The sequence below is a fragment of the Chenopodium album genome, chromosome 24 (genome assembly GCF_948465745.1).
Source record: "Chenopodium album chromosome 24, dcCheAlbu1.1, whole genome shotgun sequence".
Taxonomy (NCBI): Eukaryota; Viridiplantae; Streptophyta; class Magnoliopsida; order Caryophyllales; family Amaranthaceae; genus Chenopodium; species Chenopodium album.
Window position 1 is genome coordinate 5,460,757 of NC_137857.1, and position 288,358 is coordinate 5,749,114.

Here is a 288,358-nt window from a genome sequence, read left to right on the forward strand (position 1 = left end):
GCAGAAACACATGATACAAGATATTACTAAATGTTAAGATATGATGTACATATATAGTTTGGTTTTATCTATTATAGTGTTTTCACCAAAAAAAAAATAAAAAAATAAAAAAATAAAAAATAAAAAAAAAAAATTCTTTTATAGTGTATATTATTAGTTGCCTAGTTAGTGGCCTAAGATTATGCCTAGCCTAAGATTACTCCTAACTCCTAAGTTTCAATGAAATTCGTTGAGGAATTTTTTTTTTTTTAGGAACGTTGAGGAACTATTTCTAATACTAAAAATTTTATAGCATAATTTATGATTTCGTTGGGGAATTATTTCTGTTTTAAATTATTACTTGTAGTATAGATTGGCTAAAAATCTGTATATTATTATACTGGTACAAATTTGGTAAAAAATAAAAATTAATTTGTAAATATTTTGTACTGTAATATTGTATCAAATTTAGGTAAAGAATGTTAGGATAAATTTAGTCAAAGCTATCACCCCAAATTCACGGAAAACAAACTATATAGTAGCGTAAGGTTGTTGTTGTTGTTGTTGTTTCATTATATTATTTCTAAAACCAATTTATCTAAAATCATTTGATCACCTTCCTGATTTACGGTTATTATCTTTGATATCTTCAACCTTCAACAATGGCATGTTCTTTATATTTGAGAGCTTCAATATTCAACAATAGTGAATATGTAAAAGAATATAATAAAAACTAAATAAACATGAAATCATAAGATATAATACAAGATTCTTTAAATGAATATATTTATGAAGATAGATTATCATCTATAAATTAATTTGCCGTGAAATTGAAGAATAATCATAATAGTTATACATTAAATTTATTAATTTCATATAATTTGGTAATTTTTGGTGAGTTTTGGATGAATAATGAAGATTGGAGGTTGAAAATGAAGTATTTCATTAAAATATGTCAAAGATGAAGTGCATAGTTGAAGATGGATGAAACTATCAAATGGGGATGAAGCTTTTAAAATGGGAATGAAGCTGTACAATTTTTTAAAAATTTATTTTGGATGACTTTTATCAATTTTATAATTCATATAGATCGTACTTTATGATATAATAATTTGGGAAAAAAATTACCCTATAAAAGTATGAAAACAAACAATATTTTGCTCACTAGTCGCTGACTGTTCATGCCTTAAATGACGTGTAAATTAGATTTTTTAAATTTTTAAGTGTAATATTCGAAGGCTAAGATTATGCAACAAACATAATAAACGGTTCAGATTTAATTTCTTATGGTAGTCGATCATAGTCGTCCGTAGTCGACAACTACGCTAGAATCATCCGTTTATTAATTCCCGTGAAAAATGCCCATAAGGGACTACCAAAAGAGGACGGAGGGAGTATGTCACAAGGGTGCTAACTTTTAGGGAATTTTGACTTTTACCACCTTCAAATAACCACTTAATTGAATTTACCACCTCTAAAAAAAAGATTTACTTTACCACCACCAAAATTTCCAAAAATTCGAATTTACCACCAATTAACGGATTCCGTCCATGGATCCGTTAGTAGGGCCCACATTTTTGACGTTTCTTCTTCACCTTCCCCGATCTTCCTTTTCAACCAACCAGCAACGAAATCAACTACCTCGGTTGGTCGGAATTTCGAGTGGGTTTCGCGTCTGGGTGGTGGTGGTTTCGGGTCGCGATGGTTTCGCGTCTGGGCGGCGTTGTTTCTGGTCTGCGGTTAGGTTGGTTTTGGGGTTAGGTTGGCTGGGGTGGATTGCGGTGGTTTCGCGTCTGGGTGGTGTTAGTTTTGGGGCGCGGTTGTTTCGCGTCTGGGTGGTGGTGGTTTCTGGTCTGGGTTTGGATGGTAGTGGGGTTGGTCGTTGCTGTTAGGTGGTGGCTAGGGTTTTGAGGTCGGATATTGGTGGAAAGGGGGTAGAAATCGGTGCGGTTGTGGTGTGCGGTGCGGTGGTGGGGTTGGTCGTAGCTGTTAGGTGGTGGCTAGGGTTTTGATCTGAGGTTGGAAATTAGTGGAAAGGGGGTCGAAATCGGTGCGGTGGCTGTGGTTCTCGATGGTGGCTGGTAGCGGTTAAATGGTGGGGGCTGTTCGTAATGGTTAGGTGGTGGGGATGTGTTGAAGCATAAAGGTTTTGATGATGAGGAACTTAAACTAAAGCAAACTCGATTAATAAAGGTTTTCAAGTGTTTGATTAGTTTAGGTGAACTTGATCATGGTGATGGAAGAAGTAGCTGGAACTAAGAAGACATGAAGAGATCTTTATCAAAGAAGTTAAACAAATTAGAAGAAAAGTTCTCTAACAAAAACTGAGTTCCCTAACAGGAACTTGAAGACAGCAAGCTGAGGTTCTTTGGTGGAACTTGACAAGCTTGGAGCCCAAGTAATCTACCTGAACAAAAGCGCGGCGCAGCTATAAATTTAGTTAAGGTTTTATCTTTCTAGATTATTTGTTAATATGTTAAGTAGGTTATTGCACGAAATTTATTAGAAGCGTGACAAGTTGGCTTGGTAAATAAAATAATACGGAAAATAATAAAAGATAGATTTTAGGAAAAGATTTTCTAAAACTTTATTTCCTTTAAATCGGTTTGTTAAAAAGATAATTCTTTTTAACAAAATATCTTTTTATCTTTATTTTCCGGAAAAGATTTTATTCATGTGATTTGCATAAAACCGTGTTTTAAAGATAAGTTAATATAACTTATTTATCTTTTAGAAAACCTACTTTTTATACGAGTGTGACTTGTATAAATAGTAGAGAGCAAAATGGTTTTAGGTTTTTGTGAGTTTATGCGTGAAGAAATCACTGTGCGTAATTGAGTAAGTTTACCAAGCTTCTAACTTGTCATATTAGTTTCGGATTTCGTGCATTGCTTGCCTAACATACTAGGTATCGTACACTTGTATTGGGTTGGGTTATTTGGGTGAGTTTATTGTTTATTTCATACACAGTTTTGTAAGCTTCTTGGTGAGGCTAAGAGTTTGTACTTTGGCAGTACGTGTCGTAGTACTTTGGCAGTACGAGTGAATCTAAGTGTGGTGCTTAGGTTGGGTAGGATAGGGTCCTATCAAGTAGCAATTCCAGTGAGGAACTTGTGAAACTAAAGGTCCGTGTCTAATAGGTTGTAACTTGGTGTTTGAAATCCCTAAGGCAGGGTCGAGGTTTTACTTCCAGTTGGGGTCGAGGTTTTACTTCCAGTTGGGCCCTGGAAGGTTTCCTCGTAAAATCTGTGTGTGCTTGCAAGTTTCTATATGCATTGTTTACTAATCCGCAAAAAGTAGTAATTAGGAACTCAATACAATTCACCCCCCTCTTGTATTAATCGTCTTAACTAATAGGCTGGTCGTAGCCGGTCTGGTGGTGGGGATCCCGACGGTGGTAGCAACCACCGGTTGATTGATGGGGATTTTTTAATTTTTTTTTTGTTTTTTTTTTTTATATTTTTTTTAAAACTTACCCAATTATATGGCGACACGTGTGCAAGGTAGGCCCCACTAACGGAATATTGGACGAAATCCGTTAGTTGGAGGTGATTGGTGGTAAAACTGATGTTTTATTTTTTTATGAGGTGGTAAAGTAAATCTTTTTTTTTGGAGGTAATAAATTCAATAAAGTCGTTATTTGAAGGTAGTAAAAATCAAATTTTCCTAACTTTTATACCAATTTGGCTAATTAGCCGACCTTATTAAAACTCAGAAACTTTTATATGTGGCTGGCCACACGGTGTGGCCAACCACAATTTTCGAAAATCGAAGCTCGGAATCCATGGTTACAATTAGTGCGTTGTGAAGACTAGATTTGGTAGAACCTTCTTTATTTATTTATTTTTTTTTTTTTGAAAATGTAGAACTTGCTAATACAATTACTTCTCTCGCTCTCTCAGTATCAAATTAAGTGTAGTTCATCATTTGATTTGGTGCTAATAGAAAGTTTTGTGGTAAATGATTGTAAATTAAAGTTTGTTAAAGCTCACTATTCACAATTATATTAGCTGTTGACTCCATCGTTGAGTTGAGTGTAACTTTTAGTTTCTTTGGGCATTGAAGAGTCAGAGATGGTTGATTGTTGTGATGCTTGGAATTGGTGGTTTGGTGGCTTCTTTAGTGGTGGAATTAGTGGTTAAGTCAGGAGTTACTTGGTCGGTCAGGACTTATGAATTCGGTCAAGGATTACTTAAGGGTTACTAGGTTAAGGGTTACTAATTTGATTTGGGGTTACTTGGTCAGGGGTTACTAATTCAGTCAGGGATTGCTAGTTCGGTCAGGAATTACTAGGTTGGAGGGATAACTTGATCAGGGGTTACTTGGTCAGGGGTTACAAGGTTGGAGGGTTGCTAGGTTGATCAGGGGTTACTCTGGTGAGGGGGTTACTCGTGCGTTAGCTGGCCACACCGTGTGACCAGCCACACACAAAACTTGCTGATTAAAACTTATTTTAGTTGTAATTTGTATTTGGGTAACCCTTATCAAAACTTATTAAACCTGATACTTAATTGAACTTATTACACCTGAAATAAGTGAAAATAAGGTGAACTGAACATACTCTAAGAACTCAGGACTAAACTTAGTTAAAAATAAATAAATTAAAAATCTAAACATCTTATCTATCTTTTATGTTAGATTTTATAGACATTTCAAATATGCCTAATTTATATGTGTATTTATATTTTGTGAAAATCTATTAGTTGCTCTTTTGTTTAATTTGCTAGTTTTCATTGCCTAGTTTTATTTTGGACTCATTATTTATGTTTGCCTGTTTGGTATTTATTTGAGATTATTATCCAAGTAAAATAATGTATAAAATAACATTATTTCGTATACTTAATAAAGAATTGAGGTCACTGTACCATTATAGTTGGTGAATCCAGTGATTTCATTGATACTTAAATCCAGTACATCCAAATTCCTTAGTTGATACAAAGCTGTCACCATGCAAATCTTAAATCAATTATTAATTCTTTGTATTAAAACACAGGTGATTAGCTACTTAATTGCATGCTTACCGTTTATTGGAACATTTCCTCTCAATTGGCTGTCTCCCAAATATAGAGTGTGGAGTGATTGGAACCCAGATAGTTGGCTAAATATGTTATTATCAAACATATTACTTGACAGAGCTAGTACCTTAAGGCTTGATAACAAGTTTGTTGAACCTGCATATTACATTATTTTGAGTGTATGTAATTAAATTACATAAGACCACATATACGAATAATACCAAAAGTGTGTTACCTTACCATTACTATCGGTGAACCCAGTGATAAAATTTTGATATAAATATAGCTCTTCCAAATTCTTTAGTTGATGCAAAGCTGTAACACATCCAGCTTTAGTCAGATAAGTACATACTAGTAAATTATTTCATAAATTAATAGCTAGCTGAAAAAGCAGTTCCATGCTTACCTTTTAATGGAACCATTCCTCTCAGTTGGTTGCCTACCAAATTTAGAGTGTGGAGTGATTGGAATCCAGATAGTTGATTAATGATGTTGTTATCCAAGTAATTAAGTGACAGATCCAGTACCTTAATGCTTGATGATAATTTTGAAGAACCTATTATTATTACGCCATTATTAGTGTCAACATAAAATTTAACTCCGGAGTACCTAAAAACAAACATAACTTCCTTTGGTCAAGTATGCCAAGTACAAAATTACTGCTTTTGTGGCATTTTGTTGTCAAAAACGGTTTAAATGCTACACAACATACATAACAACTAATGTAATTATTCTTACTTAATATCATTAGCAATAATGGGAATAGCTTACCATTAAAATTTCGGAAGCCCGTAATTTTATTATATGCCAAAACCAACTCTTCTAAATTTTGACTAATAGCCTCAATATCTGCTTTATCTCAAGAAATAATACGAAATATAATTACTAATTGGGTATTTAAATTAAAAAAATAAATAAATATAGGGGTTTTTCTACATGGTACCCTTGAGTTTTTGAGTTTTAAACCTTGTACCCTCGTAAATTCAAATTTCTACAAGGTGACTTTGAGTTATTAGTTTATTTTACATTATACCCTTGAGTTTTTGGATTTTTCTATATGATACCGTTGAGTAGTAAAATAAATGACTCTAAATTGATTTGACTCAAACCAACACCATCTAAATGACTTATTTGACCGTGAAACTGATTACCTCTCAACAATAGAACATCTAGGTTAGTGAGATTACCAATTGCATTGGGAATATAACCTTTCAACTCATTGTTACTTAGATCCAACACAGACACTGCAGAGATATTGTTACAAAATGCATCTGTCATATAACCACTCAATTTATTATTGTTTAATGTGAGAGATTGGATATAGGAGCCGAAAAAATCGGCAAAGGTCCCTTCAATCTGTTAAATGATAGGTCCAAGATATTTAATTGGGAAGAAGTGTATATGTCTTTAGGGATAGGACCTTCTAGTGAATTATTACTTAGATTGAGGACTTCTAAGCTTGCACCAAACTTGTTCTTTTGGAGGCCACTTGAATATTTATTACCTTGTAAATTCAAAATTTGCAAGGACAATAAGCCACTGAAATTCGGAAGTTCGCCTTCAAAATCATTATTTGATAGATCAAGAGATTCTAAGCTATTGGTTAGGTGATGTATCTCTCCTGATAAATGGTTGTTTGAAAAATATAAACCTTTAAGAGAATGTAAATAAACAAGGCTTAAGGGAATGTTTCCCTTGAATCTGTTGTAGGACAAGTCCAATTCAACAAGATTGGGATATAACACGCTTATGTTTGCTGGAATATATCCTTGTATCTTATTTTTGGCAACCCATACTCGGCTTATATAGGCATGCACAACAGAAGGTAATTGGAGTGATCCAATGAAGGAGTTATTGCTAAGGAAAAGTTTATCCAACTTAGGGTTATTCTCGATATGCCATGTCGGGAATTCCCCTTGGAGTGAATTGTCAGAAAGATCAACAAACCTCAACTCTCGCTGATGGCGAAGGAAGGGGGGGTTTGTAAAGAGTGCACAATTTGACAGACTAAGTGCCTGAAGTTGTAGTCCCTGAGGGAAAGGAGGTTGGGCATCGTGTTTGGAGACCTCATGAACAAATTGGTTGGGGTCTCCAATAAAGTACTTTAATTTTGTATGGTTTGCAAACGATTGAAATGAATCAGGAATTAGGAAATGGTTGTATGATAGTATGAGATATTTAAGAGAGAGGAGATGAACTAGAGGAGATGACCCAGTATTTCCTATCAATTGATTATGACTGAGATCCAATTTTTCCAAACTTGTCAAGTTTTGCAGACATGTCGGAATTTCCCCAGCAAGTTGATTATCACTGAGATCTAACTCTTGAAGTGAGGTTAGGCCACCATAAAATGATAGTGAATACAATCTCTTTTTTACAAATGAGGAGTAATAAGTAACTTAAGTATAATACTTTTATTATTTGTCAAAAAAGATGTGCTACATGATAGTATATTAGTCTGACACCTCTCATTCAAATATAATGAAAATGTTTTGTATAGTGCTTGAACTCAAGGCTAATCTTAGTTAAAAAGATATAAATTAAAAATCTAACCTATCTTATCTACCTTTTATTTTATGTTTGGTATATATTTGAGATTATTATCCTAGTAAGTAATGATAAAATATACGGAGTACTTAAAAAAGAGTTGAGGTCACTGTACCATTATAATTGGTGAATCCAGTGATAGCATTGTAACTTAAATCCAACTTCCTTAGCTGATTGAAAGCTGTCATCATGCAAATCTTTAGTCAATTATTAAATCTTTCTTAAGAACACAACTGATTGATTATTTGGATGCTTACCGTCAATTGGAACATTTCCTCTCAAATGGTTGTTGTCCAACTTCAGAGTGTGGAGTGATTGGAACTCAAACAGTTGGCTATATATGTTATTATCTAACTCATTCCAACCCAGATCCAGTATCTTAAGGCTTGATGACAAGTTTGTAGAACCTGCATATTATTATTATATCAGTATGACTATATGAGTGTGTATATATACTACTATATAGTTCCATAAGACCAAAATATATGAGTAATACCAAATTAAAAGAGTGTTACCATACCATTACAATTAGTGATGCCAGTGATTGAATTGCCCTCTAAATATAGCTCTTCCAAATTCTTTAGTTGATGCAAAGCTGTCACACATATATATAGCTTAATCAAATAAGTACATAAATTATTACTCATAAATTTACAACTAGCTGAAAAACTAATTCCGTGCTTACCTTTTAATGGAACAACTCCTCTCAATTGGTTGTCTCTCAAATATAGAGTGTGGAGTGATTGGAATCCAGATAGTTGGCTAATGATGTTGTTATCCAACATATTCAATGATAGATCCAATACCTTAAGACTTGATGACAACTTTGTAGAACCTATATATTATTACATCGTTATTAGTGTATAATTGTAGTTACAACAAATCAAATATAATGCATGCAGTATTAATTGTGAGTTACTCCCTCCGTCCCTAAATTACATTCCTCCTTTCTATTTTTAGTATTCCAAAATTACATTCCTCATTTCTATCTTTGGTAAGTTTTTTTTAGTAAATCAACTTTCTTTTTTTGTTTTATATTTAATGCTTTTTCACTCATAATCCTTGTGCCAAATTGCAATGAATATGATTGGTTAAAAAATTTCAATTAGAAGCATGTCATTGGTCCTTTTTTTTTGCAAAGGATTGATGACATGTCATAAGTAATAACTATTCTATCTTTGTACTTCCCATTGCATTATCTAATTGTTGTTATTTGTCTTATTCTTCTCTCCTTAATTCCCGTGTAAATTTTCAAAGAGGAATGTAATTTAGGGACGGAGGGAGTAATTAACTCTACCTCTTTGCAGACAATGAAAATTAATTAAAATAAAACAAAATTTATTTCGTTCTATTGGTCAAGTATGCCAACTAGGAAACTACTGCTTTTGCGGCATTTTGGTGTCAAAACAAGGTTTCAATGCTATACCGTATACAAAACAACTAATGTAGATTTTCTAACTATCCTTAGCATTAATGGGAATAATTTTTATTCAAACTAAAAACAACGAGAGTAACTTACCGTTATTATTTTGGAAGCTAGTAATTCCAGTATTTTCTAAACCCAACTCTTCTAAATTTTGACTAATGGCTTCTATATCTGCTTCATCTCAAGAAATAATATATAATTAGGTATGTAAATTTGAGAAATATAATGGCGCTAGATTCACATATTTTTAGAAATTGATAGGTATACAAAGTAGTTTCAAGCTTACCATGAAGTTGTAATCCCTCCAAATTGTTGTCGTCTAAAAATAGATATTTGAGTGACGAAAATCCACGTAATTGTGATAGGCTACTTACATCAAAATTATTGTATTGTAAATTAAGTAACTCAAGACTTTTAAGCTTGGATGACAACTTTGGTGCACCTATTTCAAATTGAAGCAGATTTAGCATTGTAATTTAGTCAAGAAACAAGTCATCCACAAATCCAAAATACACAAAAGTAATGATAATATAAATAGTGTTGAAGTCTAATGCATTACCTTTATTCTCATCCCAACTTTTAATTCCCATGAAAGTGAGATTAAGCTCTCGAAGTTCCTCAAAAGGATGCAATACAGAAGCATTAAAATGCACTTCAAGTAGGTAATTGAGAGAGAAACTACTCGGTAATTGAGGCCACACATAACACCTTCCCAATCATCACAACAGTCGCTTGTTTTGCCTTCCTTCCAGGAGGTTAACCACAAAGACCGAAGATCTAAGGGAAATTGGGCTCCTAAATTCTGTTTAAGCTGCAAAAGAGCAGCTTTTTCTTGTTCCAAACACCCATTTACTTCAACCCAAGTAGCCAATACCGTCATCATCCATAACCACTTACCTACCCCTTTCATTTTTATTTTTTTTTAATTGCTAACTTTATAACAAACAAAAAGTTATAGGTTTTTTATTTTTGAATGAAAAAAAGTTATAGGTTTTGTACTCAGTATGCTTAGCTTATATATGTACTCAAATTATATTCATATAAAATTCTAAAATTTCTTAAATGCCATCCTTAGGGCCTGTTCTCATACGATTATTTTTAGTTCAATTCAATTCAGTTTAGCTCATTTCAGTCAATGAGATTAGGCCCTTCATACACATACATAGTTCTATTAAATTAGCCGATTAGCCGAAGACTTTGAATTTTGAGTCAACTGTGATAGTCAACTGTGATACCAAGAGATTAGTAAATCAATCGAATTGTATATCCCCACCCAAGAATACTAGAAAAATATGACCCATGAGGACAATAAGATAATTGGTACATCTGATATGATGTGTACGTGAGTGGTGTTTAATTGTGTATTATTCTAAAACATGTGTTACGACTTACGACTATTAATCATTTTAGGCTTTTGTCATCTTAAGGAAGTTGGAATATTACTTCCTACATTTCTTAATACAAAGTACATGTAATATTGTCCGTATACAAATGATTTTTGACTTGTACACAATTGTTATAAAGTATAAACTAATGCATGAAAATTTTAAGCTTTCAGAATGTTAGCTGCTGAACTGAAATTAAGTAAATGTTTCATTTATAGGAACGGTGACAAATAACACTCTTCAACGCTTATTATGGTTTGATCTAGATTCGAATCCTCAACCTTCAGCAAATAAAGGTTATACACTTACCATTTCAACCAAATTTTATTAGTGTTTTAAATTTCACATAATTAACATTATATATTCCTTTCAAATTAGAGGTTATTTAATTTATTAATTTTTTCCAAGATTAAATTATAAATAAATATGAGGTAAGAAAACTTAATTGACAAGTATAAACTTAAAAGTTTTGTAATAAAACAAATGAGCTTTTTTTTATTTTATTTTATTTATTTATTATTTTAACGAGAAGAAAAAGGATTTCATGAATAAATGATAGCCAAATGACACTTATAAACAATTTCTAGGAAATCTAAAATTTCAACACTTGTACAAATCACCTTAGAACTAGTTACATTTATCGCAAATTCGATCAACGATCGCTTTAATCAAAAACTTCATCCGAAGCAAATCAAGCAATACAATATGTGAGTTAGCACTAATTTGGCTTGAGATCTACGGATGAGTAGTTGTTTGGGTGAAAAAACTTATCTGACCTTTTACAAAATAGCTATATGTTCTTTACAAAACAACTATATGTTCATTACAATACAGCTTACAGATATATGTAATTTTTTTTTATGAAATAGTTATATATTTTTTACAAAACAACCGTATGTTCTTTATTGGACAACTAAATGTTCATTCCGCCCATTTCAGAGTGAAGGACCCTTTTGAAAAATGACTTGACGACTTCCGAAAATCATAATGGCACAAATCTCAAACTTGGAAAAATAGTCATATATAAAAAATGACTTGATGACTTCTAAGACACCGGCCACATGCATGGTTATTTGAGATTGGAGAAAAGACTTGAAATTGACTTGCAAGTCTTCCCTCCGCTCCGCTAACCACGCTAGAAAAATTCTTAACCTGAACTTCATATAATTGAACAACCAAAGTGAGATTTTGTCTCCTTGGATATTTTTTTAATGGTAATGTACTAATGTACATAGGAACTTATACGTTATTTAAACTAGGGATGACAACGGGTCGGACTCGAAGCGGATTATGCTAAATCTGACTCCGACCCAACAGGAAGTCGGAGGCTAAATTCGACTCCGACTCCGACATTTGACTCCGACTCCGACTTCAATATCCGACCTCCGACTCCGAATTTTTTTTTGCTATGACTCGACTCCGAGTTTTTTTTTTTTTGTTATTCAATATACTTTGAGAAATTGGGCTATTTGGGCCCTTCACTACTAAAATTCGGCTAAATTGCGACCGTCTCTAACGGTCGTAAAAATAGCAAAAACGGTCGCAAAAAGTGATTGCGACCGTCAACGGTCGTAATGTGATAGTCGTTATTCACGTGGTCGCAAAAAGTCAAAATTGCGACTGGTTGACGGTTGCAATTTATTTGCGACCGTTTCCGTTATTTTCAACGACCGTTACATTAACGGTCGTAATTTATAATATTTGCAACTGGTATATTGACGGTCGCAAAAATGGTCATTTGCGACGGCCTAAGGCGGTCGCTAAAATTTAAAAAAAAATAAAAAAAAAAATCTGAAACAAACGAAACCAAAATCCATAAAGCAATGCAAACAAAAAATAAAAATAAATCAAATTCAAGCAAAAACAAACCACAAAATCCAAATTACAAGCAGAAACCACAAAAATCAATTAATAAAATGAAATCCAGCAGAAAATAAATCAAATTTACAAGCAAAAAACCGCAAATATGAAACAAAAAATCAAAAAAATTACCAAAAATCATACACAAATTCAAAATGAAAATTAACAAAACCCAAATCGATAAAAAATGAAGAACAATTCGACCTAAAACATCAACATACATTAAGCACCAAACCCAGAATGAAGAACAATTCAACCAAAAAATCGACCAAAAATCAACTCCAAGAAATTCGGCCAAGAAATCGAACAAAAAAAGAATTAAAACCCACATTAATTGAAAAAAACCAAAAACAAACAAAAAATTAAACCCACATAAATAATATCGAACAAATATTATACCCACATTCAAATTCGAACAAGTATCAAAACCACATAAAAAAAATCGAATGAAATAAAACCCACATAAATTAAATCGCAAAGAAAATTAAATGGACATAAATTACACCGAATTCGACCAAAAAAACGAACAAAAAACGAATTAAACCCACAAAAATCGAAGATAAATAAAAACAAACAAAATTTCAAGATAAAACAACATACCTTTTACAATATTTCTTCCTCTTTGGGTTTATATGGTCAAATTTGACCATGAAAACTCCAGATCTGGAATTTTTATGGTCGAATTTGACCATTAACACCATAAATTGTTTGTAGCTTGATGAATAATGCAAAATTCGTTTGTTGCTCGTCGATGAAGAACACAAGCAAAGAAGAAAATTAGGGTGAGGAGGATAGACGGGCTAGCAGAAGAGAGAAGGAAAGAGGAGAAGAGAGAAAGGAAAGAGGAGAAGCAGAGAGTAGAGCGTGAGAATTGAACAGAGAGCAGAGAAAGAGGAGAGAGAAAAGAGAGAAGCGGCGTGAGAAGAAAGAATTAGGGTTAAGTAAGCTGACCATCCTTTTATACCCCTATTTAATTAAAAAAAAAAAATCTTTTTACGACCGCCTTAAGCGGTCGCAAATTTGCGACCGGCACATAATCGGTCGCAATTATTGACTTTTGCGACCGTTATAAGCGGTCGCAACTGGGTTATTTATATTTTGAATTATTTTACACGCTTTTTTTATTTTTAAAAAAAGTTAAAATACTATTGCGACGGTTTTGTAGCTAAATGTCGGTCGCAGAACGGTCGCAAATCTGCGACCGCTATGAAAACGGTCGCAAATCAGCGACCGCGTTTAAAACGATCGCAAATTTCATATTTTGCGACCGTTTTAATGACGGTCGTAGAAAAACGGTCGCAATTTGACCGAATTTTAGTAGTGCTTTACAACCCACACCTAATGCCATCATGACTCACAAAAAAATCCACTATCGATTGGAGTCGGAGTCAGATAATCTGTCAAAGTCGGACATTTGTCGGAGTCGGATTGTAACACCCCCAAATCTCCCTCTACGGAAATACTAGTATAATACGTATAATTATACCGTAGAGATAGACTTGGGCGTGTTACCGCCGCGTGATTACGCAAGGCTACTCAAACTCAATAACGAAACTTTGCAGCGGAAACTTCAATACTCCTCTTTATTAATAATTATAAAAAAAAAATAGTAACATTGCCATGAATACTCTAAATAAAGACAAGACCAACATTCCTAAACTAGGTGAAGCAAATCCCGGGACTCCCATATGCTCATTCATGACTCCACCTGAAAATAGTCAACATTGCTTACCATTACGTTAAACAGGGCGAACCAAAACAAATAGTAAATACGGATTAGTAAAATATGCAAGTACGATAAGTGCAAGATAATGTAAACTCAATTTATTCGCAAACATGCTTTAAAACCAATTTCCAATAAATAATCCAATAATTCCAAAACTCATGATTCAAAACTAATTCCAATGATTCAACATTCAAAATAATTGATAAACCAATTCCTTTAAAAAAAATTCAATTCCTTTTTGAACCAATTTCTTTTAATTTAATTCCTCACCCAAGTGTGCACACCCCCCAAGCTAGTCTTCTTATATTACAAGGCTTTTATTAAGGAAAGACTAGGTCATACAAAGTCCATAGTCTTATCAATAAACCAAATCCGCATAGTGGGATTACCAACATGCTTATAAAGCATTAATAATAATATTTAATGGTTCAATAATAAATCCTTTTAATATCCAATAATTCCAATATAATTCAAACTCCTTCCACATACTTTCATAATCAAAACCTTTTAAATAAATACTTGAGAATAAAATCTCATATTAATACTTTTCAAAATCAATAACTCTTCCTTGAAAAACCTTTTATTTAATTCAATAAACTTTTCAAATCAAATCCAAACATGATAAGTAATTCAAACCACTCAAAACATGATTTAAAAATCAATAATTCAAAATACTTTTATCAATACCTCCAAACATAATTTATTTCAAAATCATAATTCATATCAATTTAATTCAATCACCAATCAAATCATATAAAACATGTTATTCAAACCAATCACTTTCAAAGGTATCTAGCCACCTAACGTACCTTGATCCTTGCTTAGCAAACACACCAAAAGAACCTCAAGAATCTTGATAGAACACACCCTACAAATAAATATAACCTTAATCAATATAAGGTTAACAAATAATTAAAACCCCCCAACTATATGTACATGAATCTTATAAATTATTTTCTCATAAACATCATTAAAATATGATTTTATATAATTAAAACTACTCATAATAATTTTATATTAATCTCCCATAATAATAATAACAATAATTGAATAAGAGAAGAGAAGAAGAAAAGATAAGAAACCAAGGAAAAGAGAAGAATTGGATTTGCGTAGGAAACAATAGGCAGAACTTGCAGAGGCTATAAATCCTTCAATATAACTCCGAATTGGGTGATTCTTGAACCTAACCTCAAGGATTTTTTGAGAGGAACAATCTTCTGTGAAACGTCAATACCTCAAAAACTGACCAGAAGTGCCCGAAAATTGGCTTCAAAGATAAACGGGATGATTTGTGTAAAATTAAGGAGAAGAAAAGAAGAGAATTGGTGTGAAGAATGTGAGAGGTATGAAGGGGTATTTATAGGCTAGTATGAGCGTGAATTATGGTAGGAAAATGTAGGAAGAATTATGGTAATTAGGGTTTAAGAGATTACTTGGAGAAGTGAATAAAGAATTAAGGAAAGTTTGGATATTAAGGTGATTGTATATACTTTAATATGGAATGTATGTATGTCATGAAAAATAATAAGGAAATTAGAATTACTTGGGGAATAATCAAGAGGAACAAAAGGCAAGAGAATATGATGATTGGATACTAAAAAGATGGAAAATTAGAATTAAGGAAAATAGGAGATTCCTTTACTAGTATTTAGGAAGATTTTGCTCGGTTTAAGGAATAAAAATGATGTTATAATAATATAGAATAAATAATTAAATAATTAATTAATTAAATACCAATTATTTACCAATAAATAATCAAGAAAAATCAGATTTCCATACATGGAAAAATCCGAAATTCCTTAGCTCTTTATTGGAAATTTTCGGCCATAATAATTAATTTCTAAAATATTATTTTTCTTTAATTAAAATATCCGAAATATGTAAATAATCCAGTTTTTAAAATAAGATAAATGGATGATAAATCTTATCCAAAATAATGATTAGTTTTCAAAATGCTTTTGGCGCCAAAATTCAAGTATTATTTTGGCTCCAAATAATAAATTTACTAAAATACCCTTTTTATAAAATAATACTTAATTTATTAATTAGGAAAATACGTATGAAAATACGGGGTATTACACGGATTTTTTTCTCGGATTTTTTGTAGGATCCGACTCCTACCCTCCTCCGACTCGGAGTCGGATTATTTTAACGGAATCGAACTCGAATTACTTTTTTCTCGGACTCGGAGCGGATTTTTTACCTCGGATCGGGGCGGAGTTGGGTCGGATCCAGAGTGGATTGCCATCCCTAATTTAAACACATTCATTTTAAGTCTTTCAAAATTTATACATTAGAAAACATAATCATTGAATAAAATTACATTGAAATGTGAATTTGGTTGCAAAAACGTTTGAACATACATAATCATTTTAAACATAAGTAAGAGTCTGTTCTCTTCACCTTAAAAAAATAATATTAAGTAAAAATAGTTTCAGTTCAGTAAATAAAAATACAGTTAAGTAAAATTAAGTTCAGTTCAGTAAAATTCAGTTTTCTTAAATAAAAATTATAATAGAAAATTAGTAAAAATAATTTCAGTTTAGTAAAATTAATTTAAGTTCAGCAAAAATAATTTAAGTTCAACAAATATAATTTTGTTTCAATAAAAATAATTTTAGTTCAGCAAAAATAAGGTGAAGAGAACGGGGCCTAAGTACAAGTAAGAGGAAAAATATTGTTATTCTTCCGACAATAATCCGGCTACAATTTGATACTTGTATATATACTGTTAATATGTACTCGTACTCATTAGATTTACGATACCCTCCTCTGTGTGTATGCTGGTCAATTATTTTGATTCAAATAGGTTTATTTAAGTGGTTGAATCCTGCTATTTGTATATAATGGGATGCTTCTTGATACTTCATTTACCATGACTTCTGATTAAAGTTGTCACCCTATGGTAAGAGTTTGAATTAACATCCCACAATAGGTTATGAGATATTCAATGCATTGTTCAAATTACCAACCTCATGTAGTGCCTGACTTGTTAATTAAATGAATTGCCAACTGCTAACTGTACGTTTTGTTGCAATGTGAAGTCTTATTTCAGCTAACTGATTTGAATAGAGTAGCTTAATTAATTGCCTCTATTAATCTATTTGATGGAAAAGGACGTGTGTTCAAGTTTTTAATCTAATATGTTTATTTTTTATTTATTTTTTTTTTCTTGTAAATTTAAGGATTTGATGTTAATGTGCAAGAACAATGCAGTTATGATGTTTTCTGAAAATGATAATCATCTACGCATGCAGGCTGGACTAGTAATTTAGTTCTTGTGACATGATTTTATTAAGGAAATAATACCAACTTTTCATAGTTACTTGCTAAGATATGATAGAGAAGAGATGAACAAGCAGAACAGGCATCCATAATACATATATAATGCATAGTCATCGAATACAACAAACAAGGCACCATCCATTATCACAACTTTCACATATGATCATCAAACACTCCTTGCTCTCCTTAGCTTTCTTATGATGTCCTCGAAGAAGTAGTAGCAGGAAAGGATGCATGCTTTAGCAAGATAAAACCATGCATTCCACCAATGAGGATTAATCAACATAACTATGACAACCGCAAGAAACATAGTCACACCAGATCCCGCGAAGGTGATATAAAAGGCTTCCATGTCAATCCAGCCACTGTCTTCATCTTGGGATTCACTTGTACTCGTGGAGGGCGTATCATCATCTGTAGTGCAGTTGACGGACAAAGGAAGTCCACAAAGGAATGGATTGCCTTTGTAACTGGTGTCATCAAAGGTTAATGAGTGACCTTGTAATGGGATCCTTCCTGATAAGTTGTTGTAGCTGACATTAAAGACCTCAAGAGTATCCAAATTTGTGACTTCAGCTGGAATCCTTCCATTCAAGTGATTGTAGGATAAATCCAAACTCTCGATGTTCTTCAAGTTTGAGAAAGTTGATGGAATGACACCCCACAATTGGTTATGAGATAAATTCAATGCCTGAATGTTGCTCAAATTGCCAAGCTCATGTGGTATGTGTCCTGTTAATTTGTTGCAAGACAAATCTATTTCAGACATGTAATCAAGGATGCTACCTTCGTAATTGTAAGCCATGTTCTTTGTCACAAACTCTACCTTGTTGATAAAGAAATTGTGAGCTGAATCTAATTTCATCGAAATCAATTCTCCCACTATGCCATCATTTATTAACTTAAAGTCCATACCAGCAACAGTAAATAATTGAGATAGGCAAGTGGGAATAGGGCCATGTAAATTATTGGAGGAAAGATCCAACAAACTCAACTCAACTAAGCACAATTGAAAGGGTATTTGACCGATAAACTGATTACCTCTCAAGAATAGAGCTTGCAATTGAGTGAGATTACTGATTGCAGCAGGAATTCGACCTCTCAGGTCATTATTACTGAGATCCAAGAGAGACAACCTTGAGAAACTGTTACAAAATGCATCTGTCACATGACCACTCAATCTATTATCGTTTAACTTGAGAGTTTGGATATTGGAGCTGAAAATTTTTGGCAAAAGTCCATTCAATCTGTTATATGATAGGTCCAAGACACTTAATTGGGAAGAATTGAATATGTCTATAGGGATAGGACCTTCGAGTGAATTATTACCTAGAATGAGAAACTCTAAGCTTGGACCAAACTTATTCTTTTGGAGGCCACTTGAATATTTATTACCTTGTAAATTCAAAATTTGCAAGGACAATAAGCCACTGAAATTCGGAAGTTCGCCTTCAAAAGCATTATTTGATAGATCAAGAGATTCTAAGCTATTGGTTAGGCGATGTATCTCTCCTGATAAAAGGTTGTTTGACAAAAATAAACCTTTTAGAGAATGTAAATAAACAAGGCTTAAGGGAATGTTTCCCTTGAATCTGTTGTAGGACAAGTCCAACTCAACAAGATTGGGAAATGTTATGCCTATGTGTGCTGGAATATGTCCTTGTATCTTATTTTTGGCAACCCATATTCGGCTTATATAGGCATGCGCAACAGAAGGCAATTGGAGTGATTCAATGAAGGAGTTATTGCTAAGGAAAAGTGTGTCCAACTTAAGGTTGTTCTCCAGAAGCCATGTCGGGAATCCCCCCTGCAGTAAATTGTCAGAAAGATCAATGAAAATCAACTCTCGTTGATGGCGAAGGAAGGGGGGGTATGTAAAGAGTGCACAATTTGACAGACTAAGTGCATGAAGTTGCAGTCCTAGAGGGAAAGGAGGTTGGGCATCGTGTTTGGAGACCTCATGGACAACTTTGTTGGAGTCTCCAACAAAATACTCTAACTTGGTGTGGTTTGCAAATGATTGGAATGAATGAGGGATTAGCAGATGATTGTATGATAGTATGAGATATTTGAGAGAAAGGAGATGAATCAGAGGAGATGACCCAATATTTCCTATCAATTGATTATGGCTGAGATCCAATGTTTCCAAACTTGTCAAGTTTTGCAGACATGTCGGAATTGTAGGAATTTATAGGTACTACGCAGCGGAAATAACATATATGAATCATATTCAATAAAGTACCTAATCCCAAGAATCGCATGCATAACACACAAGACACATAATCATACCTTTGAAGCGTGAATTCCACGAAGCTATTCGACAGGCAAATCAGGGAGAGAATAGAGCCCCAAGTGTTGCTCCTCTACTTAGTCCACGGGATTCGAACGAGCCGTCCACCAATACTAGATTGGTCGAGTGATTGAGGAAAACCGCGATCACCACCTTTTCGGACAACCGACCACCGCACGAACCACCACCACCACGAGACACCACCGTGCGCCGGGAGGAGGAGAGAGCCGTGAAAGAGGGAGTATGAGAGGGGGTTGGTTTCGTGTTTGCTAATTAGGGTTTGATCTAAATGATCAGTTAATTCCTTACCTGCAAACCTAGGCACCTAGTCTATTTATAATCTCATTATAATTAGACTAGGGCACGAAGCCCAATAGCCTCTCAAAACCCCTACATGGCCGGCCACCTAGAGAGATGAGGCCCATGATGGGCCTCGTCCTCTAATGCTCGATCTAGCCCCTTTGTGTGACCTTATAGGATCCGTCCAATTGGGCTTTGGCCTATTTTACTAGTCCAAAGATCGTAAGTACCTCTAGCTATGGCAAAACGACGACCCAAATGTCCGGACTTAATTATCTCCATAATTTGATCCAATTATATATCTAGTAATTGCACACGACGAAGACATAACTCCTTCAATCTCCCACTTGTCTGAGACAAGGGTGCAATATTCAAATTCCTTAAGTCAATGTATATGTCGATTTGATAATATGATTGCATCACATGTCGAGATCATATTAATCTACAAATCGTTTCTTGAAATCTGAGTTAGAATTACAAAACCAAATGATTACTGAGTAATGCATTTGAACGCGGCCACGTATTTTCTGAATCCTCCCTCTTCAAGCGGCCATGACACATTTCCTAATTTAATAGGTAGACTCTATCCAATCTTGTGGAAACAAGCCTCCCACTCAACTTCTGAAATAACCGGGAAACATCCTTTATAATCTCCAGTTACGGGAAGACGTTTGAATGTACCACAGTTATAACATCCATTGAATGAAATCAATGTTCCACTCATGTCTAAGGAATCCACTAATATATACGGAAGCTCTATACTTGAACTTCAAAGTAGGTCAATAGTTCAATCATGCATCATTCATGCATATCCAAGTGATTGATCGAGCATCACTATGCCCCTATAGCCCATGAAACCGAGCTATCCAATCAATCTTACATGCTAGTCCATTTATTGAAATCATTTATGTCCACTTTAATGATTTCGAACTAGGAACTTAAATAATATACGGATTTTGTTCACCTGTGGAGTTTCATACACCAGGTCTCTATCTGATAGATAACCTGATGAGCCCATCAATCCATAATTATTTTGGACATTTTATTTAATTTCAAAACCATAATTAAATAAGAGAAATAATAATTTCTGTTTTAAACATAATTCTGCAAATTGATGTATTTTCTCATGTAATATGTTTCCACAAACATACACAACTTCAAAGTAGGTCAATAGTTCAATCATGCATCATTCATGCATATCCAAGTGATTGATCGAGCATCACTATGCCCCTATAGCCCATGAAACCGAGCTATCCAATCAATCTTACATGCTAGTCCATTTATTGAAATCATTTATGTCCACTTTAATGATTTCGAACTAGGAACTTAAATAATATACGGATTTTGTTCACCTGTGGAGTTTCATACACCAGGTCTCTATCTGATAGATAACCTGATGAGCCCATCAATCCATAATTATTTTGGACATTTTATTTAATTTCAAAACCATAATTAAATAAGAGAAATAATAATTTCTGTTTTAAACATAATTCTGCAAATTGATGTATTTTCTCATGTAATATGTTTCCACAAACATACACAACTTAAAATTACATAATTTGCTTCAATCCAAGACTTTAATGTGACTTTCATACCTTTGTCTATGGAAGGGGTTTAGTGATTTCTCACTCATAATAAAACTTCGCAGAACGTGACCTTCCACCGGTCAATGATCTCATAACTGAGGCGATATTTTATATCCATTTGTTTGGATTTGTAATGTGACCCTGGCTCCTTTGTTCTTGGGCAAAGGTGACCCTTTAGTCATATTACATTTCAATCCAAACTTCCTCTAAAACTATCCGACTATAGCTTAATACACATATTCTGACATTGAGCATGCAATAGTGCTCTGCTTTGAACTCTTCAAGCTCACTGTACTTCTCCATACTGACAAAATTGTGCGTCTAGATCAAAATCTAGAGTCATCTTGCCTGTTTGGAGAGAACTTGCATTCGTGAAGCTCTTGACAACTTGTTTATCTTTAACACCATAAACTAGAAAAATTCCTTTAGTGCTTCTCAAATACTCAAGGATTTGTTCTTGGTAACTTTCTGTATGCTTATTCTGTATTTGCTTGAAACTTGCTACACATGCACAAGTCATATGTAACAACTTGTTTTGTACATTTCATGGTACATGTAATGGTCCCTTTTGCAAAAGCATTAGGTCCACTGCCTTTACAACTCAACTCAACTAGCTTTTAAGGCACTGAGTTTTACTGAGTGTAAAACCATGAAACATGGGAAAAGATCCTCTCTTAGAATTTTGCATCTTGAACTCGTCAAGAACCTTATCAACATAAGTCTCTTGATTAGGTCCAGTCATCCTTCAAGATTCACTTTGTGGATTTTGATTCCCAATATGTACTCAACATCTCCTAAGTCTCCCATATAGAAACAATCTTTCTAACCATTGCTTGACTCATTCAAGCATTGATATATCATTTCATATGAACTGTATGTCAACTACATACTAGACTAAGAAGACCAATTGCTCCCACTAAACTTCTTGTTTCTACAAGATTTCTTTTCATTCTTCCAAGGTAATCAAACTGTTTGATTTCCTAATGAATATTTCAACTCCTTAATGCTTACTTCAATCCATAAATGAATTTCTGAAGTTTGCAAAACTTTCTAGGACTTTCTGGAATTCAAAAAACTTAAGTTGTATCATATACATCCCATCCATCAAGAACATTTCATGAAGGTGATTTTGATTTCCATGACTAGAAATAGTCCGAATAGGCTTACATGACTAATAGGTTTAACCCTATTTGTAAGACTATCATGGACTAGCACATCTTTACAGACATGGAGTCCATTCTGGATTTCTTGGCTTTAGGCCATTTCCTGAGTTGGCACTTGTCCAAAGCTTGCTTGTAGGTATGGATTCTAACCATTCCAATAGGAAATTTTAGAATCCACCTTTTACTAGAATTCCAACAAACTGTTTGTTTCGATCCTAAGTAACCTACGATAGGTGTGAGCGACAATAGAATTATTCTCTTCAACTCTTTGAAGTATTTCATTCTAGTAGGACGATAGAAGTCTCGCTAGTTGAATTAGCTTGCTTCGACACACGTTTTATCAAATTAGTTGATTTCATGCGCATTCGTCTCTGATGTAGTGTTATCTACATCCCTTTGTTGCTCGTCTCGAATCTCATCGAGATCTAACTTTACTCCCACTTGGCTTTGTAGGAAGACATTTCTTTCTATAAAGACACTATCGCGAGCAACAAACATTTTGTTTTACGCGATTGTAGGAATAATACCTCTGATTTAGGGTTTATTATGTCATCTTTGTAAATATTTTACATAAATTTCATATTCCCTCAATCCTGTTTAGAAAAGATTATTTTGGAATATTTCCATCCTTTCTATTGCTTTGGTTAAGTTTCTGTTTAGTATATTCGCAATTGTTGTTGTTCTAATGCATATCCTCAAAACGATATTTGTAAATCATTAAATCTTGGATCGAACCATGGCAAGCAAAGTTTGATTCCTGCTTTATACATACATTTTAATTGTAATGTTCCTGGATTGTGAACTAATTCAACAATTCCTTTAGATGATCATTTGTTTTGAGTTAAATATTTATTACAACAATCATATTGTGGTGCTAAATTGTTTTTCTCAAACTTGATTTTACATTTCATTTTTGGAATTTTGAACATTTCAATGATTCCAACTTTTATTTCATTAAGTAATTATCGACATATTTACTTAAATCGTTAATAAAAGCAATGAAATAGTTAAATCCTTTTGCTATATCTTGAACTTATGGTACACTCACATCATATGTTTGTGTTCCAAAAGGTCATTTTAGCTCTTTTACCCTTTCAACTAAAAGGTAACTTGGTCATTATACCTTATCAAGCATGACTTCTAATTCTTAAGTGATTCATAATCATATAAGAGTAAGAGTCCATCCATAACTTTGGATGTGCAAATGGTTTATGTGACCTAACTTTACTTTGTTATAAGTATGTTTGCTTTGAATCATCTAAATTTACTTTTGTGATCTACATATATCAATGTCGTAAATAAAATTAACTCATATCTAGCAAAATGAAAACAATTTATTACCTTGGTCATGGATCAACATTTGTCCAAGCCAAGTAAAACAAATCAGTATTCAAAACAAGAAAACCGAAATATTGTCTCATCAAAAACTGGAAATAGTTCTAAATGTCATGATAAACTAATCAGAAATTAAAACTATGAAGCTATCTCTGGCCACTCAAATACTTCTAGTGCACCTTCAAGCTCCATCTCCATGCTAGCTTCACTTGCTTGCAGTTCCTGTGCAACATCATAATGTTAAGCACTGCAACTTGGTATCACATACCTTAGTGAAAGTTAAAATGATTATAACTTAATACCTGAGGTTGATGCTCCATTCTTCTTCTTGAGGAAATCAAGGTATTTCTGGCAATTGCGTTTCCAATGCCCCTTCTTCTTGCAGTAAAAGCATTCACTCTCACTTGCAACTTTGGGTTTTGGATTCGCCTTAGGCTTTTCAGGAGCCTTGGCAACTTGCTTGCCCTTGCTCTTGGCATTAGCCTTTTGCCCCTTCTTCTTGAACCCTTTTCCCTTTTGGATCATAAGAACTTCCTTCTTAGGTTCCTTAGGGATTTGTTTCTCAGCACTAACCAGCATTGCATGCAATTGACTCATAGTCTTTGCATTCGCAGTCATGTTAAAGTTCATGATAAACTGGTTGAAACTTTCTGGAAGTGAATGGAGAATGATGTCTGTTGCCAAATCATCACTAATTAGGTACCCCAGTTTCTCCATACTTTGAATTAGGCCGATCATTTTGAAAACATGATCATGAACTGTGGCACCCTACTCCATTCTACAATCCATAATCTCACGATGAAGCTCATACCTTTCAACTCTAGCTTGTTTCTTAAACAAAACTTTGAGCTCTTCCATGATTGAATAGGCATCCAGGTCCTCAAAACGCTTTTGAAGACTAGGTTCCATAGTAGCAATCATTAAGCAAGTGATAGGCATAGCTCTATCATGAGCTTCCTTGTGCTTCTTGATATCTGCCGCAGTTGGATTTTCTGGCAGAGGTCCTGGTAATGGGGTATCAATGATATCCTCCTTACCTTCAGATTTCAGAACAAGTCTTAGCATTCTTTCCCAGTTGGAAAAGTTTTCCCCTGTCAACCTATCCTTCTCAAGGAATGGTCGCAAATTGTAAACGCTGTTGTCATTGTTATTACGGCTACTCATCTATGTCAAAATAAGGCAAAGTTTAATAATTATGTTTAATAAATTAAAGTACCATAAAAAACATATTCATTTGGTAACTTTAAAACACTTTATTCAAGAATTAAATGATCCCAATTGAATTTTAAGTGATTCCAAGATCCTTTATTTGTGCAATAATTAACCAGAGTGATTCCCCGCATCAACCATTACATTTTCAAGGTGAGTAAACTCTTTACTGATTACAACTCTTGTAATTCTTGGTTGAATAATTAACCATCACATGTTTAATTATTACCCTTAGCTTCAAGGTTCTAAACGATTTAGGTAACCTTGTTGAATATAACCAATTAAAAGTGTAGTTATGCAGTTCTACCCCCACTTCCCCAAGATATATTATGATGCTCTGCTGAGAGCTGACCCATCACAAACGATCAAGGTTTTCGTCGGGTTTTTAATTGGAAAAGCTGCATCAATATTGCTGGGATCTAGATTTATTATGCTGTGATTATATAGTGAACTCTAGCGCATCATCAAACAACATAAATAAACCTAAAACATGCATAATCCACTAATGCAATAAAACATGACATAGTATGGCCCCTTAGTCCTAAGAAAAACTAGAAATGAAAAAATGCTCCCACTTGAATCATCATGGATCTTCATCCACCTTGCTCCTTTGGGCCTTCACTTCATGGGCTTCTTTTGGGCTAACACCATTTAAATAACTATTCTATTTACATTAAATAAAAGTTATGAAAATACTCAACGGTACGCAGACCGTATTTAGATTACAAAAATACATCACGATACGCAGATCGTATTTAAGAATCTATGGGCCATACTAGTCTATATATAGCAACATAATATCATATATTATAAAAGTGCCATATAATAAATCACTCAACATGCTTGTCTAAATTACAACATCGAATGTTTATAATAAAGTCAACGCATTTCCTAAAATATCTTATATTTTAATCATAATTAGATAATATCATATATCATATATTTAATTTAGTCATGAGATAGAATCAAATCATATTTTAATCTAGAAAGATAAAATCATATTTAATCTTCCATGATTATCCTAATTTAGGAGATTCTATCCTAATTACTAGCCAATCAAATAATTTTAAAATCAATTACATCCTAATCTAATTATGGGATAATCACATTATTTAAATCAATTATTATCCTTTTGGAATATGCTCAGAATATCCTCATCAATCTTATCCTTAATTAACCACTTTAATTTAGGATAATTATCAAAATAACAAACTAAATATGGATAATATCAAATATAACAACTTTTGAATATTTGATTTTATCCTAAAACAAAAAGATTTTATCCAAATAAAACCAACTTTATCTTTTAAATTAAAAGATCATATTTTGAAAATATTTTAACTTATCCAAAATAAAACCGATTTTATCCCAAAATAATTCGCAATTATCCTGAAATAAATTTTTAAAACAGATTTTTTTTTTTTTTAAAAATTCCGCAACCACCAAACGTCGGCCACCGTGGTTGGCTAGCCGAAGCTAGCCACGGTGGCTGGCTGCCGTGACAGCAGCCACTGCCGCAAAGGGCAGCAGCGTGGAGCTGCTTTGCTGGGCTGCAGGCCACCGTGTGTGGCCAGCCGAGGCTAGCCACGGTGGCTGGCTGCCTTGCAGCAGCCACTGCCGCGCAAGGCAGCAGCAGCACCCAGTTGCAGCCGTGCAACGGTTGCACGCTGCTGCCCACAGCCACCCTAGACCGCCGCCCTCCCTTCCCTCCCTCTTGGACGCCACTTGGTCGGCAGCCGCCGTGGCTGCGCCACCCAGCCGCGGTTGCCGGCCAAAATAAATTAATTTTTTTTTTTTTGTGTTTTAATTTAATTAAAATAACATTTATCCTAATTAAATTAAATTAGTCCATAAGATTAAAATTAAATCATATTCAATTTTAAAATAGGGTTCATCATAAAATTAATCCCAATTTAATTTTAACATTTAAAATTAAATCTATGATCATACATAAAACATTTTTATGCATAAATCAATTCAATTAAAATTATGAAACATAAAACAAATCGAATAAAACCAAAGTCAAGCACAAAAATCATATTTTAGGGCTTGGAATTTTCGAAATTTAGGGTTAGGGTTTTCGAAATTTTCGAAATACTAGGGCATAATTCGGTCTCTTTATGGCTATTTGAGCATAATTAAATCGCATTTAACCGATTCCAAAAGTTTAATCACATTAAATAAATAATCAAACCATAATTAAATTAATTTCTCCCTCTTAATTGATTATAAAATTAACGTGGACATCAAATAATCGTATTATTATGATCTAGCGCGTTAATGCAAGAGGCTAACTGATACCACTGTAGGAGTTTATAGGTACTACGCAGCGGAAATAACATATATGAATCATATTCAATAAAGTACCTAATCCCAAGAATCGCATGCATAACACACAAGACACATAATCATACCTTTGAAGCGTGAATTCCACGAAGCTATTCGACAGGCAAATCAGGGAGAGAATAGAGCCCCAAGTGTTGCTCCTCTACTTAGTCCACGGGATTCGAACGAGCCGTCCACCAATACTAGATTGGTCGAGTGATTGAGGAAAATCGCGATCACCACCTTTTCGGACAACCGACCACCGCACGAACCACCACCACCACGAGACACCACCGTGCGCCGGGAGGAGGAGAGAGCCGTGAAAGAGGGAGTATGAGAGGGGGTTGGTTTCGTGTTTGCTAATTAGGGTTTGATCTAAATGATCAGTTAATTCCTTACCTGCAAACCTAGGCACCTAGTCTATTTATAATCTCATTATAATTAGACTAGGGCACGAAGCCCAATAGCCTCTCAAAACCCCTACATGGCCGGCCACCTAGAGAGATGAGGCCCATGATGGGCCTCGTCCTCTAATGCTCGATCTAGCCCCTTTGTGTGACCTTATAGGATCCGTCCAATTGGGCTTTGGCCTATTTTACTAGTCCAAAGATCGTAAGTACCTCTAGCTATGGCAAAACGACGACCCAAATGTCCGGACTTAATTATCTCCATAATTTGATCCAATTATATATCTAGTAATTGCACACGACGAAGACATAACTCCTTCAGGAATTCCCCCAGCAAGTTGATTACCACTGAGATACAACTCTTGAACTGAGGTTTGGCCACCGTAAGATGTAGCTGACAATAAGATATTTAAAATTTTATCATGAATGTGAATACAATCTCTTTTACCAATAAGGAGTAATAAGTATAATACTTTTATTATTTGTCAAAAAAAAAAAAAAAGAAGTATAGTACTCTTATGTAATTTTGTCTTTGAACAAAATACTCCCATTGTATTTTACTACTTGCTCCATTTTTAGAACATGAAGTTTTTAGGTACGTAATGGGGTTGGTGGAATGATAAAGTATAATGGTTGAGAGGATAGAGAATCTAGAAATACTCATATTAAATTGTGATAGTTAGGAGTCCACTAGAAGAGAAAAAAATTATTAAAATAGTGTGACAGGTTTTTTAAAAAAAGGAAATTGAGCAGATAAAAGAATATGGTCGTAAAAGGAAACTGAGCTGATAATAAATTACAGCCGCAAAAGAAAAGTAGGGCAAGTAATAAAATATGGAGGGATTACTTGTTTTATGAATGTTAAATGTAAACAAAATATGTGGTACATGCTAGTATATTAATATGACACCTATTATTCAAGTAAGAATATTTTTTAATTTGGAAAATGCTATACATAACCCTTAAGAGCAAGTTTAGCCGATGTGACATCATTTTTTGTAGTCCCCATTGAAAATGATGTCATCAAATTCTTGTTAAGACTCACTAAGACTTGCACAAATTTAACACTTTAGCCCTAAGACTTAAATATTTGACATATTATATATAGAAAAGTGTTAAAAAAAAAATAATGAAAATAAAAGTGAAGTGGATGAAGTGGGTCCCAATCTCAAGTCTTAAGTTGAGTCTTGAAATTTCAAGACTCAACTTAAGACTTGCTTGAGATTTTTGAAGAAAAATGGGAAAAGTCTTAAGTATAAATCTTAAGACTCAAAATGATGATGTCACCCCAAGTCCAAGACTTGGGACTAAACTTGATTTTAGGGCTTCATATAAACATTAAATTTAGACTTGAAAATCGTAAAAAGTTAAGAAATTATCAAAATATAAACACTAATTACATTGATTTACGCGTGTTTTTGTCATGAACTCTTAATTTCATACAATTTTCAATAGTGTATTTAATATTTTAATGCTTATATATAGCCCTCCTTAGGGCCTGTTCATATTTACTTAATTTCAGTTCAGCTCAGTTCAATTCAGTTCAGCTCAGTTCAATTCAGTTCAGCTCTCAATTTCCCTCTCTCATATAATATTCATTTCAGCTCAATTCAGTTCAGTTCAGTTCAGCTCCAATCAATTCAATTCAGTTCACTTCAGCTCATTTCAGTAAATGTGAACTGATCCTTAATTCCCGTGTAAATTTACAAACAAGAATGTAATTTAGGGATGGAGGGAGTATCATATATAGGCATAGTATGATAGTATAGCTTAAAAGAAATTAAATAAAAATATAACCATATATCTTATTTATATTTTATTTAAGATTTTATAGACACCTCAAATATATAAAGGTTAAAGTTGATGATATCATCATTATTATTAATTGTTATTGTTTAGAATATGTTAATTCTTTGATCTACTCCTAAACTTTGATAGTCAAAGTATATTTCTTATACTTCTCCGTTTTTTTTCGGATTTTTTTTTTTTAATAATTGCATCATAGGGGTTAAATATTTTGGTAGTGGAAAAAAGTAAGAAAGAGAAAGGTAAAAATACAAAATTGTCCATGTGACATATTATCAAACTAAAAAGTAAGTGTGAAAAAGCAAGGGTATGTTATGTATTTGTAGTGTGAACACAATATATTTTTTTTTTCCTAAATAGAAAATGGTGCAATATTTGTAAAATTTCCTAAAAAGACAAGTGGTGCAATAATAAAAGAACGGAAGAATAAAAAGTATATCCCATATGATTTGCTTATATACCTAGTCATATGTTGTATCTGCTGTTGTAAAAAAACAAAAAAAAAAAAAAAAAAAAAAAAAGTTGTATCTAGTCATAGTTTGGTATGCTCATCAATATTCGTACTACGGAGTATAAATACTTTTGTATTCATTAATTTAATTTAAGCTTTTCAATATTCTCTTTCTCATAACTCTATCAAAATATATTTGTAGTTCATTGTGAAATCTATTAGTTGTTCTTTTGTTAGATAGTTTCATTGTGTACATAGTAGTTTAATTTTAAAAATCATTAATGTTTGGTATTTGTTTGAGATTATTATCAAGTAATAAGTAATGAATAAACTTAAAAAGAGTTGAGATCACTGTACCATTATAGTTGCTGAGTCCAATGATATTATTTTCATTTAAATCCAGCACTTCCAAATTCCTTAGTTGATGCAAAGCTGTTATGCAAATCTTAATAAATCAGTTATTAATTGTTTAATAAGAACAAAGGTGATTAACTACTTGCATGCTTACCGTTTATTGGAACATTTCCTCTCAGTTGGTAGCCTCCCAAATTTAGAGTGTGGAGTGATGGGAACCCACTTAGTTGGCTAATGATGTTGTTATCCAACTTATTATTTGACAAATCCAGTACCTTAAGGCTTGATGACAAGTTTGTAGAACCTGCATGTTATTATATCATTGTGAGTGTATAGTATATGGTTATATTAGACCAAATACACGAATAATACCAAAAGTGTGTGTCACCGTACCATTACAATTAGTGATGCCAGTGATCAAATTATGAGATAAATATAGCTCTTCCAAATTCTTTAGTTGATGCAAAGCTGTCACACATATACATAGCTTTAATCAAATAAGTACATAAATTATTACTCATAAATTTACAACTATCTGAAAAACTAGTTCCATGCTTACCTTTTAATTGAACAACTCCTCTCAATTGGTTGTCTCTCAAATATAGAGTGTGGAGTGATTGGAATCCAGATAGTTGGCTAATGATGTTGTTATCCAACATATTCCCTGATAGCTCCAATACCTTAAGACTTGATGACAACTTTGTAGAACCTATATATTATATACATCGTTATTAGTGTATAATTGTAGTTACAGCAGATCAAATATAATGCATGTAGTATTAATTGTGAGTTAATTAACTCTACCTCTTTGTAGACAATGAAAATTCATTAAAATAAAACAAAATTCATTTTGTTCTATTGGTCAAGTATGCCAAGTAGGAAATTACTGCTTTTGCGGCATTTTGGTGTCAAAACAGGTTTCAATGCTATACCGTATACAAAACAACAACTAATGTAAATTTTCTAACTATCCTTAGCATTAATGGGAATAATTTTTATTCAAACTAAAAAAAATGGGAATAACTTACCGTTATTATTTCGGAAGCCGGTAATTTTTGTTCTTCCTAAACCCAACTCTTCTAAATTTTGACTAAGGGCCTCAATATCTGCTTCATCTCAAGATATAATATATAATTAGGTATATAAATTTGAAATGGCTCTAGATTCACAGATTTTTAGAAATTGATAGGCATACAAAGTAGTTTCAAGCTTACCATGAAGTTGTAATCCCTCCAAATTGTTGCCGTCTAAAAATAGATATTTGAGTGACGAAAATCCACGTAATTGTGATAAGCTACTTACATCAAAATTATTGCCTCGTAAATTAAGTAACTCAAGACTTTTAAGCTTGGATGACAACTTTGGTGCACCTATTTCAAATTGAAACAGATTTAGCGTTGCAATTTAGTCAAGAAACAAGTCATCTACAAATCCAAAATACACAAAAGTAATGAAAATAGTATAGTGCACCCGGGTGCACCATGTGCATGGTGCACCTAGAAAGAACATTAGAAAAATTTTAAAGAACATGGGCAAAAAAAAAAGAACATGCTAGTGTTTGAAAAAGAACATACCTTTTGTTTGACAAAAAGAACATGTTTGTGTTTGACAAGAACATGACATTACAAAGAACATAAAATCTTTGTTTTCAAAAAAAAAAAAAGAACATAAAATCTTTACAAAAAGAACATGTTATTTTTTATGGTTACTCGGGTGGTTAATCGTGTTTGAAAAAGAACATTATATTTGACAAAAAAGAACATGTTTGTGTTCGACAAATAGAGGTGACCATTGGGCGGGCCGGGCCAAGGTTAAAAAAGCAACTCACTTCTCGGGTCGGGCCAAAGTTTTTGTGCCCAAATCCGCCCAAAGTGGTCCGGTAGTGCAGGATTTTCGGGCTGAGTAAAAAAAATCAACTAAAATGCGTAAAAACGCATTCCCAAACTTGCCCAAAAAATTAAATTTACGGGCCCGACCCGATTTGTGGGGCGAAAAAATTTCTGCCCGAAACTCGTCCAAAATCGGGCCGGGTTGGTCTAACTTTGATCACCACTAGCCAAAGAACATAAAGTCTTTACAAAAAGAACATGATAATATATTAAAGAACATGTTCTTTTTCCTGGTTACTCGGGTGATTGAATTTTGTGTGTGTGTGTGTGTGTGTGTGTAATGTACATACATTAAAGAACATAAAAATCAAACTTAAAGAACATATTATGCTCACGTTCTTTATAATTATCTATAATGTTCTTTTTTCGCCCATGTTCTTTTAAATATTCCAAATGTTCTTTCCGGATGCACCATGCGCATGGTGCACCAACCATACATTACAAAAGTAATGATAATATAAATTGTGTTGAAGTCTAATGCATTACCTTTATCCTCATCCCAACTTTTAATGTTGAAGCCAGTGAGATATAGCTCTCGAAGTTCCTCAAAAGGATGCAATACAGAGGCATTAAAATGCACTTTAAGTAAGTAATTGAAGTATTCCGGACGTAACACAGAGAGAGAAACTACTCGATAATTGAGTCCACACGTAACACCTTCCCAATCACCACAACAATTGGTTGTTTTACCTTCCTTCCAGGAGGTTAACCACACAGACCGAAGATCTAAGGGAAGTTGGTCTCCTAAATTCTGTTTAAGCTGCAAAAGAGCAGCTTTTTCTTGCTCCAAACACCCATTTACTTCAACCCAAGTAGCCAATACTGTCATCATCCATAACCACTTACCTACCCCTTTCATTTTTATTTTTTTTTTTTTTTTTTTTGCTGATTTTATAATTAAATAAAATAAAAAGTTCTAGGTTTAATTTGTATTGAGTATGCTTTTATTTTTAGGTGGTAAGAGAGCATTTAGTTACCCTATATTTTTTTAATTTTATATATACTCAAATTATATTCATGTAAAATTCCGGAATTTCCTAAGTGCCATTTTTATACACACGGTTCCATTAAACTAGCCGAAGACTTTGATTTTTCAGTCAACTGTGATAGTAGTGTACTGTGATACATACCAAGAGATTAATACATCAATATAATTGACCATACAAAGAGATTAATACATAAATCGATTTGACCTAGAGACGTTAAGTTAATTAGTTTCAGCACTAATCTAAACATTAACTCGACCCATTTAATATAATAAACGTGTCATGTATTGTTGTTGACCTGCTCAAACATGTTGGAAACCCTTTACACTAACTTGCTTTTTCCATATCCAATTCATGTCTATTGTCTTGTTATAATTAAAGTTTAAGTGTTATTGAACATATTTATCAGTACACAGACTTTTAAATAAATCGGATGTACAATAAATATTGTACATCCGTTATAAAGTTACCCCTAAAATAAGCAAAATTTACCCTAATATGGATAAATGTTACCCTAACATAAATAAATGTTACAAAGTATTTATACTTTATTGATAAAAGTTACCCAAAAAATTGTAAAAGTGACCCTAAATTTGATAAAAAATGACCCCCGATGTACAGTAAATTACTGTACACCGGATGTATACAAAAGTTATTCTTATCAGTAATGCCATTATTAATAATAAACGTGTAAGCTTTATTTTTTAAGAAATTGTGTCGTATCGTGTACTCGTGTAGAATGCCATTTAATTTAACTTGTTGACTCTCTACACTCACCTAGTCACCTAATTATAGAATTGGTTCATAAAAGTAAAGTGATAAAATAAGTGTAATATACTAATATATAATGATTCTTAGTCTCTTAGACATGTACAACGACATCCACAATATAATGGTACAAAATCAAGACTTGGGAAAACGACCTTTTCAAAAAAAAAAAAAAAAAAAAAAAAAAAAAAAAAAAAAAAAAAAAAAAAAAAGACTTGGGAAATTGACTTGATGACTTTTAAAAACGGTCCATACGCATATATGGTTATTATTTACGATTGTGAAACCTTGGAGATAAGACTTGAAGTTGACTTGCAACTTTGCAAGTCTTCCCCCCGCCCCGCTAACCACGCTAAAAATTCTGGACCTGAATTTTAATTAACGTCTTATACGGAGTATATAATAATTGAACCAAATTATAGTGATTATTTGTTTTTAAGCCTGTCAGAATAATTTGTTTAAAGGACATGCCAAACATATAAAATGGGAAGCAATAACACGAAACAAATAGTAATGATTCAACAGAATGACCAAATACCATTTGTATAAATATGAATATTAAGGAACGAACCAATCATACCAGCTTAATTAATGAAAGTCTACCATGTATCAACTTCAAATGTGATATTTGCTTCTAATTTATCTAAAATGAGATTTTGCCTAATTTTTGTGTAATGATTGTACGTATCAATAATTGTACGCGTAAGATCTCATCAAGCAAGTAGTTACATTTGTATACGTTTTTGTAAGGGTGGGGTTTTTTGAATATGATTGTACGTATCAATAATTGTAAGCGGAAGATTTTTTAAGAATTTAAGGCTATCGTGTTTATGAGAACCAACTAGGGGTGCTTATAAGACAAGACAACTTACGAGTAACTCGAATTCGACTCGGTCAAAACTCGACTCGAGTTATTAGCTCGACTCGAACTCGAGATTGACTCGAAATTTTAACGAATCGAGTTGTGATGATCATTACTCGACTCGAAAGCTCATAATTAAGAAGCTCGAATTCTTTCATATAATATTATATATACAAAAATAAAGATATTTTGATAAATTAAAAAAAAAAACTTTTATTTTAGATTATACATTAATAATAAAAAATTATTTAAGTACTCTTAAATGACAAAATTAAAGAGATGAAAAGATGTTAAAGAGAATGAAAAGATGTTACACCAAATCGAGAGTTTTACTAAGACAAATCAAATTGCAAGCTACTCGAGATCAACTCGGTCAAATTCGGTCAAAGATCGACTCGATTTGTCAACGAGTCGAGTCGAGCTACCCCAAATTCGAACTCGACTCGCATCATAAGCACCCCAACCAACTTAGAGCATGAATTGACAAGTGAAGGTTACACTGTATATCATCAATTAAAGATTTATAAAAAAGAGAGAAGAGATTAACAATCAGAAGAAGCATCCATAGTTTTATAAGTTATTATACACAGTCATCGAATACAACAAGCAAGGTACCATAGATTATCACATTGTACAAGTGACGACGAAACATTCACATCAAGAACCTCATTAAACACAACCTTGCTCTACTTAGCTTTCTTATACTGTCCTCGAAGAAGTAGTAGCATGTTAAACGCAGGCCTGGGCCGCACCTGCAAACCAAGAGAGAGTCCACTTCACAAGTCCAAATAAGGTTCCATCTCAAAACCATATGGCAATAGGAGAAATAGCCCCTTAGCCTTATAAAGTGATTAACTCTCTCTTCTTAAACCAATGTGGGACTCTTACATGTGTTACTTGATGGGATATACTTCAACATAGCAGGAAAAGATGCACGCTTTAACTAGATAAAAATGCATTCCTCCAGTAACGATTAATCAACATAATTATCACAACCGCAAGTAACATAGTTACATGAGATGCTTAAAAGGTGACATAAAAGGTTCCCATCTTGGGGTTCATCTCTTGTACTCGTGGAGTGCGACTCACCAGTAACTAAGGGTCACACACTGAAGTAAAATATATAATTTTTTTTTTGTTTTTTGGTTATAGATGGTTTCAAAGTTCAATCAATGTGACAAGTTCGTTCTATTTCAACCCATTTGAACCTTTTTTTTTTTGTTAAAGAAATTTAGGTTTGTATCAAAAATTTGGAGTATGATCCTAAATCACTTTATATAAAACGGCTAATTTCAGTTAAATTCTTGTGAGTATACAAATTGGGGCTATTGGGCTGACTTTTACAATTTGGGCTGACTTGTGAGTATGAGATTCTTCTTCTTGTATTTAATGGTTGATTTGGTTTCTTATGGCCCAAAGACTAAGGTTACTTTTCTTTTCATTGTATTAAGCTATTGCTCCCTTTATTCATTACTGTCAATCCAAGCATGTCCCTAAGTTACTAATCCTGATGAACTGATAATTAAGCTGCTTTTCAGACGCTACTATTAAATCTTTGATTGGTATATCCATTATGGTCCTGAAATAGATAAATAATATAGACATGGCTCTCATAGCTTTTGAACAATATACAATGTATATCCTTAACATTTCTTCAACCCATGACGACCAATTTGAAGTTAGTGGAATGTGTAGATTTATGGTGTGTTTGGATTGAAGGAAATGGAGGGAAAAGAAGGGAAGGGAAATGGAAAGATTGAGTTTCTTTCATTTGGATAACAAATGAGGAAGGAAGGGAATTGGAGGGGAGAGAAATGCAGGTATTTAATTGTAGGAAATTGATCCCTCTAACAATGGAGAGATTTGGAAAGACAACTCACCATTCTTCCCTTCCCTCCCCTCCTCTTCTCCCTCCTCCCCTTCTTTTCTTTCCCTTTTCTATAACCAAACACACTGTTAGAGTTGTTAATCCTTGCATCATATGAAAATTGTTTAGTGGTAGTTTGAAATATGATTACCATAATGTTTTAAAGCTTGTTGTTTTCATTGTCAACCGTTAGCCTTATTGTTTCTCAAGTTTAACCATTGAGGTTGGGGTGAATTTATGTTTTCTTAGCCAATGACTAGCCATCACGAGACCGCGAAGCTGAATCTCTGAAAAAGGAACAAGGCAACATAAGCTTTGGGGTTTAATTGCCCTTAGTGTTAAGGTCGAATATGGCCACAATCTAGGTTCTAGGCTCCCAAACATGGCTTTCACCTTTTGTTAATATCTTGGAAAAATGAATAATATGTCCAAAAATTTAAATATTAAACTATATTCTATTGATACCATGTGTCATGTATTTATAGCTTGAGAGAAACTTAGCCAAAAACGTCAACTTCAAACCATTGATATAAGCTATATCTTATATTATACGTGGCATGTGAATTGCGACATTTATGAAAACTCATAAAATTATTGAATAGATTGATGATTTAACGTAGCTTCCAAATAATATCTTTTTAATTAACTTTGGACCTACTTCAACATTTGCAAATGCTTGGATATAATATTTGGGCATTAATTTTTTAACGGCTAAACTTGCTTACAAATTGCGTATTAAGTTTTAATATGCCTAGACTTCGAAATAATTTCTAATAACATGGTACAATATTGTATGAACAAGATATATAGCAAAACCAATTTCTTCATGCACAAATAGTTGTAAAATTATCACTCAATTTATAAAGATAAACAGTTCTATTAGTCGTAGACTCGTAGTACTATCTTCATTTTTTAAAGTTCGTCATTTTTACGATACAAATTTTTAGTTGTGCATGAATAGAAAAATATATTTACATACATATGGAATACGTTTGTATTAACATAATGATTTAAAAACCCCTCTAACTTTAAATTGGTGATGCCGGCATTGATGTATTGCATGATTGTGGGAACTGGGAAGTAACAAGCATTATAAGGTTCGAAATTGGGAGACAAGTGGGATATAATCAAAGATTTATATTGGTAATAATGTAATCTTATACTATGAGATATTGATAGAATAAAGAGCTTGTCCATTGCTTTATGCAATTATGCTGATAATCAATTTATTAATGATCGCAACTTGATTCGATCTAATGGAATTTTAAGATTTTTTTTTAATTTTTATTTTTATTTTTATTTTTATTTTTGTTTGCAACTAATCATTCTTAAGTTAGAACAAATAATCACTTCTCCAAGGGGTGAACAACGGGTAGACTTTTTTATGTTTCTTGTTTGGATTTACAGGCTAGCTTAATTGTATTTGATTTAAATATTACTTTGTAGTTGATTTGAATATCTTAACCCTTTTTTCTCAAATATATAATATGTAGTTATGCACGTATTTTGTATCAAGTGAATGACTCTCAAACCTTTAAGATTTGTTACTCCCTCCGTGTTTTTGTAAGTGATACCATTTCCATTTCCGGCCATGTTTTTTAAGTGATACATTTCCTTTTTTAGCAAAACAATACATTAAAATATTATATCTCTCTCCTCTCATGGTCCCCACCCAAACCCACTACTACTTTTTTTATTATATCTTTCCTCTCACATATATTACTTTTCAATAAACTATTAACCCCACTATCTTTCTTTAAAAAAATTTTAATACTCCACTACCCCACTTACCTCTTCTTTTATTTAAGTCAATTAAATTGTCTAAAACTATGTGCCGGTCAATATGTATCACTTAAAAAAAACACGGAGGTAGTATGAATTATGATGGTGTCTAAAAAGGTAAAATACATTATTATCATAGTATATCGTCTAATTTCAATGTCAACGATCGCTTTAATATTTCAATCTCGCAAACTCCTCACTATATGATAAAACGTACTTCGCATATATATTTCATTTATTATATCTCATATTTGAAACATCTCTCTAACTCGTCATTGCATCTCATTGGAAAAAAATTGTATATTCATACAATCATACATGATTTTCATCAAATTTATTTACATTTCTTATTACAAACAATTTCAATATTAATGAACTTCATTAGTCCAAGCATCAATCGGCCCCACTCAATTTGAAGAGCTTTTTATACAACTAAAACAAGTAAACAACTATACAAGTACTAGTAGCCAACTAGCCGTTAGGCACTTAGGCCCGTTACATGCTTGAATGTATGAGAGTGGTCTACCACGCTTTGCATTACAAATTTAACATTGTTTTATGTTGTCACGTTCTGGCCTTTTGAGTCTTTAACCTTTACATTGTGGGAATATCTCAGTTTTTTTTTTATATAAATAAAATAAAATCAAATATAAAGAAAGTGGCAGAAAGATATTCTACCAAAAAAAAAAAAAAAAAGTAAAAAAAAAAAAAAAAAAAAAAAAAAAAAACAGTAGGAAAAGGTAGAGCTCATGAAATGATCATATAAAAACAATAATTTTGATGGCTTAATTTAAATACTCGTATAAAGAGCCAGAATTCGAATTTAAGAAAGAAAAAAAAAACGTGGCAGAATCTTTGCTCAACAAATGACCATCAAACAGCAAAACACGTTTCTAAGTAGCTTATTCGGTCATAATTCAGTGATTAATTAAGAGAAAAACCCGGGTTTGAAGTTAATTATATAATATATTAAGCCTAATTGACAATCTTATTCTATACAAAAAATATAATCTCTCCATAACCATGTGATAGCTCTGCTTCTTGTTTGGTATTCCAATTTCAAAAAAACATTTATTCCCTTACATGAATACCACCTACTTATTTAATTCATAGAAAATTTTATGAAGTTGAGTTTAGAACTTTGGATGGATAATTAAATTGTTATGTACATCTTGTTTCAAAAACTGATATATACATCATCAATGTTAAAAGAGTTTTACTAGATTCTATACATATAGTGAAAGCATTAATATACAAGGTTACCCCGACTTTTCAATATATTGAGACTTCGAAAAAAAAAAAAACTTCACTACTTGTACGTAACTTGATCTGGATTATAATATATATTATTATTATTTCAAGTTATTTTATTACTATTTATTTGATAATTGAATTAACGAAAAGAAGTGAGAATTGATTTTAATTTGTATATAGGGTGTATTATATAATTAACTTGAAAGATTACTTAGAACATAACTAACTCTTTGGTTAAGTAACAAAACTAGTTTACTAATGCTTACACAAGTTACAAGTACAATTGTTGAAGTTAAAGCAACTCTAAAGTAACCTTGGCTTCCGGATATAGTAATAGTGCAATTTGGGAGCTTTCTTAACCATTATTAGTACCTACTTTGCATAAAATTAAAAGTGACATCTCTAAATATGAGAATATTTCTACAAAAACTTATGTTTTTACCTACATTTCTTTGACTTTGGAGGTTCGACAGCAAGGAGGTTTCTCTAATTATTGGCATCAACTACTTATAATAATTTATTATTGAATATTTGTATTCGAGTACCAACTTCACCTAATGAATCCAAAAATGTTCAACTTTTACGATAATTTTGTTACTGTTAGAATATTTTGTTACGATAATCTAGTAGTTACTTTGAAGAAGCAAATTTTTGTAATTCAACGTGTATGCAAATAGGAAGTTCCTATGCAAATATTGTTCTGATATACGGTACGAAGTATTAGTACGATGTGGAATTGTGGATGTTATACACTTATACCACCAAAATGGTATTTCGATGAATAATTTATTTCTTAAATTCTTATAATCTACACACAATGTTTTATACTATCAACTTTGTAGTTTATTAAAAGTTTAAAAAAGTTACATTAAGGCCATTTTATATACATTCTCCTTAACGATACTCATCATTTTAGGAAAATTAATTCTTTTATGAGATAATTCAGAAAAAGTGATAAAAATATCCTAATTAAATCTATAACAAAAATAAGGTCTAATAATTTCATACTAGTATAAGCACAAATAAATTCGGGCATAGTGTACTTATAAATTCTGTTATAGTAATTTCAAGTAAATTCAAATTAGTCCAGTTAAGGACCTGTTCACATTTACTTAATTTCAGTTCAGTTCAGCTCCAATCAGTTCAGTTCAGTTCAGCTCCAATCAGTTTAGTTCAGTTCAGCTTTTTTCCCACTCTCATAAAATATTCATTTCAGCTCAATTTAGTTCAGTTCAGTTCAGTTCCAATCAGTTCAGTTCAGTTCAGCTCCAATCAGTTCAGTTCAGTTCAGCTTTTTTCCCTCTCTCATAAAATATTCATTTCAGCTCAATTCAGTTCAGTTCAGCTCCAATCAGTTCAGTTCAGTTCAGTTCAGTCCAGCTCAGTTCAGTAAATGTGAATAGGCCCTAAGTATAGATAATAATAATGAGAATAAAACATTTGAATAGATCACACCATCAAATTAGAATCAACTCTAAATCTCTAATACATAAAATGTTAAAATGAGAAATTAATTGGAAGAACTAAAGCAAATCAACATAGATATGAGAAATATTAGCAATTTAGCTTTTCTTTAGCTTTTCTAGAGATCTAGCAAATCTACCAATTATTAAAGCTTTGAAGATATACATATTAACGTTGTATATTAGTGTACTTTATCAAAGAATCAATTTAGCTCTTTTTCTCAAAATTATTTTATCATCATGTTTTTTTTTCCCATCATCATGGTTTTATTTTATACTCTTTCTTCAAGTGATTGCATCCAAAATAATTTGTTTTTTAAAAAATCTCCCACAAAACAACTCGGAAACGCGTCTTAAGAAAATAAAATCAAGACAGATATTAATTACCAATATACTATGCAAAATACCCATTTCTTTTCTTTTCAAAAAGCACCCAAAAAACAAAACAAAAAAAATGAAATCATAAAACACCAATTAACTACCCACAACATAGCACATACATTGCCATTTTCCTCATTTCTTGTTCTTGTTCTTGTTCTTCTCTGTCTCTCTCCTCCCCTGTTTCTCTCTTTCTCTCTCTAAGAAAACAAACAAAAAAAAAGAAAAAAAAAATCAAAGCTTTCTAAATAATGTCATATGTAAACAGATCAATTCTCATATTCTTCGCCCTTTTATTCTTTTTCTTCACATTTTCCAATGCATTTCAAGATTTGGGTTCTTCTTCTTCCTTTCAAGGTTTGCACACTTTCACTCTTTCTTTCACTATTCTCTCTCAAAAATTTGAAATTTAGAAGATTTTCACTTCTATTTTTAGTTTATATCATGCAATTTTCAATCTTTTTTATGATTTGGGTATGTAATTAAATTAAATTTAATATATACAGGGGTAATTAATAATAGGAGGTCTGTTGCTGAAAATACAACAGAAGGAAATTCTTCATTGAAATTGGCTGCTCACAACACTTACAGAAGGGACCCACTTAATCATTTTCATCGCTACACTGGTGGTTGGAATATCACCGATAAACATTACTGGGCTGTTAGTATTTCTTTCTTTCTTTCTTTTTAATATTTATTTAATTTTTGTTTTTTTCCTGCCCATTTCATTTTTTTTGAATGATTATTTTCTGGGTCACTGGGTTTAATTATTATATTGGTGAATCTTTGGATTATAAAGTTGGAATTTTTGTTAATTTTATGAGGTTTTGGTATGGCATGATTTCAATTTAGGTTATGTTAGCTGTAAATTTCATGATGGAGTATAATCATCTGTTTTCTTGAAATTGTCTAGGTTGTTTGCCGAGTCTTTGAAATTTACCAATTTTTTTTGGATTAATTTTGATTATTTGCAGTTTAAAATTATGGGTATTAGATTAAAATTCAATTTTTTAAATAGAAATTGTGAAGTTGATACATTTGTTGCCTGCACGTTTTCTTGTATGGTACTTGAATTTGAATATTGGCTTGTTGGTGGAGTGAATTGTGTTATTTAGTAGTTTACTTATTCGTCCGAAGATTTGGGTTATGGATTTCAGCTTCATTGTGAAGTTTTGTTTAAGGTTTCCTTATTGAAATTTCCAGATTAAGTGTAATGTGGTTTGCTACTTGTTTTCATTTTACAATTTTGCTTCAATGTGTCTTGATTTTTAATTTCTTGCACAATGTATTGTATCCTTATGTTTTTTGTGGCCTTAATTTTGTTATGAATTCTTGTATTCATTGATGTCCAGTTTTTTCTACTTGTTGAGTGCTATTTAATTGCAATTTTGACGGGTTCTCTATGTTGTTCCACTGCTGACATTTTCGTGTTACTTAATGCAGTCTGTGGCTTTCACAGCAGTCCCATTCTTCGTTGTTGCTCTAGTGTGGTTTTTGATTTTTGGATTAAGTTTGATATGCACGTGCTTATACTTCTGCTGCTGTCGAAAAGCTCCTTATGGGTATTCTCGAGTCTGTTATGCACTTTCGCTCATTTGCCTGGTACTTTTCACCATTGCTGCTATGTAAGTATTCCAAGTAACCCTTTTCTTTAATTTATTGTCTCTAAGTAACGACTCTAAAGGCATGCTTGGATTGGGTGTAATACATTAAGGGGGTAATAAAAGTCAAACTAAGCAAAATGAATGTGAAAATAGGGAAGAAGGAGATAGTGATGGTGTGAGTGTAAGAAGATTATGTAGTGATGGTATGGTTTGAGGTGAAAAAAGAGGAATCAATACCCTCATTTTGGGGGTAATAGTTACACTAGGGGGAGGGTGGGTAACTATTACCCTCATTATGAGAGTAATAATTCCTCCATCTCTCTCTTTTCCTCATGGCACAACTAGTTTATTTCATTTGTAAGCACCATATCTCCTACAACACCACCTCTAATTACTTTTGTTTTTTCAAGTTTGACTTTTATTACCCCCTTAATGTTTTACCCCCAATCCAAGCATGCCCTAATTGGGAAAAAATATAACATAGTTGTATGAACAAAGGTTAGAAATCTTTGTTCTGAGAAAACATGTTGATACAATTGAAAGTGTTTATTGTCTCAAAAGTTTTTTGTTTTAGCTATTTAGGCTTGCGATGATTGTTAAATAAAAGCACAGATTGTTTTGGTTGATCTTGATTTCAGAGCTTTGCTATGGATGTGACTGAACTCAAATGTTAGGTTTTACGACGGTCACATGTGCTATGAATTGTGAAGTGCTTTTTTCCCCTCATTGTCAAGTAGAAAAAAAATGTTATGTTTACAAATCTAAAGTTGAAGCTCTTCTTGATTTATTCACCTCCCGCACTCAGTGTTGCTACTGACCAGTGTTGATTAGATATATAGATTTTGTATAACTCCCATTTCCAGTCTATTATACATGACAGCATTGTATGTTTTGTTACTGCCGCAGTATTGGTTGTATATTTCTCTATACTGGCCAGCAAAAGTTCCATAATAGTACCGCAACGACACTGCGTTATGTTGTAGATCAAGCGAATTATACTGTTGAAAACCTTAACAATGTCTCACATTATCTCGACGAGGCAAAAAACATTGGTGTGGGGCAGATGAGGCTACCAGAAACTCTCCAGAACAAGATCAGTGATATTCAGACGAAGATGAGTTCTGCTGCCAATACTCTTGAATCACGAACCAATGAAAACTCTAGAAAAATTCGGCGGGTCTTAGATTTTGTGTAAGGATCTTGCATTGTCTCTGATACTGATTTTGATTTTTGTGTTTTGTACGTTATTGACTCTGGCTGTTACACTCACTGTAGGAGATTAGCCCTGATTATTCTTGCAGCAGTAATGCTTTTACTGGCATTTGTCGGATTCTGTGAGTTACACTGCTGTCTCTTTTGGACTTTGATTTGCCTGACACTCTTGGCTATTATAATTTAATCATGAACTATGCTTTCTGGTTGCAGTGCTGTCAATTTTTGGAGTGCAATGTCTCGTGTACACGTATGCTTCTTCTTCTTCTTCTTCTTTTTCTGCTGTATTTTTATTTTTTCTTGGCATTGGTGTCTGTTGCTCTAATTAGTTTCTTTCTCACTTGCTTTGTGTCTTGTATGTGATTGCAGACTGGTCATTGTAGGTTGGCTTCTGGTGACAATAACATTTATCTTATGCGGAGTTTTTCTTGTCCTCCACAAGTAAGTTTGACTGTAAAGTTTTTCATGTTTTATTGGGATGAATAGCGACTTTGTGATATCCACTCGTTGGCACAAAACTAATAATTTAGGACTCTTATTTAGTGAGTGATGTGTTGAATGAAATTGAGTGTCAACTTCAGTGTGTTTGTAATGCGTTCTGGACTGTGCTGTTTGTCAAATGCTTGCATTATTGTTTTGTTCGATATCCTGTTTTAACTTTCTATGTTTCTCATGAATGCCGAATGCATAGTCCTATCTTGAATGATTTTATCAGAACTTGTGCTTTGCACTTACTGCATTGTATTTGCGAAGCAGAGATCACCTAGATAGATGTTAGACGTGTTCTGTTCTCCTGCTGCTGTTGTTGTCTTGACTTAAGTGGGTATGTTTGTGGCTTAAATTTGGCTTCTATAGCTGTTTTCATGAAAAATTCCTTGAAGATTGAGTCTTCATGGACATTTTCAACGGTCTCCAAGATGTTAGATGTATATATTCCTGACCAATCATTTTCATTTGTTTAAGGAGATAGTGGCTTGGTAATTTGCTTTGCATTTTTATCAGATGATTCTTTTTAAGTCTGCTCCAATGTTTATTAGAGGTAATAAGTAGCCTGTGAATTTTAAAAGAAAAATATGACTATGGAAGTGTGAAATAACACAGGCACAATTGTCAGATTCTATGTCATGCCGGATTTCATGAGATTATATAAATTTTCTCGTGAAAGAAAGTTTAGAAAAGAAGGTGCATATATCTTATACCCCCTTCCTCTAGAATAAATCAGAGAATGGAAAATATTTTAACTTTGGAACGATATGATGGCTGGTTTATAACTTTTGAATGGGAAAAGAGTGGCGAAGAGGGCCCAGAAGCAAGTTCTTTTTCCTAACATAAATCAGTATCGCTTATCTCTTGCATTTACATGCTGGGAGGGGAGTTGCAGGAATATATCATTTTTTTAGGTCGCGAACAAAAATTTAGGTACACAGTTTGGACAAGATTAATCTCTGAAGGGGTTACTCTTTATGTGTACATTTTTGGTTATTTGCATTAGTGTATAAAAGGTATAAAATGCAAGTATTAATGTGTAGATATGAAGTCTGACTATATTGTGGTTTTACCAGTGTGGTTGCAGATACTTGTATTTCCATGGATCAATGGGTCCAAAACCCAACATCGCACACAGCCTTGGATGACATCTTGCCTTGTGTGGATAACGCAACTGCACAAGAAACTTTGTTACGATCTAAAGAAGTTACTAGTCAACTAGTTGGCTTGGTCAACTTGGTGATTGGCAATATTGCTAACACTAATGTACCTCCCAATACTCCTCCACCATTGTACTTCAACCAGTCAGGTCCTTCGGTGCCTAATCTTTGCAACCCATATAACTCAAATCTGTCTAATCGCACATGTGCGTCGGGTGAAGTTAACTTCAACAATGCATCCCAGGTAATACTTGATGCACCTTTTCTCTTTCCTTCCAAAATCACCAACAAAAGCCCTATAATAGTTATGGATGTAGGTTTCACTCTAATCATCAAATATGAAACTTCAGTTTAGTTCTAGATAAAATAATAAATTTTGAACGCCACCTTTGTTGTAGCAAAGGGAGCATCTTTTTTTTTGTAAATATAGGAATAATATACAGAGAACTATTTGTTCAAAAAAAAAAAAAAAAAAGTCTGCAGGTGAAATAGGCTGTGTGAGTGTACAGGACTTTGCATCATGAGCTGTCTTTAATATATTTATATGATCTTCAAAACATAACTTTTATCTTGTGTTATGATCTGAGGCGGTTTTTTTCAATGATGTAGGTGTGGAAAAACTATGTCTGCGAGATTAAAAAAGTTAGTGGCAATGAAATTTGCACCACAACAGGACGGTTAACACCTACAATATACGGCCAGATGAATTCAGCAGAAAATGTGGGCTATGCTTTGAATCATTACACACCATTCTTGGTTAACCTTCAGGACTGTACTTTTGTGCGCAGCACTTTTAGCTACTTCAGTGCCAACCACTGCCCCGGATTGAGGAAATATACCCAATGGATTTATATTGGTCTGGTGTTGGTATCTGCTGCTGTTATGTTTTCTTTGATCTTCTGGGTTATCTATGCCAGGGAGCGAAGGCATCGTGTCTATACCAAGCAATTCATGGCTGGCCACTAAAAACCCTTCTAATATGCTCTAGGGGGGAGACAGAACTGCAGAAGGAGATATTTGAGTTGGATATTGTTCATTCTTTTGTGTATACAGATGTAGTGTGCAAGAGTTCTTTGTACATCATTGTCATCCGTATTTTCAGACCTAGATGGAGATTTATGTGAGTATATGTTAGAAGTAGATACAAATGCCTCGTCATTTCCTGGTATTGCAGTTTGTTGCTGTATGACAGTATGAGGCTTTGTATTGAGACATATTGATACTACGGAATTGTACTAGGAAGAGAATTAGCTGCTAATCGTACATCTGTTAATGTTTTTAGTGTTCTTTATAATTCTTTATTGTCGTATTTCTTTGTGTAAACACTTTTTGAATCCATACCTGGTTTTACATGCCTACAGAAAAAGGTTATGCTTGTGCCTGTATGATATCATAGTACCTTGGTTGGCCTATTTGTATTTCTTCAAAGTATATGCGGTCACGGAATTGGTCATGGTCACAATCATACATAGGCTTCATTTTGTAGTCACATTATTAATTAAAATTATAATTATAATGCGAATTGTCAATTACTTGGAATACTACTTTACTGAGTTTGTTATGATACATTTGGTGTAAATGCTTAGAATGAACTCTTGCTTAAGAAAAGTACTCAACCATTCACATGCCTGAAAAGACCAGTTACTAATGCAGAAAGTGTTTTAGCCCAATGCTAAATAGTAAAAAACGTAAGAAGGATATGGACAGAATGACCATATTTTGGGCCCATAATAGGAACACGAATACAATACTTATACGTACGTATAGTAAAACAAAAATGAAAGATAATACGAGAAAATGAAATGTTACAAAAAAAGTTATTCAAAATTTAAAATTGCGAGGATCCTGACTAGACCTTAATAAAGTATATTAAAGTGGTACACAACTTACATAAATACGCGACAAATTGAATAGAACACAGGGTTGTGTTCAAAAATCAGGGTAAGCAAAACAGCCACTTTAATTTGTAGTTGAATTATTTGGTAATATGTCATCATCAAAGTGGCATAGTGTAGTTCCTAGAATTGGTTTGCTTTGCCGACTTATATACCCGTTCACTGCACTGAAACGTCCATTTGTAATAATAGTATATAAGAACGAAACTTCTTAACTTTAGAATTTGTATAAGAAAACAACTAATAACTGATGTAAGTCACTGCCACAGACAAAAGGCGCTCAAAGCCGACATCTTTAGATGTTATTAAACTTCATCAAGTTTGATTACTTGCCCAAATTGGCTACTTTCATAATAATTGTATATATGAACACTTCATGATATCGTTCTCACGATTGGTTTAATTAATTGGTTGTAGGTGACTTGTTATATTATTGAGAGCCTTTGATAATATATTGTAGCGTCGATGATAAAATTAGAGCTACCCAATCATTAATTCAAATCATGCATTGGTGAATTTCAAACGAAGTAGTTATTATACATTTTAGCATTGACAACAAGTGATTAGAGAACAAGTTAATGGGGTGGCCAAAATATAATGTTTTAGGCCTTTTTTGAAGATATTTCTAATGTCTCAACTTATTAGGCTTGTAAAGAGGCCGACAAAATCAAAGATATTTATTTTGTTATACAGTACAATAATAAGACTTTTAGTTTTTAATTTATAGAATGCATTATTTTAGCTAAACATGGGAAAAGGTAATACATTGTGCCAAAATAAAATGTTTTAGACTTTCTTTGAAGATATTTCAAGTACTTTGTACTTTTGTAGTAAACTAGCCAGATAATTACAACGTAATATAACATATGATAATCATAATATTCATAAAATTGCGGTACATACCGCAAATATAGGTAAGGTTTTATGTGAATCACACATTATACCATCTCAAAAATAATCTAAATAATCTATCACCAACTAAATTTATTTATCGTTCCAAAATTTCTATGCATGGCATCCAAAACCGGATGCTCATGTTCTCCAACCAAGCACCCTGGTTCATTTCGATGCCATTTGCATCGAAATTTCAATTGTAATTCTAATTCCAAGTCCAAAACCATTGCCATTGCCAATGCCAATGCGAATATTAATGTCAATGCCGCTTCCATTTCCAACCTTACAAAATCAACGAGGATTACAACTCGAAATGTAAGTCATAAAATCGGAATTCTAACAAAAGGAAATAATTATTCGTCGAAAAATGTGATTCTCCTTCAAATTATTCTTAACCCATCGAGGCATGATGGTCGAAGGAGGAGGAACTTTGAACCCAAGCCTACCAGGTTTTTTCTCATGAATTGCCATGCAAGTTAAGATATTGAAGTTCAGCTAATATTAATTTAACTTCTGATCAATTTCCTAAAATTTTATCATACACTTTAGACATAGGCCTAATTAATTTGTCTATAATATGTACGTATTGCTAAAAAACAAATTGCCCAAGTGTGTGAAAAGAGGCGGAAATTAAATAAATATACGTATATAAGCTAATAATTCGAAATTGTTAGCTAGAGTATATATAGCATAAATAACTTCCCTCACCTTGGTGTTCATGGAAATATGGAATGTAATTTTTGTAATTGGTAATGTAGTCTTGCTCTTGCAGAAGATGGCACTTATATGTATAGCCATTTCAAGGAAAGAAAATGTACAATTAGAATATGACAATTATGATTTATATCATATAGTAGTTTATTGTATATATCATCCAACAACAATAATATATAAAGTTGGAAGTATTTCATAAATTTGTGGATATTTTGGAATATGTTATAGCATTTCAAGTTGCGTAAGTATTAAGTACATTATTTTCATAACTATATTCTTAGTTTTACATATTATTGTGTCTTAATGAGATTATGTATACTCCTTAGCATGTTTATGTTCTTTTCACCTTTGAAAAAGGATAATTAACGGTCAAAGAAAAATGTTTTAAGAAATTAGTATGTAGTTATATATATGGTGTACCAAGATCATTCAAATTAAAATTAATTCAATTAAGCTTTAATCAAAGCCTCGAATATTACCTTTAAGGTAAGGAAAGTTTCAGACTTTCAGTAAGAAGAATTGTTGCTTTGCTTTCGTCCCTTAGAAAATCATATAGTAATGGTGTGATTATGTGAATGAAGTGATGAAGATCAATTTTGCAAGTTAGTGCACTCGACGTCAAACATCTCCAATTTAACGAGGGGCATGAAGTAAGACAAATACTCTTAAAATGTTAAGAATAATTATAGGGTTTCATCAATGTGGTAATATTAAAAAGATTGTTTCACCATCAAATAGCTGACTTAGGTGAATTAAACATAAACTAATGAATACAACCTTTTTGTTTTGTTTTTTTTTTTTTTGGGTTCACACGATGGGGCAATGGATACAACATATCAAAACATCTACGTATTTTTAGTTACATTATTCAATGTACACCCTCGAGCCATGACCCATTGCATTGTTGTAAAGCCTAGAAGCATGTATAAAAATAGCCAAATTAAACTGCCCCATGCATGAATAATTTCATTGACTACACATCTACAAATCAACATGTGGGCCAAATCTTTAGAAAATATTGACACCAAACCAAATTCAAAGTTCCTAATGACGTAATTAATTAATATAAACCAGCAAATTAAATTAAATAAGAGTCCAAAACCTTAGAACTAACTATAAATCCTCTTAAACCGCCACCTTTCCACAGTTTGCCGCACTTATAAACAGAACCACCAAAAAACTTGGCTAACTCAAAGCTTTTATAGTTTACAACAACGTAAAATAACAAGGTGTTTTCATTCCTATTTTACCACCTTCAAGTAATAATACTAACAATAATAATGTCAAGAAGAAAAGGAAAGAATTCAAATCCCAACCATTCCAATTCCAAACACACTTGTCTTTGTTCTCCTACCACTCATCCTGGTTCATTCCGTTGCCATTTACATCGCAATTCCCTTTCCCCTTCCCATTCCAAGAATAAAAGGATTATTTCGAATAATAATTATTGGGAATTAGCAGTAATGGCAAAGGCTAATTCTTTGAAAGCCTTTTTTCTTCAGATTATTAAGCCATCAAGTCATCATCTTCAAAGAAAAGGGAGTTTTCAACCTAAACCCTCCAGGTTTTTTTTTTCCTTAATCATCATAATTATCATCATCATCGCCATCATGGCCGCCTTTCTGTTTCTTAATCTTGTTTTTGATATGAGATATAATCAATATCGGAATATATATGACATGGTTGTATTTGAAAATATATTAATGTAGTATTTTTTTTTCGATGTTGATTGTATCTCATATCTCTAACAATTGCACCAAAAAAAAGAAAAGATATATCTAACATAATTTTATTTTATCTATGATCTTATATCATTATTAAATAAAATAAAGAAATGGCCTTTTTTTTGGGTTTTCATGTTCTTTAGTAGATCTTGGGGAAATATATGTACTTGCATGGGAGATTGTAAATATGTAACTCTTTTTGGGGTTGTGCCTAGGTTTTTTTAGTAAGGCACACATAATAATGTAATTTATTATGATATATAATCCCCTCTTTTTATTTTATAAAGGCATAAATAAGAACTTAATTTGTCATGCTTACCAAGTGTGTTTTAGATTGTGGAATTGGTAATATATTAATGAGATTTACTTAATTTAAGAGGGAGGTTCAATTTGATTCCCATTTGTTTATTTAATTGTGTTTCAATATTATTTTTATAAAGTATGTTAGTTTACATTTTATTTCAACTACTATACTTTTTCTTCGTTATGAAAAATGATTTGTGAATTATAAATTCATATGTTCCTCCCTTTTAGACCGAAGAAGATTCTCTCCAATTACTATTTGCTTGTTGGATCTTCAAGGCATTCAAAGAGCATGTTAAAACTCATGCACACCCAATGAAAGGAGTCAAAAACTCATATCATAAGTATATGCTTAAAATAAGTATATGCTAAAAAGTAGTGTGTATGTAGCTAATAAATTAATTAAGATTTAGGTCGATCGATTGATCAAGTCATAACTTTATTGATTTATAATCTACTTTGCACCCAATTCCATGAGAACATGCCAAGAAAGATGCACTAATATAGTAATATGGGCTTTGTTGAGTTATTAATTGTAATTAAATCCGTGTGAAATGGAACTTTCGAATTAGTTAAATTAATCAAAAGGTATTAGAAAGCAAAAGAAAAAGAAACAAAAAATGGAAGGTTAAAAACCTTAATTAGTTAGCTTTGCAAAGAAAGCAGTAGGGAAGAAGCTAAATGATCTGATTTGCGAATTTCATTGATTATTTATTTGTTTATAAGTGCCGTATCTAATATATATCTCTTTTATGCATGAAAGTAAAGTTAGATCTCAACTTTTCCATGAAATCGCATTATAATTATGAAGGTGGTTTCTTGTGTAATCAAATCATATACTTCCACTAATATTACATATCACCAATATATTATTGGTTGTTGGTGATACTAATTAATAACTTATAGAGATCAATGCTTGAAAGTGGCTTTGTGACATGCTTTTTTGCACTTATTTTCATTTTCTTAGAAATGTAAGGGAATTCTCTCATGCAAATGTAAATTCGACCTATGGAATATTTAGGATGGTTGCTTACTTTAGTATAATAACTCTTATTAATTATTTGCTTGATATCATCATGTGATGTTATGGAAGTATATTTTAGGGAGTTGTAGAAGGGGCATTATGGAAAGCTAGTTGACTAAAAGAGTATAATATTATTAGATTATTAGTGGTGAATCAAGTTATATAGCGAGTTAACTAATAACATCTCTTGGTGTAGTCCGATTGTACAATAACGTGTGTAACTACATTAATAATATGAGAAACTGACAAATGTGTTGTATAGTACTTTGTATCATTCTAATGATGTTTAGGTTTTTTCCTCAATTGTACCGATATCCCTTAAAATAATATTATACACGTATATATATGATAATATTTATAAAATGCAAATGTTGATTAGGTAGATAGATCAAGTTTCATTTTCAAGTGAAACAAAGGTTGTAACATGTTTTCAAAAAAAAAAAAAAAAAAAAAAAAAAAAAAAAAAAAAAAAAGGTTAGTTGTTGTAACATAATGAAATGATCACATGCAAGTTGGTTAACCCATGGTTTTTTTCCCTCTCTGCAACGTTGTTTAGCATTTGCACCAAATGAAGCATAGAATTGAATGAAGATGCATGCATGTTGTATTCCACTCCACATGACTTAACATATCAACAAACAAGCTAAGAAAAATAAATGGTAATTTCATCGATTTATTAGAAATATTTGTAAATAGGAAGCTAAGAATATGATTTGATGCCGTGGTCCAATGAATGGTAACCTTTCCTGATTCCTATAAGATAAATAAAGCATTTTAAGAAAAGAAAAATAGTTGAAAAAAATATCGCAAAAAAGTCCAACAAATACACACATAAAACACGGAATTCCCTAATAATACAAGTTGGGGTTTGGCTGAATTAATAACGAGTGGTGTGCGTGACTCAAAAGAGTTGGCTTTTGAGTCGACCAGCTTAATTTGCTAACTTATTCAATTCAATTATTCGCCAATAACTTAGGAGTTCGTATTGGCCATAAACAAAACTATATATTTTCTTCATTTTTACGTCTCTTTCATGGGTACGTATGTAGGTTGATATTTATTACAATGACTATGATTCGACAAATATATACTTATTTAAATTTCAGGTGATACTGTGATAGGATTGTGATCTTTCATGAACATATTGTTAGTAAATAATCAAATGAAGCCTTGTCAACAAAAAAAAAAAAAAAAAAAAAAAAAAAAAAAAAAAAAATCAAATGAAGCAATAAAGACTTATCTTAATGTTGTGTAGTTAAATTAACGATTATCAAGTCATGGTTAACCAATTTTGATTCCGCACTACCCCTGGTGCAGTAGACATTAAGTGATTATCCAGTTATCCTCCGGGGTAAAGAGCCGGCGGAGTTTGTGTGCTCTCATAACTCTGACGTGAAATCAAAATATTTGTCCAAAATTTGAAAGAGATAAATATGTTTTTAAAGAGAAGGTAATTTCATGTCTTTCTTGTGTGTGCATATTTTAAGAGGTTGGAGTATTTTTTTTTTTATTTTTTTTTTTTAGACGGGAGGTTGAAGTATATTTTATAAAGAATAGGAAGGCATGAAATGGGTAATTCAAGGGAGCATAATAACCGGCTATTAAGAGTGTTAGATACTGTAAACTCCTTAGATTGGAGTGTATTCCATTAATCAATATATATAGGGTTACAAACATGAGTCCTAATCACATTAGGAAACTCAAAAGATATTTACAAATAGTCACAAAATATATCTCCTACTATAACAGAATAACTAGAATATCTATCGTATATTCTATCACATCCCCGCAGTCATAGCGGGAGGAGGTCGTACGCTGAGACTGGATTTGAACTCCAGAAATAGTTGTCGAGGGAGGCCTTTCGTGAAAATGTCAGCAAACTGATAACGAGAGGGAACATGCAGCACCCGTACTTGCCCCAACGCCACCTTTTCTCGAACGAAATGAATGTCCATTTCGACGTGCTTGGTGCGTTGGTGCTGTACGGGATTATGAGATAAATATATTGCACTGACATTATCACAATAAACAACAGTAGCCTGTCGGAGTGGGCAATGTAACTCCAAAAGAAGATTACGAAGCCAGCAAGCCTCGGCAACAACATTTGCGACGCCCCTGTATTCTGCCTCTGCACTTGATTTAGAAAGAGTAGGCTGACGCTTCGAAGACCAGGAAATAAGATTGTCCCCAAGAAAACAACAATAACCCGAGGTCGAACGACGAGTGTCCGGGCACCCGCCCCAATCAGCATCAGTATAAGTAATCAAGTTTGTAGGAGATGAAGGATATAAGTGTAACCCGTGATCAATGGTACCCTGAATATATCTTATGATGCGTTTCAAAGCATCAAAATGAGCTTGTCTAGGATCATGCATGAATAGACAAACTTGCTGAACTGCATATGTAATATCAGGGCGAGTAAAAGTAAGGTACTGTAAAGCACCTGCAAGACTGCGATAGAGTGTTGGATCATGAAACTGAGGGCCAGAATCTGCACTGAGTTTGGATTGAGTATCCACTGGGGTTGCCGCAGGTTTACAACTAGCCATACCTGCGCGCTCTACAATTTCCTGTGCATATTTTTGCTGAGAAAGAAATAAATATGAAGGAGTACGAGTAACAGCTATACCCAAGAAATAATTCAAAGGACCTAAGTCAGTCATCGGAAACTCATTCCGTAGGTGAGAAATAATTTTCTCACGAAGCCGATCAGAGGAAGTAACCAACACAATATCATCAACATATAGTAGCAAATATGCCACATCACTTCCGTGCCGGAAAGTGATTAAAGAATTATCACTTTTAGCAATGACAAACCCCATCTGCAAAAGATAGTTAGCAAATCGCTGATACCAAGCTCGTGGAGCTTGTTTTAGACCATAAAGAGCCTTGCAAAGTCTGCAAACATAATCTGAAAAACGCTTGTCAACAAACCCGGGGGGTTGATGCATGTAAACACACTCATTCAAATCACCATGTAAAAAGGCATTTTTCACATCAAGTTGGTGAATAGACCACTTACGAGCCATAGCTAAACTCAACACTGTACGAATAGTGGCCGGTTTAACAACCGGGCTAAAAGTTTCATCACAGTCAACTCCTTCAACCTGTGACCTGCCATCACAAACTAGACGAGCTTTGTGTCTTTCAAGATCACCATTAGCATTCAATTTATGTCGAAATAACCACATACAATTGACAACATTCACCCCCGTTGGCCTAGGAACCAATTCCCATATCCCCGTTTCAATTAAAGCACCATATTCATCACGCATCGCTGCATTCCAATTAGGGTCAGAAAGAGCCTGTTTGTGATTTTTAGGTAAAGGAGAACGGTGTAAGGTGGTACTAGGTGGGGAAATGGTTAAGCCATATTTTGGATTGGGTTTGAAAATCCCATGTTTGGATCTAGTTTGCATTTGTGGGGAATTTGGAGGTGGTCTAGTTGGTGTAATTGGCGTGAGACCTCTAAGAGGAGGAGGAGTGTAAGTATTTGGGCTTTTAGATGAAGGAGGAGAAGGTTGAAGGGGTGAGTTGGGCCGAGAATCCGGCTGGGCCGAAGGAGAACCAGCATGCGCTGGTGGGGAATGGGCTCGCTGCTCTTGCTGGGCCGTAGGTAAGCCAGCAGAAGCTGGGTTGTGGGAAGGCAGTGTAGGCCGCAGCCCGGGTGTGGCGAAAGAGGTTGGGCCGCAGGTCCCTTGTGGACTAGGCTGCCTATTGGGTTGCCGTAACACATTATGAAGGTGAAATAAGGGGGATGGCTCACAATCAACTAAAAAATCATAATCTGAAGTTCGAAATTTTATGATGTTCCGAAATGGAAAAATATGCTCATCAAAAGTGACATGACGCGAGATTATAATTTTATTGGTTGAGATATTTAAGCACTTGTAACCCCTATGTTCGAAAGGATACCCAAGAAAGACACAAGGTGTGGATCGAGGTGCTTACTTGTGTTTGGCCGTGGCGGAGAGGTTAGGAAAACAGAGACACCCGAAAACTCGAAGGTGAGTGTAGGATGGGACAATGCCAAATAAAGCTTGAGCAGGAGTAATTTTATTGAGTGTTTTGGTAGGCATGAGGTTCAACAAATAAGTAGCCGTGTCAAGGGCATGACTCCAAAAAGAAGGTGGGAGAGAGGCATGAAAGAGAAGTGTACGTTTAATATTATTAATCGTACGAATCATGCGTTCAGCTTTGCCATTTTGTGATGATGTGTGTGGACAAGAAAAGCGAAAAACCAATCCATTTTTGACACAGAAAAGTTTGAACGGATCATTATCAAATTCGCGACCATGGTCGCTTTGGAATGACTTTATGGGACGCTCAAATTGGGTAAGCACATATTGTCGAAAATTAAGGAAGGTTTGAAAAGCTTGAGATTTATAAACAAGAGGAATAGTCCACACATAATGAGTGAAATCATCTAATAGAACTAAATAATATTTATGTCCTTTTTCACTACGAATAGGAGAAGTCCACAAATCAGCATGAATAATCTCAAAAGCAGAATAAGTAGTACTATTAGAATCATAAAAAGGCAAACGAGTATGTTTTCCCAACTGACAACCTACACAAGTAGTGGAGTCTTGCTCCTTATTACAATCAATAAAATTATTATTCCTAAGAAAGCTCAAGGTTGGCGCTCCAGGATGTCCTAAGCGGTTATGCCATGTGGAATGGGATAAAGCTGTGAGTGAAGTAGCTAGACAAGTTGATGGTGTTTTTGTGACTGGATAAAGGTCCCCCGCACTATTACATCTGGTTATTAGTCTCCCCGTTCATAGATCCTTCACAGAAAAACCACTAGGGTCAAATTCTATAGACACGGAATTATCAGAAGTAAATTTTCGAACGGAAATTAAGTTTTTAATAATTTGGGGAGCTAAATAAACATCACGAAGGGATAGGGATTTATTTGCAATGCTAGAGTGACCATAACCCGTAATTGGAATGCGTTGACCGTTTCCCACTTGAATAAAATTATTAGTGCTTAAATTAAAAAGGGGTAAGAGATTACCGGCATTGTTAGTCATGTGGGAAGTGGCCCCGGAGTCCATGTACCAAGACGGATCATAGTTTTGAAGGCTCATTGTTGCAAAAGAATTTCCAAGCTCGGTGGGAGTCATTGCGGACCCGTACTCCGACCCTTGTGGCTGAAATTGATGCTGCTGTTGCGGATATGGCCCAGAGAAATAGGCCTGTGGGGGTCTGCTTTGCTGCTGGGCCGTAAACCCAGGCCTTGGAGGAGCCCACTGCTGCGGGTAAGGGCAGGGAGCAAAGCCCCATTGTGGAGCTTGAGGCTGGGCCTGGTTAGTACCAGCCCACGCAGGAGCACCCCACGACGGAGCCTGTTGCTGCTGCTGTGGCTGGGGTTGCTGCTGCTGTTGTGCCGTTCCCCGGCCACGGACTTTGCCCCGGCCACGGCCGCGGCCCTTGCTCCGGCCACCGGCGCCGCTACCCCTGCCGGCTGTAGAGTTCTGCTGGGCCGGGGGTGCGGTGGTTGATCCAGACGTGTTCGAATTGGTGGTCTGAGCCACGAAGGAAGAGGCTTGAGCAGTGGTGTCATTAGCACGCCTTGATTCTTCAAGTAACAACCGAGAACGTGCAATTTCGAAAGAGGGAAGAGGGTCCGTTTGTTGTATCATTGCAGCAACCGTATCAAAATCAGTGTTAACGAGCCCCGAAACCAATCGAATAACCATCTTTTGCTCCGACACCGGTTGATCAACATTGGCTAATTGATCTTTTATGTTCTTCAATTCATGGCAATATGAAGAAATATCTGAAAAATTTGAGAGATGTAAGGCATTGAACTGATTTTCAAGATAGACGGCTCTAGTAGTTTTATTGTCTTGAAAAATTGCCTTGAGTTTGTCCCAAATCTGTTGAGCCGTAGCTCCTTTTTCTATAACTGTTTCAAGCAAATCCTTGGAGATTGTGCTATAAATCCAGTTCTTGACAATGGAGTCAAGTCGCTTCCACATCTCAACTGATACATCCGTCGGTTTAGAAGTTTTAGGGTCAATATGATCAAGAACATTATACGCGTGTGTATGACACTCAAACAATTCAACCCAATTGGAATACTGAACTTTCTCTCGATCAAGTATAAGAGGAAATACATTCTTGATGTTATTAACACCTAAAGCAGGGTGATAATCAGAAGAAGAAGAGGAAGAGGGTGTTTCGTCGTCTTTGGTCATGGTATTAGTGGCAGTGAGGGATCAGGCGCACCAAACGTAAACAAGATAAAAGGAATTAATTGATTAGGTAATCAATTAATGATGGTGGGAAAAAAAAACCTGCAGAAGCACTAATTTGAGGAAAAATCCGTGGAAAGATGACAAAGATGGCGACGTAAACAAAAACAAAAATAAAAAAAAATAGAATTAAATTTGCGGAAGCTAGATCGTAAACTAAAGCTGTGATACCATGTTAGATACTGTAAACTCCTTAGATTGGAGTGTATTCCATTAATCAATATATATAGGGTTACAAACATGAGTCCTAATCACATTAGGAAACTCAAAAGATATTTACAAATAGTCACAAAATATATCTCCTACTATAACAGAATAACTAGAATATCTATCGTATATTCTATCAAAGAGCAATCTCACAGCCACGCACAATATTATTATTGTAGCTTTCTTTGTTTTACCTTCACAAGCTAGAACTTCAACACATATAGCCATTTTAATATATAATGGATAGAAAATATGTATAGTTTTATACAATTCCAGTAATATCCATCACAAACGTAATTTTACGTATTATACATAGGATTAAACTCAAAATCCTTGATAGTAGATACTATTTACTAAATATACTTCCTCTGTTTTTTTATAGTTGCAACACTTCTTTTTTCACGCTTGTCAATGCATGTTTTGAATCGTTAATATCTTTGATTACCAATGTGTAAAAATTATAAATTTTAGATATTTAAATTGTACAAATCGAGACGAATATAATAACAAGATTCTACATGACTATATTTTTATTTATGTATAAATCGTCAAAGCTAAGCTAGTTAAAGTGAATTGATGTACATGAATAGTGTAAAAGTCAAACGGTTGCAATTATAATAAAAACGAAGGAAGTAATAACTAAAATCTAATCACATACTATTAAAAGTTTCTATTTATATATAGAGGTCATACAAATTTCTACGCCAGATTTAAACACAACAAATTCTTCCACTTATATATCACTTATTTTATCTGATTTTCTATTACAGTCTACTACAATTAAAATAACCTTATTATAATCATTGATTACGTATAAAAGTTTAAAAAAAAATTAAAAGCTCTCGAATATGTTGAAAAACAATCTGCGGAGAAGAGGGGTCAACTAGATTGCTCCAATTAAAAACCTAAACGCAAAATAACACACTTGATTTTCAATTACCAAGCACAATCGGATGAAACAATGGTTGAATCGATGGAAGGTATTGAAGGGGATCCTTATAACAATCACTTAATTATTTTATTTGATTTCTTATTACCTAGGTCACTCTGGCCTAGATTTGGGGAAATAATTTTGGCACACCCTTAATTGATTTTGGCACGCCCCTATGTGAGAGCACAGTTTTCAATACTCTTCTCACATAGGGGTGTGCCAAAATCAATTAAGGGTGTGCCAAAATCAATTTCCCTAGATTTGGTGTGTTGCGCCACTTTTGAGGCTTTTCGAGAATTGGGCCTTGAAAGCCGTCATTCCCTTTGAATATTTGTATGTCACGTGTCAAGCCCTAGTAGGTCCACTTTAAACTCTTCTTATGGTGACATGTGTCAGACTCTTATTGATCCATGTGACTAGGGTAAAAAATTAAAAATACCCAAATCACCTTTCATTTCCCAACAGGCCAACACCATACAAATGATTGAGTTTTGAAAATCTTATGGATCTCCTCGAAAGATAGACCAAGTGCAAAGAATATTTCATTCGAATCCATAGGAAAGAAATAATACAGAGTATAAAGGATAAGGTATGTAGATTAAAATGACGGTTTATTACTGACAATTTTGACATGGCACTGCACCTTTATATAATGGTGGTTAAATAAATTAGTGGTTACATGCATTATGTATACAGCTGACCCCCTTGCGTACAGTTGCATGCATCTTGATCCGATGTCCAAATTATTAACAAGATAGGGGAAACTAACAATGAAAATGAAATATTACTGGAATGTTGAAACCTACTTGAGCAACTTGTTCCATTGTTTTAAAACTTTTAGTGTCCGTTTCATATTAATTGCAACGATGTAGTATATGAATAATGGAATAACTTTTACTAATATTATATTACTTAAATTAGTGTGTATTGTGGAGGTTTGTAATGGAGAAGAAGTTACATCAATTTATACCTTAAATTCCAATAAATGTGTATATTGGGTTCAATCGAATTAAATAATGGGGCTTATTATGTTTAAGGAATCGATTATTCTATAATCACCAAGCCTGCCATGTAGATCCCCTACATAATGTACATTTTAGGGCCTGACTTATCGAAATCCCTGAAATGAATTGAATTGTACTGAACTGATTGGAATTGAATTGAACTGAATTATTTATGAGAGAAGAAAATTAGGAACTGAAGACTGAAGTGAACTGAATTGAACTGAAATTAAGCCGAAGAGAACAGACACTTTCTATGCAATGATCTACTCCCTCCGTTTTTAAATACTTGCTCCACTTTTCTTTTTTAGTCGTTTTCTAATACTTGCTCTATTTCCTTATTTAGAAAGCTTTTACAATATTTAATTCATTTCTTCAACCTAATGGACACAACATAAATCATATTTTATTAATTTCATATACTCTCTCCCCCAATTTTCTCCACTACTTTTTTTTTTTTTTTTACAATTTTCTATTCTTCCACCTACCCCACTACCTCCATATTTTATTGCTTTATCCAATATATTATTTCTCCTAAAACTCCCTGCATGGAGAAATAAAGCAGGTATTTAAAAACGGAGGGAATATTAATTTAAGATGTATATGACCGCATTCAATTACTAGAATGAGTATCACTTGTACTCGATCTGGTTGTTATTAAAATTAATCTTGCATTGCAAGATATACTATATGATCCTCAACCCTCACCGTTTTTTTGGCACGGTATTTTTGGGTCAGACACTTAAGATTGAAAGGGGAATGTAAGGGATCCCCACCCTCAAAGTGCCTCTAGTGAGGATTAAACCCCCAACCTTAAGGCATATGAAATATAATTATTGTACACTTAGAGAATACACTGTATAATTTACAAGGTGTATGAAATATCAACCTCTATGCATGTTATATTTTTTTTTTTCTTGCAGCAACTCTATGCATGTTATATAGATAGGCATGATCATGCATTACCTAATATTTAAAAAAAAAAAAAAAAAAAAAAAAAAAAAAAAAGAGCATATGTGCGATGCTATATATGTGTATGACACAACTAATTACCTTCCAATTTAATTATCCCTCAGCCCTAATTCAAAGAGTGTGAGAGAGTTACATTACTCGTTGCAACGCTACCAAAAAATTTCCCCTCCTTAGCTAGATTATTATACTGTAGTCCTTTCTTTTTTTTTTTTTTTTTTTTGAAAGCAACTGTAGTCCTTTCTTAAACTAAAGAGCAATAGTTACTAAACATATGGATGGGCTCTAATTTAAGTAGAATTATAAAGTGATAATTAGAAATCATTTTTTAACAACATCAAATTATACAAGCATGAAGCATATGTCTATCATTTTCTCTCTCCAACATTCCACGCTATATAGAATATAGATAGATAGATAGTCTTCATTTGGGCTAAAGGAGCCTTAAAATACATGTTCCCTACTATGGTTACAATTACTCATGACCTAACATTTGGCAATTACATACTCCTTTTTTTTTGTGAAACCAATAGCGGAAAATTCTAGGCCCTCAATCAATAATCTATATACAATGTACTAATAGTTGTAATAATTAAGAAAAAAACAATCTTAGATTAAACAATCTTAATCATGTAATCAATTGAAACTTATCTAATTAGCATCACTTGATTATTGTATTACTCCTAGCTAGTTGACAAAACTTAGCTAGCTTGCTTTTAAAATAAACAACCATTAACTTCTTATACACAACTATCAAGAGAAAGCAATTGATTATATAATTGTGTTGAATGGAAGTTCAATTCTTGATCTCTTAGGCTTTTAAATTGATTAGTTCATTTTTCTTACCTGAATTTTGCATACATGAAATTAAAGATGTTTAAATAAAAAAACATATATTTGTCCATTTTCTACCTTCACTAACTCACGATAATCATCGACCTATTAGCACATGACATTCATCTTAATATGATCAGAATTTCTACCCAAAATATAATTGTTGTTGGGTGTTAATAAAAAAAATAAACCTAATTACATATGCAGCTTTTGATCATCAAAATTATCGTGACTAAATTAAATTTGCGAAACTTTGAAATCCTATGTACTCTCAGTTGTAAACAGAAGTTTATACAAATGTTTGGTGATGCTTACACAAACATATAATATTGAATCACTAATCATTTCAAAGCCATATTCATTGACTTCTATTGGTCATATATGGTAGTTAATTGACTCAATTTCTACTAATTATATATTATTCACAAGTCATAACCCAACAAAACCATTAATCTAATAATATATATTGAGTTTGAAAGGTAGTTTTAAACAAATTTTATGTGTATCAATAACTAAAACAATTGTGCTTCATGGCCAACTGTATGGCAAAATCTATGGGTGAAACTGAAATTTATATATTGACAAACAATAATAACAATTTTAATTTTACCCAAACAGGAACATACATGACACATGGTTTAAGGAGTAATTCATTTATCATTGTTAGCATTAATCCACCAATAATTAATATGTAAGGCAAAAGCTAACGAATGCCTTGAGGGCGTTATATAAGATAATTAAAAGTAAAACTATTAATTAAAAATAAACATTATTTACACTACTAATCAACGCATGATTTTGACATATATTCTCAAATTAATACGGAGTACCATTTTATGAACTATTTTAAAGGGTTATCTAACGCCTCGAGGGGTTATTTAGCGAGATCCAATTTATAAATTTGGCTAACAATGATGTACATGGTCTAATACTTGATAGTACAAATCAATCTTGACTTGAAATAAACTTAACTCGATTAAAAAAACCCTATATTGATCATTGAGCTAGTTTTATATGAAAAATGATACTAACAAATTGTATCAAAACCTAATGAAATCTAAATAATCGATTATAATGTATATCTAAATACTTTGAAAACAAGTTATTAAAAAATCAAGTAACGAAAAAATATAGTACCCATGTTTGTAGTAAATAGCATTGGAGAATTTTCAATAAGAGTACCAAGTACGTATTGATTTTGGAACATCCTAAAGTGACCTAAATTCAAGATTAATTAGGTCACTTAGCTAGGGAGCATATATATGCAAGACAACTCACACGAATATTACTTGAATTGACAAGAATCTGATTAATTGTTAAATGATCAAGTACAAAATTATAAATATAATGTTAAATGAATGAAATAAGCTAGAAGGTTCATCCATATATATATATACTTATTCCCTTTTTTTTTATTTTTTTTTATTTTTTTTTATTTTTTTTTTTTTGAAGCACTTATTCCCTTTATTGTGATTGAAGATTGTAAAAACAGAACATATGCTTAATTAGCATTCATACCTTAATTAATTTTATTCAGACCCCCTAATAATATATACATGCACTTAGCTAGTCAATCCTCAGAAATTTCCTCCATTATTTCCTCAAAATATTGCCACGTTTCATATTAAGACCTTATACGGAGTAGTAATTTAGCTAAACCTTTAAAGACAAAACTCCTACATGCCAATTAATTTACCCTCTCTTTGGCAATCTAGAGGTATTTTGAAGGTAATATGAGAAGTCTAAACTTTAACTAATTACATAATATAAAAAGTGGCGTTATTAAAATAGGGCGATAATAAGATTGATAATAATATTGCTTATTATTTTGGGACTGATGGAATAATCATCTTTTGCCGAATTGATCCATCAAATTAAAATAGCGACTACCCTAGTTAGCGCTTGACACGACTAAATGACGAGAAGCCACATTAGCTTTACGTGGCGATTGCTTATAGTCTTTTTCATAGAGCCAGAAATGGACAATAATATAGAAAGCAGCCAGAAATATGAAACAAAATATTGATGTTGTTTTGCTAAATATTGTACTAGTAGTAGTGGTTGATAACAAGTAGTCCAATTTCCAATGGTTTGTTAATAATAACTGTGGCCGACTTTGAAACTAACGGCCCCCTTCAAGTGCTTTTCTTTGTAAGATTTGCATCTGAATGTTCGAATCATAGGGAACAACCTAACAAGCTTTTTCTATTATGAAACTTTTTTTAAACCATTCAAATCTATACAAGATCAAGAATATATGAACATTAATATTAATATTGAATCATTATGTTAGTTGGTGCTAAACTGTTAATGATCGATCTATGTTATATAATATTGTATATTATTTTCTTAATAATGTTAATAATTGTTTGGTAACAGAAAATTACACAGACATACAATAATCTAATAATAATAAAATACTCTAAAGTTATTTGATTAGCAATAATACAATAAACAAATAGATTAAGCTCTATCTACTTTATTTCAATTTATTAATCTTAATATTTTCTAAAAAAAAGAAAAGGAAAGAAAAATTGTTTTTTTTGCTGAACTGAACCACCAAATCATTTGATTGCTCTTATTATGCCTACTAAGGAACGAGATAGTATTAACTTGAAATTGCAAATGATAAACACATTCTCAAAGATTGTTAATCATATGAATCAATGGTGTTTAACGTTTTTTTCCATGCATTTATGAACTACTAAGCTAGTGAATATTCATGACATTAAGTATAATATATAAGTATCGATGAATGAGAATAATAAGTACTCCTCCCTCGCTCACTTTTCTTTTGATGTACTCATTTGTTTCACATATTTTAATGCAATTATCTAATCATCACTCATCAGTATCTCTAATTATATAATATAAAATCGTAAAATATTCATGAAAAATACATATCGATACGATTTTAACAAGAAATTGTATCATTCATAACTATGCTTTCCGGCTTTCCCTTGCATGTTGGTAAGAATTCTTGGTTAAAGTTTGACCTCTATAATCAAAACTATTACTGAAGCATCTATCGTTTGGAAGCAAAGGGAGCATGTGTAGTTGTGGCATTGGTATGCAATATTTGGGGACATGTGGCACAATAATGTTGGAGCATATTGAAGGTGGCCTTATGTGATTTGTGGAATGGGATGTATGTTTAATTGTTCTTGGAAGTTTGAACCATCACATGATTTGTGGAATCTCTTAGTCGTTTGGTTGGCTCTTGGAAAATGATTCTCTACCTATGAATTCGAAAACTCGAATACTATATTAAGGTGCTGTCACGTAGACTATAAATTTCTCGTATTGTTCATGAATTTTCCAAAATTATAGGGATTGGGCAATCATGCATACAATTATAAGATGTTTTAGGTGTTAATTAAGTATACTATATGCTTTATTTGTGGTCCAATTATTCTACATGATTTGTGCACTTAATGAATTCATTTTTATTTTTATTTTTGTTTATTAAATGGGATTTATTAGGGGTCATGGTAGTTAGCTTGAACACTTAACTTCCGAGATTGTTGTCTAATAAGGATCTAATAAAGATCTTATTCTTATACATTACTCCGTATATTTTTATCTATACTTGGAAGTAAAAACTTATCATCTTTTCTTTTAGATCAAATACCATACTCTATTAAGTCGAAATGAAATTTCTACATCAAACTCAAAGTACATAGCCCTATTAGGTTTGACCCCACAACTCGTGATTGCTTGTGAAATGCAATTAAGTCGGCACGACAGTGTTTATTGATACTTAGTAAAATCTTGTTGATAATGGATACTATAAATTTATACAAATATGAATAAAGATATAATGTTTTTTTTTTCTTTTCTCTTAGCTTGGGTGAATGTGAAGCAAAGAATTGTAATGATGCGATCTTAATTGTCCCATAAAAAATAGATAAGATCATTTATATAGTACTTCCTTTATGTTTAAATCTAGTGCAAGAAACGATAATATCAATTCGATTATATAGATTTGAATAGAATTCTTAGCTTAAAAATGTACAGTAACTTTCATGTCCCTCAAATTGCCAAGTGAAATTATATCAGGCAATCTAGCAATATATGTAGAGTATGTGTGTGCAATAATTGTGTTAAACTGTAATTTAAGCTCATCATTTTAAAATACTAAAAGTAGTAAGAAATGTTGATACTCGTAGAGGATACGTAACTTATTTAAATTACGCGTACTTTGTTTTATTAAAAAATACAGTAATTGATTTACTATGTACTGAATTTATTTTATTTTTTTGTTTAAGGGAATAATTTAGCCCGTATATGTCAGTGAAATAATAGGCAACACAAGTTGCAGCAGTCACACATCATGTCCAAGTGTACAAAGCTAGCTACACTGCTGGAACGCTGTCATTCTCTTTCCTCCTTAGATTCCCACACGTGGCCTTCCATACTCGAATCTGGCAATTTCCTATACTACCTCCGTTACATATTATTTGCAACGATTTGACATAAAGTAGAGAGAGAAAATGTCTAATCGTTGCAAATAATATGTAACGGATGTAGTATTTATACTGTAAAAATTGTTTAATTTTAAATTTGGAAAATACGTGTAAATGATCACTAAATACGGTACGTATAAAATTGGTGATTACAGTGGTACTGTAGAATAGTAAATAATTATCTCGCCTGACAAATTCATCATCAGCCAATGCAATATTTGTACAATGTTTAGTTGTAAGGTTTACATCTCACGACCTTGAGGTTTTTGGGAGAATATAAGAATATTTGTCGTGCTTTTCTCATTGATTAAACATCAATATATATTCAAGAGTGTATGCTAGAGTTAGGCTAAGGATACATTAGTAAATTACAAGCTAATATTATACACACTAGACATAATCTAACAGTTCTCTTATCCTTCCCCCCCCCCCCATACTTTCAAATACATATCAAAGTACTTTGAATTAGTTACATGATATAACATTATAAGGCTAAGGCCCTATTTAGTTCACTTGATATTTTCTTATCGGATCTGGTCGAGTATGGTCTGATCTTATTTTACTGTTTAATTTGACCATTCTTTAACATTAAGTGTACGATAATTAGTAAGGTAAAAATATATAAAGTGGAATCTTGTTATATTCCTTATAATGTGTATACTATTAGTATGTAATTTTCATAATTTTTCTCATTACGAAATTGAAGATGTTTAGCGATAAAAAATTGCACATAAAATGATGATCTCATCTGGACTTTTTTTTATTTTTTATTTTTATGTTTGATCTGATATGAACTTATTTTTTCTGAAATAAGTAAAAATAAGGTAAACTAAACAAGCCTAACAATTCCCTTTAACTGTTTAACATGTACTTTCTCTATTCTAAATACTTGCAATATACCTTTTTGACCCACATATCTAAAGAGTGAATAAACTATATAAATGTATGAATTAAGGATCTATTCTCTCCAGCCTAATTTCAATTCAGTTCATTTCAGCTGTAATCAGTTCAGTTCATTTTAGCTCTAATTAGTTCAGTTCAGTTCAGCTCTTAATTTACTTCTCTCATAAACAATTCATTTCAGCTCCAATCAATTCAGTTCAGCTCATTTCAGCAAATCAGAACAAGCTCTAAGCTATACAGTTTAAATCATAGTTATTGATCAATTTCTTTGTATCGAAAGTAAAATTTTGTCAATTAATTTTTCCATTTATATAGTCTATTTTTTTTTTTTTTTTTTTATAGATTGTGTATTAAAGTTATGTGTTTGAGAGTAAGAGATAGCTCAAGTGGTTGAGCTTTCCTCCTGGTTTTAGAAATTTTGGGATCGATTCTCACCATGCACTTGTTACTCTCTAAACATTTTTAAAAATAAAAAGTTGTATGTTGCGAAAATATAGATGGAGAAAGTAACATTTTACAAGTAATTTTTTTTTTTAAAAAGAGATGTGATGATAAAATCCGTGGGCATTCCAATCTACTGTAAAATAAAACGTAACAATCGAATGTCGTTTCGGCTGTTGCCCACAGACTTCACCATCTTCATTCTTCAATATCCTATCCTCACCTTAACCCACCGCTTAGCTAACTCAACTCTAGTTAGGTCTAACAAATTCTAACCCAATTTCCCTCTAATTTAATTTTTAATTTAATTTAATAAAAAAGCACCCATTTTAAAAAAAAAAGGAAAAAGAAAATCCCTGACATCCTCCTATAAATAGATGGCTCGAGTAAAGCACGGTTTGCCAAATTAGCTAGCGAACCGCAGCTTACAAGAATTTCTCTCTCCTCTCTTCTTCTCTTGCCTTTCTCTCTCTAAAAAAAACTCACATTTTCTCTCTCTAAAAACCAACAAAAATGGCGGCAAGACGATCAAGCGGACCAGTCCTAAGGTCTCACTCACCTTCAGGAAGATTCGGTTCCAAAACGACATCGTCTTCTGCTTCAGTATTCGCTTCTTCAAGCTCCAGTACTTTCACTTCTCGAAGCTTCCTTCAACGTTCAGCTTCTCCTACTCGCGTCAACCTGTACTCCACCGGTTCATCGCCTTCGTCAGCGGTCCGATTTAATTCCGGTTCAGTTTCACCCAACCGTTCGATTTCTACTCAGTCGGTACGACGTCAACCGGCTACAACCGGTCAGAAGAAGAGCTGTATGTGTTCGCCGACGAATCATCCTGGTTCATTCAGGTGTAGTCTTCACAAGAATGCTCCGAACCGGAATGCTTCGGTTCAGCCGTACCAGTCGAACCGGCTCTTCGCTCGGCGGTCCGCGATGACGAACTCGTTGGTGAGAATCGGAACTGTTGAAGGTGATTTGGTGAAACGAGCTTTGGCTGCTTTGATTCGTCCTTCTTCACATCAACAAAAAAGAAGAGGTGACTTTCAGCCTAGAAAAAGCAGGTTATCAATGGTGTCTGTTGCATAAAATTTGCAATTGAGTTAAAATTAGGGTTAGGGTTTTTTAATTTTTGGAGAAATTGGGGGAAATTTTCTCAGAATGTTCTAGATTTTCCGGTGGTGGAAGAAGTTTCGCGATTCTGACGATCGAAGATGACTCCAGAAGAAGAAATTCAGAAGAACATTGGACAAATTGAGAAAATTTGTGTATATATACCAATAGTATAGTATGATGGCAGTATAATTACAGTATGATCATCGAATTAAGAACAAAAAAATCTTGAAGAATTTTTGGACAGTTTAACAAGGACTTCTTTAATTTTAATCTTTTTTTAAGCGAACTAACTTAATTTTTGACAAATTCAATCAGATTCAATTATCGTCAATTACGTCGTCGTTTTATGATTTGGATGTGATGTGAGTGACGCCGTTTCATTCGTTCAGTTCCGTCCCGTTCCGTTCAGTCCCGTTAAACTTCTCCGTTTACGTTGGTGTTACTCGTCTGCTCCGTTATGTGAGGTATTTGTATACATCTTTATTAATTTTGGTTTATTATTTGTTAATTTTTTATTATTAATTGATTAATTTCTAACCTTTTTTTTTTAATTGTGTAAACAGGGAATATTATGAATATTATTATTAAGACTGTATTATTGTGGAATTGAATAAAAATGGAAGTGGAGTTGGAAATGTTGGACCCTGTACAATGGAATTTGGGACGAAAATGGGACACAGAAAAATAATGGTTGTCTTGATAAGGAAGTCTTCCCAACCAAGACAAGATTGATTAAAATTTTAAGGATATGATTAAGGATCGAATTAAACTAATCTAGTTGGAAGTGGACCATATGATTGATGAATTTAAGTGCCACTACCCCACTACACAGCTGGATCATAGTCATCTAGGAGTATAAAATTTAATACCAAAGTACAATATTTACATTAAATAATTTTAAGTAATAATATAAGGATAAGTTTGAGACGGACTAAGCACAATAATAGGAAAATGTTATATGTTAAGAATTATATATAAGAAGCTATAAGAGGAACGTATAAATGAAATATTTTCACTAATTATACTGATTATGTGTGATTTTGTCATGCATATTTAGGATCGGTTTACATTTACTGAACTGAACTAAAATACTGATTGGAGTTGAAATGAACTAAATTGAGCTGAACTGAACTGATTGGAGTTGAACTGAAATGAATAGAGCTGAAATAAATATTTTATAAGAGAAGGTAATCATAAGCTGAACTGAATTAAATTAGACTGAATTGAAATTAAGTTGAAATGAACAGGCCTTTAGACTAGTACCAAAAAATAAAAATTATTATAGTGTACTAACAAAAGTTATGACTGAAGACCTAAGTAATAATTACCGTTACGTTAAGTCTCTATAAGATAATACTCGTATTACATAGTACTCATATTATTAATAAGTTATAGTAATGGAAATAAGTAAGAAATTACCTGTAGAATTAGAAATCTTTATTGTCTTATTGGTAATCACTCGGTATTGTAAGTCAAAACACTTGGAGAACAAGTATAGTATTTTTCTATTAACATACTAAAGTTCAATTAAATTAAATGTAAAGTACTCTGTAGTGATTTGTGTATGCAACTACAAAAGAATTAAGGAACTAAAGTAAAGTCTAGAAGATTGATCAAGTTGCTCATATTTTGATGGAAGATTAAAAAGTAAAATGGGCATATTTTAGAAGTCAAAGGGACAATTCTCTTGGACTTGACCCATTCGATAAGGGCAGTTGGGTGGGAGACCTTGACGCTTTCAACCTAAGAAACTTTATGCTTAAGAAGAATCAATTATTGCAAATCACTATTAGCACACCAATTTATAAACACATCGTTCCTAGTTATGGACTCATTGTTAAGAAAATTATCATAAACTATGGGCTAGATTGGGTTGCTAGTGAATAGTGATTATATAATTGCATTACACAAATCAATTTAAATTTTAGTCAAACTATTGAATAGTAACTATTTTGACTTCACATAGGTGTAATAGGGTTAGAAAAGTACATATGAATTTATTGACTATTTCTAAGTATCCAATTTGACCGTTTGACTTCTAATTTTGACCACCCTTAATGAAGAAGCCATGTCATAAACATAGAGTAGTTGTTATTTGTTATGATTGGGTGTAGACCCATAAGATGGTTGAGCGATATAGATAATCGGCCTTCAAAATTAAGTTTGATCGTAAACACGTTTTAGGTATGACTTTTTTTTCTATTTGACTTAATTTGTACTTTGTAGCATGTTAGCCTACGTAATACTGTTAAAGAACCAATTCAACCAAAAGCTTAAGTTGCTAGCTCTGATACTATGTTAAATGACCAACTCAACCAAAACCTTAAAATGATGGTTGAGACCTTTGAATATGTTTTATACTCTATCAAATACATATAAGTGTCCAAGGTTTCTATAGTTCATTTTTCTCTGTGGCTAATGAAGAAATTTTTACATGCACGAATTTTTGGCAAATTTTCAACCACTTTTACTGCTTAAAAATGCTATATGCTGGTAGATCTTAGGAAATTTCTTGTGATAAGTTGCTTAAGGGGTTTATTAAAGGAGTTAAGCAGTGCATTTATATATTTTGATATAAGTCATATAACTATAAAGCGAATATTTGCCATTAGACTCTGCCATATATATAAAAATATAATATATTATTCAATCAAATTAATTTTTCAAAACTGTGTCAAATGCACATGCATTTTTGACATAAAAAACTTAGATCTTGTCTTTCATATAATATTTTCATACAGTATTATTAGACTATCGATGACATGCATTAGAAACACTGAAACAGTATTGGTACTGCTTAGAAGATGCCAGGCACTAGTACACTACATGCTTCTGCCACTACTCATCTCATACTCAAATTCATTATTATTATTACGATTATTCCCATCGCCTCACTTTTTGGATTTGATGCTATCCTAATTTATGCAATTGGACTTTCTTTCCGCAACTCAGATATACGTATTCACGTATTATATTTGATCAAAATTCGTCTACATAATATATTTATTTTTTTAGTATACTTTAAAAACATTGATATCTCACGGCTTAGCCACCACACAATTTGTAAATATTACCGATAAAAGTTATTGTTACTTAATATAGCTAAGCAATTGCAGCCTCTAATTTACACAGCTCAAGGATTGCCACATGTAAATGTGGAAAAGTTTGCTAGCTTAGAACAATCCTTGAACTAGTTTTGTAATCTTCAAAAGCAAAGAGGAACATGAAATGTGATTAAACTTATCTATTAAGTTAATTTTAGGCAAAGTTGTGAAACAGTTTAATTAATGTCTCGTTAAAGTATATATACTTTAATTTGTATGAGATAGAGATAATATTGCCAATTATTTTATAGACGTAACTCAAAAGTATGTGCGGCTGCTATTATTGGATATGAGTGTAAGACCTTCTTAGATTAGCAAAATATATACTACATATTCTAATTAAGATTAGTAAGAAAATAAACCAATAGAATAACAGATATACTACACTTACTACATAGCCACATACAAAGAACCGATTTCTTTATAAGAAAGAGAGAAGCTTTATAAGAAAGAAGTTCTATATGTTCTTCTCAAATGGGAAAAGATTATAAAAGAAAAAAAAATGTTAGGCTAAATATCATTTAATACTACAAAAAAATAAAAAAAAAAAAAACTTATAAATATATCCTTTGAACATCTTGAATTTGGGAGTTGGGACAATCTTTGTTTTAATCGTTATCTTTAAACTGTCACTATTAAAACCATCTCGAATTTTACTACTACATATTTTAATTTCAAAAAGTAACAGCACGACAATCTATAATCCCACTAGAATTGTTGCAAGCTATGGTGTGGAAGCAAATAAGCAACATTGTGATTATAATAGCTGTAGTATGTAGACATCTCTAAAGTCTAGCTTATTGATGAGGTAGCTTACTTCCTAAAAAATTATAATAAGGGCCTGTTTTCTTCAGTTTAATTTCAGTTTAGTTTACTTTAGTTCTGATCAGTTCAGTTCTAAATTTCTTTCTCTCATAAACAATTCATTTCAGCTCTATTCAGTTCAGTTCATTACAGTAAATAATCGGAAAATGTCCTAACTAACTATAAATATTATTCTTTCAATCTTGTGCTAAGCTAACACGTACAAATTAAAACGTTACAATTAATAATGAGTGAATTACTCATCTACGATGTTCAATCATTTTTTTGAATTTAGGGAGCCAATTATACCTAAACAGATTCACATAAGCTTAGATCTGGGACACTGTAACATAATTACTGAATAAAAAATTGACTTTAAAAGATACAATTGACAATTTTGACATGAAGCTGATGCTTACTGAGTAGGATTATGACTAACACGTCACTTTATTAAGTTTATTTTCTTTTTTAGGGAATCTTCTACTTCGCTGATCCAAATATCTACCTTTCCAGCTCCTAATCTACTAGGCATACTCACTTCATTTTCTCTTTTGTTTTTTAGTCAAATGAACTATTCAATTTTGTAGGTTATTTTGAAGATCCATTAAAACACTTGATTGTATCATTTTTCTTTATTTGTTGCTTGATGAGTGATGTACATGCAAAACATGTACATAATTGATACCGAGTAGTAATTAATACTTATAACAACGTCGAAAAAGAATGAATAGTCCATAATTTTTATTATCTATTTATATATCTTGTGGATGTAGCTACATACCGAAATTATCTTACTATCTTAGTTAGAATCTGATTTCCTATTTTAAACTTCTATGGTATATTGGTATATATACAAATTTGCGTCAATCACCTATTCATAGTATATGAGTTACTCTACTTAGGCCAGCTTACATCCTTTAGGCTCTCAAGTGTCAAGAGAGTACGTTCAACTTCTATGAGGCTATTTTCCAATCGCAACGTTCGTGTTACTGCCGTTACGATTGCGGGAGGGTGTTAGAGATATGGGATATCGAAAAATATATGTCTGATATATTTTCCGTAGATATCATTAAAGGAATAATATATTTAGGTTTATTTTAAGTTAAGATATATTTAGAGAATACATCTTTAGGGTTTATGATTATGGTAGTATATCTTTTAGGAATATTGTTTCCTATCTTATGTTGGTAGGTTTTATATAAATACTCTACCTATTGATGAATAATAATCAAGTCATTCTATTCTATTTTCTCTCTAATTTAGCACTATTTCATGGATTTTATCCTTATCCTCTCACCTTATGTGATATTCATTTCTTACCTACACACATATACTTCATTCCTCTGTTTTTTTTAGTTGACACTTTTTTGATATCATGGTTGCCAATGCATGTTTTTAACGCTTAATAATAAAAGCGAGTCAAAGTGTAGTTTGTGAATAGCGTAAAAATCAAATGGTGTCAACTAAAAAAACGGAGGAAGTATACAACTATACAAGCTAACCGAGGTAAGTATATGTGTAAGGCTTAGATGAGACGTGTAATGAACTACGGTGGAGTAATAAATAGATTGTCGATTATATTAAGGCCATAGAATGATAATGCTCCACATATATTGGAGTGTTGCATATCATCTTCATTGTATAAATCAAATTGAAGTTAAGAAAAATGAACATTTGAATTTACAGGGAATTTAATAAAATAAAGAAGGTTGGATAAGAAGATAGAAGTAATGAAGACGTTTTGGCTTTTGCTGGTAGCTTAGGCCATCATGTCAAAGTTGGATAAGAGAAGAAATAGATGATGATGTATAAGTTGTTGAATTATAATTATACAAGTTGAATTAAATATAATTAAAGGTGATCACACTATTTAGTGGCCCTACTAATATTCCTTCACCCAAAGGGTACCCCCCCCCCCCCACTTGACCTATATAAATTGTACGCCCATATTTTCCAAAATTAGCGGACTTTCATTTTCATCACTTGGCTGCTTAGCTTGCTTATGAAGTACATTTAGAGAGTTATACATAGTAGCAATTATTACAATTTACTAAAATACAACAATTGTGTGACTCATTCATGAGTAAGCTTATCTTTGAGAGTGACCCTTAAACCCTTAGGCGCCCATTTTTTGATTCATTCGCGTTGGTAAGCTTATCCGAATTATTTATACCTTTAAATGTTAGATTTTAGAAAATCTACAATAGCTATATCGAGCTTAGTTGTTTGGGTGATTTAAATTTACAATATATAGTACGCTATGATCTTTTCTATTCTACTTGCAAATTGCAATGCAACTATCTTAAAATAAAGCATACTCTACTTGTAACTACCGAGATTTTTTGTTTTTATTGCAATTTTGTTTAGTGGCAACAATATGAAACTTAATTGGACATGAGTGGAAGGTACATACATCCAAAATAACGTTGCTATTAATGCATTTAGTTGTATTGTTGCGCTCTCTAAGCAATGACACCAATTGTTGTATATATAGAGATCCAATAAACATGTACTAGTCCATTTGATTCCTATCAACAATGTTCAATATGCATTGGGAAATAATAAAAAAAATAAGACATGATATAACACGGACACATACATCTTTCTAGTTAAGTTAGAGATTCTTGTAAATTAATAAGATCATATAAAATATTATATTGTATATATGAAGTATTATCTTCAATTCTTCACAATCTGTAAATCATACTACTCATACCCGCGCAACCTAATACGTATCATCAATTAGATCAATACATGGTCTAGTGATAAGAGTTACATTTCATGACTACATCATTATTATTATAGCTAATAGAGTAAGTATAATTAATCCGCAATGTTATAGGAGAGGTTTGATCGTGGAAAATAAATAATAATAATTGGTATAAAAGTGTAACAAGATAAAATTCCATGTAGCTAGGTAGTTGCCCATACGATCGTTTGGATGGGGAGATCTAGCTGAATCCACTGCACAAGGTGACAAGCCATGTGATAGACTATTATCCATTCCCCCAAATAACAGGATAAGGGGAAGGGAGATTTTATTTTAAACACTATCCTCTATTATTATTTGTATGTTTGTTTAGTTTGCCATTTAATTTGTCTTTTGTGTAACGTTCCTATGAGTTGGCATGCCAATATTATTATCACTATTAATTATGTGACTGGTAAACTATGGTGTCTCATATCATGTCCATGTGCAACTAATTTGGCTACTTCCTACGAACATATTTGATGTGACTATATATTATACGAGTTGTACTAAGTATATAATATGCTTGTAAAGTACTTTTAACATAGGATTATTAACCAACATTTTATATTAATTATAAGCTAAGGGTGATTAGTTTATTAATCCTTGCTTCTTGGATATTTTTTCTACTTGACAACACATGAATAAGAAACGCAACATGTTTTCTTCTGCAAGTTGCCAACTTAGTTATGACTTTATATTAAGATAATAATATGATTACAATTCTTAAGTTGTTAGTGAATTTAATTAATTTAATTTGTTGTCATACAATGCCCATGAGTTCGTGCATGAAGTCTTTGCCTAAATAAATTTGTATATTTCTATAATTCTATGTATTTGTATATCTCTCTATCTAAATGTAGATATGTATCAATAATTTGCAGCTTAAATTTTTTGTTGTTGATGCATGTATGGTGTGGGAGCCTATGATAAAACAAAAGTGTTCGATCTACAAAATTAAAAGAGGTGGGCTTGGCCGCTTGGAAGAGGATTTTATTTGTTATTATATGATTTGATTCAATAATAATATTTTTATGAATTATTATTATTATTATTATATATATATATATATATATATATATATATATATATATATATATATATATATATATATATATATGAAAGGGAGAAGAAGTTATGAATAAGCTTGAGTTAGTGATTAAACAAGTGAATGAAATTCACTAAGTTTAAACAAGGGATATTCAAGCTTGGTCTGATTTTTTTTAACTAAAAAAGTTTAAGATAATTTAGATATGTTTAAATGAGGAACAAAGTGCTCCTATGATTGGTTAAGAATTTAAGATAAATTAGAGTTTGTTCGAAAATGTAAACATATAATGAACACAGCTTTACCTTAATTTTTAGAACATAATAATTCATCTAAAAGTAGTATATTGTCATATCAGATTACTACACCAAGCCTATGTACTATTAGTGTTATTACACATTGAATATAGATTAGCAAGATATCACATAGTGATAGAGAATATCCATAGAATATTCTCATCTTAGATTTAGGATATATTTTGTATAAGATTATCTTTGATAGAGTATAAAACATATTCCTGGGTCTCAACCATAAGCTTAAGCTTTTGGTTGAGTTGGTCCTCTAACATGGTATCAAGAGCCAACCCGTGACACAAAGGTCACGGGTTCGAATCTCATTCACCCCTCCTTCAAAGTGGAATTAATTCGCATCAGGTATGGGTGGGCCTGTGTTGCATCCACATTTCAAGCCCATAGTATACTTGTTCTTATAACTGGTTCAAATTACGATCACAATTGAGTTATTTTGATATAAACTAAAATGCAATTGAGCACAACCGGGCTTGCTTTGCTTTATTTTGACACAGCTTAATTGGGCTTTTATGTGGCCGACCCTTGCTTCATGAGTTGATGAAAATTTTACACTACACCCCGGTGTAGCTTCTGCTACCTACACCCCCCCTCCCCAAGTGACGTCATTTTGCACATATAATATTTCAAAACTGAACATATTTTATTAATAGTTGTAAATGAACATACAATTATTTATAATTGAACATTTAATTAAAGAGCATTATTATAGATGAAAAATGTATAAAATTTATAATTTTGTACTTGTTATTGAAAATTTTTGAAGGTAGCACACACTCCTTATTGTAATTGTTAGAATCGTTTCCATGAAAACTACAACATAGCACACACTCTTATTGAAATTCCTTATTAAATTTGTTAAAATAACTAATTCATGATATAATTGGGTGCTTTAGTTAGTAGTATAAAAATGAAATTTTAAGTATATGCACATATTCATTTTAAAATTAATGCATTTACTAGTTGATCATGAATAAGAACGAAAATGAACATTTATCAATACGTAAATTAACATTTATATAATGAAAATGAACATTTATCAATACGTAAATTAACATTTATCATCTATTAAAATGTGAATGACGTTATACTAACATATAAATGAACATTTAACAAAATGAAAATGAACATTCATAAAAATAAAATAAAATTAAAGAAATAATAAATAATAAAAAAAATAACTACGAACTATAATCTTTATTTCTCTTCTCTGAAACGGTTTCCTTCGCTCTGCAAACAAAACCGAAGAATGTACAGATATAATTTATTAGTTCTTCAATAAAAATTGCTAAAATTATAGTATAATACTTACATTGATTTACATTACTATATATGTAAATGAACATTATGAATTTCATATATGATCAAAATATTTCATAGTATGCACAAGTCAGTTTCTCAACTCACATGAATGAATATTTATGCATTTCATAAATGTGCATAACGTATCATAAAAATGAACATTTTTTATTTTGGCGTATAAAGTCAAATATAAACTCAAATAGATTAAAATATACAAATGAACATTTATAATTCAATATATGTTCATATATTACCTCGGAATTGTAGAAATGTTAATATCTATACCATAAGTTTTAATATCTTTTAAAAGTTCTTGATCTACAATAGGAGATTTTTACATTGACTATGTACTACTTTATAAATAAATATTTGTATTAATCATTTATTAACATGTGAATGATTGTATACTAATATATAAATGAACATTTATCAAAATGAAAATGAACATTTATAATTTTTTTTTTTTTAAAAAAACCACTACGAACTAATTTAATTAATGCTTACTTTTCTCCAGATTTTTTTTGGCGTTCTTCTCTGAAGCTATTTCCTTCATACTGCTATAAAAAAAAATGAAATACTTCATACTCAAAATTCAAAATGTACTTGTTCAAATTACTAGTTTTAAAACTAAAAATAGTAAATGTTCCTATAATACAATTGCAACAATAAATTATAAAAATTAGGATTTATACTCTTTTTCGAATTAAATATGAACAAAATCACTTACTCCTTTGAATTTCGACCTTGATTTGTTGAATCATGTAGCAGTTGAACAGCTTTTTTGGATAATTTGTCACAAATTTTGTTGAAAATTTTGGATTAGAAAATGCTGAAAATGGGTGTAGAGAGAGAAAATGCAGAAAATGGGTGAGGAGAGAGAAAGTGAAAAAAGATAAATGATGGTTTGATTTTTATTGTACAATTGCAGAAAGTATATGAGGGAGATTATGAGGGGGGGGTGTAGGGTGTGGTACCTACACTAGGGTCTAGTGTATACCAATTAATGAGTTGATACTTCTTGTTGGGCTATATTTGGACTTTGAAATAGCCCAAATAGGAAGGGCAATCTCAATGTTTATTTTTTGACACCAAATAAATATCTACGCCATATTTTGGGCTTATGTATACTAACTAATTGAATGGGCTTATCTTTTTCAGAAGTGATAAATCTGTACCAGTCCAAATATTCATTTTCTTTCTACAACTTGTCAAATTTGTGAGAAAATGTGTTTGGAGGATTCCCAAAACTCCAACTTAATGTTTTTATTTGTTAGTTCCTATAGTTTATAAGCATGAAATAATAGTTTAGCAATGCAAGTGAATCCCTAGGGTTGGTTTAAAAATACATATAACTTCGTTCAAATATTATATTTGCCTTTTCTTACTAGTCTGTGTAAAGTTATACTTTATTCGTCCTTAATATGATTTTCTTTGATTCTCAAACAGAGTTATACGGAAATGATTTAAAAAATTTCAACTTGTACGTTCAACTCAAACCGATCTTTTCGTTAAATGAAGACAAAATGGAATGAGCAAAGGCCATTTCATCAGGTTAGATTTGGCATGTGATCTTCATGTGATGACTTGTAGACTTTTATTCCTAAACTAATCTAGTGTTTTGTGATGCATATCACCTGCCTACCTTTAATTTGGCTTCACATTTGCATATAAAAAAGAACAAGGAAAAAAAACCAAAAAAGAGGACATGGTCTCAGATCTTGTTCTCATCTAAATCATACCTCAATCCAAACTATGCCCCCTTCAAAACCTCAAAATTCTCAAACAATTGTCATCACTTATTGTTAAACATGGGCCTGGGCCGCACCCGCAAACCAAGAGAGAGAATCCACTTCACAAGTCCAAGGAGGTTCCATCCCAAAACCATATGGCAATAGGAGGAGTAGCCCCTTAGCCTTATAAAGTGTTTAATTCTCTCTTCTTCAACCAATGTGGGACACTTACATGTGGTGACACTTGAGAGGTTTATTCTTTAACAAAACCTAAGAACATAAGATAGGAAACAATCTTACAAATAGATAATATAGTGCAACATATCTATTGGTAATTTGGTACGTTTTGAAATGGAGTGTCTCAAATGTCTTTCGATAATTTTTGATAGTATGTGTATGTTGTTTTCTTTAGCTTAAAGTAATTGCAATATTCCGCAAATTCAATGACATTACAAAATCGAATAATATAATGCATGTCCTAGATAGATACATTTGTCAATTCTAATCTTGTCAATTTCGCTTTAATTAAAGCTTTAAACACTATTTGTAATTATAATAATGGAATATAAATACACAAGCAAATATTATTCCATTCATGTATTATATTCACGAGTCTCTCTCCCTATAAATCTCTAGTCTTAAGTGTAGTATTATGCTTTAAGCAAAAGCAAAAGATGTTCAATGGTTCATATGTACTTCCAAAGGATGCGGAATTTAAGTTTCTTGTCACTCACCCAAGTAGGGCCATCTTGCATGGAGTTAACTAAGGATTATATGTTGGACTACCTTCCTTAATTCTTAAAACAATAATTGGATTTATTGGATTTTAATGAGTGTAGCCGTACAATTTTCAATAGTTTAATTTAAGGGGTAGTATTGAAGACTTGTTTAATAGACGATCAATGGACAAATAAGTTGTGATGTAAGAAAAAGTTCATAATATTTCAAGAGAAATTAATGTTCCAAGAAAATTTACCGCCTTATAAAATCTTCAATTGTGAAAAGTGGTAATTTTGTGAGATTTTACATACTTCATATTTTTAGTTTAGTAATCTTAATACCAAAAAGAATTTTAAGCAACTATGTATGACACACAATGTTTGATCGCTGAAAGTATATTGCAGAAGCAAGTTATTTGCACTCAGTTCATTCAAAGTGTTCTTACTTTCACATTTATGAATAATGATACCCACTAAATTGTCTAGAGTCCCATGATTTTAAGATTGTGATCTAAAGTTAAACAAAAATATCTCCTTTAAATCAACTATATTGTTTGATTATTATTACTCTCTTATTCTCAGAAGTTTACATCATCCATTATTTTCACTTTATCAAGAGTTAATTTATAAAAGTGAATAATTTATTGTTCGTACATGATTAGCATTAATAAATAAAGTAAAAGAAATGTGAGAAGTCTGAGAGATTGTTATATACAGTCGGGTTGTACCGTAATCATCAAATTAAGACAAAAACTAATCTTGAATTAGTTGGGTGTACGGTACAGAATGTATATAACAAATTCTAAGAATGATACCATCTAAGAAAAACCGTTGCAACATTTTATAAACAATCGGAAAAAGGGAAAATCTTTAAGGGACGACTTGGACAAGAAAGCAATAGGCATTAAAGACTATACTCAATTAGACAGTCGTAGTTTCTACAAACGGACAGGAAATTGAAGATGTCCCTATTCAAAAGATCCGAGGTGGCCCCTAATTCTTCACAAGCATAAGACAGCATACACAACCCACTCACTCTTTTACACTTCTACCCCTGCTTTCCCTCTCTTCTTCTATCTTTGAGAATCAACTCAAATTCACCAGCATTTTCCCACAAATCAATGGAATAAACCACCCAAAACCCAGAAAAATTCATAGCAGAAATCACAAGTTTTAATGGTGATGAACTTGAAAGTGGGTAAAAGACCACCATGGGTGGGTTTAGGAGCAGCAGTATGGGTTCAAATAGCATCAGGAAATCCTTATACTTTCCCACTTTATTCACATTCTTTGAAATCAGTTTTAGGTTTTAATCAAAGGCAATTAACAATGCTTGGAGTTGCTAATGACATTGGTGAAAATGTTGGCCTTCTTCCTGGGATTATCTGCAACAAATTTCCACCTTGGGTTATTCTTTTTATTGGGGCTTCTTGCTGCTTCTTTGGTTATGGTGTTCTTTGGCTTGCTCTTAGCCGCACTGTCTTGTTCTTGCCTAATTGGCTGGTATAACTCTTTCCTTTCTTATTTGGGTTTTTGTTTGATGCATTGTTTTTGCTAGTTTTGGAGTATCTTTTTTGATTAGTTTGTTCTTCTTTTGGATCAAATTGGATGTCTTTTTAGGTATAAAAATGTGAATTGATAATAGATATAGTCGTACGTAAAGGGCTATAATGTAGACGAGATTTGATCTGGGCATTGCTGGATTGCTGGCCACCCCATGTTAGGTTATTGATATTTTTGTGATGATGGGCCTAAAATCTAAATGTCAGGTCCAAAAAGTCTTGGTTGGTGAGGTATTACGGTTGGTTATGGTAGAATTTGGGTTAAGCTAAGGAGAAATTTTGGTAAAGATGTGATAATTGGTCTTATTTGAAAATAAAGAGATGCATTTTAAGGCATCAATATTGGTGATGTGGGTAAAACTAAAGGGAGGATTTATAGGGTGTCCATATCATTGTGTCTTTCTCTACATTAATAGCATATTATGTTAGAGCATCTGTTCTCGGTTGCACCTAATAATAGACTCTTGTTCCTATTGGATTGTTTGATCCAATATGTGTGTTCGTTGACTTCATTCCACTTTGTTATGATTCAGACTTGTTAGCATTACCCACCAGAATAGTATTGTTAAGGTTTTAGCCTAGACACTTCAATTACGTATATGGAAATATTCTTGGGTTTGACATCCTTGTGATTGACTACCAAAATACATATACTAGTTTTAGTATGGTGAAAAGTTTGACACAATTTATTTGATTTGGAGCATTTTGGCGGCATTTCAGTGTGCCATTTCTGTAGTTTTGAAATTGATTTTATTTTCAGTTGGAAGAGCTTGTGAACTTCTTTGATTTTTGCATATTTAGTCATTGGCTAAATCCCCCAGACATTAGAACTCTATAAGTATATAAGCTTGTACTAATTGCAATTTTTTTTTCCTTAATTACTCCATAAACGGCTTCTTGTTTCTACAATTTATTGTGGTTCATTCGGATGTACAAAAAAGTCTCTTGAAATTAATCTTCTCATAATCTGTGTATGTATGTGTGTGTTTATAAATATGTTCCCCTCTTCTTGTTCCATAGGAAAACTATGGTCAAAGTCAGAGGTTCAGCAGAATTTATAGTAATTAGCTTTTGAGATATGAATTTGTAAATGCTTCATGATACCGGTGTTTGATTTGAACTTCAAAGAGATAAATTGATAAGCAAGAATCATGTTTTGCTTGTGCTTTGCGAATTTCAAACTACTTTTTAATATGCTACTTGTGCAACTCTCTTGGCTTTAGCTCTCTTTTCTACTAGAAACTGCGATTTCACTTTTAATAATGTGTATGGATGCAATAATGCTTGAAATATTATTAAGTGGGTGTTAGAGTGCCCAAGTGGAAGACATAATAGGAAGGCTCCCAAAATATCCATTTTGGAAAGATTTGGAAGGAAAAGCATCTCTGTTCTTTTTTTTTTTTTTTTAAAAATAATCTTTCAAAGCTGAAATCAGAGAATGGTTTTTCTCATGTTCTTGCACCCTTTTCGGTCTCTTCCTTTTGCCACCAAAATTGCTATTGAATCGTATAATTAATGCATGTGTTAGTTATGATATATGTTCATGAAGGTTTGCTGTACATTATATTGGTGATAACCAGAATACATTATTGTTTTATGTCTTTTCGGGTTAGAATTTGGCAACTTGAAGTAAAATATACATATACATAGGGTGAACAATGAAATAAGTAACTTCAAAATGATTTAAAGCTGTATGTGACATGCAGATGTTATATGCTAAATTTTGCTACTAGTTGCTTAGCCACACTGCCTTTGATGAATTTCTTGATGGAATCTGTCAAATAAGTTATTGTATGTGTAGAGAAGATAAATCTTACTGTACTCTTAGTTTCATCACAGTTTCCATCTCTACTTGGTTCTCTTGAAAATCATCACTTGTTGCTGTTGATATTGCTTTTTAGGGCTTTTACTTATATAGAAACAAATAAGCAGAATTCTTAATAAAGAGATTGCTGCAACTTAAAAAAGAGCTTAAAGCTGATGACTTAACTTTCTTTGCTATGCAGTTGTGGCTGGCACTCGTTGTTGGCACCAATAGCAGTGCATGGCTGAGCACTGCAGTGCTTGTTACCAACATGAGGAACTTCCCTGTTAGTCGAGGCACAGTTGCAGGCATCCTAAAAGGCTATTCAGGCTTAAGTGCTGCTGTTTATACAGAAATATACAGTGTCATTCTTCACAGCTCCTCTCCCAACCTCTTGTTGTTCCTTGCTCTTGGAGTTCCTATCTTGTGCTTTCTCGTTATGTACTTTGTACGACCTTGTAGTCCATCTTCCCGAGCTAGCTCTGCTGAAAACAGCCACTTTGTTTTCATTCAAGTTGCTAGCACTCTTCTGGGCATTTATCTTCTCACAACTACTATTTTGGGTGATTTTCTTTCTCTAAGTCGTCCTGTTTCCTACATCATACTTACTGTCATGATATTCTTCCTTATGGCACCTCTTATGGTCCCATTAAAGATGACACTTTTCCCCTCAAATCCAAGAGCTACTGGGATAAATGATGCACAAGACACCGATTCTTTGATTGAAGATGGAAAAACAGAACCATTGTTAACACCGACATCCTCTGAAGCAAATCTGAAAAATTTGTATGAGAACGAAGATTTATCAGACATTGATCTGCTTCTTGCTGAGGGAGAGGGGGCCATAAAGAAGAAGAGGAGACCGAAACGTGGGGAGGATTTTACATTTTGGGAAGCAATTGTTAAGGCTGATTTTTGGCTTCTTTTCTTGGTATACTTTGTTGGAGTTGGTTCAGGGGTAACTGTTCTTAATAACCTTGCCCAGATTGGGATAGCATATGGAATGCCGGATGCAACAATCCTCCTTACCCTCTTCAGCTTTTTCAACTTTGCGGGCCGTCTAGGTGGTGGTTCTGTTTCAGAGTACTTTGTCAGGTCAGTATCATTACAATAATTTATGTAGTAATAATAGTATAACTAAAGCTAAATGTATCTATCACTAGCAAGGAGTATTACCTTCTGAACCAAGCACTCATCTATACTTTAACTTTTCACCGGACTGCATAAACTAGGTGAAGAAAGGTGCAGACGTTATGATCGAGTTTATGGCAAATGTCATACATTCATCCCCTTAACTATGTGGTTTGACTCGTTTGAGCGTTTGACCCATAAAGGCAGTGTTGGTTGGCCCAGCCTTCCACCGAAATTTAGTCTAGATCTCTCTACCTTTCAGAAAAAAGAAAAAAGCACTCGGTCTCCTTGTTACGGTGCACCTATCAGAAAATAGCATTTGGCCTCTATTAACATCTCTGGGGTGAAACATCGACTTTCATACAGTATTTGCCTTTAAGAATTTGTCTGAACTCTGAGGCTGCATAATTTGCGGTTACATAATGAACTTGGAGTCTAAATCTTACTCCGTAGTACAATAATCTTGCATTTATTCACAGTGCTCTCTATATATGCAGGACAAGGACACTTCCAAGGACAATCTGGCTGACATGCACACAAGTAGTCATGATAATTGTGTACCTTTTATTTGCTTGGGGAGTCAAGGGCACCCTCTATGCGGCAACCGGGATGTTAGGTCTCTGTTATGGCGTACAATTCTCTATCATGATCCCCACTGCCTCTGAATTGTTTGGATTGAAGAACTTCGGTGTAATCTACAACTTCATGTCTATTGGCAACCCTCTTGGTGCGCTCCTCTTCTCAGGTTTGCTAGCTGGGTACATATATGATCACGAGGTTTCAAAGCAGTATGGTGTAAATATGCTATCTGCTAACTCACACACTTGTTTCGGTCCAAACTGTTTCCGTATCACTTTCCTTGTACTGGCTTGTGTTTGTGGCATTGGCTCCATCTTGAGTGTCGTTTTGACCATTCGGTTAAAACCCGTGTACCAAACGCTGTATGGTGAAGGATCCTCCCGGCACCCTACAAGTTCAAGTAATTGAGATACTCCAGAGCTTGAAATTTGTGAGTCTGCAACAGCCTTTTTCTGTTCTTTTGTGAGAATCTAGATCATTTAGTATGCTTGTCTAGTACGCCAAAGTATTTTTGCTTGCTCAACATCCATATTAGATATAGGTACGTCTGTAGTGTTAGCTGGTGATTCGGTGAAAGTATATGGTAGCGGTGTTATACAGTTATGTGTGAACTAAGCTTGTGTTATATTGTATGAATTAGCTATTGAATTTTTATAAAGATGATGTAACGGTTCATGTTGATATGTAAAAATGATATATATCATTTACAGGTCTCTATCCCTCATCATTCTGATAGCATTATTTTTCAAGATTTCCTGTTGCCGACATCCATTATTCTCACAGACGTAATCTTACTCATTTAATTCAAGCTCAACTAGAAAGCGATACGAAATCAAAAACAATCACGACCATGACCACGACCAGTCGACCACGACCACTTCCTATTAAAGCATTACCCTGAGTTACATGGGCCGTGGGCCATTCTTGTTTTTTGGGCCACAGAACACATACCAGGCCCCAATCACCTAAAATAATGGAGTGAAAAAAAAAAAAAAAAAAAAAAAAACGCCTTGAACAGACCAACAGTCAATTTTTATAACGAACTTTGAGATACTTATCCATTAACCAATGCAATGGATTTTTTCTGTTAAATAAAAACAGATAAACTAACTTTTTTTTTTTCATTCAAACTTCTGATCCTACCATTTCTCTCGCTCTTTATATAAATCTTATCTGACTAAATTTGCAATTGTTCTTCATTTTTGTGTTCTGTTTTTCTTAAGGTTCACACTATGCATATAACTTGGAGGAAATCAGCACCGTTCAACCGGCTGATCAAACTCACTCTCTACCGGAGATTTTTCAGCCGATCAGAGCGGTCTGTTTCGTCGTCATCATCGTCATCGTCGTTGTTGTCGTCATGTCGAGCCAAGGTTGAGGGTAGTGGCCATTATAAGGCAGAGTCTTGTTTTCTTGATCTTGAATCATCTCCAGGATTGTTGAGGTTGTTCTCATCCGGGCTTTTTGTTATTGGGTCGGGCTTGGGCCTCTGCTACTGGGCTGGTTCTTCGAGCCATGGCGGGATTGCCTTCGCCGATGAAGGAGGAGTTGTTGATGAGGAGTATTCGGAGGTTCAGGAAGCTGCCCCTCAGAAGAAGCCTATGTTTCTCTTCAAAGGTTAGCTTTCCCTTTTGTTTTGTTATGTATTAAATAGGTAAATCTTGTTATAAATCATGTAAATGTGATGTAAGATTAGGATTAATAAATAATGGGACTAATGGATAATATTATACTTGGATGAAATCTTTATGGATATAAGGATAGAATTATATTTTGTTGTTGAATCTTATAATAGACTATATAGTCTCTTTTAATTAAACTGAAAATTTTTCGATTATTTGTCATTATTGTATACTCTGTATGTAAGTAGTATATGTAATTGAAATGGTTTTAATAGCTGATCGTGACTCTTTGTTATTCTATGTACTTGTATATATGTAATGTGGCAAATAGATGTTCTGCTAGAGTCTAATGGAAACAACCTCTGTATAATGGCTGTGAGCGCTATACTACATTCATCAAATTAAACCCCCCAACCTAACACACATTGAGAATTTGAGAGTTAGGACTCCGGGTTTATCTGTGGCAAATATACCAATAATCGCTTCCCCTCCTCGTACTTAAGGTCTTTAGTTCAATTCAATGCTCACCGAGAATGGGGACAGGATAGGCCGTATTTAGGTGCTCTACAACTCTACAAGATTGTGTTGTTTGGTAAACTTTTTTCGTCACTGCTTTTGTAAAATGTGCATTTGCTGCTCCTGTAATTGTTACATACCATCAGAAACAAATATAAGTAGTACTGCTATAGGAGGTCTGAGGACTCTAGGTTTCTCAATTGTCACACTTTCCTGTTGAGAAGAGATATAATGTAGTACATTCCATTATAATCTTTATTTCAATTCTTAAACTTATTAGACTTCAGAATAACTAACCGAGTTCTATTACTTCTATATATCATTTCCAGTATCCAATTTGGATGCTTCATACTTTGACATGGGTATGTGCACTTGATACTTCAACATAGACTAAAATCATGACGAAGCCTGACTGCCTTTGGCTAACAGAATAAAAGCAATGCGATGCTTTAATTAACTGTCCTGTATTGCTGTCAATTAAATTTTTGACACAGAGAAAGTTGCTATGTTTCAGATGAATACAGAAAAAGAGTTTTCTTCAACTATGAAAAACGTATTAGACTACGAAGTCCACCAGAGAAGGTAAATTACACACCCCTCTTACGACAAACATTATTTCAATGTGACATAGTAAGGTTTGTTAAGATAACTGTGCGTATTTCAGGTTTTCGAGTACTTTGCTTCTGCTAGATCTGCAAGTGGGGAATATCTGATGACACCAGGGGATTTGATGAGGGCGGTTGTTCCAGTGTTTCCTCCCTCCGAATCCAACTATGTTAGAGGGGGATATCTCAAGAGTGAAAAGCCACCTGGAGAGCTGCAATGTGCTCCTTCTGAGTTTTTCATGCTCTTTGATACCAACAATGATGGCTTCATATCCTTTCCCGAGTGAGCTGCAAATCTTTCACTTAACTAAAATCACTAGGATATTTTTCCTCTGTTCTAGGCTTTAAGTGACTCACATGGTTTTAACTCGCTAACCTTGACCATATATTTAGCTTAATTATGTATCGTGTTAAAATGCATATAAAGTACAGTTTATAAAATTCTTCTAAACAATTATTTTGGAGAGATTACTCTATTTTACATACACAATTACTTTACAGTTATATACGAAGTATATCATATGCCTTGAACTTGTATTCATGTTTCATGTTACATATGATTTTCAGGTATATATTTTTGGTTACCTTACTTAGCATACCCGAATCAAGCTTTTCTGTGGCTTTCAAAATGTTCGACCTAGACCATAATGGGTATGCGGTAACACTTCATGTTTCATTTTCTTCTGAAATGATTTGTGATTTCTACATTCCTGATATTTTTTTTTTATTGTCAGAGAAATAGACAGGCAGGAATTCAAAAAGGTAATGGATTTGATGCGAACATATAATAGACAAGGAAGACAACATAGTGATGGCCGTCGTTTTGGGCTCAAAAGTTCAAGCATTCCTGTCGAAAATGGTGGCTTAATTGAGTATTTCTTTGGTAAAGATGGAAATCAAGCTCTTCACCATGACAGATTTGTTCAGTTTTTGAGAGATCTGCATCTTGAAGTATGCCTTCCTTCTCTCGAATCTTTAGCCTTAATTATTGTCTAAACAACTTCAAGTACCATGCTCCAATTTGCATCATAAAAGTCGCTAATTTCCCTGCATATTCCACACAAATTTTCTATTCCGTAATCTTCTTACATAATATTTCAATATACATACTATACTACAGAGTACTATTTTGAAAATTCAGGTAAAATCAATTATATTGGCTGTATACACCTGACAGAAATGTCACAATTATTACCACCTTCTGTTATGTCCATTTTAGCAGATGGTAATTTTTAAAATAAGAAATAGAAGGTGGTAACTTTTGATGTTTTTGAAAATAGAAGATGGTAATTTTTAAAATAAGAAATAGAAGGTGGTAATTGCTAAAATAGACATAATAGAAGGTGGTAATTGTCAAATTTTCCTTTTTTTTTTGAAACAATGTCACAATTATTTTTAAACCTTGGTCATGTAGTACATCTAGCTTTAATAGTATCTTGATCATTTTAAGTAGACGATCGAAGTCTCTGATGCTGATTTCAAAGCAGCAAATTAAAGTAAAACAGTCAATTTAGACGGAAGCACATTCAATATATAATTGTACCTCTTCCATGGATTGACAGATTGTTAGGCTGGAGTTTGCTCACTATGACCACAAGTCGCGGGGGACTATATCTGCTAGAGACTTTGCTTTGTCAATGGTGGCATCTGCTGACATGAACCATACGACTAAGTTCCTTGATCGAGTTGATGAACTAAGCAATGATCCTCACCTAAATAACGTACGTTTCACATTTGAGGAATTCAAGGGATTTGCCGAACTAAGGAAAAGTTTACGTCCACTTTCTTTGGCAATTTTTAGTCATGGCAAAGCAAATGATGGACTCTTGACAAAGGACGATTTTCAAAGGGCCGCTTCTCATGTATGTATCCTACCTTCCTCCCATTTTTTTAACTCTTGACATCTATGTTTGAGTTTTAGTTTAGACCTCATCATCATTATATCGAGTACATTAGAAGGTCCTATGTTTCTACTGATTTGTTAAGAAATAATCCAATTGTTATTTATTATCATTGTTATTTATTATCATAGTTATAGATGCAAACAAACAACAAAAAAAATGATGAATTTTCTAATTGGTGCAAGGTATGTGGGATTCAACTAACAAAGAATGTGGTTGACATAATATTTCACATCTTTGATCTGAACCGTGATGGAAGTCTGAGCTCTGATGAGTTTCTGAGAGTATTACAAAGACGAGAAAGAGATGTTACGCTCCCTAGGGAAGCAGGGTTTAAGGGATTATATTCTTGCTTGGTGGACTGTACTACTAATTGCTCTTCAGTAAGGGGGGTTATGTAGTATCTCTGTTACTGTTATTAGTCATGGCCAAAGAAATGTTGATTATGTTGCTGAAATTTTTTTGTCCAGCACTATAATCTTAGATATAATATGTGGATCAAATTGCAGATTTGTATAGCACTTATAAACCTGTTGATATTTGATGCAACTAAATAAAGTTGATGTTTTAAATTTGTTATTCATATAATTAGCAATATATATAATCGAGAGAGCTTGGGTTAAAAATTTAAAACATAGCAACACATAGATAATAGATCTACATACACCCTGTTATCATTAGTTCATCATTTTGGCTCGGTGACTGGAGCAAGAACTCGAGGACAATGGTAGACATCGCAGAATGATTGGATAGCCATGAGAACCATGAGCACGAGAGCTAGAATAAGCATTAGAATCCTCCAACCACAAAACATGCACTCTTTTGTGAAATTCATGAATTTCACTTTCTTGTTGCTTTTATAGTACTTGTTAACCTCTTCGATGGCCTTATCTATAGAAGGAACATGGGACAACCTAATGGATCGACTCATCCCATTCCAAAGCTCGGCGACATCTTCATCTTTCTTAAAATAACTCTTGATGATGCCTTTTTTTCTTAGCAATTTTACGTCCTTTGGGGTGTCTATGATCCCGTTCATGAGCTCAGTGTAACGAGCCAAGTACAAAGGACATGGGAGTGCTTGAGCCTCGTAAGCCACCAAATTCCTTATGATCACCTCCGTGTTATCATCGATGGTTATAACGGGGAGGTGAAATTTTCTGCTCCTTTTATCGAACTTTATGCTAGTGATTGGACCATCTGTACGGCAAAATTGCACACCAATGCTTTCGAGTTTTGACACTGAAGGAATAGCAATCTCTTCCACCGTTGGGGCTCCCTCTCTATTACTATGCGAATTTCCACCTTTCTCAGGATCAATGGTTTCAGATATCTGTTTCCGCGAGTTGCTTGATATGGATGGAATCACTTCAATGACAACGCAAGTAATCCTGTAAATGACCTGAACCGGCTTTATTTGTTTTAATTTTTGTACAATCCTGAGTTGGTCAAACGTTGCAAGTTTTATAGACCATTTATCTGGTGACCATTTATTTTTTCGTTGTTCTTCTTGATCTTTGTTTTCTGTACGCTTCCCTTCCTGATCAATTGGATAGCACTCCCTACGACTGATCAAAGTATCCTCCTTGGGTACAATCAAGTAGTACATAAGCTCCAAAAGATGTGCATACTCATTGATGTCGGGGCTTAGATGTGTTTCATTGGTCGGGAGAGGGGAGAGTTTCATACAAGCTTTGAGTAGGATCCCGTCGAGCCTCATTGGGAATGGATCATAATCACAGTGATCGTCGTTAGCTTCATAATGTCTTTGAATATGGAGTGGATCATAATCAAAGTCACCGGTTATGTTACAGGCTGATAAGTGTAAGATTCGATTTAAAACAAAGATTGGGATTTGGTTCTCAAGCTTCATGATGTCTTTGAGTATGGAGTGGTAGGCGGATTGGTTTTGGTCTAGCAAGTAACGAGTTCTTGTCGAATCCCATAAGCAGCTTGCTTTTTCACGATCATCAATCCCCTATACAAATAATGAAATAAAAAACCCGATATAAGAAATGAAAAATTCACTTATTCCGTTCCACAAGTATTGCAACATGTATAATTGTTGAGATAGGACTAATATATATGAAGAATAAGGCCCTATTCTCTTCACCTTAAAAAAAATAATATTAAGTAAAAATAATTTCAATTCAGTAAAATTAATTTCAATTCAGTAAAAATAATTTCAGTTCATATAAAATAAGTTTAGTTCAGTAAAATTCAGTTTTCTTAACAAAGAATTATAATAGAAAATCAGTAAAAATAATTTCAGTTCAGCAAAAATAATTTCACTTCAGTAAAATTAATTTAAGTTCAGTAAAAGTAACTTAAGCTCAGCAATAATATTTTCAGTTCAGTAAAAATAATTTCAGTTCAGCAAAATTAAGGTGAAGAGAATAGGGCCTAAGTCATATATATAACCAATATTGAAAAATATATTAGAGTAAAATATATTTTCCAAATTGATACAAGTATAAGATAAACAATATGTGTACGATTTATTAGTGAAAAATATATTTTCCAAATGTACGTACCTGGAGGAATTGAACCAAGAAAATGCTATCGATAACCATGATCCAAGCAAGTAATTTGTCATCTAAATCTATGTACCTATCATAGCTTGCATGAACATTAGGAATAATTTCATCCTTACAGAGGCCTTTTACAAAGTGTTCAAGCCTTTCAACAGCCTCATCATCGTTGTCGTTGTAACGCTTTTGATACTTCTTGGAAGTGATGAGCTTGTTGTGCTCCATCAGAAAGAGGTTTTCGTGACAATGGTGGTACGGTCCAAGACCGATTAACTGAGGCTCGTAAGCTTCTGGCTTTAAATCTCGAAGTATTCGTGGCACTTTGTAAATACAAACTGGTCTTTTAGCAGCATCCTTGACTTGGAGTATGGTCTCTATGTGTTGTGACCAGCCTAGATTGGACTTCGATGAGCTGGTGGACATCTTCATTTATCACGTAAAATATTAATTTGCTTAATTAATAATGCGTTTTTTTTTTTTTTTCAATGAGTTTTCATGCATGTATACATAACTTAATTTGTTGCACTTATATAGCGATCGAGGGATCTGATCTGATGAGACATATTGCAAAAGTGTGATTGAAAATACACCATGCATAATGAATTGGAATAGATTCATTTTTTATCCCAAAAAAAAAAAAAAAAAAAAAAAAAAAACACCTTTTTGTAAAAATTAGAATATATTCATATTTAATTTCCCCTAATTACTACTGTGTAGTCTGTGTCATTTGATTGTCGTGGGTGCTAGATTTTTTTTTTCCTTTTTTTTTTTTTTTTTTTTTTTTTTTTGGTTAAGTCATATACTCATGTTTATAAGATCAGAGTGTGCTTCAAATTCTACAATGCATTTAGTTCAATTATATACTTTCATTTACTTTAAAAATATTTAGCATAGCTTTAATTTAAAATTCTACAGTGATCATTTGAAATAGGACTATTATAATGTTTTAATTGTTGGAACCCAATGTGTATTACTTGTGAGTGTCCCACATTGGGAAAAGAGGAGATGTGATTCCACTTTATAAAGTAGAGGAGTAACTCTTAATATTGCCATTTGGTTTTAATATGGAAGCTCCAAAGCCTTGTTTGTAGCCCAAACTCTCCTCCTCCTTGTTCGGGTTGCCCAGGCCCATTTCATATTGTTTCGAAATTTAACATGGTATCAGAGCCCAGGTTTGTTGGGCCGTTTATTGTTGTACTTAAGTTTTGATGATGACTCAAGAAACCTAAGCAAACCCATAAGGGCTTTAACTTTTGTCCATTAGCTTTGATGTACTTGACAGGTTCTTATATGCAACGAGATTCTAGAGTCAGAATGGAGCAAGGAACAAGGTCTAAGGATGAGCTGTGGATTAGCATTGAAGATAATCAGAAGCCGAGTTCCTTGTGTAAGGAACTGAAGCTCCAGAGTCGAAGCTTCGAGTGTCAAGGAGTCTATTGTATCTTTATTGTTTATTTTAGGCCTCTTGTATATATGTTAAGTACTTTGATTTCTGATAGGATTTAAGTGGATTGATTTTCGGTTTATAAAGATTTTATTTTCCTTGTTCAAAAAGATTCTATTTTATTTATGGAAAATTATCTTTTAAATTATCCTACTTATTCAAAGATTTTCTGTTTTTATTTTATCCTAATATTTTGGAAAATCTGACTTGGTAAAATTGTTTTTGAAAACGGCTCTTTACTGAGTCAAAGAAGTTGAGAAAATAAAGGAAGCAGTAAACCACTTCCTTGTTGTGTGCTTCAGCTTGCTGCCCAAGCATCCACTAACTGCACTTCCTAGTTTCATGGAAGTTGTGGTGAAGTGGGAGTTAAGGCAGACGTGGGATCTTTCAACTGACTTCTTCATGTATAAATAGGATTAGTTTTCTGTTTTGAAAAGTACACTTGAGCATTACAATTTTCTAAGCTTTTCGAAAAGAGTCAAAATCCACTTAAGTCCTTGAGTGTCTTTGTACTTAGCATCTTAGAGTTTTAATTTGAGTTGTATTGGGATAGAGTTTGGGTAAACTCTAGAGTGTTTATAATTGCTTTGAGTGAAGCAAGGAGAAAGAGAGAGATTTGAGAGCTCAACTGATTGAGGGATCAGTTGAAAGGGAACTTAAGTTCGTAGAGGAACTTAAGGTTAGAGTCTTAATTTGTAATAGGTTGTTTGCCCTATTATTATTAAGAGTTGTGTTTAAAATCCCTTGTGGTCGTGGTTTTTCTTCTTGATTAGGGCCAAGAAGTTTTCCACGTAAAATCTCTCTTGCGCTTTAAAGTTTTTGTTTAAGTTTCTTGTAGATTTCCGCAAAAATTACCCTAGTTCCTCTACAATACAATTCACCCCCCCTCTTGTATTGTTCATTCGGGTTAACATTTATAACTGGGTATTTGTCAAGCCACTGGATAAGGGCCCTCTATTGGATGTTCATTCCTAAAGAGGATTTATATTGTACCTTCTGGTGTGCTCTAATTTTAAGGACACTCACAAGTGAGGGGGAGTGTTGGTGTATTACTTCTGAGTGTCCCACATTGGAGAAAGATGAGATGTGGTTCCACTTTATAAGGTAGAGGAATAACTCCTACTATTGCCAATTAATTGTATTACTTAATTTTGGTATAAAATATTATTATCAACAATTTTTTTTTTAATTTTTTATTCATCAAAATTTTAGTTTCATTTATGTTATTTTTATTCTATTTTATAGTTTCTCGAAATATATATATACTTCGTACGAAATATATTTTATGTTGGATTAAAATTTTCAAAAGTTATATTTGCAGTATGGAGTTTAGAATACTAATTGTGTCATTTTATAGTGTGAAATGATGGATTGCTCATATTGTTTAATTTATTATTAATATAATATGGTAGTCACATTTTAAATGACCGATGTAGAAACATCTATATTAAATAGTTTAATTGTTTGTTTATCTCACAATATCAATACTTATACTCTGTATTAATTAAGGAAATACTCCCTCCGTTTTTAAATACTTGCTCCATTTCTCCATGCGCAGAGTTTTAGGAAAAATCGGAGAAAGTAATAAAATATGGATGTAGTAGGGTAGTTGAGAGAATAAAAAATTGTAAAATGCAAAAGTAGTGAAAGAATAGGAGGAGAAAGTATATTATGTTGGGTTCACCAAGTGTGAGAAATGAATTAAATATTATAAAAGCTTTCCAAAAAAAGGAAATGGAGCAAGTATTTAAAAACGGCCGGAAAAGAAAAGTGGCGCAAGTATTTAAAAACGGAAGGAGTACATATTTTACAAAGAGAGCTCAAACAAAAAATTTGATTGAACAAGTAATTATTAAAGTGCTTCATTCTAGTAAATGATGGATAATGGTAGGCGTGGGTATCATTGAACGAACAAACTTGATTTTTGAAAATGGATTCTACCATAAATGTTTTCAACTTGAAGCCAAGAATATATTAAATGTGAATAACGTGGTGGTGAAATGGATTATAGACACTCATATAAGTGCTTCGATTTTTTCTTATTCTTTGACATGAGTTTATTTTCTTCTCAATGATAATATTTGTAGGGACTCATATATTATTATTCTTTCTTTTACATACATGATATACATTCTTAGCTTCAACCTGAATACATTATTTGTGATTCTATGCCTGACAACCGAATAAAGAGTGTTAAAGAATTGAAGGGTGATACCCAAAGCATAGGTAAAAATATTTCGTCCCCATCTTTGACTTTTGTGGCACTCCGATCCTCATACCAAATAAATTAAAGTTCATCAATACCACCTTTAATTTGTCCATCATTTGCTAGAAGTTATTTGAACTAATCCTTTCTTATAATTCTTGTGAGAAGCTCTACTCATTCAAAGGCTCGTATAAGCTAAGTAACTAACTAGTACTTCGTCCATCATAGGCTCGTATTAAGCTAAGCTAACTAGTACTTTGTCCATCCAAGCAATTCCTTATTTTCGTGTAGGTTTCTATCATAACATAGCTAGCTTGCACGAATATATCAGCAATGTCTTCCTTGATGAGGCGATTTTCAATGTAATTAAGCCTTTCGACAGCTTCATCATCGTTTAGGCAACCCTTATGAGACTTCATAGAAGCGATGAGCTCCTGGCCTTTTGTCTCTAAGTATTCTTGGCACTAATAGAATTAATTTGTAGATACAAACTGGTGTTTCAGCAACATCCTATCTAAGTGTCTTGGAGCAATTAAGGTGTTTATGTGTAATATTAATCAGCTTGCAATTTTTTTCTTCTTCTTGGACTAGTACTTGGTAATAATGTGTTTTAAGGGATCTGAGACATGCACAGCTCAAATGATGTGAAATGTGATTAAATACACCATGCATTACTTAATACTTATCAGAATATATTCATTTTATTGATATAATTGTTGTGAAACAAGAATATATTCGATTTCAATTTTGTCATTTGACATACTGTTGTGTAAGCAGGAGTGTGCTAGATTATTTTGGATAAATCATATACGAAATCATAAGTATGTTATATACACATATGTTGTGTTTAATCAGCAAAAGTAGTATACATATGGTGTGTTCGACAAATTATTAGTTGATTTTTTTTTTTTTTTTTCGCCATATAATTGAAAGAAACGCTTTAAAGTTGTCATAAGCTCTTTATATTGATTATCAACATGACGAACTGTGTGATAAGGCTTTAACCGGCAAATGAAGTATTGATTGTAACTATTTTTCATTTTTCATACATGCTTTTATTGAAATTGACTAGAAATCAGATTATTATGTGATCTGACCCTGGCCATGCTTATTTTACAAAGCTTCTTCCTTTATAAAAACAGCTTCTTTTTTTTTTTTTTTTTTTTTTTTTCTTTTTTTTTTCTTTCTTTTTTTATAATTAATTAATTAATTAATTTTTTATTTTATTTTTTATTTTAATTTTTACGGAGGGACTACATATAGATCACCATATCATTATTATATTTTTTTTGGTGAAATTAAAAGTACCATTATTACTTCATTTGTTTAAAATTTCTCAGCATATATGTATTTATTAAAATTGTTTTAATTATCTTTCTGTCAAAAAAAAAAAATTGTTTTATTTATTTGGTTGTTCATTTCATGACGCTCAGCCCTTGTATCACTATTATTGTTTGGGTTAAGGGTTTGTTCACATTTACTTAATTTCAGTTCAGTTCAACTCCAATCAGTTCAGTTTAGTTCAACTCTTAATTTCATTCTCTCATAAAATATTCATTTCAGCTCAATTCAGTTCAGTTCAGCTCAGTTCCGCTCCAATCAGTTTCAGTTCAATTCAGTTTAGTTCAGCTCCAATCAGTTTCTATTCAATCCAGTTCAGTTCAGTTCAGCTCACTTCAGTAAATGTGAACAGGCTCTAAGCCCTTATATTAATCAACTATACCTATTTTACAAAGAGAGCTCAAACAAGAATTTTTATTGAGAAAGTGTAAATCAAATAACTGTTGGGGTGTTCATCCCAAGTCCCACATGGAAAGATTAAGGAAGTGAAAAGCTCCTTATAAGTGAGTGCACACTCCAAATAGTATGAGGCCTTTTGGGAAGGTGCCCAAAAACAAATCCGTGCGGGCTAGGCCCAAAGCGGACAATATCATACTAATGTGGATTGGAGTGTGTGCGACCCGTCAAGGTGGGTGACCCGGGCCCAACAAGTGGTATCAGAGCCGACGGTTCGGCTGGGACAATGGGCGTTATGTGTGGGACAGTTCCCTCAAATGTGTGACCTCGCGATTTGGTGCCTTGTGTCGAAAGTCCTCCTGATATCGTGGCTCAGGCGGCGTGTCCCGTGGTGATAGCGGCGGTGCAAGATAGTTTCGCTGGAGGGGAGGCCATGAGTTATGTGGTCCTTGGTCTGAGGGGAGGTTTGTTGGGGTGTTCATCCCAAGTCCCACATGGAAAGATTAAGGAAGTGAAAAGCTCCTTATAAGTGAGTGCACACTCCAAATAGTATGAGGCCTTTTGGGAAGGTGCCCAAAAACAAATCCGTGCGGGCTAGGCCCAAAGCAGACAATCTCATACTAATGTGGATTGGAGTGTGTGCGACCCGTCAAGGTGGGTGACCCGGGCCCAACAATAACTTCTACTCCTATTAAATGATGGATAAAGCTAAGGTGTGATGTAGATAAAGCTAAAAATGTGTTGTCAAATTAAACTCAAATTTCCAACCTTCTCGATTAATCACCATCACAATTTATATAGTGTGATAACCACTCATTTAGGGGCTACTTTATCTATTTTGTGGAAAGTAATAGAAAAAAGCTATTACAAAAAAAAAAATAAAAAAAAATAAAAAAAATAAAAAATAAAATAAAAAGTAAAAAAAATAAAAATTCCACATACCACTTATTATGTTTTTTTTTTTTTTTTTTAATTCTATTTTGTTAGTTCCTCTTGCCACTTATTATGTTCATGCCTACGAAAGAAATAAAATCTTCCACATTTCAATTCCTACAATTCTGTATTTTCTATGAAATATAACGCCAATCCGCTTACAAACCAATCATTTGACTTGGATTTGCCGTTACTCAAACCCTATTTATAAATGATCTTAACGCTTCTACATTGGTCAACTTGGTATGTAATGATATTATTGCAAACATATCCAATAATCCAAATTAACCTATTAGACTCCACTTAAGTACTTATCCGAATTATTAAAACTTTTAATTTACAAAATGTTGGGATATTACTCTCTTACCCTATACAATAATCAAATGAATTACATTGCTATTAATCATTTTTTTTAAACACTTGTTAGTTCTTAGTTTAGCCTTTTAATTTGTTCTTATACTCAATCACCAATCAACATTCTCCCTCCTATTTGTTTAAATGATGTGCAAATTATACGGAACAAGTGATAGGATCAAATAAAAATGAAGATACTGTTAAAGGACCAACTCAACCAAAAGCTTAAGCTGATGGTTAGTGTGGATGCAGCATGGGCCTCCCTCATACCCAGCGCTTAATATTCCACTTGAAAGTGGGGAGTGGATGAGATTCGAACCCATGACCTTTGTGTCACGCTGGCTCTTGATACCATGTTAAAGGACCAACTCAACCAAAAGGTTAAGCTGATGGTTGAGGCCCAGGAATATATTTTATACTCTATCAGATACTACACATTTTAATGTCTGGAAAGATTGAATAATTTGATAAGCCGACGTCATATTCTCAACATGGACTACCACAAGCTACTAAACAAGAAGTTAAAGTTGGAATTATATATTATTATTTGAAATCATTATCGAAATAGAAAAATCTAATAATGCAAAATGACAATAAGATACCAAGTGCGTAAGCATGCATCATGAAAATGTGAATCACGAGGGCTGGTAATTAAATTAAAATAAAGGGTAATACACTAATACTATAGCCACTTCAATTCGGAGCGTTATAATCTTATAACTAAGTGAAATAAGTAGGCCAGGCCATGTTTTTAATACTTTGTAATTAATTAAGTTGGAAAAAAAAACGTTGGTAAATCAATTTTCTCAATATTGAAAAACAACTACTAGAATTCAGACTAGCCCCAAATTAGCTAGTGTTTTTGACCTACGATAGTCAAATGATCACCATATATAGTATATAACTATATGTCTAAGCCAATATGGTTAGGGGTTCAACTCAAGATTGAAAGTATAATTCTACATAATTTATGAGGCTCTGTTACATAAGTTTTTGGATTTAAAAAGTGGGCGCAACACAAAATTTATCATACCCAATGCTAAATATTATTCTGCTTTGATATATGAAGAGTTGATGAGATTTGGACTTGTAATGATCTTTACACACAGAATTTGATACTACGCGTGTATTATCAAATGATCAACTTAGATATAAATGCCTAAGCTAATGGTTGGAATATTCAACATTTATTTATTCTCTAGCATTAAAAATTCTTCATATTACATTTTTTTTAATAAAATATGACACCTAAGTTAGAAGAACGTATGATTATGTATTTATGTCGTGTCCAAGAGATATTTTCTCCTATTCAAATAAAACTCTTTTTATCCCTTTTTATTTGCTCCATATTTACATACATTTACACTTTAATACTTTGCTTTCTCGATAAATATTTGCGTTGTTAATTTGCTGACCGAATATTCTTAAAATCATTGTTTTGAGCAAATTAAAATATGGTACTTATTATGTCGTCCCTAAAATAATAATAATTTAAATTAAGCATTAGAGATTATATTATGTCTAATCAATCACCAAAGGAAAATATAGTAGGTAAATTTAAAATTTTCATATAATTACTATATAAGGCAGTAAAGGCACTCTTGTATTTTTATTTCTAGTAGTTTTTTTTAACTCCAGAAAGTCAACTTTTATTTAAAAGAAAGTAAAAAAACAAATAATAAACTAGTACTTCGGGCCTGTTCACATTACTGAACTAAACTAAATTGATTGGAGCTGAACTGAACTGAACTGAATAGAGCTGAAATGAATATTTTATGAGAGAAGAAAATTAGGAGCTGAACTGAACTGAACTGATTGGAGCTGAACTGAATTGATTGAAGCTGAACTGAACTGAACTGAAATTAAGCTGAAGTGAACAAGCCCTTCGTATATTATAGACAAGAAACGATAAGTTACTTGCCAATTTCATGTAATTATATTATAGACAAGAAACAATGAGTTACTTGCCAATTTCATGTAATTAAATTTCCTCTTGCGTTTATATATTATACGTATCAGAGGGGATGGTAAAGGATTTTTTATCCATGAATTTATCATCCGATTATATATTCGTATTAATTTATATAGACAATAGTATGTAGTAAATTAAATTGTAATATGTTTAGCAAATGGGAGCAATCATTTTCGTTATTAGTTTTTGTAATTGAGTAAACTCCACTTTGTAAAAGTGAATGAGAAATCATATCTACCAATATGAATATAATTCATAGCCAACTCACCACGTGATTAATGTTTGGACGGTTTTCACCAAAAAAAAAAAAAAAAATGTTTGGACGGTTGGACCAGGCCACTTCTGTTAGTTATTATTGCTCCAAAACTAGTGGAACAGTGGCATATTATTTTCCTAAATCTCAGTTTATTAGAACTTAATTCAAACTAACTGAGTTAGTAATGGAGTGTTTGTTACACACTTGTTTATTAATACCTACTTTATAGCGTATTAGTTTTCACTTTTCAGAGTGTAAAAAACATGCAATCAGGTAAATCAAATATTTATCTCTCATATCTTTATATTTATAATTTCAACAACTTCTACTATATATATATGTACCAAATCATGAGTTAGCAAGCTAAGCTAATTGAAAGAAAGCTTATTTAGTAACCAAAACAAATTAAACTATTATCATCATGTCTATGATATCATCATTATCATCTAAAGACTCATCTTCTTGGGTCATTCAGATTCGTAGTTTTTTCAAAGAACGAGAGCTTGAAGAAGAAGATGATGATGATATCGGCAACACAACTAATGTTTGTGTTTACAATGTCCCTAAATCGCTTCGAGCTTTCAAGCCCGATGCGTATAGCCCTCATATCATAGCCTTAGGGCCTTACCATCACTGGCGCGAAGATCTCTACGTGTTGGAGCGCTACAAGCTCCTATGTTCTAAGAGGGTTCAAAAGGATTTCATGAACAACCTCAAATTTGAGGACCTTGTGAAGAAGCTCATGAAGAAGGAACACGAAATTCGAGGGTGTTACAATAAGTACATCGACATGGATGGAGAAACAATAGCATGGATGATGGCTATCGATGGCTTATTCTTGCTAGAGTTTCTTCATGTCTATGTCAACAAGAGTAATGATCTAGCCTCTTTGTCGAGGATATCTTTCTTGCTTAACTCGATGGGGAAGAAGTTGGCTTATATATCCATCCTCAACGACATTTTGATGCTCGAAAACCAAATTCCTATATTCGTATTGAAGAAGATAGTACGCATCCAATGTTCATCCTCGGACTTGGCATCAAACTTGTTGCCATCCGTGTTGATGGGTGCTTGCAAAGAGCTCTCTCCTCTTGCAATAAACGAAAATTATCCGATTTCGGAGGTTATCAAATGCTCACACTTGTTAGATCTCCTTTACCATCTCATCATCCCGAAAATGGAGCAAGATGATGAAGAAGAAATAAAGGAAGAAGCAAATCCTTCCAAGAAGTCAGACGACGAAGAGTTGACTTTTGGTGAGGACAAAGATGTCTTCACTAAAACATGGGCAATTGCCTCCAAACTTGCGGCAATGAAAAAATTTAAGGACGTTCTTATTAGTGCCAAACCTTTCAAGCTACTAGCAAAATTTCCTTTAAAGATCATTTCGAAGTTACCAATTGTTTCGGCTTTGGCACCCGTGTTAGAGAGTCTTGTTCTAGGAAGTGGGGGCAAGCGCGAAGGTGGGATCTTACAAAAAGATGGTGCGGAAGTTCCATGTGTTGAGCAGATTGCAATCCCCTCGGTCACGAAACTTAACGATGCAGGCGTACAATTTTGTCCAACAAATGGTGACATTTCCACCATTCGATTCGATAAAAAGTTGTTGAAGTTCTACCTTCCTGTGGTTCATGTCGATGGTAACACAGATGTTCTCATGCGCAATCTAGTAGCTTATGAGGCCTCGTCGACCTCAGGGCCTTTGGTGCTAGCGCGTTACACTGAACTAATGAACGGGATTGTTGATACTGCTAAGGATGCTGGAATTCTTAGGAAGAGTAACATCATAATTAGTCGACTAGGGAGTAACGCCGAGGTGGCCGATTTATGGAATGGGATGACAAAAGCCATTCGATTGACCAAAGTTCCGTTCATTGATGAAGCCGTCGAAGAAGCTAATGCGTATTATAACAATACGTTTAGAAGGAAGTTCCATAAAATTATGAAAAGGTATGTGTACAACTCTTGGAGAATTCTCATTGTTTTGGCAACTCTTCTACTCTTGGGATTGATGGTTCTTCAATCATTTTGCTCAGTTTATAATTGTCCTCGTCTCTTGAACCTCACTGATGATGCCATTACTCCTACACCTACCGATTAATTATCTTGTTATCTTTACTTTATACAAAATTTTTAAATGGTATGGACGAAAATCCGATCCTAAAAGGGAAATTATGGAAAATTCCTCTTATAGTTAGTTTTGTGAGATTCGACCCTGGCCTCACGCCCAGGTAATATGTTGAAGAATTAGACAATTGTATGTTGTAGCTCTACGTACTATGTGTCGTTAATAATTAATGACAACTTAGCTTGTACTCCGTATTATGTATATGTAATCTTATCCTTAGACCCTAATTAGTTAAGTATGTATAGTTGAGACTTGGGAGATTGCGTTTGAATTTTGTTTAATATTCTATATTTGAATGAATATATAAGTGTATTATTTTGTGACAGAATTTCATTAAATGGTATGATTTCTTTTTCTCTATGATTAGTCTCGAAAATATAATGACCAATTCTAGCCTGTGATCGAGCAACCATCGTTATTCATTCATGATCTTTTCTTTCATCTTCCATACAATAAAACTGCAAACTTGCATTAAAAAAAAAAAAAAAAAAAAAAAAAAAAAAAAGTTAAATTAAAAAAAAAAAAAAAAACCAAATTCAGGGACCCATTATATTAGTCAATTATACATTATATGGAAAGTTTTGTATTCCATAAATGCAAAATAACAAAGTTTCCAATGATATTTTTGGATTTGATAATAGTATATTGTAAGATATCCGGCCATTATTAAATTATAAATAAATAGATATGATTAGGGGTGTACAAAAACTGGTCCGGACCTGAAAACCGACCTGAACCGGACCTGTTGGGACCGGACCTGATCCGGACCTGTAGATTCAGGTCCGGTCCCGGTCCTTGAAATTTAAGGATTCCGGGTTTCAGGTCCGGTCCGGGTAAAACCCGGAATTTTCAGGTCCGGACCTGAAACCGGTAAAGCTACTTTTTTATATTTAATAAGTCTAAACAAGTCCATAAACAGATCCAAACAGGTCTAACAGGTCCAAACAGGTCCATAAACAGGTCCAAACAGGTCCATAACAGGTCCAAACAGGTCTAAACAGGTCCAAATAGGTCTAAACAGGTCCAAACAGGTCTAAACAGGTTAGCAATTTTATATAATTTTAAAAAAAAACAAAAAAAATCAATAATCAGGTCTATTCAGGTCCAAACCCGGACCGGACCTGATTTTTCAGGTCTGGACCGGAACCGGACCTGTTGATTCAGGTCCGGTCTCCGGTCCTTAAAAATCAAGGATTCAGGTCCCGGTCCATTCAGGTCCGGGTCAGGTCCGGTCCGGTTTTGGACCGGTGTACAGCCCTAGATATGATAGCTCATTAGATATACGTAATACTCCCTCCGTCCCTAATTTACATTCTTACTTTTCTCTATTATGTGAGGAATAAATATTAGAACTAGGAATGTAATTTAGGGACGGAGGGAGTACAAAGTTTAATCTTTTCCCCTTGGACTGTCGGACAATTAATGGAATATTTGGAATATAGAAGGTGATACGGGTAGTCTAGCAGCCCCGTTCCTAGAAATTTATGGGCCCTAGGCATAATGTAAAAAAAGGCCCTTACGTAAACAAATTTTATTTTATTTTATACGCAATCGATTTAATTAAAAACAAAATGAAAATAACTTATACTACCTCTGGTTCAATTTACTCGCAACAAAGGAATATTTTATGTCTCACAAATAATACCCCTTTGTTGCGAGTAAATTGAACCGCGTAGTATTATTTAAATAGTAAGTCTCTATACACAATAATGACTTTGCATAATAGTAAAAATTAATTTCTCCCTCCTAAAAATCATAATACAGAGTATTAAAAATAATGGGCCCTAGATGAATTATTTTTGTTGTTATTTACGGAGTACGTGATTTAATATTTTAACCAATGCCACAATATTAATTAGCCAAAATTAAAAGGCTTGAAATTTGGAAATGGAATAAATCTGAATCGGTGTATTTGGAAAGATAAAATTTTTGTAGCAGATTCTCATAGAAACAGGTAGTTAAAAGAAGAAGTGAATCGTTGCATTGTAATCTCTACCATAATTGACTGCTAATTAATATTCTAATTTAATGTTAATTGCTAAAAAGAGGCAATAATTATCTTTTTCAAAACTAGCTGTTTTTTTTTTAAACAAACAAAAGTACAGAGCAGCTTTCTACAAGCATTGAAGCTGATTTTTTGTTATTTGTGGGCCCCCTTTTGGCGTGGGCCTTAGGCGAGGCACTCGAGGCCTACCCTCAGGGCCGGCCCTGTAGTCTAGTAGTACTAATCATTCATCGAATGGGATCCCAACTTCCTTTTATTTATAAAACAATGGTAGCATTATGAATATGATTATTATTTAATTTGAAAAACAATAATATCTAGTAAAACACTGAAACCAATTATATATACAATAATCATAATTGTGAACTTGATAATAACACGCCACCAATTTGGCAACTACTTGTAAACGCTATGAACTACACATTAGCAACCAAAGTAGGCCCCATATGCCAAAAAATTATAAAAAAAATCAAAAAAATATTTAGTTTGAAATAAAAAACTACTTCCCCATCCATCAAAATAAATATTATAGAGGATATATATTATAAAGGCTGGATATACTCGTCTCAATATATTTTGTAAGCATATAAACTTTTCATAATATTAATTAGTAGATAATTAGAAATATTAATTGTTATACACTTGTATTTGTGAATTGCATTGAACTTGAAATGAAAGAAAAAAAAAACATATTATATTTAATTTATACTTTACAGATTTCGAATTTATGCAAAATCTTTTATCATATCATGCATAATAAAATGTTTCTTCTATGAAATTGTTGTATAATTAGCCTAATGAATTTTCAAAGTATTGATTTGTGCCATTATTTATAACAAATTAACAATATATTGATGACACTAATAACAATCAAAGTTGCATAATGACGATCATGCACATTGAAAATCAATACACTAATGTAGAATAGAGAGAGTACTCATTATCACCTAAGGATTATCATTGAGCATAGTTTGTTGTGTTACAAGGTCGTCTAAAATGTTGTATTGTTTTTGGTGTCTAAAATACTCTTTACAACTATAGTACCACTATAATAATAACCAAAGTACTCCCGAATGATTTTTTTTGTCATACCATTTAAAAAAATAAATAATATTAACCAAAGTATTCCCCAATTGAAGTAGCATGCATGGTTTGTAATGTTTGGCATTGGAAATTAGAAAATAGGATGGAAAATCTTATCTAATCTTATCAAAAAAATAATAGGTAAAAAATGATGCCACGTGGAGCTAAGACAAATGACATGGCAGCCACTCGTTCAACTCAATCAGATTCACCCAATCTCCTTTTCTCTTTTCTCTCTCTTCCTACCTTACAATACAAACTCTTCATTTCTTTCTTTCATTCTTATTAGCTGAGAATTCACTCCTTCACAAACGAAGCTAAGCTAATCAAGAAAAAAAGAAAATAAAAAAATGGCTTCACTATCAGCAGTTTCAATGGCAACACCAATCACAACAACAACCAAGACTAACTTCTTCAGCCCATTACCCATTAAGCCACAAAGGGCTGCAATGATGGGCCAGAAGCCCAGACCAATGGGCCTTAAAGTCCAGGCTTCATTGAAGGAGAAGGCTGTTACTGGCCTTACAGCGGCGGCTCTTACGGCATCTATGATGGTTCCGGATGTAGCCGAAGCGGCTGAGTTATCGCCTTCTTTGAAGAATTTCTTATTGAGTATTGCTGCTGGTGGAGTTGTGCTCACTGCTATTGTTGGGGCTGTTGTTGCCGTCTCCAACTTCGACCCTGTCAAACGAGTATAATTATTATTATTAGTTGTTTACCTTTTTTTTTTATTAAATTGTGCTAGTTTTGTAATTTCATGTGTATTGTCATTTCGATCGATCTTATCATTTCTTCTCCCCCTTCATATAATTTCATATGCTTTTGATGTAACAACTTATTTTGTTATGTCGAATTGACATTTGATTGCGGTTCAATTTCGTGCGTAATTCATACTTGTGAAGTTAATTATAAATTTATAATGTCACATTAATTATTTATTATTATGTTTACAAACATTGTGAATGTGTTGTGTAATCATTTGTGCCCCAAATACATGCTTAGCTATATGATAGGTTTCAGGTTCGAATACTACTCTGATGTGCCTTAGTGGCTCGTCTAGATCAATATAATATTACATTCATCATTAGAATTACTATTTAGGAGTAACTTCCTAACTAAGGCTTTCTTATCTTTGGTCACGACTCACGAGAAGATAGTGGATGTACCAATAAATACTTGTCATAGTGGTGTGGTGAATGGTGTTATCAGCATTATCGGATGATTTGGTGATGAATTGTTCTGATTTTGGCTAATGTTAATGTTAGTTAATACGAGTATGTTATTGTTTATTAAGTCTTAATTTGAATTGATTAATTCAGTTGGGAAAGAATTTGTTGATTGTGGGTTAGACTGTTAGAGTCTTTCATTGGAGTCATCATAGGCTAAAGCTGATTCTAGCTAGGCCAAATATATGCATACGAGTAGTCGAGTAGTGTATTTTGAATACTTACTCAACTTAACAACGTCGATCTATTTACACTGGATGAGACAATTGCAACTCAAAGTAGATATAACAAAAGAAAAATTATGGTTGGCAATATGGACTCATAACTTCGGTAAAAGGATTGGCTTTCATGATTGGGCATGAGGCTCTATAGGTAACATGACCAATACAACGGCATCTTAAGACATGGTGATGAAGGTTGGATCAAGGCATGGAAGAGATGGGTTTGAGCACCCATTCAAGTAGGCCTTCCGAGGTCATTTAGGAGCCCCAAGAAGCATTTCGATGCATTAACTTGCTAGATCCAAAATTATTATTATTGTTCAAAGTTAAATTTGAAGGATATACACACGAAATCAAACTAATTTTGAAGGCTTCAAAACTTGTATTAAAACCTCATGAGATTTTAGAAGATGCAATTTAGGTTCATATAATGGTGTTTAAGATTGAACCACTAATCACTCATATAAAGTCCCTGCCTTGAGTCAATGAAGGGGACATAAGATGTAAATGACTAATTTTATGGTTTAAAGGCACAGTGAACAATTTAAATTACCTAAATAGACTTTAGGGATGTCATATTAATATATACCGCCCTCCACTGATATCGTTTAAATTTTGTTGTAAAACTTTTCTTTTTGGTAAAATTTTATATATTCCTAACATAACTAGCTAGTTTTACATGTATGTGTATTATATCTCCTCAGCTCCTCTATGCTGCAATTAAAAGACATGAAAGATGAAAAAAAAAAAATCAATTTTTTAGCCACATTATTATTGATAGGCTGATTACACAATTTGTATCGATGGATATTTTACTTTGTGTAACATCTGCCTTTCCTCTCGATTGACTCAATACAGTTAATTTAGTTAGTATTGTACTGTGCAGAGCATATCAACAATATAATTTGATGGATCGAAGATTCCGATTTTGTCGTTAACAATCTAATCATATCGATTCTGATCCATGCACGAGTATCACGAGGCATAGTGAACTTCACGCTCGATCATGATCCACCATATATATTATTTTGCATAAATTATTTAAAGGTATTATTTGCAGTACGATCTGAGGTACTAAGACAGTCTCCAATGCCCCAATGGTGAGACTCAACTTTGAGTATTGAAATACCAAATGAGTTGTTTTTTTTTTTTTTTTTTTATCTTTAATAGTGAGATCATACCCACTTTTCAATTTAGCAACTCATGCTAAGTCTAATTTTCCAATGGTGAGACTCTCTAAATTATACAAATGTCACTTTCATTTTATGGCTCATCAATTATTGTAAGATTAAAAAATAATTAAAAAAAAAAAAGTAAAACTTAAATTAATTACAAAATATATTAGAATATTAACAAGGGCCCACACTTTTTATCAAATGAGACTCAAAGTTGAGTATCTAAACTTAGCAACTCTAAAAAAATATTATACATTGTTATACTATACATTGCAAAAAAATATTCTCCCTCTCCTGAAATACCCACTTGAGTCTCATCATTGGAGATGGTCTTAATAGCATTAGAAATATAGAATGAGATAGAATCGAATTTTATAATGAGTGACCATTTATGTACATATATAGATGCCCTTTGTTCCTTACAATACTACTATAAATAAGAGTTACAACAAGGAAAAGTTTTATTGTACCATAAAAATTAATCATCCTCTAATTCTTATTTAGTTAGAGTTGTATACAATATTTGCTTAATCAATTATATTAGCAATAATGGCACTTTCTTGTGGAATGGCAGTGCATCTAGAGAGTAAACAACTCTCTATGCACACCCATGATTTTCGAGAGCTCACAAAGAGCTCAATCTTCCTAAGAAAGAAGCCCTCTTTTTGCCATAATGCTCTTAAGAATAATGTAAGGGTATCATCAACCGCCTCGTTAACCACACCATCTACTGATGATATGGTGAAGATACCACCACAACAGGTGTCGGAAATGGTGCAACAACCACCATCTGTGGACGGTAGCACTATGTCGGTGGTGTTGGCTCCCGGCTTGGAGCCTGCCACCATCTCTTTACCAACTCATGTTAAAAGATCTGATTTTCCTCCTGGTTTCATTTTTGGAGCCTCTTCTTCTGCCTTTCAGGTTTCTCTATGAGTTGTTACTATATACTACGTTTAGTATATATAATATATACTTAAGACTTGTTTAATTTACCTTATTTTTGCTTATCTAATTATGAATACATACGAAGTATATGATAATAAATTTACGGAGTACTAATTACAATAAATTAATAAAAAGTTATGAAAAGATATGCTAACAATTTGTGAAAACAGACGGAAGGAAATGGAAAAGAAGGTGGGAGAGCACCAAGCACATGGGATTCCATGATTTCAAGTGGCGGGAATCAAATGGCTATTGATTCATACAGCCTCTATAAGGTACAAAAATTAACTACTTGATCTTGATATGATCGATCTAAATTAATACTCCGTATGTTTATAACTGCTTAAGTAAAAAATTAACAGCTCGTCTTGTGTGCGGTCACACCGTGTGGCCACTTAAAGTAACCTTTATAACATTGATTAAGTAACCCTTATAATACCGATCGGGTAACCCCTATAACACTGACCGGGTAACTCTATAACAATGATGAAGTAACCCTTTTAAAATTGACCAAGTAACCCCCATTAAACTAGCGAAGTAGCCCCTATAGTACGTGACTGGCCACACGGTGTGGCCAGCCGCATATAAGACTTTGTGAAAAATTAAATTTACTACTCTCTTCGTCCCAGAAAGAATGAACCATTTGCATTAAAACACCCACCAATTTGCAACAATATTTGTGCAAAATTAGCTTTATTACTTTATTTTTCCATGTAATTTTATTAAAACACCTAAAAATTTAATTTTCAATGTAATTTTATTACTTTTTCTCTCTATTTTTTTTACAAACCCCATGTAAATTTATCTTTCCAACATACTTTTACTTCTTTTTTTTTAACTTTCTTAATACCCGCGTAATCAACCCAAATGGGCCGTTCTTTCGGGGACGGAGGGAGTACTTCAAGATTAGATAATTGGTCATTAAATTAGCTAGTATTATTAGTATACAACATGGTAATTTGATGTATCTTCCTTTAATTTATTAGTATCAATTAGGGATGTCAGTGCACTTGACCCGCCCCATCCCCGCCCCAGAGGGGTGGGGATGGGTCTCGGTTTGGCGGGTGGTGGGGCGGGGATGGGGATGAAAACCATACCCGTGATGGGGCGGGGGTGGATTTTAAGTTATACCCGCCCCATCCCCGCCCCGCCCCACCCGCCCCACTTCGTACCCGCCCCATCCCCACCTCATACTCACATCTATATATCTTTTAAAGAAAAATTACATACTTTTGTAGTATTTATAAAATAATTACGTAAAATACAATATTAATTATAATACTTTGTACGACACTTATATTATAACACAAAAATGTGCGTAGAACGTTTATTTTATAATTCGTATTAATTATGTAGGATTGTGTATTTGAGATACGGAGATTAGGTGGACTTGGGTGGGGATTAGGCGGGTCTTTGGTGGGGATTAGGTGGGGATGGATATCCAAGTGGGGGGTGGGGCGGGGATGGTTTTGGAGTTTTACCCGGTGGGGCGGGGATGGGGATGAAAATTGGACCCGCCGCGGGGATGGGGATGAAAATATTAGGTGGGGATGGGGATGGGTAGGCCAACATCCGCCCCGCTCCATTGACATCCCTAGTATCAATGATACTTTATTAGTCGTTATCTAGTATTATTAGTAACAAACATTCACTTCGTATTTATTTGACTTAATTTATTTATCAACAGGACGACGTGCAACTGTTGAAGGACATGGGCATGACTGCTTATAGGTTTTCCATTTCATGGTCCAGAATTTTGCCTTGTAAGTCATCACAATATACATATTTTTTGCGTGCTAAATTAATTTATGATAGCTATTATTGAGTACTTTTTCTGTTTTTGAAAGAAACATATATCTACTATGAAGTACTCTGCTTCTGTCTGATCCCAACTCCTCCAGGAACTCGGACCTGAGATTCTGATACCCCTATCGGCAAGCTGAGAACCTACACAATGAGAAGAAGTTAGCTAACCCCGGGGTGATCCGGGGATAACCACTCCGATGATAAAGTCAGAAAGTATTTGAGAAGAGAAGATAAGTAAGAGAAAGAAAGTAGAGAGAGATTAGAGAGAGAGAGAGAGTCATTAATTGTCCCTATTAATGAGGTCTTACCTACTTATTTATAGTAATCTACCTTGACAGGTGGCTTTCACCCATGCACAACCTTTCGTGCCAAGTGTCGAGTTTCTGTTGCCACGTGTTAAATTGCGGCAGGCCGACATGTCCTCTTTCTGTAACATATCGGCGTCTTCTTGTGATCTGGTCACGTGCTTTCGCAAGATATCGGTCATGCCCGGATATCATCCCATACAATTAGCCCCCCAAGTGAGGACGTATGATCATTCATCATCGTGCTCAGTTAATCATGGGAGACATGCTGAACCTAACAAAACAAACTTTTGTCTCATTCTTCAGACTCTTCCCTAAATTGGAAATTTTATTGTAACAACGTTTCTTGCACTCTGTTAAGTACTGTGTACTAACAAAGTTTCTTTACTAATGTTGTCGTTTGTCAAAATTCATTGTAATCGCTTGGCCTGTATCTAGGCAAATTAGTTTCTACACATTCATATATTTCCAAGCTCTATGTTCTTTTGCTGAGAAGTGTCATTTTAATTTGCTTCTTTCAGTACTCTTTGTTATTATTATTCGCAAGAGGGTAAGTTTTCCTCCCCAAGTGACCTTGTATGCTGATAACATACAAGGTCAACTCATTATAAAAAACCTGGGAGCGAAAAACTCCGTTTTCCTCCCCAAGTGACCTTGTATGCTGATAACACACAAGGTCAACTCATTATAAAAAACCTGGGAGCGAAAAACTCCGTTTTCCTCCCCAAGTGACCTTGTATGCTGATAACATACAAGGTCAACTCATTATAAAAAACCTGGGAGCGAAAAACTCCGTTTTCCTCCCCAAGTGACCTTGTATGCTGATAACACACAAGGTCAACTCATTATAAAAAACCTGGGAGCGAAAAACTCCGTTTTCCTCCCCAAGTGACCTTGTATGCTGATAACATACAAGGTCAACTCATTATAAAAAACCTGGGAGCGAAAAACTCCGTTTTCCTCCCCAAGTGACCTTGTATGCTGATAACATACAAGGTCAACTCATTATAAAAAACCTGGGAGCGAAAAACTCCGTTTTCCTCCCCAAGTGACCTTGTATGCTGATAACACACAAGGTCAACTTATTATAAAAAACCTGGGAGCGAAAAACTCCGTTTTCCTCCCCAAGTGACCTTGTATGCTGATAACATACAAGGTCAAGTTATTATTAAAAAACCTGGGAGCGAAAAACTCCGTTTTCCTCCCAAGTGACCTTGTATGCTGATAACATACAAGGTCAACTTATTATTAAAAAACCTGGGAGCGAAAAACTCCGTTTTCCTCCCCAAGTGACCTTGTATGCTGATAACATACAAGGTCAACTTATTATAAAAAACCTGGGAGCGAAAAACTCCGTTTTCCTCCCAAGTGACCTTGTATGCTGATAACATACAAGGTCAAGTTATTATTAAAAAACCTGGGAGCGAAAAACTCCGTTTTCCTCCCAAGTGACCTTGTATGCTGATAACATACAAGGTCAACTTATTATTAAAAAACCTGGGAGCGAAAAACTCCGTTTTCCTCCCCAAGTGACCTTGTATGCTGATAACATACAAGGTCAACTTATTATAAAAAACCTGGGAGCGAAAAACTCCGTTTTCCTCCCCAAGTGACCTTGTATGCTGATAACATACAAGGTCTACTCAGTGCAAAGTGGACGTTATGGTAGTGTAACCGTTTTTCTTCTCTCTTTTTTTTTGTTTGTTCGGGCGGGAAAATTTTTACACGTGTCACAAATCCTGCCGCTGCTTTTTGAAAAAGTTTGTCAATTGACAGCCGTCAGATCTCTGAACCGCCTTTCACTTCAATTGGCCTTTCAGTTTCTTCTCTTTAGATCAAAATTCCGCCATTTCCTCATTACTTCGCATTTTTTCCTAATTTTTTTTTTCTCGAAAAAGTTTAAGTTACCGACCAAAGTTCTTTCCTTTCTTATCTTCTTCGCGTTTGGTTTGTGCATTCCGTCTCCTCAGGCGTATCTTCTCTTTCTTCGTCGTTTCCTTATCAGTTAGAGGCGTTAAATCCGCGATTTTCATCGAAGGTATTTTTGTACCCTAACCCCTGATTTTTCATGCCTTTTTTTTTTTATATTTTCTTATATTCAATTAAATGTCTGAAGATAGTGTTGAAGAGAATTTTCCTAACCTTAGTACTGCTAGGCGTCGTTTAATTAGGCAATCTTTAGGCAAAGAAACCGGTAGTAATCAGGGTAATTCGTCTTCCCTTTCTGATAATATTGACTATCCTTTTGAGACGTTATCTTCTGAAGAAGAAAAACGCGCTTTTATGATACATAGGACCATTGCCCATCGTGAAAGTGCCCTTCACCCTACTAACCCTGATATCCCTGCCGATATTGAAATTCTTGACGTTGAGCCTGTTAATGTCCGTTATCACTTACGCAGCTTTACTGGGAGACGATATTTTAATCAATACGGCACTAACGTTGGCAATATAGGTATAAACACTATGCCAAGGGTAAAGAGTACAAGTTATCAACCCCGAGCCGCCGCCCGTGAAGCCGCTGAGGCCGCCAAAGCAGCCAAAGCAGCTGAGGCCGCCAAGGCAGCGGAATCTAGCAAAAGACCTGGACAAGGTCAGGTTGTAAGTTCTTCTGAAGAAGAACTTGAGGATGATATCCCTTTGACACCTGAAGAAGGTCCGTCATCTCCTGTTCATGATTCTGCCGTCAACTCAGTTTTAAGAGATGACGACGCTCAGGAAGACAGTGTAAATAATGAGAGTAGGGATAACATTGTTGATTTAACGGCTGAGGTTATCCAGGAAGAGAATCTGGACGAGGGGTATAGTTCTGAGACTGATAGGGCTGAGTTCCGACAACCTATGGTTCTTGCCAGCGACGGAAAAGTAGCAAAGGAAAAGATAAGTGAAGCTTTTAGGAAAACAACAATTACAAAGGACTATTGTCGTCGTGCGAAAAAGTACTTTAACCTACCTGATGGGTATGAGTTGTCTCTCCCTCCATCCGGAGCTTCAGTGTTGGATTGTCCAGCTGGTTCCGTTGCTGTTTACATGAAGCACTTGGATTTCGGCCTCCGCTTTCCTTTACATCCCTTTGTTGCTAAAATCTTGAAGGCTTGGAACGTTTGCCTGGTCCAGTTAACCCCTCAAACCATTCGTGCCGTTGTCGCTACAGTTTGGGTTATGCTATATCGGAACTTCCCTCTAACCCTTAATGTATTCAGGCGGCTTATTACCCTAAAGAGAGATGGTCAATCAGATGGGTGGTGGTCTTTATATACCCTACCTCATAAATATACCGTCCATCCTAAATTATCTAGCTGCAAAGGTTGGAAGGATAAGTTTTTCTTCATGTCAGTCCCAGAGGATTTTCCTTTGAGGAGAACTTTTTTCAAGCCTCATCCCCACTTTGATTCAATCCCCGAGAGAGATCTCGGGAAACATGAAGAGAGGGCTGTCAATTACTTTGACATCTCTGAACATGATGAAGGTGACGGCAAGGTTCGTCTTATTCCTGCGGTGTGGGTGCCGAATGTGAGTTACATTCTGGGCAACGCGCCGCTTTCTCGTGTCGGTCTTTGTTGGACTGACCAGCATGGTATAGCTTATCCTTCTTGGCTTTATTATTCTTATTCACTAATTATTCATTTTCTTTTTTCATAATGAAAACGGCGTAGCTTACTTGTTTGGTGCTACCTTCCTTTCCCTTTTATTATTATTATTTTTTTATATATTCGCATTTAACTGATTGAATTTACATTCCTTTTCACCAGGTATTGACAAGTTGGATAACAGACAACTCGGCCTATCTTCTGACGGGACAAGGGTTATCAGGCGCTGCCCCAAAGCTTCCGACCCCTACGATACTCTTGCTTCCGTTTGCGGGCGTGCTCCAGCCATTAGTGCCAAGAGAAGAGCTGAGATCATGGCCGATGAAAATACCAAGAAAAGAAAACTAACACCTCTAGCCAACCGGCGAGGCGGCATTGTGATCTCCAGCCCCAGGCAACCTGAAGGGCGAGCCGAAAAGAAAAGGGAGCAATCGGCGCCCGAGAAGAAGAAAGACCAGTCGGTGTCTGAAAAGACCCCGACTGCTAACAAAGCTAAAAGCCCTGAGGCCGTTGTGAAGAAGGTTATTCAGGGTATTGAGGTCGAAGATCTCACTTCTGCTGAATCTCCCCGTCTACCTCAGGCAACCACCGTAATTGCTCCTACAACGGTTGGGTCGAACTCTAGCATCCCAGCCTTGACTTATCGGTCCAATCAATGGATTGAACGTGTTTCTGGAAGGTTTCCAGATGAAGTTCTGAAGGGGTTTGCTGTCCCTCCCGGCCATTCCGGCGACCGTTGGCAACCTGCTATGGATGTCGGCCGGAACGAATCTATGATAACCGATAACCCAATGCAAGGTGGGAATCTCGGTTATCGGTTGTTGAGCAATTTGACACTGCCAATGGACAGACCTGCTGGTCCAATCGGCCCCCTTGCTGCTATTCACATGCACAACATGATGAAGGTACGTATATATGTTATTACTTTATTTCTTTATATATATATTTTTATGTAGTGTTCTCGGCTTCCCTATTTTTACTTATATATACATTTCTGTAGGCCGTCATGTCTGGCACAGAGCTGGTTGAGATGTATCGTTACTATCAGGAGAAGCATCATCAAGCCTCCGCCAGCGAAAGTGCTATGCAGGAAGTCATCAAAAATGCTGAAAAAGCTTTGGATGACTTAAGGAAAATAAAAGAGAAAGACGACAGAGAGATGTCGGAGCTGAAGATCAAGGCTGAGAGGGTTGCCAACCTCGAGCTAGAGGTGCAAAGTTTGAAGACTCAGATCACTGAGAAAAACAAGGTCGTTGAGCGGCTTCCCTCAGTTGAAAAAGATCTCCGGGATGCCAGGATTAAAATTAAGAGCCTTGAAGAAAAGGTTCAAAAAATGGAAGCCGACAAACCTGGTATTCGTCGGAGAGCGGTCGGCCGTTATCTAGCCTCTGATGAGTTCTGCTCCAAGCTCCAAGATCGTTTTGATGGAGGTTGGACCGCTGCTCAGAGATGTATTGCTCACGCCGCCGGTTGGAAGAAGGATGATTGGGCAAAAATTGAAAAGGCTTTCGGCGAGGAAGCCTACAAGATCCCTTCTGGCTTTGAGGCGCAGCAATTTTCTGATGAGGACTTGTATAACCTGGCGCCAACTGTTGATGACGGCCCCAGCAATCCCAGCATTTTGGATTCCCCAGCGCCTGAGAATGCTCAATCTTAAAGGGGCGGGCAGTCATCACCGACATCCTCTTGTGGGTCTTGTATCATTGGGCCTTACCAGCCGTAACTCTTTTATTGTTTTTGTATGTATGAACATGTTTTGACAGTGCTGTTTTATCGGCATATACCCCTCTTTTGTGGTGATGCCTGTCGGCTGTTAATTTTATCTGTTGTGTAAACTTATTTTTATTTTTACCGTCTGCCGTTTGCCTTCAAAATTCTATACTTTTATCATAACTGTGTTACTCTTTAGTTATCATTTTCTAGTTTGCCTGTTTTTAAACAAGGTTATGATAATCATGTTGCCTCGCCTTGCTAGTTTTCAACGCATAAAAAATTGCAAAAAATAGTTACTTACCTAATGCTTTGTCTGAAATCCGAAAACTTCCAGTTAGAAACCTTTTTAAAGACGTCAGCTTCCGAAGATACCAGATCTAAAACCTGGCTCGAGAAATTGCATATAAAAATTACCAGCATATTTTAAAAACTTATCAGCATACTATGGATATCAAATTGCATATGAACGCCATATCATTCCTTGTGCCCCCCAGTGTACATAGTTCACGCTAGAGCTATGCACACTGAGCTGCGATCATAAAAGCGAACGGTTGTTGCTGGTTCAGATTATAACACTGGTCACCTACTGCTGTGTTGTTTTAGCCAGTTAGGTACCCTCTCGGCGATCATTTTCTGAGCTACGCCTCATGTCGGCGTATTCTCGAATTGATTTGGCCGGTATTTATATTTTGAACCAGCAACCTCATGAGTTAACATATACAACTGATCAGGTTGTATAACTGTTATCTTCATGAAAGCGGTTTTTAGCTGTCCATCCCACTTAACGATGTTCTGTTAAATGGAGGATGCCTATTTCAATGCGTATTGTCTGAATACTTCTTCATTCACTACCGATATCTTTTTTGATATCAGTTTCAAAAAATAAGGATTTGTTCATTACACATAGTATTTTTTCAATACAGCGGAGTTCCATACATTTTTTAGAGGTATCCCATCCGGGGTTTCCAGATAAAATGACCCTTGGATGACGACATCTCTTATTCGATAAGGCCCTTCCCAGTTTGCAGTCAGCTTCCCGTCTTCATTTCCCTTACCGGTTGCTGCGGTTCTTCGTAAGACTAGATCTCCTTTGCTTAACGGCCTATATGATACTTTTCTGTTGTAGGCCCGTGACATTCTTTCTTTAAAGACAGCTGACTTAACTGCTGCTTTTTCTCTTAGCTCTGGCAAGAAATCTAACTGTTGCCGTAGGAGTAAATCATTTTGATCTGCACAGTAATGCTGAATTCGGAATGTCGGCAACCCGACTTCTGCTGGTATGACTGCCTCCGTTCCAAAAACTAGAGTGTAAGGGGATTCACCTGTGGCTTCTCTCATTGTTGTCCTGTTGGCCCATAATATTTCTGGTATCAAATCTGCCCATAAACCTTTTGCGTCTTCGATCTTTTTCTTAATTGCCGTTATTATTTGCTTATTTGCTGCTTCTGCTTGGCCGTTAGACTGTGGGTGGCATACTGCTGCATAAGCAAATTTTACCTTATACATCATTAAGAGATCTTTGACTGGCTTACAGTCAAATTGAGTTCCATGATCAAAAACCATCGCCATCGGCAGCCCGAACCTCGTGAAAATGCTTTTCCATATAAACTTTTTCACTTCCGATGCCGTTATCTTCGCTACTGGTTCTGCCTCTATCCACTTGGTGAAGTAATCAATTCCCACTATCAGATATTTTCTTCCACCTGTGGCTGATGGGAACGGGCCTACTATGTCCATTCCCCATTGGGCAAAGGGGACTGGATTCAACATCGGAGTCAGATCATTTGGGGGCAAGTTGATAATTGGAGCAAACTTTTGACACTTTTCGCATTTTTTAACATAAGTCGTCGCATCTGCAATCATTGTCGGCCAGTAGTATCCCCTTCTCATTGCCTCTCTGGACAAAGCTCTTGCTCCGAGGTGATTACCACAACTTCCCTCGTGCAATTCTTCTACTAATCTTGCGGATTCAAAATCCGTTATGCACCTTTGTAACGGCAATGAAAATCCCCTTTTGTATAACTGGCCTTGGTACATAACGAACCACACACTATCCTTCTGTAACCTTCTCAGCTCCCCTTTATCGGTTGGCCCTACACCATGAACGATGTATGCCAGTATTTTATCATACCACTGATCCTCCACTTCAACACAATTGACATCTGCCGGCATCTCATCTATGCTTCTCTGCTTTAAAATCTCAACCATAACCGTTCTTTCCAAGTCATTGAAGCTTGAGCTTGCCAATCTTGCCAGTGCATCCGCTTGAGCATTTTTTAATCTCGGAACCAGTTTGATCTCAAAGTATTGCAACTGAGCTGCCAATTGCTTCATCTTCTCTAAATACTTTACCATTGCTGGCTCTCGAGTTTCGTACTCCCCACTAAACTGGCTTGATACCAGCTGGGAATCAGTTGTCAAAACTAACCGTTTTGCCTCTGCCGCTATCGACAGCTGCATTCCAGCTGCCGCAGCTTCATACTCGGCCTCATTGTTTGTTGCCTTGAATTTAAATTTCATGGCGTATTCAAATATTTTTCCATCTGGAGCCGTTATCACAACTCCGGCCCCTGCCCCCGTTGCTGCGGCTGATCCATCAACTGATGCTTGCCATGTTCCCAACTCCTCTTCTTCATCTGTGTATGTGGTTTCAACAATAAAATCTGATAACGCTTGAGCCTTAATTGACGTTCTAGGCTTGTAACTTATTTCATACTCCGATAACTCTACTGCCCATGTCAGTAGTCTACCAGACGTATCCATTTTTCGCAGTGACTTCTCTAGGGGATGATTGGTGAGTACTTCTATCGGATGTGCATCAAAGTAAGGTCTTAACTTCCTGGCTGCTACCAGTACAGCTAAAGCCATTTTCTCTATTACTGGGTATCTGCGTTCTGCCGCATTCAAGACATGGCTGACAAAGTAAATCGGTTGTTGTTGCCTCTTCCTTTCTACCAACAAAACGGCCGCTATTGTTTTTGGTGATGCTGAGATGTATAATTGTAACACTTCTCCCTTCTCAGGCCTGGCAATTGTGGGAAGAGATTTAAGATGATTCCTCACTACTTCTAAGGCATCACTTTGTTCTTTTCCCCACTCGAATGCCTTATTCTTTCTCAGCACCATAAAAAACGGGAGTGCTTTATCAGCTGATTTGCTGATAAATCTTGTTAGCCCTGCCATCCTGCCCGTTAACCTCTGTATATCACGAATGGTTCTTGGTTGTTTCATTTGAAGCACCGCATTCACCTTATCGGGATTTGCATCTATCCCCCGTTCACTAACCATGAAACCTAAAAACTTCCCTGATCTCACCCCAAAAACACACTTCTCTGGATTCAACTTCATTTGATATTTTCTCAAGGTTTCGAATGTCTCCCTCAGATCGGCTATATGGTCTTCTTTGTTCTTACTCTTTACTATCGTATCATCCACATACACCTCAACATTCCGCCCTTTCTGTTTCTCAAAAATCTTATCCACCAACTTCTGATAGGTTGCCCCTGCATTTTTCAGCCCAAAGGGCATTGCCTTATAACAGTACACACCTACATCCGTTATAAAGGCCGTTTTATTTCTGTCGGCCTTATGCATGCTGACCTGGTGATATCCTGAGAATGCATCCAGAAAACTAAGCATGGCATGACCAGAGGTCGAATCTACCAGCCTATCTATCCGGGGTAATGGATAGCAATCCTTAGGGCAAGCCTTATTCAAATCTGTAAAATCCACGCACATTCGCCATTTCCCTGTCGGCTTCCTCACCATTACTACATTTGCCAACCATTCGGGATATGTACAGGGTTCTATAAACCCTGCTGCTAAGAGCTTATTCACCTCGGCCTGGATTGCTTCTATCTTCTCAGTCGAGAAATTACGCTTCTTCTGCCTTATCGGCCTGAACTTTCTATCAACATTCAGCTTATGTTCCATTACCTCAGGATGTATGCCTGGCATCTCACTGGCCGAGAACGCAAAGACGTCGGCGTTCTCGCGCAATAAACTTATCAGGTTGCATCTGGTCTCCACATCCATATCTGCCCCAACTTTCACTGTTCTACTGGGGTCGCCTGGCTGCAATTCAACTTGGACGGTTTCTCCGCCCGGCAACGGCCTTGGTGTTTCTTCAGGTCTTGCATCAAAGTTTTTCATTGTCAAATCTTGCACTGTCGATTCACCTTCCCTTGTTGGGTTGCATGGAACTGTGGCACTACCAACGGGGTTCTTTAAAGCTGTGACATAACAGGCTTTTGACATAACCTGGCCTCCATACACCTTCTCCACAGCTCCCAAGTTTGACACATAGGCTATTGCCAAGTGGTAGGTTGATACAACAGCCTGCATGTCATGAATTATCGGTCTGCCGATAATTGCGTTATACGCCGACTTGACATCCACCACCAGAAACTCTGCCATCACATCTCTTGCTTGTGGTCCATCACCCATCCTTACAGGCAACACAATGCTCCCCTCCGGCGTCACAGTTGATCCATTAAACCCGATTACTGGATACGACACCGGTTTCAGGTATTGCCTCCCGATATTCATCTCATTAAAAGCTTGAACAAACAAAACATTTGCTGAACTGCCCCCATCTACCAGCACCCTTTTGATGTCGGCACCATTTATCTTGATTATCAAGACTAACGGATCGTCATGTGGGAACACTACACCTCGTGCATCTTCTTCCGTAAACACAACTTGTGGTATTGATGCCGGCCGAGGACGATTATCTACATCCAAAGCATAAACCAGATGTCGGTGCTCCGCTAAATGCTTCTTTGCGCCACTAATCGTTCCTCCGTGAATCGGTCCTCCCGTTATCACATCTACTCTTCCAGTAGATAACGGTGGTATTCCTGCGTCCCCTTGTCGGACTATTCTTCCTTGAGATCTCTCAGGCCTTGCTTCTATCTGTTGCCTCTCAACGGCCTGTGCCGGTTGTTGATTTCTACCGGTATTCAACCGGTATTGTGTTAGGTGCCCTCTCCTGATCAACTCCTCGATGTTGTCCTTCAATTGGGTACACTCTTCTGTATAATGCCCCACATCCCTATGGAACATACAGTACTTCTTCATGTCCCTCGACCTTGCTTTCATGGGAATCGGCCTTGACCAATCTTCTCTGTTCTGATTCACTGAGTAGATTGCAGCCCTTGGTGTATTCAGGGGGGTGTAGGTGCTGTATCTCATTGGCAGCCTTGTCGGTCTGGTATCTTGCCGGCTTCCTCCTCCCCTTCCCGGGGCAGGAGTTCTCGGCCTGCTCCCTCCAGACGAGGTCCCCTCATTTTGACTTTGCCCCTTTCCTACCACCATATGCCTGCTACTCGTCTTCAACAGCTCCTCACTCTTTATGTAATCGTGAGCTTTGTTGAACGCTGCCGCCAATGTCGGCAGACTCTTCCTTGTAAGATACCTTTTGAAATCCGAATCAACTAATCCATTCATCAAAGCCATCACAGCTATCTCCTGTTGTAACTTCGGAATAGTGTTTGCTTCATTATTAAATCTCCTGATGTAATCCCTCAAAGATTCATATGATTTCTGCTCCACAGCCATCAATTCTCCAGAAGTTTTCTGCCTCACGCTGTTACTGACATATTGCCCTACAAACATCTCAGTCAGTCTTTCAAAGCTATCTACTGATCCAACTTCAAGGTTGTTAAACCAATCGGCTGCAGCCCCAATCAAAGTTGTCGGAAAGACCTTACACCAAACTGCATCTGAGTTTGTGTACAGCATCATGTGTCCCTCATAAGACGTTATAAATCTTGCCGGATCCCCTCTTCCATCATATCTACAAGTCGGCATTTTCACTTTCTCCATTGGTTGTTCTAAGATGTGCTGGGCAAATGGGGATGCCCTTAGCTGCACTACCGTGCGTACTGCTTGACCTGCCACTTGTGAGCTTCTTTGCTGCTGAGTTCTGGTACTCGCAACACGGCTCGAGGATTGCTCATCCTGCCGTGATGTTGTATGCGTCCTTACTGTCGACTCATGTCGGGGTCTCCTTGACGAGTTTTCCAGCTGATTGTGTTGTTCCTCCTGATGATGGTGCGATGTTCCTCTATCGGCCTGGGCAGCTTCTCTTTCAGCCCGTGCTGCCTCAGCCTCCTTTCTCTTCTTGCTCATTGCACTCATCACCCTTGCGGCTGTTTCCAATTCATCTGGAGTAAATGCTGCCATAGGATCCTCTGCCTCCCTTCCTCCTGCAGGGGGGGTTATCGGCATATGGAACTGATTACCCTCTAGGGTATGGGTTTCATCTACTATCTCCACCTGGGGTTGTCCTTTTGGTATTCCATTGTTTAAATTGTTTCCGGCCATGATTATTGTTGTTGTATATATATTTTGTGTGAGGTTCTTAGGCGATAGAAGTGATCAACTTCCCCTCCTTCTAGCGCCAAATTGTTTCTGTCTGATCCCAACTCCTCCAGGAACTCGGACCTGAGATTCTGATACCCCTATCGGCAAGCTGAGAACCTACACAATGAGAAGAAGTTAGCTAACCCCGGGGTGATCCGGGGATAACCACTCCGATGATAAAGTCAGAAAGTATTTGAGAAGAGAAGATAAGTAAGAGAAAGAAAGTAGAGAGAGATTAGAGAGAGAGAGAGTCATTAATTGTCCCTATTAATGAGGTCTTACCTACTTATTTATAGTAATCTACCTTGACAGGTGGCTTTCACCCATGCACAACCTTTCGTGCCAAGTGTCGAGTTTCTGTTGCCACGTGTTAAATTGCGGCAGGCCGACATGTCCTCTTTCTGTAACATATCGGCGTCTTCTTGTGATCTGGTCACGTGCTTTCGCAAGATATCGGTCATGCCCGGATATCATCCCATACATACTCCTATTAGTCCTATACGGAGTATTATACAAGTGCGTATTTGTTAAATTAAATCTAGCTATTTCTTGAAAACAAATGAATACGAAGTATAATTTGTTTCTCTTTCATGTGTACACGCAGATGCTGGTGTCGACAATAGTTACGTGAATCAACATGGCATTGAATTTTACAATAATTTGATCAATGAACTTATTGAAAATGGTAATTTACTAATTCATTCTTGCTTCATGGTAATCATAATCTATTAAACTAGCTTCAATTTGAATGAATAATTTGAGTTATACCTTATCAAAATTTCTCGATCTACTTGCATTAAGGAATCACCCCTTTTGTGACGATGTTCCACTTCGACCTTCCCCAGAGTGTACAAAACAAGTATAGCGGTTTTTTGAGTCCAGATATCATGTAAGTTTTTTTTTCCTCTTTCGTTTTCTTTAATATCATCCTCTATATCTTAGCTTGGAACTTACATTGTCTTGTTGATATACATACATTATTTCCTTGTTTAAAGATATTTGACTTGTACAAGTATAAAATTTAACGAGTATTTGACCTACTTTTGTCGACCTTAGTCAACCTATTAATAAATATTATTCACATAATATTACATCACAATCAATATGCATTTATATCTCAATAACCGTGAGTAGTCCTTTTTTTTAACACCATAAATCAATGAAGGTAGAATCGTACTTGAGGGTATATACTGTATACTACGCATTGAAGTAAGGAGTGTTGTATGTGAGGTTTGAGTTAGCTTCACACATGAATCGTTGAGGATATATGATATCGTTTTTTGGTTGAATGTAGAGAGGACTTCAAATATTACGCGGATGTATGCTTCCAGAACTTTGGTGATCGAGTTAAAAATTGGATAACTATAAATGAACCCTATAATTTTGGTTCATTCGGATACAAAACAGGGTTGCCAGCAGACAATAAAATTGATCCAAGTCCATTTGTTGCTACCCACAACATCATCCTATCTCATGCTACTGCTGTCCAACATTACCGAGAGAATTATCAGGTGATCAATCACATTTTTTTATTAATCACATTTTCACATCACAACAAATAATAAATGGGATCTTTTACCAAAACGGCTAGTTTGACAAAAATATTTACCAAATTCATTTGGTTCACTTTCTTTCTTTGGTTCAAATCAATAAATTTAGCTAGTTTGGGAATTAAATTTTATAATTAGCCATTTTGGTAAGTACTTTTTCAAATTAGCCATTTTGGTAAAAGATCCTAATAATTGTAACCTATGTTAACTATAGAATACTTCATATTTTTCTTTTGCCCTTATTCTATGTCATTCTTTGTCCTTATTCTTTTTAGGAAGCTCAAGGTGGAAAGATTGGTATTTCACTATCATCGCTATGGTTTGAACCTTATGATAAGAAAAACGGACATTATATAAAGGCTCAAAAGGCATCCTTGGACATGATGTTGGGTTGGTAAGTGGAAAATACAAATCGTGCTGCTTCTTATATTATGTAACCTCGATCTCCATCCTTTATTATTGCAACGTGTGAAATTTACTATATTTTTATTTGTTACTAATTTGTAGGTACATGGATCCGCTAGTCAATGGTGAATACCCCGAAATAATGCAAGAACTTGTAATCGGGGGGCTTCCCAAGTTCACCCCTAAGCAAAAGGCAATGGTACAAGGCTCATATGATTTTATAGGCCTCAATTACTATACTTCAAGATATGTCGCACCCTCTCACATATCAACTATTGACGTCACTTACGGACAATGTCGTATGGAGTTCATAGAGCAAGGAGGTGAGATTCTTTCTATTTCAATACCAACTTATATTTGTTTGATATTTTTCGTGCCATCATCTTCACTCATTCAATTCTCCAGTGCAAAATAAGGAAGGAGATTATATTGGAAGTCCAGCTCCACAAAGTTCCGATATCTATGTGGTTCCTACAGGATTGAGAGACTTGTTGCTTTATGTTAAGCACACATACAACAACCCTGAAGTATATGTTACTGAAAATGGTGAGTTATATTAATTGATACTTCGAATTATATGCTAAGAATATGAAAATATAATATTAAATTGAATAGTCAGATAAATTTACGTACATTTTACATGATCAACTAGTAAGCGATTATCTTTTATGTTATCAATAATACTTTGATACTTTATTGCCATACATATTCATGATCTAATTAATAAGTTGTGTATGTAATTCAATTTAGGTGTTCCTGCAACGCCCACAATCACAGGCTCCATTAAGGATTTAGCAAAAAATGTAATAGACAACGACGAATCCAAAGCTAAATCACTAGAGGAAATCAAAGATGCACTGCTTGATGGGTATCGAATCAAAGATATTAGCGACTATCTTTTCAATCTTCGTGAAGCTTTAGCGTATGCACTCATATATATATATATATATATATATATATATATATATATATATATATATATATATATATATATATATATATATATATATATATTTTCCTCGCTCCTTTATTTCACTTTCCCTACATACGTTACGTACATTATTGCTTATGCATTTTGCAACTGAAAACACATAATTGGATTGACGTGAATGCAGGGACACAAGAAATGAGGATGGGAAGTCAGAGGCTACAAATGTGAAGGGATACTTTGTATGGTCATTGGCAGATAATATGGAAATTGATGCCGGAGGATATCAAACTCGCTATGGCCTAAACTATGTCGACTATCTAGATAGGCATAGACGTTATCGTAAGGCGTCTTCCATGTGGTTTACTCATTTCATGACTACTTCTGAGAGTAATCAAGGACGAACACCTAATGTTAATTAATTTTATCGATCTCTAAGTGCATGATATATGCATACATTCGGGTAAAAGATTTTTTTTTTTTTTTTTTTTTTTTTTTTTTTTTTTTTTTAGAGTTTAGTTTGCAAGGAAATATGTTTTGATTTTGAGCTTAATAATCCTCAGTGTTTGAGGAGAATGAATGTCCAAAATAGTATGAAAACTGTATTAGTGTATGTATTACTTATTGAACGTGCATCAATGATAGAAACGGTAAGCAATGTACTCGTACGTGGTCATCAACCTTATATAGTACGAAGTAATATATTTCGTCCATTCTTTATTATCAATCTTAGGGCCTGTTCTCATTGATTAAACTCAGCTGAGTTGAACTGATTAAAACTGAACTGAACTGATTAGAGCTGAACTAAACTGAAATGAATATTCTATAAGAGAATGAAATTAAGAGCTGAACTGAACTTATTAGAGCTGAGCTGATTTGAACTGAACTAAAAATAAACGTATGAGAATAGACCCTTAGGGCCCGTTCTCTTACGTTGAAATTCAGTTCAGTTCAGTTCAGTTCAGCTGAGTTCAGTTCAGTTCAGTTCAGTTCAGTTCAGCTCAATTCAGTTCAGTTCAGTTCAGTTCAGCTCCTAATTTCCTTCTCTTATAAAATATTCATTTCAGTTCAGTTCAGTTCAGTTCAGCTGAGTTCAGTTCAGTTCAGTTCAGTTCACTTCAGTTCAGCTGAGTTCAGTAAATGAGAACTGGCCCTTAGTGTAGTTATAATTCAATAATTGTTCACGCCCTTATTGCTACATGACTAGTTGATTAACACATGTATGTAGGGTGTTATGGAAAACTGTCGCTCGTTTACCTTATCAAGCCGTAGTCTTGTCTGCTTGTGAGAGTGGCTTTGAGCCATTTTATTCAAGATACAAGACATATCAAGGTCATAATAAGACTCCACTGAGAGTTCATCATGAACAAAATTTGATAGTTTGTAAAGTTGATGAATCGAGCAATAAAGTATTTGCATCCAATATCGGTGAGAGAGAGTTCCCCTTTGATGCTCCATTATTTCTTTTTTTAATCTACCCATGAGTTGCATGTACCCAAGCTTTCCATCAAACATCGACAATTAAGGAGTATTTCCAAGGCCTACACATCCTTGTTTTTCTTCTTTCGTCAAAAGGATGATTAGACAACTAACGTTAGTCATTCAAGACCACATAGCTGATAGCTTAAAATAAGATTAATAACTTAAAAACACAGGGTCATCATGGCTTTAAAGTAGATAATGAGTTGAGGACTAATCACATAAATCGAATTCCTTTCTTGAGTTTCATGACAACATGAGCCAAACGCGTCAGTGGATTACCAGCACAAGTTTGATCAATCTGACAAGCTGTTGTGTTAAACAAACGCGGCAGAGGGACTGAAGCAAGTCTTAGCCCTTCTCCTGATTTTATCCTAGCGAGCATAGGATCTCAATGGCGCTGAAAGCACATGAGCTATTCATTATGACCAGGCAAAAGAAAACAAGGTAAACTTTGAGAGCAAATTCTTGTCAAAACTAAAATCATACACTACTGACAGAATTTTTTTTATGTTCAAAAACTAGATTATCGACAACTTTTTTCCAAAAACTAGATCATAAATAGTACTCCATAGCATTTTATGCAATCCATTGTTTGATGCAAACAAGCCTTCCACAATCTTGTTTAAAAGGTCCTACAAGCTTAAAGCAAAAGCTAATAAACTATGCATCGATCAACAATTAAAATCATACGAAGTACATGTATTGAAGCAAATGGATACAGGGGACTCTGAGTGGCTTTTGAGATCGAGGGAAAGAAAATCTCTCATGTGCTGCATGCCAAAAGTAACATAAGGCTAGGAAGTTTTTTAAAGGTGCAGTGGATATAATCCGATCCGCAACCGATTCGAATTTCTGGATATCCGATCCGAGTTTTCATTTCGGATCGGATATCCGATCCGAAAAAGCGGATATCGGATGCGGATTTGGATATTAATTTTCAGAATTTCGGATATCCGATATCCGAAAGAAATCTGAAATATAAAGCCTAAAATAGTGAAATATATATAAAATTTTTAAATTGTTCATATAAAACTAACCTTGTATTATTAACTTATTGTAATATTCTTAATATATTTGATGATAATATTAATTGCAAAAGGACTACTATTTTTGTTAAAATATTTTGTACAACTTAGCGATAAAAAAACGGTAAAATTAGTGAAATTTAGAAAGTAATCATAACAATTTTATTTAATATTGGATAATGGATATCCGAAACATCCGATCCGAAAATTTAGAATATATGAATATCGGATATCCGAATTTTTCAAATCGGATTTGGATATCAATTTTTGATATCCGAGTCTTCGGATATCCGATCCGAAATCACATTTCGGATCGGATATCCGATCCGTGAACAGGCCTACATTCTACCAACAATGTTGTTGGTTGCAATCTTGAGTAACTTAAGTAATTATAAGTTTATAACCAAATATTTGGGCTTTACGATTCTGACAATTTGACAATTATATTAACGATAAACGAACCCTAGATTGTGAATTCGGTATTCGATTATTAAAAAAAATTAAAAATTAAAAAATATGGAATTTCCCGTTATTTTTATCATTCTTACTCTTCTTAGCATTTTTTTTAATTTCCTCTGTCATGTTTTAAAAAAGTTAATGTGATAAATTGTCTTGATTTATTGTTAAGGGCTTTTGCATCAACGAACTTCCTTAATTGATAGAATTACATTATTGCAATCATATACCAAATTTGATACAGAAACCTATATTGGACTGTGCACGGTTGCTTGCTCAATACACCGATTCGATCAATGAGGTTGCGTGGGCCGCGACCAGTTCATGGCTCCATTTAACACAGGTATTCTGTTCATTGCACCACTTTGTTGCATGCACCTTCTCAACCCCAGAAGGAGAAGGGGAAAAAAAACGGAGGGAGTATATTTCTCTTTCACATCAACCTTCTCACTCAAATCCATTACTTTTTTTCATTATTTTTTTTCTCTTATATTTATTATTTTTTTATAAATTATTAGCCCCACTATATTTCTTTATAATTTTTTAATACTCCCTCCGTCCCTAAATTACATTCCTCTTTGGATATTTACACGGGAATTAAGGTGAGAAGAATAAGACAAATAACAATAATTAGATAATGCAATGAAAAGTATAAATATAGAGTAGTTATTACTATGACATGTCATCAATTCTTTGCAAAAAAAAAGGACCAATCACATGCTCCTAATTGAAATTTTTTAACCAATCATATTCATTGTAATTTGGCACAAGGATTATGAGTGAGATTAGGTAAGGATGAGTGAGAAAGCATTAAATGTAAAACAGAAAAAGAGAGTTGATTTACTAAAAAAAAACTTACCAAAAATAGAAAGGAGAAATGTAATTTTGGAATACCAAAAATAGAAAGGAGGAATGTAATTTAGGGACGGAGGGAGTACTCCAATTAGCGAACTTACCTCTTATTGTATCAATCAATTAATATTCTTAAAATTATTGTTGATGAAAGGGTAATATTAAAACACGGACAGAGTAACCATATCAAAGAAAACAGTTTCAAGTGGTCAACAATTCCACCTCATCAAACGGAGTACGAGCAAAGTGCGGTCCGTAACGGTCAAAGTCAAAGGGAGGCTCTTCCTTCCAAGATAGCAAGTACTATATGTAGGGGGCCACAGTATCAGGAGTCTGACAAAGATTATGGATTTTATTAATCTAAATTACCAACTTTACTCTTCTATTAACAACAGCATCTTTACTTTCGTTTCTATTAACCCGAGAATTTTATTTATTGAATTGGCAGTCGTACTATACTATGTATCTTGTTGTCTATATCATGTGGTATACAAATAATACAGACATATCTACAGTCCACCTCTGAATACAATATAAAATACATGTAACCAGAACAGTTATACATATATTTAGACCGTTCCTTTTAAATACTTTAATAATCAATATTATGGGAAAAAAATAAATCAATCATGCCATCATTAGAGGATCAAATATCTCCGTTTTTAAAAGTTCGACCTATTTATTACGAGTGTACAAGCTATTGTTTTAGGAGAGTTTAAAAAAAAGAAAAAAGAAAAAGGTATATAATGAGATAATATGAGGTAAGTATTGAGTCAATTCAGTCAAACTTTTGAAATCACTTCAAAATGGAAACTACGTTAAATTTTCATGAATTAATGGAGAATAGAAATTTCAATTATTAGCAAATGCAGCAAATCTAATGGATATTGAGAGTATTGCTTGGAATGGTAGCTAAGCTAGCTAAACATACTATATATGCCTCTAATATGCATGCACGTATATAATGCATGTGAAATGCATGACTTACTAGTAAAAAGTAGCAATAAACATTAAATGCACATATATAATGTATGTGAATTTATTGAATGCTCTTACATAATAATGTCTTCAGATGAAAGAAGTGTCACTTTCATAGAGATAGAATCATGAAGAACAGCATGAAAGGCTTCCAATGCATGAACTGAATTAATAATTTTGATAATAAACTTATTGTATGATATATTTATATTATATGGAAAAAAAAAGGCCGGTCCATGCCATAGAAAAATGTACAAAAACCATTTACTTGGAATTGGGAACCACGTGATGCCATTAAGACAAAACGCCCGACCGAGTGATTAATTAACTTAGAACGAGGTAGAAGTTTAAGATTGAAATATTAAGAGGGGAGGGGGTTTAATTTGTCACTAATTAAATCAAATTTGAACTTGTTTAGTCCAAAATATAATAATTTATCTCAATAATAAGCTCAATAAATCTAAAAAGGAAAAGGGGTAGGGGATGAAGAAATCAAATTAAACTAAATAATACTCCTATAAATAAATTTAAAATGAAGAGATTATTTGAGGATTTATTTTATTTTTTTCCCTTGATTTAAGTTATACTATTATTTGAATTTTAACATAAAGGAGACCTATGAGGAATTCCTTTTCTTCTACTTATACTTGTGGCCATGTCTTCGTCGGAAACCTTATTAATTGATCTTCCACACACGTACAATCCACTTCTCTTCTTCCGAACGATCTCGGTCTCCGTGCATGCCACGCTCATATTCTCGGAGTCCGATGAGCCGCAGTACGAGCTCATTGGCTCGTCGCAATCCACGATTGTGGAGTTAGGAGTTTCATTGGTCATTTCATCATCTCCCATGTCTTGAGGGTATAAGAAGTCCGGGCTCAATTGTAACACTTTGCATACCCTTAAGTAGGGTGAGAGGTCTCTATTATGCGTCAACACAAAGTCCACCTAATAACAATAATAATTCAAACATTAATTACGTACAAAGCTATTTGTTTAGTTCTTGTCAAGAAAAAAAAAATGCGTTATTTGTTTAGTATCGCTAGTCCTACAAAATATAGTACGAGTACTACGTATAATTCTTGAATTATACTTTCATATTTCTAAACCTATAAACCTTTTTCATAAGGTTAAGCACTCAAGTTGTCACAAAATTGATAAGTGCTTGAATTAAATATAAACTCTCTTATAATAAAGCTGAAGTTTTATCATAAGATTCTTATACATCCAAGATGTCCCATGCGCACCCATGCTCATTTTTTTTTGAGTGTTCAGTACATACATCCGGGTGTATTGTGTTAAAACAAGATCTTTTAATAACAAGCATAATATTCAAGCTAACTACAGAATTATTCTTTTGCAAGTGAAAATTTGCTATTTTTTATTGAGCCTGTCATGTTCTACCCATAATTCAACCACAAAAAGCACTATGAATCAGATTTCACATTATAGAATGAAAAATTATTGATAATTTCAAAAAACGTATTTATATGAAGTTGAGACTAAGGGCCTATTCTGATTTACTGAACTGGAATGAACTGAATATTCTATGAGAGGAGGAAATTAGAAACTGAACTGAACTGAACTTAAGCTGAAAAGAACAGGCCCTAAGTTCAATTTTTCGGTCGAATTGATTGAATGTCAACTTATAGTAACAACTACGGAGTAACTAGTTAATTAAGCACCAAGGTTCAAGTTTCAAAAACTCTAGTGTAATCGATCTAAGCAAGAGATTAACTGTATGGTTAAAGAATTATATATGTGATATTTGCATTGTATGACTACATACATACTACTATATAGTACTCGTAGTAATATACAATTGAAAAATTAAAATTCCATCATAATATAAACCAAAAAAGTCCATAATTTAATTTGTTTACCTTGCACCCTAAAGAGCAATGAATATATGGTTCTTGAAGACTTCTATCACATGAAGTGCAATAATTTCCAGCTCCTTTGAACTGCCTATTTTGAGGCCTTTTCTTGATAAAGATTACTTTCGCGCTATTGATAGTATAAGCCTAGTGAAATTATAAGCTTGTTAATTCAATTTTTACAAAAAATGAAGTGAATTATGGATAAAAAAAAAGCAAGAAAATTGTGTTAGAAACAAACCTGAACATTAGAACAGTCGATAACTTTCTCAAGATCTTCCAATCTAATGACATCGTGGTAGACATATCGACGAATTTGAATAAGACGATGAAAGCGATGCATGGTTAAGCAATGAGGGCAAAGACTAGTGCAACAATCTAAGCATAATACGTTCTTCTCATTCTTCTTTGCTGTCTCATGAGCTGGGCAATTCACAAAGAAATTTTGGGTGTATAGTGCATCCAACCATGCTGGCTTTCCATAACCCTAAAACATTTTTACTTTGTCAATTCACATAATTCACTTAATTATACATCATATGTAACAACTTTTAAATAAATTCAAACATGAACACATATGTAATTTCACCCAAAATTAATATAAAAAAATATTAATATTATTAGTTTAGCAATTATGAATTCTAAGCTAACCAAAATTCAGAATTTTAATTATCTAAAACATTAAGAAGAAAAAAAAAACATAAATCCACAATAAATTAGCAAACTTATGAACTTGGACCTAGCTAAGCAAAATTCAAACATGAAAAAAAATATTAATTATAAATATTAACTTTTAAGCTTATTAGTTAGGTAGCAGAATTAGTATTGGGTGTTTGTTATTGTCAAATATATGTACTCGAAGTAATCAAAATTCAAAATTGTAATTCACAAAAATAAAAAGTGAAATTAAAAAGAAGAGAAATTAAACCCACCATGATGATCACAAGCAAGAATTGAACCAATATGAATAAGGAAATCCCCTCGCTCAAGCTTCAATTTTAAGAAATTGAGCTAAATTATAAGTATAAAAAGTGGGATATTATGAATATAAAATATAATATAGTTAGAAGAAGAGTAAAAATTGAAGAATTGAAGAAGTGACAAATAAGGGGGAGAAAGAGGGGGTTTTTAGGGCATGAAGAAAGTGAGTATTTATGGAAAATCACAAGAGAGAAAATGGGCGATAGATAGATAGATATATTTAAAATTCCTAGGGAGGTGAGACAACATATTGTCAAGAAGAAAGAGTATGTAAATTGTAAATTAATTATATAAATTATATATTTATTTATTTATTTATGTAATTAAATAAATATATATAAATGAAAATGTAAGAGATATGAGGAGAACGTGCGAGCTGTTTCCGTGTCTCCCATTCACTACTCTACCTTTAAAAATAAGGCCCAAAATTATGTGCTTGCTCATCACCTTGGCAAAAGAGCTCATCTTTTTTATTTAAAACTTGATTAATTTGTTGTTTATAAGTAAATCAATATATAATAATGTATTTATATCTCTCTCTTCTTCTTGAAGTAGTAAAAATAAGTTTGTCCCCATTAAATTAATTTCTATCTGTCTTATATTTTTGATTCCATCTTCTAAGCTGCAGTGACTACTTATAAATTACTAGTAATGAGTACTATGGGTTGTACTACTCGTAGTAGTATACTATACTAGTAATGTTAGTAGTAGAGTAGTGTTTTTGGAAGTCGATCACTCTTTTTATTTTTCTTGTTTGTTTGTCTTGGTCTTTGAGATTGATGAGTGGTAAAAGACGACACCAAATTCAATTCAAGTAGTTGTGACTTGTGAACGTGAATTACTATATGAATAAGACACTTATTAGTACAAATCCTAGTGATAACTCTTAGTATTATATACTTGTGCTTGCTAGCTATACATATTTTGTTCTTTATCACTTGCACCATACATATTTTACATTAGGAATTTCCCACATAAAATGGGCTTTCTAATGTTTAAATTTTTTTTACCTTTCAAAAAAAAAAAAAAAAAAAAAAAAAAAAACTTGCACCATATGTGTTTCATTGCTGAACGTAACCTCATAATACGGAGTATTATTTTTGCTTAACATTTTTATAAAAAAGAAACATTTGTACAACATAATGCATTAATTCATCTATAAATGAAAATTGACTAACTAGCATTATCTATGCTTCAGCCTTATTTAATCTTGATGATAGAATGTTATTTGATCCAAATTAAGGCAAAGGTTGGTTGATGAAGTGCGAGTCATATTATTAGAGCCTGTTCTCTTCAGCTTAAGTTTAATTCCGTTCATTTCAGTTTCTAATATCCTCCTCTCATAAATATTCAGTTTAGTTTAGCTCCAATGAGTTCAGTTCAGCTCAGTTCGGTAAATTATAACAGGCCCTTAGTTGGTGAGAAAGTTATTTCTCCTCTATAATAATTTTATTACTACGTAATCCGTCTCCCTATTTGTTTAACCCATATTCCATATTTAGATGTCCCTCAAAGATTGCTCCATTTCCTTATTTGGAAATATATCCCCCACCATCAACCCCACTTACACACACTCATAAAATAAAACTATAAAAAACAAAAATACCCCCAATCCACTTGAAAACTTTGGTTCAATTCTTAATAAAGCACATTTTGCCTGTGGAGCAAACAAATTGCTAGGGACAGAGGGAGTATTAATTTAATTTATTTGGTTACACTTGTACTTGATTTATCAATTACTTTCATATAGAAAAATTCAATATTAGGGCCTATTCTCTTTAGCTTAATTTCAGTTGAGTTCAGTTAGTTTCTAATTTCCTTCTCTCATAAACAATTCATTTCAGTTCAGTTCAGTTTTAATTAGTTTAGTTCAATTCTTTAATTAGAAAAGGCCCTTAGTGTTGTATAATACTTTTTGGTTTATTCAACTTTTTTTTTTTTTAATGGTAAGGAGAAGGACCCTGACCGAACCTCAACCCTCACGGTTTTTTTGGTCCGATATTTGCAGGCCAGACACTTTGAGAGTGAGGGGGGAAGGGTAAGGAATCTCCACTCTCAAAGTGCCTCTAGTGGGGATTGAACCCCCAACCTCATAGTTGAAAGGTGCAATCTTTCCCACTAGACCAAGCTAAGCTTGGTGGTTTATTCAACTTGCATGAGCTAAGATTAATATCAATTTGAATTCTATTATACTAGAATATTAGATCATGTTGAATTCTATTAGATCACGTAGGTCTTCTAGAGTAATTTTCATTTCCTTTCTTATCAGTTTCTTTTAATGCAAAAGATTTCGATTATTAATCAATTGATACATGATACATGATACATGATCGATATATGTATGAGATTCGAATTTAAAACTTAAAACACATAAAACATATATATTCGTGTGTATGGATAGTCTAGAGTCATACATTTTACGTTAGGTTTGATCTACTATCCATCCAATTGTATGATTTTTATTACAGTATTAATCTTCTTCTAAAGGTTTGATCTACTATCCATCCCATTGTATGATTTTTATTACAGTATTAATCTTCTTCTAAACATATACATAGTCTTCTTTTTTTCCTTCACTGGTCTAACTAAGGGTCTGTTCACATTTACTTAATTTCAGTTCAATTCAGTTCAATTAGTTCAGTTCAGCTCCAATCAGTTTAGTTCAGTTCAGTTCAGCTCTTACTTTCCCTCTCACATAAAATATTCATTTCAGCTCAATTCAGTTCAGTTCAGTTCCAATCAGTTCAGTTCAGTCAACTCCAATCAGTTCAGTTCAACTCAATTCAGTAAATATGAACAGGCCCTAATTGGAATCATTGTTCAAAATTAAATTTTACTAAACTTTATGAAATACATTTCTTCTAGTTAATAGTATTTATATCGTATTTTGATTAGATATCATTTTCTTAAATTTTAACCGAGAAAGTAGATCTATTCGATTCTACACTTCATATTACTTATCAAAATAGACAAGGATTATATCTTTATAACTCAAATTTGGAAATGTGAACAAATAACAAACTAAGCTATAAAACAAGAAAAAAGGTTCTCCTGCATAAATAGGAAATTCAGTAAATCAGAAATATTCAGAAAAATCCAAAATTAAAAAAATGAAGGTCTTCTTTGTAGCCTTGAATGTTTTACGAAGTAGTAGAACGAAGATATTTGCCACCGCCAATAGTACTGTTGATTGTTCAACGCAGTAAGATCTATTGGTCAATGTGACACTCAATATTGGCCACACATAAATTATTTTTTTTACCCCCACTTGTAACTTATCATAACACATTTAATTCTACTACTTTAGTAATTAATTTTACTTATCCCCTTCAATTCTCTAGTATGTTGTATATATATATGTTGTATATATATATATATTCATGCTTGTATAATTTACACAATAGCATATGGTTGCGAATCATTTATTCCAATTACAACTTTACAAGTTGCCTAAATAAACAGGAACTACAACCCAACTGATCGTTACACCTCGTTGGGTGAGGTTTCTTTTCTATTGCCTTGCTCTTTCCCTTTGTTTGTTTTTTAGTACGCGGTATGACATTGCTATATTCGGATTTGTTGTTGTGTTTGCGACTGTGAACTAATAGCACTGTGTTGAACTCAACAATGAATCTCGTCTACATCATTGATAAATTATATTTAACAATTGTTTTTTTAATTGATCTAACAATGAGTCGAACATTTTTTCCCTTAACCAAGTCAAATCATTAATATTATTTAGACTTGCTATTAATTAGATTTTTAATGAATGCTTGCAATCTGCCAATAGTCATAAAGTTATAATTCCAGAAGTATTTGGCCGCTTTGCCAAATATTTTTTGGCATGTGCTATTATTTAAAATTCATGAGTAAACAAGGTTGTTTGAAGCCAAGTAATTACATTGACCAATCTTTATAAAGTTGAGAACAATAACAATAGTCTCCCTAACAAATTAACAATGACATAAACGAGGAAATCCTGGTGTGATTCCTAGGGAAATCAAACATGACAACATTTAACTAACCACTCCACTAATCTCTTTTCCTCAGACAATTCCAACTCATTTTAGCACTAATTACTCAGCATTTTCAGTTTTATTAAACTTTTTGCGTCCAATTTTAAGGAATTCGTCTACCCCTTTCCTCTATTTTTCCTCTTATTATAATATTTGACTTTTTTTTTTAACATATCGATATCATAAGTAGTTCAATTATAAATTCTTTCAAAAAAAAATAAAAAAAATAAAAAATAAAATAAAAAAAATAAAAAAACACTTAATGCTTATTTACTAGAGGCTTTAGCATCTTATAGAGTATTTACTTAAAAAGTTAAAAGTACTTGTATAAAAATTGTAAGTTATCACCTTTGTTTGATGCTTAAAAATGCCCATAAACACATAATTGAGGATTGATAGCAATGCATGTCAAATTGTCAATGAAGAATAAAATGGCTTAAGCTGTTGATCAGTCATAGCGATTGTATAGTAAAATTTTGAAATTCAAGAGTTGTTTATACTCAACATACAATGTATAACACAGTGTATTAGTGCAAATCAAAAGACTTCGATAAAATATAATTCATATAATACTTTCATACAAGCTTCATTCTTATAGCCTGAATTACAATTATTAGAATATAAATCTTGTCTGAATTTTTTTAATTCTCTTACATATATGTATTTATCGGAACTTATAATTTGAACTTGACATTCAGTTTCTTTATTTTGTTTTTCCATAATAAAAAATGAATATACATATAAAAGTATACAAAAGTAGTGAAAATGACCAATTGGGTAATTTGATAATGATTATTATATACATTTGTCAATATTTTGACAGTAATTGATTATTATATACTACGAGTAGCATCAGCATATCACTATGTCGATGTAATGACTTAATGAAAGAGCTTTTCTGCATCACTCCATGCTCACTGCCATACAATGCTGTTCCTGTTACAAGAAAAAGTTGTTATGATCGATCTTAGCTCTTAAGCTTTTCAGACATGTTTCAGTATACATAAATACTTCCTAGAGAAGAAATAGGGTGTCTGAAATCAATGTTAGCAAAGGCATTTCATAATTGATATTTTGAGTTTTTACAATAACAGAATTCACTACAGTTTAAGGACTATTAATTCCAGACAAAGGAGAGGTAGTTGAAACTAAGTCGGATTTTAAAAAGATGTTACCTTTTTTTTTGTTGTCCGGATAGATAGTCTACATAATATTAGTTTGAATAACACTATTTACGTGACAACATTTCAGAAATTCAGAAACATGCAATCCTCCATTAAAATAACATGGTGGAAGGGTCATACTGAATCACGACTTGAACAATATAAGAAGCTAGCAAGGAGTTGTAACAGGGAACATATATCAATACAACTTTGACTCTTTAGGGTAATCCATATTTCTTCATGAAAATTGCTTATCAATTGTTATTTTATTTGAAATTTGTTTCATACCCTTAATTCCAAAGATTGAGATGATATGACAACTAATTTCACATGAAATCAGTTGTTTGTCAATGTTTTATTGGGACCTATCTAGTAAATCGTAAATAGGAGAGTATACCAATATTAATATATCAATCTAAATATTGGATAATGCAAAAGATAATGGCTTTTTGTATTGAGACCAAGGAATCACAACCTTCTCCACCTCGTTCCCAAAAAGAAAGATATAAATTGACCCCTTGGAGCCAACCTCCCCAAGATTCTCAACAAAGGACAATGATATTGTAATCAATCAAATGATGTAAGGTTTCTAATTAACCTATGTGTTGGAGTTACCATTTCTCCACATCACAAGAAACCTAATCCCACGAAAACAGTGTACTACAACAAGGGAAAACTACAAAGAAATTCAGTTATGGAGGGTGTAACTTGGATATTATATGAGAGGGACTCGGCTATTAGCGATTATTCACTTAACACAAGTATTTTACAAGTATTGAGGTATTCGAGGTAAGATGATGAGTCCGAGTAACAGAGTATAGGCCACAATAAAGCGAGTACTAAAATTTACTCCAAAGTAGTCTATGCCTAAGAAGGGGCCTTCTCATGGAAGCAAAGGTATAAAGGAAAGGGTGTAGTGTAACAAAGTATAAACAATCAACAGCAGCATAATAAATACTTGAAAAGGAGGACATGAATACAGAGAGAAGTACACGTGTGTGTACCAAATATATGCCATGAAATCCAGCTTTAAACACTTTCTAGTCTTGTAGCCTAAAAAGCCAAGGAAGGTATAAATCCACTTATAAATATCTCTGAATCTTAATTAAGTGCAAAAGCAAATAAAAGCCTTATCAAAGAAAACTCTGTTTTTGTAGCAAAAGGCCATTTCTAATATTCACTAGTGAGACAGAGGGTGTAGCAGAAGAGTTGCCAACCCCACGTGCCATCAAAAGCCGAAAGATAGAGAGAAGCTATTATTGCATGGATGAACCTCACGTGCAAGGGATCCTATGCCCTCCTGACTTACTTCCCTAAACACATTTATAATATACCATATATTATATTTTATACTAATCTAATCCTTGATTTTATACTGAAGTATTCATAAGCTTCTCTAATGACTAATGAGAGTGGTCCTTGGACTCTTCAAATATTCCTTATTTTTACTTCATTCATTATTATCTTATTATAATAAGGTTTTTGTTTCTACCATGTCATTATTTTAATTTGGTCAATGGTCAAAGATCCATATAACCTAAAGTATACACCTTTAAGGTGGGGAAGACTCATGATGATGATGATTATTATCATCATGATGGTATTTCAGGATGCTCTAAAGAATGTGGATTATGAAATTGGAGTATCAACTACCTAGTATGATAGAATCAAGGTTTGACACAGTTGGGTTTAGCCAGGTTTTTCTGACTGTCGGGCTAGCTGTGAGATGGATTTGTACTCAGATTCGATGTTCTAAAGGGTAAAGGGTTATGGTTAGGACTTCAAACTCTTGGACCATGGCCTGAATTAGGCGGGTTATCGATATTAATAGCTTAAATAATACCTGCTCCCTGACTGTTAAGGCAGGAATCTCTTCCGCAGCCAATATTTTTGGTTGGAGCTCTCTTGTATAAATTCCACTTGATGCTAATTTGACATAGAAATGTGTCTTTGAATAAGAAATTCACTTTGTTGGACTGCTGAAGGTAAAGCGGAGTATATCAAACCTCACATCTGTGTCCACTTCTAGGGCAGGATTCGGTTTCCAAAACATTGGACCTTGGCATTACCACTTTTACCAGTATTCGGCACTTGAATTCAAGTGAGGGTAACACAGGATACCACTAACAAACTCTAAGCCTTATTTTTAAATATAAATAGTCCTGTCACAGGGTATTATGAATCTGGGTCTCATATGAAGAATCCATATAATATTATCAGATGGATTATAGTATGGTTTCCTTAAACAAAAACTCAAGTGCCAACTTAAGGACTCAAAAGCTTGTAGAGAGAGAAGCAATCCAAGTAAATACGGATGAATATGATTAAACCGAAGTGCCAGTAATTATGTAATTGAGGGTGATAATGAAAAGGGAGAGTAATAAAGACGGGCTGATAGAAGAATAAAATACATGATTGAAAGAATAACATAAGGTATCCTAGTATGGGATGCAGGAGGGGATCTCTATGCAACTCTTTCTGCCTCTCTCAGTCTCTCCCCTCAACTCTCAGACTCATAAACTTTGTTCTGTTAAGAAATGTTTTTTTTTTTTGAAAGAAACGTTTGCTTATAGTCCTACACATGTGCTTTCCTAAATTTACCAGTTTACATGACACTATTTTGTCCTTGAAACAATCTCACATGATAGAGCCTTTCACTGGGTCAGTAATCAGCTGTCCTTAAGCTTAGTCAATGAGTTTTTATCTTTTCAAAAAGAGATCAAGAGTTTACTGTACTAATTATGTTCTCTAATGACATCTTATTAATAAAATATTTTAGGATGCTCAATCCCACTTGACATGGCTTGATTCAGTTCATAGTATGATACTAATCATCTTTCCAGTAGTAATACACATCTTAGTTTCACATCCTCACTCTAAGTACTAATGCCCATGCCCACTTAATTGGCTCTGGAGTGACAGACCCTGTAAGGGGGATTCCGAACCCAGTCCAACATGGAATTTGGAGCTTGAAATGATAAAAATTGAACACCTAATCTCAGGTGGGAAGATGAGAGCTCTTCCTTGACTCATTGAGCTCTCGCATAACTTTCTACACCGTAAATTAATTTGATTATCAAATATAACAAAACCATTTGTTACTCAAACATAAGAAAAGGAATAGGATCAATTTCACTGTGTGGTACTTATTTTGACACTTGTAAATCCCCCAAATAATGCGTAAGATTAATAACCATGAAAACACATATAGAAAATGCCATATCAAACCAAGGTGCAATGTTTCTTTGCCACCCATATCTGAATGTGACTAAATTTGGTTATTCAAATACTGAATATCCTAAATTTACCAAACTAGCTATTGATAAGTTGATGTTCGCAACATCAATTTAGATTCCTAAACTAGGACGTATGTGAATTAGGTAACACCATGTGAACATATTAAGATTGATAACAAGCTTAGGCGCTCCAGAATTGGAAACTAAGAATAAGCCGTATATACCTCAATAGAGAGTGCACAATCTAATCTAACTAAGAAAAGAAAAGGAACAATATTTTATGCCATTAGGGATCTTTATGTCAGCATTTGAACCCTTGGAAGGTGCCTCATCTCTGACATTAACTTTTGAGGGGTATAAATTTGAAAGCTAGAATCTAAGACCTGATAGCAACCCTATATATTCTTATTCATATTATGGACATCTCTTAGTAAGTTGGCATGCCTACATTTACTCAGAAATGGCACAAACAAGCTCTAGTAGCTTCTTCAGTGCAGTTTAAAAGCATTAATTTAGTCACCTCTTCTGAGCTCACTGGAACTATTATTATAACTCAGTCACCTAAATGTATGGTTGAATTATCCATAACCTACTCATTATCAACCCCAAATTAAGGTTAGATTGTTAAAATACTATTTAAATGACACAACTACAACTTACTGCAATGATGGCTTAATGTATATAGTCTTTTCAAAATCTGCGTCTTAATATAATCCCTAAACATCAAATAAATTCAAATCAAAGGAATAATAAAGCTTCACATACCGTTGAGTTCAAGAATAACAAAAATCTCAGGGTTTCCGTGCAGAGAACATAATAAATGATTGTTGAACCTTCCTTGAGTAGTCAACAAGGCCACAAGATTTACATAAATCCTCAATTTCCTCCTCTATCAGGTAGCTGTAGGGCTGAGCAATCCTCTGAAAATTTCAAATAAGGACGAGGCAATGCACAAAAAATTAGTGAGTTACAATTTAGAAAGCACATAATACAGGACATGCAAACCACATCAGTAATAATATTCACTTTTTTTTTTCCTTTTTAATTTTCTGAACATGAAAGCAATTTCATTTAAATGCCAATATTTTATATTTTTGAAAAGAAGGAAAGAATAGGTGTTAAATGTCAATTTTACATAGGGTAAGCAGTTCAGATTTCAAAGTTAATACTTCTTGAATTGCTTTAGCAGTTCTTTTTAGAAGGGAGTAGCTTTTTTTAAGATGACATCAGCTGGCCCTGAAGCATGCATCTAGAGTACAATGTGTCAATATTATCCATTTTGTTCTAACTATATGATTCTAAAGCCAGGAAATATCCCTCAGTGGATCAGAATACCCATATAGATGCCATCTAAACAAACTACAAACGCATAGAAATGCCGATTTCTTTATTTGTCCTCAAGGCATGGAGAAGCCTAAGTAAAGGTGTTGGATGAGCAAGTTCACTATCAGCAGATTTGGCATTGTACTATTCAGTACAAAGCCAGCAATATATAAGAAAAGTTCATTGCAAGAAAATTGTTGAGAGTGTTTACAAAAGGAGGCAAACACAAACTGCATAGGTACAAGTCGTACAACCAAAAGTTGCAATAGAAACAGCAAAACTGATACCTCTCTAAGAGGCCTTATTAGTGGAGATGTTGAAGATGTGTATCTGAGAAAAGTAGTTCCCACAAAGATCCCTCCACTCCGCAATGTGCGGGCAATGTCAGCAATCTGATACGCATACCAATACCATCTCTTAGGGCAGATAACTTATGTCAAAAATAACAAACTGATTTAATTGAAGCATTTTGTCCACAGAAAAAGCAACTGAAGAAAACAGGTGATAATATGTCTTATGAGACTTCCCTTATAACGAACAAAGTTCTCTTTGTTGGAAAATTGTTCAACTACCTGAATTATGCTACACTTCAATTTAAATTGAAGACCTCTACTCCTACCCCAATTATTGGGATTAAGGCTTTGATTGATTGATTGATTGACCTCTACTCCTAGTTCACAATGTTATGAAGACTACTTCCCATTATCAACATTTTCAAACTAATATCCTGATAAATGTAACTATGCTCCAATCCCCTTGATCAAACTAATAGTCTAATAACCTATATGAATTAACTCATCCGCTGGCAAGATGAAATGAGAGACTTCTGTTATAAGTGAAACAACATAGGAAATGCTTGATCTCGTATAGCAAATATTCTAGCATTAAAAGACCTAGTCACTCTCTGAACCTCTCACATAGTACAAAGAGGGCGAAGCGGGAATACATACATTTGAGGTGTTATTTGCAATTGAAATTATCTTAACAAGGGAATTCCTAAAAAGGATCTGCAGAATTCAATACTGGCACTTGCATGATGGAAAACTTACAGCATTTGAAGGAGATGGCCAGCAATGTAAGGCAGCGCCAGCATGAATGGCATCAATTGATGCTGGTGGAAATGGTAGCCTAGCAACATCTGCCCTCACAAGAGCAAGATTGCTGCAAAGTTACTTGTGGCTTACAATAAGCAAAGCAGACATGGATCATCAAAAATCAAAAGCTATACCAAGACAAAAGAGCACTATAAAGAAAGAGGAAACTTTACTTAGATAAAGTGGGATCCTCCTTCTTAGTGAAATCATAACATTGTCGAAGCATATTTTCAGAGAAGTCAAGTGCAATCACTCCAGAATAGGTGCCACACTTGGCAAATTTTCGAGAGAACAGCCCACTTCCACAGCTAACATCAACTAGTAGGCCACCTTCGACAGGTTTAAAGTACTCCTGAGCCATTTTAAACTGCATATGACACAGGACTAGATCAGTAGTTTATTATATAAACTAAATAATGAATACACAAAAAAAAGGGAAAAAAAGTCTCTAATAGTCCTGTATCAACTAATGAATAATTGTGTATAGAACTGATTTGCTCTCTAATTAAAAAGCATAGGCTTTGGAGATGGGTTTCATGTTCTATTTTTCTAAAGAGGTAAAAGAATGTGGACTAACCTCTTCCTCTGGACCTGGAAAACCACTTCGGTTAAAATTCTGGCGCCATCCTCGTTCGTACAGAAAAGACACAAATGGACTCCTGTCTTATTGGCAAGTTGGGTTAAGAATTAACTCACAGAACTAAGTAACTAACAAAGGTGCTAGCTAGATAATTAAGGCAAAAGTAGCAAACTACAGAGACAGATAAGTACGATTACTCTAAGCAATATATGACAAAATTCAGCAATGATTATATTAGTAATAATGGAAGGTTAATATAAATCAATGAAAGAGATGCAGAAGAGAGCTGTGTAACATCACAGCTTCGGCATAAAAGACCTGAATTTTGAGTTTCCATACTATCAGAAGTGATTGATTATGATTATTTTATAAAATAAGGAGTGATTTGGCAGCATTTTAAGGTTCCACACTAATATACAATACAATATATAGGCAGAACATCACCAAAAAGAAAATAGACATGGACATATACCGGAATAGTTCCGTGCTGGTGGGTTTTATTTCTGCATACTCCTCTGAGCCTGCAGTCACTGTAAGATCCAAGTAAATGTTTTTACTTGAGTATGACTTGTTGCAAGTTTGACATTTAAAGCCAGACCTATAAATTGCTTCCCTGAAATTCATAGTACAATATGAGTCAAAGGTCTCACTCAACTAACATGAATCAATGGTCAGCGCACATACTTACAGGTTCAGGCCTGGGGGACCTCTCCTTATCAAAGGTTCATAGCATATTGGACAAGCCAATAAATCATTTTGTACAGCAGAGGTTTTTGAAGTTGTTTCCTGCAATTTCAAACAGAAATTATAATTCTTGTACAGCAACTCAGAAAGCAAGCTTTGTTTTTTAGCACCATAAGCATAAGGGAATCATAGATGACATGCTTCCCAAAACTAAAGTACACAATATTCATCACAGTGTCAACTGTCAAGCCTAAAGTTAAGAGTTGATCTCTCAGGTGATAAAGCCATGGACCGCATGGTTCTCAACAACACAATTTCACGTGGTAAGATAAGCTGAAACAGCCATATCAAAATCCAAATGCAACTTCCCAATTTCCACTAATCACTGTCAATGGTATGAGGCTATGAACCATAAACAGAAATTCTAAAATCCTATGAATACATTAAGGTCGACCCCCCTTAATAAGAAAGTACTCCTTCCGACCACAAATTAGAGCAATGGAGTAATGAAGTGGGTTTGAAAATGATTCAACTACCACAAAAGATCTCCCTTGTTGATTATTTGTCATATCCTTTGTTAAAATCACTTTAAGTTAAAAATGTAAAACCGAGGGAGTAATATCTTAATTATAATTTAGCATATGTAGCCGAATTAGTATTCTTGACGAACAAGATGTTTGATGTTTGACATATTGCATATACTTAAGAATTGACTAACATATGACCTAATAAGTAATTCCCAAACATGATAGTTCAAAATCAGTCCCTCCAGTCACCAACGAATACTTGGGGGATAAAACTATGTACATCACTCTTCCTCCGTCCAAATTTGTATGCATCAATTTTCATATGAACGGGCATATAGTCCCATTATGTTTCTCTCACATTAACTATATATGACTCCATTACTTTACTCTCACAAATTCACTCAACTAATTATTCAAAACTGTGCCAAACACAAATGGTGCAAGCATTGCATCAAAAAGAAAACAAATGGTGCAAGCAAACATTTTAACTGAATTGCCAAATCACGATATATAAATAACCAAACAAATGTCCAAAATTCTTTACTTTTAACACATGAACATGTATTACAGCACAACTTCTAAAATCAACAAGAAAAAAAAAAAAAAAAAACCCACAAAATTTAACCTTTCATTTTCATCTATTTTTCCAAAAAATAGATGAATAATTGCATATCCAAGTAATACCCAATTGCATAATCATGATTATAATGGGTAAACAAGAATAAAAATTAACAATAAAAGGGTGAGTGAAAATTACCGGTGAGTCAAGGGCAATTGCGGAAGAAGCTTGAATCGAAAGGCGGGAACGGGAACTGAAGAAAGAGGAAGAGGGAGGTGATTGCCGGAATTGGGGAAACCGAGGCCGAAGATTACTTGGACTTAGAGTTAAAGATGATAATGAACAAGCCATTCTATGCTAAATTAGTAAATTGCTAATTGCTATTTTGAACAATTAGTGTTGTTCACTCTTCTTTCTTTTGAATTTGTGAGTGTGTGTTTCTGTGGAAATAACGACCGCAACGAATGCTGTTTTCAGCCCTTTACTTCTACATGTCCCAATTAGGCAATTACTATGGAATAAGGTTGTTCGTATTTTACATATTTCAGATTTTTTTTAGGACACAAAATAAGCCACACGAGGCGTTTTTTTAAGACATCTAATTTTCTTAGTCCCAAAATGTTAAATTTATTCTTTATAATACACAAAATTAAACTATTTTTAGAGATTTTGATTCATGTTGGATTATAATAATGTTGTTTGGGACTATATACAGACACCAAATTAAAGCCTTGTGATAATTATACCATACCATTGCCGTTAAGTTTAGGAACTTACGTTTTTTAAGATTAGGCAAACCCTGATCAAATCTCATCACTTCAACTCTCAAAATTTTTTAGTCTAGGTTTTTGCGGGCCAGATAATAGGGGGATTAGTTAAGACAAGGGGATCCCTACCTCTAAATACCCTTACTTAGGACTTGTTCTCTTCAATTTAGTTCATATACTTATTACTTATTCGTTAATAAATTCATATCAGATCAGAAAGATTCATATCAGACCAGATCAGAACTTTTGATTATCATTTACTTAATGCTAAATATCGTTAATTGCGTATTAAATTTTTTTTTTTTAAATTACATATTTAAAAAGTTCATAATGAGACGAATCTAACAAGATTCATTTTGATGATATTTTTCTTTATATATTAGTATTAAAATGCGGTCAAAGTTTAGTCAAATTGTTAAATCAAATCAGATCAGACCAAATCAAAAAAATTCAGATCAGACCTTAAAAATTCAGACTAGATCTACTTGTTTCAGGTGAAGAGAACAAGTCCTTAGTGAAATTCGAATCCTACACTTTTAAAATGTAAGACGAGTCTCTTACCATGTGATCCAAGCTTTGCTTGGTAAATATAGTAACTTAAGTGCTTATCCTTCCCAATTTCCATTATGTCCTCACATGTTTAGAAGAGGAAAAAGGGGGGAAAGGATAGAGGATAAAGTAAAAGCAATGGACCAACCATTTTGTAGGCACCAAAGGAAGGAAGAAAACCCATGGTTGCCTACACAATACCCGGAATTCAAGTCCATCCATCTTCCATTGTTGGACAATTTCCTCCACCAAAATATACAAGTAATTCATTATGCGTAATAAACACTACTACTTCATTTCCTTTTCCTTTTCCTTTTCTCTCCAACTTACCAAGCAGTATTATTAGAAGCAGCACACAACACCAACACCATGTTATACCCAAAGTATCCTTTAATCCACAAGGCAACTATGACCTTTCCCTCCACGACGACGATGACCTTCAAGGTAACACTACCACACTATTCGGATTTATTAGTTGTCACGTTATAGTTTAAATTACATTATCAATGTGATTATTGGTTCCCAATATATAGAGGAAGTATGTAAATGATCCTTTTGTAACTTTAATTAATTTATTTATTTTCAACAACAATGGTACGTTTAGCTAAAGCTCCAGAGCCAATGCCTCCAAAAGAAGGAAGATATGAAGTGATGATAGACACTGATGTCATTCGACGCCTAGATTTATCACCCTTCCAATCTGCCACTAACATTTCCTCACATTCCTCGGGTAATACCTAATTCTTTCATTTCTTATCAACATTTTTCTATGCATTTGTGACTAAATTGAGTTTATTTTATTATCCATTTATCTATGTATATAATCGTGGGGTTCGTTTTTGCTAGCTAGTCATATATTCCTTGATGGTAATATAGTTACAAAATTGATACATACTAAGTATTGAAGTTGAGAATTTATGACAAATATTATGTTTTGCATCATTTGATGGACATTACATATTTAGACAATTTAGTATCAATTTTACGAAGGGCCTGTTCTCTTCAGATTATTTTCAGTTCATTTCAGTTTTAATTTCCTTCTCTCATAAAATATTCAGTTCAGTTCAGCTCAATTCAATCAATCAGAACAGGTACGAAGTATTTACTTAAGGCTATTTATAGAGTAGTGTATTAACTTCAATTCTATTCGTTTGTTGAACATGTATATGTAGTATTTTACATGTAAAAATATTGCCTGTTGTATGCAATAGCGCCACCCAAGCAAGTGTATACTAGGAGTAGATCGATTGGAGCATAATTAATTAGTACTTGTATAATTGTAGTTGATCCGGAGGAGTATTTGGAACGTACAATAGGATTCACAATAAACTACAAAAGGGAGGATCCGTATGATCAACGAGAACTATCTGAATTCCCGGAGATAAGACTTTGGTTTGTGAGGCTTGATGCCACTTATCCTTGGCTTCCTCTTTTGCTTGATTGGCGCGCAGGGGAACTTGCTCGTTATGCTGCTATGCTTGTTCCTCACCAGGTAAACTAACTATGATCAAGTCTCATCTATCGTCGTCTTTTTGACCCTTGTATGCAGGCCTTGTTAGTCATTGATGACTTAACAAAATTTAATACGATTTGTAGATGAGTATGAGAATGGGAGTGGTGTTCAACCCAGAGGCATTGGAATTGTTTATTATGAAGAAGGTGTTTATAATATACCCTTGGTTAATGCAACAAGGTTTTACTACTTCTAAGGCTAGATTGAAGTCTAAGGATATGGCTCGAATGCTTGGTTTCGGAATTGGGGACGAATTGTTCGACTTGATCGATCAATATCCCATTTCTTCACTTAATTAGAGTGCATTTAGCCATTTATACACTTCTTATTATGTATACATTATCTCCAACTTATGATATTTAAAGATGTATAAAAGTCATATTTGAGATGGAAAATTAATTAGTAATTGATGGTACCAATTATGTAATTGTCTATCAAATGATACGAATCATAACTATGTCATAATTCATAAACTAGGTTAATTAGTTCCCGTGCAATGCACGATTATTTTAATTACCCATATTTTCTTTTGACAAATTAATTTATTTATAGCATAAAATATAAAAATTGTTTAAAATTTCTTGAACAAAATTGAATAAGAATGGTAAATATTATTGCTCATTTATATCGTTGACAAAGACAAACATCTTTTCTAAAATATTTTCCTTAAATAAACTATGATTCGTAGTAATTAATTATTAAAAAATAATATATGGACACACCAGAAATTGACATGTGGCATTGCTAGTGTGTCTATTGACCTTTGATATATTTTTTTTTTTATCTTTGTTAACTATTTTAATGAAGGGTATCCTTCTTAAGTCTGCAAATTTAAAATTGAATTTTTCTTATTTTTGTTAAATCAAAGATTTTTTTTTAAGGAAAAAATATATGTTAGGATAGGGAAAAATTGCATAATTATATATCACTGTATATATGTTAGGATACATGGTATATTTAGTAAATATTATCTTGGTGATTATTATTGTTTCCTTAATTTTATGAGATAATTCATGGTAGGAATATATATCCATATCTTTGTCATTATTGTTTCTTTGTCATATTATTTGTTTCTTTAAATAAATCTTTATTTTTTTTAAAAAAAAAAAATATACTATGGACACACCAGGAGATGACACGTGTCATGGCTGGTGTGTCTTTTAGGATATAGTTATTGATTTGTCAGCTAAAATACGTGGTTCGTAGAAATTGGAGAGAGAAATTATCTACATTATAATTATTTTATCCTTGACAAAGAATTACAATAGAAGGCTACTAATGTAGGGAAAAATTATTGAAATAATGAAGAGTAATCATGGTGTCACAAATCACCTATTACTTTCAGTTTAAATAGTGTCACAACTCAATTCAAGGCGTGTTATGATCAGTTTCAATTGGTTCAGCTCAGTTTCAATCAGTTCAGCTTGATCCAATCAGTTCAGTTCAATTTTTCGGTTGTTTTAGTGAATCAGACACAAGCCCTCAATTGTTTGTAAATGAATTTTAAAGATAGGAGTAAGGAGAAGCAGTAGAAAAGCTTCTTTGGTACATGTTTGATTTCTATTACGGTATGTATTGTAAAAAAAATTCAACTCGTCTTGTGTATGTGCGGCCAGTCACACCGTGTGACCACTTAAATTAACCCCTAAAACATTGATTAAGTAACCCCTGTAATAGCGACCGAGTAACTTTTATAGCACTGACCGAGTAACTCTATAAAAATAACGAAGTAACCCCTTTAACACTGACCAAGTAACCCTCATTACATTAGCGAAATAACCCATATAGTGGCTGACCACACCATTGTGTGTGGTCGTCCATATCATGCGACCACTTATAAAAATAACATAGTAATCCCTATAACACTGATCAAGTAACCCTTGTTATAATGACCGAGTAACCCTATAACACTAACAAAGTAACCCCTTTAATACTGATCTAGTAAATTCTATTATACTAATATAGTAACCCCTATATTAGCTGGCCACACGGTGTGGCCAGCCACATATAAGAGTTTGTGCATTAGTTTTTATTTTTATTTTTTTGAAAACATAATTAGTAAGTACTCTGTAATCCGTAATTCGTAATAACTTTGTAAATTGTAACCAACCAAAAATTGATATTTTCACAATATAATTCATTTCTTTTAAATTACATCTGAAATTTTGAAGTGATTGACTGAGATGTAGTGAGATGGTTTGCTATTGAGTTTGGAGACACGCTTGGAAATGAACGTAGGAATTACGGATCAATGGGTCAGACATCCCATCAGTTGGGCCAAGCCCACTCTTTATCATATCACAATATCTTTGTAGCCAAAAAAAATATGGCATTCTACCAAACCAAAACCAAAATAACATTTTTTGAAGATGGGCTGTAATAATACCATTCACTTGATCCTCACATTCCTATAGTAGAGTTGGACATGAGTTAGGTTGGCACGAGGGTCTCTTTAATCTTAAACAATTACAAAGTACATAAGATTGACTTAATTCGACAATATCTCGTTGTAAGCCTAGAGCTAGAGCGACAATATCTCGGTGCGACATTGAGGAGCCGTCGTACATGAAATCATATTAGAAATTTGGCAAGATTTCTACAAAAACATGATGGGCATGTCCGCTCTTTTAAAACAATCAACAAAATATTTGAACATCATTAAGGTTGTTTGCTACTGCAGCATAATACATGGGTTAAACGATGCATGCATAATTTGCGTTTATGATAGATTGGCACAAACTAACACAAGGCATATGGGCCGGGTCCTAATTCATGCCCAAGTTTACTCTATAAACAATTAGGCCTTAGTCACTCACCAATCACCCACCCATGTGACCATGTTTTTCTTTCTCTTTATTTTTTTTAAGGGGGCTATAAGAAGTACCGATAAAAAAATAAGGGTCGTTTGGTTCGCGCAGGGTAATCGGAATGAAATGAACAAAGGGAAAGAATCGAAATGGAATGAAAATCCCCCAATTTTGGGGTGTTGTTTGTTTTGAATAACAAAGGAAACGCAACAACCAGTCCAACCACCACACTTGCTTCACTTCCCACAATTTCTAGACACTCCACCACTTGCCGCACCTCCTCCACCACTCGCCGAACACCGCCGCCCTTCCCTCGACCCTAGCCGCTAGGGTTTCGAGGGTGTAAGGAGGGCTGACCGGCGGTTTTACGGGGATAAGGAGTTGATTTTAGTATTTTACGGGGGTTGTGGGATGTTTTTGCTGGGGAGGGGAGGGCGGCGAGGGTCAGGGGAAGGCCGGTGGTGGTCTAGTATGAAGGTGGGCTGGTTTCCGGTGGTGTTGGTAGGTAGGAAGGTGGTGATGTGGTGGCGAGAAGGTGGCTAGGGAATGGGAATACAAATACCTATGGGGGTGCGTGGGGAATGAACTTAGAGGGATTTGGGGGAATGAAGAGGGTAAAGAGAATGGTAAAAATGGTCTAACAAACAACATAACCCCAACCAAACGGCCCCAAAAAGAGCTCAGGGATTGCATCGTGATTTTATTTTTTTTTATTTATTTATTTATTTATTTATTTTTTTGTGTAGAGATTGCATCATGATTTGATAAAACAAAACACAAATCACTTTCTATCCATAGGCGGTCAAGCCAAATAATATATACTCATACTCCGCATTTTTGTTGGAACAAAATTTTAAGCTATTTCCTTTTTTTTTTTTTGGTGTAGAGCTATTTACTTGAATTACCTTACTTGTCTTTAATTATTTATACAAGAATAAGAATAAACATTAATTTTTTCTTCAAAAAAAAAAAGAATAAACATTAATTTTATTATAATTACGAATCACATGTATATCCTGGATATTATTAGTATGAAGATTTAGTTAATGATGATGGTTATGCCGTAAATTAGCCATAAAGTCTACCGCATGGTTAGCTGATTAATAAGTTTAAGCATTGATAGGAATCTCAATGTCTATAACTAAATATCATGATCCATGATTGTATTGTCGATGTTACCATTGCAATGCTTTTGTTGAACTTGTAGGGCATACTTCATCGAGGGTCTTAATCTTCCTTTCCAAAACTAGTTGAAGGTCGGGTTATTTGATTTTCCAACAATCAACATCAATAATTGTTAGGCTAATAGGTAGGTTATCCTTAAGGATTGATTTGACTTATGTTTCTCGATCTATATACTCCATTCATTTTTTTTTTTTTTTCATGCTTACATATTGACTATAGGCTTTGGGTCTTTATTATTGCATGCTAAGTTTCTTGGTTTCTTCTTCACTATTTTTGGCTGATCACATGATCACATCAAATATTAACATTATATAGGTTAGTCTTTTTTTTTTTTTTTTTTTTTTTTTTTTGTGGTAATATGAGAAGCAAGTGTTGTACTATGCATACATTGTAATCTGTCATTTTATCAATTATTTAAAATAAAGTACATAATAATTAAAATAATAATGGTTCTTGCAAGAGAAGATATCCATGCGTAAGACATTTGCAAGCATGACATTACATAGAAATGTATTTACAAAAATTTGTAAAATTAAGAGCCAATGTAATTAAAAAGTAATTAAAAAGCTCTTGCGTTTATGGCCGAACATGAATAGGAGTCCGTGTTCTACTCACCTTATTTTTGCTAAAATGAAACTATTTTACTGAACTGAAATTATTTTACATAACATTAATAATTTTTACAGAACGGGAAACAATTTTATTAAACTTAAATTAATTCTACTAAATTGAAATTAAATTTACTAAATTGAAATTTAATTTTCTGAATTGAAGTCAATTTACTCAATAAAACTTATTTTGACTAATACATTCTCTATTATATTTGTTCTTTTAAATTGAATTTTACTAACTAAAATTAGTTATATCAAATAATTTTTTCTTAAGGTGAAGAGAACAAGGTTTAATTTGATGAACAATTGTTATAGAAAAGCTAGTGTTGAGAAAAATAGAAAATAAGTAGTACATTACTACCTTGTCCCTATATACACGTGTTGCGTGCATTAAATTTCAAAAATCCACTACTTCACTTGATCATCAGTAGAGCAATAAGCCCTAATTTTATACTCAACAACATAATAAATCTTAATATGTCAAGCTAGCTAATCAAATATATAATATTTTACAATTTTAGTGTGAGCCAAATTTATATATTTTTAAATCAAGAAAGTTAACATGTGCTTTTTATACGGCTAGCCAAACCATATGGACGCTTGTAAAAAATTGAGTCACACAGGTGAAGTACATGAAGTAACCCCCATGATCTGACACTAACAAAGTAGCCTCAATTATATTGAAAAAGTAACCCCTTATTATAATTATTGAATGACCCTTATATCTCTAACACAGTAATCCCTAATAAAACACTAACAGAGTAACCCTTATAGCACTAACAATATAATGTCGACTTTGCCTTAAGACATGATAATTAAGGATGAATTAGATATATGGTTCCAGGCACTAATTATGACTCCCAAGGCCCTTTGGGAACCCATGGTAGTACTTGGATGCGTAATCTCGTTGGGTGAAAAAAAACATAAGCAAAAAATGAAGGCTATAATACACGAAATCAGAGCAATTTAGGAGGTGTCAGGACCTAACTAGTGTCAGAAATTCACGGAACACTACGAAATGTATCCCGGGGTCATATAATATTCTTTCGACCCATATATGATTGACCATTATTCATCTTCGTAAAGGCTTCGTGAAAGCTTATAACCTATATATATACAAGAGACATGTATGTATGAAAATAGGTAAATTGATTGTTTAAAGGCAAATTGGATGGTTCCACCCACCCAATCGGACTCCTGGAGCATATTAAGGACCATGGTAAACATCTCAGCAATTTTTATTTTCAAGCCAAAAAAAGTCAAAAATTTCCAAACTTAAAGGCTAGTATCCACGTTTTTTGAGCAATTTTGGAGGTTTTGGGACTCGGTGTCGAAAAGTTTTGAGATACTAGGGGATACATCCCGGAGTCATATAATATCGTTTGGAACCATATATGATCATTATATATTCTCATAAATGTCCGTAATAGACTTGAGTTTATGAAATCGATGCAAGTTGTAAACGGGTAAATTGACCGTTTAAAGGCAAATTAGATGGTTCCACCCACCCAATTGGACTGCCGGAGGGTATTAAGGTCCATGGGAAACATCTCGACAATTTTTATTTTTGGGGTAAAAAAAGTCAAAATTTTCCAAAATTGAAGGCTATTATCCACGTTTTTTGAGCAATTTTGGAAGTTTTGGGACCCAGTGTCGAAAAGTCTTGAGTACTAGAGGATACATCACAAGGTCATATAATGCCTTTTAGAACCGTATATGATCATTATATGTTGTCATAAATATCCGTGGTAGGCTTGAGTTTATGAAATCGGTGCAAGTTGTAAACGGGTAAATTGACCGTTTCAAGGCAAATTGGATGGTTCCACCCATTCAATTGGACGATCGGAGGATACTAGGGTCAATGGTAAATCTCTCAACAATTTTTATTTCTGGGCAAAAAAAAAAGTCAAAATTTTCTAAAATTAAAAGCTATTATCTACGCTTTTTGAGTAATTTTGAAGGTTTCGAAATCCGGTGTCAAAAAGTCTTGAGATACTAAGTTAAAGGAAACATCTCCGATGTGGGCGTGTGGCCAACCACATATAAAAGTTATTAGTGAAAAGTTAAAACATATTGAAGACAATGATCTTGTGGGGGAAGCCAAAGATTTGCCAGAAACTAATGTGTGAATATAATTCATGCAATTTATTGTAAGTCATATACTAGTAATATATACAATATATATATTTAGTACGACCTTAGCTTCTAGCAACAAGGATTATGTGGATTATGGAGTTTTCCTATTTGGTTGGGAACTGTTGGGACACAATAAACTCCTCTGTTTACACAAAGCCATGATCATATCTTACAATTTGTGACACAAGGGACCTCTTTGTGCTGGACATACATATTATTATTATTATTACTAACCCACCCGCCTATTGGCTAGCTAATTAGCCCTTCTCGACCATCTTACAATGTCCAATACATGTTATAATATGCCTGTCTATACCAATTGTGCAAGTGGGAGGTGTTACAAGCAGATCGATGGAGTACGATATGCTATACAAGGCAATTGGCATATATATCATCTACGGAGTACATATATGTACCTTATATTCTGCTATCTCTTATCTGAATCATGTGTCTAACCATACACAATTGACAATTACCATTAACACATTAAATAATTAAGTAGGGATATTTATGGAACGACGAAGGGATAGAGGCCGGAAGTAAACAATGCTCCTATGTTTAATACAAACACTTTAATAAACTCCCCCACCACTCGTGTACAAATCATTGAAATGCCTAAACTTTTTACTTCAGCCTTCAAGTACAAAGGTGTGGTAGTAAATATTTTAATTATTTAATTTATTCCACAATTTTCATTTAAAGAGCTTCATATATAGTAGTAGTAAATTATTAGTAATTGGGATTTGAGAAATCTGGACATCTTTTGCTTAGCTTAGGCAAAATATAGTGGGTCCATTTTTTTATTAAAAATATGTAAAATGATATACTTATTTTCCACTTTAACTAGAGAACAAGACAACCCTAATAATTTGTTTGTCATGGGAATTAAGTAACAAGCGAAAGTGGAAGATAATGTGGAATCCTCTTTCATTAAGAGTTTAAACTTGATCGTAGGAACACACACCCTTTTCTTCAAGTGCCAATGTTTTGTCACTACTAGACACACTCACATAAATTCATACAGTATATATTTGCCCTTGTATTAATCCCGATGTGTGGGCTTAGCTTGCTCTTTCGATGGATTATACGACGTAATATATATTTTGCAATTTTATACGCATAGATTTTTTAACCTAAAAACATACAAAACATTATGATAAAGTTACACCGCATGCATATGTTATATATACAAACAGAATATTAATTTGTAATGAAATCAACAACAAAAAATTAGATATTTTCTATTTGTATCATTAATAAGGAAAATGAGGCAATCTTAGTTTTTAGGCATGATAAACATAATCTTCAACCTTTACCGATGAATTCATTTGATTAAATATTGAAATGAAAAAGGAGGGTAGAAACGATGACGGGTATTGTCTAATCAATTTACTCAATTGATGACAAATATTCGGTAGGGTTGGATATTAATTGTCAACATGTATAGTTTAAATAGCCATATGTATGATATTTTGAAGATTGATGATATATAGTTGGAATAGGTAAGGTGGTTGTTGATTGTCCCGGAAAGATGTACATTATATTAAACAGTACATGTCAATCAAACAATCACAGATTACTACTTGGCATATATAGAGTACATAAATTTTTACCCACAAAAATTTGATAGGGTGATATTGCTGATATAACGGTTCTATGGTGGGGGGCATCAACCCAATTGATTAGACTTTCAACTGATGACTTTAAATTATGATTTATAAGTTAATTACAGAAGAGACAAAACATACTTACAAATTTAATTTGTGATGTGTGTCACACAATATAAATATACGTACGTACGGTATAAATGGAGTATTATCACTTGGGATTTTTCGGCGTATCATATAAATTTTAAGCTCAATATATGCAACACTTGCATTAATATGTGTTCACACTTAAAAATTAAAAGGGAGCATCGTATATTTGAATATTAAAGCCAAAATATAGTCATCTGAAAGACTAGTCATATGGTTTGCAATTTGCATGTAGCAAAGTTGATGAAGGGATAAAGGAAACGTGGAAGCTAAGCATGAAAGAACATAGTTTGCCCCATCCTTTAGTCTATATTCTAACATCCCACCCCATGCATGTTACCTAACTAGCTGTGGACCTTCTCATTAATAGATCGCCTGAGTCCCTTTTTTTTTTTGTTTTTTTTTTTTTTTGGGCACCATTTAACCCAAAAAGGGAGTTAATAGTTAAAAAAATAAAAGAGGACAGAGAGAGTACTGCACAACACTTAACTTTGCATAGTCCTATCGCATGCTACAGGTTATTCACTTTGGTCTTTTTGATTATTCGACAAGATATTCGATCAATAAAGTTGGCTCATCTTTGATTTATCTCATTTCCAATCTTGATTTAGTTAAATCATGTTTAAAATTGAAATCAAATCTTAGTTTATCATATTGAGACAAAATCAAAATATTATGTTATATCTTGAATTCAAAATATCATGCATGAGATCCCATATGATTTTATACCATGACAATTACAAGTTAAAGGTGACTTTTAAAAACATTATATCAATAAGAATACAAGTTTTTAAGTTAAACAAACTAATATATAAAGAATGACATGCTTGTCTTATACTCTTATACCATAACACCATCTATCCATCGTCAATCCGGCCTCATGGTTTTATTACTAATAGGGACTGATGCAAATTGGTCTTTTTGAAAAAGAAAAGTTAGACCACAACTTGGTTTATTCATTAGACAATTTGTTTCGTGCCCACAAAATAGGTAACTAGGTCACTTCAAGTGTCCCCCATAAACCCTTCTCTCTTTTTCCCTGGCTACTTCATTTTTTCAATAAATAAAATGGAATACACAAGTTATTATAAAGAACATGAAAGATGATTATTAGATGCATACAATAATTAAAGATGTTACATTATAATATTATAAAATTTACTTATATATGTTTTTCCTTCATATGTATATCAATGCTTAGCTTAGATAGATATCAGATTTATTGAATTTTGCCTTTAGCTTGCCTTTAATTATCAATTTCTAATAGCTTATACACCCTCATTCTATATTTTGATCATAGTACGTGGACGATAATAATTGTGCCCGGCCTTGATGTATAAGTGTCACACACTGAAAGCAACCTGTATTTATGAGTATCGATAATGTTTTATTATTATAGTGTGAAGGTAGGGCAATGTATAAGAAGTTTAAAAAAAAAAAAACAACGATATATAAACACACCTTTCACTCAACAAGCAGTGGTTTTTCCGTTAAGTGAACAAGGGTGATTGCCTGACCTACATACTTAGATAAAGGACTAAGATAGATATGTTTATCACATGATAGTAGTTTGAACTTTGAACTAGATTAATTATCATGCCGGTAAGACATCCCGTACAATAATGTCTAAAAGTGGTGGTGTGAGCAGATTGGCAGATAACAAGAAATAAGAGAGCTAGCTTAGCAACCCTTAATTAATACAAGGGAAAAACACATAACAAAAGAAAACAAAAAAAGAAAATAAAAGGAAAGATGAAAAGGAAGGGGAAGTGAACAAAAAAACAGCCCCATTTGCCATGTCTATGTTGACAATACAAAGGTGGACCCTCCGATCTCTTATTTAAGTAATTAGGCTTTTCTCTTATTAGTATTTTATTAAGTTATAAGCCACTCTTATCAAAGTCTTGTTTACTCAACAACTAACCTTCATATCCCCATTTCTCTCAAACCATATATAGAGTTATATATATAAAGAGAGATCAAGAGTTACTTATAAGTTTTCTTCTTGTTTGTTTATACACAAAGCTATACTAACAATATATACACTCTCAAATTATCCCATACATAACATACTATCTAGATTCTAGCTATACTACCTCCTTAATAGTTGAAAACATGAGGCCTACTTTATTATTGTTGGTATTTCTAGTTGCCTTGCATCTTCTACTATGTGGAGCTTATGGTACGTATACTCTACGATATGATTTCGAGCTATATTATCATTATTGTTTATTCCGTGTTTTTTTTTTTTTTTTTTTGTTACAAAAATTTCATGAGTAGTGATTCTGAGTATAATTGTTGTAATTTTCTATAGGTGCTCGCCTTGGTAAATTTGCCATGAAATCGGAAACTTCTCAACCTACCAACTTGGTACTTGTCCATGTATGTATTTTTTGATCCATCTTGTATTATTTAGAATTTCTATATTACCATGAACCTTAATTATTTTATCTTCAAACTTCTTTTATATGATTAGTATCTAAACATACAGTACATCTACTTTTTTGCAGGAGAATGAACATATTGTGAAGAGATTAGATGATAATCAGAATAACATTATTGTTGATAAAAGGGAGATATCAACCGAAGTCAAATGTAAAGATGACGAAGATCATTGTTCATCAAAAGGTACTTTGAAGAGAAGAGTCATCAAGGAGTCTAATGAATATCACCATCATCATCATCATCATAATCATCATCCTCATCATAATAATCGTCACTGGTTTCCATGGATCCACGAAGATTACCGTGGACCTTACAGACATCGCCCTAGGCACCATTAGATTATATAGTTATATTAGCTATACCTCATATATCATCGTCTCTTTTATTTTTGCCAAAAAAAAAAGAAGCTTATTATGTTCATCTTAGGTCATTATATTAATTTTATTTAGGCAAATTCTTGATTAAGATCAGATTTTTTTTTTTTTTTTTTTTTTTTAAGAGGTAGCTAGCTAGCCCATGACATTACATGTAACTCCTACTTGATCTTCAAGGAAGTCTTGAAGTAGTAGTAGCATTTTTTTTTTAAACATTGATTAAGCTTAAGTTTTAATTGTTACTTAATTACTTCTCTACATATGTTTATATAGGTTTGTTTTATCTATTTTTGCAGGAAAGTATAGAAAATTAATTACCTCAACCACCATCCCAACTTCCTCTGCTAAACCCATCCAAGAGGTTGGTACTAAATCTTAACACATCAAGTTCATTTATGCACCCTACTATAAGGTTAACCATTTAAAAATAAAAAATTAAAAAAAATAAATAAATCCTCCTTTATTTAATTTTGTTGCACCATTGACATGGTACAAACATATATTGCATGCACTATTGCACTAAATTTTGATATGACATATGATGATATAATTATTTTACTTTTAAAATTTAAGAATAATATTAAAAACAAGAATAATAAATCAAAGGCTGATTAGAGTGTTATTTAATTTAAAATGATAAGATTTTAATCACATTCCATTAATTAATCTACAGAATTTGGACAACGAAGGAAAAAGGATGAGCACCAAAAGGGATGAGAAAGCCCAAACATTATCATCATCCTCGAATCATCATAATTATCCATCATCGGCGTATGCTCTTGATAAGCACCACGAGATTGCTCCTCCGGAATATGAGAATGCAATGGACATGACTGTAATGGATTACTCCCCAGCAAAGAAAAAACCTCCAATTCACAATTAAAGAAAAATATAATCCATGTTCTAATATCAAATCAAAGGCATTTATATTAATTATTGTCTCCAATTTTCATGGAGAAATACAAGGAATATGCATGGGAGAAAGGAGAGTTTAGAGCTGGTGGCAAGCTAAGCTAGCAATAGCATATAGTGGATAGAGCACAAAAGGAACATCATTACAGAAATGCTGCAATCTTTTAGGGTTTTAGCTTAATTAGGAATATAGATATTGTATATAATTAGCTTAGTAATAGCTGATGATATACACTAATACACTATAGTATCATTATTTCAATTCATGCATAAAATAGGGTTTTTTTTTTAACCTTTTCTTGGAGGGAGAGATCATATGATTGAGTCATAATTAGTATTCCCGGATCTTGCTTAATTAGGCTTTTCACAACCTATATTATATACTTGTAATAATTGTATGATGTAAAAAGTTTATGGAAAAGTATCCATAATAAAAGATGCTTATATTTTAATGTTGATGAATATGTATGTTGTTCTTTTGCTTTATAGAAATATTCGAACTAAAAGCTTGATTAACTACTGTCTTTTCAAAGAATTAACTATGGTCCTTTTAGCCACATGTAAAACCTTGATATATAAAAGTGTTACAAGTGTTATTTGGCCTTTTAGCCTGAAAAGTTTCACACTTTGCTTTAACTATTTATATGTTTGTCGGCGGTCCATGTAAAATTTTAATTAATCGTTATTATCTCTAATTATGTATTTAACTTTGAATAGATTTATCTCACTACTATGTTTCAATCAAGTCAAGTAGTCAACCATTTGATTATCTTGTTTGTGATGAGTCATGAGATTGAAAAGTCATCAAGAGAAGGAATTTATACATACTATGTCTTTGTTTTATGCATGTAGACATGTAGTAGTAATAGAGTACATGTTGAGATGATGAAAAAAAATCCTTTGTGAATAATATAATATAATAAATCATTGAGACTGTTAGTTGAGTCATAATGATGGATCGGACGTTTGAAAACGTATAACACATATATGTGTCTCGAATATTCTTAATTATCTCAATTCTCCCTATACTCGAGCTACAAGAATATGTCGATTATATTCAAGTGGAAGGAATATATATAATTTGTCACAAATTTGTGGCATGCACGCACACTGATATATCATGGGTCTAAATTATTTATATTCCTCCTCTTTGTATTGTATGGACGGAGTGAGAAGTTGCTAAGTGTGTGAATGTGTAAGTAGTTTTAATCTCTTTAAAATCAAGCACGCTACCCTAAGACCACATATATGCATCATACTCGTCCATCCAATCTTGGGAAATTGCTCGAAATTAGAGGAGAAACTTAAAAGCATATCTAGCTCTTCATATACTTTTAAACTAAAGAAGTGACGATACTTTCAAACTCTAATGCATAATACACACCTTACGTACATATTGTTTCGCTATTGCTTTTTTTTTTTCTTGGAATTATGAAAATTGTATCCTGTTTAAACATAACTTAATTTTTTAACAGACGTATATCTTATGTGAATATAAGCAAAAAGATTAGAGGAAAATAAGACAACAAAATTAAAACCCAACTCGTTAGACACATGGGATATGATATGATCAAGTATGGGACTAATTGATTTGAAAGGCTAGAATCATCATTCAAGTTGATTATGATACATGAAAAGTATGAATACGATATGTTTGTGCTTTAATAGACATGTTGGGTATGTGAAAAATGAAAGGTGGGGCCAAAATTCAAGAATACTACCATCATTATTTATTATTTAGAATAAGTCTTGTATACAAGTATACAACGGGTGTACATTAATTTTATTGTAAAACGGTCAGTTTGAGCGTAATTTTAACTATTTTTTATGGTAACTTTAACAACTTAAATGGGAACTTTTAATTTATCGTTGGTTTGAATTTTATTTTAAAATGTAATCTCCTATAGATACGTGATTACATAGTATTAAAAACTTTAAAAAAAAATAAAAAAATAAAAAAAAAAGACACTATTAAAACTAATATGATTAATCTAATATATTATAACATAATTTCAACCCGTTTGACAATAAATTAACGTACACCCGCCTTTTTGGAAAATTTATATATTATCATTATCATTTTTTTTTTTTAAATGATTGATATTTTCGTATTTTTTTGAGTTTGGAATTAGGAAGAAATTCAAGGGAGGTGAGGGGGGCCGTAGTTGAAGTTTACATGGAAGGAGGTGAGAAGGGAACAATTGGGCCTTAGAAGTAGGACCCACCATGTTTCGATGATTAATTGCAATGGTTTTTTATTCGAGTCGTCACTCTAAAGAGAATTGCATGTGGGCTCGCATGATGTATGTTGGATTAATGCAATTGTGGGTGGCCCAATCAAACTTAAGGTTATGGTGGACCGTATTTTATGGATCACTTATGGTTATTATAAAGGAAGGTACATTTTTGAATTAATAACACATTTGAGTAAGTAGTGAACCAATCCATCAAATCATTTTATGAATTTTTTAGACAAACATTGGTAATTTAGCCCATATCAACCTAGTAATCTGGTATCATAAAAGCAATTAGTATTATATGCACCATGGTGCACCATGTCTATACTTTTGAACATTTAATTAAAAAAATTGAACATTTTACAAAAAATGAACATTAGTAATAAAATATGAACACGTCACAAAAACTGAACATAAACATGCAATTTTTATGTTCATATTTTATAAAAAAATGTTCATTTTGTATATAGTTAATGTTCAGATTATATTACAAAATTATTAAATTATTACGAGTCAGACAAACTTCTTTCATAATTTGTTTGACTCGTAATAATTCAAAATTTGCGATTGTTCAGATGTTTTTACTAAATGTTCAAATTTTGTTATTGTTCATATTTTATTATTAAATGTTCAAAAATATAGGCGTGGTGCATTGCGATTGTTCAGATTTTTGTTCTAAATGTTCAAAAGTTGCGATGTTCAGATTTTTTTTACTAAATGTTCAAAATTCACGATTGTTTAGATTTTTTTACTAAATGTTCAAAAGTCTAGGCGTGATTTATTGCAATTGTTCGAAATTTTTAACTAAATGTTCAAAATTTGCGATGTTCAGATGTTTTTACTACATGTTCAAAATTTGCAATTGTTTAGATTTTTATACTAAATGTTCAAAAGTGTAGGCGTGATTTATTGCAATTGTTCAAAATATTTAACTAAATGTTCAAAATTTGCGATGTTCAGATGTTTTTACTACATTTTCAAAATTTGCAATTGTTCAGATTTTTATACTAAATGTTCAAAAGTGTAGGCGTGGTGCACCTATTTCTAGGTGCACCATGGTGCATCTTAAAAATTGGCTCATAAAAGTATTCCTTGAATTTTGTATATGTATTCCTTTTTAGGTGTCCTAAAATATGTGCCTATCTTTTTGGATGTCCTAAAATAACGTGCCTATTTTTAAAAATAATACGGAGTACATTTTTTTAACACAAACTTTTAAAAAAAATCGGGTGTACAATAATTATTGTACATCCATTTTAAATATCTCTTAAAGTGATCAAAAGTTGCCCCTAAAATGAATAAAAGTTTCCCTAATATGTATAAAAGTAACCCAATCCAAATAAAAGTAATCTACGTTTTATTGATAAAGAACCACATTTTAAATGACTAAAATTCAATTATTAGTGATTGAAAGTAATTTTATCACCCTTATAAAACTTTTCTTGATTTATAAAAAAAATCATATTATGTTCAAAGTTATCCTAAATTGGCTTAAAGTTACCCCTTTACAGCTCGATGTACACTAATATTAATGTAAACCGGATGTATACAAAAGTTTTTGTTTTTTTTATCGTTATTTACTTTTTATCTTTATCATAAAATATGCATATACCAAAAAAATCATTAGTTATTTTTTCTCTTTTTCATACAATACTATATGAAGCCCGAAAGATGCACGGTTTGTTAGTATTTTTTTATAAAATATTTTTTATATTTATGTGATTAAAATTGTTATTATATTAATTTTATAGATAAAATTCCTAATCTCAAAAGAAAATATTTTATATTTAATTAATTTATTCTCATTCGTCAATTTTGATTACGTGACTTTTAAATTATTTAATTGTAAAAGAAATTAAAAATCTCTTTTTTAATTGGCTACAACTTAAATTTATAATCCTACATGGCGCACTAAGAAAATTAAATCCTACGTGGCTCTCTAAAAACTCGGGAAAAAACTCCACTTTAAATATATATATTAAATTCTCTACTTTTATTATTCTCATACAACATTCCCTATTTTTTATCTTCCCAATAGAATATTCTCCTACTACCACCATTCTCCTTAATTACCGTGTTATTTGATAAAAGGCATGAGATTATGGGACGGGTGGAGTATTAACTTTGATTATAATATTAACTAACTTAATATTGGCATTAATGTAAATTTCATAATATAACTTTATAATAATTTCATTAATATTTAATCATATAAGCCGTCAAAAAATATATATATTTAATCATATAAAAATAAGGTCAAACTAGTGCATTGATATGTGTGTAAAGGTTAATTGTGCTAATTATTATGAAATAGAGGGAGTACATTACTCAGATTTTGCATATTTGTTATGATTGAACATTGAAACTGCAAAAGGTTGATGGTTGATCAGATTGAACCCAAGGATCAAAATAATTTAAAAAATTGATAGTGGAAAAGGTGTATTTATGGCATTGAAGATTTGGACATATGAAGGATCAAGGCTAAACAAAAAAACGTAATGTTCTTTTAGACGTCACGCATGGGACGCATGTGTTGTGGTTTACACACATGTCTTTGGCAATTACAAAGTTATACTTCCTTCGTTTCTATTTAGAGCATAGCCATAGCCAATGGATGTCTAAGGTAATGGTGGTCATCATATTATTTTCTCTCTCTTCAACCTCCTTTATGCCCAACTCCCATGCCCATACACTCACATTGGTTGCCCTCCAATTTTATGGGCATTGATTCTCCTTCCTTTCATTTCCCACGTGAGCCCCCATCAATTAAAATAAAAATAAAACTAAACCACTTCTCTTTGTTGGACAAGTGGCGAAATATCACTAAATGCCCACACTCAACAAATGGTCATGGTCATGACCTGGTCATGAACGATTTCTCACCAAAAGTACAAATTTTTCATTTTTTTAAGCTTTTTTTTATTTTAATCTTTCTTCATGCCCGCCTAAAATGGGCAACCATTGGCTATACTATTAGGGTATGTTCTGTTCACCTTATTTTCAGATAAGTTCATATCAGGTTTAACAAGTTCTCATAAGGGTTACACAAGTACAAATTATAACTAAAATAAGTTTTAATAAGGTCTAATAAGTTCAAATAAGTTCAGGTAAATTCAGATAAGTTCAGAAAAGTGAAAATCAGGTGAATAGAATACACCCTTAGTTGTCATGTTCAATTTAAGCACACTTGTTAAGGAGAGGATAGAGAATAATAAAGCAAGTGGGGTATGCTAAAAAATGCATGTAAGGTATTAAACTTACCAAAAAAGAAAATGTGTCAACTAATATAAACTTCTTAAAAAAGAATATGAGTCAACGGTAAATATATTCTATCTTCTATTGTTGAGTGTAGATTCTAGTTTTTTTTCCCACTTAAAAATAATGATAATCATATAACATTACTAGGTTGGTTCCGAGCGATACACGATTTAACACAATATTTTATTTTTATTTTTGCTTATTTATTTGTATGTAATATGTATTTAAGAAATATACTAATGAATTGTGTGCCTTCTTATTGATAAAATGAGCTATAACGAAAGATATGATGTTAAATACTGAGTATTATAGTCATATATTATACTATATGCTTTGTAATTTAAATCAAATTTAAAACTTGTTCTATGATGTAAGCATTAATTTACTGGTTTATCTTTCATTTTTTTAAAAAAATTGAAGAACTAATAAAGAATGGAAACCCCAAAAACATACAACGCTATAAATGCATAGAGTAAGAGAGATAAAAAGTTTATAGAAAATGAAATAGTTCAACCACTAATTTTAAATTTATTTGTAACCCATGGAAAAATTGTGGTGTTAGTCAATTTTAACATAAAATGTTTTAGGAAATATGCAATTAATTTACAAAGTCCAAACCTTTTTTTTATCTTGAAAAAAAATGATGATGTTACCAAAAGTTTGGAGGGAAAAAAATTTATGAGAAGTTGACACTTGTATAGTAATGATATCAGCGGTTAAAATTTTAGTTATATTTATAGATAGATTGGATGTAATAGATTTACTATACATACACATGTACAACTAACCGGAATTACTGCCTACTTAACGGGAAATAAAAAAACACAATATACATTTTTTTTTAATTAAGTGACTATCATATAAGGACTACTTGGTACAAAGGTATCATGTCATTTTTTTTTATTTCTCTTCTCTACCCATCCACAAACTTTTTGTATAAACAAAAAAAAAAAAAAAAAAAAAAAAATTGCCTTTGATTACTTACCAGTGTTCACATCCGGGTACCCGAGACCCGAATAACCGGGTACCCAGAGATTTGGGTACTTGTTAATCTGTCCCATGTCATGATCTCTTTTTTTTTTCAATAACTTTTTACTTAATTTTATATATTCATACCTGCTATAATTAAATTTATTTTAATAAAAAAATCTGCTGCTTTTTTTTTTGTAAAAATTCCAGATTTCTAGTGACTAACTTTTACAAGAAAAAAAAAACAAAAAAAAACAAAAAACCTATTCTCTATAAAATCTGTTCTGCTAGGAATCTAAGCCGAAAATTAAGTCGAAACCTCAATCTCCGCTTTTGATTCTTCGCTCAGCTTCTCCGAAGCTTTGAGTGTTTATTATCGAAAAAGTCAATAAGAAATCGAAACGTGTTGAGGATGTGTTCAAAACGAAGAATGTTTCCTCGATTTCTTCTCCAAAACGCAGCAATCCAAGCTTATTAATTGTGAAATTTCGAATTGAAGATGGTTCTATCAAACCTTTAAAAAAATTGTGAGCAAACCATTAAAACACTCAAGGAAGAAGAAGGTAGAACTAGGAACTGTAGGAAGAGAGGGAGAGAGAGAGGCACAAAAAGTCGAAGAGAGAAAGAGAGGCACAAAAGTCGAAGAGAGAGAGAGAGAGCGCGACAGCAAGAGAGGAAGAGAGAGAGAGAGAGGAACAACGAGCGGTGGAGAGAGAGAGGAAGATTGATAACCCTAATTTCCAAACGTGGCAGGGCTTAGTACCAGGGTTGTTCCAACTATTATGGAGGCCCTGTGCGATTGAGATACATTTGGGCCCTTTTTTTTTAGTATAATAATATTGCATTTTTTAAAAAAATAAATGCTCTGCTTTGATTTATTGCAGAGGTTTAGAATAAAGAAATAAATGTAATTTTTGTAATATTATTGAAGCGAGCGAAATATGTTGAAAAGAAAAAAAAACAAGTTATTAAAGTTTTTACGGGTTATTGTAAAGAGGAGAGAGAATGGTAATATTTTCTAAAAATAAAACTGAGTCCAGGGACCATTAGTAGGGATAAAAGTATAAAATATTGTTACAATCTTCCAAAAATATAGGAATGGAATTAAAAAAAAAAAGGCCAAAATAATCGAAAAGTAAAGCACAAACGGATTAACGGAGTATTTGAAAATAGAAAGAATATCCAAACCTTTAAATAATAAAATTAAAATTACAATAAAGAAAAGATAACAAAAAATTTTAAAAAAAAATTTGGAAAAAAAAGTACATAGCAGGATTCGAACCTTGTACCTACAAGAATCAATAACTCCACTTTTACCAGTATTACCACTAAGCCACAACAATTTCACTATACATTTGTTACAACCGTTTTGTATATATTGTAAGAATTTGAGGCCCCAAACAATGTTGGGCCCTGTGCGGTTGCGCAGGCCGCACACCCTAACGCCCGGCCTTGCTTAGTACTTTAGTAGCGAATTTTTTTTAAAAAAAAAAATTTAATTTGGTATTCAGGTACCCGATTCTAAAAAAAATGTGCCCCATGTCCCGACCCGGATAGAAGGCAATTTTCCCGAGTCGAGTACCCGACCCGAAAAAACAGTTTTTCTCCTAAAGATCCCATCGGGTATTTACCAAGTCATCGGGAAATCGGGTCGGGTTTTTTTTTAACATCCCTACTTACCAGTCTATGTATGTAGGGCTGGCAATCGGATCAGGTCGGGTCCGTGTTCGGGTTAGCTGATTTCGGGTCAGCTACCCCTGACCTGAACCTGATCCGTTTAACATTTCGGGTTGAAAACCTCAACCTGAACCTGAACCTGATTTTTTCAGGTTCAGGTCAACCTGAAAATGACCTTATTTGACCTGAATTTTTATTTGGGTTTAAATAAGGTTATGTTAACCTGAAATTAACCTGAAACTGATCTGAAAATGACCTCTAATTTTTCAAAGTTTCAAACCACCTAAATTTTTCTAACCCTTATATTTTCAGGCAAACAAAGCAAAGGTTCAAACATTTAGTGCTTCAATCCTAACAAATAGTCCAAAATAAAACTCATAGTTAAGTACGATACCTAATTATTAATTACAAACCAAGAGTGTACTTAACAAATTACAAACCAAGTTTCAAAAACACAAGTTCAAATTTCTAGTTCTCAAATCAGATTAGGGATTCAATATGGCTTGCAATTGGATCAAGATCGGGTCATTATGGGGCGTATCATTCTTGTTCTCCACCTCTAATTGATCCACCAAGCATTTCCAATTGAACATGATTCGTTGGACATTACTTCCTGCCAACATAACAGTCACAAGTCACAAGACTAATTAAATCTCATAACATGCATTTAATTCATAAATTAGAATAATGAATAATTAAACCTCATATGATAACATGCGTTTCAGTCACAAGAAAAGGAAACTAACAGTTACAAGAGCATGCAGAATAAAAATAATTTAAAACAGAACAATTTCGAACAGATTATGCTGAAAATGAACAATTAAGAACGCATAAATTCATAAATTAGCAAAATAAACAACAAAAATACATGAACTAGCAAGACCAATTCACATAAATTCATAAATTAGCAAAAATAAACAACAAAAATACATAAACTAACAAGATCAATTCGCATAAATTCATAAATTAGCAAGAATAATTAGTATACTTGTAAACTAACAAGATCTATTCGCATAAATTCATAAATTATCAAGAAGAAGCATGAAAACAATAGTTAAATACCGTATGAGAGTGAGAAGAGAGGAGAAAACTCGAATTCAACAATGATGGAGTATTCGGATTCAACAATGTCTAATGGATTTTAGTGTTTTTGAGGACAGAGAAAATTTAAGAGAGAGAAGGTTGAAAACGGCTGAATGAAATGAGGGAAATGAAGAGGATTTAGGGTTTTGATAGTATATATGGAGCCTCTTTAGTTTATTGGGCTGGCCCATTAGAAGGTTTTTCCGATTTTTTTTGGTTTTGTAACTTAATTTATTTCGAGTTATTAGGTCGGGTTCGGGTTGACCCGACCTGATATTGACCTGAATTTTTTTTTCGGGTTAGGTGGGTCGTTTTCGGGTTGAGATATTCAACCTTAACCTAACCCATTTAATTTCGGGTTCGGGTTCGTGTCAACCCATTTAAGTTTTCGGGTCGAAAATCTCAACCCTAACCCGCTCTTTTCGTGTCGGGTTCGGATCGGGTTTTCGGGTCGGGTCAGTTTTTGCCAGCCCTATATGTATGTGAAGTATTTTTCCAAACTTGTTCAGTATAACTTTTCTTGTATGACATGTCAAATGTTGTTTACTTATTCCAAATAATAATTGGTAGGCTTTGTTTCCCTAATACAAGTTACACAAACTACTAGGTACGGCAGTCCGCACCCAATATTTTGTGTAGTAGCCCATTTCCCCTTCAAACACAACTACCCATTCATTTCAATTCTCAAAGAAAACTGGGATTCAGGGCTCATAATTCACATCATAACATCATTATGCTTGAATTAGCCAACAACAATGACGAAGGTGATTTGCGGTGCGGTGGAGTTCGCTGCTGGTGATGCATTATGAATGGTGGTTGTTGATGCTCGTGTGATTTGCGGCTACTGGGATCAGTGGTGACGTGAGAAGGTTGTTCGGTGGTGGGCTTGAGAAGGTTGTTTGGTGGTGGGTTTTGTTGTGTTTGAGGTTAAAGAGGACGATGTGTTCAATGGTGGAGTTGGTGGTGGTGGACACTGTGGCACAGATGGTGGTGGTGGAGAGGGAAATGTGGTGGAGAAGAGGGCGGCGAGTGGTCGGGGTGGTGAAGAATGGGCTCACGTACCATTTGGGGTTATTGAGTTTGAGCGAGGGAGTGAGTTGCAGATTTGATCTTAAATAAATTGTTGTTAATAGATTCTTTGGGGTAGAACGAGAGTATTTATTTAATCCAGTTTTTTGTTGAGGCATGCATTAGTTTTGGAAGAATTGGTCATATTTGAGTGAGTTGTTGCACAAAAGGGGGGTAACTGATGTTAAACCCCATACTCATTTGAAAGAGATAGAAAGAGAGATGGGAAGAGGGGGAAAGAGGAGAGAGAATGAGATAAAAAATACTTCGTATGCTGTTGGGGCCTATTCACTTCAACTTAATTTCAGTTTAGTTTAGTTCAGCTCCAATCAGTTCAGTTCAGTTCAGTTTAGCTCCATTCAGTTCAGTTCAGTTCAATTCAGCTCAGTTTGATTCAGTTTAGTTCAGTCCACTTTAGCCACGTGCAGTGTTTACCAACCTTGAATATAATAACATTCCATAAGAGTAAATATTGGACAACAAAAAATCAATTTTGTTCAAACAATATCATTATCTTGATTTACATGATATAAGTTGGTAAAAATCAATTATAGATCATAGCAATCAATTGCAATAAGTAAAAATCAATAAAAAAAAATAATGTTGATTTGGTAAAAAATAATTTGAAGTAAAGAATGGTCAGTGATTGGCAAACACCCTTATAAATAGCACAAACTTTCATATGTGGCTGGCCACATCGAGTGGCCTACCACATTAATCACCTCCGCAACCTCCAAACCCTAATCCTCATGATTCCCTCATCCTCTTCAACAACTCTTCCTCATTCTAACCTCAACCTCCACCACCTCCGCCGCCATCTTTGTCGCCAAAAATCTGCCTCTGCTGCTGCCTTCGCCATCGCATAAATCGCCGGCAGCGTTCGGGTTGTTCTTGTTCCAAAAACGTTCGCCGTTGCGAGTAACAATAAAATCCACGAAAGCTCGATGTTCTTCCACAAAGTATCATCGAAGCTTTTCAATGGGATCGGCGAAATTGAAATTCACTTTCCAAAATAACCCTAAAGGCGATTTGTTGCATAGCAAATCGCACTTATTACGAAGCATCTTGCTATTCATTAAGATGTGAAGGAACAGATGCTTTAAAAGGATTCTTGTTGTTGGCCCTAATCTTAAACTCAAGGCTGCTTAATATCCAGGTTATTCTCTTTTCTTTCTTATATTTGATTAATTTATTATATTGATTTCGTTTTGAAAATTGTTATCAAATTGAAATTTCGAGTGATATGTCGGTTTATTATCGAATTGGATTTTCGGTCAATCAGTCATGAGTTTCGGTCAGGGGTTACTCGGTGAGTGAGGGATCGATTACTTGATCATGGTTACTTGGTTAGGGGTTACTCGGCCAGTTAGGGGTTACTTGAACTCAGTTGAATTGGTTAGGGGTTTTTCGATCGGTTAGGGGATACTCGGTCAATGAGGGATTACTTGGTCAGGGGTTACTCGTATGTTAGTTGGCCACACGGTGTAACCAGACACACACAAAAGTTGTTATATAAATAGCCCATTGTTATCGATTGATGCTCTTATCTTAATGTCCTTGTTTTGTTTAGCTTTTTTTAAACAATTAAATACATTAAGCTAAATTTATTGAAAATTAGTGTATTTAGACAATTACAAGACACAACATATCTATTTGGACAAAATAAGTAGAACAAATTGTTCCACTTGACACCTATGTAATGATTAACAACACCTAATCAAGACATAAATTGAATTTGAAACAGATATTGGAAATTGAAATGAAATTGCATTTTCTTCCGTTATTCCCCTAAAAACATTTCTATTTACGATAAATGTCGATTAATCAAGTCGAATCGAGTAGAACCTTAGCGTCTTAAACATTACTTTCTCTAGTATGAGTAAAACACGAAAGTGGATTTGTTACTACTCGTGAGTCTGTGCGCTTGTGACTTCAACAAAGCAAAACACTGCTGTAAGTGCTGTTCGAAAATCAGTCACAAGCCCTGAAAAACAGTGGAAAACCTTGTACAGTAATTTGAACGGCGCCAATTTAAGCGGGCCAAACCCAAAAAAAAAAAAAAAAAAAAAACCGACTTTAAAAATTCAGTAATAATTCGGTGTATTAAACTCACAACCGGCATAGCCGCCGAATGATGAATTGGATCAACGGTGGAGATTTGATCTGAGGTTGAGGAGGAGTTTATTGTATTTTCCCTTTTTTGCCACGCTTACGCCAGATAAGCGTCTTCTGTGAAGGGATTCTCCTGCTGCTACTTCCCAACATCCCAGGTTTAGGAAAGAGAGAGAATTACACATCAATCAATCAAGGTTTTTCTTTTCTTTTCATTTCTTTTCTCTACTCTTCAATTTGGTTTTTCAGGTTTGTTTTTGCATTTCTTGATTCATTTCTTTGTTTGTTTGATGTATTTTCTTGGTAAAGTTTGTGGGTTGTAATAGGGTGATTATGATTGCTGTCAATTTTATGTTATTCGGGAGTATAAGCTGTGATTTTTTGTGGGTTTTGATTTTTATATGGGGTTCTGTTGATTGATGCTAAAAAGCCCTAATCTTGATTTTGCCTCCTTTTTGGGTTATTGGGTTTAGATTATAAGTGTGAAATTCAATTTAATTTTGGTTCTTGCATTGAATTGCGGGTTCTTGTTATCCATTTTTACTCTGGCTAGTGTGATTTTGATGTGGGGGTGGTGTTAGGAGTGGCAGCAGAAATAGGGTTTCTGAATTGATATGATTTGATTTAGTGTTCAGTGTTTATGTTGGTGTTTGAATGATTGAGCTCATATATCTTGACCTCTTTACATTGTGAATGTGAATGTGATTTAAGTGATTGTTCTGTGCTGATTGAGAATCCTTGTTCATTATAAGAGAACCGCCCTGCCACCGGCTTTGTTGTGGCTTATTTGGGGGTGGAGGATGATAGAATTATGCTGGAGTGAATTATTTTAGTGATTTGTGATTATGATTTTTCTCAGACATTATTGGCATGACATTTCCAATGGCTGCTTAGCATACCTTTCGTCTTTCCAATGGTAATTCTGCTAATTTCATTCTTGACATGTTTGTTGTAGTTTGTCAAGGATGGCACACAGTGCTAATGAGGTGTCAGAGATGGATGAATCTGGTAGTTCTGGGACCGTTATAGAGATCAAAATTAAAACGATGGATTCTCAAACATATACCTTGCAGGTGGATAAACAGGTAACTTGATTTTGATCGCTTCCATTGATCGCTTCATAGCTATTATGTGCTAATTCAACTTTAAGTCACTGTGGTGCTTCATGTCTAACTACTATTTCGTTTTGCTTGTGCTCGTCAGATGCCTGTACCTGCCCTGAAAGAACGTATTGCTTCTGTGACTGGTGTTGTAACAGAGCATCAACGCCTTATATGTCGAGGAAAGGTTCTGAAAGATGATCAGTTGCTATCTGCATATCGTATCCTCTCTCACTGTGGCTTTATTTGTATTTTTATTATCTTTTAGTGTGAAGGTCATTTGCTTCTAAAATCCTTTGTATTCTTGGCTTGTCGCCTTAGTTTCTATGATGCCCTGGACATTATCATCAAAGGTAGTGGGTTTTGCTTTTATTGTGGTTTCACACTTAATATAGCTTATTACAGGTCATATGCAGACTTTAAATTATTTTTGTGGGGAGTTGGGGACCCTTAGGACTGCATATTCCTTTATATTTACAACTTACAAGCCTTGCTGAGAGAAGGCTTAAGAAATGGGAGGGCTGCATAAGAGAAATAATTACTGCTGTACACTTATCAAGTTATCATTTGATAATGACCAACAATCTCTGTAAATATTAGGGTATATAAATTCCTCTTGCATGTGTCCAGCGTCTGGAGTGTTGAATCTTTGCTAGTTTGTAAATTGATCTGGATATGTGGGTTTCGTTAGTTTATGCCCTTCGAGATTGGTCACAGACACGATTGGGAGTGTTTGATCATGATCAGGCTTGAAATCTTGTTTTGTAACAAATTCAGCTAATTTTTAGTCAGCCAAATTTGGTTAGCTTCTTGATGTCGTACATAAGCTTATTGCCCCTTAGTTGATTAATCTCTGATAGTATGGAATCTATCATGAATGATTTCATGATTAACCACCTAAATAGCATCTTTCGTCTAACATTGATACAATTTCTTTAAAAACCTTTTTTTTTTTAAAAAAAAAAAAATAAAAAAATAAAATGTGAGATATACTTTGCCTTGCTGAAGATAGACTTGAAAGTCAAATAGTTACTAAGCACCGAATGCTCAACAACTTTAAGAGATTTTGTTGGAGATAAGTATGATGAACTCCTTGCTTATCTTCGTAGCTCTTTTCTCTTAGATATCTATTCTCCCTCACGTCTATAAATACCAACCACGATGATGAGAACATTCATTCTATATACCTCACATATTCAACGTGGAAGAGAAGCGCAGAGAAAGCGTCCATGTTTTGGAGCAAGTTGTCTTTCAACACCATGAAGGGAGCCGCATTTTGAACGTCATCGGCAGGACATTTTGATGTCGTGAAGGGAGCTGCTACTTAAAGGTCTTGATCGAACCGAAACCCACCAGCTACGAAGGACCGCCACTCACCATCAACAACTTGGAGAAGCCGTCACGCCATGAAAGGGTGCTACTACGCTTGCATTACCTGCAACAATGCCTTAGTCACACAATGACAAAGAAGTTTGCTTGCTTGCTTGCTTGCTTGTATGTTTGTTTTTTGTTTTCCAGGTTTGTGATGTTCCTTCGTTTCATAGAGAGCCATCATCCTTCCATCACGGAGCCGGCATGGAGGAGCACAACGAACTCATCGTTGATCATGGGAGCAAGCTATACCGAAGCCTCACATCAACATTGATCCTTGTGTTTTGAAGCTACTAATTGGACCCTGCAACCTCGACATCCCGGAGTCAAATTATTTGAGCCTCACAACCTGAGCATTGACACCTTGAAGTTGGCATCGCATCATGAATTTTGACATTGCGAGCCTTACATCTCAAACCTCGCTGCCCAAGCTTCACATCAACACTACCTTGGAGTAACGATATGACCTCGCTACGAACCTTGAAGTCCTGGAGCTAGATACTGTAGCATCGAAACTCAACCTTGACATGTTGGAGCTGCATATAAACAACTCAGAGTCTGCAATCCGACCTCATTCTCGAGTCTTGCAAAACCATGCAGGCACATAACAACTCAAAAATGGAGCTGCTGTCCAGCCTCTATTTCGGATGAACCAGAGAACGTTTTCCCGATCGCACCATCCTGATCGCAGCTCTACGTTTCGTGAATCATGTGACCAATTTTCAACCAAATTGGACCATATTTGCCCATCCGATTGAGTGTTTGATCAAAGCTGCTCCCTGAAATTTGTGGCTGCACTACCTTCTGCCATTTCTTCTCTTATTTTTTTCCTTTTCTTTTCTTTTCTTTTTTTTTTTTTAAAAAAAATTTTCTTTTATCTTGAAAATGATTATCATAGTTGGATCATGATATGAACGTGACCTTTGTTTTTTTGGTTGGTGTTTTTTTTTGTGTATATATTTTTTTCCATATCTTTGGTGTTTTGGTAGCCTTCTCTCGATTTTCAAAATTTGTCGGTGAAGAAGCTTTCTACAAATTAAGAACTTTGATTGGCCGCTGCTTGGTAGTTTTCTCTCCGATCTTCGTGTTCAACACTTTGCATTGACGATCTTTGGTGCTTAGAAGCTTTCTCTAAATCTCAACTCTCAAGAACTTCGCTGGATCGGTGCTTGGTAGCTCTCTCTGATCTTCGTGTTCAACACTTTGAGTTAATGATCTCTTGTGCTTAAAAGCTTTCTCCGGGTTTTAAAAAATTTGGTGGACGGCTGGTGCTTGGAAGCTTTCTCCAATGTCCATGTTCGTCAATTTACGAATCTCCGGTGTTTGCAGCTTTCTCCGGATCACTTGGTGAAGTATTGGTGCTTGGAAGCTTTCTCCTACCTTCAAATGACATCATTTGACTTTGTGGGAACAAATTGAAACTTGCCCCCAATCTTGTAGTTTATCATTTTTTTTTATGGCTGCCCTTGAATAATTTTGATGTATCCAAGATGCCTACGTACCAATAAGTAATTCAAATTTACTTTTTAGATCAAGCCAAACATAGTTCCATTTCTGTGAATTTTTTTTTTTTTTTTTTTAGTTTTTATTTTTTATTGTTGTTGTTGTTGTGTAGTTTAGGCTCTTGCTTAGGAGCTTCTAGGACTTCTTTCTTCTTTTCCCCCAAGGAATGATCGTCTATTAGGTTTCATCTTCACGATTGGCTATCGCAAACTCCATTTCATGAGCTCGAGTCATCAATTCCCTGCAAGATGTAAGCACTTTCCCAATGCATACCTCGGATGCACATCTCGACCGCAGAAGTTAATCCTCGCCATCGATTAATGTAGTGCATGACCGGTTCATCATTGGACTGATTGGTTTGTGTCAACTCACTCCCACCATTATTGCATGTCTCTATGAAGTGTGCAATATGTTGCTTAGGGTTGCCCATCCCATCAAAATGTTGGAATTTCAGAGGGCATTCTCATCTTGTCAATCCTCTTGTTGTTAGGTTTGCTATAGCGATCATCTTTGTTCACGTCTTTGCGGAGACGTTGTTTAATCGCATTGGCTATCATCTCTTGGGTTGCTTGGAAACCGAATGAATCACCATGGGGCCTTTCATTTTTTGAACTTAGCTTTGTCTTCGTGCTAAGTTTTGACCTTCACTTTCTTCGATTGGGCGCTTCTTGAGTCTTCTTTCGAGTGCAGCAATTTGTTCGCTTTGGAGTTTGATTTGTGCATCTTTTTCCTTGCTGTCTTTGATGAGTTTCTTAAGAAGTAGCTTCATGTTTGCTAACTCCTCCTTTATGGTGTTTGCTTTGATTGCCATGACATTGACATCGTTGTCTTACGCGTCGTCTTTCATAATCAAATCTGGAAGGGGCTTCATCATTTTGATTTGTGGAGAAAGAGATGAGAGGTAGAAATCGTCCCACCGAGCGTGCCAAATTTGTAACAAATTTTATATCTGCAAAATATAAATTTTCTAAACAAATGAAACAAAGTGTTAATTTTATTAATTTCATAATTTAAGGTACAATCTCTAGTTTTGATCCTCTGATTCGATCTCCACTTTGATTTTGACGCAATTTACGGATTGACTTGATTCTCGAACGAGGGCCGTCGAGGCTTGATCTTGATCGAAATTTGATGCAGAACTTTGACTTATTGTTGATGTAGACCTTTGACTTGTTGATGTAGACCTTTGATTTGAATTCTTGATTGAGGGACGCCGAGGCTTGATCTCGATCGAAGACTACTTGATGTAGAGGTTGAACTACACGAACTTGTGATGCATTTGATTCTTTGTCCTTGTTGAGGGCCGTCAAGGCTTGATCTCTTCCACGGGTGTTCTTCTAGAGTAGAACAGCACGCCGAATGCTTGATGTTCTTCTAGGTTTTGATCTCTTCCACAGGTGTTCTTCTAGAGTAGAACGGCACGCCGAATGCTTGATGTTCTTCTAGGTTTTGAAATGTTTTCTCTAAAGAGGTTTAGAGTATTTTGGAAGTTTTCTTTGTATTTTGATTCTCCTTGTTTCCTCTAGGTTTTAATCTTTTCCCAAATGAAATAGAGTGAGCTCTATTTATAGAGTGAGACACCCCTTGGGTTAGGGTTAGATGTACATTGGAGTTGGGCCTGCTTGATAATTATAAGTTTATAACCCATTTTTAATGGGTTTTTACTATTAAATAAGCAGGTTTAATAAAATAACTAAAATGGGCTTATCTGGTTTATTCACCCAATTCAATTAATTTAATTCATAGTCAAATTAGCATCAAGTTAACAAATTGACTTTTGACCCATATAATATCCAAAGTGGCACTTATATAAAATTTACGTGCCTACAATGACCATTTAAGTAGTTGCGAGGCATAAGGCAGGATTTAATTAACAAACTTATCTGAAGTGCTTTTGTTAGAGACATGATTAATACTGGAAAATATATCTCTATCAGCTTTTCAATAGATTCATCAAGGCAGATTTTTGTTGCCCTTACAAATTTTTTTCTTTGAGGAGTTGTGCACCAGGAACTGTGGAATTTGCAATTATTTTGTTATACAGAGCTAAGTTGTACATTGTCTTCAATCCAGTTTCTTAGGGTGCAAAAGTTATTGAGGGCAAGGATATATTTGTGTCATCTTTTTTTTTTTTTTGAGGGAATATTTGTGTCATCTAGCTAAGTCAAATATTAGTTTTCAATCAGTCACTCTTTCTCAATAAATTATTGCTTCTCATTGTAGACAAATCAGAAATGTGAATGTGATGTGATCGTGATATATTGTAGTTGAAGGTAATGGTAAGGTGTATTGGTTTTGATGTTCTTTTTATGGATAGGAAGTGAAAGGTGATGGAATTCGGATTTCCTATTTTAGGAAATAGTTTGAATGGCTATACCTTTTGGAGGTGTAATCAGATATAGTTAGAATCTTTTTTCAATTTATTTATCGTAAGAAGCCATTTTTCCAAGCATAAGCCTTCATTTCACATGTAGGAAGATCCTTTGGTTAAAGAGCAAAGTTTAGAAGTATGGTGTTAGAGTAAACTTAAAAGTGCTGTTAGGGTGAAAACTTGTAAGTTGTACCATTTGATTGTGATGCATTGTTGTGCGGATCTTTGAAAATCTGTGATGCAGGAGGTTATAACTTATGAGAATGCTAACATGAAAAGAAAGAGAATATGTCTACTTAAGACATCTAAGTTGGTGAGACTTTTGGGGGATAGCCAAGTGTATAACTCTATTTTTCCTTGCTTTAATGTTATAATCAAGTTAACTTAACTTAAGCTAGATGTGGAAGATGGTCATACTCTGCACATGGTAGTTCGAGAACCAACTGCGTCATCATCTGGGAGCTTACCCACAGATACAGGTTTGATTGAATTAATAATTTGCTTATTTTTTTGGCTTCTTGCTCTGTTTCTCATGTCAAAAGGAATATATTATCTCTTAGTTCTCTTTATCTATTTTTTATTTATGCTGTTGGTAGGAGTGTTATGAATTCTATCTGTTAATTTCTTGTAGTTTTTTTATTCTTTTTTTTTTTGGGGAGGGGGGGGGGGGGGGGCGATAATCTATTATCGAACCTTGCTGTGAATAGTTTTATACTTTGTTTGGATACAATTTCAAGAAGAAGGGGGAGGGATTGCTAGGTTTGTCACCAATGTAATCATAGTACGAGTCACCAACGCTATCATAGTACAAGTTACTAAGATGTATCACCACTGTTATCATAGTACAAGTCAGAAGTCACCACTTTTATCATAGTACAAGTCACAAAGATGTATCACCAATGTTATCATAGTACAAGTCACCAATGTATCACAGGGAGAGAGAAAATCATTCCTCCAAAACCACCACTGCTATCATAGTACAACTAAGATGTATCACAGGGAGAGAGAAAATCACCCCACAAGAACTGAGAGAGAGAGAGAGAGAGAGAGAGAGAGAGAGAGGGGGGGGGGGGGTGTTGGTGAGAAAGAGAATAAGGCAATGGCTGTTGAAATTGTTTAGCCATGGTTGTGTTCAAAGAGAAAGGTGTGGTGCTGTGGTGAAAGCTGAAGGTAGGACTTGTTGTTGTGATATCAATTATTAGGGAATAGGGATATGGTGTGAGGCTAAAGAAGGTTGCGGTTTAATTATTAGGAACATGTGGTTATGATATCAATAACATGAAAAGTTGTATTACCTAGAAGGATCGATTTTCACAGTATGGAGGTAGTTGATTACCTTGAAACCCCCACCCTACCGGCCTACCCCCTAGGTAAGTGGACTTCCTGTGTTTAATCAAAATATCAAACAACATCTTGGGCATTACAACTTTCTACAAACTATTGCTTCTTATGCTCAACCAAACAATCACTTAGTTGTATGTATTTATTGACTAACAGCCTTGTACTGTTGTGAAATGAGCTTTTACCAGGATAGTATTAAAATTTCTTTCTTGAGACTATTGGAACTTAATTTATTGTAGCTCCTTCGTGTTTTCCTCTGTGAAGCATTAAAAAAAAATAAAATCAGCTGTAAATTTCTACTATGAAGCTTTGATTTAATATTCAATACTGGTTATCAATTGATGTTAATTTTCAAATGGGATTCTTTGCATCACGAATTCTATTTGCTTGCCTTATGGGTTATGCTCCTTTGTCTTGCTATTGATGCGCAAGACGTACCATTTGATTACTCTTACTCCAATAAGAGACTATATTAACATAATTTTAATGGTTTTTTTGCAGCCGTTGATCAATCTTCAAATGGTAATCAGGGTCAATATTATCAAGTTGCTCCTGGTATTGTTGTTGAAACTTTCAATATGCCTGGACAAGGGGACAGAGTGCTTCCAGATGTTAATAGGGTAATGCTGTGCTCTATTCGGGACTTGGTTATTTCACTCTCATGATTTGTGCTATCTGACCTAATCTGCCCCTCTTGAATTTATTTGTTGCTTTTTTGTAGATTATATCAGCTGTTCTTGGTTCTATAGGCATTACGAATCCTGGAAATGGCAATGTAGGAACTGGTATCAGGGTAAGATTTGCTTGTTTTAAGATCCAAAGCCTTTTAAAAATGTGTAACATATGTCATGGTATTAATATTACTAAGCAAGCCATGTTAAGGAAAAGAGTTTTTAATGTTTTCAAAATGATAGAAGACCATACCAAATGTGGTGTGGTTTTCTTTGATGGGTGAACTGCCAAAGACAGGAAGGGTGAAGTATTACTGTATTAAAGGAGGAAAATTGGGTCTTTGATTATAATGTTTCTTTCTCTTTATCATTTCCTCCGTCGCATTAGGCTGGTAACAGTGTAAGAGGGAAAAATATAGGAAGAACTTTATAGTCAGTAGACATTATTTCCTCCTACAATCCATTAAACTAAAAATTGGCATGTGCATTTACTTTCCTAATATATTTTATTCAAGTTTCTGATTGTTAACAAACCTTAAAACTCATATTAGCTGAGATTTATAAACTTGACAAACTTACCGAGATTGATAGAGTACTGTTTTTATTTTATTTTTCCGTGTTGTGCATATGTGCGCTCTCCTTGTTTTATCAAATTTGGCTTTGTTCATGCAGGGCCCTGTTGGTGATAGACCTAGAGAGACTCCTATTCTTGATGGCACTGCAGATACAACCCTCACACCACCTGAACAATTTGGGATGAGAAGCTCCAATGATGGATCCAGACTTCATAATGCTTTCGGGATCCCTGCGGGTTTATCATTTGGGTCCCTACAGGCCCCGGTACTCTTGCTTAATCTTTTATCAACTGTGGCTTAAATATGTCTCGAGTTAAGGTTGCTTATAATTTGAGTGCTGCAGACCTTTCTGGCAGTGTGATACTTACTCTTCCTTGTTGCTGTACTCCAGCTGTCATCTGGATCCTTCTACACTGTTTATACCATCACACTTGTTGTTCGAACTAGTTTCTTCTTCTTTTTTTTTTTTTTTTTTCCTTACTTGCCATGTTTCTTTGGTATGCAGGTAATCCCTGATTCTCTTGCCACATTATCACAGTATTTAAGTCATATGAGACAGGAATTTACGGACAGTGGTTGGTTCTCTTTTTTGTGATTTGCTTATTTTATTTCTAGGCTAATTTATAATGTAAATCTCCAAATTATTCCAACAGGAAGGGTTGGTGAAACTGACAGTGGGATTTCTCGTCATGAGAATGAAGGTGGATCCAGTTCCTTGCCACAATCAGAGAATGTGATAGAAGGACTTCCTTCTCCGACGTCTTTGGCGAGATTGTTGTCTGCTACCAGGCAGATGCTCAATGAACAAGTGGAAGAATGTTTGCTTGTATGTTCTATCAAACCATCTGTCAAGGAGTATTTATATGTTTAGCACAGTTAAGTGCGTCTGTGACCAAACTGAGTGACGATTGTCATTCTCACAGTTGCTAAAATTTTGTTGCACTCGTTTCTTTTGGTACTCTGAACTAGGTGAAGATTTTTATTGCTCTAGTTACTTTTTTGAGTTTTTATTACAATGCAAAGTTTAAAATTGCTCCGCAGCAACTTGGAAGGCAGCTTGAAAATCAGGAGAATATGACAGATCCAGGGGCCAGGGTTACTGCTCAATCAGGTGCATTAAGAAATGGAATCCTTCTGCAGAATCTAGGTGCATACTTTCTTGAGCTTGGTCGTACTGTCACAACACTGAGACTTGGCAGATCACCTGTGAGTCACGACTTCCTATCTTCTGCAGATTCTATGCCCTGTTTGTCCCATTATTGAATGTGTCCTCGTGATATGTGCTTGTTTGCAGTCAGAAGCTGTAGTCAACGCTGGCCCTGCAGTTTTTGTTTCTTCATCTGGGCCTAATCCACTTATGGTTCAGGTACTCTCTAATCACCTACAGGTTTATGTGTCCATATATCTAAACATTTTTCTGACTAAATAGCTTTTTACAGCCTCTCCCATTCCAGCCTGGAGCAAGTTTTGGTACCCCTGTTTCAGGAAACTCACATTCTGGTTCTGGTTTGATTAATGGAGTCAGTACTGGTTTTGTTCCTAGACGCATAGATATACAAATACGAAGAGGTTTGTCACATTTCTTTTTATTTGTTTTTCTTGTGCATGTGAATTCTGTGCATTATCTTTCAGTATTACTAATTAATGCTTCATATGCCAGTAGGCTCATCGACTCATCAAAATGAACCTGCTGGTGCTCAGCAATCTTCAGGTCAAAGGAACTCTACGACTAATAACAGTGGAGAAGCACCAATAAACCAAACTTCTACCGGGACCTCTGCCACCCCATCTTCAAATAGCGGGCCAGCTGTTCGTATTTTGCCTTTTAGGACAATGATGGCTGCTGCTCCTGATTTGAATCACTCACCTCAAGACGCTTCTGGTGGTTCTGTAGGATTATTATATCCTTTTGGTCTCGGAAGGTATTCGCCCTCTGGGAATTTGAGCAGTCGAGCAGGAAATCAAGTGTCCAATGAACATAACTCTAGTGGCGTCCAGACACAGCCTCTTAGCAGTCTTGACTCTGCAACCTTGCAGCAAAATATTGAAGTTCCTGCTGGGATTGGTAATTAAAAATCATTTGTTTTTTATTCAGTACTCTGGCTCCAATTTTATACAGTCTGCTAGTAGAAGTATGCACATGGCAGCCAGTTGTAACATTGTGTCGGGAGGGGGGGTATGCACAACATAACTTTAATTATGAATAGTCTTTTTTCTAGGAAACCGGGACAATGAACATGCTGGGGTGGGGTAGAGGATAGAGGCAGAGACGGAACTTCTTAAGGGTGGACAGGGGCCGGTGCTCGGCCCTGATTTTCTTTACAAATATAGTGCTTGTAATAGTTTATCGTTTAGATTTTTTCCTTCCCATGGTGGTATAATTTGTTTAGTATGCCTTTTGATGTGGGCTTGGAGTTTTTGAAAACTGGCTAACGCTGGCGTTCTACTACCTCTGTTTCAAACTAATACTCCGTAGATTATATTTGATCATGATGTGGAAACCTTGTTAACACTGAATTTGTATAACTTCATAATAATTATTATTTAAAAAAAAATCTTGCTAGATGATAAATACTGGTATAATACAATGGGGGATACTTGATTTTATAAGCATATGGGATATGCGGCTAGCTTTTGCTACGAGTGATGTGCAAATTGGATTCTCTATGGAATGGTTGGTTGTTGCTGCTTTTAATGTACTATATGACATAAGATCAAGTATTACTTGGTGGATCCTCTTATTTGTCCTTGTGATCTTGTAAATGAGCCCATTTATGTTGCCTGTTTGTGTTCTTTGAGCAGGTAGGACTCCAGCTTCCGCACCTTCCAGTGCCGGATTAAGGGAGTCAATTTCATCTCGCACCATTGATATCAACATTCTGTCTGCCGGAGGAATTCAAAGCGATCAGAATTCTGAGGGTCAGATTCCTCCTGGTATTCATCAATTTCTGAGAGGACTCTTCCCCGGCGGTGAGTTTCAGGTAGAAAGCGTTAGCTCACTGGGTGTAGGTATGGGATCTGTTACTGAGCAAGAAAGGACTAGCAGTGCAGGTGCACAGGAAGCAGAACCTACAGCTACTGAGGAAGGAATATTTTTGTCTAGGATGCTTGAACAGATTATGCCTATGATTTCACAGAACTCTGGAACAGTGCAAAATGTTTCTTCCTCGGGGGCAGATGCTTCTCATCACGGAAATGGCTCCACTTCTTCAACTGCAGTGAGCATTCGCTCTCTTGTGATTTTAGTTCTTAACTGTAATTGTTGCTAATTAACATTATTGTATTGCAGGCAGAGGATCATGAAGTTGGAACATCACGGCGGGAAGCTGATGCTAATCCTGGTCCCAATCCCAAGCGCCAAAAGGTGATACTTCCAAGTGTCTGTAATTTGAATTTTGATTTCATAGTTTGAAAGGACTTGGCTTCTCTATATGATCATTGGACGACTAATGAAGATTGCGGATTATAGTACAAATCTTGTCTTCCTTCTTGTGGAGATTCCTACTATACTTAAGAGTCAACACACCTGCTGACTTGCACACACTTTCACACTCACTACAATGGGAATGACCAGTGTTTCATCAACACCCAGAAGTAACACAATTACCTATTTTCCTTGATGCAGACGGAATGATCTTACCCAAGGAAGTCTTTTTAAGTCATAAAATGCGTAAAGATGGAGTGGAAGGGGTCAGCCTTGTTGAGCAGTACTAGAGAGCAAGGAATCACATTCGAGTTTCTTGAAGTAATATAGACTTCATCAGAGGCAAGCACAATATTGGCTATGCTGATTAAATTTTGGTTTTTGCCTTTGAACAGTTTAGGCACCCGAAGAGAGGTTCATCTTTTTCCTATTTTATTTTTATAATTCTCTGGCACCTTTTGTACATGCAATGCACAGATTATATACAGATATACATCTTTCACTCTCTATATCTATCTTTGAGGTAATTCAACGCAATTTCTACACCATTATCAGCTCTTGGATCATTGATGGTTAATGATATTTAGCTTCATTCGGCAACTCATTGCAAGTTTACTTCTTTTCTTTTTTTTTTTTTTTTTTTGTATATTACTCTGTTGCTAGAGGTTTACAATTTTGTGTGGAATCTTCATTTAGAGGATTTGATCTGCTAGCATTCAGATGTGTTGATGAATTATGTTAATCTTTAGCATTCTAATATTTATCTTGATTTTTGATTGTAATGCCAATGTATGACTGATTTTATCAGTGGTGAACTGCCTGGCCAGTGACACCAGTCACATTCTTGCTTGTATATTAAGGAGGAAAGTGTAGATGCTACTCGAAATTTACAGTGGTTATTCTGATGATTAATGCTCTCATATCTTGTAAAAAGTGGCACCTGAGACTTGATCTGCCAGTCTCAATATGATCCTTTTAAAAGCTCGTTGGACAAATTCACACAACAAAGATTTGTTGTTTGGTTGGAAAAACTTAGGAAATTACACAAATTCACATCAAAGATGATTTGTTGTTTTGCTTAGAAATACAAAGAAAGGTACAATTCATGGATCATATAAATCTCGAAAATATACGAGAAGCTCATTAAGATCGAAATGGCCTTACTTGCATGGTGGCGCCTTATTTGCTAGGGGCTGCTTGCTTGTTCTCCTGAGTACTGACATGCAATGTTAGGACTTGGGAAAGGACGACAAAAGGACATCACACAATCGTAAACTTGTAAGCTGGCTATATTGATAGTGGAGAGTAAGATGTCTTGTTTAATTTATTAATTTATTGATATATATTATTATTATTATTGATATTGTTATTGTTACTCCGGAGTGTTTTCTTCAATTTATCTATAGTCAAGTATATATTCAACTTAATTAGACAATTATTAATCCCAATTATTTATCTCAAGAGGTTGGGCACGCCCCATGGATCTCACGAGAGCTCAAGTGACTGTTTGGGTAGATGGAATTGTTTTTAATTTGACAAAATTTCAATAATAGTCTTTAAATTGAAAAAAAAACACATTCCTTGAGACTTATTAAAGCGGTATAATCCTAGGGAACACCATTCGCTGTAATTTTATTTTTAATTTTTTTAAAAAAATTAGTCTGAAAGTGTGGACTATACCCTTTGATTTTGAACAATTTTCAACTTTTTCAGGGTAGGAAGGGAAAAAGATTGTTGTATATCTCATAGACCATATGAGACCTTTATAGGCCAAAAAAATGGTTAAAACTTAGAACCATGTCGTGTATTTCTTAACTACGAATGTGATAGAATTTGATTTACAAACTTGAATCGAACTTAGTCTCATAATTTTTACAAAGCAACTGGTCAACATGCTATGATAACAAATTTTTATGACTCTCATAGTCTCATCTACACATTAAATTCATTTTTGGAATTACCTTTCAAAATTGTAACAAAAGCTTAGATTATAACCTAAAATTTGAACAAATTTTAACTTTTTCTATCACGATTAAGAACACAAGCTGACACATTTCACATGAAGCTAACAACAGCCTAGATGGCCATTTAGGTTTTTTAATTTTATTTTTTTATTTATCTTTTATTTTTCACGGTAAGAGGGTTAAAAACATTTTACTTGTAATTAAAAAAAAAATAAAAAAAAATTTCTCATGCATCTCTTAAACTTCATTTAAATGTCAAAAATATTTGATTTTGTATCAAAAAAAAAAAAAAAAAAACCTCATGTTAGAAGTTGGTCCATGTTTAGAATTGTTGGGCTTATTTGTAAGTGATTGGAACCAATTAAAATCCAACTAGGGTTTAAAGCTACTTCATCTTCTTTCTTCTCTCCTTTTCTCTCTCTCTCCTCTGCGGCGCCTCCATTGCTTCCTCTGAGCCTCATCTTACAACCACTCAATCATGGCGGAACAGGTACTAATTCAATCTATTTACTTCAATTGATTGAATTTCGATCTTCTTATATATATTCTCAATGTTTTTACGTTTAATTAATTTACATTTCGCTATTTATAAAACAGACTGAGAAGGCCTTTTTGAAGCAGCCTAAAGTGTTTCTGAGGTAATCTTCAAATTCTGTAAAATGCTAAATTTGTCAATTATTAAGTTAAATAATTTGATTGTAATAATTTTATGGAAAATGCAGCTCGAAGAAAACTGGAAAGGGAAAGCGACCTGGGAAAGGAGGAAACAGGTTCTGGAAGAGTATTGGTTTGAGTTTCAAGACTCCCAGAGAAGCTATTGAAGGTTCTTTCTTTCCCTTTTTTTTTAAAATTTTTTTTTAAAATTTTTTTATTTTTTTATTTTAAGTATGTTAAAATGAAGTGAATATGTTATTGGGTTTTTTGTGGGTGTTTCTGAAATTAATGAAAGGTTTAAAATTTTAGGCAACAATGGTATTATAGATGCAATATGCTGTATATTCTAGTGTGATGGTTTTTGATACAGTGTCTAGGTTGTCGTAACCGTTATTGATGACTACGAAAACATGAGACGAGAATGAAAAATGTAAACTTGATTGTGTTGGATATACAAATGTTGAAGTAGTTTTTATCGTTTTCCATTGAAATATGGTTGGACATTAGTTGCAAAGTTTGATTGGGTTCTTTCAAGTGGTTATAAGAAAGAAGTTTATGATCTTTAATGATGCCCGTGGGAGAAAGGAACTTGCTGGTGAGCTGGTCATTTTAAAAGGAGGTTCTCGGGTTTTCGGGTTGAGTTTTATGATGTGGAGTAGAGTTGGTGTTCATCATAGATGATATAGGTATTCATGGGGGGAGGGGGGTAATCTGTAAGCACTTTAGTGATGCCAATAGGCTTTGTGCAACAAGGTTCTACAGAGTTTTACTTTATATGAGTGGTAATTAGCTTAATGCCTAAAGATCACTTTGAGTGTCACTGTGTAAAGGTTGGAGTGTATCTCCGTATCGGGTTTTTATTGTGCATTTGTGATATTTTAACATTTATGGGTGTAGTTTCTGGAATGGATGGAGAAAGCTGATTAAAGATTCTTACCTGTACTTTTTGTTGGGGCATTTTGATGTTGAAACACGTTGGAATTTTTTTTTTTTTTTTTTGTCTGAACACAACACATAGGCGTCTTTATTTTAACTTCAGACAATAAAGCTGCGCATTAGAATTGTTAGTCTTGATTCTTAGTGACATGGTTGACTGATTGATACTTGAGCACTGTTTTGTGTCAAGTATGGGCTAACTATCCATGTATGTATGCTTGTGGCATAATTGATCTCTTGTATTCAGTAATCAGATCTTGTGTCTGTTTGACATTTGTCTCCACATGGAGCACTACTTTTTGGGTTTTGGTTTAGACTTTTAATAGAAATTTGAGATTTGAGACTAGGGACATCTAATAAGTACTTGAGACTAGGGACACAAGAGTTGTTTCCCCATGTTTAAGGACTGAATGAAAATCTAAAGTTTCTTATACTTGTTGGGCCCAAGTAGATATGATATAGCTATCTATCAATGTGTTGTGTTGGAACTTTAGGATCTTTTGTATGTTGGAATTGTTTTTATTTCAGAGAAAGCCTATGAGGAGTTGGTTATGGGAAAATCTAATGAGTACTTGAGACTAGGGACATGAGAGTCATTTCCTCATGTTTAAGGACTGAATGAAAATTTAAAGTTTCCTATAATTGTCGGGCCCAAGTAGATATGATACAGCTATCTATCAATGTGTTGTGTTGGAACAAGTAGATATGATATAGCTATCTATCAATGTGTTGTGTTGGAACTTTAGGATCTTTTGTATGTTGGAATCGTTTGGGATTATATGTTGTTCAAGAAAGTTTATTTCAGAGAAAGCCTCTGAGGAGTTGGTTATGGGAAAATCTAATGAGTACTTGAGACTAGGGACATGAGAGTCATTTCCTCATGTTTAAGGACTGAATGAAAATGTAAAGTTTCCTATTATTGTCGGGCCCAAGTAGATATGATACAGCTATCTAGCAATGTGTTGTGTTGGAACTTGAGGATCTTTTGTATGTTGGAATCGTTTGGGATTATATGCTGTTCAAGAAAGTTTATTTAAGAGAAAGCCTCCGTGGTGTTGGTTAAAGCCCATTGATAAGAAGCTAACGATACCAAGCATATGATGGGGATATGATGTATTGTGTAATGTGTTGTGTTGGAACTTGAGGATCTTTTGTATGTTGGAATCGTTTGGGATTATATGCTGTTCAAGAAAGTTTATTTCAGAGAAAGCCTCTGAGGTGTTGGGGAAAGCCCATTGATAAGAAGCTAACGATACCAAGCATATGATGGGGATATGATATATTGGGGTAAAGTGTTCATGGGAAATATTATGTGATAGTCAGCAAGATGTTTTTAGGAGTAATGGGAAGGAAAGAAAGCATGATTCCTTCAGACTATATTTTTCTGTAGTTTTATCATGTTCTCTGAAATTCCTTAACTGAGTGTGACCTAAATTTCCTTTTTGTAAGATTTTTGCGATGAGTAGATCTAGATTATGTTCTTCCCGGTATCTCTAATCATTTGACCTTGTTACCCCTATCCTTTATATTTATCTTAATTTTGTTGTACTGCTTCATTTATATGGAAATGGGAGAATCCCTACTTTTCTCCTTGTAAAAATCAAAGTTAAGTGCAGAAGCTGAGTATAGAGATGGAAACAACTTGAGTTTAGGATCTTAGCTCAATATCATTTTTTTTTTTTTAATTTGTGTTAATCCTACAAAAGCTGGTTTTGAGCTGCTCATTCATACTAAGCTGGTTTTGAGCTGGTCATATTGGGCAAGATGCTAAGAAATTATTTTAGAAAATGTGTCTGCACTCAGGCATTGCCTTGCTTTGTTTCAACTAAATCCTCCAATTATCGTATTGATGAGGACTGTTTCTTTTGTAATTCTCTGCTTACTGATCTTCCTAAGCTCTGTTTTTTCCCATTGAGTATTGTTAATTGTCATTCATACTAAACTGATGTACTGCTGTTCGATGTCAGGAACTTACATTGACAAGAAATGTCCCTTCACCGGCTCTGTTTCAATCAGGGGCCGTATTCTAGCTGGTACTTGCCACAGTGCTAAGATGCAGAGAACCATTATTGTTCGCCGTAACTACCTACATTACATCAAGAAGTACCAAAGGCAAGAATTAGCTATTTTGTTCTCCTATGTGCTGTTGTGATTGGTAGGTATTCTTATTTTATTTGCTGTTATGTTGCTTGTAGGTATGAGAAGAGGCATTCAAACATCCCTGCACACGTGTCACCCTGTTTCCGTGTTAAGGAAGGAGACCATGTTATCATTGGTCAATGCAGGTTAGTTTCTCTCGGAGCACTTCGTTTGATATTGTGGTATTTGTGTATATTTCCAAACAGATCTCAGTATTTAACTGACATATTGCCCTGATAATTATCCAGGCCTATCTCAAAGACAGTGAGGTTCAATGTGTTGAAGGTGATTCCTGCTGGAGCTGCTGCTGGTGGAAAGAAGGCTTTTGCCGGAATTTAAGGTTTTTTTTTGGATAGATATTGTGATGTAGCTAGGATCTATCACAGGGATTGGAAATTAGTATTGTTTGCAGACCCTTGAATTTTGATACTTGAAGCATTTTCATGATTACTGAATACTATGTTTCTTTTGTTATAATCATCTTGGGAAATTGTAATTCAAACATCTTTATGGTATCAAATGTTCCGTCCTAGGACTCCCGCAAGTTTTGGCAATATAATTGCAATGACTTCCTTTTAACTTCTCCCATACCATTGTAAGATGATGGTTATTTATTCTTTTGGGTTATGATTCAAAATAGCTTAACTCTGAACCAGTTCCCCAAACTGCTGAATTTCCTTTTCTTCTGGTTTGGTTGATGATTTTTCATTCTTGCCTGCTGTTGCTACATTTGTGTTTGAAGCACCACCGTTCTGTTTTTTTTGTGCATGAGTATTGGACCAGAACGGTACTACAAAGAACTCAGTTTACAAAACTTGCCTGTTGCTGCTACATTTATGTTTGATGTACCACGTTCTTTTTACACGAGTTCTTGGCTTGAACAGTATGAAGAACTGAGTTTACAAAACCTGACCTGAACTTATTTGATGTTAGCGTTTGGCTTAGAAGCTAGAACTATTGACAGACCAGCAGATAACTACGACTCAACCAATTTTTGTACCAGATGCCTTGACCTAAATCTCGTTTGGTCAATTCGTTAGACAGCTCAAGTAGCTCCAATTTTTTTTTAATAATAGCTGAAATTATCTTTTTCGTAGTGCCGAAGCACTCTAGATCTCATTGGCAATACTTATCTGTTTTGGTAGCTGTTCTTTAGCTGTATGTAAATTAAAATAGAGATGATTAAGGCATTGAATCAAAGAAAGAGTGAATTATTATCAGGAGTAGAAGCGAAAGCAAGCTAGTCAGCCACCAACTACAGAGAACAATGGCATCATTTCAACTATCCGTTGCCTGCATTATTATCTTTTGACCATTCCAAACATTTTTCTTTTAGTGCTTTATTTTGTTAATAGCCTCACATATATTTTTCTTTAATAAATAAATATTCCACCACCTTTCAAATAAAAAAATAAAAAAAAATAAAAAATAAAAAATAAAAAATAAAAAAATAAAATAAAATAAATATTCCACCACTAATTAATTGTATAAAACTATTGGTCAAAAGTCGTCTTAATTTCTGTTAAATTATTACTACTCGTATATCTTTATACCCCCTTTCATATTATAACAATAAATAATACACCAAGGTACATAGAAGTATTATTATTAGGATTATAATAAAGTTGATTGACAAAGTCCGTGTTGCATCGCTCGGATAATACTCGTACTATAACAAGTAAAACTCGTTTTCCACGTTGAAAGATGTTATAAATGCACGGTCCATTTGTGTTTGGCAAAATATCATCATCCATGCTTTTCCGTTAGTTGTAATAAGAGGTCCGTATGTGCATAGCGTCATCAAACTTTGATTTTTCATAAATGATTATTTATCCATTAATTACCAATGACGAATACTTCATGACCGGTGATGCATTTATTGCTCATCATATTGGACTAAAATATTTGGAGTAAATTAGGATTTTACCCCCTTTTTCCTATTACAGTAAATAATTAAATTTTTATGCATTGAGTATATTGCTATATTTTTTTTTGAAACCAGAGTATATTGCTATATGTAGAATGTAAAATTGACAAAATGTTCCATTAACTATTGTTTTTACTTAGAACTTTTATGGTTAAGTTTTACAAGTTTTGACTTTAAATAACTTATCAATTGACGATGAGATTGCAATCATTAATTAAATGATGATGTTTGTCAATCAAATTTTGTTTTCTTTGGTTTTCCCATACTATTTACAATAATCTTTATGGATTGAAACGTCTTAGGAGATATTTCTATCCCTTAAAGTGGTATCCTTATGATCACATACATATACATAAACCTAATTTTTTTTTTGTTATAATAGTACTTTTGAACACTAGCTAGTCAGTAATGATTTGATAATATAGATTATCATAATTTGTTCAAGTTTCACGTATAGTTATGGATAAGCTCAAGAAAATAGTCTTATATCCATTGAAAACAAGTGTCATAAAATATAGGCGATTAAAGTGTAATGTATTAAGAAATAGTGGGAGTAAGTTGGAAGTAATTTCAGTAAATAAAAAGTCCATTTTGCTGATGACACTTGTGTATAATTTCTGTGACTCAATGGAATGATGCTCTCCATTTGTCAAAGATTGTATTTGGATGGAGATAACATAAAAAGGCAAAAACGAGGAATAAAACTTCAACTAAAAAAAATAAAAACTAATATACGTAGTATAAAAAAGTAAATTATACAAATATTAAAAAAAAAACGAAAAAAAAAAAACATAAGATTAGAAAAAAAAAAAAAAAAAAAAGGGAATATTTGACGACGTTGACAATGTTTGTACCATATGTGCAAATGTCTTGTTTAAGGACAACACTTTGTGCTACAATTGGATCTTTTCATTATTTGTGGTGCTTAATTAATGATCTTAGTTTAATGTCGTCTATTGTCAAATTCTCACACTAGGGCTAATTATATTGGGTGGATATTTTGGGATACCAACTAATGCTTCATTTTTATTGGGAAGTTACTGTTTTGGAAGTGCTAATGAAATATCATGTGTTGCATTTGGTTACATATGCCCCTTTTCTTTTTTTATATTTTAATCCTTTTATTTGGAAGTATTTTGCTCCTTTACCTAATTAATATTTGGACCATTTCCCTACCTTATAAAAAGTGGGAGAATACTCTTATGAATAGTGCATGGACATTTACATCCCTAAAAATGTTCTTTTACATATTTACCCTCATTGAATTCAGAAGCATTAAAATTGTCTCTTGAATCACAAAAATTGAATGATTATTTGTGTTTATCTCAATATTTAAAGCATTTTTTAGAGTTTAGACTCTCCATTTTTTACACTCTCCATTATTTACAAATATATAATTATATGATGACTTGTTTAATTTATTTAATTCGTTTCATCAATAAATACTTAAAAGTTACTATGCAAAGAGATACAATAAAATATATACCATGCAAATGTACATAAGGCATAAAGACTATCAATAATAATTCTTCTTAAAGGGATAACCATATGCGCGCATCTCGCGCGCTTAAGAATCCCTAGATTAATGAAAAGTACAATTATTAAAAGATATATCTTCATAAGATATTTTTCAACGACATAATACACTATAATCATGTGTAGAATATAGAATGAAATTTGTTTTAAGATTAAAGCTCTTGCAAACGCTATTTTGGAGAAAAATTTTGTGGTTATTAATATGATCGTTATATATTCCTATACCTTAAAGATGGGTTGTATACGCAACAATTAGCTTAGAATAATAATGCCAAAATGAAAATGAGTAGTGTTGTGATCTGTTAGTGACTCTTTCCTAAAACCATATCCAACTTGTGGTTGAAGTTGGGATGAATGCATGTTTTAAATATAAAAGCCACGCTTTCTTTATGAACAACTATTTTTTCTTCATTAATTTTCTATAGAAGTATTCTAATTATTGAATACCTACTGCAACTTGCATGTTTTAGTCTTTGACTATGTAAATTGTTTAATTATCTTTATGAACCCCTACACCCCCAACAACTGCGTTATATTACTCCGTATTTAATGAAGACTTTGATTTGGTCTATTAAAAGTAGTATTGGCTTGAAATTAGGTTCAACACACAACCAAAAATATAAAGTTCAAAGAAGTTACATGACTATTCAAAGAAATACTAAATATAATAACAAACAAACTACTCCGTACTTGGTAAAAATCATAAGAGGAAGTCGATTACTTATTGCTCTTAGCTCTTGATCAATTATTATTTTAAAGGCAAATTGCTAAAATGAGTGTTAATACAAATATTTTGACTATTTATCAAACCGTCTCATAAACTATTACTCCGTAACACTTTTCTTATCATTCGAGTGTTTTGTTAGATAGCTTATACGGAGTACTCTTATAATACTCCGTAACTTTTTATAAAATTATTAATGTTATGTTTATTCAACAAATACAAAATAATAATAATAAAAAAAAAAACCAGTGACCATCTTTTTATTAAATTGTGTCCCAACTCAAATTTCAGAAAAAAAATCTGGAAAAAAAACCAGAAATTCTACAAAATCCTGTGTCCTGTTTCAAAAACAACCCACCTACCAAACTCTGTTAAACTTGACAGCATCCTTCAATTTATTTTTGTTTCTTTATTTTTTTTCTGGAAAAAAAAAGATGTCATGAAATATGCTCAGAATCTTATATGCTGAGCTACCCCAATTATACTTTCACCTCAATTTCTCTCTCCTCTTATTTTTAGGCACTCTCTCTCTCTCTTTCTGCAACTGCAAGTGCTAGTGATCCAGGTCCGTTGCTTTTGGCATCAGCAGAATTACAAGTTGCAAAGTTGCAGCTGTAACACTTGCATACTTGTATTATTTTTATTATATAATGTGCGTGCAAGACTTTGAGTCAACTGATGAACATTTGCACAAATTTGATAACAATAATTACAATAATCACAACAATTTCTTGAATACCCAGATGGATTCAGAGAATTCTGCTGCTACTCCTAACTCTGTTTCTTCTCCTGCTGTAAGAACATTCTCTTTCTCTTTCTCTCTTTCCTCTTTTTTTGTCTTGTTGGGTGTTTGAATTGATTTCATTGAATATGAATTTGGGTTTTTTGATTGATTTTTATGTTAGATTACTTGCATTGGTGATCAAGTTAGTAAGGGTGTTTTCGAATTCTGATTTTTTTTTTTGAAAAAAATTAGTATGAATGAAGAGAAAGTTTGCTTCTTTTTTAAGGTAAGCATCAATAATTAGTGGGTCTAAATTCCTCCTTTTTCCCTTTTTGGAAAATTCACTAATTTGGTATTTTTACTGTTGTTTTTTTTTTTTTTTTTTCTCTTGAATTTTTTTGCTATCAATTTGAGTATATGCAATATAATTCCAAGTTTTTATGGTTTGAGTTTAATTGGGTTATTTTAGATAAACTTTTTCTGTTGTTGGTCTTGATTCTTAAACTTCAGGATCTAGTTTATTGTTTGAGCAATTGAACCAAATTCATATTTTTGGTAGATAGAATTGAAGTGGGACTTCAATTGTTTGAACTATGAAAAGTGATGATCATTTGAAATTTTTGTTAAGATTCTTAGGTAATGTACTGTTTCATCTGTTTGTAGCTGAATAATGGGGACATTTCAGCCCCATATTATCAATAATTCCACCTTCTTTATAAAACTTTTGGTGTAATTGTTGATGATCAAATGGCCGAGATAGGTATCTAATATTCGTTTTTACTGACTAATTAAGCGACCATTAGATTGTTGGTGATTTGGTATTTATATAATATGGTTTGTAGCTTTACTCCTCGATTGTTAGACCTATTTAGAGAGGTTGTTTTCAAAAGGCTGTAGAGTGGTAGAAGCAATTTGCTATTTAACTGTTTATAATACTCTGTATGATTTACAATGGAATATGAATATGAATATATGATACATTATGTAGATGGATATCAGTATGCTGTTATAACACATACTATTTGTATGCTTCTTTTTTTGGGGGTAATGTATTGCTGGTTTTCGTAACTTCAACTCCTGGCTTAAGAGTGAACCTCTTTTCATGTGCTAATATAGCTTTTTATTTTGTAATTTTCTATTTCAGCTAGAAAGCATTAGTGAAGAAAGAACAATCGTTTTAGATGAAAGTCCGAATTTGGCAATGGAGTTCCTTCCTACCCTTCGATCAGGAGAATGGTCTGATATTGGAGGACGTGAAAAGATGGAAGATACACATGTTTGTATAGCTGATTTAGCCAAGAATCTGGGCAGCGAAATAGTTGATGCAGAATCTGTGTCTTTCTATGGGGTAACAAGTTGCCTACTTTATCACTTTATCTTGAGGAAACATCTTTATTTCACTGTAAAATTCTATAGATCATGAGTTGATTAGTTAGCAAAAGAAATAATAACTTTTATGAATGAAACAAATAGCTAGAAATTGGAATTTTCTCCTTTTAGTCCTTTCAAGTCCTAGGATTATGAAAATCACAGTGTTTTTAGAGTTGAAATGGTTTGTTGTAATTATAAATTAATGATTATGCAAAGCACTTAGCATATTTTGTGCTGAGCAGCGTATAACAGGAGTTTTATGAACAGGTATTCGATGGTCATGGAGGAAAAGATGCTGCCCAATTTGTCCGTGAACATCTCCCTAGAGTCATTGTTGAAGATGCTGATTTCCCTTTAGAGCTTGAGAAAGTGATCACAAGGTCATTCATCAAGACTGATACTGAATTTGCTAAGTCGTTTCCTGTTGGGTCTTCCCTATCTTCTGGAACTACTGCTATCACTGCAATGATCTTTGGGAGGTAGGTTACTGTAGTTCATGTATCTCAGTTTACTTGGTGAATGTTATTTGATCTTAATCGACTGAAACTGTGCTTCTGCTTTTACTTCTTCATAGTTCCAATATTCTACTTGAGAAAATTTTTATTCTTCGTCTTGCTGATGAGCCAAGTACTATGACTTGAAAAAACAGATTATTTGATGATTTATGAGCATTGCAGTCAGAAAAGATCCCATGGGTCATGGAATCTGTATGGCACAGTGATTGGTGAATCTTATATGGTGAACAATCGTGTATAAGTATGCTTCTGGTTTTACACAATTAGAAAATACTTTTCTGCTAGTTCTTGAAACCATATCGGATGGTGAGAGTCTAGGAGATAAGATTATATACATCTTGGACTTGACCCCCCTAGGCTATGTTTGACATTCATTTTGCTGTTTTTATGCTGTTGTTGTAGCTTATGATGCACTTTCCTTAATTCTTTGTCTGTTGAATAATGTGACATTTTGGTCAGATCTTTACTTGTAGCAAATGCTGGAGATAGCCGAGCAGTTCTTTCTCGACGTGGAATGGCTTTGGAGATGTCTAAAGATCACAGGGCCTGCTGTAGAAATGAATTGATGAGGGTAGAATCGCTGGGAGGATATTTTGATGAAGATGGGTATCTTAACGGACAATTGGGTGTAACAAGGGCTCTTGGAAATTGGCATCTTGAAGGAATGAAAGACATTGATAAAAATAGTGGACCTCTGAGTGCGGAGCCAGAACTTAAACTTGTGACATTGACCAAGGAAGATGAGTTTTTGATAATTGGATGTGATGGTATATGGGAAGTTTTCAGCAACCAAAATGCGGTGGATTTTGTTCGAAAGCGGCTTCAAAGGCATAACGATATGAAGCTGTGCTGCAAGGAAGTAGTAGAGGAATCGAAGAAGCGGGGGGCATCGGATAATTTGACAGTTGTTATTGTAAGCTTTCACTTGGATCCACCTCCAGCAATTGTGCCACAAAGAATGAGGTTCAGAAGAAGCATTTCTGCTGAGGGGCTTCAGAACATTAGGAATTTACTGGAAGGTTAGAAAAACTAGTGTTACTTTATAAAAAATAGAATGATCAGTAAATATAGACTGATTTATTGAGCTGCTATATTAAGCTGCCCAGCCTTCTCCTAGCTCTATTTGTAATGTCTGTACATTAACAATTCTTGAACACGAGTTAGCTGAATATACCTGAATTGTGATATTCAATATGTTAGCTCATATTCATTCTCTCTGAAAACAATAGTCACATTTTTTATGAAATAATATGATTATTTATGATTGATTTTTTCAAACTGCCAATACTTATAAAATTTAGTGATAGGTACACTTGAGAGTAATTTATGTTGGATTTGTAATCTTACAGTAAATCATGTTATATGCAATTGATTTTGGACAGGAAGAGCAAGATTAAGGACTAGCCATTTGTAGTACTACTGTGATTATCTTTAGAATCAATTGGCAAAGTTAAGTGTGCATTTATATTTGGCATTGTTGTTTTATATAGCTTATAAAAAGTTCTGCGATGTTTGTGCTAAAGTCAATGACATCTCAAAAAACACCTCCTTGAAATGTTGCAATTTCAAGCACAGAACCATTAGATGCCTGCAGTCATTACAGTCTGCACTTCTAGGCATCATTTGATTTTCGTTGCATATCTAAACAAAAATCACGTTAACGGAGAATCAACCATCACACCTGGCTATGAATTCTTAGAAAGAATGATTTACTTAGTAATTTAAGCTCTCCACCGGTTATGCCTTAGGTGGTCTTTCCGGAAATGTTCAACGTTTAGCACTTCCCTGAGTTCCCTCAGCAGCCCATATAGAGGTTGAGGTTGCGGTTGATCGGTTATGCCTTGCATTTGGACAATTTTTTACTTTGTCGGGCTGATGTGCCCAAGGTACGCCCTATGTGCTCAATTGCTCATTACAATTTTAGTATATTTTTGGGAAATTCTCCCGAAAGCATGTATATGGTATTTGTATCTGTATTTGGAGGACCTAGAACATAAAGAGGCCAAGGGTTTTTCTTAAGGACCTAAGAGACCTAGGGAGGCCGTTTGAGTGGCTGGAACCATCTTTTGCCGCACTCAATTACTAATGCAACAAATTTTTGAAATAACCTCGTAATTGAACCGATATTATTGCTAATTTTAAGGCTATAAAATTCAAGAAATCGGATCTTTGTCCCTGTGTCGAAAACTAAGATGATGGAAGGGAGGCATTCTGGGGACATATAAAGTTGCTAAATTAAAGATGTACCCACCATTCAGAAACAAATAGAGCTCAACAACAAAGATGGAGAAGTGTTCAATCAAGGTGAAAGCACCGCAGAGTCTAAGAAGATATACTGTATCTGTCCAATGTAACAAAAACATGGAGTAGATTACTGTAGAATATTATTTGTGAATTTAACTAAATACTTACAAACTCAAAATAATCAAGATCTATCTTTATCAATACCTAAAAGAAAGCATGTATGATGCTTCAATTCTATTAATATAAATTCTCCAAAGAATGTGATACAGACTGCAATTTTAGAGATTCCACGGTATGAAGATATGTCTACATAACTGAAGCTATCCTCGGGATATATTCATGAGGGGAAACAATCTGTATGAAAAAGGAACCAAAATAAACACCTCTTTGCAGTATAAAATCTGGGACACTATGGAACAACACCTGATTTTGCAGCCTTTTTGATGCAATCATGGATTGTCAAAAATCTCCATGCTTGTCGATATGATGTGCGGTGAGAGCCACCTTTGTCAAGATATACAACAGGAAATCAATACAATTGATTACTGAATTGTTTAGTTCATTTGTAATCTATATTTCCTCTCGGTTAGCTCAGACTTCACAGCAGGTACCAAGGACAATGCTGCTATGAAGATCGAAGTAATAAGCATTGCAAACACAGTATTCCAACCACTGGTGGAAATATAGCCAACTAGAACTGGACCAATAGCTGCCCCAACAGAACCAGTTCCATCTATTATTGCCGTGACTGTAGCTAATGCACGTGAGTTCCCTCTAATTGCAGTCTGTGTCCCAAGATCAGCAGCCACAGCTGTTGTTATGAGAGCATAAGGTCCGTTTACAAGTGAACCCGTAAGAAACATCAAGATGTTATTGGTAATCATCGAGCTACTCCCATAAACACGGTAGAGAACAAGAGCTGGAATCGATAACAAGAGAAATGAAACAGAGGTAATTGCCCGGGCTTCAAGTTTGTCAGAAAGCAAACCAGCCAAAACACCTCCAAGAACACCACCAAAGTCAAATATTGTTGATAGCAATCCAGCAGTTTCATGAGATAAGTGCACACCAGCAACAGCTTCAAATCCATTACAAAACATGATCCATGTCAAAACATAGAATATTTCAATCATCTGCACTGAGAAACACCAAAACCAGAAACTCGAAAATTAAGTGCATTATTACCTGTGTGCCTTATATAGAATGGTAGCCAATACAGAAAAGTGTAGGCCACAAGCTTGGAAAAGAACAGACAGATTGCAAAAGATGCAACCCCGGGCAGTTTCCAAGCTTCTATAAACCCGATTGCATCCGAAGAACTGATTTCCTCCTCTTCAAGAGACTTAACTTCTTCCAGAGGATTTGAATCCTTGGTTTGGAGGAGGCCCAAATGTTCAGCTTCCCCATGATCAGAAGCCTCAATTGGGTTTAACTCGATTTCGCTTGGAAGTGACAAACCAATAATCTCAGGGCTCACAGCAAGAAACAAATACACAACAATTCCAATCAAAAACACAAAGAATCCAGGCCAAAAGAAGGACCAACCCCACCCAAATTTCAACATGGAGGAGGCTACAATCGAACCCATAATATTCCCAATAGAAGTGTGAGAGTTCCAGACCCCCATTATCAGACCTCTCTTAGATTTTCCAAACCAATTACTGACAACAGAAACTACAGAAGGCCAACCAGTAGACTGAAAAAGACCACACAAAATCTGAACAACAACAAAATACAAGAAACTATGAATTTGAAACCAATACCCAAATCCAAAAGCGACAGTAAAAAGAGCACTGAGCAACATCCCAGATGAAAGAAAGAATCTAAGATCAAGAGTATCAGCAAAATGGCCAGAAAAGAACATCCCAATTGCATAAGAAGATAAGAAAGCTAGATCAAGCTCACCTAATCGATGAGTTCCTTGAGTTCCATTAAAAGGAGGCCAACCCTTTTCAGAAATAGCCAAATCTTCAAGTGGGGTGCTGCCATTTCTGGAGATTTCAGGTCCAAGGACTGATTTCACAATGCTTGGGGGTTTGCGAGAAGCGTGGAGAGAGGCGTAGGCGAAGAAGGTGATGGTCAAGATTACAGTTTGCTGGAACAACAAGCTTTTTGGGAGGAGATGAGCGAGAGATGGCGGCGAATTGGGTGCCATTTTCACGATTTGGGAAAATTGAGACTTGTCTCAATTTCAGTTGTTGAATACCAATTGAGTGTCATTAACGACTTCTTTCTTGCTGGTGCATACTGTAACTAAAAATTGGAAAGTGGGAGGTTCACATTTTTGTTCCCAAATTATTGCAATATTAAACTTTTGTTTTTTTAAGTCAAGTTTGGTGCTTAGTTTTATTCATTGCAATATTCCTAATTTCCTATGAAAAAAGTTTGGTCTAAAAAGTTTGGTGTTTATTTACTTTGATTAAAATTGTTGACCCCCTAGTAAAAGTTACTTCATTCAATGAGTTAAAAAAACATACAGAGTAGTATATTGTTTTGCCCGAAAAAATTAAAATATATATATATATATATATATATATATATATATATATATATATAAAGAGAGAGAGAAAACAGAGTATATTGTTTTGAAATATTCATGAGCTCATTTAATGGAATAAAGACTATTTTTTTTTGTAATCATAATGAACCTTATCATTTTCTTACATTACATATTTAGGGTTCAATGCTATTTGGTGGTAAAGAGATTTTTTTTTATTGCTCTAAAAGATTTAAAATCCATTTAATTTACATCAGATTACAGACTAAAACTTGAAATGCACCGAGCATCACATATTTTTATCATCAATTTACAAGCTATCTAAGAGTTTAACAGTACATGAACTTAAGGCAGTTCACTGTTAAATAACTAAAAATTTGATTATATTTGTTGACCCCAATCAACGACTTTGGGATCATCCTGCAAGGCTATAAGCAGCGCTGTAACGCAGCAGCAGTGGGAGAGACTGGGCAAATCGGCATTTGAACACAAGCTATTAGACACGAGATCATATGACTTATGACCTTTAACCTTCAGCGCCCAAGCCTCTAGCTTTAGGGCGTCTCACAGCTGACAATGGGGTAACTATGCCTTGAGAATCTCTGCCCAAACCCATTCCTTCAACAAATCCCATCTTTGCCATCATCTTTGAGCCAAACCCTTTAGTATGCTTCTCAAAAGCACCAATGTTTGGAGTAGAATTCCTGGCTGATCCACCTTTTGGAGTGGAAGTCCTCGCTGATCCACCTTTTGGAGTGGAATTCCTCCCTGATCCACCTTTTGGAGTGGAATTCCTGCCTGATCTGACATTTGGAGTAGAATTCCTAGCTGATCCGCCACTTGTAGCTGTGTGCACAGTTTCGCTGCTGTTTTCAACAAATGCCATTCCTAATCCGAGAGATTTGGGTCGCTGAATCACCTCGATGGGTGATGCCATTCCCTTCCCTTCTTTCCCCAAACCTTCACCTTCCACATATCCCATCTTAGCCATCATCTTTGAACCAAAACCCTTGGTGTGAACTTCGAATGAGCCAATCATTGACGGGGAATTGTCTACAGCTTTGATTTCTTGAGGGGAGTTGTCATTTAGTACAACAGTGCTGACAGGGACGATCTCCGGTTGAATTACACCACAGGGGACAAATGACACTGGTTGATTGTATCCTCCGGGCTTTGTCCCACTCCTTATCTTCCCACTCTTGCTGCTGCCACTTCCTTGTTGGTCAACCAATTTCTTTGTAAATTTTTTCTGAGCAGACCCACTATGGACATGGGCACGGGAACTTTGAGGAGTATTAACCACCGGGAAATCTGCATCATCCTTGCTGGATCCAATCAGCTGTGGATAAAAAATGCACCAGTCCATGAAGCAGAATGTTAAACCGACATTGAATGAGAAGATAAATCATGTTTAACTTTCTACAGACTGCAGAGATGAACCTACCTTCTCTAGACGAATTTCATCACTTGCAGATGGCATAGAGGTGTGTTGTGTTCGACTTACAGTTACAAACCTAGACAAAAGGCAAATGTCAAGGCAAGAGTAGATCAAAGCTTACCAAGTTCATATAGGATGGTCAAAGACAAATAGGTCCAAGTATTAAGATAAACCTGACACTCTTCATTCAAGATTAACAGACAGTACAGTTGCAGCATCATTTTAAGTAGTACAATGTAATTTATTAATCCCAAACAGATTAAATTTTTTCCAACACATTCCATAAGTCAGCCATTTAAAGAAAAGGAAATTTTGTATCAACTGTCATATGAGAGTCAAAATTTCCAATAAAGTTCCTCCAAACCCACAAGGACATGTCATCAATAAACAAAATAATAATATAAGCAATCTAATAGTGTGTGCAAAATAATTATTCGTGCATAAAAGCTCATGTAGCAGATTATGCACATCACAGATGACCAAAAAATGCCAAATTGGTGGAAAAAAGGCCTTTAACATTAGGTTAAAACAGAGTTCTAGGCCACAAATCCAAGAAAGGAGGACATTGTCTTTACAACACTGTAAATAAGTTGCCACCAAATGCAATTCAAAGTAGATAAGTACATATCACAAAGCACAAAGCTAGTTGTGCCCCCAGTCTTTTTGCTTGTCTTACTGTGTTGGACTAACTAGCTTACAAAGTTACAAGTCCATGATAGCAGATGACTCAGACTTCAAACTGCTAAAACCTTAACAGCAGCTAAAATTAAAAATGATTAGGAAAACCAGCAACTTTTCAAAATATTAAGGAAATCAGAACATACCTTTTCTTGCCAGAGCCTAGACAGCCACTTTTCAAACGATATATTGCAGCCAGTCGTTGCACCTATAAGTACCCAAAGACTTCCTATTAAATCAAAATACCTGGTATATAGCCATACAGGAAGTCAGAACCAGGAGTGCAGGTCAACATACCTGAGAACAATCCCGAGGGTGCATTGGAGGAAATGATACCATATCTATGTTGCTTAAAACCATATGCTTCAGCTTCTAAAGAGCAGAAAAGTTTAGATAGTTAGCAAAAAAAGGTCAAACAAGTCAAAATCACTGTTACAAAAATCTAATAATATCAGAGGAAACAAGGAGCTATAATCAAATGACTTGACACATCAATGTTAATTTTATTCTTATAAACACCCAAAAAATTATTGTATAATTTAATTAAGTAGGAATGTTAATCATATTAGCTCATGAGTGCCAATCTTTACCATAAAATGGTGAGAAAAGATACCAATGTCAATAAAGAGGTAGCTACTTAATAATATATATGCAAAAAGATAGCTAAGATTATCCTACATATTAATCAATAGTCAATTTTATTTTATTTTTATTTAAAAAAAAAAGAACAAGAAGAGAGAGAGAGAGTAGAGTTTAGGAGGAAAATTCCCTCCAGAAAAATCTCCACTTTAGTATAGATAGATAGATAGATAGATAGATAGATTACCGAGTTTAATTGTTCAAGATCTACACCACGACGCAACATCCTCTCCCTACGCTTCACTGCTATCATCTCTTTACGGTGCTTCTTCTTTTCACCTGGAGCATCAGTAATCAGAATAGTAGCAAGGTTTAACTAACCATGAATGCAAATTCTAATTACTCAGTAAAGAACTAAAGATTCTATTATTCTGCTAATTGAATCCGGAAAAAATTAACAACCATCTATAGGAAGACAAACTATGTTTCAAAATAGCAGAAGCAGGGTTTGTTGCCTAATCAACCAGCATAGATAACAAATGCCTTCATTATTAACCATAAAAAAATAAATAAAAAAAATTTAAAAAAAAGCAAATGAAATCACATAAAAACACTAACAACCCATAAATAATAAGGGGTAATATATGTCAGTAAATAAAACTTGTAAGATATTCATTATCAATTTAGAGGCGGCCTGCTGTATTGAAGGGTAATAAGTTTATGAAGAAAAAGCAATAGTTAACATGGGTATTGGCATGAAACTTAGTTTATGAAGAAAAAGCAATAGTTAACAAATGCCTTTGTTATTAATCATATCTAAAAAAGACAACAAATTACATAAAAAAACACTAAAACCCCATAAATAATAAGTGGTAATATATGTCAGTTAAATTGTATGATATCCATTATCAATTTAGAGGTGACCTGCTGTATTAAAGGGTGATAAGTTTATGGAGAAAAAGCAATACTTGAGATGGACACTGGCATGACACTTTCCTTCAAAATTCACCTATAGTCTCAATACTAATAAACCATTACCGACATTTATACTACCAGTCAGATGGGCTATAATCGTGCTCTACTAATCCTTAATTGTCAATGTCAGACCAATACCTGGAAACCTCCCGAACCTTTTGTTTTTCCGCCCTTCAGAAGGCCATGACTGAGGAAATTGAGCAACATGCTTCTTCTTTGCAGATTGTCGTCTCGGATCCTTAACTAGCATTAAATCATCCATAGCTGAAGACCAATCAATATCAGTTCCCTTTGACTTAGACTTCACTTGAGGCTTCTTTTTGGAACGCTGTTTTTGTCTACCGTACTCCCTAGATGCTTCTTGAAGAGCAACACCACTTAATTTTTTTAAAGTTTCCCCATATGCATCACCGCTAGAATCATCATCAGTATCATCACCAAGCACATGATTATCAAGATCCTGTGATGCTAACCACTTGGACTTTAAAATTTGACTGCTTCCTCCAATCCCATCCACATAATCATCCATGATGGCATCATCAATATCAGAATCAAAGTCTGAGCTACCTTCAGAGTCACTGTCAGATGATCCAGAAGAGCTCCCCTCATCAGATGAATCCTCTTCATCCTCCTCTTCCTCCTCCTCATCGTCATCGGATATATCTTGGGTGTACAATTTCACACCTCCAATTGACACAAATGCAGAATTTTTTTTAGATGCTGGTGTCTTATCTGAAAAATCATGAAGGAAAGCAGAACCGTCCTCATCTTTATCTTGATCCATAGAGCCCTCATCCTCCTCAAACTCATTGGCGGAAAAATCATTGATCCGCTCTGTTCCCTTAAGGACAATTGTCTGTGACAATTCTCCACTAGCTGAATTATCTCTGATGTTAGAGAAACCCAATCCTGTATGCAACTGCTCTTCTTCTTCCTCTTCGTCATCTTCTTCTTCATCATCCATCATACCCGATGACAACTCAGTAACACAAGGGGTTTCCTCTTCATCAGGAAACCCCAATCCACTGTGAGAACTCTCACCCAATACAAAATCAGAATTATACTCATAACGATATTCCACCTCAGAAGGCGCCATTGACGGTGTTACGTCTTCAAAAGCAACAACCCTGTTTTCTTTCGAGCCTAATAAGATAACTGGCTGCAATCCATTTGATCTACCCTCTTCATCTTTTCCCCCAATGCGAGATTCTGATTGCCCAACAGCCTATCATATAACAAATTTACTAATTTAGACGTTGAATTAATATCCAACAGTCCTCACTAAGAATTATATTGATCTAAATGAGTCCAATTAATCGTCTAAAAATTTCAAAGCATACATTTTCATAGTTTCAGGTATCAAATCAAATGTACAGTATTTACAAATGGTTATAATATCAAATCAAATCAAATCAAATTTTAATAATAATCCCATGATTTAATTTTTAGTAGTGAACACTAATTAGCAGATGATTCATCCAAACACCACAATATAGGATAAATTTCAGAACAAAAAATAATCATCGAAAGTGTAGGATGAATGATGATACCTTGAAATCAATAGAAGGGTAATCATAACGATAAAAATTAGATGGGGATTTTTTCACAGCAACCTTAGAATCAGAAATCGACCCATTTTTCGAATTCCCGGATCTTAATTTCGGATTTTTGCCTGCAATTGAACATTCAATAATTCCCCAAAATCAAAATAACTAAAAAAACTGATTCAAAACCCAGAAATGAATGATTATAAGAAAGAAGACAGGAAGAAACCTCGGGTGGAAGTAGAAGAATGCGGGGAATCCAATCCAGCCAAAAAGCCACCTTCAACGAAAAGGGATTGTTGATTAAGACTTCTTCTCGGCTTTGATTTGTTGAAAGGTTTTCGTTTACCTCCGCCCATTGAAAATTCGTAACTTTGATAATCGGTTTTTGTAAAATGCGGTGGTGACTCAGTGAGTCGCTGCCGAGTTGCGGAGGCGCCTCTAGTAGAGTTGAGGAAATGATGATTTGTGGGATTCGTTTGGCCAATTGGGGATTTTTAGGACTTGGGGCTCAAGGTATCTTCCTTCAAGCCCAAACAGAACATGGAATATTTAACTCTTTTTTTTTTTTTTTTTTTTTTTTTTTTTTTTAAATTAGGGTAATGTAATTAGGCTTAGCCCGTTTTTGTTGAGGTTTTGGGCTTATGGCCAAGCCATGTATATGAGTGGTGCCACACCCATATTTTTCCTTCAACTTGTCTTGTGTGTAGTCGGCCACACTATGTGGCCACTTAAATTAACCCTTATAATACTTACCAAGTAACTCCTATAACATTCACCAAGTAGCCCTTATAACACTGACTGAGTAATCTCTATAATACTGACTGAGTAACCACTTTAACATTGACCAAGTATCCCCTAATACCCTAACGAAATAACTCCTATAATGGTTGGTCATACGGTGTGACTAGCCACATATAAGAATTTGTGTTTTTTCTTTGAATGGTCATTTTGAGGACGGATTACCTTTTACTCCCTTTCAATGGGTAGATAACAATTCTCATAATGACTACAAAGTATATTTCAAATTTAAATTTATATCTAGAGGGTAGAATTTAATAAATCAACACCAACAACAAGTTTTTCTGCTTGAATGGTCATTGGAGATTTTAAGTTTGGCTTCTAAATAAAACTAAACCCAAAATATGAATAAAAGTTGTCTATATACTTCATATGTAAAGTAACTTATGAGAGGAAATTGAGAATAATAAGTAGAAGTTGCCAGGGTATCAAGTTTACTAGAGGTTACCTACATAAAGTCAAGTTTACTAGAAGTTACCTACATAATTTTGTTCAATGATTAATATTTCTCTTAGATACAGACATTTTATTTGCATGGATGATAAGTCATGTCAAAATTTAAGAGATATTGAACTGGAATCTAATAGGAAGGAGTTAGTGCTCAATTTAAGAGAAATTGAAACGGGAATGACAATTTGATCTGCATATAATCTTAAAGAAAGTTCGATATTCAAAACCAATTTTAATTTAAGATGAAGAGTAAGTGCTCAATTTAGAATAACTTGCATATGGACAACAAAGGAGTTCAAACAAGTCACAAATTCTTGCATAGATACCTTGATATGCTTATTCAGAATTCAACAATAGAGATTCTAAACAATTATACATATCCCAAAAAAGTGAAGTTTAAGAAATTTCACGCCACAAAGTACCTATAATAATGAATAAAACTGTCTTGCACGGTGAGTTGGTGGTTTATATAGTCATTGAAACTCATACTAGTAGACCAATATATAAATTTATGAACTCATTTTCATGCACTTGAATACTTGATTGATTGGAGGAGTAAATTAATAAATTTATTTTCTAGGTCAAGATAGTTTTGCTATCCATGTACGAGTATGACTATCCAGTTGAAAAAGTATCAATGGAAAAATTGCTCTCAAATAAATTATGGTGACCAAAGAGCTGAGTTAGGGCCGTTAGGCTTTGGGTTAAGTTAAAGAGGATTTTTTTTATTGAACAAGGATATAAGGCCAAAATGATAACCCAATAATTTGGAAAAGAAAAAAGCTTTGATCTATGTAGTACGTATATTGTATATACATACAACTATACAAGTATACAACGAGTACTCAAGTAGTATAATTTATTACAAGTACGTGGTACGTTATTACTTACATGTAAGGGTGTCAGTTCGAATAATCAGATCGGGTCTGATATGTTCGGGTCGGGTCGGCTAAATTTTTAAAGTAGAGTTATACTAATTAAATTATTATGTCCACGCGAGTTCATATCTAAATCGGATATTTTTCAGGTCGGTTTTGGATTGGGTCGGGTCGAATGTGCTTTTGACACCTCTACTTACATGTGGTCACTTCCATGTTCCATCACTCTCCTTTCGAACTTTCTCATATTTCTTTTCTTTTAATTTGACTAGTTACTAGTTACTAGTTACTAGTTACCAACAGTATGAGTGCCTCAAAATTCAATATTATTGTACGTTGTAGTTAAATTTTCCTAATATAAGTTTCAAGAACTCATAATAATGATTAATAAATACTTTGTATATTTTTATATATTGAAATCATGCATAAAAATTAACTTTTAGGACTAATTTTGTTTTAATTAGCACATGGCCTCCTCTAACATGTTTATCACTCTCATGGAGTCATGGAGGCATGGAGCCTACTTATGACCCAACTTAATGTTAACCCACACCCAAGGTTGCCAACCCTCACTGCTGGACCGTCTAATTACTATGTCTAGGAAGTAGGAAGGACACAAAGTGGGTTTAATAAATGGAAATTCCATTTAATAGCTTATCGGTGAACTAGTTCTCCATTTCTCATCCAACCTAGCTACAAACTTTCATTACTCCCTCCCGTTATTCAAACATCTCAATTTTGACTTTTACAATATTCTTCTACATAATTTTGACTAATGTGTTTTATACATACTATTTACTTCATAAGACTCGTTAAAATCATTGTGGTTTTTCTGTTTCACTGTATAGCTTTTAAAATAGTATTAACTTTTTTTTACAATTAATGATAATTAATATATTATCGGTTATAATTTTTCATTGATAATGTACTTATTAAAGTGAGATGTTGAAATCCGTTGTAGCCTACTTGTGAGTGTCCCACATTGAAAAAAGAGGAAAGATGATTTTATATTACTTTTATAACGTAGATGAGTTACTCCTACTATTGTCAATTGGTTATTATATGGAATCTATTTTTGCCTTTTTCGTGGACCAAACAGTCCAAACTCTCCTTAGATGATTTTATAAAATAAATAAGAGAAATAGAAAAAAATTAGTTGTAAGATGCCGAGTGAGTAGACTAGGACATGTTCTTTTCAACTTATTTTAGATACTTATTACTTATTCCTTAATTAATTCATATCAGATCAGAAACATTCAGATCAGGTCAAATCAAAACTTTTTATTATCATTTACTTATTGCTAAATATCGTTAATTGTGTATTACAAAAAATTATGAAAATTACATATTTAAAAAGTTCATAATGTGACGAATTTAACAAGATCCATTTTGATAATGTTTTTCTTAATAGATTAGTATTAAAATGCGGTAAAAGTTCAGTTAAATTATTAAATCAGATCAGACCAGATTATATTATATTAGATGATAAAAATTCATATCAGACCAGAATCACTAGATGAGACCTTTTTAAAAACTGGACCAAAATTTCTTATTTCAGGTGAAGAGAACAAGTCCCTAGTCTAGCAGAGATATTTAAAGTCTGGGTTTGAATGAATAGTTTAAGACTTTAAGATGTGGAAGTGAAGGACAAAGCCAACTGCCAACAATATAATATGGTGCATGTGACAGATGTATGGCCGGCCCGGACCCGATCAAGGCCCGCGTTTCCAGCTCTCAAATTTGGACTTCTTCTTTCCTTTTGGGGTGAGGGGACCGTTGGGCGACTTCACTTAACTTTTTTCTCCCTAAAACTTAAACCTCTGTCTTTACTTTACGTTTCAAAACTAATCTGAAGTGTGTTTTGTATCAAGTGCTCTATCTTTGACGAGTGTTCCGTCACTTCCGTATACAATGTCGACATCGGTTGAGTTCTTTATGGATCAACTACCTAAGTAGTACTTCAATTTAAAGTGGCACACCTATGAAATATGAAAATACGGTGTTTATTACTTTATTTGGTTGACATAAAAATACTAACTTCATATATATGCAGTGTGTGTAAGTGTGTTATAATCTTAAAGATTAACTACTTTGTTATTAATTTAATTTGTCATTGCAAATACATTAACAAAACATACATGTTAAAATAATTTATACTACGTATTAGATAAACAAACGTAATTTAGAGAGACACTACACCTTTTTTTCCCTATTACACGAGATCATTACTTTTTTTTTTTACTAAGCAATTTTCCAGCATTGGATTTTGGTTCCACAATACTATAATAGGAGTATTTTTTTTAATTGCCTAACTTTTTGAAATAAAAAATAAAATGTAGCAAGGAAATTGTTGGTAGTTCAAAGTTCACGGAGTTCGATAGTTTAGTTAGGGTCTGTTCACTTCAGCTTAATTTCAGTTCAATTTAGTTCAGTTCAGCTCAATTCAGTAAACGTGAAACCAGGTTGTATGTATTTTGTGAAGCAAGTCATATGACAATACTAAAGAAGGTAAAATAAATTGTTCTATCAATTCAAAACCTCTTACAAGTCAACTTAATCAAGTTTACAGGCTAGACACTTTGAGAGTAAAGGAAAGAATAAGGGAAATTCTTACTCTCAAAGTGTCATAGTTGGGATTAAACCCTAACCTCAAGGTTAGAAGGTTTAATGGTTACCAGTAGATTATAATTTGCTTGGTATAACAAATTGTATTTGAATGACATGATTACTAACTTATTACCATTTAATTCTACTCCATATCTTGTATTCCATCTAAATACACTTAAATTTTGGCATCAAAACTCTCTAGGTAGAGTATTAGTAATTAATTAGTACTCCGTAATGATATTTATAACTTATTTTCACTCACTATTTATTTATTTTTTTTGAATTGGACTTTCACTCATTATTTAAAAATGAACAGATGTTAAACAAATACGAAGTACAAACAGTGAAACAGAGACATGGAGTAATATACTCCGTGTTTAAACCGAACGATTGAACGAAACCAAAAAATCTTAACAAAGAAACGAATAAAAAAAAGGAAAAAAAGAAAAAGGCGTGTTGCGGTAGTACGACAGCTATTATTTCTGGCAACCTCCAAGTCCCTCCTCCTTTCTCTTTCTCTATAAAAACAATCCCACCCTCCCTTTTATATTCTTAACAACAACAATAATAATAATAATAATAATTCAGTCAAATATAAAGTACATAATTTCCTCCTCTCAAAAAACAAGGAAATGGCAGCCTCAGATCAAGGGATGTTCCTGCAGTACTGTGTATTCGACGGCAGCATCTCCGGCAACACTGAGATCCAACGCCGCCCTTATCACCGTAACTGCAGCTGCGCACTGCATCGTTCTCGTGGTGCTTGTTCTCACTCTTCACTCCCTAATGTTACTTACCCTATCCGACGAACCTGGAGCGAAGGAAGCTTAGCCTTGTCTTCTTCTTCTTTGTCTAATTCTTCTTCTTATAATAATCTCGCCAATCTTTCTCTTTCGTCCTCCTCTTCCTCCTCTCAGATCTTTGATGAGTAAATTCAAATTAAAGTAGCTAGTTTTTTTTTGGTTTGATTAATTAGTTAGATGAGTTTGGTTGTCTGATCTTCAGGTTTTTCTTTTAGAAGGGGTCTTATCTTATGTATGTACCTGCTACTACTGCCTGGAATACCGTTGTAATTCATTCATTGTAGTTGTTAAGTGTAAATAAAACAATAAATAAATAAAAAAAAAATGTTGATTTTTGTTTCTTTTGTTTCATCTAAAGCATTTTCTAATACTTCGTGTAATACAATATTAAACCCATCAAAATATCAACATTAATTAAGCTAATTATATATAGTCAAGTTGTATGGAGCTAGGTAGTTGACAGTTCGAGACATTTCTAGAAAAGGTTGGCTCTTAATTAAATTTTCATGGTAAAGTTTAGTGAAAATGATAATCTTATATCAACCGTGCTAAACACAAAATGTGACCGATGATGTTATACATTTTTTACTCCAAACACATCACTTAAATTTTACATGCAGATATTTTTTTTTTCTTTTCTATATCTTTTTTACGAGTATTTACAAAAACTATTTAGGAGTTGTATTTTTGCAATGATCTATCTTAAAAGAGGAGTAAGTAATAAAAATACAATGATTTAACAAATTTTAGCTTTGGCTCATGTAAATTAATTGATTAGTTCAATATTGTATAGACGTATAGTATAAAGAAAATATTATAGGGTCATTGATATGATCTTATAATGATGTTTTTATTTGTTTTTGTTTTTTTGTTTTCATATATTTAATCAAATTAAAGGAACCCGACCTTAAACTTTGGCACAAAAAATCAATCGGGTTTTTAACTCTGCCCTATTGCCCAAACAAGGCAACAAGTATAGAAAAGAACAATACTCCATGGTACAAGACTACAAGTACATCTACCGATCTACGTAGCTCGAACCATACCATGATCACAAAACAGCGCTCTTCTTAATTAAATTTCTTCCTATATATCTTATTTGCATCTTGATAGTATTCATTTTCCCAATTACACGTTATGGATGCTGCAGTGGTTACGAAATAGAAGGCACAAGAAAAATGCAATTAGAGTATGCATAGAGTTAAAGAAGCACAAATCTGATTCTATAAGCAAATGTAGCTCCTTTACAAATAACTATAATATATTTATTTCTTTACTAACGTTAACAATTTGGTTACTTCAATTGGAAAAAGCTTCACTAACACAAAAATGTATCTAATCTTTAACTATGTTAGAGATTAATAGTCCACATCTTTCTAGAAAAGTTTTATTTTTTGTTTCAACAAAATCCCAATTTATGATTCTTCTATAAGACTTTAATGAATTTGCACTAAAAAGAATATCATAAGAAGCTTCCTTTCACGCGAGGTAAAAGCATTTCTCCAAAATGTTCCTAATTAATGTAATTAATCACATTTTTGATGTGACATTAAATAAACTTATGAAGATGGAATATTGATTCTCTTTTTACTATTCAAGACGATTAGTCGATTAGCACTTGAAAGAAGCCAACTTTGTCTATAGCTAATGAATGTACTATCAAATAAACTCATAAAAAAAGCAATTCAAAGTTAATATCTCCAAGAGCGTTAGAGAAATTGCACGGAAGAAGGATATATAAAGGAGAAATTGTGCACATCCTTTATCTAGCTAATCACTTTAGCACTACTAAAGTCATGAGTCATGCTCATGACGAATACTAAACTTTTATATTGCAATATCGTCACCTTCCTATTATATAGAGTTCACACTAATTAACAAGTTTGAACAAAAATCTAAATCTCATTAACTATTGACTCAACTTCGTGAACAATAATCTTAAGTTCAATATAAGTTTGTCATTGTTTGTTTATAACTTGTTTTGTAATAGTTCAAACTCAAAAAAAAAAAAAAAAAAAAAAAAAAAAACTAAGAAATTTTAAGCAATATTCTAACATATTTGTATAACTTTTACAAGCAAGATATACAAACTTTTAAAAAAATACTTGATGTCATCAAATTTATGTTCGATTATCTAATTTTAATTTTGTCTTGTTGAAGGTAGAGTTCAATTTTCAAATGCAAATGATACTTTTTTTGAACAAATCTCAAACAAGCTAATTAAACTTGTAACGAGTTATACTCAAACATTTTAAAAAACTCATTTGCGCTCGAGCAGAATTTTTATCAAGATGAGCTCAAACAGACTAAAAGTGACTCGATCAATTATAATCATCCATGTAGTCAAAGGCCCATAAATTAATTCCGCCTTAGATTGTGGGTAATGTGGTCATTTACCCTCTTCATGTGCTTAGAGTTTGTTTTGTTATAGCAACACCTTTTTCTCCGTCTATAAAAGACTAGTATGATCCCGCAAGTTTCCCAACTTTCCCGGAGAGGGAAAGAAACCTTATTTGTTTCCTTCCCAACCACCTCCACCAAAAACACTCGTACATCCAAAAACAACCTTTAATTCGTTTGTTCACGTCAAATCAGATCAGATAAGATCATATCGATGGCGGGAAGCGGAGTAGGAAGCGACGGAGGGCTACTATTCCGCGGAGTATTTGAAGGGTCCATTAGCGGTACCCATTTAGAGATCGATCGAAGACCTTACCATAAGAACTGTACCTGCGCTCTTCACGGCTTATCAGGAGGAGGTGCCAAGTGTCACCATCACAAGCCACCCAAAGTCTCCTACCCAATCAAACGGTCATGGAGTGAAGGGTCGTTGGCTTTGTACTCTGCATCCGCTTCAGTGAATCCCTCCCCTTCATCCTCCCCTGCCATTGATAAGGGTACCCCTCCTCCTATTCCACGTACTTGTTCATCATCAACGTTCTTCTCTACTAATCCTAACAACTTTTGAGTTATTATTTGACTTTTTTTTTAATTATTGGATATTTGATCTTATGATTAATTACATAATTGTATGTTTGTTGTTCTAATTATTGAATAATATAATCTGATTAATGAGATTATATTATAAATTTTGGGGGTTTATTTTGAATTATGAGGTGTAAAGTCCGATGAGATCTGTAATACAGTGACAGCGTTTAGTTAACGGGGGAAATAATAGCAATGGGACCCATGCTTTTGCCTTAATTATAGCATGAAATTGCTAGTTTTGTGGAATTGTGGAATGCATGATTATGTATGTCAATTATTTTGAATATTACAACTCCTGTATCAATCTTGATGTACTGTGTTTGTTTTTTAAGGGCCGTTTTTGTAGAGTGGTTTATTAGTGGGAAAAGAAAAATAGTACAATACGAAGGATATATATACTTCCTCCGTTTTCTTTTACTTGCAGTACTTTCCTAAAAAGGAAATGTCACAATACTTGCAACACACTATAAAAGAAAAGTTACTATAGGGAAAAACTATACTATTTCCCTTATTTAAAGCACATGATCCACTAAATTACACTCCTAACAATCACTCATCCCATTTTAAAGTGTATTATATCATATGAACCCCACATTTCTTAAATACCGTGAAAAAGTGTGTGTTGCATCTAAAAAAAAACGGAGGAAGTATATGATAATCAACCATATAGTTTTTAATTTGCTAGCTTGGAAATGAAGTTCCTGCAACTTTAATTAGTTGCAATCGTGCAATTCGATATCAGGAGTGATTTCCTTAGATAATGAAATTTTAATTTGATTTAAATGTATGCATTCACATTTAGTCCAATTACAAAATATCTATAGTGATGTTAAAATGAAGGTATCTAGTTGTATCACTCTCAACTTTTAGTTTTTTGGGTTACATATATGATTTTGAAAGTTATAAGCTATAGAATCATAAACTAGTTAAGTAGTTATACACAATATAATAATCATGTTAATTTTAAAAACTAACAACCCTAAACCAAAAATGATACACGTAACAATACTAACAAAAAGTAAGTAATAAAAGATTGCATTGTAATATTTCTTTGGACGCTCCGAAAGGGATGACCTCAATAAAAAAAAATAAAAAATAATAATAAAAAAATAAAAATAAAAACCTATGAAATTAAATTTGTGCCATTGTCACTCACTCACTCCTGCGATGTCTTGACAAAAGGATTCAGCCTAATTCTAAGGGTGGAATTTGAATAAGCTCTTCTTTTATTGATTGGGCTACTTCCTTACTTGCTAGTTAGTCCGATGTTTTATTGCCCTCTCTATAAGAATGACAAGCTTAACATCCCATCCTCAATATTTATATTTCCAACAATTTAACCTAACTATACACTCTAAAAATTAACTTAACGCTTGTATGAAATATAGAGGTCATAAACTATAGAGCATAGACTTAGGATCCAAAAAAAAAGAATAATTAATCAACAAATATTATATATATATATATATATATGTCGTATCTATATACATGCATTGAAAAGTATAAACTTCCCCGATAGTATTCTTATAAGTTAGTCGAACATGGGCCGCACTTATGTTAAATCTCCGCAAGACATGCTCATCAACTCATGTTTAGTGCCTGTGATCTATCATGTGCAACTCCCCGTTTCGGTTTTATTGATATTGGAATTGAATATAAAAATAACTATTCATGTGCTATTGTGCTAATATTGCCCAGTGATACTATGATTCTATGAATAAAATCAAGCAATCATAGAATCAGGATGAATAGTACATTAGTACTCCATATATAATATTTTTTAGATTTTTGATATTTTATTAATTAATTTTTTTTTTGAACGGATATTTTATTAATTAACCATGCTATATATTAATTAAACTATGCTATATATTTAACCATAATATGCATTTAATTAATTAATTAATTATTGTATTAATTAATTAAACATGTATATTATGGTTTTAAATATTAGCATAGTTTCATACAAATACGAATTGGGCTAATACAAATTAAAGCTAATACCAAGTGCCATATTACATATGTATATGTCTATGTGACATAGACCACATAGTACTAAATGATTGAATCATTATTCTTATTAATTACATTAAGAATTTAACTTTGAATAGTAAACTTATAGGGCATACCAAAATAATTATTACGCAGGCAATCGTAAATGACTGTTGTAACCTCTTTTAAAGCCGTCCCTATTATCCAACAACATATAGAGTGTTGGGACACTTTGCTCATGGGAGAAAAAATTAGTAGGATCAACCCTAGTTTTAACCATCACCAACTTGAGAAAATTACCTTTGAAGTATTTCTCCCAAGAAGATCCAATATCCAAATCCACATAATTAAGGACAGCTTCTCTTGGAGAATCAGACACAAACTGTCCCATAAATTCATACAACTCCTTAGCCTTGTTCAAGTAAAATTCATCCATGCCATCCTCAACCCATAACAAGTCATAGAAGATCATAAACAAGTTCCCCTTTCGATGAGCAAAAGGGACTGCAGATTCGTCGATCTCATCCATCCTTCCTCCAAAAGGAGTCCACTCCATATACACGATGCCCGTTTGCATGATCTTTTCCCACATTTTGGGTAGAGCTGCTTCAGGGATTGGCTTCTTGATGAAGTCCCCCTTGATCTTACGATAAAATGGATGTTTTATGTCGTAGTTTAGTAAGATTTCGCGAGGGGTGCCTTGAGGAATGTGATGCCAAAACATGGCGGAATCAATCCATGGCATCTCTTTGCAATCTTCTCGAGTTATTCCTAGCTCAGGGAAGCTTTTGTCCATAATCTGAAGGAGGCTTTCTCTATCTCCAAGAAACATCGAGATGAAGGACGCTTTTATTGAAAGGTTACCCGATGTAGTTGGATAGACGCTTGATTCTGCCCTTACTAGAAGATCTTTGGGGAGCTTGTGAGCTATGTGTTGCCATTTGTATAAGATGTGATTTACTCCTGTTGGGATATGAATTTGTTAAATAAATGATAGTATATTTAAAGCATTAAATTTAAATTCAAATTTAAAAGTTTTGGTATAAAGAAGAAATATAATTGAAAATTAGTAAAAATAATTTAAGTTCAGCAAAAATAATTTCAGTTCAATAAAAATAATTTCAATTCAGCAAAAATAAGGTGAAGTGAACGAAACCTAATTTACATTGTAATTATAGGAATACTATTCAATGGCTACATAAAAAATGTAGCTATTGTAACTGCTTTCAATCTTGACCGTTAAAATATTAATGATTAATCTTGTGCATTCATATATTTGACTTTTTTTTTTTTTTTTTTTTTTGGAAAGCATATATATTTGACTTCTAAATTATAGTAAATAAATTTAAATTTGTTTATTAAAAAAAAAAGACTAAAAACATAACTGCTTAACGCAATCATTGATGCAGCTCCAACGCATTCAACCTTTTGCCTAAATCTCTTTTAAATAGGTATATGAAGGAGCAATTATCATGGATTGGATTAGATTAAAGTATAACCAATTACAATCAATGGGAAATTGGTAACTAACCTTGAGAAAAGGAATACAATTTTACCCATTGGATAATTTTATACAAACTACATATACAATTCATTTTTTTTTTAGAAAACCACTACATATACAATCCATAATTATTGCTCTCCATAATTCTTTCTTTCATCCTTGCACTAGCTAATTGATGGATTTCATGTTAATTAAGTGGATTATTTGGTTATCCATACTTTGGAGAAAATCATCAATGAAGTAGTTTACTGTGTAGAGGATTAAGGAAAACAATTACAGAAAATTTTAAGGTATTTTTAAGATCAACTTAGATCAACGGTCTAAATTTACATAATTATAATTAAGGGTGTAGATTATAAGAGGAAGTACTAAGTCAACAACTTCTAGCATAAGTTACATAGGAGAAATAACCTCGTAGTATCAAATATGTACGAAGTGCTCCGTATATTGTAACACGTACCTGGCGTATTGACATCTTTCTCGACATTGAAGACAGTGACGGTAGGAGGCACACGAACAAGACGAAGCTTCCAAGCCAAGATGACCCCGAAACTAGAGCCTCCACCACTGCGAATTGCCCAAAAAAAGTCCTCGCCCATTGCCTCCCTATCAAGAATCTTCCCATTGGCATCGACAACACGAGCATTGACAATGTTATCGACAGACAAGCCATACTTTCTCATTAGGGCTCCATATCCTCCCCCACTAAAGTGTCCCCCTGCACCGACGGTAGGGCACACTCCTGCAGGGAAGGCATGGACAGGGCTCTTCTCCGCAATTCGATAGTAAATCTGGCCTAAAGTTGCCCCGGATTGCACCCATGCCGTCTCATCATTGATGTCGATCTCAACATTGTTGAGGTTAAACAAATCGAGTAAGATGAAAGGAAAGGGGGCCGTGTAAGAGATCCCCTCGAAGTCATGGCCCCCGCTCCTAGTCTTGATCTTAAGACCATTGGCTCTAGCACAAGTGATCACAGCAGGCACATTGAGCTCGCTCTTAGGAGCTAGAATGAGCAACGGTTTTCGTGTCGTGGATTGTTGATATCGAAGGTTGTAAATACGGCTGTCGAGGATTTCCTGGAAGGAAGAGTTAGTAGGGGTATATATAACATCGGAGATAGGGTAATTTGAAGGATAGGATTGTTTCCCAAGGCATTGGATAAAGGCATCGATGATTGTATCATCATCAACAACAATATTATTTGTTGATGATGATGATGGTATGACTACAAGTATAGAAATGATTAAGAGTAACAGCAAATTTGCCATGACTTTATAATTTAATAATTGTTTTTTAGAACATACAAATAAAAGTGTTATATATATAATACATGTAAATAAATAGATAGTAGTTGTACCAAATTAATAAAATAAATGAATAATAAGTCTAGCTCTCATCTACTACTATTTCGTCTTGTCCATGTGCAGCACGGGGGTTGATCACCCGGAGATTGCTTGTATGATTAGTCTATAATCACATTATTCCAAAAACATCATTTCTTTTGACTTTTTATTTCTTAATTAGCTTAATTAAGGGCATGTTCTCATTGACTGAACTCAGCTGAACTGAACTGAATTGAACTCAGCTGAACTGGACTGAATTAAACTCAGCTGAACTGAAATGAAATGAATATTTTATAAGAGAAGGAAATTAGGAGCTGAACTGAACTGAATTTCAACGTAAGAGAACAGGCCCTAATAAATCATGTTATTATATAATGATACATGACTACTTGTTGATACAGTAGTAACATGCATTAACCACTTCTCTATAGAATACTGTAATAGATTGTTCAATTGCTAAACTATGCACATATGGATGCATGTATCTTAGCTTCAACAGTTAAGATATCAATTTTGATTACAACAACATGTAGTAATATATAATTTATAAAGCTTGTAACATGTAATCAGCAAAATGATTGATCTCATATTCTTGCTTTTTGGGTGTAAGATCAATTTAGATGCCGTCAATTGTTGCAATAAAGACTCTCATCCTATTATGTTGTAAAAAGATTTTATCGATTTAGGTTGAAATTCATTGTTGTCCACTTATGAGTATCCCACATTGGAGAAAGAGATGATTTCACTTTATAAGGTAGAGGAGTAGCTCCTACTATTGCCAATTGATTTTAGTATGGAAGCACCAAAGCCTTATTTTGTAAAATCTTTTTGATTGTGACCGGCCAGATCATGCCATTATAAACGCCTTCACTCTTTTTTTCTTCATATTTCTAGATTTTTTTGTAAAGAGCCAAGGAAAAAAGTAAAGTAAAATAATAGAAAAGGAGGAGGCATTTTGGTACACTAGTTTGATCCAAAATCAAAATAGAAAGAGGTCCTACCTATCTTAAGTGAAAGGCTAGCAAAAGCTTAGAGCTCCAATCACCAATCTTTCCCTTTCTCTCCCCCACTCCAAAACACAAATGTAAAGCTAATACAACGAACAATGTTCAGTTTCTATTCTTCAAGATTTCTTCCTCATGTATTGCCTCCCCAACATCAACATAGGAATCTTACTTCTACTACTACTACTACTACTAATACCATTTTCTCTTCTTTGTCATCTCATGATCACCAACATAAAATTACTAGCCCAAGTCCAATCCCAACCCCATACCGCGATGCTCAAACCACTCGCCGCTCTATTCTCCTCCTCTCTACCGCCCTCTCTATTCCTACACCACCCTCCTCGGCTTCCAATGCTCCTCCACTAGACACCACCATCACGGACCGTGTCTTCTTAGACTTTAGTGTGTGTCCAACCTACTTTCGAAACCCAACTCTAGGCCAGGCCCAAGATGAACCTCTATGCGCAGACTCTGAGCTCATGGGCCGTGTTGTATTGGGCCTTTATGGGAAGGTTGTTCCCATCACGGTCTCCAATTTCAAGGCCATGTGCATTGGGCCTAAGGGGTACAAGAATACATTGGTTCATAAGATCCTCCCGGGCCAATTCTTAGTGGCAGGACGTCAAGGGAGGAAAGATAAAGGAGAGGTGGTTCCACCTTCTTCTGGCCTTGTTCGAAACACAGAGACGGTTGACTCTCGGGCTTTTATGTTGGAGCATTCGAGGCCCGGTGTTCTTTCCTTGTGCTTGTCTGAGAATGATGATGAAGATGATATTAAACTAGACCCAAATTATCACAATGTGGAATTCTTGATTACCACTGGACCTGGCCCGTGTCCGGAGCTTGATGGTAAGAACATCGTCTTTGGGAGTGTTCTTGAAGGTATGTTCTACTTTAACTCACTGATTTTTATTTAGCTTACTTAAAGCTAGCTTATAGATGGAAATGTACAAGTATCATACTACGGGAGTAGTTTAATAGTTTCTAGGAAATATAAAAACTTAAAGCCTAACAGGTTGTTTTCATATGATTCTTACGCAACATTAGCAATTAATATAGATCAGATGACCATATACACTATGAGCTATATAGCGCGTTTGGGAAAGTAAAATGAACAAAGGAACTAAGGAAGTATTGTATGGTTCAAGTTTGGATCAAATTTAGTTTCTATGAAGGTATATAAACCTTGCCCTTCCATAATTTTAGGAATAAATTATGTCTGACCTTTCAATACGTTTGCGAAGCTGAATAGTATACAATACACAAAATACAATGGTGAACTATAGTACTATAGTAGTATAGTACAGTAGCTAATTATATGCTTAAACAAAGCCAAAAGCTAACATTAAGAAGGCCTATAATTATAAACAGGTCAATGAGTATCCCAATTTTTTTCTTTCAAGTTTTATGATTGCCTATGTAATTATGTATGTAGTAGACTGTAGTAGGAGATGAACATATTTTGCATTAATAAAATTATAAAACCAATGACCGGGGGATAGCGTAAAATGCTCCTCTTACCTCCCCTTTCAACACGAGTGCTCGATCTTCTAGCATCGCCCATGGCATTTCCCATCCTTAGCCCTTCAATCCTCTCCTAGACGGACATAATATATATATGGTCTTAAAAGAAATATGAGCTTGTATGAAGAAAAATGTATGTGCTAGTAAAAACAAAATTGGATGTAGTTTGATGATGGAAAATTGGAAGCAGGGATGGATATAGTGAGGGCAATATCATCTGCACCAACATACAAACCAGCTGAAAGGATAAGGCAATTGAATGACTTGGCAGGATTTCTTGGAGATGAAAGAGCCCAAATTGCTCGAACTTTTTGGAATCGTCCTCTTAAGTCTATCTATATCAGCGATTGTGGTGAACTCAAAGTTACTAAACCTTCATTCACTCCTTCCCTCCCATAATTTGACTTCCCTTTAATTTACTCAAGCATACTTAAATTTGGCTGCTTAATACCATATTCACTATATTGGACGACTGTAATGTTGGTCAAATAGATGCATAGTTTATACAAAGATGTGAATACATTGAGCTACCTATATATGATTTGTTTGCCATTCATTACAGTGTAAATGAACTTTCAAATAAGTAAGTCCTATTTTAAATTTCAGTCATGATAATATTAGAGATTAAATTAAAGATTCACTCTTTTGTAGTACTATTGACCTGTTGTGTGTCTTGTTCTTATATATTGTGATCAGTCTGAAGTATGCTAGTATCAGACTATGGTGTATACTCTATATGACTGTGTCTTATGTAATCGATAAGGAAAGGTTGCATACATCTAGTTTACCCTGTTCCCATTCAGGGCAGGACCTTGTTTAAAGGTTATCGGGGTAATAATGGTGCCGGTATTGGTGGAAGTACTGGAAATTAATTACCTGATGATGATGGTAGGATGATGATGTCAACGCGATAGACAAGCTATCTAAATAATTAGTAGGATGATGATGTCAACGCGATACAAATATCTAATGTGTAGTTTTGGATATCTTTGCTAATTGCTTACTAATCCAAGTCGTTGAACAGAAGCTAAAAGTCTACCCACTCTTGCTTATTTTATTTGTCTATTGCTTTGGATTAATTATTACATACAAGTACTAGTCAACATTTTGCAAATTTGACTAAACCTAATCAATACCAGAGAGGGGAACAACAATGCAAGGGCAGTTATGGGAATCGATTCTTATTGGTATTATCTCTTCGCCTTCAATCATTTGATTCATTTCTTATACTATATGAAGTATACAAGAATAATCATAATTGCTTTTGTGTACAAAACTGATTCGATTAGAAATTAGAATTATGCTGAAAGAAAACAACAATGATTTTGTATGTAATAGGCATACCATTTAAACATTGATAGAAGTGGATGTGTCTTCCAACATAATATAGGCAAATTCCCGAATCCCCGAATCAAATGAATTAATTTGGAGCATATACATCATTCACAGAAGTCAACAAAACATCAAGTAGATGATCTAGGCTTGTCATGAAGAATAACCGGGGGAGCAAACCTAGATGAGAAACCAAGGTTACCATCTTTATCATCGTCGTAATTGCCATCATCGAAATTAAGAGTATAATCAAAAGAGTTGTATTGAAAATCATTCCTCTTCTTATTATTAAAGTAGCCACCAATTTTCCTAAGGAAATTCTTCCACTTGGGTCCAGCAACCAACTCTGACACCTCTCTTAACTTCTTTACCTGTCTCATCATCCATGACTCCCTCTCTTCCCGCCTTTCGGGCAGAAGATGCAGTCGATCACCGCTGTTTGTTACATGATTATGGCTCGTAAACAACCCAAAACTTCGAAAGCAACCACATCCTTGTTCCTCTGACTCGAGCTCGCCAGCCTGCATCAAGAAAGCATTTTCTGATTGAGGTGTAGCCATCAAAGGAGGGAAGAAAATAAGAGAGGATAATGAGGGTAGGATGAATGGGGAAGTTAAGTATTTATATGATAATTAGCGGAGAAGGAAAGAAAGAAGGAAGAGGAAGCATCAAAGAAAATGGCAAGTTGAAGTCTAATATGGCGAACGCGGGAGGGTTTTCATTTATCAAAGAAATGTTAACTCACGTGTTATTAAATCTAAGTGTTTTTTTTTTAGTCTTCAACTTGGTGTGTAATTATGAAATCAAACTTGGACATAATTTCTCCGAAAATGATATGTATGTAAATCGGAATTTTATAGAAGCATCTATTCCCGGTGTTCGAGTTTGCACGAGCTGTTGGGAGTTTTTTTTTTCCCGCTATCATAGGCACACGGCTTTACACGAGGGAATGTGCATTTCATCACCGGGTTTAATGAGTCTAGGAAAGATGATTTTGGTACAACACTTTATCACAGTTCCCCCTAGATTACTGAAACATGTTTTGTATCGTCTACCTATTTTCATGTTGCAAAACAAAAATGGAGTTAGAAACACCTTCAAACCCCGAAAAAATGAGGCTATGTGCACTGCTGCGCTACACACGAAAAAATTCCTTGGAAATTCGGGAGGGGCAAAAAAAAAAAGAAAATGTAGTAAATCAATGGCTATTCAACAATTCTTTTTCTTCTCCTTTTTTCTTTTTCCTTTTTTTTTTTTTTTGGGGGGGGGGGGGGGGGGGTGGATTGGTGGTGATTATCCATATGGACCATATCCATAAGACTATAATGCCAAATTTCTAGAGGCCAATATACATAATCCAACTATGCATCAGCTAAATGACAGCCAAAAAGATAATAACCAACTAGGTGTTTGTTCTTGTAGTTGTAACTGGCGTTTGCCCCTTCGCTGGAATCTTGGCAGCCATACAGCGCAGCTCGTTGGCGATTTCAGTGAAGTTTGGCCTCTGTGATGGGTCTGCAGCCCAGCATCTCTCCATCAGTGATCTCCAATCAGGGTCACAATTCACTGGGACTGGTGGCCTCAAGGTGTTGCTCACAATTCCTCCTGATTTCATGTTACAAAACAAAATGGATTCAGATATACCTACATTATGAAAGCCAAAGCCCTATCCGGATATAACTTTTCACAGGGGAAATGAATGTATGGACTACTTATGTCACAAAGTTTAGTTCTCTTCACCAGGGTCCTCTATATAACAATATTAACACCCAAGAAAAAATTGCAATACGGAAGCCCAACTAAAAAGGCTTGGACCTCATTAGTTCTACTGTCATCTACCATAAGCAAATAAGTATTTCAGTCGCCCAAAATCATATTTTGTCATGTTTCTCCTGCAAGTTATTGTCATCCTAACAGAAAGAGTGAGCTCCCCTCCTCCCCTAACAACAATTCCCCCCCCCCCCCCCCCCCCCAAAAAAAAAAAAAATACGAGTAAATAAAAAAAAATGAAACCATGCAACATAATTACATAACTCACAGAGAAAAGGTTTTAAAGAATTACCAATAATAGCCCCATAGTGCAGGTCAGCATATGGCTCTTCTCCAGTAAGAAGCTCCCACAAAACAATACCAAAAGAGAACACGTCAACCTGGACAAATGACAAATCTTAAAAATTAGCACTAAACTACTGCTGCCAGAAATGAATTAAAGTCATTTGGTTATAGAAAAATGACAACCTTCTCAGAAACTAGACTGCTGCTACCACTCAGAAGCTCAGGTGCCATCCATGGAAGGGTACCTCGCACTCCCCCAGATATTAATGTTTGACATTTCACTTTGGATAGACCTAAATCCCCGACCTGCAATCAAAGAGGGAGTCATTCAATTAGTAATATTACTTCATAGTGCTTTTTTATACTCTCATCCTAGTTCAGCATACAGCATGCGATACATCAAATTTTCCATACTGTCCAGTAAAACCTTTTGTCCTTTAGTCGAAAATAAATAAGACATGCCAACGAGGCAACGCTATATTGCAGCTACAGCCCTTGTGTACTTAGATGACAGAAAGCAACACAAAACCCAAGAGGTCATGTATTGTGTTTCAGCATTTTTCTCCAGGAGAATGATCAATGTTTTATACAGTAAACTGTTCCCTGTAGCAACTTTACTTTTTACCCATAGAAATTGTTAGCAGAGTAAGTCACGATGATGAAGTGCTCAGTGGCGCCACCAATCCAACCAAGGAAAAAAAAAAAAAGAATCACCTGCACCACGTCTAAGAGCCCCACTAATCCCCCCCCCCCACCCCACAAAACACACACACAGAATAAAAAGTCATATGAGTTAGCATACAACAACAACAACAAAGGCGTAGTCCCAAAATGATTTGAAGTCGGCTAACATGAATCGTCATAAGGAATATTACAATATAAAGAAAAGAACATAGCAAAATAATCATTTGAAAGAGTTTGAAAGGTGAGTAAAATGAGGAAACAAGAGCATTCAAGAAAAATTAAAAGAGTTTAAAAGAAAACCAAGAATAAAATTCAAGAGTTTTCAAAGAGCATTTATATGAGTTAGCATATTCCATTTTAATTCTATTTGACATACAATGTCATGTCAGCTATAACCAATTCAAAATTTACTTATCATATCGCTGAGAACCATGCATGATAAATTTGGTATAGTAAACCAATCATTTGTTGGAAAAATGATGTTTTAATAGTAAACCACACACCACCAAAAAATATTATTTAGACCTTAGCTTATGAAGCTGGGGAGGTGGCGGGGGGATCATGATGAGTATAGCTTTCAGTGCTCCAAGCCACAGATAATACACTGAACTATGAAGCTATGGCAGATCACAAAGGCACCGCTAAGCAAATCTAGAAATAGAAACAAAGAATGTTGATACAGTTTTTGAGTGTGATACTACTATTTAAGATTAGCTCTTTCCCAAAAGTTTTACAAGGAACTGCAGACGACTTGCAATGTCATTAGAATAATAGAAGATTTTGTCTATGGACACAAATGAATACCACATTACTAATAAAAAGACTATAAAATCACAAATGTGAAGCAGCATCCACAAATCTTTCTAACTCTTATACATAAACTCAATTTTCAACCTAAGAGTAACCTGCAAATTAATTCAAGAAGGTTCGGACTTGAAATATAAAACCTCACAGGCCAAAGTCAAGTTTACAAAAAACTATATAAGACAAACAATGACCCGTCATTATTATTACACCCTAGATCATAGTACAATCAACAAGAATAAGTCAATCTAGAACAAATTTCTCATTGTGAACTTTGTGATAAGCAACTGACCTTGCATATGGGTCTATGTGGATCTCGAAGATTGACGAGCAAGTTGTCACTCTTAAGGTCAAAGTGGACTATATTTTTTGAGTGTAGATATTCCATTCCAAATGCTACGTCCATGGCAATCAAATGCCGCTTCCTTTTGTCAAGGTTTCTGAAATTAATATAGTGTCAATATGTTGATTAGAGGATTGCCTGTGAGGAAGAAGCACAAGATGCCAACAATATTAGCAAACAACACAGGCTTAGAATAGTAATGTTAGTACACTTACTTTTCATTCTTCTGCAAAGCAGTTCTAAGAGAACCATTAACCATGAACTCAGTAACTGTAGCCACAGATTCACCAGGACCATCAAGCACAACACCATAAAAAGCTACCACATTTGGATGGTGCAAGTCAGCTAGTTTGATGGCTTCATTCCAAAAGTCATCTCTCTGAAAAAAGGTATTAAACTAAGCAAATGAAACAATACAAGAACATAGTAGCACATATTAAGAGTGATGAACATCCACTAACCATGCGTTCTTGCTCGGGAGGTTTTCCAGCAAAACACCTATCATTGATTCTTTTAATAGCAACATCGGTTCCTCTCCATTTTCCATGATAAACAGTACCAAAGGTGCCAGAACCAAGTTCCCGCAACTCTTCAAGATCGCCATTCTTAATAATCTGTGACATATCAGTAGCAAGATAAGTTTTCCAGTGAAATATTAACACCACAAACAATGATATACTACCGAATGATTCACCTGTAAACGACCAAGGCCATCTGAGAGTGGAAACCCAAAGTTAGCCTTATCGGATTTAATATTCATGGCCTGTTGTAAAAGCAAGGAACACATACACGTGGGACAAACGTTAACAGGAAAGAAAAGGTAATAATATTTGTACCCTCATCCTTTCTGTAACAAAATTCTACATATAAATCACCTCCATCTTAGTCTGTAGAGCAGCATCACTATTAGTCTGACCTTCAATCATATGGCTCGCTTCAGAAAAACTTGTTTCTTGTGATGAAAAGTCAACATTTGATGGCACAGATGAGTGGAGAACTGAAGCTGCAACCCCTTCAGCCGTTGCTTGCAGCTGTTGCTTGATCCGCTCTTCAGCTGAGCCTTCAATAAACACTAAAGGGTCAGCAAATAAATAATATATACACAAAAATGGCTTAGATAGTAGGCTAAATATCTAACCTTTGCCTGATTGAACTTGTTCGGTTGTCGGTTGAACATCAACAAAATTTGTATCTGCACTCAATTCTCCATTTTGACGATTATCAGCAGTAGATGTCTCTCTTTTTGTAGCACTTTTACTAGGTTTAGGAGGGGGGAACTGAGTCTCATGACGCATATTCCAAGGGTCTTGGTTACTAAACAATGAGTTTGCAGAATCATTCCCAACGGCACCCCAATTATGGGGTGATGTTGAAGACTGCATATTACTATTTAAAGCAATAGTTTCAGCAGGAAATCTTGTAGCATCAGGTCTCAGATCACTACTGGGTGATATTTCATTACACTGATATTGAACTTCGGCAATGGAAGATGGCAAATTTTCACTTTGGTTCATCTGGCTTGTCTCCTGAGGTACTGCAGGTCTAATGAAGGCAGAACTTGCCAATGGCTCTCTCCCCAATGTGTGAGAAGGCACTTGCTCCGAAAAATTATCTTCTCGAAGTTGATCAATATGGGACTTGCCCTGTTCATTACTAGAAAGATCAGTAGGTTTCAATTGGAGATTATCCTTTCTGAGATCCACTGGTCTAGCTTGATCATTAGAGATAGCAGGCCTTAAGGCATCATCCCTAAAAGCCAAGCTTGAAACCTTTCCAGAATAGTCTACTGTCGTTTCGGGAACAAAATGTTCAGGAGCATGGTAAGCAACACCAGTGGGAGCAGTATTGTCACCATTGACAGGTTGACTCACTACATGCTGCTGGATAGCATCTTCAGGACAAGATACGGGGGCGCTGAAAGGAGTCTGCACATCACTTACTAACCCCATCAATCCCTGATTCTGTGCGGCTGCATGCAATCTATTAAGATCATCCAGACGAAGGCTTTGATAAATCGGGTTTGTATCAGAAACATTGGTTGTGTGACTATTTTTCTGGTCATGTACAACAGTATCAGAATGTGCATGAGGCAGTGCCTTTTGGCACATATAGCAATCTGCTGTTGTAGGGATTACCTGTTGACGAGTCACCCATCCCTTTGGGAAGGCTGCATGGTCTTGTGAAGGGACTTGGGGCCACCCGTAACCTCCACCAACCGGGGCTTGGTATGCATTATTATAGTTAGGATCAGCAACAACTCTCTGTGAAGGCTGTACATTTGGCTGAAGAATATTGGGATTCATGCTCATATGGGAATTAGTGGGAGCCATGGTCATCTGTACTGCACCAGGTACAAACTGTTGGTTCAACAAATGTGGGGAATCACGATATTGTGGATGAATGAGTATGGGTCTTGGAGAACCCATAACCTGGGGATTTGCATAAACCACATGTGAAGCACCACGGCTCAATGCATCTTGGCGAGGATCTATATACCCACCTAAATAGGGAGAAGTGTGAGGTTGGAAATTCATGCCTGGTTGCTGAAATTCATATCCCAGGGGCTGTTGCTGCCCATGTGCAGGAACAGGAACTACTCTCTCTACCTCAATCTCTGGCTGTGAAGTTGCTGAGTGAGGAACTATCAAGGATGGGGCAGAAACATCCAATCTAGGAGTATTATCATAAGAGGCAGCAGAATCACTTCGAGGAGAGAACATGCTGGCAGATGGCGGTCCACTGACATCGTGACCAATTGCTGTTTCAAAGACCTCTGACCCACTAACATCAGAATTCTGAGTTGAAGCTACACTTGCAATGCTTTCCTTCCTTGTAATACCACCAACAATGCCTTCTGCGACCCCATTGACAGCATCCACATATCTTTGCCCAGTATCTTGCAACCCCTGCAGGTGCACCACACCAGAAGGATCAAGCTCAGAAGCAGAGAACAAAAACACCCTTAGCTTGGCAGACCCATCAGGAGACCTCTCTTGCAACTTCTCAAACTCCTCCATCATATTATCAAGATCATCAGAGCAAGAAACAGAAACTAAGGCATCAAGATCTTCATCTGGGAGCTGATACTTGATCACCACAGGTTGCTCATACGTATCCGCCATCTTCTGAACCAACTCCCCAAAAGTTACATCCCTCCTAACACTAATAATCCGAGTTTGGCCACCAACATACCTAAGCATTCCATCACTCGGACGAGGGAGTATCTTCCCCCCAAAACTACACAAGAATTTAACTTTCTTCCCTGATACAGAATCATCCGCTCCGTCTACATTCACTTGATCAGGACCCTTATGGGTTACATTTCCACTCCCACTCCCACTCCCACTCCTACCCCCACCAACTCGGGCCCCCAAATTTGGGTTGTAGGCATACCCTGATGAGCTAATGCTAGCACTACTAATAGGAGGTGGTGGTCCCATGGGAGACTGCATACGCGGGGCCCACCATGTAGCGGGACCCAGATTCGGCCCACCTGAATTTACAAACCCCATGCCTGGGATCCCAGCACCAGAACCATCAGTGAAGAATACCGGCATTGAAGGAGGACTAGCGACATCGACTCGGGTCATGTTTGGGTAAAATCCATCAGGGGGCCTACCTGAGGTGGTGACAGGTGATGGGGCAATGCGGGTTTCATCGGCAACACTACGAACTACATTTAAGGGTCTTAGATCTGCTGGCATCGAATTCTGATCAAATGCCATCTTTATTACACTAGATTTACACAAATCAACAGAATTTTCCCCAAATTAACCTACATGAGAAAATTAATGGCCAATTTTATTAATCAAATTAAATGCTAAAAATTTGAACTTTATCAAATTAGAGTTAAAATAATAGTTCAGGGTATATAAATCAACTTGTGTCAAAAAAAGGTATATAAATCAACAATTGCCAGCTGAATTGAACCAAAAACTAAAATCCAAAAAGGGTATATCTAATATTAATAATACTACTAGTAAGCAAGAAAATCCAAAAAGAAAATGAAGAAACACAAAAAATTGATGAAGAGAAACGTAAGAAAATACCCAATTTGATGAGACAAAGGATGGTATATCAAATCAGCATCAAACGGCGCCGCTTTGATTCTTCACTCCTTTCTTGTTGTTCTTCTCTTCTTGTTCGTCTTCCTCTTCTATTTTCTGGGTTCCAAGATTTCAGTTCTTTTGGTAATTCTTATTCCTAATTCTTAATTAATAAAAATACCCTTTATTTAAAAATTAAAAATTTGTTCTTTCAAAAAAAAAATTAAAAATTTGTCGAGAAAGAGGAAAAAAAACCGGAAAAAGAAAATGTATTCGAATTTGTAGGAAAGTAGAGTATGAGAGGAGGGTGTCGAAGGTAGTTAGGTTTTAAGGTAGGCAGAAAAAATAGAGAGAAGAATGAGGAGTGATATTGGAAAATGAAGGCACGTGGATGGCTTAATGTACTTGTCTAATTACTCTTTATATCCTCTCTTTTCCTTCTTTTCGACTCTCTTTGTGGACCCAACTTTCATAGTATTGAACCCCTATCACTTTTACTACTTTTGTCAATTCTATTTTCAATTTTTTTTGCTATGTTTATCATCTACTACTATTGCTTTCATGCTCAAAACACACCCATCTTCATTTTATTCTGACCAATTGAGTTATGCTCTCCACCAAAATACCAATGCTTTTAATCTCCTCGATCATTATAACTATGTGTTCATTGAATTATAGTCTTATGGGAATGACACAAATTATAGACTTATAGAGTTATAGTGTATATCAAACATATTGCTAGATTGCATTATAGATTGATTGGTACTTAATTCACTATATTCAATTAGACTACACTTGGTAGGGAGGATCCGTGTTTGATCCCCCATAACAACAATTAGGAGGGGACTGAAACCTAACCAGCAGAATTGATCCCGGATCTAAATTAGCCTAAAGGGTGAATTAAGTGAAACACTTAAAAAAAAAAAAAAACTATATTCAATTAGACTTAAATTTTTATACCAAGTAATGTTTACACCTTATTGGACCATATATATATGACCCTAATTAGGTATGATTAACCAATTTTAAGGTTAATTTTAACTTACAATGCAAGTTAAATCATACAAACCTGCATATACGTACTTCACAATTATAAATGTCTATAAATGGTAAAGATTTTTTAACCTACATAAGTTTAAATTAAAATTTTATCATAAATAAAAAAAATGAAATCATTAATGTTCTTTCTATTTTCCCCATACTTTGTGCATGTTTTACTTCGATTCATTAAGTCGTACAATTTTATCTTACTAATACACAATTACGTACCAATCAATTACTTACCAAACAATAATAGTAGTTGATCCAATATGACGTAGTGGGCTAAAGCTTTGATTGTCATTATGTCCGTTGAGGATAACGCTAGACTCATTTATTTGGGTCGAGTCAACTTTAACACATCTAGCATACTCCCTTTTTACTAAAATTGAGTTACTTGTATATTATAGTAAGCACATGTGAAAGTTCCAACATGCAGTTTGACCAATTGACCATACAAGACTCACCTTAATTAGTTAATACCGGAGTGTCAATATACTTTGTCAATTCATATCAAAGACTGTGAGATTGAATTTTTTTACTATCAGAAAATAAATAAAATAAATTGCCGCTAATTCATAGACAAATAAAAAAAGAAATGACCCACACGCATAATAATTATGCATATATGGTAACGTACATGTATTAATTAAGATGTGTGGATAAATGTAGTGAAGTTTCTTTTTGAACTTTCCAACTGAAAGCTCATAATAGTGACTGATCGATAGCAACATGTTATTTAGTCACCAAACCAAATAAAAACAAAACCCAAAAAAAAAAAAAAAAAAAAAAAAATCTTCGACCTACTTGAAGCTGCAAATCTAGAATAGTAAACTTAACATTTAAGCACATAATTAAATGGGACCTTTAATTTACGTGTGACAAACACTTTAGGGACCAATTTAAAAGTGTTTAATTAATGCTTTTAATTTCTTAAAAATAAAAGTAAATGAATGCAATTAATTTGTACTCATAATCTCCCGGCTTCGTATATCCATAACTATTTCTAATAGATACAACAATTAGGTGTTTGGTACGTATATATTGTCCCTACCATAGTCTACCATTATCATCAGTAATCCATGATTCAAGGAAAATAGAATGTTAGTATGCTTAAGTAAACATTGAACTTTCATTTGGTACGTAATAGCAAATTTTTATTCCACTTAAATACACTTTAAACTTTCATATTATTACGTAATAGAAAATTTATTATAAATTCCAACTTGTACAAGTTTAGTCAAGCTTGTATTTATTATAAATCTACTAGTAATGGCTAATAAGTAATAAGTATATATACACTTGGTTCAATGGTTTATTAGAGTCAGACTGTCAGAGTCTTGTACTCTTGTATTTCGTGATAAGCTTAGCTTTTCTTAATGATGGTGCTAAAAATTTAAAGAGCCCACAAAATTTATCTAATCCGTGAAGTAGTTTAGCTACATGCCCTTTAATTTACTATTTATGTCTTTTTTTTTTGGGTGTTTTTACTTGTTTCACTCTTCGGGCTTAATTTGAATTCGGGACTCACTTTAAGTGATTAAGTTCCCGTCCCCCATCCAATTATTATTTTTGAAATCGAACACGCGGTCCTCTTTATCAAATGCAGCCCCAATCACCATTATTGCACCAACAACCAATTTGCTTTAATAATTTACGTCAATATGTCATACCTCATAACATTGACAAAGGTCTTTAATAATATAGCACCATGCCGTGGATTATGGAACTTAGAAAATTAATGATATAAGCATTATTGTCAACAAATTCTTAAAATATACTCGACGACATGCCAAAAATTGTGAACTTTAATTTGAAACCGGCAAGATACTGTCGGTGATCATGCTGCTCTTGAGTGAGCAAGTGTTACTTTAACTAGGGAACAATATAACCTTGGCAAACAGATTATGGTATTGATCGTATGTTGACTACTTAAGCAAAACGACATAAAAGTAATATGATTATTCTATGCTCAAAAGTTAAAAGGCAAAACGCGTTCTAATTACTGATTACGGGGGATAAATTAGGAGAGAAATATAAAGAAGAAACAAACAACGAACTTTATCTCAATGATCACGATATTCAGTTGTTAGTTGGAACAAGATTAGGTTAGTCGTTGCACTAATTACTTAATTAGTATAACATGCATACTTTTCCAGGCCATAGTATATAGTAGGGCAGTAGGCCGCCGACTTATAGCTAAATCACTTTTTTATTGGCTTGTGGTAATTCAATTACTTTCCAATATCACTCGTTGAATCCAGAAATTAGATTACTAAGCAACTCAAATAAAATTTGGACAAATTTAATAGGTGGGAGTATATTTTTAGAATAAGATTAAAAGAACTATATATCTTGATCATATATAGTCCAATTAGATAGGTTTGGAATCTTGGGATTCATAAGATTGCTAAGGCAAGAAATATATACCTATAAATCTGACACGTGTATCCTTATATCAGTATGATGCCACATCATCACTTAACAACCTTAAGGATCATGCCACATCTTTATTCAATAATCTTCTTAATTAAAAATACATAAAAAGAGATTTGAAACCCAACCAAACCTCATTGATTAAAAACATGTATTACCATCTTAGCTAGAAATAAATCATGTTCTATTATTCCACATTTATATTTAACTACATACATGATACACGTATTAGAATGTAGAATAAAAACCAAAATTTTCCAAAATAGATTATTGTTTTCATTGTATTCTTATTTACCCACGTTACACTACTAGAAAACATGCAAATAACGACGGAATTTTTCCGTCGGAAACACCCTAAATTCCGTCGGAAATGGGGTTTCCGACGGAATTTCCGTCGTAACGGGTCGTCGGAATACCTGTTGTTGGAAAACCAGCTTTTCCGACGAAATTTCCGTCGGAAACACTATTCCGACGGAATTTCATCTGTCGGCAGGGATTTTCAGGCCAGTGAAAATCCGTCGGAATATAATCCGCCGGAATTTTTCGACGGAAATTCCGTCGTAAAAATGTTTCAAAAAAACAAAAAAAAAACAGCCACCCACCACCCCAGACCACCAGTCCCCCCCATCTAGACCCAACCACAACCACACACCACCACCCCACACCACCAGTCTTCCCCCCATCCGGATCCAACCACAACCCACACCACCACACACCACCACCGACCCTATCCCACCACCATACACCACCACCGACACCACCACAACAAAAAATTAGCCCCAAAAACCATAAAATACCCCCAAAAACCGTAAATTAACCCAAAAAAAAAATTACACGACTAAAGCAAGAAATAACACACAAAACCAGTAGATCTACATATTTAATCAAAATTTCATAAAATAAAACGATGTTTAATCAACAAAAATTAAATCAACTATATAAATATACAATTATCCATTTAAATTTACAATTTATCATTACAATAACATATAAAATTAACTAGATCTACGAATCTATCCTAAATTAACACAAGATCTACCAAAAAAGACGGTGGTTGTTGGGTTTGATATTGATGCAGCCCGGTTGTTGGTGTTGCGAATCTGTTACGCGCGATTGATGTTGGTGGTGTGTGTTGTTGCGGTTGGTGGTGGTGTGTTGTTGCGAATCTCGTTGTTGTTGTCGTTGTTTGATGTAGGTGAAGAGAAAAGAAACGAAAGAGAGAGAAAGGGCGGTGAAGAGAAGAAGAAAGGAAAGAGAAGGAGAAGAGAAGAGGGGAGAACGAAGGAGAAGAAGGAGAACAGAGGACTGAGAAAGGGGGAACAAAGGAGGGGAGAGAGAGAAGGAAAGAGCAAAATCTTAGAGAGAGAAAGAGGGGCGGAAATAACAAAGTGGGAAGGGCTGCTTTAGGGTTTGGGAATTTAAGTATAATTTTTTTAATTATTTTCCGACGGAAAATTCCGTCGGAAATTTTATTTTCCGACGGAAAATTCCGTCGTAATTTTCCGACGGAAAATAATTAAAAAAATTATACTTAAATTCCCAAACCCTAAAGCAGCCCCTTCCCACTTTGTTATTTCCGCCCCTCCTTCTCTCTCTAAGACTATAATTCCGTCGGAAATTGTAAATTCCAACGGAAAATTCAGTCGGAACTTTCCGACGGACTATAATTCCGTCGAAAATTGTAAATTACGACGAAAAATTCCGTCGAAAAATAAAATTTCCGACGGAATTTATATCTGTCTGAAATCCGTCGGAAAGTTCACTTTTTGCGACGGAAATTCGGGTCCGTCGGAACAAGTCCGTCGTAATTTGCTTGTTTTCTAGCAGTGGTTAAAAAATTAACAAGTATTTTAAAATGCTTAATATAAAAGTGAAATTATTCAAAGTATCACTCGTTCACCCGCAGCAAAGCCCGAGTCACACACTAGTTAAATTATTATAATGAGTACGTCATGGAGTGCGTCAAAGAGGCTTAGCCGATCTATTATATAGAAGGCTGCTACATCTATCTAATTGTTAAACAACCCGCGTACAACGTACTTCCTCCGTTTCTATTTAATTGATGCATTCAATTTAGGCACACGAATTAAGGTGAGGAGAGAGAATGATAATACAAATGGGATAGACTAGTAAATTCTAAGTATAAAACTTAGTTAATTAAGGCCCTGTTCTTTTCACCTTAAAAAAATAATATTAAGTAAAAATAATTTCAGTTCAATAAAAATAATTTCAGTTCAGTAAAATTCAGTTTTCTTAAAGAAGAATTATAATAGAAAATCAGTAAAAATAATTTCAGTTCAGTAAAAATAATTTAATTTCAGTAAAAATAATTTCAGTTCAGTAAAATTAAGTTCAGTTCAGTAAAAATAAGTTCAGTTCAGTAAAAATAATTTCAGTTCAGCAAAATTAAGGTGAATCAAACAGGGCCTAAAAAGGGAACGTGTCAACTAAAAATAAAACTTCTTAAAAGAAATATGTGTCAACTTAAAAAACGGAGGTAAGTATGGTAATAGGCATAAACAAAATTGTGTAGCCAAGGTAGTGCAGAGTAGTTGAAACATCCATTTTGATCGAACCTTACCTTATTGGCTCGCACATCCAATATACTACCTCCATTAATTATTATGTACAACTTTAAATTTTTTATATCTCACATAATAACTAACGGAAGTAGTAACAGTTTTACACCAATGCACCCAGTGTACTCCATAACCTAACTAGGAGATGAAACTGGTGACTAAAAATCCATGAAAACAAACAATTCTTGGTCCAGTACTTGAGACCTTGAGTAGTCCAACCCCCGTGGCATTCATATTTTGTACAACTATGTTAGCCCAAAATGTAGACCAATTAGATATGTTTCTTTTCTCATTTGAATAAAGGCTGGACTCAATAATCCATTTATGTTTCAATCTGTATTGAAGGCCCAGCCTTCCAACCACAAACGATGTCTTTCTTTTTATACTATTTAGGAAAATTAGTTAACCTTAACATGGATTATGAATTAATGATTGACAATAATGAAATGTTGATGTCAATAATATTTGATGACATGTGAGTGGCTTCCCACTCCTTGGTACCGTTATTCCGTTAATCTTTATGTTGTGTAAGGCTGTAAGTTTGGTATACCTTATTTAATTCAGCTCCAACTTAAATTTGGAACACCATTATTCATTTATCTTGATATCGTTCCATTAATGCATGCCCGGATGCCCCAAGCCTTGGGATCTGTTGGGTTCAGGCTAACGAAGAGTAATATTTTTTCCATTGTAACAAAACTTATGCTCTTTGTACTTATGTAAGTACGAGGTATAATTAAGACAAGATAAGTTGAACCAAAAAATTTATTGTACAAAATTATATGTGTGTAGTGTGGGAAATCCAATCATATATATCCACCGTCAAATGAATAATGAATTAAAACTGAATTGAAAAGCCGACGTTATGTTACTGGAGCACATGCAATGTTACAAGTAGTTTAATAACTCAACTCCCAACTCCAAATCTTGCTTTTAATTGTTTTTCTCACCAAAAAATTAAACCTTGTATCAACTAGCTAGCTAGGTTAAAGTTTGAGAATGTTGATATCGATGCTTGATCAAGATCATATACTGTCTACAATCATTATTGTCTTTGTAAGTTGTAACTCCCTATATGCAAGAAGAAAAGAAAAGAAGACGAGCGAGGCAGAATATACCTTAACTTTTGTCAAATGGTGATAGCTAGAAACAATATTGACACCCACACCCTTGAACTTAGTTGCATGAGTTGTTCATTGGTGATTCTCCATGGGCAAGAAGTAAACAACATTTGCCTATTTCGAGATAAACTCAATTTAAGCTTCATATTGGCTTCCTCATTAATAGGTTTCATTCTTTGCACAACATCCATCTTCATATTCCAATTACCAAAAGGTAATATAATTTAAATTGAAGGACAAAGAATTCATAACTTTTTCACAACAAATTGATGACATACCATCTATTCATATCAAACCCATTACTAAATCATAATTCTATCCACACATATTGAATAGAAGTATAGGACCCATGTAATTTAAAAAATAAAAAATAAGTCAACACACACATTTCATTTTCCTTTTCATCTAGAACCAAAACAAATTAATCCTATCGATCAACAACATAACTTTATATTGCAATATAAACCAAAACTTGTTGAAAAAAAAAAGGTAAAAATTAAAGTTTAGCTGTACGCAGTAATGACCCTGGCCGGGGGAGGAGTGCTGAGGGTCGTAGACGTAGAAGAAGTTTCATCCTGATGAGAAGTTGCGGCCTTATCGAGCGCCCCATCAGAAATGGACCTTGTTGGAGGTTCCGGAGGCGGCGATGGCGGCAACCTAGCAGAGAAGTTTCGATAGGGATAATCATCAACAAGAGTATCATCCTCATCGAAGTTGAGAGAATAGCTAAGAGGGTCGTAACGAAAATCCGTAGATTGAGATTTCCTATGATGTTGACCACGTGGGGTGCTCGTCCCCATCCTGGTCATGAGACTGCGACACTTATGTTTTAAATTCAAAAACTCTTCGGACCTTGATGATCTCATCCCCCCACTACCCCCACCCGTAGAGGAGGTCCGGGTGAGGCGGTGATTATTATTGTGTTGGTGGTGGGAGGTGGGGGAGCCGTCATCGGGCAAGTGGTCGTAGTCGGCAGAATGATGCTTGAAACAGCCACATAATAATGTGTGTTTAAGCTTGTGTTTAAGCGATGGAGAGCACTCCAATCGCTCATTCATTTTGGAAAACCCAATCACAATCAACAAGTTTGGGTTATGTTGGTTTATAAAGGTTTGTTGGACTTTTTCTAATGATAGAGCTTAGGGTGCCAACCACCCGGAAAGCTCTTGTTCTAAGAACCAAACAATTTGATAAAAATACTAATTTAGTAAGTTTTATTATAAATAAAAAAATTTCATACAATAATTTTATGAATTTGTTATGAGAGGATGAGCGGTGAATGTGTTGATCCTCTACTTTTAGCTAGGGTTTCCATAGTATTTGGATATTTTGTTATTGTTACCCGATATTTATGTGCAACGGTGCTTGATATATATTCTATACTATTATAATCTTGCTTTCTAGAAAACCAAAAAAAATATATATATATTTACAACCGGTAAAGATTTTTAACCAGTCAAAAAAAACATTTTTTTTTTCTTCTTCTTATATTTATAGGTCGTGCATAAAATGCGAGTGGTTTGTTTGGATGATTTGATTTTATTGAATGGTGAATACAATACACAAAAATAATGGATCTATGGTAATTCCAGTTGGCAATGATGTAGTCAGATGATGGTTTCCAAGTAGATGGGATGTTCGAGGCACAACTACTTCGTCATTACATCAATGGATGTACTGTAAGTATGATACTTTTTAATAATGCACAATGGTTTATTATGTCTTTTATTGTACTCGTACCCAGTTACAAACATATGAAACCATGTGTCATTTCGATTTGGATGCTAAGATGATATAAATGTATTGAAATTGTTGATACATGGTGTATCTAATTGAAATCAACCAACAAAAGATAAAGATAATGTATGATAGAGTTGTTGGGGTACCCAATTTAAGTCTCACATGAAAAGAATAAGGAAGAGAGCACTTCGTTATAGGTGAAAACACACTACTCAAACTAGGCATAGTTGTTTAATTTCGAAAATCGGATATTCGATCCGAATATCTGAAAATTCCTAATTAGAGAGATTACGATCCAAATTCGATTCGAAGTTTTCAGATTTGATTACCGAATTTACGCGATCCGCATCTGATTCAAAAACCTGAAATTATTTCGAATATCCGAAATATCCAAAATTTTAATATCCGATTGGATACCTGAAATTTTGGGCCGGATTATCGAATTTTCGGATCGAATATTTTTGTTACACCCCTAAGTTAGGCAGTAGTGTAATTCTTGTAGAATTATGACAAAGAAGTCTTTGTACGTATTCTATGGTACGCAACAAAGTAATATAAAATTCATATCATCACTTACAATAATGGCAGGGCCGGGGTTACATCTAATCTCATAGTTTTCTAGAGATGTAGGCCTAAGAATTCCATTACCAAATTATGGATTATAATTATTATATCTAATAATTGAGAAATCTCAAATTTAGGTCCTTAATCATCAATACAAGAGTACGTATATATTGCTTTTCTTTTTCTTTAATACAATAATCAAAACTAAGGTAAAATTTTTATTCTTGCTTAGACTAAGCTACTAGTCAAGTAGTAGGTGTCTGCTTGCCGGACTGCTTGAGTGCTTCATAGCTCCATCGCCGAACCAGCAAATAAGCTTATTCGCTCATAATCGGTTTAAACAAAGATTGAGCTCGATCTCCACCTGCATAGAAAATGCCCAACAAAAAATTTCAGCACAAACAAGAAATTTGTTACAAACATATATATAAAAAGTCTTATGTAGTTACCAGTTGAGGTCCAAAGGACTTCAGGGTCGATGAGAGTGAGATGATCATCATGAAGTCGCTTCCAAGTAAGGATGGACTTAACTGGACCCCAATTACCATCTTCGGTTTTATCCAACTTAACATTGATCACCCTTGCCCTTCTGGCCCAACCAGCTAAGCCATATCCATGGTACCCGAATCCAGCTCCGTAACATAGTTGTATGTCACGAAGCTTACCACAATAGTCGTTGATATGACCATGTCCTACAAAAGCAGCCTTAATATCCCCAGCTGCAAGCATTGTATCATAGAAGCCCGAATTAACACCGGGGCAATAAACATCCTCCTGTTTTTCACCCACCATATTAGACTCGGTTATGTTGCTGAACTCGGGTATAGGGATATGGAAGAATACCAACCCTGGAGCTTGTCCTTGTTGTGGTTCGGGTGGGCTCGTGTAAGCTTGTTGAAGTTGTTTGGAAGTGCGAAGGAACCAAGATTGTTGAGATGGATGGATCCACTCATAGCCCATGTAAAAATTGGGAGGGAGGCTATAGGTGTATTCACCGGAATCAAGGAGATAAAGGTTAAGGACAGACTTGTTTTGGAGAGGGGAGTTTTCGACACCGGACACCTCCAAGTTGTAATTACCCCATCCCCAAATCGTCTCATCTTGTTCTAGATTGGAAGGATTGAGAAGGGATAGAGTGTTTTTCAATCCAACTATGTATTCCATCACTGCTTTTCTTGGAATTCCAGTTACAAGTGAATTTACGTCGTGGTTCCCAAGTACAGCAACCCATGGGATGTTGGACTCAATTGCTGCTGCAAATGCTTCATCCATCGATCTATTATAGTTATATGCTTCTACTGAATGCACGTTGTCACCTGCATATTTGATTCATCGGATCGCTACAATTAGTTACACACCAGTCAACATATACTTGTACATATATATTTGGAAAATCTTAATATCTAACACTCAACACTTGAGTCAAACACTTAGACATGTACCCGGTATGAACACGAGGACTACAAGCCGGAATTACATACTGAAAAAATGCATACATACCAGTGAAAACGATCAGATCAGGCTTCTCAGTATGGATAAAACGACGGAGATAATGAGTGGTGTTGAGATCAGAGCACGTTTCCATTTGAGATGGCAAGACGTCCCTACAAGGAGTATCCTTGCCATTAGCGTAATGCATATCTGAGATTTGCAATATTTTGAATTCTCCATTTTTGTTGAATCTTAACAACTTATCTTTGTTTTCAACTTTTACATTTGTGTTAAATGAGCTTGCATTTTGGAGCATCAATACAAAAACTCCCACTATGAGTAAACCCAAAAAACCCATTTCTAGCCGTATTAATTTCGTGTTTATCTTTTTTATTGTTATAAGCCGTTTATATAGGGTCATTGTAGGTATTTCCACCATTTAAAGTGAGGCTAACCTGGTAAATTGCTACTAGGTGTCCATTTCTTCAAGCAATGGTTATATTTTAAATATACCTAATAATTGTCACATGATGCATGATCGTTGACTAATAACTCACATGAGTCACATTAACAATTGGTTCCTCAGATTGTGAACAACCTTAACTGCTCGATTTGTTATGCCGTACACCGAGCAGTGCCTCTGCCTCGTGGTCCTCATTAGCCGCACATGGTGGGGCTTTACAATAATCTACAAGGAAGGCATTGTACCCATATATTCGTGTGAGTTTTGTGATTTAATTAATTTGTAGCCAATTCATGTTAAGAATGTAGTCCATTCGCCTTAATGTTTGCTCCATTTTCTTTTTAAAAATCACTCTGCACTAATTGGATGATTTTATAGGAGCACTGCCTAGCTCATTCCCCATATTTTTGTTTATCTTCTGGGGGTATAATCATCTTATCAAGTGTCATTGCAAGGGTACATGTGTCATTTGCGTTGGATGGCCAACTAAGTACTGTTGAGCAATAATTGCATGAATGGATGGACATCTGTCTAAAATCAGTGAACTAATAGCCACGATATTTGAACATATTTACGAAAAGTGCCACCTGACATTTCAACTTGTATTTGTCGATTTTACAGTGGTATTTTGAAAAATGACTACCATATTAGTTTTATGATATATAATATAATCGGGTAATTTTTTTACGTTATAAAATGGCCACAATTAGTGTTATAATATCTGTAATGTAAATATAATTTTTTGGAAGTTTTAATCCAACATGAAATAAATATTATTTGAGAAACTATAAATTAAGAATAAAAATTGCATAAATGAAACTAAAAATTTGATAAATAAAAAAAATGTTAATAATACTATTTAATACCATTAATAAAAATAATATAATTAATAATTTAGAAAAAAATATGTCAATTACGAACTAAATAATCATTAAAACATTATTATAGTCATATTTCAATCGACTACTGTAAAATTTTCAGTTTTGTTAGACTCATTGTATATAGCAAATAATTTTATAATTTATTGTATTCTTTTTTTAAAACAATGGAACCTTTCAATTAATTAATAAAAGTCAGAACAACCAAAAGCCAAGCTGTCCTATTCTTACAAATAATAATTTTTTTTATAATTTTTTGTATTCATATGTATATTACTAGCTGTATTCCCACTATTCGAACTTCAATGCATTATTTGTCCTATTTAATAATTCAATTATTTAAGGTTATTGTAGCACTGCTATTCTTACAAATAATAATCTTCACTTCTCTCATGCAGGTATGCATGGCCTCAACATAAATAAATATATAAATAATTATAGGAAAATGCTATAAATAGTCCTTAGGGCTACATATAACCAATATCTCTCATATACACATTATCTTTCATGATCTCCATTATCTTCGTTTAAAAAACACCCATTTGTTCCACTTGCACAATACAATACTATTATAATAAATTCTTTTATAACTCCAAGAATATAATTAAGTGATGCATAGATTTAAACAAAGGGAGTAGCTTAAGTTATTTACGGAGTAAAGATCAAAGTAAAGATCCAATGACCATTTAGGAAGGGGTAAGGTTACCAACAAGAGTTGGCTCAAATGGTAATTTAAGCAATTTGATGTCGCTTAAGGGAGGTCTCGAGTTCGAGTCTTATCGAATGCAGAAAACTTTTGTTGGTAGACTCACCCATCATAACCCAAGGTGTGCAACCCGTGAATCCGGGTCGAATCTGAATGTAGTCGGAAAACTCTGTTGAGAGATTCACCCACCATAAACCAAGGTGTGCAACTCGGGACGGATCCGAATGTAGTCGGAGCTAAACTCCGATGAACCGGGAGGGGGCAAACTCAAAAAAAAAAGGATGGGGCAAAGTTAAGAGATTTTTTTTTTTTTTTTTTTGTCCCTGTCACAAATTTTAAGAAACTTGAACAATATTCATACATGATCAGAATATTCTAATACTTGTAAGAAACTTCAATCCCATGCCCTGGTTAGGCTCATGACCAAGATTAAAGTGCACATCTTATAAGAAATTTCAAATGGAGGCCCAAAATCGTCGGTCCAAGATTACATATTACTTCAATCCAACAATATAAAAACAATACAGTACAAGACAAATATGGGTTTGATTCTTTGATGTTGGCCTTTTGTCTTTGATCCAAGCTAATAAAAGGCCAAATTTTATTCTTGGTCAATTCATACAACTAGCTATATATATACTAATCTCTAAATACTCTTATCTACTACATAATTTGTATCTGCATCTCCATCAACATCAGCAAATAAGCTTATTCGCTCATAATTGGTTTGAACAAAGATTGAGCTCGATCTCCACCTGCATATATAGAAAATAAATGACCAACATTAAGTAAATGCCAGACAATGCAAGCCCTCAAACATGATATCATTGAAAATTTGATAAAAACATATATGTATACATAAACAGTGATAAGTAGTTACCCTTAGAGGTCCAAAGAACTTCAGGATCGATGAAAGTGAGACGATCATCATGAAGTCGCTTCCAAGTAAGGATGGACTTAACTGGACCCCAATTACCATCTTCGGTTTTATCTAACTTAACATTGATCACCCTTGCCCTTCTAGCCCAACCGGCTAATCCATATCCATGGTACCCAAAACCGGCATCATAACAAAGTTGTATGTCACATAGCTTACCACAATAGTCATTGACATGACCATGTCCTACAAAAGCCGCCTTAATATCTCCAGCTGCAAGCATTGTATCAAAGAAGCCTGAATTAACACCGGGGCAAATAACATGCTCTTGTTTAACACCCACCATATCAGCTTCCGTAATGTTGTTGAACTCAGGTATAGGAATGTGGAAGAACACCAACCCTGGAGCGGGTCCTTGTTGTGGTTGAGGCGGGCTCGTGTAGGCTTGTTGAAGTTGTTTTGAGGTGCGAAGGAACCACGATTGTTGAGAAGGATGGATCCACTCATAGCCCATGTAAAAAGTAGGAGCGAGGCTGTAGGTGTAATCACCGGTATCAAGGAGATAAAGATTAAGGACAGATTTATTTTGAAGAGGGGAATTTTCGACACCGGCCACCTCTAAGTTGTAATTGCCCCAACCCCAAATGGACTCACCTTGTTCTAGATTGGAAGGATTAAGAAGGGACAGAGTGTTTTTCATTCCTACAATGTATTCCATGACTGCTTGTCTTGAGAATCCTGTTTGTAGTACATTTACGTCGTGGTTTCCAAGTATAGCAGCCCATGGTATGTTGGACTCAATTGCTGCTGCAAATACTTCATCCATCGATCTATTATAGTTATATGCATCTATTGAATGCACGTTGTCACCTGCATAATATATACTGTTTCAATCATTGCCACAATTAATTACAATATAATTATGACCGGATCGAGTTTCACACTTTTCAACTTAATTACTACAACCATGAATATCTTTAAGTCCCCCAATAAAAAATTACAATCATTCCATACTAGATTAATTTCTACATTAACTAAATATCAATTTGAAATTACAAATATCCCACACAGTACACATTACTGACATGAGAATGCATTGATAATGTAAAATATATGTGAGAATTGGAACAATAATTATAATGATATAATCACAACCTATATCACTTGATGTATCTTTGACACTTCAATATTTCGACCCACCTAAGATTGACTTTTTTATTTTTTTCCCATGCAAAAATAAAAGCCAAATTTGACATTTGATCATAAACTTGAGTTGAACATGATGAGCACTCGAGTTTGAGTAACATAGACTTGAAGCAACAAGTATGATATTAATTTATACAAAAATATAAAATAAAAATGCGCCCATTTATATATACATACCAGTGAAGAGAATAAGGTCGGGCTTCTCGGTGTGGATGAAACGGCGAAGATAATGAGTGGTGTTGAGATCAGAGCAAGTTTCCATTTGAGATGGCAAGACATCCCTACAAGGAGTGTCCTTGCCATTGGCGTAGTGCATATCCGAGATTTGTAGTATTTTAAATTCTCCATTTTTGTTGAATCTTAACAACTTCTCCTTGCTTTCAACTTTTATATTTTTATTATCTGATGAGCTTGCATGATTTTTGGGCATCAATACAAATACTCCCACTATGATTAAACCCACAAAATTCATTTTTTTATGTAAACTTGAACTCATCTTTTATATTCTATAGCTCAATTTGATTGAACCCCACTTTCAAACTACGAGTACTTTTATGTTAAACCCAACCAAGTTTGTTACTCTGTTGCATATATTTGGGATTACTTATACTACGTATATACAATTATACATATATAATAATGGGACAATTATTGCTCTGATAATACGTAGTGTGGTAGTCTAGTGCCCCACGGATCTCGTGCACCACATAGCCAAATAAGTCCACTTGGCACCCTTACGTAACCGAGTTACCATCTGACGGGATTTTCAAAAGAACTTTCTTGAATTAGTCATAGTGTGGACTTTTTTTTTTCAAGATTATTATTAAGCCCGTTCACTTCACCTTCTTTCTTTTTTTTTCTGTTTTTTGAAACCACTTCACCTTATTTTTAGTAAACTGAAATTTTGATTTGAAATTATTTTTGTTGAATTTAAATTATTTTTACTGATTAATATTATATTTCTTCTTCAAGTTTACTGATTTTTGCCAAACTGAAATTATTTTTACTAAATTGAAATTATTTTAACTAAACTAAAATTAATTATATTGAAATGAATTTTTTCTAAGGTAAAGTGAATACGGCCTTACACTATTTTAACCTTTACTATATTTAATTATAAAATAATAAAATTTTAAGTATTTGCAAACACATATTAAGATGTTATGTTTCTAAAAAGATCTTACTAAATTATGTTTAAATTTCTCTTATTACTTCACCTTAAAAATATAATACTAAGCAAAAAAAATTTCAGTTCAGTAAAATGAATTTCAGTTCAGTAAAATGAATTTCAGTTCAGTAAAATTAAATTTAGTTTAGTAAATAAAACTAGGTTAGACTCATGCGTTGTACGATTTAATTAATTTTTATTATTGTGCATAAATTAAAGTTTTATCATTTGTGTATAAACGAGTGGTTATTTTTTTTCTTTTTTTGTTAGAAAAATGTATAGTGTAGGTTAAAAAAATGATGACAGCACACATAGAAAATAGAGGGAAAAGTTTTATTGTTAGAATGACACGTAGCCACGTAGGATAATTTGAGGATTGATGATGTCAGCAATGTTTTGTTTTAGTAATAGTTAATAGATTCGGTAACTATAAAGAAGAAATATTATAGAAATTCCGAAATAAATAATTTCAGTTCGGCAAAAATAATATTATTTCAGTAAAATTAATTTCAGTTCAATAAAAAATAATTTAAGTTCAACAAAAATAATTTCAATTCAGTAAAAATAATTTCAGTTCAGCAAAAATAAGGTGAAGTGATCGGAACCTTACTCCAATCCCTTTGTTTCAAAATAATTGACATATTAAAATGGGTATTATAGTTTAAGAAAAGTGGGCAAGTCACTATTTTTTTCAATAGGCTTTCATTAATTAAATACTCGTAGCCTATTAACATTAATTAAGTACAATACTAAACAAAAACAAACAATAATCTCATTGATTGTGAGTTGATGAGTCATAAATATATTAAATTTGGTACCTGCTCCATCTACTAGTGCGTAGTGCCTCGTGGCTCTCGTGCACCCAAGTTGAAAGACTTGAAACAAAGGGGTTAATTTGTGAAATTACTTTATCTATTTATTTTGGTGTAGGTGTACTCAAACCGTAACTATTTAGGGGTATTTGGTATGAAAATTTGAAATGTAGGAAACGTAAATAAATAATTGTTTCCATTTCTATTAGTTTGGTATTACCTACAAGTTGTTAAAGAATAACAATATCCCCCAAATTGTTACCCTTATCCAATTAGTGTAAACAAAATGTGTTTCCCTCCTCAATTATAAACTCCTCAATTTGTTTCCATTCTATAAAGATACTAAACATATATCAAAGGTAACGTGTATCATTACCCTTTCCCTTACTTATATAAATCATTTTCATTTCATTTACGGAATTTATACCAAACGCCCCCTTACCGTATACTCCAGTATCTAGTAGAGTTAGTTGAGTGATATACGTTATATATTGGTACATCATTTGGCAACAGAGTGAGTATATGGTAAGGATTGAGAAGCTTTTAAAATAAAAATAATAATTAAAAAAAATTATCGGGCATTTGGCATGTGTGAATTGAAATTTGAGGAATTATGGGTGGGAATTTAATTGGAAATTAATATTAGAAAGTAAAAATTCATATATAGTTTGGTAGTTATTAGGACTATATTGATATTTACTAAGAAAGTATATTAATGCATGCCCTTACTCATATAAATCATCACCTTCCTTTTCACCTTTCTCATTAATGGCAATTTGATCATTTCATACCCTTGTTAATTTCCTTCCCCAATTCAATAACCAGCCCCCTTAGGTAATAGATTTGTGGGAATTGAGTGGAAGTTTATTTCCCATTCCCTAAAATCAAACAAGGAAATTAGTCTTGTTGGTACATATATTCTCATTCCCACCTTAATCCCACACACTAACACACCTCCTTAATTAGGATAAGGAGTAGTTGGATTAAAGGGTAAAAATTATTATGTGATTTAGGTCATCAAAATAATTATGTGAAAGAGCAAGTTTAAAATAACAAAAAATTATTGCAAAATACTAAAGTTCATCTATCTTCAAAAAAGTAATGAGTCACCCTTAATTAGTTTAATTTGAAACATTTTATTATACTCCCTTCGTCCCCGAAAGAACGACCCTATTGGGTTGATTTCGTGGGTATTAAGAAACTTAAAGAAAAATAAGTAAAAGTGTATTGGAAAGATAAATTTACATGAGAATTGTAAAAAAGTAGAGAGATAGTAATAAAAGTACATGGAAAAATAAAAAATTTTATATGTGGAAGCTTATTTTGCACAAATATTGTAGCAAATTGGAGGGTATTTTAATGCTAATGGGTCGATCATTTTGGGACTAAAATTAGGCTATAAGGGTCAAACTTTTGGGGATTGAGGGAGTACTAGATATTACTTGTACTAATTTAAGCTTTTCAACTAACAAATAACAAATACTACAAATTGGGACGGATGGAGTATGAAAATTAGTGATTGAGGTGGGACAAACGGAATAAGTAACTACTTCATACAGAGTAACTTTGAATTCCTGAATTTTTTCAATTCAAAATCAACTACTTCTTACAGAGTACTTGTGTAAAAAAATTTCATTCTATTCTATTTGTAGTGTGTAAAAATATTGAATCTTAAACACCATACACTGAAAAAGAGGTAAATTAGTCATTGATCATTCACGGAGTTATAAATACGTACGGAGTACTCGACCTAAAATAAATTTGATATTGGTATAAATTCAGTTCCTCGAGGACCACGAGTACAAAATCTGATAATCCATTACAAATAAGGAGTCATAATTTGAAACAACACAAAAAACCAAAACAAAACATAATGGAAGAAAATGGAAGCAAAAAAAGCAATCTCACAGCGTACTTTATCCCGTACTTAACACCCAGTCACTATCTTCCTCTCTTCCAAATTGCTAAGTTGTTTGCATCCCGCGGAGTGCACGTTATATTCCTTACCACCTATCACAACTCCCTCTCTTTTCGCGATTCCATCGATTCTCTCAACAAACTCGGCCTTCCCATCGACCTCGACTATGTTGACTTCCCTAGCAAGGAAGTCGGCTTGCCCGAGGGGGTCGAGAACTTCAGTGCTTCTCCTAACTTGGAGATTGCCGGTAAAATCTTTCGAGCTTTTTTCATGCTTCAAGCTCCCATTGAACCTAAGGTTCGGGCTGCTAAGCCTGACTGTATTGTCGCTGATATGCACTGTTTTTGGACCACTGATCTCGCCGCCAGCCTTGGTATCCCTCGTTTGATTTACCATGTTCGAGCTGCTTTTGCCCTTTCAGCTGTTGATGCCATTGATAGGTATGTACACAATATCATATCGTCCATTGCACCATTTTTTAAATACTACCTCTATTTTATATTACTTGCAAATACTTAATTGTATGTTAGTGTACTCGATATCAGACCCATTATTAGTATTACAATACTGTACGTCTGTACATAATCTAATAATAAATTAAATAACACTTTATTTGAGGTCAAAGTATGAAAATTGAATCTGAATATCTTAATGATTTTTTTGTTTTAACATTATTATTGTATGTGTCCTGTTTTAATATATACACATTACACAATGTGTAGGTATACTCCTTATGAGGATGTTAAATCTGACGACGAACCCTTCCTAATACCGGGCCTCCCACATCCAATTACATGACCCGCTCCGAACTTCCGCAATGGATCCGAACTCCGAGTCCATACACCACATTCTCCAACAAAGTTAAAGAAGCTGATCGCAACTGTTATGGTGTTCTTGTTGATAGTTTCTATGAGTTGGAGAAAGACTACATAGATTACTTCCGGACCACCTTGGACCGTCGTACTTGGTGTATCGGCCCTCTTTTCCTACACCATGACATTGTTCTTAAAAAAATCAACTCCAGCTCGGATAACAACAACAACGACAAAACAGAGGAGACCTGCAATAAACACCCTTGTTTGGAATGGCTAGATAAAATGCCACAAGGAAAAGTTGTGTATGTAAGCTTTGGAAGCATATCAAGGTTTAGCTCAGCTCAACTGTATGAGATTGCTGAGGGACTTGAATCTTCGGGCCACCCGTTTATTTGGGTGGTCCGAAAAACGGAGGGAGAGTCTAAGGAAATAGCGGATAAATGGTTACCCGAGGGATTTGAGGAAAGGATTTCTGAGAAAAGTATTGGGATGCTAATAAAAGGATGGGCACCCCAATTAAAGATATTAGAGCACCCGGCCATTGGTGGGTTCGTGACTCACTGTGGGTGGAACTCATCGGTAGAGTCCCTTACCGCGGGGCTACCTGTGGTGGCTTGGCCTCTCTCTGCTGAACAATTCTATCATCGAAAGTTATTTATCGACGTGTTAAAGATTGGTGTTGGGGTGGGGAATATGAAGTGGAGCTCCATGATTAACGGAACAGACGAGTTAGTGAAGAGTGATATGATAGAGAATGCTGTGAGGGAGTTGATGGGTGATGATGAGGAGGCTCAGAAAAGGAGGAAGCGAGCCAAGGAGTTTGGCATTGCGGCTAAGAAGGCTGTTCAAGAAGGTGGTTCATCTTATGATGATTTAACTGCTGTCATTGATGAACTAAAACGTCTCAAGACATTAAATGATGTTGCTTGATTCCATTGTTTCTGTTTGGGAATAAAAATAATGTCACTGATTAGTGATCACCTCAAGTGTGAAGCGAGTTGAAATTGTATATATATATGTATATGTATATATATATATATGTATATGTATATATATATATATGTATATATGTATATATGTATATATATGTATAATTTAGAATTAATTAATTTTGATTATGGAAATTGTGTTTGTTTTCTAAATCAGTTATTTACGAATTTTGATAATCATTGTAGATGTCGTATGACATATTGTTAATTATATTAGTCTTTGTTCTTTTATAATGCTTTAATGTTTGAGGATCGATAAAAGTAGTGCAATAAGTGATTACTACAGTATTAGATAACTTTAGTCAATAAGTGTGACATAGATATTTTGTTTGGACATTAATCAGTGGCATAGGTCCAAAAGAAATGACACGAAATGTTATGGCCTGGCCCTTATGGATTTATATTGCATCTCATTGTCTAATTAGTGAACACTAGACCCTAGTGTAGGGTCTACTACCTACACCCCCATGCAAAACGGTATTGTTTTACCCTTCCTCCCACTAACTTTTCACTTCCCATATACTATCCACTTGCAAGTTGCTACGATAACCATCTATACCCCACACACTACATTATGTAAAATAAATTGAACCACCATTCAAATTCTCTCTTTCTTTTCATTTTATTTCTCCATTTTCTCTCTCATCAAAATCTTCAATATTTGCAAATACATTTCAATAAAAAGTTATAATTCTCTATAATAGTCAAGCACAATGTCTAATATATGAGGCAAATTTACACAATTGCTGGAAAAAATACCAAAGCAAAGTCGAAAATCGAAATTGTAAGTGTTTTTGTTGATTTTGAAATGAAAACATAAGTATAATATCCTAGTTTTTTTTACTGATTTTTGTCGCAATTGTGTTTTCATGAAAATAAAAGAAACATCCAGCTTGAAAATGTATCAACATATGTATCAACATAAGTATGATGATATAATTTTACTTCTTTTTGCAAAAAAAAAATGGGGAAAAAAGTAAATTTGTGGTGTGTTATTAATTTAAAAAATTACTGGACTCAAAAAGTTAAAAAAAAGAGTATAATTGTCGCAAATTTCTGGATGATTTAATCTATTTCATATGAGTATAGATTTGTAAATTTAGTTTGTAGTAGAAAGTTCTATTTTTAATGAATGTTCATTTTCAATTTGGTAAATGTTCATTTATATATTAGTACGATGTTATTCACATGTTAATAGATTATTAATACAATTAATGTTCATTTATATATTAGCACATGATCATTCACATATTAATGTTCATTCGTTTTATATTTTGAAGTGGAAAATTCTTTGATAAATGTTCATTTTTTATTGGTAAATGTTCAATCACATAATATTATATGATTAGGTAGGTGAGACATAATCACCAAAATTAGAATCAATTTTTCCATTACAAAATTTTAATTTCATGGCTGTACGATGATCATATTAATCAATAATGCCATTGCACCAAAAAAAAAAAAAATAAATAAATAAATAGGGATTCCACATGGAAAACAAACCATAATGCTACTCACATGCACTCATGCAAATTTCTAGAATTCTTAAAAGGACTACAAGCTAGTTATTTCCTCGCCTTTTGAATTCACTTTAAATGAAAAATGCTTTATTCAGTATATATCAATTATTTAAATTATACAAGGAAAGATGAAATACTTCTATCATCATTCTATTTGTATACTCTGTTCTCTATCGTCCACAATATTATATTTGGTAATTTCTACTTTGATTAAATTCATCATTTTATCTTTTTTTTTTTAAAAAAAAAAATATTGTAAATTACTTATTAATGATAATCGATAAATGACATCAATTGATGAAATAGCGCATTATCAAACGTAAATTTAGAAATTAGAAGTACATGTATAGTACTCCGTATTAATTATCTTAAAAACCAGATGAAGTATTATGAGACTGTAAAACACATGATTAGAACCTATTTTCTCTTTAGTAAGTTATTTAGTAGGTGAGATTGTGAGATTCTTCCTCATGTGACTGATAAGATATACGTGTGATGGATGAAAATAAGAGAATGACAAGTTGTTGATTTGCACCCATTAAACAAATTTGATTAGATTGTATTGTTATGTATCGTGTCACATACCCACTTTAATCCACATGCCTCAAAAGGATATGTTATTCTCTTTTCCTTTCTTTTCATCTTAAAAATGAACATGATAAGAACCTTGACATAATGTTTTTTGTTTTCATTTTTCCTAATAAACCTCCTGCTTATGATTCTTTTGTATGTAAACAAATTGTAATTAACATTGTAGCTTTGAAAATGGACGTTGTTAAGTGGAGTAGTAATTAAGGTGTGCTTTATGGAATTGACTTATTTAAGCTTATGAGCTTATGTTTTTTCGAAATTGTAAGTGATTATGTGTTATTTTGTTCAATTTATGTTACTTTAACTTATTTGAACATATTTTGCATGGAATGTGTTAAAATAAGTTGAGAACAGCACACAGTATCCTAATAATCTTAATAAAGATTACAACATTTGTGTGTGCACGATTTACTTTTTGGATGAATCCTTTTTGTACTTCGTAGTTTGAAAATATTGGAAGCAAATATATAAAAGAAGGGATGAAAAAACAGTTTGACGATGCAAGTGAGAGGGACAATTGATAACAAGGCAAGGACAGCACTGAAAATGAAGTAGCTAAGTGGTGGGGTGAGTGGTAGTGATTGAAACTATGAGTGAATTTAGGTTGAGGTGTGCATATATTAGACGTACTTGCAATCATGAAATTAGAATGAAAATGTGAGTGATCAACAATTAGGTCAAACCGTCAAAATCATATTGTATTTAAATAAGTAGTCGTAAGAAAATTTGAAACAAACAATAAAAAGAAACCAAATCAATATGATATGGTTAGCAGTGAATGAAGCAGCCATGAAGTTTCCCTGAAAATTGCCTTCCTCTTTCCTTAATTATTAAAACACTTCAGGAAATATATAAAACTGTTTCGTTCATCAATAATTCAGACCAACCATTTAAAGTATTGGTCTCATCATTTTTAAATTTCTCTGTTTCTTGATCTGTGTTTAGAGTGAAATTAATAATTAGAAATTACAAAAAAAAAAAAAAAAAAAATGGCAGGGATGCTACCAGGAGTAGAAGCAGCAAGAAGAAGGAGAGTTCATCAAAGCAGTAGCATTAATAATAGCAGTTGTTCATCTCCTTCCTCGAGACGCCTTTCCTTCTCACTATTCTCCACAAATACCTCTACCACCTCTGCCTCTACTTTCTTTGTAAGTATTGTTTTGTATAAAGTAACAAAGAATACATGGTCGAATGTTTAAATTAAAGGAATAGATGGGTGTGTCTGTACTATGCAGGGGCATACGACAAGGAGCAGGACATCATACGAAGATGATGTTGTATATGAAGATGACGCAAAGTTGGGAGTTTTGGCTAGAGAAGCCAAGGTTAGACTTGATGCTAAGCTCAGATCAACACCCCTCAAATCTACCAGGTTAGTTACTCCATTCAATTCTACTTTTATTTTCATTATTAATTCATTGAAATTGTTTGCTAATATATGTAAATAATCCTCCTAATTTCAGGAATAATAATAACAGTGAAGAGAGAATAGGAAGATTCCTGAACAATGAAAATGAAGTAACAAGAAAGAAGAAAAAGAATGGAAAAGTAAACAGCAAGTTTAGTTGGAAATGGAAATCAGGGGAACAATTACAAGATAAGAATAGAAATGAAGAATGTGCAGTATGCTTGGATGAAATGAAAGAGGGTGATGACATAATGAATTTAGAATGTGATCATAGTTTTCATTCAAAATGTTTGATGCCTTGGATTCAAACTAATGCCCACTGCCCCTGTTGCAGGTTCAAGATCCAACACCTTTAAACTTCATTTTTGTCCCTCTTTCTTTGTCAATTGAGTCATTACAATACAATGTTCATCGGCTTGCTTACCTCTGTTACATATTAATTGCAATTTTGGGTATTATTTGTGAGTATATATGTAAATACAAGATTGGTGTTCATTTTGAGTCTTTTCAGTCGAATTGCCAACCAACCCATATCATGTGATTTAGCTTCCTCCTTATTCTCACCTACCTCCTCATTTTTTTTATCTTTTCGTATTAAGTGATCATTGAATTTTAATAACAATTATTATGAGAAATTTCCAATTAACTACTCCGCGTAGCTATTAAAACTTTGTGCAACAAAGTAAAACTTGCTGCCATTACTTTCTCAGCTACAATCAAATTCAATGAACGTACATATATAATTGAAGATTCAAGAGCTTCATACAGTTTGCTATTTGACATACAAATTCGAATTATATGATTGTATATCGCGATTAAGTCAAATAGAAAATTCTTACAAGAATTTAAATTGTCAAAATTTCCACCAATAACTATTATTTCTTCCATAGAACAATAATAATGCTAACAAAGACCTTAACACATAATCCCAATTAATGCAATACTCAAGATTTTTTTTTTTTTTTAGAATAATCAATAATTTGTTCTTTTGATGGGACAATCAATAATAATGGAGTAGTGAAAAGAGACATTGAATGATGGAGGAAATCCTTTTGGACTTATTGATAACCAAGGTCACATATCTTTTTATATACTATGTCCGTTCCTAAAAGTTTGACTCACTATTCATGTGATCAAAATAAAATAAATTTGACCACATTTTATTATTTATACAATGAACTTTATAAAAACTTTATTTATATATAGCCGAAGTTAATAATGGTCAAAGATGTTCATTGGAGACCGTGCAAATGCAAAGTGAGTAGAACTTTCGGGAACGGAGGGAGTATTTTACTTTGCCGATCAATATTAATCAGTGTCTTATACCTAATTGGAGACCGTGCAAATGCAAAGTGAGTTGAACTTTCAGGAACGAAGGGAGTATTTTACTTTGCCGATCAATATTAATCAGTGTCTTATACCTAATTAAAGACCGTGCAAATGCAAAGTGAGTCGAACTTTTTGAAACGGAGGGAGTATTTTACTTTGCCGATCAATATTAATCAGTGTCTTATACCTAATGAAAAGCATGTTTATGTGATTTTTTTTTAATATTGTCCTAATAAAAATTGTAAATTTCAATATTTACTTTTATAAATTTACTTGATGATAACTTTGATAGTGGCCAAAAATTTGCATTAGTAACGGAGAAGTCAAATTGTATAAGATAGAAATATGTTGATAGTAATTAATGTACTACATTTAAAGATAAATTATGTTATTTATAAATCAAACATAGTATATGATTGCATTGCTATAAATCATGTCACATAATTGCAAAAGAATACCAACCGGCATTTGGCACTTACCTTGACAACAAAGTGGAAAGGATGAATGAGAATGATACTCTTAGGGCCTATTCTCTTCAGCTTAATTTCAGTTCAGTTCAACTTTAATCAATTTAATTCAATTTAGTTTCTAATTTCCTTCTCTAAAAAAATATTCATTTCAGCTCTATTCAGTTCAGTTCAGCTTAGCTCAATTTAGTAAATGAGAACATTCCCTTGATTAAGACATACACAACCACTAAACCACATTCTAGAAAGCAAGAACAAACAAAATTCACCAGCTGGTGATCTTGCTCACAAATCACAATTATTGATTTTATATTTAGTAATAATGATTGATAGTCAAGGGCAATTTTTGAAATTTTAAGATCTATTTTTCCCAAAATATAAAGCTCCTTAAGAACCTTTTTATTTTTTTTTATTGTTTCATCTCATCTCAATCATTGTCTCAAAACAATGGTTGTATAATTGAAAATGATTTTACATGTAAGTCTGTAATACGGGTATTAAGTATAAATTACTAAGTAAAATAAAAATGACAATTGGTCTTAGGTGCATCCTCATGCACCTAAGATAGGTGCAACAAGTAAAGGCCCAAAACGCGCGGCCCAATTAAAAACCCAGACAACAAATCCGCGATCCGCCAAAATCAACACTACGCTCTACAAAATGAACATATAGTAAAAAAATATGAACATGAAAAAAATGGACATTTAATAATAAAAAATGAACACGTAAAAAAATAAACATTTATTACTTATAATGCATATGTTTCATAATCATATTATTTTTTATTTCTTCAAATTTTTATGTTCATAATTAAAAGCATTATATTCATAATAATATTTTACATGTTCATATATAATTTCAAATATTCATAATGTAAATATGTGTTGTTCATGAAATATTAATTAAATATGTTTATGCATATGTTGTCTTTCTTAAATGTTTATGTTCATATTTTTTTACATATATGTTCACATTTTAAATGCTTATATTCACGTTAAGAAAATCAATGCTTATGTTCATATTTGAAATGTTATGTTCACTTTCTGACATGCATAGGTTCATTTTTTTTTTGCCTATGTTCACTTTCTGAAAAGCTAATGTTCACATTTAAAGGAACCTATGCATATGTTCATAATGTAAATATTCATAGTAAATATTTCTTGTTCATGAAATATTCTCATTAAGCCTGTTTATGCATATGTTCTCTTTCTTGAATGCATATGTTCATATTTTTTTACGCATATGTTCACCTTTTAAATGCTTATATTCACTTTAAGGAAACCAATGCTTACGTTCATATTTTGAATTGTTATGTTTACTTTATGAAATGCATATGTTCATATTTTTTATGCCTATGTTCACTTTATGAAAAGCTAATGTTCACATTTAAGGGAACCTATGCATATGTTCATATTTTGCATAATTATGTTCATCGATAAAAAAATGCAAAAAATCAGATGCAATTCATACACAAATGAAATCGATCGAAGCTAAAAAAAATCAATTCATATGAATTTAAAAGTTAGATAAACTTAATCAATCGAAATTAAGCACAAATTCACCATATAATAAATTCAATTGAAAAATTGAAACAAAAAATTGAAACAAAAGATAAATAAAAAAATAAAAAAAAACAGAGGAGAGAGAAATTAAAGAAGGAAGGAGAAAAAATAGAGGAAAAGAAAATCATAATGATATTTTTTATCATATTATCCAATCGAAACAGATGCAATCGCAAAAACAGAGAATAATTTTTCCAGAAAAAACAGAGGAAAAAGGAATTAAAGAAGGAGAAAAAAACAGGGAATAATTTTTCAAGAAAATAAAACACAGAAATACTTGCGTGGACCTAGTTCACAATAATATTATTGTGGACCCGAGGTTTAGACACACGCAATTGATATTATATTGAACATAGTGACCTTTATTTTTAACATAGTAACCTTATTTTTAACATAGTAACCTTTATTAAAAGTTGTATAACGTTTAATACTATTGTGAACTTGAAGTACGACGTTATGACCTTACTTTTAACATAGTGGCCTTTATTATTAATATTGACCTTATAAAATATTTCATTAAAAAAATTAACCTCTTATAGCCTATATATTACCAAAATGACTTTAATTTTCAACATAGTAACCTTTATTTTATTATAGTGATTTTTTTTTTTATTAATAAAACAACTATAGTTTCTCTAATGTTAGTGGTCCACAATAAATTAGTGTGAACCAGGTTCATTTAAGAATTTGTAAATAAAACAAAGAACAAAATATAGTAATGAAAATTTTAATGGAAAACTTTGATGAGAATTAGGAAAGAGAGAGAATTGGAAAAGAGGAAACCAAAAAATTTGTAAAAGGAAACTAAGAATCTGATGCGGGAAGAAACGTTAGAGAACACTAAAAATGTGTGGCTGCGTTTCATGTAGTTTCTCCTGCGTTTTGATAGTGACACCTATTTCTAGGTGCAGGAGGTTACACCTAAGAATATGCCTAAAAATGATGGCCCATTTATAGAATTTGAGCCAAGATAGCCCAATTTGGGCCCAAACTTCAGCCCTTCTATCTCCCTTCTAAAGAACATGAGGGTCCCGCCAATGTGAGGAAATTGCACACAACGGCTACTTCCATTTTTCACATAGCCGTTGAGTTGCCAAACTAAAATTCAAAATGGTAGTAGCAATTAGCAAACAACACCAAAAATCATTCATAACTTTTCTCTTCTCAAACTTTAATCACTCAGAAATCATTCTAAAATTAAAGATTAGATCTTGTACTAGTAAAAGAAATTGAAAATGGGGTACACTAATGCATATACACCTGCATACTATTCATCTCTTCAGGATTCAATCACTTCAATCTGTAAATCAATCCTTCCTTTCTCTTTAAACAAGCGAAGATTAACAGCAGCTGAAAAGAAGCTCTCCAAACAGCAATCTGATAATCTTAAATGGCAGCAGAATTCATTCCATCAGATCCTTAATTTGATTGGCCTTCACAAAGAAGGGCTTTTACCAGATACCGAGGTTTCGGCTTTCAGAACTCATCTCCTTGATACCCTCATTGCGTCTAAAGGAGCTGACAAGGAACAGCCCCAGATTTTGAGGGATAAGCTCCTCTTTCTCCAGGTTCCTTCTTTTTTCATTTTGTTGAATTTTGCTGGAAATTATACTACCTCCGTTAAATATTAGTCTTGGAACTTTGGGGTATTATTTGTGAGATATAAAATATTCTAAAGTTGCAACTAATATTTAACGGAGGTAGTAGTATTATTGCAAGATCTGAAATTGCATTTAGAATTGTGTGCTGAATTCATATCAATGTTAATTGAATAAACAGGAGCTGCTGTATGCAAAATGCATATCTGCAGAGGAGTATCATGCATCAAAAAGGCCATTGCTTCAGAGATTAGCAGTACAAGGGGCTGAGCTCGAGGCTAGAGACGTGATCGTAGGAGAACGAAAAGAAACAGAATCTCCGGAGGAAGAGGAGTGGTCGGTGATCGATTTGAAAGACGATCAGAGTTTGATAGACAAGGGTAATTCAAGGTCTAAAAACAGATCTAAGCATGGGACATCAACAGTGAGACACATCAAAGATGCAGCCTCAGTTTTCGGGTTAGGGTCTTTACAGAAACTGGGAAAAAATAGACAGCAGAAGAGCATATTTGATCAATTATCAGTTGATAATGCAAGCATTTCTAACAAAGAGAATGAACCAATTGATGAAAACCCATTTTGGAATAGCAATAATCACAATGAGACTGAAAGTGAAACTAAGTCTATTCTTATGTCAGCATCAGAGTCTGATAAATTTGGTAAAGAGGATTGTCCTGGAAGTGGAAAAGGGAAGAAGACTGCATTCCGAAGTCTGTTCCAGGGAGATAAATCAGAGGAAAAAGACTCGAAATTTACAACGAAGAAGCAATGGGGGTTTGATGGGCTCAAAAGATGGAAGAGGAGTAATATGGAAGATGAAACAACTCCTGTGCCTCTGACTGAGAAATCAAGTAATAATATGCAAGGTCCTGATACTAAGCAGATCAAAAGAAAGCTTCTTTCTGATGGTTCTTCATCTGGTTTTTACATTGATAAGGTAACACTAAGAGATAACATAATGTTTCTCATTACAATAAAAGTTGAAGAGTGAAACAATTTTCGTACTAGATATGCTATGAATTTGTGATGATTATTGATTACACGGAATAATCAAATTTGGTTTATGTAGCCGACCCCACTTATGAGATTAAGGCTTTGATTGATTGATTGATATGCTATGAATTTGCAGGTTGTAGGGGACAACATAAGGAAGGAGTTGTTGCGAATTCAAACTGAACTGTCTAGCACAAATCCCAACTTCCATTTTTCGTATGTGTTGTTTCTGAATAGGCTTCTTTGTTAATCCATTTGTTGTCTTGTTGCTTGGGATTTGTTTTACTCATAATACTCATTGCTGTAGGAATGATGAAATGGATGTTATCTCCACAAAGCTGCCAGTTGATAAGTCTGATCTTAAGCAGTACTTTCCCAAGTAAGGGTTAAGAAAAATACTTTCATCTGCAATAGCATGACTATATCCTATCTTAACAATAATGCTCTTGTATGTGAATGCAGGTCCTGGTGTGAGCGATATGGTGATGTGGTGTTGGATGTGGTGAAAAAGGAATTCAAAGATCATGTTGGGGAGATGGAAAATATGCGTCATGCTACCTGGGAGAGGAGGTGCACCAGCTCCAAGAGATGGACAGCTTTCGAGGATGATGAAAATTGCCATCCTAATCGTGTCTCTCCTGCAAACCATAAAGCAAATTCCATTTTCTAATTCAAAACAAGATGATTTCTGGTCTATGCAAGGCCATGTTTGTGGAAGGGTTAATCTGTATAACTCTTTATCCTATTAGTAAAATATGTATATCAACTATTTAATGGAAATCTCTTGCCTCAATTTGATCTCTCTGTAATTGAGGAGGATAAGTTAGGTAACACCCTAACTATAGAAGGATTTCTGAATTTGTAATTTCATTTTTATTTATATACATTTAAAAAAAAAAAAAAAAAAAAAAAAGTTGTCCTTTGAAGTTTTTTGGACCTGGTATTTTCTTGGAATTCATATTTGCAGGAAATAATTCACAAAAAGATGAACAATATTAGAGAAGAAAGCAAATTTACAAAAGGAAGATAATTTACAGCAGAACAATTATGGCTTTTGATGTACTCATTACATGACTGCAAAGGAAGATTTTTGTTTACATGGACTTCACTTTTAAACAACCAGCATTATTGATAAAAAACAGGAAATCAAATTGTGTACATTTTGCTTATATTTACATGAAAATGTGAGTGATAAATTCGCCGATGGTATATAGTCAGACTAACATTTGATTTAGGTATAACCAAAATTTGGTATGAAAGATCGTCTATAATAACTTCAAGTAATTAAGCAGTTCTTTATACAAGGATTTATGAGAGATCTTCATTTGAGCTGGATGCAGCAACCTCTGTGGCCCCTCCCCGAACATCTCCACGACAGAGTGGACATACCCTACAATGGGGCAAGTTAAATATTAAGTCAAATGGACAAGGGATACAGTATGTTGAAACGGCCATTATGAAAAAAATATGGAAGCAACGAAATACCCATGAATCTCTTTTAGCCATTTATCAACACACGCCATGTGATATGCATGGTGACAGGGAAGAACTCGTATTTTATCACCTTTCTCATACTCCACCAAACAGATATAGCACCTAAATATATCAAAAGTTCCAAAAAAAAAAAAGAACGTTCATCATCCCTCTGTAGTCAAACAACAAGAAAGCCAATCAATAAATATACTAGTATATGAAGAGACTGCAACTTACTGATCTACATCATCTCCGTGATCAGCAGTAATAGGCTTTTCATATGTTTTAATGGGAAGTGAGTCCACAACCGATTCTGGAGCAGGGACTGAAAGCATAGACAGGGAAAATGACTCTGGCTGGCGGTGAATCTCATCCAAAACCTTGCAATTTTACACAATAATATACAGTATGTCAGATTATCAACCATAAAAAGTATATAAAGCTTCACACATTCATACTGCAGCATATAAGTTACATTAGAACAGACAGAAAATTTGCAACTTGTTCAGCTCCAACAATATGCCACCACTCTTTTCATTTGATGGAAGTCATGTAAAGGACCAGAACTGAAGCAGGGGAGCAAAGTCAAAATTTCAAACAGGTGAAGAAAAAGATCAGCAAATGGTACACTAGAATACTTTGGTATCGTACAAATCTCATACTGCAATGGAAACTAATGCAGTATTACCAATTCTGATATGAATAAAACTACCAACTCTCTTTCATAAGGCCCCAAGGCTTTTCGAGATTTCAACGATCACTAATTCTCTCAAAATATAATAGTTTAATTAATAGAAGTACCTGTATGCTAGACTAATATCATAACACCTTTTTTAAGAACTTTTTCAATATATTTTCTGATAACTATAGGTTCAAAAATATTTCTCATAAATAGCATGCTAAGTCAAAAAATCTCCAATGACGTTCACGAACTAATTGCTTTGATAGCTCATTTTACTCTGCCTTAATGAAAAATCATATATCAGCTATGAAATTAGTCAAGCATCGATTTTTACAGACACTGCTCAACTCTTACAACAGAAAGACTTCCGATTTCTCTATCATAGGTAAAAACAAAGATGCAAGGTAGCATCACATTCATTAGTATCAACACAATGAGTGTGAGACACAGAGCATAAACTGATAAAACAGTGGGACAGTTTGGTGCAGAATAAGATTTAACAAAAGGCAGCTCAAGCAAATAAATTATGATGAGACAGCATAAAGTGATAAAACACTGGGACAGCACAAAAATTGTTGCAGAAAAACATACTTCGTATTTTAACATAAGGCAGCTCAAACAAGTAAATGACCAAATCAGCATCATCATGTAAGCAGATCTCACAAAAGAAGATATAACGTATCTGCTGTAAGGACTAAGGACACGCTCCTAACCAAAGATACAAAAAATCTATGTTACATAGACTCGGTGTCACGGTCTGGGAGTTTGGGCCCCGAAACGTGCGGCGCGCTCTAGCCTTTTGGCGGCAAGAACGCTAGCCTTGAGCGGAAGAGGGGCTTGTGAGCACAAAGCAACACAAGCGGGCAATAGAATCTCAGGAGCACTCGCGTCTATCTGGGCGACGGAGTGCAGGTGGTCGGGGCTTGTGACGGCCGATACTTCAAAGCGGGCACAAGCAGGTCCGAACCACGAGTCCTTAACGCATCAAGTTGGGTTGGAGGGGAGCTAATATGCAAGTAAGACACAATATCTATAAAGGTCTAACAACAAACAAGCATAAAAGCAAGGCAACACTTGGTAGAAGGCTTTAAGATTTCATTAATCATTCGCCCTCTAAAGAGCTTAATGTAGTACATGCATAGAATCCCTAGTGAACACTGAACTGACAGTAATACAATAATGGGACATATGGCCTAGAAAACATAAACTAAACTCTAAGAAAGCATCTAAAGGGAAACAAATACATCAAAAGGAGTTGGATTCTAACACTCGGGTACCCATGTAGACAAAGGTATGTGTTTAAGCGTCTGACTCGGCTATTTTATGAGAAAAAAAAAAAATGGTTTTGAACCAAAAGTGAAGTGTCCAAGTGTCATACCCATGTCCGAGTGTTGAAGGTCCGACATGGGTACTTGACATGATATGAAGAGTCCATGTAACAAAACAAAATTCTCTCCCGATGAGTAAATCAGTAGTAAAATATCAGCAGTTTTAGATGTTAACGACATGAATGTCAGCCAATATGGAGTATATAGACATACTTCAGTAGCAACAAAAAGAAAAACATTATGAATGAATGTACCTCAAATAAAGCCTCTGCAAGCAGGATGATTCTAGATATACTTGAGAGTGCATTAGCCTCTTCATCCAACTCGCACGTGCATGAACCATCAGAATGCAAATCAAGCGGACAAAATGTACGATGACTACTCTCTGTAGCAGTACCTCGTAATCTGTCCCAGAACTGCAAGGAGGTTGATAACATTAATTGAATAACTAACAGTGGGAATGCCAATCACACTTAAGCATGTACTGAACACAAAAATACGAAATAAACATTTTTTATTTTGGGGGGTGGGGTGGTATGGTAGCCTAAATATATCCTTACAGCAAATGTCTTTCATAATAAACATGAAGTATTGAACCCAAAAACATCTCCTTTTTTGGAGGTTTGATAGTTAAATAGTGCACAATTCAGGAGTTGCAAAACTAATACAAGCAATGTCTTTCATGAACAAGAGAGGATACAGATGCTCACCTCAGATCTTGAGTTCCGGCGACGATCATTTGTAAAGCGACTTCTCCGGCCAAAGCGCCAAGGCTCAGCACCAACACCATCATCAAAAAAGTCATCACCGATATCAAGAAGCCATCTGCGATGAGATCCTGCTAGATCAGAATCCTCGGTTGTGAAAAGTATGGCTGGGAAATCAGCATTTCTTCTTGAACTGCGACTTGTAAAGGCATCCCTAAATATTCTCCTGCTGTTTCTTCTTGCTTCGCGGGTGCTTATTTCATTGTTGATGTTGGGCAAATGATTAGATGAGGAGATACTCACCAAATCAACATGAAGTACATTTCCTTCTGGTTGAACTTCAGCCCTATCCGACACAAAAAGCTCTAATTCTGAGGGTATCACCTCTTGAATGGCTTCATCTCCACGAGCATGAGAAGCTACGCCAGGGTCGGGAACAACTGGAAATGGACCAGATTCAGTACTTTGGCTTCCAATAACCTCACTAACATCTTCAAAAATGGTGGGCTGTACCGGCTGTTCAAGCTCCACGTGCTGCAAACTAGGAGACAAGACCTCATAACTAGTCTGAGGTGTATCGCTGATAAATTCATCAATCTCACTGGTTGCATGCCTGTTGGGACTAACACTTAAGTGTTGTAGGTGTCCTGCAGAAGTGGACTTTACAGAATCAACCAATCGCTGTTGATGACATTTGCTTTCAGCATTTACATCACAAGGAACAACTTCATCACCTTCTGACAAGCACTTCTGCTTATTAGATGATTCTACATTTGAATCATCCTGAATCAAGGTGCACTCACTACTAAGAGTACTGCTCTCTGATGAGGCTACCAGTCCAGATCTAGGACTGGAATTGCTGCTAAACCTGGTTCCCGCACTAGAAGTTGGAATGGAATCATTTGTGGGGATTGAGGATTTGTTAGCTTTCTGTTGACTGTAATCCCTAGAAGTTAGTACAGATCCAGCAGCACAATCTTCCCACTAAACAATGCAGCAAAAAGGTTGAGTTATCATCTCCACCGTGATATATAACACACATCTTAGTCTAGAGCATGAATTATAAAATCAAAACTCAAAAGAAACATATGCAAAAAGATGTCAAAAATCCAAGATTAAAAGGACCTATGACTAAGAAAATATCATCACCCCAGAAAGCTCACAAGGATTAAAATTGTGAGAAGATAGAACTAAACTCCTATATTAAAATCGGTTGTCATGTAGTAAGCCAGGACATTGCCGTACCTTTATCTCTGCATCGGCCAGCACTACAGCAGTGAAAGAATAAGGAGTCCAAACAACTGAACTCAAAGAAATAAGCTTCAAGGCATGCAGCAGATAAACATTTATCCCAAAAAAGGCTTCATGACCTTTAGGGAGAAATTTCAAATACCTCAGTTAATGCTCAAGGAAACTTGAAAAAAAAAAAAAAAAAAAACATCAGAGAAAGACCAAATAAAGCAAGATGCTATAAAGAACACATTCAACATCTTCCATACACAATCACAATATTATAATTTACACTACACACCATTTTGAGCTATAAACATGTTATCCAAGTATTAATAAAGCTAGAAATAGCACAATCATCCATATCTTTTAATCACAACTTCCAATCAATTTCCAATCTTTCCTACCAGTATGACTTTTATGCTGGATTACCCAATTCAACATCCAATCAAAATGATAAAACCAGCTTAAATTTGTACAAAAACCTCATAAAAATTCTCGACCCCCAAAACACTTCAAGTAATAGAAGGTAATGGTATAAAAATCCCATCAAATAAAAAATTAAGATTACAAATTAAGCGATTTCTAAACTATAAAGTTACCATCTTTGGAATAATCTAAATATTCAAAGTTATCAAACCCATCAAAAAAAAGCAACGATCTTGCTAAAACTTCTAAACAAAAAAGGGGTAAAAATAAAAAAAAATAAAAACCTGAGGAGAAGTAGAAGAAGCGCCGCAAAAGAGAGAAGCAAGCCTTTGTTTGGTACGGTTGACTTTGCTGCGTCTACCAGCTGCAACTGCCGGAGGAGAACCCAGATTACTGCTACCTGAACCCATTTTCTGTTCTATGAGAGAGAATTTTTTGATTTTTTGGAGAAATAAACTAAAAAACTAAAAGAATTTTTACATAATTTATTTGACAATGAAACTGCAACGAAATGAGCTGAGCACAATCTAGGAACAAGCCGGTCCCTTTTTCTTTTCTTTTTTTCTTTTTTGTGCTTTTCTTTTTAGAGACACAGTAATATTTCAGACATTTTTTATTTTGAATTTTCCTGTTTAATGGGATAAGGTTTTGCGCAATTGTGCCTCTCATTTCACTTGATTGAATGAATGAAGGGTGTAAAAAGTTCAAAACTTGGGTGTTAGGGACTAATTAGGTGAGAAGTTTGACTATTTATGTCAAATTAACTCAATACCTCAAAATCTCATTATGCCTCAATGTGTACATATATAGGTTACAATATATTCCTAATTATCTTGGACTTAGGAATAATATCAAATCAAATATTAACATAAAAGATAACTAAGGAATCCTAACAAATATTTCCTAAATATTATCTTTCCATAACTATAATATTATCTCAACATCCCCCCTCAAGATGGAGCATAGAGATTTCGAATGCCCATCTTGCAAAGAATAAACTCAAATTGTGCCTTTCCCAATGCTTTCGTGAAAATATCTGCTAACTGTAACTTCGTAGACACATATGACGGACATATGAGACCCTCTTGAATTGCATCTCTAATAAAATGACAACCAACTTCAATATGCTTGGTTCGCTCGTGAAAAACCGGATTATTTGCAATATGTAGAGCTGACTGACTATCACAGAAAACTTTCATCCCTTGCTTGTGTTCGACCCCTAAATCTCGAAGCATTCTCTTCAACCACTTCAATTCACATGTCACGCCTGTTATTGATCGATATTCTGCCTCCGACGAACTTGTAGCCACCGTAGGTTGTTTCTTGGTCTTCCACGACACAGGAGAGAGACCAAGTAACACAAACCAACCAGTCAAAGATCTCCGAGTCAATGGACACCCTGCCCAATCAGAGTCACACCAACCTTCTAATTGCAAAGCACTATCAGATCGAAGAAGAATACCTTGGCCCGGGCACTTCTTTAGATAACGAACTACTCTCAAAGCTGCTTCCCAATGCAATTCTGTCGGAGATCGCATAAACTGAGATAGGATATGCACTGAATATGCCAAGTCTGGTCTAGTCACAACCAGATATATTAGACGTCCTACCAGACGCCTATATTTCTCAACATCTGCGAACTCTTTCCCCCCTGAAACTGCTAGCTTATGATTCTGCTCCATCGGAAAGTCTGCAGGTTTAGCACCTAACAATCCTGTCTCTGAAATAATATCCAAGGCATACTTTCTCTCACAAACATAAAATCCATGTTTGCTACGGGCTACTTCTAGTCCCAAAAAATATTTCACGGCCCCTAGATCTTTCATTTTAAAACATTCACACAAATATGCTTTAAAGCTTTCCAACGCAAACTTACTGTTACAAGCAATAATCATGTCATCCACATAAACTAACACATTCAATTGTAATTTACCTTTCGTCAAAGTAAACAACGAATAGTCGTTATATGATTGCTTGAAACCATATTTCTTAAGAGCCACGGACAATTTCTTGAACCAACACCTAGGCGCCTGTTTTAGCCCTACAATGATTTATTCATTTTGCACACCTTTTCTGAATTGTTTTTCTGAAACCCGGGGGGAACTTTCATGTAAATCTCCTCCTCCAACTCTCCATGTAGAAAGGCATTGTGTACATCCATTTGATGCACTTCCCATTCCTTCACCGCTGCTACAGCCAGAAAAGTACGAACTGTAGACATCTTTGCCACCGGAGCGAACGTCTCATTGTAGTCGATGCCTTCCTCTTGATGATTTCCAAGAATAACCAAACGAGCTTTCAATCTAATCAATTTGCCTTCTTCATCTCTCTTCTCAGTGTAAACCCACTTGCTTCCAAGTGCTCTCTTCCCTTCCGGAAGTGTCTCTAAGGTCCACGTACCTTGATCTTCTAAGGCCTTAATCTCGGATGCCATTGCATTTCTCCACCCTTCATGTTTCATTGCCTCTTTAAAGGTTCTCGGAATCCGTGCCTCTGTCACTGCAGCAATATAATTTCTATGTTTCTCGGAAAACCGATCATAATTAACAAAATAGGTTATAGGATAAGGAGTACCTGAGGAAGATGATTCCGCGGATGACAACGATGGGACTTTATTTTTCCGAATAGTATGTGTGACACAATCACGAAGTTTTATTGAAGGAATCTTTACTCTTTTTCCTCGACCCAACTCGTCTTCATTTTTATCTTGTGGATGCTCAATTTCCGTACCCGAAGCTGCCTCTTGAAGCTGATCAGAGTACTCCGCAGCCAGGCCGCGGTCTTCCTCACTCCCCCGCAACCCAGCCGCGGAGTTCTCTGCCTCCTCTGTTTCTGGCTGGTGTTGCGGGCTGCTGTCACCCCCAGCACTCCTCTGCTGCTGCTGCTGCGGGCTGCACTCACGCACAGCAGGGGTTGCTGCTGTGTTGCTAGCGTGTTGCTGCTCACGGCCAGCCCCTGCTGTGCTGTGTTGCTGGTGGTGTTCTCGGCTAGTGCTGGCAGCAGTAGGGTGCTGCTGTCGGGGCTGCTCACTGCCACCTCCTTCGACTTCCACAACTTCATTATCCACCCCTCGTAAGTCACCCATATTCCATTGTTCAAACTCATCAAATTCATCTCCATTTCCTACACCAATCGTCTCCTCACCCATTCTCAACCTCAATGGCTCATCCGATTTTTCAACATAAGGGAAAACATGCTCATGAAATTTTACGTCTCTAGACACAAAATACTCTTTTGTCTCTAAATCAAACAATTGCCATCCCTTTTGTCCAAACGAGTAACCCAAAAAAACGCATTTCCTACTCCGAGACTCAAATTTATCACCCTTACTTCTCTGATTATGTGCATAACACAAACATCCAAATACATGAAGCGACTCATAAAAAGGAATTTTGCCAAACAACATTTCATATGGAGTTTTATTTCCAAGTAGTGGACTCGGAGTACGATTAATCAAATAACAAGCCATCAAAGCACACTCCCCCCAAAATTTAATCGGCAATCCACCTTGAAATCTCAAAGCCCGTGCCACATTCAAAATATGTTGGTGCTTTCTCTCTACTCTCCCATTCTGTTGAGGGGTACCCACACAAGAAGATTCAAACATAATCCCATTTTTGACAAAATATTCCTTAAGATGATTAAATTCGGTTCCATTATCACTCCGAACCACTTTTATATCTTTATTAAATTGACGTTTTATCAAGGCAATAAAATTGAGAAAATGAAATTCAACTTCAGTTTTATTGCTAATCAAATAAATCCAAACGCCCCTAGAACAATCATCCACTATTGTCAAAAAATACTTAGCACCACACGACGAGGGAACTTTGTAAGGCCCCCACAAGTCTATATGAACTAAATCAAACAAGCCACTAGCCTTATTTTTACTAACAGGAAAACTATCTCTAGATTGTTTTGCCCGAGGGCATACATCACACACATTATTATTCTTTCTAATTGAGTTACTCACAGGAGGAAGTAACTTCAAAACTTTCTCCGACGGATGACCCATGCGTTGATGCCAAAGATCTACCACACAATCCACTGCTAGCACCTTCACTTGCGGCACACCTCGGAAAAAATAAAGTCCGTTTTCTCGTTCACCCACGCCAATCACCATCCTCGTCGACTGGTCCTGAATAACACAAATTTTGTTAGTAAATTGTATTGTACATCTTGACTCATCACTTAATTAAGTAACAGAAATTAAATTACAATTCAAATTTGGTACATATAAAACATTATCATTAACGAGACCACCCTCTAGTGTAACCGAACCCAATTGATTCGCGTTCACCGTTTGACCATCCGGTAATCCTACCGGACAATTTTGAATTGTTTTAATGTTCCTCATAATTGACAAATCATTCGTCACATGATTAGAGGCTCCGGTATCTACTATCCACGGGACTTTTGTCTTACCTTCTAAGCGAGACTTAGATTTATTACTCAACAATTCAATGATTTGTTGAGCTTGGTCAGAGGTCACACCCGCAAGACCTTGCGTAGGAGAAGACTGATTGCTACTGCTTGCTGCACCGTTGTTATTCACACCCCCTTGTACAGCGTTAGCTCGATGTGTGGTGTTTTTAGAAGCATTACTTCGCCCCCCACTAGCACCACGTCCACCGTTTCCTCCCCCACGGCCACCTCGTCCTCGGCCTCGACCTCCTCTTCGATTCTCATCCCACCATTCAGGAAACCCGATCAGTTGATAACAACCTTCTTTATCATGTCCTTCCCAATTGCAATGGGTGCAAAAGGGTCTTTCACCATCACCGGAGTTCGACTTAGGGCGCGAGTCCACCTTAAACGCCATGTCATTATCCTTTGTCTTCCCATCCCGAGAACGAAGTCTCTCGGTATTTATCACTGCCTGATAAGCACTATCCACATGAGGCAAGGGTGTTTGTGCCAACAATTGAGCCCGGATTGCCTCGTATGGATCATCAAGTCCAATCAGAAAATAATGCAAGTAGTCTTCATCGCGAATGTCACTGACTTGCTGTGCAATATTGCACTTACATTGCCCACAATAACACTTAGGAACACGACAGTATTGTAGCAACTCCGACCATACTTTGGATAGTCATCCAAAATAATCTGTCACCGACTCCGAGGGCATCTGTTTACACTCTCCCAAAGAATTCTTCAATTGGCAGACTCTTGTACCACTCACAACACAATAACGTTGTTGAAGATGCGCCCATGACTCACGCACATCATCATAATCTCCGATAGTTGGACGCAAGGCATCATCCAATGTATTACTAATCCACGAGACCAGCATTGAATTCACAGCTATCCAGTGCTTCTTCTTAGTAGAATCGGCTGCAGGCTCCTTAATCGAGCCATCCACAAACCCAAACTTCCACTTAGCAATTAGAGCTCTACGCATAGCCTTAGCCCACTCATCGTAATTGGCCCCTCGAAGCTTAATCGGTGTGATAATTATCCCGGGATGATCACTCAATCCCAGGTTATACTCAAGATCAACTGGTGGTGACGAAGCCTCACCATCTTCCTTCGCCATCAGCAATTATTATCGAGGAATTAAAAAAAAAAAAAAAAAAAAAATTTGTGGATTACTAAAACCTAGCTCTTGATACCATGTCAAATTAACTCAATACCTCAAAATCTCATTATGCCTCAATGTGTACATATATAGGTTACAATATATTCCTAATTATCTTGGACTTAGGAATAATATCAAATCAAATATTAACATAAAAGATAACTAAGGAATCCTAACAAATATTTCCTAAATATTATCTTTCCATAACTATAATATTATCTCAACAATTTAGCTTATCATATGGCAAGAATAGTACTTTGTATGAAGTAATTCGACACATTTTAGGAGTAGGGGAAAGGGTAAGAGAATCTCCACTCCAAAGTGTTTCTAATAAAATCTGATCTCACAATTAATACATCATGCTTTGTCTGGTTTTTGTAATATCTTGATTGGTTGAAAATATTCATTTATCTATTATTGATTCATGTTTTGTAAATAATAAAAGATTTCATCACACACATGTGAGTAAAATTAATTGATATTTATCTTATGAAAGTTTATTCAAGGATAACAATAATAACTTTTCAAATTACGTATACTATTTAGATAAGTAGTTTTAAAATGAAGATATGTACTTCATACTTTTACCAAGCTCATTAACAAACTTACTTTAAAATAGAAATGTAGCTTTAAATGTTATTAAGATGGTAAAGGTGAAACAAGAAATCATAATATTGTATTCTTTATATGTAAACTGGATATAACACAAATTGATACATGTTTAATATGAATCCCTTATTGAGTTAAGGAGTTTTTCAAAGTTTAGCAATTGTTATCCTTTGCTTAATTCTTGTAATTACAGTGCTCTATATTACTTTCATGTTATAATTATCTATTATATAATTTTGTTTAGTGTAAAATATTAAAAAATTATCCATAATTGTTTCAAGTTTGACATACCTATCAATCATACACAATTTTATATTACGTTTATTTATTTATACAATGAAACGATAATAATGACTTTGATTTAAGGCTGAAAAATAGTGGTTTCAAATGAGTAGTGACGTGGTTAGGTAATTATCCTCTTTGTCAAATAGATTTGTATCGTTGTATGTCCTCTTTGTGTAAAAAACAAAGAAAAGAAAAACAAAATGTGTAGTGACGTGATTAGGTAATTGTCAAATTGAAGTAGTGAGTCCCCACGATAGTCGCGCACGAATAGAATAGTACAAAGCATCTCATTCCTGGAAGCTGCATAAACAAGTCGAGCCACACCCACACCCACACCCACACCCACACCCACACGGATGGTATTTTATTACTTCCGCCCCATATTTTGATTTTTTTTTTTTTTATTTTATTGAATTTTTAATACTACGTATCTCGTATAATACCCAAAAGTTGCATATATGGAATAATTTATAATATGTAACGGTAGTAGTACTTATTATGTAATCATAACAATTTTATTTATTAACCCTTCTGTCCACATCTCCTGAATTGAGGTAAAAATAACACTTATCAATTATTCAATTGAATCAATATTTTGTGAGTTGTGCCTAGTTAATTCCACAGATAAACAAAATTTGTTTATTTGGGTTATAATTGTTATTTCATGCGTCTTTTCATGTACTAATTGAGGGATATAAGTGTACTTTCCTCACCAAACAATAAATGCAAGTTGCAAACAGTAATTGGACAGCTCACCAAAAGTACTGAATAAGGGTCTGTTCACATTTACTTAGTTTCAGTTTAATTCAGCTCCAATCAGTTTAGTTCAGTTCAGCTTCAATCAGTTCAATTCAGTTCAACTCCTAATTTCCCTCTTTCATAAAATATTCATTTCTACTCAATTCAGTTCAGCTCCAATCAGTTCAGTTCAACTCAGTTCAGTAAATGTGAACATGCCCTAAATGACCATGCTTTCTTAATATTTTTACAAAAATGCCACCAGATTAACAAAAATTTGTTTATTTAGTAGATAAACTTGTATTTACCGATACTATGTTTTTGTTATTACCTTTTACTATAAATTATAATGCACTCAACTTATTGCTTTTTCTTTTTTACTTTCTAGTATTTAACAACCAGCTACATTATTATTGCCTTTTATTTTCTTGTATATAACAATGTCCTTATTATATACGGAGTACATAATACATTATTATCATTTGTAGTTGACTAAAGCAATGTAGTAGTACTTGTGAAGTCGTGGATCTGCACTTAATTTAGTAACATTATTAAGCAAACATCCCAAATAACGGTACTCATTCTTGTAATTATACAGCTATACAACTAGTACAAGTGGCTTAATTGGCTATACCTGACCGAAAAATGGCAGAAGAATAGATCAGAGTTACAGAAGTGTGAAGACTACAAAGGTTTTTTATATTGTGCATTATTTTGACACTTGCAATATAGTAAATGTAATCAGGTGTACAATGAGTTTAATAAAGGAGAGAGTTTATAATGGTCAATGTTTTTTTCTTCTAGTTTACGAGTATTGGCTATATAATAATTTAAAAATGTCCTCTAAAACTCACTCTATTTATGATTTTGGATCATCATTTCTTATTTAAACCTTGTTTACAATGAATCATGCATTAGCCCCCATCCCTAGGTATCAATTTGAATAAAAGATGATAATACGTATTATAATCCCTTTAAATTTGTAATCAACTTTTTTTTTTTTAATTTTATACGGAGTAGTATGTATGCAAATCATGCATAAGACATTAAGACCCAGCTCAAACACGGTGATTATCAACTTTCTTAATACAGTAATTAAAGGTGGACTATCATTTTAAGGTTATCATACTATTAACGTCGTCAAATTGTAAAATAAAAACACAATAGTAAAAAAGCTATGAACTAATAGCTTTTTGTACTTGTATAGTTGTATTTTTACTTTGTTTTTATAAGAAATGTGGACAAAAAATTGGACCATCTTTTCTCAAAGCTATCATCAAGCTCATAAACCAGCCATGTTTGGTAAACCAGCCAACAACCATTTGCCAAACAAGGCCATACAAACGGGTTTATGGGCTTGCTATTGTTTTAGTTCAGTTCAGCTCCAATTAGTTCAGTTCTTAATTTTCTTCTCTCATAAACAATTCATTTCAGCTCTATTCAGTTAAGTTTAGTTCATTCCAACTTCAATCAGTTTAATTCTATTCAGTTCAGTAAATCAGAACAGACCCTATATCTTAAGTTTCCAAATATAATAACCAATAGAATATGAAGATTGGTGAATAAATCAATTTTCCCCAAAGATACCCTTGGATCTACAATTAGTAATGTAGAAAATGAGGAGATTTAAGTAATTGTCCTTCACGAAAGAAGTCCTAGAATGTTAAACACGTCGGTGGATGAAAGATGCAAAGACCCAAAGACCTACGTTATAAACTGCGCCCCGACTCACTCTCCCTCGCTATCTTTCTCTCTCTCATCTCATCTCATCTCTTTTCTGCGAATTGAATTCAGAAAATTCGCATGTTACTCTAACATTTCTTCCTCCATTCCCTCGTCGGTGCATTGCTGTCAAATTTCAGTCTCTAAAGGTCAGTTAGATCTGTAATTTTCTCCTGCATTTCTTTCTTCTTCAAATCTTTATAGCTTTCTTTTCTTTGATTAGACTTAATTGATCTGATCGTGACCTAGGATTTTGTTATTTAGGGTTTACATCATTAGATCTCGAATCCCTAATCTCGCTATTTAGAAAAACCCTAATCAATTTTGGCTAATTAGTGTAAATTCTGATCTGGGTCTGCCAGATCCGACGAAAGATGGGGTCTTTAGGTAAATCAATGTTCTGGGTAGTTGTGATTTGCTTGATATTTGAATCTGGAAATGGGTTTTATCTCCCTGGTAGTTACCCTCACAAGTATGGAGTTGGGGATACACTTTCAGTGAAGGTGAATTCTCTGACCTCAATTGATACTGAAATGCCATTTAGTTACTACAGCTTACCCTTTTGTAAACCCCAAGAGGGTGTTAAAGATAGTGCTGAGAATCTTGGTGAGCTTCTTATGGGTGATAGGATTGAGAACTCACCTTATAGGTTTAAGATGTACACAAATGAGACTGAGATCTTTATGTGTAAAACTAGCCCTCTTTCTGCTGATGAGTTTAAGCTCTTGAAGAAGAGGATTGATGAGATGTATCAGGTTAACTTGATCCTTGATAATCTCCCCGCCATTCGTTACACCAAGAAAGATAATTTCTTGTTGAGGTGGACAGGTTATCCTGTTGGGATTAAGGTTCAAGATGCTTATTATGTATTCAATCATTTGAAGCTTACTGTTCTTGTTCGTAAGTATGAGGAAACCAATGTGGCTCGTGTGATGGGTACCGGCGATGCTGCTGAGTTGATCCCTGGAGGCAATGGTGTTGGTGGATCTGGAGAGCCTGGTTACATGGTTGTTGGTTTTGAGGTTGTGCCCTGCAGTGTTCAGCATGACATGAATGCGATTAAGGATGCTAAGATGTACGATAAGTACCCTGGGAAGATTAATTGTGATCCTGCAACCGTATCAATGGCAATTAAGGAAAGTCAACCTATTGCTTTCACTTATGAGGTCTCATTTGTGGAAAGTGATATTAAGTGGCCATCTAGATGGGATGCTTACTTGAAAATGGAAGGTTCCAAGGTTCATTGGTTTTCTATTCTCAACTCCTTGATGGTGATCACTTTCCTTGCTGGTATTGTTCTTGTGATCTTTTTGAGGACTGTTCGCCGAGATCTTACTCGTTATGAGGAATTAGATAAGGAGGCTCAAGCTCAGATGAATGAGGAATTGTCGGGATGGAAACTTGTGGTTGGTGATGTCTTCCGGGCTCCTAGCTATCCGTCATTGCTCTGTGTTATGGTTGGTGATGGTATTCAACTTCTTGGGATGGGTGTTGTGACAATTATGTTTGCTGCTCTAGGATTTATGTCACCTGCATCTAGGGGAACTCTTCTCACAGGTATGGTGTTTTTCTACTTGGTTCTTGGTATTGCTGCTGGGTATGTGGCTGTTCGATTGTGGAGGACTATTGGTTGTGGGGATCACAAAGGATGGGTTTCTGTCTCTTGGAAGGCTGCTTGCTTTTTCCCAGGCATTGCCTTTTTGATATTGACCTTCTTGAATTTCTTGTTGTGGGGAAGTCATAGCACAGGAGCAATCCCATTCTCTCTCTATGTTATCCTTATCTTGCTCTGGTTTTGCATCTCTGTTCCTCTCACCTTAATTGGTGGTTACTTTGGTGCAAAGGCCCCTCACATTGAATACCCTGTGCGAACTAATCAAATTCCCCGGGAAATTCCACCTCAGAAATACCCTTCATGGTTGTTAGTCCTCGGTGCTGGGACCCTTCCGTTTGGAACCCTCTTCATTGAGCTTTTCTTCATCATGTCTAGCCTTTGGATGGGCAGAGTTTACTACGTTTTTGGGTTTCTCTTCATTGTTCTGATCCTCCTTGTCGTTGTGTGTGCTGAAGTCTCACTTGTTTTAACATACATGCATCTCTGTGTTGAGGACTGGAAATGGTGGTGGAAGTCTTTCTTTGCCTCCGGTTCAGTGGCCATATACATTTTCCTGTACTCCATCAACTACCTCATATTTGACCTCAAGAGCTTGAGTGGACCTGTGTCTGCTACTCTCTACTTGGGATATTCGCTCTTCATGGTTTTGGCCATCATGTTAGTCACGGGTACTGTTGGATTCCTCTCCTCATTCTGGTTTGTTCACTACCTTTTCTCCTCAGTGAAGCTGGATTGAAGCAAATTATCATGCCATTTCAAGGTTTCTTGCAGATTTTGTAGGGGTATCTTTCCTGGTGAAAGATGGATGTTCAACCTGCTCTTTAATAGATACTAGTCATATTACCCTTTTCAGATTTACTAAATTTCTAGGGAATTTGATGAAAGATTTGTAATAATAACCTTTAAGTTTGATTTTTTTATTACATGGAGATACCTGCATGAATTTACATAGTTTCCTTGCATATTTAGGGTCTATTTTGCTTCGTCTAGCATAACATGGGACACTTCCTTGTATTTGAACTTGAAATTTAATAGAAATGAGGAAGTTGGGTTGTTTTTGTTTTTAAATTCTAGTGTATGATTGTATCTGTCTCATATGCTGGGTCTACGTATGAAGCTATAGCTGATACACATGTTGGGGAAAATTCTATGTCCAATTAATGTGTTGTTGTCTCCATTACCCTACTCCTGCTATTGTGTGCTTCCACAAGCGTGCATGTCTCGTGCTCTGATGTGTGGACGTGCATTATGTGCTGTGCTGTATAGCCTGTATTATCGTGGACAATTGAATGATTTGCCCAACCTCTGGGATTGCAGTGCTAAACTATAAATGAATCCATCAATAGTTGGCAATATTCTAGCTATCTTTTGCTTCAAAATAAAACAAATTGTGTCTAATACTAGCTGGAACTTATGATCAAGTATGGTAGAGAAGATCCTCTTGAATTCCTGGTATTGAATTTTAATGTTGTTTGCTGAATATAAAGTAAATTAGGTTTGGCATTTACTAATTACTGCATGAGATCGTAAGTTGTGGAGCTCGTATAATTCACGTTTTTGATTCTTCAGCATTATCCCCTCAACCATACAACACAACTGGTCAAAAGCTTGTAAAATAATCAGATTGAATTCGTCCAACAAAAAAAGAGAATGATATGCATCTAATTCAAAGTATCATATGCAGTAATTTGCAAGCCAAACTTGCTTTAGGACTTTCTACCTACTGAAAAAAGAAGTTAGTCTTGCAAGCTTCAATGATTAATTACACTCAACTGTGATTGGGAAGTTAGAATCATATCATGAGCAGACGAGGGTGTATATAATTTTATCTGGCTGTTAGCTTGTGTGAAGGCAGATATTATTGCAACGAATCTAAATTAATCATGCTCAGGAGTGAATGAATGTGGGATACATGCAGCATCTCTGTCATTATATGGATTCATTTGTGTTCTTTTCATGAGACAATACTGATGTGGACCAAAAATAGTATGTGAGAGGCAGTGTTCGATCCTCTAATCATCCAAGATGGAAAGTGGTGGCGGAGTTGGCTGGTGATAATCTTACCTTCCACTCTGGTTAGGGTGGTGACAGGGTTCAAATTTCATTGGAAGTAGCGGTATGGGGTTGGGGTTAGTACTTTAATTGGCGCAAGGACTTTCACGCGATTAGGCCTCTAAGCAAGAGAGTGAGAGGTAATTCTTGCCAAAGCACAGCCTCTTGGTTAAACTTCTGTTATTAAGGCTTGATAACAGTAATAAAATATCATGGATAGTATGAAACAAAGTATACACAGTTAAATTATCTGGTAGTCGTTTTCAGTTAATTTTAGCCACTCCTATCCAGCTATCCTCCTGTTCTGTCCCCACCCTCTTTTTTGTTTCTCCTGAACTTTTATTGAGTAAAACACCATAGCCAAATCTATTGTGAGTTGGTGATTGATTAGCTATGTTGCTAAAATCATTACCCTGTGCTTCTCACTTGGATGCCAGTCATGTCACAAGAATTACTACTTGTCAAACTCCATCTTCTTCTTCTTCTTCCGTCTTCTATACTTGTACTTCTTCCTCCCCTTCCCACCTTTCTGTTTCTTCTATTTCAACCTCTCTTCCTCTTCGAAATCTTCGTTTCCGACAGGAGCCTCCTCCTAAGAAATGCATCCTAAAGGTCAGAATTCGTACTTTTTTAGTTGCTCACTGATATTTGAGTAGCATTTTCATCATGTTGACTCTTTGTGTATGCCTCTTACAGAAATTGCAGGTGAATTGCGCCATCAATGAGCCTCTTAAGGTTATGATTTCGGGAGCACCAGCTTCTGGTAAAGGAACCCAATGCGAATTGATTGTACAAAAGGTGAACCATATCCCTGCCTCCATTTTTAAATCATCTTTCTGAAATTAAATTATTTTTGCAACTTTGATGGACATTCAAATCGATTTCAGTGATTTATTTATTTTTTTTTTTTAATGGATTGCGGGTTTGTTTTATTCATTTTATATGTTATTATTGTTTGTATATATATTTAGATTGGGGCAGTTATGCTGTTTTATTTGCATTTATTCTTTTAGATAAATTCTGTAATGCTACTTGATCCTAACTTCAGAATACATTTTTGTATGGTTCTTTCATCTATAGTTTGGACTGGTTCATATATCCACTGGAGACCTCCTGAGGGCAGAAGTGGCAGCTGCCACAGAAATTGGGATCAAAGCAAAAGAGTACATGAACACAGGCCGCCTAGTCCCTGACGAAATTGTCACAGCTGTATATGCTTTTTTTTTTTTTTTTTTCCAATTTTTAAGTCATAGATTTTTACCTGAGTTATAACTTGTTTTTTTAGAGAAGAGAATCATTACATTTGTTGATAGATGGTTAGAACGCGACTTTCCCTTCAAGATGCAAAGGAGAAAGGTTGGCTTCTGGACGGGTATCCACGGACCTCAGCTCAGGCTCAGAGTCTTGAAGAATTGGGAATCAGACCAGATGTTTATATTGTGCTAGAGGTATAACTTTGAGCCATACTATTCTAACAAGATCATTATCATATAAGAATGATCCCTTACTAGGTGTTCATCAATAAACACTATATTCTGTCTCATACAGATTAGTAAGTTATGTTACTAATGACACATTATTGTTAACACATGAGATAGAAGAGAAAGTTTACACAGATTCGGTTCCTGATACTCAGGTTCCTGATGAAATTCTGATCAACAGATGTGTTGGGAGACGGCTTGATCCTGTGACAGGGAAGATTTATCACGTACAAAATTTTCCTCCTGAAACAGAGGAAATTAAAGAAAGACTTGTCACTCGCCCTGATGACACTGAGGAAAAAGTATGCACCTTTACCCAATGCATCTCTTACTAGTCCCTTAATATGAAACATGTCAAATTGCACAATCATTGTCAGTTTCAATCATCTTATTGAAGGTAGCTAGTCATGACAAAGTATACATTGTTGTTAAGTTTTACGGAGTCAAGGTTTGTGATTATATTATACCTAATTTGATTCACAGGGGGGAATTCTAACTTATAATCATCTTCATCTCTCTTGATTCATGCAGTGTAACTCTCACAGGTATATTTGAGATATCACATAAATTTTTGTAGAGAGCTTTCAAAAAATAATCAATCTTGCTCTTTTTTTTCATTATATGAATGATAAAGGCAGTCACTAAAATTTTCATAGTAAATTGTGTCCAAAAAAATTAAGAAATTCCTAGCACTCACAAGGTTTGTAGCATATTGAAGTATGTACCCTAGTTGGCATTGTGCATTGAGGTGAAATTAGGTACCATGTAATATATAACAAAATTTATAGATCCTAAATGAAGTTGGCTTATTGTGAATGTCTATAATGCCTACTACACCTCCATGATAAATATAACGTTGACAAGTATGCACGAATTTAACACTGATTTGATTGCTCTGCATGGCACATTGAGAAGGAATATCTACTGATCTTACATTTTAGGAATGGACCTAGTGTGTGCCAAAGTTTGTCTTTGTAGTCAATATTATCTACTACACCCTTCAATATACCCAACAGACTTATGAATTCCATTTCCAGGTAAAATCTCGTCTGGAAATATATAAAAGAAATGTGGAGGCAGTCTTAACAACTTATATGAATATAGTGAAAAAGGTACCTCAATTACTGATATCATGTAATTTTCTTCTCTGCTCAAAGCTAAGAGCTTTCTGTACTGAAGTTTATCTAAGTTATGGTTTGGGAAATTTAGATTGATGGAAATCGCCCAAAAGAAGTAGTTTTTGGAGAAATAAATTCTTTACTGAGCAAAGTAAAGGATGAAAAACTGAAGGCTGCCACCACAGGTGAGAATCTTGCTTCTCTTTTTCACAGCAGTGATTTCTATGTCAACTTCATCGTGACATATATCAATCGAGTGAGCTGATTGCTGTTTCCAATTAACACTGTTGGAGAATTATCTAACAATCATACATGGAGCATTTTCATGCAGGAAATGCAGTAACTAAGAGCAGCAATTCTAATCTTGCAACTCCAAACAAGGTATTTAGCTCTTAAAGTTATATCCTTCATCATCTCTTCCCTTCTTTTAGGTAATAAGAATACAAGGAATAGATTCATCCCATGTTTGAACTTATCTGAAACATTTGAACCCTTAGTTTAGCCTTATTACAGGATAAGTGGAGAGGAATCCCTACAAGGTTAAATAATATTCCTCATTCCAGAGAAATCAGAGAATATTTCTATGAAGATGTGCTGCAAGCTACACTGAGAGCTGTAAAAGATGGAAAAAGGAGGCTGAAG

At 34.3% G+C, this 288,358-nt stretch overlaps 25 protein-coding genes, 1 long non-coding RNA gene and 5 pseudogenes across 33 annotated transcripts in view; 18 read left to right on the top strand and 13 right to left on the bottom strand.

Moving 5' to 3' along the window:
* Window positions 1-17,014: 17,014 nt before the first annotated feature.
* Window positions 17,015-33,406, bottom strand: LOC145610444 (cuscuta receptor 1-like). Its single transcript, XM_081665787.1, has 9 exons — window positions 32,825-33,406; window positions 31,664-31,819; window positions 31,478-31,555; window positions 31,009-31,158; window positions 30,843-30,917; window positions 30,604-30,753; window positions 30,453-30,527; window positions 28,139-28,232; window positions 17,015-19,352 (listed from the first exon to the last, which is right to left on the bottom strand). The coding sequence occupies exons 1-9, from the start codon at window positions 33,195-33,197 to the stop codon at window positions 17,390-17,392; spliced, it is 3,114 nt and encodes a 1,037-aa protein (XP_081521913.1). The 5' UTR covers window positions 33,198-33,406; the 3' UTR covers window positions 17,015-17,389.
* An 8,359-nt stretch (window positions 33,407-41,765) lies between these two features.
* On the top strand, window positions 41,766-47,498 carry LOC145611687 (uncharacterized). Its single transcript, XM_081667032.1, has 9 exons — window positions 41,766-42,055; window positions 42,205-42,359; window positions 43,142-43,323; window positions 44,209-44,493; window positions 44,578-44,636; window positions 44,728-44,764; window positions 44,884-44,955; window positions 46,077-46,404; window positions 46,770-47,498. The coding sequence occupies exons 1-9, from the start codon at window positions 41,950-41,952 to the stop codon at window positions 47,124-47,126; spliced, it is 1,581 nt and encodes a 526-aa protein (XP_081523158.1). The 5' UTR covers window positions 41,766-41,949; the 3' UTR covers window positions 47,127-47,498.
* Window positions 47,499-69,135: 21,637 nt separating this feature from the next.
* LOC145612517 (uncharacterized) lies at window positions 69,136-70,109 on the top strand. The gene has a single exon (XM_081667869.1). The coding sequence runs from the start codon at window positions 69,243-69,245 to the stop codon at window positions 69,810-69,812; it is 570 nt and encodes a 189-aa protein (XP_081523995.1). The 5' UTR covers window positions 69,136-69,242; the 3' UTR covers window positions 69,813-70,109.
* Window positions 70,110-78,899: 8,790 nt separating this feature from the next.
* Window positions 78,900-80,098, bottom strand: LOC145610138 (uncharacterized). The gene is made up of 3 exons (XR_014106220.1): window positions 79,882-80,098; window positions 79,659-79,708; window positions 78,900-79,082 (listed from the first exon to the last, which is right to left on the bottom strand). It is a non-coding gene; the product is annotated as an uncharacterized LOC145610138 (long non-coding RNA).
* Window positions 80,099-82,665: 2,567 nt separating this feature from the next.
* Window positions 82,666-87,390, top strand: LOC145610287 (protein NUCLEAR FUSION DEFECTIVE 4-like). Its single transcript, XM_081665608.1, has 3 exons — window positions 82,666-83,106; window positions 85,172-86,064; window positions 86,598-87,390. The coding sequence occupies exons 1-3, from the start codon at window positions 82,780-82,782 to the stop codon at window positions 87,085-87,087; spliced, it is 1,710 nt and encodes a 569-aa protein (XP_081521734.1). The 5' UTR covers window positions 82,666-82,779; the 3' UTR covers window positions 87,088-87,390.
* A 417-nt stretch (window positions 87,391-87,807) lies between these two features.
* LOC145610288 (calcium uptake protein, mitochondrial-like) lies at window positions 87,808-91,833 on the top strand. The gene is made up of 7 exons (XM_081665609.1): window positions 87,808-88,296; window positions 89,332-89,399; window positions 89,482-89,705; window positions 89,990-90,073; window positions 90,157-90,373; window positions 90,985-91,284; window positions 91,509-91,833. Exons 1-7 carry the CDS (start codon window positions 87,912-87,914, stop codon window positions 91,722-91,724), a joined length of 1,494 nt encoding a protein of 497 aa, XP_081521735.1. The 5' UTR covers window positions 87,808-87,911; the 3' UTR covers window positions 91,725-91,833.
* A 44-nt stretch (window positions 91,834-91,877) lies between these two features.
* On the bottom strand, window positions 91,878-94,344 carry LOC145610286 (putative UPF0481 protein At3g02645). Its single transcript, XM_081665606.1, has 2 exons — window positions 93,858-94,344; window positions 91,878-93,301 (listed from the first exon to the last, which is right to left on the bottom strand). Exons 1-2 carry the CDS (start codon window positions 94,281-94,283, stop codon window positions 92,009-92,011), a joined length of 1,719 nt encoding a protein of 572 aa, XP_081521732.1. The 5' UTR covers window positions 94,284-94,344; the 3' UTR covers window positions 91,878-92,008.
* Window positions 94,345-102,995: 8,651 nt separating this feature from the next.
* Window positions 102,996-105,206, top strand: LOC145611955 (putative UPF0481 protein At3g02645 pseudogene; annotated as a pseudogene).
* Window positions 105,207-108,243: 3,037 nt separating this feature from the next.
* On the top strand, window positions 108,244-108,847 carry LOC145611643 (uncharacterized). The gene has a single exon (XM_081666988.1). It carries the CDS (start codon window positions 108,323-108,325, stop codon window positions 108,668-108,670), a length of 348 nt encoding a protein of 115 aa, XP_081523114.1. The 5' UTR covers window positions 108,244-108,322; the 3' UTR covers window positions 108,671-108,847.
* Window positions 108,848-111,064: 2,217 nt separating this feature from the next.
* On the top strand, window positions 111,065-129,944 carry LOC145610445 (beta-glucosidase 12-like). The gene is made up of 14 exons (XM_081665789.1): window positions 111,065-111,518; window positions 111,713-111,817; window positions 113,230-113,305; window positions 116,461-116,476; window positions 125,946-126,007; window positions 126,124-126,211; window positions 126,617-126,833; window positions 127,148-127,266; window positions 127,380-127,600; window positions 127,683-127,823; window positions 128,028-128,199; window positions 128,393-128,566; window positions 129,434-129,614; window positions 129,861-129,944. Exons 1-14 carry the CDS (start codon window positions 111,144-111,146, stop codon window positions 129,942-129,944), a joined length of 2,031 nt encoding a protein of 676 aa, XP_081521915.1. The 5' UTR covers window positions 111,065-111,143.
* A 3,436-nt stretch (window positions 129,945-133,380) lies between these two features.
* Window positions 133,381-135,922, bottom strand: LOC145612410 (protein RGF1 INDUCIBLE TRANSCRIPTION FACTOR 1-like). Its single transcript, XM_081667785.1, has 4 exons — window positions 135,808-135,922; window positions 135,117-135,362; window positions 134,882-135,022; window positions 133,381-133,946 (listed from the first exon to the last, which is right to left on the bottom strand). The coding sequence occupies exons 1-4, from the start codon at window positions 135,808-135,810 to the stop codon at window positions 133,599-133,601; spliced, it is 738 nt and encodes a 245-aa protein (XP_081523911.1). The 5' UTR covers window positions 135,811-135,922; the 3' UTR covers window positions 133,381-133,598.
* A 4,707-nt stretch (window positions 135,923-140,629) lies between these two features.
* Window positions 140,630-149,524, bottom strand: LOC145611941 (putative methyltransferase At2g41040, chloroplastic). Its single transcript, XM_081667324.1, has 9 exons — window positions 149,237-149,524; window positions 147,957-148,054; window positions 147,741-147,881; window positions 147,266-147,347; window positions 146,862-147,055; window positions 146,644-146,755; window positions 145,882-145,986; window positions 145,037-145,191; window positions 140,630-140,808 (listed from the first exon to the last, which is right to left on the bottom strand). The coding sequence occupies exons 1-8, from the start codon at window positions 149,387-149,389 to the stop codon at window positions 145,063-145,065; spliced, it is 1,014 nt and encodes a 337-aa protein (XP_081523450.1). The 5' UTR covers window positions 149,390-149,524; the 3' UTR covers window positions 140,630-140,808; window positions 145,037-145,062.
* Window positions 149,525-150,461: 937 nt separating this feature from the next.
* On the top strand, window positions 150,462-152,294 carry LOC145611847 (protein CHLORORESPIRATORY REDUCTION 6, chloroplastic-like). The gene is made up of 4 exons (XM_081667227.1): window positions 150,462-150,798; window positions 150,959-151,084; window positions 151,638-151,846; window positions 151,951-152,294. Exons 1-4 carry the CDS (start codon window positions 150,537-150,539, stop codon window positions 152,164-152,166), a joined length of 813 nt encoding a protein of 270 aa, XP_081523353.1. The 5' UTR covers window positions 150,462-150,536; the 3' UTR covers window positions 152,167-152,294.
* Window positions 152,295-162,250: 9,956 nt separating this feature from the next.
* Window positions 162,251-164,547, top strand: LOC145612117 (uncharacterized). Its single transcript, XM_081667486.1, has 5 exons — window positions 162,251-162,542; window positions 162,675-162,742; window positions 162,871-162,988; window positions 163,476-163,540; window positions 163,853-164,547. The coding sequence occupies exons 1-5, from the start codon at window positions 162,476-162,478 to the stop codon at window positions 164,060-164,062; spliced, it is 528 nt and encodes a 175-aa protein (XP_081523612.1). The 5' UTR covers window positions 162,251-162,475; the 3' UTR covers window positions 164,063-164,547.
* An 11,811-nt stretch (window positions 164,548-176,358) lies between these two features.
* On the top strand, window positions 176,359-189,399 carry LOC145612123 (ubiquitin-like domain-containing protein CIP73). 4 transcript variants are annotated; one of them, XR_014106540.1, is made up of 16 exons: window positions 176,359-176,692; window positions 177,451-177,580; window positions 177,699-177,816; window positions 183,239-183,319; window positions 184,683-184,801; window positions 184,903-184,974; window positions 185,525-185,692; window positions 185,933-186,002; window positions 186,081-186,253; window positions 186,469-186,633; window positions 186,722-186,793; window positions 186,867-186,996; window positions 187,088-187,492; window positions 188,230-188,397; window positions 188,474-188,645; window positions 188,717-188,791. XR_014106540.1 is itself a non-coding variant. In XM_081667495.1 (16 exons), exons 2-16 carry the CDS (start codon window positions 177,461-177,463, stop codon window positions 189,059-189,061), a joined length of 2,190 nt encoding a protein of 729 aa, XP_081523621.1. In that variant the 5' UTR covers window positions 176,364-176,692; window positions 177,451-177,460; the 3' UTR covers window positions 189,062-189,399. The 4 variants fall into 4 exon arrangements, 3 of the variants coding, with proteins under 3 accessions (XP_081523621.1, XP_081523620.1, XP_081523619.1); XM_081667495.1 differs by adding an exon at window positions 189,053-189,399 and having other exon boundaries at window positions 176,364-176,692; window positions 187,091-187,492; window positions 188,230-188,645; XM_081667494.1 differs by adding an exon at window positions 189,053-189,399 and having other exon boundaries at window positions 176,367-176,744; window positions 188,230-188,645.
* A 1,778-nt stretch (window positions 189,400-191,177) lies between these two features.
* LOC145611292 (small ribosomal subunit protein uS17-like) lies at window positions 191,178-195,080 on the top strand. The gene is made up of 6 exons (XM_081666606.1): window positions 191,178-191,305; window positions 191,413-191,453; window positions 191,538-191,638; window positions 194,373-194,517; window positions 194,601-194,690; window positions 194,793-195,080. Exons 1-6 carry the CDS (start codon window positions 191,294-191,296, stop codon window positions 194,881-194,883), a joined length of 480 nt encoding a protein of 159 aa, XP_081522732.1. The 5' UTR covers window positions 191,178-191,293; the 3' UTR covers window positions 194,884-195,080.
* A 3,978-nt stretch (window positions 195,081-199,058) lies between these two features.
* Window positions 199,059-202,596, top strand: LOC145611621 (putative protein phosphatase 2C 27). Its single transcript, XM_081666963.1, has 4 exons — window positions 199,059-199,525; window positions 200,600-200,803; window positions 201,094-201,305; window positions 201,801-202,596. Exons 1-4 carry the CDS (start codon window positions 199,382-199,384, stop codon window positions 202,363-202,365), a joined length of 1,125 nt encoding a protein of 374 aa, XP_081523089.1. The 5' UTR covers window positions 199,059-199,381; the 3' UTR covers window positions 202,366-202,596.
* Window positions 202,597-203,685: 1,089 nt separating this feature from the next.
* LOC145611680 (putative glycerol-3-phosphate transporter 5) lies at window positions 203,686-205,767 on the bottom strand. Its single transcript, XM_081667029.1, has 2 exons — window positions 204,771-205,767; window positions 203,686-204,663 (listed from the first exon to the last, which is right to left on the bottom strand). Exons 1-2 carry the CDS (start codon window positions 205,738-205,740, stop codon window positions 204,140-204,142), a joined length of 1,494 nt encoding a protein of 497 aa, XP_081523155.1. The 5' UTR covers window positions 205,741-205,767; the 3' UTR covers window positions 203,686-204,139.
* Window positions 205,768-206,246: 479 nt separating this feature from the next.
* Window positions 206,247-211,836, bottom strand: LOC145611689 (uncharacterized). 2 transcript variants are annotated; one of them, XM_081667036.1, is made up of 9 exons: window positions 211,526-211,836; window positions 211,303-211,424; window positions 209,891-210,977; window positions 209,025-209,116; window positions 208,496-208,570; window positions 208,345-208,406; window positions 207,527-207,596; window positions 206,860-207,421; window positions 206,247-206,829 (listed from the first exon to the last, which is right to left on the bottom strand). In XM_081667036.1, exons 1-9 carry the CDS (start codon window positions 211,653-211,655, stop codon window positions 206,609-206,611), a joined length of 2,421 nt encoding a protein of 806 aa, XP_081523162.1. In that variant the 5' UTR covers window positions 211,656-211,836; the 3' UTR covers window positions 206,247-206,608. The 2 variants fall into 2 exon arrangements, with proteins under 2 accessions (XP_081523162.1, XP_081523161.1); XM_081667035.1 differs by having other exon boundaries at window positions 206,248-207,421; window positions 211,526-211,835.
* A 10,127-nt stretch (window positions 211,837-221,963) lies between these two features.
* LOC145610446 (berberine bridge enzyme-like 10 pseudogene) lies at window positions 221,964-224,590 on the bottom strand (annotated as a pseudogene).
* Window positions 224,591-225,694: 1,104 nt separating this feature from the next.
* LOC145611355 (peptidyl-prolyl cis-trans isomerase CYP28, chloroplastic-like) lies at window positions 225,695-227,836 on the top strand. Its single transcript, XM_081666674.1, has 2 exons — window positions 225,695-226,554; window positions 227,387-227,836. Exons 1-2 carry the CDS (start codon window positions 225,771-225,773, stop codon window positions 227,593-227,595), a joined length of 993 nt encoding a protein of 330 aa, XP_081522800.1. The 5' UTR covers window positions 225,695-225,770; the 3' UTR covers window positions 227,596-227,836.
* Window positions 227,837-228,400: 564 nt separating this feature from the next.
* LOC145611253 (uncharacterized) lies at window positions 228,401-229,103 on the bottom strand. The gene has a single exon (XM_081666564.1). The coding sequence runs from the start codon at window positions 229,086-229,088 to the stop codon at window positions 228,660-228,662; it is 429 nt and encodes a 142-aa protein (XP_081522690.1). The 5' UTR covers window positions 229,089-229,103; the 3' UTR covers window positions 228,401-228,659.
* Window positions 229,104-229,811: 708 nt separating this feature from the next.
* Window positions 229,812-236,834, bottom strand: LOC145611251 (RAF-like serine/threonine-protein kinase 24). 2 transcript variants are annotated; one of them, XM_081666563.1, is made up of 10 exons: window positions 236,464-236,834; window positions 233,553-236,189; window positions 233,290-233,468; window positions 233,109-233,177; window positions 232,876-233,028; window positions 232,630-232,793; window positions 232,364-232,511; window positions 230,767-230,889; window positions 230,591-230,678; window positions 229,812-230,133 (listed from the first exon to the last, which is right to left on the bottom strand). In XM_081666563.1, the coding sequence occupies exons 2-10, from the start codon at window positions 236,137-236,139 to the stop codon at window positions 229,931-229,933; spliced, it is 3,714 nt and encodes a 1,237-aa protein (XP_081522689.1). In that variant the 5' UTR covers window positions 236,140-236,189; window positions 236,464-236,834; the 3' UTR covers window positions 229,812-229,930. The 2 variants fall into 2 exon arrangements, with proteins under 2 accessions (XP_081522689.1, XP_081522688.1); XM_081666562.1 differs by having other exon boundaries at window positions 233,290-233,474.
* Window positions 236,835-245,993: 9,159 nt separating this feature from the next.
* LOC145612361 (putative inactive purple acid phosphatase 29) lies at window positions 245,994-247,727 on the bottom strand. Its single transcript, XM_081667737.1, has 3 exons — window positions 247,439-247,727; window positions 246,388-247,254; window positions 245,994-246,302 (listed from the first exon to the last, which is right to left on the bottom strand). The coding sequence occupies exons 1-3, from the start codon at window positions 247,725-247,727 to the stop codon at window positions 246,256-246,258; spliced, it is 1,203 nt and encodes a 400-aa protein (XP_081523863.1). The 3' UTR covers window positions 245,994-246,255.
* Window positions 247,728-250,062: 2,335 nt separating this feature from the next.
* On the bottom strand, window positions 250,063-251,971 carry LOC145610447 (putative inactive purple acid phosphatase 29 pseudogene; annotated as a pseudogene).
* Window positions 251,972-255,352: 3,381 nt separating this feature from the next.
* LOC145610448 (anthocyanin 3'-O-beta-glucosyltransferase-like) lies at window positions 255,353-257,142 on the top strand (annotated as a pseudogene).
* A 3,043-nt stretch (window positions 257,143-260,185) lies between these two features.
* Window positions 260,186-261,202, top strand: LOC145612304 (uncharacterized). Of its 2 annotated transcripts, none has more exons than XM_081667674.1 (3): window positions 260,186-260,460; window positions 260,548-260,684; window positions 260,776-261,202. In XM_081667674.1, the coding sequence occupies exons 1-3, from the start codon at window positions 260,302-260,304 to the stop codon at window positions 261,074-261,076; spliced, it is 597 nt and encodes a 198-aa protein (XP_081523800.1). In that variant the 5' UTR covers window positions 260,186-260,301; the 3' UTR covers window positions 261,077-261,202. The 2 variants fall into 2 exon arrangements, with proteins under 2 accessions (XP_081523800.1, XP_081523801.1); XM_081667675.1 differs by having other exon boundaries at window positions 260,187-260,460; window positions 260,548-260,685; window positions 260,780-261,200.
* Window positions 261,203-265,237: 4,035 nt separating this feature from the next.
* Window positions 265,238-267,538, top strand: LOC145612443 (uncharacterized). The gene is made up of 5 exons (XM_081667812.1): window positions 265,238-265,646; window positions 265,858-266,613; window positions 266,806-266,885; window positions 266,977-267,048; window positions 267,132-267,538. Exons 1-5 carry the CDS (start codon window positions 265,314-265,316, stop codon window positions 267,337-267,339), a joined length of 1,449 nt encoding a protein of 482 aa, XP_081523938.1. The 5' UTR covers window positions 265,238-265,313; the 3' UTR covers window positions 267,340-267,538.
* Window positions 267,539-267,664: 126 nt separating this feature from the next.
* Window positions 267,665-273,136, bottom strand: LOC145611394 (uncharacterized). 2 transcript variants are annotated; one of them, XM_081666722.1, is made up of 7 exons: window positions 272,803-273,136; window positions 271,594-271,843; window positions 270,863-271,506; window positions 270,407-270,568; window positions 268,380-268,522; window positions 268,155-268,265; window positions 267,665-268,059 (listed from the first exon to the last, which is right to left on the bottom strand). In XM_081666722.1, the coding sequence occupies exons 1-7, from the start codon at window positions 272,926-272,928 to the stop codon at window positions 267,978-267,980; spliced, it is 1,518 nt and encodes a 505-aa protein (XP_081522848.1). In that variant the 5' UTR covers window positions 272,929-273,136; the 3' UTR covers window positions 267,665-267,977. The 2 variants fall into 2 exon arrangements, with proteins under 2 accessions (XP_081522848.1, XP_081522847.1); XM_081666721.1 differs by having other exon boundaries at window positions 270,863-271,843; window positions 272,803-273,135.
* Window positions 273,137-281,448: 8,312 nt separating this feature from the next.
* On the top strand, window positions 281,449-284,143 carry LOC145611686 (transmembrane 9 superfamily member 11 pseudogene; annotated as a pseudogene).
* A 1,321-nt stretch (window positions 284,144-285,464) lies between these two features.
* The window catches only part of LOC145611328 (adenylate kinase 5, chloroplastic-like), a 5,316-nt gene continuing 2,422 nt past the window's right edge, over window positions 285,465-288,358 (top strand). Inside the window, exons 1-9 of the mRNA XM_081666650.1 lie at window positions 285,465-285,729; window positions 285,814-285,915; window positions 286,198-286,326; window positions 286,431-286,565; window positions 286,754-286,900; window positions 287,636-287,710; window positions 287,808-287,901; window positions 288,048-288,097; window positions 288,230-288,356. Of these exons, the coding sequence (XP_081522776.1) occupies window positions 285,511-285,729; window positions 285,814-285,915; window positions 286,198-286,326; window positions 286,431-286,565; window positions 286,754-286,900; window positions 287,636-287,710; window positions 287,808-287,901; window positions 288,048-288,097; window positions 288,230-288,356 (1,078 nt within the window). The 5' untranslated portion in view covers window positions 285,465-285,510. The remainder of the gene's footprint in view (window positions 285,730-285,813; window positions 285,916-286,197; window positions 286,327-286,430; window positions 286,566-286,753; window positions 286,901-287,635; window positions 287,711-287,807; window positions 287,902-288,047; window positions 288,098-288,229; window positions 288,357-288,358) is intronic.

Bases quoted from the DNA above. Each gene is read 5' to 3' on its own strand.
- LOC145610444 (XM_081665787.1), bottom strand. From the start codon at position 33,197: ATGAAAGGGGTAGGTAAGTGGTTATGGATGATGACAGTATTGGCTACT. The intron at 31,556-31,663 runs GTAAGCTTGAAA...GAGATGAAGCAG, and splicing joins GGAGGGATTACAACTTCATG to ATATTGAGGCCCTTAGTCAA. The intron at 30,754-30,842 runs GTACGGTGACAC...AATAACATGCAG, and splicing joins TGGCATCACTAATTGTAATG to GTTCTACAAACTTGTCATCA.
- LOC145611687 (XM_081667032.1), top strand. From the start codon at position 41,950: ATGTCATATGTAAACAGATCAATTCTCATATTCTTCGCCCTTTTATTC. The intron at 44,494-44,577 runs GTAAGGATCTTG...CACTCACTGTAG, and splicing joins CGGCGGGTCTTAGATTTTGT to GAGATTAGCCCTGATTATTC. The intron at 44,637-44,727 runs GTGAGTTACACT...TTCTGGTTGCAG, and splicing joins ACTGGCATTTGTCGGATTCT to TGCTGTCAATTTTTGGAGTG.
- LOC145612517 (XM_081667869.1), top strand. From the start codon at position 69,243: ATGGCGGCAAGACGATCAAGCGGACCAGTCCTAAGGTCTCACTCACCT.
- LOC145610287 (XM_081665608.1), top strand. From the start codon at position 82,780: ATGGTGATGAACTTGAAAGTGGGTAAAAGACCACCATGGGTGGGTTTA. The intron at 83,107-85,171 runs GTATAACTCTTT...TTTGCTATGCAG, and splicing joins TGTTCTTGCCTAATTGGCTG to TTGTGGCTGGCACTCGTTGT. The intron at 86,065-86,597 runs GTCAGTATCATT...CTATATATGCAG, and splicing joins GTTTCAGAGTACTTTGTCAG to GACAAGGACACTTCCAAGGA.
- LOC145610288 (XM_081665609.1), top strand. From the start codon at position 87,912: ATGCATATAACTTGGAGGAAATCAGCACCGTTCAACCGGCTGATCAAA. The intron at 88,297-89,331 runs GTTAGCTTTCCC...GCTATGTTTCAG, and splicing joins GCCTATGTTTCTCTTCAAAG to ATGAATACAGAAAAAGAGTT. The intron at 90,074-90,156 runs GTATGCGGTAAC...TTTTATTGTCAG, and splicing joins TTCGACCTAGACCATAATGG to AGAAATAGACAGGCAGGAAT.
- LOC145610286 (XM_081665606.1), bottom strand. From the start codon at position 94,283: ATGAAGATGTCCACCAGCTCATCGAAGTCCAATCTAGGCTGGTCACAA. The intron at 93,302-93,857 runs GTACGTACATTT...TTATTTGTATAG, and splicing joins TCTTGGTTCAATTCCTCCAG to GGGATTGATGATCGTGAAAA.
- LOC145611643 (XM_081666988.1), top strand. From the start codon at position 108,323: ATGGCTTCACTATCAGCAGTTTCAATGGCAACACCAATCACAACAACA.
- LOC145610445 (XM_081665789.1), top strand. From the start codon at position 111,144: ATGGCACTTTCTTGTGGAATGGCAGTGCATCTAGAGAGTAAACAACTC. The intron at 126,834-127,147 runs GTGATCAATCAC...TATTCTTTTTAG, and splicing joins ATTACCGAGAGAATTATCAG to GAAGCTCAAGGTGGAAAGAT. The intron at 127,267-127,379 runs GTAAGTGGAAAA...ACTAATTTGTAG, and splicing joins TTGGACATGATGTTGGGTTG to GTACATGGATCCGCTAGTCA.
- LOC145612410 (XM_081667785.1), bottom strand. The intron at 135,023-135,116 runs GTTTGTTTCTAA...TAATTTCACTAG, and splicing joins TCGACTGTTCTAATGTTCAG to GCTTATACTATCAATAGCGC. The intron at 133,947-134,881 runs GTAAACAAATTA...TATTGTTATTAG, and splicing joins ATTGCTCTTTAGGGTGCAAG to GTGGACTTTGTGTTGACGCA.
- LOC145611941 (XM_081667324.1), bottom strand. From the start codon at position 149,389: ATGGCTTGTTCATTATCATCTTTAACTCTAAGTCCAAGTAATCTTCGG. The intron at 146,756-146,861 runs GTAAAGTTTCCT...GTAACTTTGCAG, and splicing joins GAGGATCCCACTTTATCTAA to CAATCTTGCTCTTGTGAGGG. The intron at 145,192-145,881 runs GTATCAGTTTTG...TGAAATTTTCAG, and splicing joins TAATAAGGCCTCTTAGAGAG to AGGATTGCTCAGCCCTACAG.
- LOC145611847 (XM_081667227.1), top strand. From the start codon at position 150,537: ATGGTTGCCTACACAATACCCGGAATTCAAGTCCATCCATCTTCCATT. The intron at 150,799-150,958 runs GTAACACTACCA...TGGTACGTTTAG, and splicing joins CGACGACGATGACCTTCAAG to CTAAAGCTCCAGAGCCAATG. The intron at 151,085-151,637 runs GTAATACCTAAT...GTATAATTGTAG, and splicing joins CATTTCCTCACATTCCTCGG to TTGATCCGGAGGAGTATTTG.
- LOC145612117 (XM_081667486.1), top strand. From the start codon at position 162,476: ATGAGGCCTACTTTATTATTGTTGGTATTTCTAGTTGCCTTGCATCTT. The intron at 162,989-163,475 runs GTACTTTGAAGA...CTATTTTTGCAG, and splicing joins AGATCATTGTTCATCAAAAG to GAAAGTATAGAAAATTAATT. The intron at 163,541-163,852 runs GTTGGTACTAAA...ATTAATCTACAG, and splicing joins CTGCTAAACCCATCCAAGAG to AATTTGGACAACGAAGGAAA.
- LOC145612123 (XM_081667494.1), top strand. From the start codon at position 177,461: ATGGCACACAGTGCTAATGAGGTGTCAGAGATGGATGAATCTGGTAGT. The intron at 177,581-177,698 runs GTAACTTGATTT...TGTGCTCGTCAG, and splicing joins CCTTGCAGGTGGATAAACAG to ATGCCTGTACCTGCCCTGAA. The intron at 186,634-186,721 runs GTGAGTCACGAC...GCTTGTTTGCAG, and splicing joins TGAGACTTGGCAGATCACCT to TCAGAAGCTGTAGTCAACGC.
- LOC145611292 (XM_081666606.1), top strand. The intron at 194,518-194,600 runs GCAAGAATTAGC...TGTTGCTTGTAG, and splicing joins TACATCAAGAAGTACCAAAG to GTATGAGAAGAGGCATTCAA. The intron at 194,691-194,792 runs GTTAGTTTCTCT...ATAATTATCCAG, and splicing joins GTTATCATTGGTCAATGCAG to GCCTATCTCAAAGACAGTGA.
- LOC145611621 (XM_081666963.1), top strand. From the start codon at position 199,382: ATGTGCGTGCAAGACTTTGAGTCAACTGATGAACATTTGCACAAATTT. The intron at 200,804-201,093 runs GTAACAAGTTGC...TTTTATGAACAG, and splicing joins AATCTGTGTCTTTCTATGGG to GTATTCGATGGTCATGGAGG. The intron at 201,306-201,800 runs GTAGGTTACTGT...CATTTTGGTCAG, and splicing joins ACTGCAATGATCTTTGGGAG to ATCTTTACTTGTAGCAAATG.
- LOC145611680 (XM_081667029.1), bottom strand. From the start codon at position 205,740: ATGGCACCCAATTCGCCGCCATCTCTCGCTCATCTCCTCCCAAAAAGC. The intron at 204,664-204,770 runs GTAATAATGCAC...ATGGATTTGAAG, and splicing joins ATTCTATATAAGGCACACAG to CTGTTGCTGGTGTGCACTTA.
- LOC145611689 (XM_081667035.1), bottom strand. From the start codon at position 211,655: ATGGGCGGAGGTAAACGAAAACCTTTCAACAAATCAAAGCCGAGAAGA. The intron at 210,978-211,302 runs GTATCATCATTC...GTTATATGATAG, and splicing joins ACCCTTCTATTGATTTCAAG to GCTGTTGGGCAATCAGAATC. The intron at 209,117-209,890 runs GTATTGGTCTGA...CTGATGCTCCAG, and splicing joins AAGGTTCGGGAGGTTTCCAG to GTGAAAAGAAGAAGCACCGT.
- LOC145611355 (XM_081666674.1), top strand. From the start codon at position 225,771: ATGTTCAGTTTCTATTCTTCAAGATTTCTTCCTCATGTATTGCCTCCC. The intron at 226,555-227,386 runs GTATGTTCTACT...AATTGGAAGCAG, and splicing joins CTTTGGGAGTGTTCTTGAAG to GGATGGATATAGTGAGGGCA.
- LOC145611253 (XM_081666564.1), bottom strand. From the start codon at position 229,088: ATGGCTACACCTCAATCAGAAAATGCTTTCTTGATGCAGGCTGGCGAG.
- LOC145611251 (XM_081666562.1), bottom strand. From the start codon at position 236,139: ATGGCATTTGATCAGAATTCGATGCCAGCAGATCTAAGACCCTTAAAT. The intron at 233,475-233,552 runs GTTAGATATTTA...TGTTTATTGAAG, and splicing joins ACAAGTTCAATCAGGCAAAG to GCTCAGCTGAAGAGCGGATC. The intron at 233,029-233,108 runs GTGAATCATTCG...GATATGTCACAG, and splicing joins ATGGCCTTGGTCGTTTACAG to ATTATTAAGAATGGCGATCT.
- LOC145612361 (XM_081667737.1), bottom strand. From the start codon at position 247,727: ATGGGTTTTTTGGGTTTACTCATAGTGGGAGTTTTTGTATTGATGCTC. The intron at 247,255-247,438 runs GTATGTATGCAT...TCAAATATGCAG, and splicing joins TGATCTGATCGTTTTCACTG to GTGACAACGTGCATTCAGTA. The intron at 246,303-246,387 runs GTAACTACATAA...TTTTCTATGCAG, and splicing joins AGTCCTTTGGACCTCAACTG to GTGGAGATCGAGCTCAATCT.
- LOC145612304 (XM_081667674.1), top strand. From the start codon at position 260,302: ATGGCAGGGATGCTACCAGGAGTAGAAGCAGCAAGAAGAAGGAGAGTT. The intron at 260,461-260,547 runs GTAAGTATTGTT...TGTACTATGCAG, and splicing joins CCTCTGCCTCTACTTTCTTT to GGGCATACGACAAGGAGCAG. The intron at 260,685-260,775 runs GTTAGTTACTCC...TCCTAATTTCAG, and splicing joins ACACCCCTCAAATCTACCAG to GAATAATAATAACAGTGAAG.
- LOC145612443 (XM_081667812.1), top strand. From the start codon at position 265,314: ATGGGGTACACTAATGCATATACACCTGCATACTATTCATCTCTTCAG. The intron at 266,614-266,805 runs GTAACACTAAGA...ATGAATTTGCAG, and splicing joins CTGGTTTTTACATTGATAAG to GTTGTAGGGGACAACATAAG. The intron at 266,886-266,976 runs GTATGTGTTGTT...TCATTGCTGTAG, and splicing joins AATCCCAACTTCCATTTTTC to GAATGATGAAATGGATGTTA.
- LOC145611394 (XM_081666721.1), bottom strand. From the start codon at position 272,928: ATGGGTTCAGGTAGCAGTAATCTGGGTTCTCCTCCGGCAGTTGCAGCT. The intron at 270,569-270,862 runs GTGAGCATCTGT...ACCTCCTTGCAG, and splicing joins GCCGGAACTCAAGATCTGAG to TTCTGGGACAGATTACGAGG. The intron at 268,266-268,379 runs GTAAGTTGCAGT...TGATATATTTAG, and splicing joins CACGGAGATGATGTAGATCA to GTGCTATATCTGTTTGGTGG.